This window comes from Scyliorhinus torazame, chromosome 1 (genome assembly GCF_047496885.1).
Source record: "Scyliorhinus torazame isolate Kashiwa2021f chromosome 1, sScyTor2.1, whole genome shotgun sequence".
In the NCBI taxonomy this organism is placed as follows: domain Eukaryota; kingdom Metazoa; phylum Chordata; class Chondrichthyes; order Carcharhiniformes; family Scyliorhinidae; genus Scyliorhinus; species Scyliorhinus torazame.
Genome location: NC_092707.1, coordinates 168458694 through 168730792, shown reverse-complemented (window position 1 = coordinate 168730792; position 272099 = coordinate 168458694). Strand labels below are relative to the sequence as shown.

Below are 272099 nucleotides of genomic sequence, written 5' to 3'. Positions count from 1 at the left end.
GTCCCGGTATTCTCCGAGGTGATGTGCCATCAATTAACACAAGACGAGTAGTGAACAAAACTGTGGCTTTAATAAGCTAAACAGAAAGCCTCCTGGCCACTGATCCCGAACTGGGGCAGGGCTGGAGGTCAGCCACCTTCATACGAAGCCCGAGGGGAGGCGGAGCCATCAGGCAGTGGTTTATCACAATTCATTTAGTACAGTAACAGTTTACCACAATGCACATAATACACTAACAGTGGTTTATCACATTCACCCCCTGTTAAAAAAAAGAGTCCAGCAGGGGTGAAGTGGACTTAAAGGCCGGGTCTGTTGGTGGCTTTGACCTTCCGCCGTGATCGCCTCAGTCCCGGCTGTGGTGTGTGCACTGGTGTCGAGACCCGCGTCCGGGAGCGTGTTGTCTTCTTCTTCGCCCAGTAGTTGAGTCGGTGGACGGGGGACGGGGGACGGGGGGGGGGGGGGGGGGGAACGGGGGGGGGGGGGGTGCAGTGTAGGGGCGTGGGTGGTGATGATGGTCGCCGGTGGGCCTGCGGGTGCCAAATCTCGAAGTAGCCGGGTAGTGGTGGAGGGAGACGGTGTAGGGTCGGGGGTGGTGGTGATGGTCGCCGGGGAACCTACAGGTGCCAAATCCCGGAGGGAGACTGTGTCCTGTCGCCCGTCATGATGTGCCACGTAGGCATATTGTGGGTTGGCATGGAGGAGCAGGACGTTCTCGACGAGGGAATCTGATTTATGACTCCTCGCATGCTTCCGAAGGAGGCTGAGCCCTGGGACTGTCAGCCAGGACGGGAGTGAGACCCCGGAGGTGGACTTCCTAAGGAAGGCAAACATACGTTCGTGAGAGGTCTCATTTGTGGCAGTGCACAGGAGCGACCAGATGGAGTGGAGCACATCGGGAAGGACCTCCTGCCAGCGGGAGACTGGGAGACTTCTGGACCATAGGGCCAGAAGGACGGCCTTCCAGACCGTCGCGTTCTCCCTCTCCACCTGACCGTTTCTCTGGGGGTTGTAGCTGGTCGTCCTGATTGAGTCGATGCCCTTGCTAAGCAGGAACTGATGCAACTCGTCGCTCATGAAGGAGGAACCCCGATCACTGTGGATGTAGGTGGGGAAACCGAACAAGGTGAAGAGACTGTGCAGGGCCTTGATGACGGTGGTAGAGGTCATGTCAGGGCATGGGATGGCGAAGGGGAACCGTGAGTACTCGTCAACAACGTTGAGGAAGCACATGTTACGGTCAGTGGAGGGGAGGGGCCCTTTGAAGTTGATGCTGAGGCGCTCAAAGGGGCGGGAGGCCTTTACCAAGTGTGCTCTGTCGGGCCGATAGAAGTGTGGTTTGCACTCCGCGCAGACCTGGCAATCCCTGGTCACGGTCCTGACCTACTCGATGGAGTAAGGCAGGTTGCGGGCCTTGATAAAATGGAAACAACGGTTGACCCCCGGGTGACAGAGGTGTGGAGGAAATGCCGGAGGTTTGCGTCATGGTCCTGCTGGTCATGGCCGCAGATGGTGACATTATCTAGGTACGGGAACGTGGCCCGCAGCCCGTACTGGTCAACCATTCAGTCCATTTCTCTTTGGAAGACCGAGACCCCATTGGTGATGCCGAACGGGACCCTGAGGAAGTGGTGGAGGCGGCCGTCTGCCTTGAAGGCAATGTATTGGCGGTCCTCTGGGCGGATAGGGAGCTGGTGGTACGCTGACTTCAAGTCAACCGTGGAGAAGACTCGGTACTGCGCAATCTGATTTACCATGTCAGATATGCGGGGAAGGGGGTACGCATCGAGCTGCATGTACCGGTTGATGGTCTGACTGTCCATCCGGTGGTTCTCCCCAGTCTTGACAACCACCACTTGGGCTCTCCAGGGGCTGGTACTAGCCTCAATGATCCCCTCTCGTAGGAGTCGCTGGACCTCCGACCTGATAAAGGCCTTGTCCCGGGCAATGTATCGTTTGCTCCCAGTGGCGACGGGCTTACAATCCGGGGTGAGGTTAGCGAAGAGCGAGGGTGGGATGACCATTTTTTCAAAAAAATATTTTAATTCAAATTTTTACATATTTTCAACAACCCCCTCCCCCCTTACATGAAAAAGAGCACATAAACATCTTACAACTACATCACAAATTCCCCCAATATACAAACCCCCATGAAGCCATAATAAACACAGAAGTAAACACAAAGTACACCCCCCCCTCCACCCCCCCCCCCCCCCCCCCCCCCGCCCCCCCCCCCCCCCCTCTCCCCGGGTTGCTGCTGCTGCTGACCACCTCCTAACGCTCCGCTAGAAAGTCTAGGAACGGTTGCCACCGCCTGAAGAACCCTTGCACAGACCCTCTCAAGACAAATTTTACCCTCTCCAGTTTAATGAACCCTGCCATGTCGCTGATCCAGGCTTCCACACTCGGGGGCCTCGCATCCTTCCACTGTAGCAGAATCCTCCGCCGGGCTACCAGGGACGCAAAGGCCAGAATACCGGCCTCTTTCGCCTCCTGCACTCCCGGCTCGTCCGATATCCCAAATAGTGCTAACCCCCAGCTCGGCTTAACCCGGGTGTTCACCACCTTAGACACCGTCCTTGCAACGCCCCTCCAGAACCCATCCAGCGCCGGGCACGCCCAGAACATATGGGTGTGATTTGCTGGGCTCCCCGAGCACCTCCCACACCTGTCTTCCACCCCAAAGAACATGCTCAGCGTCCCCCCTGTCAAATGCGCTCTGTGAAGAACCTTAAATTGTATCAGGCTAAGCCTGGCGCAAGAGGAGGAAGAATTAACCCTACCCAGGGCGTCCGCCCACGTACCCTCGTCTATCCCCTCCCCAAGCTCCTCCTCCCATTTACCTTTTAGCTCCTCCACCGAGATCTCCTCCTCCTGCTTCTCCTGGTAGATCGCCGAGACTTTGCCTTCTCCAACCCACACCCCCGAGAGCACCCTATCCTTAACATAGACATAGAATTTACAGTGCAGAAGGAGGCCATTCAGCCCATCAAGTCTGCACCGGCTCTTGGAAAGAGCACCCTACCCAAGGTCAACACCTCCACCCTATCCCCATAACCCAGTAACCCCACCCAACACTAAGGGCAATTTTGGACACTAAGGGCAATTTATCATGGCCAATCCACCTAACCTGCACATCTTTGGACTGTGGGAGGAAACCGGAGCACCCAGAGGAAACCCATGCACACACGGGGAGGATGTGCAGACTCCGCACAGACAGTGACCCAAGCCAGAATCGAACCTGGGACCCTGGAGCTGTGAAGAAATTGTGCTATCCACAATGCTACCGTGCTGCCCTGGATCCTACGTGCTGGAAGCAGCGGCAACTCCCTCACCTGCCGTCTTACAAACGCCCTTACCTGCATGTACCTGAAGGCATTTCCGGGGGGGAAGCCCGAATTGTTCCTCCAGCGCCCCAAGGCTTGCAAACGTCCCATCTAAAAACAGGTCCCCCATCCTTCTAATTCCTGCCCTGTGCCAGCTCAGGAACCCTGCATCCATTCTCCCCGGGACAAACCGATGGTTGTCTAGGATCGGGGATCAAACCGAAGCCTCTGCCTCACCCCCGTGGCATCTCCACTGCCCCCAAATTTTCAAAGTCGCCGCCACCACCGGACCCGTGGTGTACCTTGTCGGCGGGAGCGGAAGCAGTGCTGTCACCAGCGTTCTCAGACTCGTGCCCACACAGGACGCCATCTCCAGCCTCTTCCACGCCGCCCCCTCCCCCTCCATTACCCACTTGCGTATCATCGCCACATTGGCAGCCCAGTAATACCCACACAGATTAGGCAACGCTAACCCTCCTCTGTCCCTACTCCGTTCCAGAGACACCCTTCTCACCCTCGGGGTCTATTTCGCCCACATGAATCCCATGATGCTCCTGCTGACCCGCTTAAAAAAGGCCTTAGGGATCAGGATGGGGAGGCACTGGAATATAAAAAGGAACCTCGGGAGCACCGTCATCTTCACCGACTGTACCCTACCCACCAAGGAGAGTGGCAGCATATCCCACCTTTTAAACTCCTCCTCCATCTGCTCACCAGTCGCGTCAAGTTGAGCTTGTGTCGGGTCCCCCAGCTCCTGGCCACCTGGATCCCCAGATACCGAAAACTCCTTTCCGCCCTCTTCAATGGAAACTCGTCTATCCCCCTTCCCTGGTCCCCTGGGTGTACCACGAAGAGCTCACTCTTCCCCACGTTGAGCTTATACCCGGAAAAGTCCCCAAACTCCCTGAGGATCCGCGTCACCTCTGGCACCCCCCACTGGGTCCGCCACATACAGTAACAGGTCATCGGCATACAACGAAACCCGGTGTCCCCCCCCCCCCCCCCCCCACCCCCCCCCCCCCCCCCACCCACCAGCCCCCTCCAGTTCCTGGACTCCCTCAAAGCCATAGCCAAAGGTTCAATTGCCAATGCAAATAGCAAGGGGGATAGGGGGCACCCCTGCCTCGTCCCCCGGTACAGCCGAAAGTAATCCGATCTCCTCCGATTCGTGGCCACACTCGCCACCGGGGCTTCGTAAAGTAGCCTAACCCAACTAATGAACCCCTCCCCGAACCCAAACCTCCTCAACACTTGCCAAACGTACCCCCACGCCACCCTATCGAAGGCCTTCTCCTCGTCCATCGCCGCCACTATCTCCGCTTCCCCCTCCACTGCAGGCATCATGATTATGTTAAGGAGCCTCTGCACATTGGTATTCAGCTGCCTTCCCTTCACAAAACCCGTCTGGTCCTCATGAATCATCCCCGGGACACAGTCCTAAATTCTGGTAGCAACACCTTCGCTAACAGCTTCGCGACCACGTTGAGGAGCGAGATTGGCCTATACGACCCACACTGTAATGGGTCCTTGTCCCGCTTCAAGATCAGCGAGATCAGCAACCTGGACATCGTCGGAGGTAGGGCCCCCCCCTCCCTCACCTCATTGAAAGCCCTCACTAGTAGAAGGCCCAGCAGGTCCATGTACTTCCGGTAAAATTCCACCGGGAACCCATCTGGCCCCGGTGCCTTCCCCGCCTACATACTCCCCAGCCGCTTAGTCAGCTCTTCCAGCCCTACCGGTGCCCCAAGCCCAGCCACCTGCTCCTCCTCCATCCTTGGGAACCTCAGCCAATCCAAAAATCGACGCATCCCCCCCTCCTCCATCGGGGGCTCAGACCTATACAGCCCCTCATAAAAATCTCTAAATACCCCATTTATTCCCACCGCACTCCGCACCGTGCTCCCCCCTTTATCCCTAACTCCCCCAATCTCCCTCGCTGCCTCCCGCTTCCGAAGCTGGTGTGCCAACATCTGGCTAGCCTTCTCCGCGTACTCATTCACCGCCCCTTGCGCTTTCCTCCACTGCACCTCTGCCTTCTTGGTGGTCAACAGGTCGAACTCGGCCTGGAGGCTTCGTCGCTCCTTGAGTATTCCCTCCTTAGGGACCTCTACATACCTCCTATCAACCCTTAAAATCTCCCCCACCAATCTCTCCCTCTCTCTCCTCTCCTTCTTCTCCTTGTGGGCCCTAGTGGAGATTAGCTCTCCCCTAATCACCGCCTTCAGCGCCTCCCAGACCACCCCCACCTGCACCTCCCCATTATCATTAGCCTCTAGATAGCTTTCAATGCACCCCCGGATCTGCCCGCTCACCTCCTCATCCGCCAGCAAGCCCACATCCAGGCGCCACAGCGGGCGCTGGTCCCTCTCCTCCCCTAGCTCCAGCTCCACCCAATGCGGGGCATGGTCTGAGATGGCTATGGCTGAATACTCCGTGCCCTCCACCCTCGGAATTAGTGCCCGACTCATAATGAAGAAGTCTATCCGGGAGTAGGCTTTATGGACGTGGGAAAAAGAAGAAAATTCCCTGGCCCCCGGCCTGACACACCGCCATGGGTCCACTCCTCCCATCTGGTCCATAAACCCCCTCAGCACCTTGGCCGTGCCGGCCTCTTACCCGTCCTGAACCTGGAGCAGTCCAATGCTGGATCCAATTCCGTGTTGAAGTCCCCCCCCATTATCAAGCTCCCTGCCTCCAGGTCCGGAATCCGGCCCAACATGCGCCGCATAAATCCGGCATCGTCCCAATTTGGGGCATATACATTCACTGATACCACCCGCACCCCCTGCAGCTTAACATTCACCATCACATACCTACCTCCATTGTCTGCCACGATGTTCAGCGCCTCAAACGACACCTGCTTCCCCACCAATATCGCCACCCCTCGATTCTTTGCGTCCAACCCCTAGTGGAAAACCTGCCCTACCCACCCCTTTCTCAGCCTAACCTGATCTGCCACCCTCAAATGCACCTCCTGGAGCATAACCACATCTGTTCAGTCCTTTTAGGTACGCGAACACACGGGCCCTCTTGACCGGCCCATTCAGGCCTCTCACATTCCAAGTTATCAGCCGGATCAGGGGGCTTCCCGCCCCCCCCCACCCTGCTGATTAGCCAGCCCCTTGTCGAGGCCAGCCATGTGCCCGCGCCTCCCGCCCTTTCCATCCCCCACAGCGGCAGACCCCCACCCCGACTCTCTGTCCGAGCTCCAGCTCCCCTTTGGCCAATGCAGCAGCAACCCAGTCCCCCCCCCCCCTCCCCCACCCCCCCCCCCCCCCCTCCCCCGCCAGCTAGGTCCCCCGAGCTGCGTTGCTCCCCCCATAGCACTCCCGTAAGTCAACTGACTCCTGATGCCCCCGGCCACTCCCGCCACTCCATCTACCCCCCAGTGTGGTAGTCTCCCCCCCCCACCCTCCTGTCCATCAGCGGGCGCTCCTCTCCAACACCGCTCTCCCCCCCGGCCCCACCCCCTTCCTTCACTAGCACGGGAAAAAGCCCGTGCTTTCCATCAAACCGGCCCCGCCCTCTCTGGCGCAGCTCCCTTTTGCGGCCTAATCCCAGCTCCCCCACCTCGGGCCTCCCGTCTCCCCTCCCCCCAACCGGGCCCTGTCTTTCCAACCACCGACGCCCACACTCTCACAAAACCCCACTTCGAACCATTTCACCCTACCCCACCCAGCAGCCAAGGAAACAGAACAGAACAGAACATCCCCCAACATCCCCCAAAGCACAGTAACCACAGTAACCCCCCCCGCGACATACCCTCACAACCGACCCTCAGTCCGTGTCCAACTTTTCAGCCTGAATAAAGGTCCACGCCTCCTCCAGCGTCTCAAAGCAATGGTGCCGGTTGTTAAACGTGACCCACAGTCGCGCCGGCTGCAGCATCCCGAATTTCACCCCCTTCCGATGCAGAACCCGCCTTAGCCCGATTGTACCCGGCCCTCTTCTTGGCCACCTCAGCGCTCCAGTCCTGGTATATGAGGACCTCTGCATTCTCCCACCTGCTGCTCCGCTCCTTTTTTGCCCATCTTAGGACACACTCCCTGTCCACCAAGTGGTGGAACCGCACCAATACCGCCCGTGGCGGCTCGTTAGACTTGGGCCTCCTCTCCAGGACTCGGTGGGCCCCATCCAGCTCCAGGGGCCTCGGGAAGGCACCCGCGCCCATCAACGTGTTAAGCATCGTGACCACGTATGCTCCAGCATCCGACCCCTCCACTCCCTCCGGGAGACCCAGAATCCGCAGGTTCTTCCTCCTCGACCGATTCTCCATGTCCTCAAACTTCTCCTGCCATTTCTTATGCAGCGCGTCGTGCGCCTCTACCTTCATCGTCAGGCCCAATATCTCATCCTCATTCTCCGAGGCCTTCTGCCGCACCTCCCGCATCGCCGCGACCCATGGGGGCCGCCATTTTGGAACCACTCGGCCGCCTCCCGGGACCCCTGCTCACCCGGTCGTACGTTGGCCACCGCTACCTCCGACCGGCCCACCGATCGAAGCCTTCATCGGCTCCAGCAGCTCTGCTTTCAATTCCGTGAAGCAGAGCTTGAGAAACTCCTGCTGCTCTTGAGACCACTGCACCCACACTGCCTGGTCTCCACCCGCCGCCATCTTGGTTTTCCTCTGTCGCACTTTTCGCTGCACCAAAATTACTTTTTTCACCGCTCCACTCCTGGTCCAATCCATACAGTGCCGGGGAAATCGTACTGTCACCGTCCCACACTGGGAACCATCGAACAAATGCCGCTGGGGCCCCTAAAAATAGCCCAAAAGTCCATTTCTGCCGGCAGCCGCCGAACGTGTGACTTAGCTCAGTATTGCCGCAACCGGAAGTTGGGTGGGGCGATCTTAAGGGTCGCGAGGCTACAGATGGTGAGGGGGGGGGCAGGGATCCACCGAACTTTAAGGTAAGACTTTGGAGGTGGCACTGAAAGTCGAGCCCCAGTACTAGGGCAGCGCAGAGATGGGGGAGGACGTAGAGCGTAAAGTTAGTCTACATAACGCCTTGTACCAAAAGGGTCGTGACACAGTACCCCCGGATTTCGATGGAATGTGATCCGGAAGCCAGGGAGATTTTCTGGGTCGTGGGTAAAATTGGGAGGGAGCAGCGCCCTACCGTATCTGGGTGGATAAAGCTGTCTGTGCTCCCGGAGTCGAAGAGGCAGGCCGTCTCGTGCCTGTTGATCCGGACGGTCATCGTGGATTTCGTGAGATGATGAGGTCGAGACTGGTCGAGTGTGATGGAGGCGAGCTTCGGAAGGTGGTGGGTGGGCCGGTCGGAGGTAGTGGTGTCCAGCGTACGACCGGGTGAGCAGGGGTCCCGGGAGGCGGCGGAGTGGTTCCAAAATGGCGGCCCCCATGGGTCGCACGTGGCGGGTGGCATCGAAGGTGTCGTCAAACATGGCGGCCCCCATGGGTTGCGCGTGGCGGGTGGCAGCGAAGATGGCGGCACCCACGGGTGGCACATGGCGGGTGGCGTGGCAGATGGGAGCGGTCCCGACAGACAACAGGCAGCGCTGCTGGGCCTAGGAACTTTAGGGACAGGTCGGGCCTGGCAGACTTTGGCGAAGTGGCCCTTCCTCCCACACCCGTTGGAAATCGCGTTCTGTGCATGGCAGCGTTGTCTGGAGTGCTTACCCTGGCCGCAAAAGTAGCATTTCGGGCCCGGTGGCGGGCTGCTGCGTGACACAGGCTTGCGCCGCACTCGAGTCGGGTGATAGCGGCGCCCACGACGTCCACGAGGGTGCCGTGTGGTCGGAGGTGTAGGCCTCCATGTTCTGGAAAGCCACTTCCAGCGAGTTTGAGAGCTGCACTGTCTCTGGGAGGCCGAGTGTATCCTCTTCTAGCAAGCGCTGGCGGATGTAATTGGATTTAATGCCCGCGACATAGGCGTCCCTGATCAGCAGCTCCGTGTGTTGGACAGCCGATACCGCCTGGCAAGCACAGTTCCGGCCGAGTACCCGCAAGGCACGCAGGAATTCGGCTTGTGATTCTCCGGGGCGTTGTCGCCTCGTGGCAAGGAGGTGCCTGGCGTACACCTCGTTTACTGCCTTTACGTACTGTCCCTTCAGCAGCATTATCGCCTCCGTATATGAGGGGGTGTCTCTGATAAGAAGGAAAACTTGCGGGCTCACCCGTGCATTGAATATTTGAAGCTTTTGGAGGTCGGTGACGTTGTCGGTGGACAATCCGAGGTAAGCTTCGAAGCAGCTTAGCCAGTGCTCGAATGTCGCAGTGGCGTCGGATGCTTGTGGGTCCAGCTCCAGGCGATCAGGCTTGAGTGATAAATTCATCTTAAAAGTTTAGCTTATTAAATTGATGTGCCATCAATTAACACAAGACGAGTAGTGAACAAAACTGTGGCTTTAATAAGCTTAACAGGAAGCCTCCTGGCCACTGATCCCGAACTGGGGCAGGGCCGGAGGTCAGCCACCTTTATACCGAGCCCGAGGGAGGCGGAGCCATCAGGCAGTGGTTTACCACAATACATGTAGTACAATAACAGTTTACCACAATACATATAATACTCTAACAGTGGTTTACCACACGGGGCTCCTGCGATGCTACGCCTCCGCCAGGAGGAATTACCGATGGCAAGGTTCACTTGTGGTTTTAAAAATTGGGAAAGAGGCGCAGTGGCTGTTGAAGGAAAGAGAGGAGCTAGGTCATGTTCCCAGAGGCGCGACCGTGGCTGCTGGTCCTAACACCAGCATGACTGGCTGGAGGGGAGGTAGTCTGCCAGGGCTTGGGGAAGTAGCGGCAGGTAACCATGGGATGAGCCTTAGGGTTGGGGTGTGTGTCCCCCTGGCTGGGACCAGGGTGCCCAGGCACGGAACGCCATGCCTGCGAGGCAGCCATCCTACTACACACCCCCTGACCGCCCACCATGGCCCATGGTTGCGTAGAGTGACACCAACCGTAAGGGGGCACCCCCCCCCACCTCCCACTCCTGACCACTCCGTCCACCCCACCTGCACCCCACCCACCCAAAACCTGCCAGTGGGGCATCACGTGGTCCATCCAAGGGGAACATCCACTATAGTCCCTACAGGGGGGGGGGTGGCGGATAGGTGCCGCAGAGCATATCTCTGGCATGGGTAGCGCCAGCCACCGGTACCCCCTGGCGGCAAGGCTGCCGGGCATCAACAGGGCCAGGGATGCTGTGCGGAGGAGGGCAGAGTGTCGGGAGAACGGCCGGGGGTGGGGGTGGAGATGGGGGAGCAGGGCGTGCAGGAGGGGGACATGCAGGGGCAGGGGCTGCAGTGCAGACCGAGGCCAACATGAAGCCCATTGGACCTGGTTTGGCACAGGGGTACACCATGCTAACATGTCTGCCTTTAACCCCCTGCAGACAATGGATTTCGGAATCCAACCTGGAATGGTTGCGATCTGCCTTGCCGCCACAGCCCTGGGGGATGCATTAAGGCTGTATGAGCAGGAATTGCTTGGGGAAGGCCCTGCAGCAGCGGAGCTTGGCCTAAAGGAACAGGAGCCAGCCGGTGAGGATGGAGAGTCAGCCGCCCAACAGGCCAATGAGGAGGTTGGAAGGAGGCGCTGCATTAGGCCTCATGTGTACCGGCGGCGCTTCTCATTCGAGAACCTGCCAGACCGGGCATTCCATCAGAGACTCCGGCTGAGGTGGAAGACCGGACAGCATTTCTGCTGGATCATGGTGCAGGAACTTCGGGGGTATGGAGGAGGACACCTGCTCCTGGTGACTGTCAAGGTGATGATCGTCCTGAGCTTTTTTGCCACGGGGTCCTTTCAGGCGCCAAGTGGGGATCTAACCTTGGTGCACAGGTGAATCCACATTGCTATGAAGGCTCTATATGGCCAGTCGGCACAATATAGCTGCTTCAATGTGGACAGAGCCCACCAGGATGTCCGGGCAGCGGGGTTCACCGCCATCGCCGGGATGTCCCAGGGGTTGATCGACAGGATGCATGTTCCCCTACGAGCATCAGCACATGAGGGGGTAGCCGTCACAAACCGAAAGGGGTTCCACTTAATGAATGTGAAGCTGGTGTGTGAGCGCAAGATGAACACCATACACGTCTGCGCCCGATACCCAGAAAGCGTGCACGGCCTTCATCTTGGCACACTCGCCGGTTTCCAACGCCTTTGAGACAGACCCTCGGGTGAAGGGTTTGCTCTTGTAAACAGGCTGATGATGCCTATCTGGAGGCCACAGACCAACTGGAGACCAACTACAACACCCATAAGCGACCAGGGCCGTGATTGAGCGGTGCATCGGCATCCTGAAGATGAGGTTCAGGTGCCTGGACCGCTCTGGTGAGGCCCTCCAATATACCGCTAGGAGAGTCTCCCACATTGTGGTGGCCTGCTGTGTCCCCCACAACATTAAACAGCAGAGGGGCGACTTGCTGGAGGAGGGGGATGAACGGCACATTTTGTTCGCCGAGGAGGATGCTGGGGGTGGGGGGAGGGTGCCAGGATGGGTAGGGCATGGTTCTCAGGCAGCCACAGGAGGCCGCACAGCGTGTGCGCCTGGGCCGCCGCGCTCGGGACGCTCTAATTGCTTCCAGGTTCACCGACTGGTGGTCTGGCCAGTGGCAGCATGAACATCTCATCCCACCCCCACAACCTGCTCTACCCCAGCTGGCCACCACCTCCAATGTCTACCCTCCCTGCACGAACCGTTCCCCACTCTGCATCTGCAACCCCCTCCGTGATTCCAACTTGCCTCACCACGGGCTGCACGGTGGCTTACCTGGGGGCCCTGGCTCATACCCATTTCCAAAGGCCACTCATCCACCCCCCCCTCACCCCCCCCCCCCCCACCCCCACCCCCCACCCCCACCTCCCACCCCTCAGCGCCCCTCTGCAGTCAGCCCTAGCCCCTAACGATATCCTGTGTGCTGCACCCGTGCCAACTTAACCGGTATCTAACTTTCTGGCCTTCAGGGCCCTAACGCTATGTCTAGGTGCATCCTAAGCGGTACATCAGGAGTGGAGGCGGCCTGCTGTGATTCCCGTCCTGTGACCTGGGTCCCTTTTGGCGGGCCGTCCTCTGCAGCGCCCGAGCCTAGATGGGCCTGGTAATCGCTTGGGTGTCCCAGGTGTCCTAGTGCTACCCTGTTCTGCCTGCTGCCCATCGGATGCGCCAGGGACAGGAGGGGGGTGTCTTAGGCACTGTGATGCCCCAGCACATCCCCTGTGGGGGTCAACAGCACGGGTCCCATCACCTCCCTTGGGGGGGCCAGGTGGCCCCCAGACTACCCCTTGGGTCTCAATGCTAGCGGTCATGGAGCACAGGCTCTGGGCCACCTCTCTCTGGGACTGTGTTACGTCCCTCTGGAGCTGACTCAGGTCAGCCAGCACCCAGGCAATGCCATTGACGCTCACAGCACTGACCTGTTGTAACTGGGCAAAGCTCTGGAGTACCCCTGCGATGTCCAGGTGGCCTTGGTACATGGCTATCTGTGATGTGCCTTAGTTACCGCCTACACAGAGTGCCCCAGCCTTCTGCGCCTGCAGGCAGTTAGACACCTCGAACTGCACCTGCAAGGCGGCTAGGGCTGTTCTCCCGTGTTAGTACAATTAAAAATATCTTGCGCAACATTAAAACAGTAACCAAGCGACAATCAAGATTACAATGGCGATTATAATCCAGAACACAATCCTCTGTCCTAACGATCCTACCCACCCAAAGCCAAAGTCCCATCCCTCTTTTTCATGTAATCTTGTCACCTCTCTACGAATGTGATCCACCAGTTAATCAATTTTTCTGAGTTATCACAGATGAACGTGCAACAGTCACTTCCAATCAGGGCACAAGTGCCTCCCTTTTCAGCTAACAAGAAATCAAGAGCCATCCTATTCTGTAGGGCAACCGCTCTTATAGCGACCATCTCAGTTTCCATCTGGTTAACAGCTTCTGCAGTGTCATTAGCTACCTGCTCAAGGATGTCTCGTAGTTTGCGTAGTTCGTATGCATTAGTGGCTATTCCTAATGGTGGTATCATTATTCCCAGCATTTGTGCCCATGTCACAATACTTTATGTCGCCCTATGATGGGGATGGTCCTGCAGTTGCTGAATGTGATGCATATAAGGGACTATGTATCCAAAATAGCAGGAGCCTTCCCAATTTTCTGGTATGGCCACAGACAAAATACGTGCCATTATATGCGGTCAGGTTTCCTTTACTATCAGTCATCATTAGTCTAATCGATCCCCTTCCCAGGAGCCTCCACTAGTTTGATTTTCAACTCCTGACCAATCAAAGATGAATAGTCCTTTAGCTGTAAGGCGGAGCATAGGACGTTGCCAATTCAAGGTCTGGTCGCACTGACTCATGCCGACTGGGTAGGTCCCATATGTTTTATGATTCCTAAAGCATATACTTCCTTTTGGGACTCCAGAATAATTGGGAAGGATCAAACAGGGCGGCTGGCGTGTTGCATTAAATCTAGGCCACCACCATCCTTTAACCCTATTCGTATCGTATCCAGCTAATCTCCAATCTAACATATCCTGTGTATTTTACCGATGCCCTGTATTATTCTGTCTTAGGGCCCATTCTGCTATCTCGTTACTGGTGAATGGGATGGGTCGCACAGGGAAGCCCTCCCCCGAACATCTGAGAATTTGTGTACAAACCCAACAACTGAATTTATTTACCCTCTCTGCGTATGAGTGAGACATATATATTAAGGTGTTAGTGTTCATTTTACCCTCTACATGATGTTGGATTAATATGATAATATAAAAACATCAACGCCGTCATTCTCTTCAGGGCAGTGTTTCGCGAGTACTCTCAAAGTTCTGTATGATGTAGTTTACACCGAGTTGTGTGGATCCAATCCGGTTTTTCTTTTTCTTTAACGGCTGTTCGGGTTGTTAGCAGCACTTGGTAGGGTCCATTCCACCTAGGAGAAAAAGAATCTTTGTTTAGTGCTTTCACATATACTTGATCTCCAGGTTTAAAGGATGTGTATTACCCTCTTTTGGGTGCATCTGAGCCTGTCGCACCTTTTCATGTATTTTTTCAGCGGTTTCACACATAGCCTGGGCATATTTTAGTGATGCCTCATCTGCCCATATTAAGGCTACTGCCGCTGGGGTCATTGGGGGTTTAGTTTCAGTTGTCATGGGACGTTCCATTAATATCTCATACGGGGTTAAACCTGTGTTACGATTTCTCTGATTTCTCAGGGCATACATTACTATGGGTAAGGCATCTGGCCATAGCAGCCCATTTTGTTGACTCACTTTTGTAACTGCAGTTTTAATTATTCCACCCGCCCTTTCCACCATTCCTGAGGATTGTGGCTGATATGGGATACGCAATTTCCATCAAATCCCATGGCTTCTGTTAGGGCTTTGGTCAATTTGCTAGTGAAATGAGTTCCCCTGTCACTGTTAATACCCATTGATATCCCAAACCTAAGTATTATTTCCTTTAACAGAATATTTACCACTGTTCTTTGGAAAAGCCTCTACCCCCCGAGAAAACATGTCCACTATCACCTATTATTCCTTTGACAAATCATACATGCACTTCAACTTCATCTTCACTCTTTGATTTCTCATCTTGTCTTAACCTGTGACTTTGCGACCTTGTTACTATACAATCTGGAAAAATACCAGGATATTCGTCCTTCAACATTTCAGTTGTCTGATTTTCCATTGGCTTATCAACAACAGTAGGCATCACTCCCACCTGCGATCCAGCTGTATCATTACCCAAGATAAACTGTATTCCTGGACAAGATAGTTTATCTATTACTCCTACTACCACTTCACCACTCTTCATTGGACTTTCCAACCTTACCTTATATAATGACCTTTTCCGAATTTTCTCACCCTGAATTCCACATATTACCACCTTTTCTGGCAACATTCTTCCCAAACTCCTCATCTCTTACCATCAAAGATTGACTCGCTCTCGTATCTCTTCAAATTGTGACTTCTTTACCTGCTCCTCCTGATACACATGAGTAAATTTTACCCACACAAGTAAATTCTTTAAAGAGATCTGGCACCTTCTTATCAATCGCCTCTTGATCAGGCTGTACAATCTTTTGCACCTCCTTCACTTCACTTGGGCTTTTCTTTACCACTTTAACAAACCCCACTGTCTTATCCTATTTTACCACATCAGCCTTCCCAGTGCTTTTCTTCAACCACCAACACTGTGACTTTACATGGCCTAGTGTATCACAGTGAAAACATTTGAAACTTTTCATTTCTTTTCCACCCTCCCGGATTTCTTTTTTAATCTGAGGTACACTCTCCTTATTACCTCCCATCAGATCACCCTTACATTTACCACTTGAGCATTTCTCATGTCCCCAGTTTCTATCCATCACAGGCTGAAACTGATGTCGGAAATCAAACTTTGATTTATGAACTAATTCATGATCATCTGCCATTTCTGCTGCTAATCTCGCAGTTTTAAACCTCTGCTCTTCCACATGAGTTCTCATTACATCAGGAATTGAATTTTTAAACTCCTCCAAAAGTATAATTTCTCTGAGAGCTTCATACGTTTGGTCTATTTTCAAAGCCCTTATCCATCTATCAAAATTGTCTTGATAGCAACCTGCTTTTAGCCAAGGGCGATGCTCCTGTAGAGAGGCTTGCTCCTGTGCCTGTTTTAACTTTGGTTCTGTTATGTGGATGGAAGTTCAACTGCAGCCACTTGCAGTTGTGGCTGCTGTTTGGAGCCAATTCCTTTGCTATTTTGTCAGCAAATCTATTGTCGCATGAGACTTCATCGTCAGCAGTAGTATGCGCTTCACACTTTAAAACGGCTATCTTGCTGGGCAGCTGAACAGCATCTAGTAAATTTAAAGCCAATTTAGCATGTTTAATAGGTTGGCCGGAGGAAGTTATGAATCGCCTGTTTTTCCATAATTTGCCAAAATCATGTACTACTGAAAATGAAAAATGAAAACCGCTTATTGTCACAAGTAGGCTTCAAATGAAGTTACTGTGAAAAGCCCCCAGTCGCCACATTCTGGCACCTGCTCGGGGAGGCTGGTACGGGATTTATGCCGGGTGGAACTGCAATCCCATCCTTCAAAGCTGGCCAAGATGCATCATAAGAGTATTTTAGAAGCAGCAAAACATCCCCTGGGTGAGGGCTATAAATAGCACACATTTAAGTCAATTTCCAATGATTGATTTTATAGGCATTAGCTATTCTTAGCGATGTATATTTTTCTTTGTCAATTCGGAAAAGGTCAATTGCCTGCTGAAATGGTTAATGTTTCCTGTGGAGAACTTGGAATTATGCCATTTATGTCTTTTCACGTAATCTAAAAACTTATTCATATTCAATTACTTTTATTCTTAAAGGCACTTTCTTTTAAGCTGATTTTAATTTCCATATGTTTCAGTTCATTAGAGAAATCTCAACAAAATTCACTTAAGTTATAATCTCTGACTCACAATGACAGACGATAAAAAATACAACCCACTTAGCACTTCATGCTTTGACTAAAATTAATTGTTTAAACAAAACACACAGATTCTCACAGCTCACAAATATCACAGTTAACTGGTAGCCTTATCTCACACACAAATCTGAATTCCCTTTTTCTACAGGAACCCATCTGTTATGCTTTTACCTTAATCTTCTATTTACTTTTACTTCCCTGTTTTTTTCCGAGAGGGGGGTCAGCTTCATTAGATTCCTATGCGGGACATATAGGTTTTCCTACCTCATTCCGTTGCTTTACGATTGTTTCTTGTCATTTTCTTACTCATTTTGACTCCCTTATCTGTCCTCTTTAAGTTCACCTTCATTATCGCTCCGGATATCTTTACCGAGACTTTGGGATGACCTGTGAGGGGGCGTCGAGTTTATTGCTCATCATTCGTTCTGCAAAATACTTTAGAACATATACATAACAATAACAACGACCGCGGAAATCATTTACAAATACTACAGGGAGCGCACACCGGTGTTTATCCTTTCACGAACCTCAAAGTCTTTTTTTTAGTCTCTAAGGCACCTTTTTTCTTCCCATGCAGCTATCATTAATTTATTAATTAAGATAACTCTCCTAGCATGAGTCACTGGCCAGTAATTAAGACTGCCGAGCAGCAGATCCCCCTTTCAGCTGTGGTTGCGCTATGGCTCTCTCCCTTTCAGCTGAGAGGGTCCTGTTTAGAGAATCGTTTTGGGGTTCACGTCCCGTTAAATTAGGGAAACTGCAACGACTATGCCAATTTTGTCGTGGAAATCATAATAAAGACAAATTCCTTGAGGTTCGATTTAAGGAACTTTATTTACACAAATATATTTGTGGAGAGAGAGTATTCTAGCTGCAAAGCCAGGGCACTGCACTCTGAGAATCGATTGAAGACAGCATGTTTTATTATCTGAAATAACAGCTTGAAGTAAACAGGCATGTTTATATTAAATAAACCTCGGACAGTACGTAAGATGAATTACGTAGTACGTATGTTCTTGCCCTTGACTAAAAACAACTCGAGTACACATTTTGTTATCTTTCAGAGGACAATGGCTGTGATTCTTCCCTACCCGGCGGGGCGGGGGTCCTGGCGGGATGGAGTGGTGGGAACCACTCCGGCGTCGGGCCGCCCCAAAGTTGCGGATTTCTCCGCACCTTGAGGGGCTAGGCCCGCTCCGGAGTGGTTGGCGCGCCGCCGACCAGCGGGAAAGGCCTTTGGCGCCATGCCAGCCAGGGCCAAAAGGACTTCGCCGGCCGGCAGAAGTCCTCACATGCGCAGGAGGGGGTGTCTCTTCCGCGTCGGCCATGGTGAAGGCTGTGGCCAAGGCGGAGGGAAAAGAGTGCCCCCATGGCACAGGCCCGCCCACGGATCGGTGGGCCCCGATCGCGGGCCAGGCCACCTTGGGGGCACCCCCCGGGGCCAGATCGCCCCCCCCCCCAGGACCCCGGAAACCGTCCGCGCCGCCTGGTCCCGCCGGTAAGAGAGGTGGTTTGATTCTCGCCGGCGGGACTGGCATTCCAGCAGCGGGACTTCGGGCCATCGCTGGTGCGGGGGGTGCTCGCCGACTGGCGCGGCGTGATTCCCGCCCCCGCCGAATATCCGATGCCGGAGAATTTGGCAACCGGCGGGGGCGGGAATCACGCCAGCCCCCGGCGATTCTCCGACCCAGTGGGGGGTCGGAGAATCTCGCCCAATGTGTTTTCATAATAAGGCCAAAACCAGAATAGTTCAGCAGTATTTCATTTGTTACCTGACCTATTTATTTTCGCTAAAAAGCAGTGTTAACTATAGTCAAGCATTTCTCAGCATGCTTCTAAATTGATAACTCATTAATTACCCATCCACCCACACCCTCATGTAGCCCCTGGCTCTGTGTCTGTTTCTCCAACATCGATGAGCCTGCTCTTTCCAGAAGCTCGAGACCCATCTGGATGGCAGCTAGTCCCTGGGGTCTGGCCACCATCTGACCATCTGCCCCCTTGGGGATTCCTACCTCCACCTGATGTACCGCTGCACATTTGTGGTGTACACCAGATAGTGCCCCAGCAGTCTCTTCACTATAATGCCCAATGAGGTGAGTGTCTCTGGGATGATGGAGGGCGTTGGAGACAGCTGTGACTGAAAATCGGTGTTGTCCCTGGACTGGCGCTCCAGGGGGTCTTGGGCTGGCATCTGGGGGCTCGTATCGCTGACCAGTGCTGCCTTGTCGCTCGGCATGTCCTGGGGTTGTGGCCAGGGACACTGTACCAGTCAACAAGTTGGCTGGAAGGAGAGCAGCTCCAAGGTTCAGGGATGCTGAGCTGGACACCCTCCTGGATGCCATGGAGGAGAGAAGGATGACTTTATACATAGGTGCAGGAGGAAGGCAGGCATGCACCTCCGTAGACCATGCCTGGGCATAGGTGACAGAGGCGGTCAGTACTATGGGCAACAAATGCCCGGACTGGCATGCAGTTCCACAAGAAACTCCACGACCTCCTCAGGGCGGCCAGGGTGAGTCGCCTGCCAAGTGCCCCATGGCACTAACCCAGCCCCACCCAGTAACCTCCCCCCCGCCCAGGGGACAGCCAAACTCCCACCCTGCCACACATGCCAGCACCCATGCCATCCACAATGGCCTGGTACCCTGGCCGCTTAAGCCACCATCTACCCAACACCTGGGCTGCATGCACCGGACCGTCTAACGGTTTTGTTGTTTGTATTTCCGCCCCCCCGCCCCAGGAGAAGGCTGTGCACAACCAGCGGGAGCGGGAGAAGACTGAAGGGGAAACAGCAGAACTGTGGACCCTCACCATGCTCGAGCAGAGGGCACTGTGCGTGGCCGGTGATCACCCCCCTCACCCCCTCCACCCCTTGACCCATCAGCCCCGCACGCCCTCCCACAACGCACACCCGCCCTGACATCTAATCATGCATGTCGTCTTGTGTCTTGCAGGACCTGCCTGAGATGGGGACGGTCCATCCGGTGTCTCCCACCCCCAGCCAGATAGCCGAGCACTGACGGGGAGAGCAGCCGGAACACCAGCCCTCCGCCCGAGACTCAGGGGACCCCGGGGTTCGGGTCGGAGGAGGACACGGACTTTCCATCACAGCTGTCTCCAACACCCTCCACCATCCCAGAGACTATCACCTCGGTTGGGCACATTGGTGAAGAGGCTCCTGGGGCACTATCTGGTGCGCACCACATATCGCATCCGGTACAGCAGGTGGAGGTAGGAGAAGCCGAGGGGCCGGATGGTCGGAGGGCAGGCCGGCCCCAGGAACCAGCTGCCGCCCAGACGGGTCCTGGGCTTCTGGAACATCCAGTCCCAGCCACAGTACAGATGCAGGCAGAGACCCAGGGACTACAGGAGGCGATGATGGTGAGCCCAGTACCTGCAGGTGCAGGTGTCCATTCGCTTGCGGACGCAGGGTGTGGTACTGGCAGTGCATGTCACCCAGGCCGACACTGCACGCGTGGCGTTTGGGGTGGAGCTATTGGGGCTATGGATCAGCATGTCCAAGGCCTGGGGCATTCTGTGCAGGCAGTGGCCGAGGCCCAGGTTAGGGCTGCCCTCTCACAGGCAGCCATGTGCCAAAACCACTTGGACATTGCAGCGGCGCTCCTCAGCATGGCCCAGTCATAGCAGGCCATGGCTGGGTACATCGATGGCATTGCCGAGGCGCTGGCCAGCGTGGCACAGACACAGAGGGAGGGGGCCCAGTCCTAGAGGGAGGTGGCCCAGTTACTGCTTGATGTGGCACAAGGTGGTGGCACAGTCGCAACGTGAAGTGGTGCAGTCCCAGGCGGAGATGGTCCATCCTCTGTGCTCCATGGCCACGAGCATGCGGACCTTGGTCAAGACCAGAGCAGGCCTCCAGGTGGGGGGGGGGGGGGGGGGGATGGTTCCACTCGCAACCCCGTCCCATGGAGTAGCTCAGGAGCCTTCGGGCACCCCAAGGGAGGAAGAGGGGATGGGGCAAGTGACTCCCGCAGGGGAAGTGCCGGAATGCCGGAGTTCCGCAGCACCTCAGGCTCCCCCTCCTATCCCTAGTGCATCTGGAGGACGGCGGACACATGGAGCAGGGTCGCCCCAGGAGGCGTGCGCCAACGGGGATCCTTGTCGCAGGGCAGGAGTCACAGCAGGCTGCCTCCAGCCCTGCTGTACCATCTGGGGAACCACCTAGACATAATGTTAGGGCCCGTAAGGCCAGAACGTTAGACACCAGCTAAGTTAGCATGGGTGCAGGGCACAGCTTAGTTATAGGGGCTAGGGCACCGACTTTATATATTTCCGCACAATAAACACCTGTTAACACCGATAAAACCTGCCTTGTGCTCTGTCAGATGGGTGTGGGGGTGGGCTTTGGGCGGGGTGGGGGGGGGTGGGGGGGGGAACCAGTGCACGCACTGTGGGTGGACAGTCTCCCCACCATCACACCCTGACCATCCCCAGCACCCCAACCCCAGGGATTCGACGGGACCATGTGATGGACTGGCGAGCTCGCATGCACGGATCACCCAGGTAGAAGGTGCTACTGTGGGCGTGATTCAGACGTTGTCATACGATGTGGAGCACCAGAGGTCATCGCAGAGAGGGTTATCCTCTTCATTCATCCCATGGACAAGACCCACTGTCACTGCCTATCCAGGGTCCCCAGCATAGCGCCGCAGCTATGTATAATGGAGTGGTGTGTAAGGGGGCAGTTTGGTGGGGTGGGAAGTGAGGGGTGTGGGTTTGGGAAGTGGTGTCCATGCCCCTAGCCAGCAGCCCCCACTCCCCCAACCCCATCCAAACCCTCCCTCCTAGTTGCTGATCCTGGAGGTGATCAGAGCGTCCTGTGCACGTTGGCCCTGGTGCACATGTCGTGCGGCCTGCGCTGCCTGGGCCACATATCCTCCTCATCGTCCCCCTACCCTGCATCCTCCTCGTCGTACGAGTCCTGCCCTTCCTCCTCATCCTCCTTCTCCAGCACATCGCCCTCTGCTGCTCGATGCTGTGGAGGATGCAGCAGGCCACCACGATGCGGGCGACTCTCTCAGCATCATACTGGAGGCCCCTCCAGAGCGGTCCAGGCACCTGAAGCGCATCTTCAGGACGCAGAAACACTGCTCAATCACACTCCTGGTCGCTGAATGGACATCGTAGCGGCTCTCCGCGTCGGTCTGTGGCCTCTGGATAGGTGTCATCAGCCACCCCCACAGCGGATCACCCCTGTCACCCAGGAGCCTACTGAAGGACAGGGCTGAGACGTTCAAGTCAGGCGACCCTGACCTATACAAGAAATCCAGGTATGACCTCCGCAAAGCCACCTGAGATGCCAAGAGAGAATATCAGACCAAGCTAGAGTCACAGACTAGCATTACAGACTCTCGGCGGTTGTGGCAAGGCCTAAACAACATAACAGAGTACAAAGCGAAGCCGAGCAGTATCTCCAGCAGCAGCACACCTCTCCCCGATGAACTCGATGCATTCTATGCTCGGTTCAAGCAAGAAACCACCGATCTGCTGTCGAGTGCCCCAGCCGCCCATAACACACCCATACCCACCATCACAGCTTCCAAAGTCAGATCAGCCTTCCTGAAAGTGAACCCTCGGAAGGCGACGGGTCTGGATGGGATCCTTGGTCGTGCATTGAGAGCCTACACGGACCAGCTGGAAGATGGCAGCACGGTAGCATTGTGGATAGCACAATTGCTTCACAGCTCCAGAGTCCCAGGTTCGATTCCGGCTTGGGTCACTGTCTGTGCGGAGTCTGCACATCCTCCCCGTGTGTGCGTGGGTTTCCTCCGGGTGCTCCAGTTTCCTCCCACAGTCCAAAGATGTGCAGGTTCGGTGGATTGGCCATGATAAATTGCCCTTAGTGTCCAAAATTGCCCTTAGTGTTGGGTGGGTTACTGGGTTATGGGGATAGGGTGGAGGTGTTGACCTTGGGTAGGGTGCTCTTTCCAAGAGCCGGTGCAGACTCGATGGGCCGAATGGCCTCCTTCTGCACTGTAAATTCTATGATAATCTATGATGTGTTCGCGGACATCTTCAACCTGTCCCTACTCCGCTCCAAGATCCCCACCTGCTTCAAGAAGACCACCATCATACTGGTGCCAAAGAAAAACCAGGCAACGTGCCTCAATGACTGACGTCCGGTGGCCCTGACTTCAGTTGTAATGAAGTGCTTCGAGAGGTTGGTCATGAAGCGCATCACCTCCATACTCCCAGAACACCTTGATCCACTGCAATTCGCATACCACCGCAACCGGTCCCCAGCAGACGCCATCTCCCTGGCCCTACATTCATCCCTAGAGCATCTCGACAACAAGGACTCCTATATCAGACCCCTATTTATTGACTGCAGCTCCGCCTTCAACACCATAATCCCAGTCTAGCTCATATCAAAACTCCAAAACCTAGGACTTGGCTCCTCACTCTGCAAATGGATCCTCGACTTTCTTTTTTTTCTAATAACTTTAGAGTACCCAATTCATTTTTTCCAAATAAGGGGCAATTTAGCGTGGCCAACCCACCTAACCTGCACATCTTTGGCTTGTGGAAGGAAAACCCACGCAAACATGGGGAGAACCTGCAAACTCCACACGGACAGTGACCCAGAGCCGGGATCAAACCTGGGACCTTGGCGCCTTGAGGCAGCAATGCTAACCACTGCGCCACCATGCTGCCCTGGATCCTCGACTTTCTGACCCACAGACCACAATCAGTAAGAATAAACAACACCTCCTCCACAATAGTCCTCAATACCGGGGCCCCGCAAGGCTGGATACTTTGACCCCTACTCTACTCCCTGTACACACACGGCTGCGTGGCACAATTTGGTTCCAACTCCATCTACAAGTTTGTTGACGATATGACCATAGTGGCCGGATCTCGAATAACGACGAGTCAGAATACAGGAGGGAGATAGAGAACCTAGTGGAGTGGTGCAGCGACAACAATCTCTCCCTCAATGCCAGCAAAACTAAAGAGCTGGTCATTGACTTCAGAAAGCAGATTACTGTACACACTCCTGTCAGCATCAATGGGGCCGAGGTGGAGATGGTTAGCAGTTTCAAATTCCGAGGGGTACACATCTCCAAAAATCTGTCCTGGTCCCCACGTCGATGCTACCACCAAGAAAGTACAACAGTGCCTATACTTCCTCAGGAAGTTAAGGAAATTCAGCATGTCCACATTAACTCTTACCAACTTTTACAGATGCACCATAGAAAGCATCCTATCTGGCTGCATCACAACCTGGTATGGCAACTGCTCGGCCCAAGACTGCAAGAAACTTCAGAGAGTTGTGAACACAGCCCAGTCCTTCACACAAACTTGTCTCCCATCCATTGACTCCATCTACACCTCCCGCTGCCTGGGGAAAGCGGGCAGCATAATCAAAGACCCCTCCCATCCTTACTCACTCTTCCTCGCTGTTACCAGACTCCTAAACAACCCTCTTATGGACTGACCTCATTAATACTACATGCTTCACCTGATGCCGGTGTTTATGTAATGACATTGTGTACCTTGTGTTGCCCTATTATGTATTTTCTTTTCTTTTCTTTTCATGTACTTAATGATCTGTTGAGCTGCTCATAGAAAAATACTTTTCACTGTACCTTGGTACACATGATAATAAACAAAATCCAATTAAAAAAATCCCTAGGAAAGAGCATCTGACTATCCACTCTGTCCATGCCAGTCATAATCTTGTAGAACTCTATCAGGTCGCCTCTCAACCTCCATCGTTTCAGTGAGAACAGACCAAGTTTATTTAACCTCTCCTCACAGCTAATGCCCTCCATACCAGGCAACATTCTAGTAAACCATTCCTGTACCCTCTCCAAAGCATCCCTCTGGTGGTGTGGTGACCAGAATTGTACATAATATTCCAATGAGACCTACTTATGGTCCTGTACAGCTGCAACATGACTTGCCAATTTTCATATTCAATGCCCGGACCAATGAAGACCAGCAAGCCATATGCTTTCTTGACCACCTTATCCATGGAAAGAGCACCCTACCCAAGGTCCACACCTCCACCCTATCCCCATAACCCAGTAACCCCACCCAACACTAAGGGCAATTTTGGTCACTAGGTGCAATTTAGCATGGCCAATCCACCTAACCTGCACATCTTTGGACTGTGGGAGGTAACCGGAGCACCCGGAGGAAACCCACGCACACACGGGGAGGATGTGCAGACGCCGCACAAACAGTGACCCAAGCCGGGAATCGAACCTGGGACCCTGGAGCTGTGAAGCAACTGTGCTAACCACTGTGCTACCATGCTGCCCCAGATAGCAAGCATTCCTGGCTAAACTCCGAAATTCATTCTCTGTCAGGGGAGAAAGTGAAGACATGCGAGCAAGATGAATATTTCCTTCCCCATCCAGATCCAACAGGCTACATGGTGACCCTGAGTTGCACTTCAGCTCCACCCTCCACATGTTCCCTCCAATCCCTCTCCTACCCCTCGGCCGTTCCCCCCGATATGTTGCCTCCCACACTGGACCCCTGTCCCCATGAGTGAGTGGCACCGGGCCTGTGATGTGGGAAGACTCTGTCATCACCACGCGTCCCTGTCAACAGGGGTATAGGTGGCTGCCACAACCCATGTCAGTGATAGGCGGTGCAGCCCCTGTCCTGTCTCCCCAGTGGGGTCACTGTGGGCGACCTCATTGGTGGAACGTGTTTTCCCGCCAGTAGGGTGGCTCCTGGTTGTGCGGTGGAGAGGGTCACTTGGTCCCACCAATCGCCTCCATGCTGAGAGGCTTGTGTGTGGCCGAGTCCTACAAATTGGGTTGGATGAGGAAGTGAGTGTCTGCTGGGAGCTTAGCTACAGCGTGATGTGGGTCTTGGGTGTGACACACAGGTTGTGACAAGCTGATCGGGGGCAGGATGGGTGGGAGCAGAGGTGCAGGGGCAAGCAGGACTTGGAGACAGCTGGTGGTCCTACGGAATGGGCTAGCTCATAGTGTCACAGGTGGGGCCTCTGGTCTGAGAGGGCCCAATGTTCCAGTGAGGGTGTCAATGGGCACGGGGCATGTGTCCTTTGTTTGGGGTGAGCTCTGCTATTCCCCTGCTTCTCCCGCAGTGGGGCTGTGTTTCTGATGAGTGCACTGAGTGGCAGCACCTGGCCACGCCCATCCAGGTGATGGGTCAGCTGGGGTATGAGGGTTTCCAGAGGGGTGGCCTGGGTGAGCTGCCAAATACCCAGGGGCTCTGTGAACATTTACAGAGCACAGTGAGCAGTCAGCAGAGTGTAAGTAGCGCCAAATGGGAGTGTTTAAAACAAATACTTCAGCAATGGCATCCTGAGCGAGGCCACCCCGGCCCCGAGGGGGACACCCTGAATCCACTGCGCTGTCACCAAGTTGCTCCCCGCTACTCCCCCCCCCCCCCCTCAGTCCTGTCTGCCACCCCCCCCAGCAAGCGACACAATTTTTAACAGCTTTTAAAACTTTGTTTACCTCCTCTCTTCCCCCTCATCAGCCACGTTGCTCAGTACCTACTTGTAAATGCATGTAGCAAATCGTTCCCCGCGTGACTTTCACCTGACAGGCGTGGAGCACCTCGGAGGCTCGGAACATAGTGGGTTAGATGAGCAAATGAAATGAAAGTGAATGGAAATGCCGGTTTTGCATGTTGCCGCTGGCTGGGACGCAAACCTCATTGCCGCCACGACCTAGACAAGTGCAATTGATAGTCCACAGAGCTCAACCCCTTGGTACTTAGAGTTGTGCCCGAGTGTGGGGTTATATGCATGGTTCTGTTATGTTCCCCAAGTGACAGGGTCTTCATTCTTCATGAAGCAGGGAAGCAAGCCATTCCTGATGTGCCCACTCCGTGCTTGCAGCCTGGCTTCTCATGGGACTCCACCCGGTTACCTCACAGTCGCTTCCATTGCTGACCCTCAGTATCCACCTCCTGCACCCACTTTCCAGCTCCCAGTAAGGAGGGGCACTCTCTCAGTGTTGATTTTACCACAAGTCCAGCAAGGAGGACACAAGAAGTAATGCCTGTCTACCAGCCTCCAGAGCAAGGGGTGCCCCGAAGTGACTGAGAATGAGTGACTGAACCCCAGAGAGAGAGAGAGCTAATGACATGCTAATGTATTAAAATGAGGTTTCTAGACTGGCGTGATGTTATTTGCAGTACTCCACTGGTTGGGGTGGGCGGGTGGGGGATTCCAAATTCCAGTCACGCTGAAGAGAATCACACTTTTTGACCTTCTCTGGATTTTGAGCACCAACTTTCTCACGGATGGAGAGGGAGGGCTCAAAATTGTCCCCCTGGTTCTCACATACATGATGGCTCCATTTGCTCAGTGTTCTCCACACTCTCACTCATCACAGTGCTGATTGCAACACTGACCGCTCTCGTGTCACAATAAAGTGAAGGTGTACTCATGAAGGTTCCAGAGCTTAGAGTGCAATGGCCCGCCACATACCGACATCCCCTGTACAAGCAATGATGCCACATATCAGCATTTCGCACTGTTGCTCGAGCAATTGCTCCCCACCAAAGGTTTAGTGGGATGTGCTGATGATGGTATCAATGATGCTTGGAAGTCAGTGAGATCCATTATCTATGAAACAGAAGAAGCATCATTTGGTCAAGGTGGAATCAACAACAAGGACTGGTTTGAGACGTACCCAGCTGAGATGGTGTTTGTCAATGATGCAAAACCCAAAGCGTATATGATGCATAAAATAAGTTTAACAGTTAAAACAATGCCTGACCTGAAAGTAGCCAAAGACAGTCATGCAGAGGTTAGGGAGATACTGTGCAAATAATGGATCAACTTTTGGCAAGAAAGTCAACCAGCTTGTGATGAAGGAAATCTTCGAGTTCTGTATTGAGGGTGAAGAGGGGACTAGGCTTTTCCATCACCTGAAGTCTGCGGATGGTGAAATTCACCGGCAGAGGTAAACACATGTCCCGCTGGGAAAAACACTGTGAATTGTACCCCTCTGATTCCGCCGTTTCCAGTCTACCCTTGACACTCTCCCTCGGTTTCCTATCATGGATGATTTGGATGTTCAGCTGAGAAAGCAACCTCTGCCTTAAAAATATTTAAAAATTGCTTCCATTGCTCTTTCAGGAAGAGAGCTCCAAATACTCACGACCAGCTGAGAGAAAAGAATTCTCCTCATATCTGCCTTAAATGGGTGGCTACTTATTTTAAACAGTGACCCTAGTTCTAAGATTCTCCCAGAAGAGCAAACATTCTCTTCACATCCACCCTGTCAGGGCCCCTCAGGATTTTATTTGGTTCAATCAAGTCACCTCCCACTTTTCTAAACCTAGGCATAGTCTGTCCAGCATTTCCTCAGAAGACAATCCTCCCATTCCAAATATTTTAGTAAACCTTCTCTGAACACCTTTACATCCTTCCTTAAATAAGGAAACTGTGGTGATATGCCTGCAAGCAATGTCACAGATGGATGGTGCGCGACCTCCAACCAGTAGGTGGCGGTACAGACACACCATGTGGTCTCAAAGCCGTGGTCATGTGACCAGGGGCTCCAATATAAGTGGGAGCACATCCGGCCTTCACCAGATGGTTGTAGCAGATGGTAGTAAGACATACAGGTGAACAGTCATGCTAGGTGTAGTTCCAGGGGAGTACAAAGAAACTCCATGATAACTTGCTCTGTAACAGATCACTATCTTATGTGTAATTCAATAAAGATCCTGGGCGGGATTCTGCCCTACCCGGTGGGGCGGGGGGTCCGGCGTAATGGAGTGGCGGGAACCACTCCGGCGTCAGGCCGCCCAAAAGGGGCAGAATTCTCCGCACCTTTAGGGGCCAAGCCCTCACCTTGAGGTACTAGGCCTGCGCCGGAGTGGTTTCCGCTCCGCCGGCTGGCGGGAAAGGTCTTTGGCTCCACGCCAGCCGGCGCCGAAAGGACTTCGCCGGACGACGCATGCGCGGAAGGTTAAGCGGCCGCTCACGGCATCCCCGCGCATGCGCAGTGGAGGGGGTCTCTTCCGCCTCCGCCATAGTGAAGACCATGGCGAAGGCGGAAGAAAAAGAGTGCCCCCACGGCACAGGCCCGCCCGCGGATCGGTGGGCCCCGATTGCGAGCCAGGCCACCGTGGGGCATCCTCCGGGGCCAGATCGCCCCCCCCAGGACCCCTGAGCCTGCCCGCCGTTCAAAAGGAGGTTTAATCCATGCCGGCAGGCGAGGGCTGACAGCGGCGCCTGTTCGGGTCCACTGAGGGAGAATTCAGAATGTCCAATTCATCTAACAAGCACGTCTTTCGGGACCTGTGGGAGGAAACCCGAGCACCCAGAGGAAACCCACACAGATGCGGGGAGAACATTCAGACTCTGCACAGACAGTGACCCAAGCCGGGAATCAAACCCGGGTCCCTAGTGTTGTGAAGCAGCAGTGCTAATGGCTGTGCTACCATGCCGTCCAACATGATTTCCATTTCAAAAAACTAATTTGCTCTGCTTGATTACTTTGACTTGATATATGTGCCCTGCTATAAGGTCTTAATAATAGCTTCTTACATTTTCCCTTTGACAGATGTTAAGCCAACTGGCCTGTAGTTTTCTTCTTTCTGACTCTATCCCTTTTTGAATAAAGGTATTACATTCAATATTTTCCAATCAAATGTAACCTTCCCAGAATCATGGGAATTTTGAAAAATTGAAACCAACACATCAGCTATCTCAGTAGTTATTGTTTTAAGACTCCAAGATGAAGACCATCTGGACCCGGGAGCATGTCAGTCTGCGGCTCCAACAATTTGTTCGATACCACTTCCCTGGTGATTGTAATTTTCTTGAGTTCCTCCCTCTCTTCCATTTCCTGATTCACAACTATATCAGGAATTTACTTGTATCCTTTACAGCTAAGGTCGATGTAAAATAGAATCCATAGAATCATAGAATCCCTATGGTGCAGAAGGAAGCCATTTGGCCCATTGAGTCTGCACTGATCCTCCGAAAGAGCACCCTACCCAGGCCCAATTCCCGCTCTATCCCTGTTCCTTTAGAGTTTCTCCATTTATTTTTACTGTCTCTCCATGTTCTTCTTGCCAAAATAAATCACCTCACACTTCCCGGATTGAACTGCATCTGCCACTTGTCTGCCCAACCCACCAACATATCTATGTCCTTCTGAAGTTCAAGACAACATTTCCAATCTTCGTATCATCTGCAACTTTTGAAATCATGCCCTGAACACCACAGTCTAGACTGAAGAACAAAGGTCCCAACATGAACCCTGGGGAACTCCACTACAAACCAATGCCAGTCTTGGAGCCACTCTTCTTTCCCTCCAACTGAAAGTAAAATTCAATCACATTATGATCACAATTACCTAGAGGTGCCTTCACTATGAGGTAATTACAATATTATTGCACAATACCTCGTCTAATATAGCTTGCTCTCTGGTTGGTGCCATAACAGGCTGTTCTAAGAAACTATTCTGTAAACATTCTATCAATCCCCCATCTAGGCTACCTTTGTATGTTTGATTTTGCCTGACTATATGTTGATTAAAATCCCTGATTGTTATTCTGTCCCTTTCTCAGGCTTGTACACCGCACACACTTGTGACTTCTTGCCTTTATCATTTCTACCCAAACCGCTTCTGCATCCTGGTTCCTTGAGCTTAGGTCATCCCTTTCTATTGTGCTAATACCACCATTAATTAACAGAGCCTCATCCCTCCACCTTTTCCCAGGCCTTGTCCTTCCTAAATGTCATGTACCCTTCAGTATTCTATTCCCAATCTGTCTTCCTGCAGTTTTGTCTCTGTAATGGTTGTAGATCATCCTTATTTATTTCTATTTGCGGTATTTACTCTAACAGTTTATCTGTTTTGTTTAGAATCTTGCGAACATTCAGATACAGAACCTTTAGTTTTGTTCTTTTATTACTTTTGTAATCTCTGCCTTATCTGTTGATTCACTCATTTTTGTGCTTTCTGTCCCTTCCTATCATGGTCTGTTTACCCTTTCTCATAATGCCTTTCTCTCTTGCCTTGTTTCTCTGATTTACAGCATCTTCCCAGATTTGATCACTGGTTTACACTATTTGGGTTAAAACCCTCTCAACTTCCCTATCTTCTATAGCTGTGAAACATGGGACGACTCAGTTACCAGGAAAAAAAGTAATACAGTTGCTTGTCATTACTATACCAGTTTGGGTTTTATTCAGATATACCAACAACGTAAAGTTCAGTTGACACAATATGCTACCCTGCGCAGTTTTGAATCACCACATTTCTCCCCAAGTTATTTTTAAAAATAAATTTAGAGTATCCAATTATTTTATTTTCCAATTAAGGGGCAATTTAGCGTTGCCAATTCACCTACCCTCGCATCTTTTGAGTTGTGGGGTGAGACCCACAAAGACACAGGGAGAATGTGCAAACTCCACACGGACAGTGACCCAGTGCCGCGATCGAACACGGGTCCTCGGTGCCTTGAGGCAGCAGTGCTAACCACTGCGCCACCGTGCTGCCCATCTCCCCAACTTCTTATTGCCGTAATAATGTGGTTTTACTTTGGAAAATAAGTGTTATTAGATAAGATGTTTGGTTGAAATAAATATATTAACACTAATAAAGATCACACCTTTATGCTCTCGCTGCCTCTATGAATAATTTCAGTAATAGTTTAAATGAAAATGCCCTAATTGTTAAAAGTTGACAGATCAGCTGATTCCTAGAGAAAACAAAAAGTTGTTCTTCTTTTGGAGAATTTTTTATATGTCATTAGGAAACATTCATCGCATGATACATGCAAGTGAAACTGCCTCCAATCCAAGGTTAATAATAAATTCAAAAACTTGGTTATGATCATATTTCTTCCACAATGGAATTCTGACAAATCTATGATGAATCCATGCTGTTGTGTGCGCGGTGCCATCCAAAGTACAGCTCACACCTTCATATATGCAATATAAGCCGATTTGAAGTGTAGTCACTGAAAACCCATCTGTCCCTGCTTGCTTCTCCATTAACGTCTATAGTGGCACCCACTTTCCACTGCTGTTGTACAGGAACGACTGTTTGCCTTTCTTCGTTGGCACATAGGAAGCTGTGGGCGGAACAAGAGATAAACAGCATCACATGATAGCATTTTGGAAGATGTTTGAAATAGTATTTTTTTATGATTTGTTGATACTTATTTCTAGCTTGGTAGATATCATACACAATGAACTAGACAGTCCTGTTACTCTGAATGTTACAACTTCAAGGTACTGGCGTTCCATCTGAGAGAACTGAGTTTAAATCACAGCCCAGACTGACTTTTCCACTTCCATTTTGCAAGAATTTCAGGTTTGACAGTCTTGGATTGTTTTAGGAAAAAGAAGGGGAAAACTATCAGAGCCCATTTCTCCGATTTTCAATATCTTCTAGTTAAAAAAGAGTTACAATCCGTGAATCATACTATTCATTTAGCTGGGTGGATCAGTAATTAATTTACATAAATTGGCAATTTGTGCCTATCTGAAAAAGTTAACATAAGATTCCCATTTGTTTTGTGCTAGGGTCAGCTCATCATAAGCTATCATGGATTTATCATGGACTCTTCAATTCTGCTGAATTAATTTTACAGAGGATGAGCGTAATTCACAGTTAGAGTTTGCACTTGTCTGATCATGTATTGGCTGTCAGATGTGATGTGTTTATTTATTAAAATACGTTAATAAGGAAGTTTCCATGATCAGGTTACTTTTCACGTGTTTCGCCAAGGGTTTTGTGATTTACACTTTGTAACATTGTTGAACAGAAACTTGAACTGAAAGCGAGGAGGCCCTGATCACAATAATGAAAAAGCCAATACATCACCAATAATGAACTTACTACATTTTGTTTAGCTCAAATGAATTATAAAAATATATTGATATGATTTATATTATACAGCATTAAAATATGGACAGCAGAATTTGGACCCTACTGATCCTGTTGAGGACCAATTTTGAGGAGCAATGTCCTGCACTTGATCAGCACCAATGGAATGGACACTGCATTATCGGCATGAGTGGCTGCCCACATGCCTGTGGGTACCAGTTTGAAACAGGTGCTAGGGGCCTTGCACACGTAACTGCCTATTTCAGAACCCCTGCACTAAGTTGGTTGGTGTGATGCAGAGCCAGCACCCGCCACAATCAATAACTGAGGGTTCTTAATAATGTTCTGGAGATCCTCCTACATCGTTAGCAGTCTTGACAACAGATCAGTCAACAGATCTTGACAATAGATCACCTTTGATCAGTCCTCCACCTGTTGTTCTTTCATTCCCCTCCCAAGACATACCTCAAGATCACTGCTGGGAAGGCAGCTGACCTGAAATTGAAATCCTTACAAAGGGCAAGATGTCTCGAGAGGCATGCCGAGTACCAACGTTTCGCCAGGTTACAGTGAGACCTGAGGCTCAATTTTAGGTTGGCCTCTGGACTGCAAAATGGGACATGCACTGAGCATGGCATAAGTAAACAATTGGCTGGTTTAGTGGTACAGGGCAGTAATATGCACTTTGTACTTTAATAAGATCCTGCAGTAAATCAAACACTGCTATAATCAACAAGTACCTTCCCAAGGTTTATCTGAAACTTTTTTCCCACACTTATCCAAAGGGATGAGAAATGGCTATAACTGGACAATGGTTGGAGTCAAAAGATTGATCGGAATCCAAGTGCAAAGCTCTGCTCCATTTCTCAGTTCCCAGATGACAGTCTTGCCCTGGTGATGACAGGGCCTTGGTTGCCTCATCTGGTGATGACAGGGCCCCCAACAGTCTCATCCTAGTGATGATAGGGCCCTTGACAGCCTCGTCCTGGTGAAGACAGGGCCCCAGACAGCCTCATCCTGGTGAAGACAGGGCCCCAGCCAGCCTCGTCCTGGTGATGACAGGGCCCCAGACAGCCTCGTCCTGGTGATGACAGAGCCCCAGACAGCCTCGTCCTGGTGATGACAGAGCTCCAGACAGCCTCGTCCTGGTGATGACGGGGCCCCAGACAGCCTCATCCTGGTGATGCCAGGGCCCCAGACAGCCTTGTCCTGGTGATGACAGGGCCCCAGACAGCCTCGACCTGTTGAGGACAGGGCCTTGGACAGCCTTGTCCTGGTGAAGACAGGGCCTTGGACAGCCTCGTCCTGGTGATGACAGAGCCCCAGACAGCCTCGTCCGGCTGAAGACAGGGCCTGGACAGCCTCGTCCTGGTGAAGACAGGGCCTTGGGCAGCCTCGTCCTGGTGAAGACAAGGCCCTAGACAGCCTTGTCCAGGTGAAGACAAGGCCTTGGACAGCCTCGTCCTGGTGAAGACAGGGCCTTGGACAGCCTCACCCTGGTGACAACAGGGCCTTGGACTGCCTCGTCCTGGTGAAGACAGGGTCCTGGACAGCCTCACCCTGGTGAAGACAGGGCCTTGGACAGCCTCGTCTTGGTGAAGACAGGGCCTTGGACAGCCTCGTCCTGGTGAAGACAGGGCCCTGGACAGCCTCGTCCTGGTGACAACAGGGCATGGACAGCCTCGTCCGGGTGACAACAGGACCTTGGACAGCCTCGTCCTGGTGATAACTGGGCCACCAACAGTCTTGTCCTAGTGATGACAGGGCCTTGGACAGTCTTGCCCTGGTAATGACAGGGCCTTGGACAGCCTCGACCCGGTGATCACAGGGACTTGGACAGCCTCGACCCGGTGATGACAGGGCCTTGGACAGCCTCGACCCGGTGATCACAGGGACTTGGGCAGCCTCGATCCGGTGATCACAGGGACTTGGACAGCCTCAACCCGGTGATGACAGGGCCTTGGACAGCTTTATCCTGGTGATGACAGGGCCTTGGACAGCCTCGACCCGGTGATCACAGGGACCTGGACAGCCTCGTCCTGGTGATGACAGGGCCTTGGACAGCTTTATCCTGGTGATGACAGGGCCTTGGACAGCCTCGACCCGGTGATCACAGGGACTTGAACAGCCTCGACCCGGTGATGACGGGGCCTTGGACAGCCTTATCCTGGTGATGACAGGGCCTTGGACAGCCTCGTCCTGGTGATGACAGGGCCTTGGAGAGCCTTGACCCGGTGATGACAGGGCCTTGGACAGCCTTATCCTGGTGCTGACAGGGCCTTGGACAGCCTCGACCCGGTGATGACAGAGCCTTGGTCGCCTCGATCTGGTGATGTCAGGGTCCTGGACAGCTTTGTCCTGGTGATGACACGGCCTGGACACCCTTGCCCTGCTAATGACAGGGCCTTGGACAGCTTTGTCCTGGTGATGAAAGAGCCCCAGACAGTCTTGCTCTGGTGATGCCCAGGCCAAGGTTAGCCTCGTCCTAGTGATGACAGGGCCCTGTTAATTTGGATCCAGATTTTTTTTAAATTTAAAGCCACTTGATTAATTTGCTGTGCTGTGTTCCCCTCCCCAACACGTACTTCAAGCTGGGGAATAATACTTGAAAATTCAAACATTTCGGGCATTGGTGTCAAGTTGCTCAATCTGCATAGGATAAATTGTCCTTCTCTCTGGGTCTCATTTCTCTCTCTGTCTCTACAGCATTTCCCTCTTTTGGTGTCCCTTCCCTCTCTACGATAGTAACATTCAGGTGGAATTTTGCCATTTTTTTGGCAAAGTGTCATCTTGTGGAGGAAAAGAGGAGGATAATCCATTGGCTGTGCCATAGGCTGTGCCACCAGCTTTTTCCATGTATATTTAGATGATTTTCTGAAAAACATACAAAGGGCGGGTTCTGCACAGGCAGCAACTTCGGGTTTAAAAGATCGATGCGTCATTTTTAAAAGGAGCCCTGTTGCAAAATAATGGACAAACCTCCCACCATGGATCTCCCCCACACAACCTCCGGACACCTTCTCCATATTAAATTGTCCTCATGCAAACGTGAATAGACAATTTAACATGGAGTGACTATCAAGTGTAAAATGTCCATGAAAACCACAATGCATTATAGTGCAGATAACACTGAGACGGGAAGCTGGGGGGGGGCAATGGAGGGGGCGGATAGTTAAATAGATGCAAATAAGAATTCAGACATTTAAAGTTGGGATTATCAATACATCATTGGCGGGGGGTGGGGACAATCGAGCAGGGATGTCCTGGTGATAAAAAATGTTTTTCAGCTCAATTGCCTGCCCCCTCCACCGTCTCCACCCTCCGAAAACAGGAATGGAAAATCCTCCCCCTCCGTTGCCCCCCCCAGTCCCCATGCCTCAGTGTTATCTGCATTATAATGCATTGTGATTGTCATGGACAGAGTTAATGGGTACGATTTATCAGCCACATCCAGCTAGGATCGGAACGGGATGTGGCCAGTAATATCCGGGAGAGGCCTACCTTGGGATTCCCGACCACCGTTATCTGGTTAGATCCCGCGAGGTGTCGTGAGCTGGATCCCACCCACAATAGGCGGAATCCAGTCTTGCACGGCTAAATGGAGTTTAGAAACCCACTTAGCCATGCTGACGCCAGATTGAACGGCCACCAGGCATCTATCAGCCTTGCTGAGGAGACCCCAGCCGAGTGCCGATTAGTATTGGTCCCCACAAACGGGGACCAGGTGTACCGTACTTTAGGGGGTCTCCCAAGTGATCGGAGGCTTCCCGGTGGTCGTTCTCTGGGCAGTGTGGCACACTGGCACTGCTGGTGCCACCTGGGCACCCTGGCAGTGCCATCCACATACCAAACCGGCACCCAGATGGCACTGCCAGGCTGGCAGAGGGCGTGCCAAGCTGGCAGTGCCAAGGTGCCAGGCTAGAATTTTGCCCTTGCTGGAGGTGCCCTGCCCGTGTGAGGTGGGATGAGGGTGTGCACAAGGACCCCGTTACAAGTGAGTCGAGGTGCCGAGGGGGATCCGGGACTTGTGTCAGGGGTTCAAGTAATCGGGGCGCCATTTAAAAATGGAGACCCCGATCTCTTCCTGCACTGTGCAGCTCCACTCGTCAGAGTTCCTCAGGGCAGGAGATTACGTTAATTGAAGCCTCAGGGAGCGTTCCCCACTGGTGCCTGAAATAGCAACGGAGTGCCGTTAGATAGCAGGGTCATTTCCAGCGCTTGTAATGGACTCTGATTTTCCTTTTGGTTAGATCACACTCAACGTTTCCGATCTAAATTACATTTCTACAGAAGCGCATTTAGATCCAACTCTGTTTTTCTCTCTCCACAGATGCTGCCAGACCTGCTGAGTCCATCCAGCATTTTCTGTTTCTGTTCTTATTGCAAATTTCCAACATCCGTAGTATTTTGCTTTTGTTTGACTGGCCAAAGGCTAGAGACAGAAAACTGAAAAGTTTGCCAAAATGCAAAATACACTACAGGAAGTTTTAAAAATAGAACAGAATGTTTCCTTCGACACAGCTCCAGAAACCCGTATTTATTAAAAACCTGGCAATGTGCAGAAGAAATGGCAGGGTGGATGTCTATCATAGCACGAACGATAAGAATGCAACTATTTGCTTATTGTATTTTGTTTGCAAATTGACCCTGCAATGTTTTACAGCTGCATGGTATTTTGAAATGGCTGGGTTGAGATGGCATGCAGGTTTTGTTTTTACAGTTAAAGTGGAAGTATCTTCCTATTCCTAAAAGCTCTTTTGGCCCTTGTGAAATTTGATCGACAACAGTTACGATCTTTGGCTTTTCCCACAGTGAGAGATCGCTTGGTGAGAGCTGCAAACCTACAAAAACATGAGGAGGGTATAAACCTGCAGATTGTAGGTGGAGAGTGACGGTGAGTGAAGCTGGCAAAATTGTTTTTGGTGTTTAACATTTCCTTGTGCTCCACGGGTTTACTGTGAGCAGTTCATTTGTGGTTTTAACACAAAGAATCGATCAAAACGTATTGGTAATCATGTTGCATTTGTATTTGACATCCTGGGGATCAATAAACAAAATTTGCTCAAACCCGGTCAGTCAGCACAATCATCCTGATTTACAATGTAGTATTTCATTGGTGTTTAACATATATTGACTTTCTTTTTGGATGCATCAGCTGCAGATGGCATGGTTAACATTTGCTTGGCACTAGCATCTGTGCACCCCACTGGAAACACATTTCCATCATCTGCCTACTGTCCCGGGCCCAATAAAACAATGCTTCTGTGGCAGAGGGCAGCAGGGATGAGGTGTTGCTCTGCCCAGCCAAGCCACAAGTAGTTCCACTTTGCCCCCTGTGTGAAGAAAAATATTCCTTCGATGATCCAGGCAGCTCCCCTCACCTGTCTCCTTCCCTCCCCCTCCAGTGGGGTCCACTTTTGGAATCGGAGAATAGTCAAGGCACAGGAGGCCATTTGGCCCATGGGATATGTGCCAGCTCTTTGCAAGTGCAATGCAGGTTCCCACTCCCCCGCCTTTTCTCCTGCAAATTTTTCTTCCACCAGCAGGAGCTTATATAGTCCCCTTTGGTAAGCCACAATTGAATCTGCCTCCACAACCATGTCTGTCAGTGCATTCCAGATCCTAAAACTCGCAGTGCAAAAAAAATGTTTCTCACATGTCACCTTTCGGTTGTTTTGCCAGCCACCTTAAATTTGGATCCATTGGTTCCTGACTCCACTGCCAAAGGGGACAGTTTCTCTCTATCAACACTGTCTAGACCGCTCATGATTTTGGCAAACTCTATCAAATCTCCTTTCAACCTCCTTTTGCACCCATATGAAGGATACTTCATGTTATTCACTGCTGCCCTTTACACCAGTATCCTTAGGGGCCGGTTTAGCACAGTGGGCTAAACAGCTGGCTTGTAATGCCGAACAAGACCAGCAGAGCGGGTTCAATTCCTGTACCGGCCTCCCCAAACAGGCGCCGGAATGTGGCGACTAGGGGCTTTTCACAGTAACTTCATTGAAGCCTACTTGTGACAATAAGCAATTATTATTATTTGAAGGGATGGGCTTGGCTCTGCCTCTGACAGAACTGACCAATAACCCTAGAATCAGCAAGGAGGCAGTGTAAACAGATGGCGGGAATTCCAACAGAGGTTCAGCAAAACTGAGGAGGTTTGCAGCCACAGTGCTGATGAACTCAGCAATGTGAATATTATTAGAACAAATCTCTCATGGTGCTGCTTACAGCGTTTTATAACTCTCCCAGATAATACATGCTGTACGGTAAACCCTTATTGCAAAACTGGCAGATGTGTGGCATTCTTACAGGTAATTTGTTTATGCCAAGTTGAGCATAGCAGCAAAGCCATTTGATCTATGGTGACTGGCTATTTCAAATCTGTTTTCATCCAATGATATTTTAAGGTTTTTATCTGTTCATCTGCTTTCGCGATTAACTTCCTCAAATCCATCGACTATTCTGTAAATGAGCTGTGTTTGTTTTGCATACATTCCTTCACACAAATGCATTAAATTTTTATCACCTTCCAATTTTAGAGCTCAGAAGGTGCATTAAAATGGTATATCACATGCATGAGTTGGAGATAAATGTCTGGCATTTAGCAGCATTGGGGTGGGGTTGAATATAACTGCCTGTCTTGGGAGTCACTGACCTCTCACTTTGTGGCAGGACAGGTGAAAACCTCTAAAGTGCGCAGAAGTCCCAATGTAAGGCTTGAACTCGGCCTAATTTCAGTCCCCTCTGATGTACCAACGAGTTACGAGAGGATCGTACCAGGAGAGCTGCAGATCTCCCACCTCTATGTTTGTTAGTCATTAAAGGCTTTTGCAGTATCTCTGATGCTCTAATGTGCATTGCAACTTTCAGATACAGCGCCAACCATCCTTTGTGAAAATTACAACATCATGATATTTTTGTCCCTTATCGTTAACCATCGTATCTCATACCTGGCCCTGGAACATCTTTGTTGTGGACATTTCCAGTCCAGCGGCTTGTGTTAGATACAAACACAGCATTGGACATATAGTGCTTGGGTGGATCATGAAAATCAACAACGTCATAGTAGCCAGGTCCAGGAGGAGTCGGGTTTTTGCGAACTGGGAAGGGAGGAGCGGAGAGACACATATAATGTTTCTTCCTAGAAAAGATAAATTGTAACAGGACAACATGAGATGTCATGATTATTTAGCTAAATGACAATAAATCTATATTACAAAAAACAGCAAATTAGCCCGAGTGATTTAGAGAAGAAGTTGACTACAGCTCATTTCATGTTGTAAACCATCCACTGGGTCTCAGTTGTGAGTTTTGTCCATTTGTGAAATTGTCTCAGAAGTTTTCTCCATAGCAACACCTTGGCCAATCAGAATCAACTTGCCAATCAGCATCCTTTTCTACTGTAGTACAAATTGTTGTGCTTGTTTGAAATGAGGCATTCTTGTATTTCTCCTGATGCAAGCAAGCCGAAAAAGGTTGACAACATATTTCTCCTTCCAGCAATATAATTTGAGAAATGAATTTGAAACATTTTCTCCAGATGACAAATCATAATTTGCAAAAACACAACATAATATTGCTGCAGATTATTTCCAGTATTCGCGCGAGTTGTCAAAATGGTTCAATCCTTCACTCCACTGAGTTCCTGATCTCAGCCAAGCTGCTTAAGGAAATTGTCAAGTAGAGCCCTCAGCTTTGAAAATTCAGTGGTAAGACGGAATATTTTGACTATCTCCTGCTGCTTAAACTGCTCTCTCCACCATTTCCAGAATTTTCTGACATGTTTTACAAGTGGCAGAATCATTCTTTGAACATTGTAAGGCAGATGCTTGTGATAATCCAGGAGAGAAGAGCAGGAAGGATAACATAGTTTATTTACAATACAAAAGTGAAGCTGCTACCACGGCGTACAACAAGAGTTCCAATCCGGGACTGCCAGGAATGCTAGTCCAGTTTAGAGCTGACATTCAAAGGGCTCGGTTAATGAGTCTCAGCTGGATGGGCCTCCGCTTACACCAGGGAAACTCGGACTCTACGAGTCCCATGGGGAGATCGATTAGTAATCCCACTGTGGTCCTCTTGGGAGTTACCACAATGCTATCAGAGGACTGAAAGTTCCCTACACCACGTGGAATTCCTTCTGTGGAATCATTTGGGATTGGTATATCTCTGGATGCCAGTCACTTTGAGATAGGTGAAAGTAGACCTCCCTGATGGAATCCAGATGAGGAAAGTGATCTGGGTCACAAAGGAAGGATGTTCTCCCCCCACCACCACCCCGCAACATTTATGTCATTGGCCCTTTTATACTGCAGGACACTGACTGGGGTTTGAGTCTCAGCAACCAACTTTCATGATGGGCTGACACCAGATTATCTCATCTGTTGAGACAGCCAAACATCAGAGTTGTGTCTTTTGTTGCAATTCTGCCTACCTGCCCCATGTGAATTATATGACCTCCCACTAACTACATAAACTGCATAAGAACTTTAAAAACTGCACATTATCGAGAGGTATTCCCCCCAGCTAACTGCTAGGATTGTGTCCTAGGACTTTCAGGAATGTTGCAGGAAAATAAATCAGACATGGTGGGCGGGATTCTCCATTCCCCGATGCCGATTTCATAATCGGTGATCGGGTGGAGAATCCCTTTTTACGATGAAATCGGGGGCGTGCCTGTTTTCGGATACTCCGCCCCCTCCAAAACGGGGTCAATGAGGAGCAGCTCTCCCCCGATACACCGCCCCCGATGGGCCGAGTTCCCGCCCCCGCGATTGTCTCTTGGTCTCAGTGGTCCGGAAACTGGCGTGCGGTCGTGGACTGTGTCCAGCGCTGCCAAACAGTCGGGCGGGAGCCATGCTGCTGGTCGGGGGGGGGGGGGGGGGGGGGGCCTCAGCGAGGGCTGGGGAGCTGGTGGGGCGTGGCCCAGGGATGGCAAGGAGGTGCCCAGGGGGACAGTATCTGGCAGGTCTGGTCAGCGCACGGTCTGCACCATGTTGTACGGCGTGACCGCTGCAGGTTGTCGCCGTGCGCTTGCGTGGCCACGGACCCGGCAACTCTCTGGCCATTTATATCGGGAAGGCTGTGCATTGTACATGGCATGGCTGCTAGCCTCTCACTGGTCGGAGGATTGGTGCTGGAGTCTTGCCAATTTTTCCCACGTAAAACACCACGGATCTTCCGGACATAGTCCAAAAATCGGAGAATCCAGCCCGGTGACTTCAGATGGAGTTATCCCCCCAAAAAAGGCCATTGTAAGCAGGCTGAGATCACCCACATAGTGGGAGCTACTAACGACAGAATAAAATTGGGAAAAAATGTACATGTAGATTCCCTCAAGTTAAAAACATATAAATTATATCATATGAAATGGAAGTATGTTCATTTTGTCGAAGTGAATGTTTGTTTTGTTCATTGAAGTGGAATCATTATACATCCAGTGAATTGATTTCTGCAAGACGTTCAAAGACAAGAATTTGAGCGATCAATCATGGGCAAACAAAATGCTCCACCAACATAACAAGAATGTTTTGTTGTGCAAAAACCATTGAAATGCCTCTACCTGTCTGCTTGTAAGCTTCCAGCTTATGACGGAAAATTACATCATTGCGAAATAAAGCTCTACATTTTCCCCTACTGGTACCAGTTTCAGGTGGTAATGAGGCTGGTGAGGATGGGGAATTCTGCAGAGTGCCGCTCAGCAGGCTCCATGCCAGTCAGTGTGACTTGGGCGGTTTCATATCCAAAGTGACAGCAAACCATTGAATATATTTCCCAAATATGGTAGGGCACATTTAAATGACACGGTAATAATGGGAAAGATCTGACAATGTATCTTCTGTAATTAATACCACTGGGCAATTGGAACCCCAGCATGTGTAAGTGATAGGACATTTAACATTTCGATGTTAACAAAAGAATTTTGGATCATCACGGAAGGCGACTTCCTCACCAGTTGGCCTGCAAGCAGCCAGCCCCAATTTAGCTCTGTGGAAGAATCATACGGATCTAAATGTTAACTTTGTTACTCTCTCCACAGATGCTACCAGACCTGCGGAGCTTTGCCTGCATTTTCTGTTTTTATTATAGCCCCATTTACTGTTGCAGACAATCAAAGCCCAGATGCCTTTACAGCCGCCCAAATATATTTGCTATTTCACAACTCCTACGCTGTGCTTATTGTGGAAACCTAAACTTCCCCATCCTCACCAGCCTCATTACCACCTGAAACTGGTACCAGTAGGGGAAAATGTAGAGCTTTATTTCGCAATGATGTAATTTTCCGTCATAAGCTGGAAGGGATACATGACATAAAGTCTTAAAGAGTCTAATTTTAAATTGCTTTCTGTACCTCATTAATTCAGTTAGCAGACAGATGGCCCCTTGTAAATTGATTACATTGTCTTGAGTTTAATCGATCGCCTGACGAGATCAATTCAGTTTGTATGGTGACACACACACACCATTGTTTAAACCATCAGAGCCAGTGACATCAGTCGATTAGCACGGACTTTGTATTGCTAATGTAGATTCATCTCTGTAGAATTACTGCAGTAGACACTGATGTCATCTGATCACCCCCCCCCCCCCCATTGTATCGAATGGTACCTTTGTCTCTGTGTAAGTCAACTGAAAGGCTCAGCAATTATCAATGTATCACCTGTGAGGCGGGAAGGGTTTTTTTTGTGTATAAAGATCTCGATGTTCCTCGTGTTCCCCAGAGTATGCCTGCTGCGACCCTTGATTCCAGTGGCCTCTCTCCTTGTTGCAAGTAAAACCGTTTAACCTTTAACTGTGCTGTTATTTGTTACGCTTCTTTCAGTCTAAAAGCCTGACTTGGATGTTAAAGATTTCGACATTATGAAGAAAGTATTCCCATTTGGTTTTCTCTGATCCAAAATGAATGGCCTCGCAGTTCTTTCCACCACAGTCTTGCCTGCTCATAGGTTGTCCACATCTCTTTATAACTTGCTGCTCCTATTTAGACAACTTACAATACCCCCTAACTTTAATTTGTTTATTGCTCACTATGGACAATGCATTTGCTCCAGATGCTGGCACACGACGCAGTATATTTTGGTCACGAGTATAGGTCAACTGGCATTTTCAAGAGATTGACAGATTTTTGTTCGGTGAGGTTATCAAGACTTGTGAAGTAAAGGCAGATAAATGAAGTTGAGGGACCGTTCAATTGTGCTGCAATTGAATGGTAGAATGGGCTTGAGAGGCTGAACGGCCTACTCCTGAATCTCAGTTACACATTATTATGCACTTGTTTTACACCCCGTATCAAGTCTTTGCTTCAAAATCACCACTACCCAATCATTCCCAGAGTGCTAATTGCCCCCTTCCCCCATGCACCCCCCTCACTTAATGCACTCAGAGGATGACAATTTCACACATTATGAAAACTCAAAATTCATACATGATAATTTTTTCCACACTTAGACCTTCAAACACAGAGGGTTTGCTGTATTCACCTATAGCAACCACTCAAATGGAGTCAGCTACACATACCAAGGATGCAAATGTACAAATTGCATCCTCTCTTGTCCCATTGGTTTATAAGGTTCATAGGCTGCTGGTCCTGGACTTAAATCCTTCGGATATTTCAGGCGGATTGTCTTGGATCTAAAAGAAGAGACTATGGATCTTGATGACTCCTTTGTCAAAGAATGGTTGACTCTGTATTGACCTGGAAAAGAATTTCACATCTGATATATTAACGGTGATATTAGGTTGTGTATTTTATAGCCCTGAACTTCCGTGGAGCGGCTATCGCAGTTGGATTGCCACACCGACCCTAGTTACTTATCTTAAAATGAAGCCGTTTCTTTCTCGCCTGGCCTCTTGACTAGGCTGGGCGGGAAAAGTTCAGTGCAGCGGGTTCCCGAGGCCTAGTGGTGAGGGCAGCTGAGTCGAGGGTAAGGGAGCCCCGCCCCCTTTTCTCAGCACCAGCTGTTGTAAAGCAGGTAAGTTCAAAGATCCCAGTCACTTTGAGAAGCCAGGGAAAAGCTAAGTTTGTAAGGTTAGTGGGTAGGGTTGCGGGCAGGATGGGGGGGGGGGGGGAGTGGTCAGTGGAGGGGTGGTCAGTAGGGTGCAGTTGGATTGTCAATGAGGGTGTTGGTCAGTGAGGGGATGGGAAAGGAAGTCAGAGTTGGAGAGAAAAGGAGGGGGTAGTGAAATGGGGTCAGTACCATAGTCACCTAGAAGTAGTTTTAATTCTTCTAACTTTTTATGGGTAACTAATACTGTAAGACAGTCAGTACCATCTGACGTTTGTGTTTTAAATCGCATCATTGGATGGTTCCCATCGCAAGACAAGTTTGTACTTCCTGGGCAAGTTCTGTGCAGTCCTTATGTAGGGACCTCTAACAGGGAAGGCGGGAAGGGGGAAAAGGTTTGCTAGACAATCCTTAGGGTACTCCCAGTTATGTTGCCTGGGAACGGATGTTATGGGCCTATATCTCAGACCTATGTAGAGATGACAATAATTTCTATATATGTAACAGGTTGCATATACAGAGTGCATTAAACTGTCCACTCCATGCTTCAGCTCTTTGTTTTCAGCTCTTTCTATTGCTTTGTTTGTTTTTCTCTGAGTCCACAGGCAACAGATTCACATATTAAAACACAGAACAATTGAACACTACACTACAGTCCACAGGTATACAAAACCAATGTTCTTCACCGTTTATTGACCCTGGACAACTGCAGCAAAAGAACCTTGATGTAAAGAGATCTATTACAACTAGGAGGGCTCTGTTACAACAATGCTTTGCAGTAGCACAGAGCCTTTGTGAGACCACACCTGGAGTATTGTGTGCAGTTTTGGTCTCTTTACCTAAGGAGTGGATGCACTGGCCATAGAGGGAGGGCAACAACGGTTCACTAGACTAATTCCTGGGATGGCAGGATTATCCTCTGAGGAGAGATTGAGGAGACTGGGCCTATATTCTCTAAAGTTAAGAAGAACGAGACGCGATTGCATTGGGGAGCACAAACCTCTTTCAGAGCTCGACAGGCTAGATGTTTCCCCGGTTGTGAGATATAAAACCAGTTTCAGAATAATGGGTAGGGCTGAGATGAGGAGAGTGGTGGATCTTTGGAACTCCCCACCCCAGAGGGCCATGGAGGCTCAGCCATTGAGTGTGTTCAAAGCAGAGCTCAATAGATTCCCAGATACCAATGACATCCAGGGATTACAGGGATAATGCGGGAAGATCTGGTTGAATAATGCAGCATGCTGAATAGCCTACTCCCATTCCTATGTACCTGTGTTGTTATCTGAAGCACATTGAAAATGGGTGTGATGGAATGGCCTCATGACATCCGACTCAGTGACATGACGAGGCCGCTAAATCCCTGAGAGGTCTCTCGCAAGATTTGCGGCACTCGAGATCTCGCAATCTGGATCTTGCGATCTGGATCGCGCCCTCAATGGGCGGGATCCACATTAACATATATATTAACATATTTTAGTGAGCCATTAGGTTTATTTAAATATGTTGCTGCCTGATGTGCTGGGTATACCGTGTCTGCGAGGACTGCGTTTACTGCAGCAGAGAGAGAGAGACAGGCTTCCAACACTTGAAGAAATGCAACTCAATTTTATTGAACTCTTAACTATCATACATACTTTAACTGTGGGTTGACACTATGCTGACTTGACTGGAGACCTGAGCCTAACCTGACCAGACTATCTTACTACCACATGGTATATGTTCTAGTTGCTGCTCATGGGCTCTCTATCAGAGGCTGCATCCCAAGGGAGTGGGAAAACTAGTGCCCTCTGGCTTTTTAGTGGTTGTGTCCTGTCTGGTGATTGGCTGCTGTGTTCTGTGTTTTCACTGGTCATCCTGTGTGTCAATCACTGCCTGTCTGTGCACCATCATATACCTGTGTGTATATTATGACATCTCCGCTCCTTTTTTTTTACTCAATAAAAAATGTGTGTAGGTCAATAAATAGCGAGTGTGTGTGTACAGGAGCCTGACTATATACAAAGTATGTTAACGTATTTACATGGGAAAGTGTCGAGTGCAGATAGAGGGCAGATAACAAATTAGGAAGAAACAATATGTACAGATGTGTAAACGGATCACAAGGTAATGCAACATTCAGTTTATAAATTCAGTCTCTGTGGCGGGCGACGGATTCTGGTTGACCGCCTCAAGGGTGGGTCAGGGGCCACCTGCACTTGAACGGGCGGAACTGCCTCCAATGTAGAGGTCGGTAAAAGAACTGGCAGATCGGTGGCCTCGTGGAAGGGCGCGTCCTGAGGAACCAGCATGCGAGGCGGGACATCACATTCAGGTGGCGGGCGTGGAAGTAGCCGCAGTGCCCGCCTATTACGCCGAAGAAAGGAGCCGTCATGCATGCGAACGAGGAACGATCTCGGGGCCACTTGCTTAACCACCACAGCCGTGGCAAACCAGCCACCGTCAGGTAGCTGAACACAAACTCGGTCAGCAGGAGCCCGAGCAGGGAGATCTGTGGCGTGGGTGTCATACGCCGACTTGCATTGAGCCCAAGACTGTTGCACACTCTGCAGGACCGGAAAATTGTCAAGGTCCGGGATGTGGATAGCCGGCACCGTTGTCCGTAGTGTGCGGTTCATTAGCAGCTGTGCAGGGGACAGGCCAGCGGACAAAGGAGTCGCCCGGTAGGCTAACAGCGCCAGGTTAAAATCTGAACCCGAGACAGCAGCTTTGCACAACAGTTTTTTAACAATGTGGACCCCCTTTTCAGCCTTCCCATTCGACTGGGGGTAGTGGGGGCTTGAAGTGCCGTGCGTAAAATTGTACAGCCGGGCAAAATCCGTCCACTCCTGGCTGAAGAAACACGGGCCGTTATCAGTCATAACTGTAAGTGGAATGCCATGACGGGCAAAAGTCTCTTTGCATGCCTTGATGACTGTTGCTGATGTGAGGTCAGTCAGTCTGACCACCTCGGGATTGTTGGAAAAGTAGTCCATGAGGAGGACATAGTCTCGACTCTTTGCATGAAAGAAGTCAATACCAACTTTGGACCATGGGGAGGACACCAGTTCATGCGGCTGTAGAGTCTCTTTGGGCTGAGCCGGCTGGAACCTTTGACACATTGGGCAATTGAGGACCGTGCTGGCGATATCCTGACTGATGCCTGGCCAATATACTGCCTCTCGGGCTCGACGGCGACACTTTTCGACCCCCAGGTGACCCTCGTGGATTTGGCCGAGGACCAGCTCTCGCGTGCTCTGTGGGATTACTATCCTGTCCAGCTTCATTAATATGCCGTCCAGTACCGCTAGATAGTCCTTTATATTATAAAACTGGGGACACTGCCCCTTTTGCCAACCATCAGTGAGATGTTGCATTACCCGCTGGAGTAAAGGATCCCTGGCCGTCTCCTGATGAATTTGCACGACCCTTTCATCAGTGGCCGGAAAGTTGGATGCAGAAAACTTCACCTGAGCGTCTATCTGGCAGACAAAGTCCGACTGCTCACACGGCGTGGTGATGGATCGAGAGAGTGCGTCGGCCACAAGGAGCTCTTTGCCCGGGGTGTAGACCAGGTCAAAATCGTAGCGGCGGAGTTTGAGGAGGATACGTTGTAGCCGTGGCGTCATATTATTGAGGTCTTTTTGGATGACGTGAACCAATGGCCTGTGGTCGGTCTCGACCGTGAATTTGGGGAGTCCATACACGTAATCATGGAATTTGTCAATCACTGTGAGGAGGCCCAGGCATTCTTTTTCAATCTGAGCGTATCGTTGCTCAGTAGGCGTCATGGCTCTAGAGGCATATGTGACTGGGGCCCAGGAGGAGGATTCGTCCCGCTGGAGGAGTACTGTCCCAATGCCAGCCTGGCTTGCATCGGTGGAGATCTTCGGCTCCTTGGCAGAGTCGGAAAATGCCAGTACCGGGGCCTTGGTGAGTTTCGCCCTGAGCTTACACCACTCTTGCTCATGAGCGGGGAGCCACTGGAAGTCCGTATTTTTTTGACAAGATTGCGGAGAGCTGTGGTGTGTGATGCAAGGTTGGGGATAAACTTCCCAAGGAAATTGACCGTCCCTAGGAAGCAGAGGACCGCCTTCTTGTCCTCCGGGATCTTCATGGCGTTGATCGCCGCCACCTTGTCTGCATCTGGCTGCACACCGAACTGCGAAATATGGTCGCCAAGGAACTTTATTTCTGCTTGACCGAACGAGCATTTGGCTCTGTTGAGTCGGAGGCCATGCTCGTGGATCCTGTGGAACACTCGCTTGAGGCGATCGATGTGCTCCTGAGGAGTTGTGGACCAGATAATAATATCATCGATGTACACTCGCACCCCCTCGATGCCCTCCATCATTTGCTCCATTATGCGGTGGAACACCTCCAAGGCGGCGATGATGCCAAAGGGCATCCGGTTGTAACAGTAGCGACCGAACGGGGTGTTAAATGTACACAACTTTCGACTGGACGCGTCCAGCTGTATTTGCCAAAACCCCTTGGAGACACCAGCTTCGTGAAAAGCTTGGCGTGAGCCATTTCGCTGGTGAGCTCTTCTCGTTTAAGTATAGGGTAGTGTTCCCTCATCTTGTTACTGTTCAAATCTTTGGGGTCGATGCAAATGCGAAGTTCCCCTGACAGTTTTTTGACACAGACCATGGAACTAACCCAGTCCATGGGTTCAGTGACCTAAGAAATGACGCCCTGGTCCTGGAGGTCTTGCAGCTGCTGCTTGAGGCGGTCCTTAAGGGGTGCCGGCACCCGATGCGGTGCATGAACCACAGGTGTGGCATTCGGCTTCAGCAGTATCTTGCATCGGTAAGGTAGTGTACCCAGACCTTCGAAGACGCTGTGGTATTGTGCTATGATATCATCTAATTGGGCCTGGAAGTTGACATCTGGCGAGGCCGTTGCCTCTGCGGACGACATGATGTGAACCCGCTGCACAAGATTCAGGATTTTGCAGGCCCGAGCACCGAGCAGGGAAGATCTATTGGTTCCTACAATTTCAAAACACAGGGTTGCTTCTGAAGAACGATGGGATACCGCAAGCTGGCATGAGCCACTGGCAGCAATGGCATTGCCATTGTAGTTGAGGAGCTGGCAGGCCGGTGGAAGAATGCTTGGCTTGACGCGGATGGTGTCAAGGTCAGACTTTGAAATGAGGTTCGCTGAAGCGCCGGTGTCCAGCCTGAAGCGTATGCGAGCCTTGTTGACCGTGAGGGTGGCACACCACTCGTCGTCCGGATCAATGCTCATCACTGGGAGTTGTTTCACCTTCTTCGCTGAAAGCATCGTCTGCTTGGTCATGATGCCCACCCGGAATGGGGATGTGAGGCCCTCGGTGTTGGAATCTGGAACCATGTCGGAGTTGGAGTCTGCAACGGGTTGCTGTACTGACCGGACGTTCCTGCGCTGCGGCTGGGATCGCTGTGTATTGGGCAGTTGAGCAGATCTGCACAGGGCTGCGTAGTGGCCAAGCTTGCCATACTGGAGACAGCGTCGAGATTTCACGGACATTGCCGCTTTAAATGGGCGGAGCCACAGTTGTTGCACGTCATGGTGCCGACGTCAGGACGCTCCATGCGCCACCGCGCATGCGCGGTGTGGTCGAACGATGTGCGCACCTGCGCAGTTCGGTCATCGGCCTCGCCGTCCCCTTGATCGTGGCGCGCATGCGCAGGAGCCCAGGAAAAGCACGTGAAATGGCCGCCCTCATCCAGACTAAGGCCCAGGAGCTGTTTTACCGCCTGCACCCGCTTCGCATCGTGGGGGCCTTGCCACACCATCTCTGCCGCCTTGATATGGGAGTACCGGCTGTTAGCGTGCTCGTGGAGGACGCCGGTTTCGATGGCGATGGTAAGGGTGAGCTGCTGAACTTTAAGGAGCTGGTGCCGAAGGGGATCGGAGTGGACCCCGAAAACGATCTGGTCGCGGACCATGGAGTCGGAAGTGGAGCCGTAGTTGCAGGACTGCGCGAGGATACGGGGATGGGTTAAGAAGGACTGGAAAGGTTCATCCTTACCCTGTAGCCTCTGCTGGAACACATAGCGTTCAAAGCTCTCATTGACTTCGATGTCATAGTGGCTGTCGAACTTCAGCAGGACTGATTAGTAAGTTTGCAGACGACACAAAGGTTGGTGGAATTGCGGATAGCGATGAGGACTGTCTGAGGATACAGCAGGATTTAGGTTGTCTGGAGACTTGGGCGGAGAGATGGCAGATGGAGTTTAATCCGGACAAATGTGAGGTAATGCATTTTGGAAGGGCTAATGCAGGTAGGGAATATACAGTGAATGGTAGAACCCTCAAGAGTATTGAAAGTCAAAGAGATCTAGGAGTACAGGTCCACAGGTCATTGAAAGGGGCAACACAGGTGGAGAAGGTAGTCAAGAAGGCATACGGCATGCTTGCCTTCATTGGACGGGGCATTGAGTATAAGAATTGGCAAGTCATGTTGCAGCTGTATAGAACCTTAGTTAGGCCACACTTGGAGTATAGTGTTCAATTCTGGTCGCCACACTACCAGAAGGATGTGGAGGCTTTAGAGAGGGTGCAGAAGAGATTTACCAGAATGTTGCCTGGTATGGAGGGCATAAGCTATGAGGAGCGATTGAATAAACTCGGTTTGTTCTCTCTGGAACGAAGGAGGTTGAGGGGCGACCTGATAGAGGTCTACAAAATTATGAGGGGCATAGACAGAGTGGATAGTCAGAGGCTCTTCCCCAGGGTAGAGGGGTCAATTACTAGGGGGCATAGGTTTAAGGTGAGAGGGGCAAGGTTTAGAGTAGATGTACGAGGCAAGTTTTTTACGCAGAGGGTAGTGGGTGCCTGGAACTCGCTACCGGAGGAGGTAGTGGAAGCAGGGACGATAGGGACATTTAAGGGGCATCTTGACAAATATATGAATAGGATGGGAATAGAAGGATACGGACCCAGGAAGTGTAGAAGATTGTAGTTTAGTCGGGCAGTATGGTCGGCGCGGGCTTGGAGGGCCGAAGGGCCTGTTCCTGTGCTGTACATTTCTTTGTTCTTTGTTCTTTGTTTTAAACTTTGTCATGTCCTCGCTTTCAGCAAAGGTGAGCGAGTTGAAGATGTGGATAGCGTGGTCCCTGGCTGTCGAGAGGAAGAGAGCGATCTTCCTGGCATCCAATACGGTTTTGAGGTCGGTGGCGTCAAGATACAGCTGGAACTCCTGCTTGAAAATCTTCCAGTTAGCACCGAGGTTGCCAGCGATGCGGAGCGGCGGGGGAGGGCGGACGCTGTCCATGTTACCGGGTGGCTGATCGCTGGTCAAAGGCAGACTATCTCAAGGTAGGTCCGTCAAACTCGAGCATAACTCACTGGTACCATGATGTGTTGGGTATGCCGGGTCTGCGAGGACTGCGTTTACTGCAGCAGAGAGAGAGACAGGCTTCCAACACTTGAAGAAATGCAACTCAATTTTATTGAACCCTTAACTATCATACATACTTTAACTGTGGGTTGACACTATGCTGACTTGACTGGAGACCTGAGGCTAACCTGACCAGACTATCTTACTACCACATGGTGTATGTTCTAGTTGCTGCTCATGGGCTCTCTATCAGAGGCTGGATCCCTAGAGAGCGGGAAAACTAGTGCCCTCTGGCTTTATAGTGGTCGTGTCCTGTCTGGTGATTGGCTGCTGTGTTCTGTGTGTTCACTGATCATCCTGTGTGTCAATCACTGCCTGTCTGTGCACCATCATATACCTGGGTGTATATTATGACACTGCCCAATTTTCTTGAGGCCCGGGAACGAACGTCTGTGCCTCGGAGATCTCGCCATGGCACCATTACGCGCTGGACACAAACATGGACCAGGCATAACGGCACCCAGCAGGAGGGGGTGGGGGGGGGGGTGTGGATCTCCCAGCCAATTGGAGTCGTCCGGCTGGTGGGGCTCTGGGCAGGATGGTACCCTGGCACTCTTGCTGTCACTCGGGCAACTTGGCACTTGCAACATGGCACCTTAACGCGACCACACAGGCACCTGGGCAGTGCCACCTGTGCCACTCTGGCACTTTCAGACTGCAACGGGCACTGCCAGGGTGACAGGCTGGCAGTAAAGGTGCCCGGATCACAGGGTGCCAGTGCTGGAGGTCGGGGCTGGGGATCGGGCTCAGGGGTGCCCTGCCCTTAAGAAGTGAGGTGAGGGTGGCTTGAGGACTCCCTAAGAGGTAAGTTGGGATGATGGGTGTGTCCGGAGGAAGCATTGAGGATGTCCGTAGACAGCATTGCGAGTGTCTGCAGGCAGCGGTGGGGAGTCCAAAGGGGGTCGGGAGATTGGGTGGCATTTAAACATGGAGCTCAGCTTGTCAGTGCAGGGAATGAGGTACATGCGATGTCAGTGGGGCATTCCCAACTGAGGCCAAAAAAGGAGTCCCGTTTGATAATGGGGTCATTCTCGGCACTGCTGAGAAACACCCCGCTATACGCATCCAAAATGGACTCTGGGTTTTGGGCTTTACATCGGGATGCAGAGCTTGATTTCCCTGCACAACACCATTGATTGCCAGTCGAGGATCAAGGTGCCATTTTTAAAGATATGGGGCGGGATTTTCCGTCATCGGCACGATGTCCGCCGACCGGCGCCCAAAACGGCGCAAATCAGTCTGGCATCGCGCCGCCCCAAATGTGCGGAATCCTCCGCATCTTGAGGGGCCGAGCCCTCACCTTGAGGGGCTAGGCCCGCGCCGGACTGATTTCCGCCCCGCCGGCTGGCGGGAAAGGCCTTTGGTGCCCCGCCAGCTGGCGCAAAACTGACTTTGCCGTGCGGCGCATGCGCGGGAGCGTCAGCTGCCACTCACGGCATCCCCGCGCATGCGCAGTGGAGGGGGTCTCTTCCGCCTCCGCCATAGTGGAGACCGTGGCGAAGGCAGAAGGAAAAGAGTGCCCCCACGGCACAGGCCCGCCCGCGGATCGGTGGGCCCCGATCGCGGGCCAGGCCACCGTGGGGGCACCCCCCGGGGCCAGATCGCACCGCGCCCCCCCCCCAGGACCCCGGAGCCCGCCCGCGACGCCTTGTCCCGCCGGTAAGAGAGGTGGTTTAATCCACGCTGGCGGGACAGGCATTCTAGCCGGAAAATCGCCAGGGGGGGCCCGCCAACCGGCGCGGCACGATTCCCGCCCCAGCCGAATCTCTGGTTGCGGAGAATTCGGGACATGGCGGGGGCGGGATTTACGCAAGCCCCCGGCGATTCTCCGACCCAGTGGGAGGTCGGAGAATCGCGCCCATGGAGTTCACAGTGGGAGCGGCAGTGCCCGGCGATGATCCTCACCCCTTGTATGCTGCACTCACCTGAGCTCCCCTGGGAGATCTGCGGTGCACGCCTTGGGAAACTAGTTTTGATTCATGTCGTCACACCAATGTGGATGGACTTTCTGACGAGGGGCATGATTCAGGTGTAGGGGCCTGATACGTTAATATATTTAGATGATGTTCCCAACGATGAACATCAGGAAGCACACTCCATCGCTGAAGGGCGGGGGTGGGGTGAGGAGGGGGGTGGCATTGGACAATAGCATCATGTGTTTACGTAAAGCACATCTTATGATATTTTCCGCTTCTGCCGCTGAACCCGTTATCGTGATCCGGAACAGAAAATCCTGATCTTTGTGCTAAATTCAGTTTACCACACAGCTTTAATTCCTTTCACTGAACTTAAAATAGCATAGCATTGACAAAAATAAGGGTGATTTAGTTTTACAGAATTACCATTTGGTGACAGAAGATCCACCTCACATTTTAGCAAAACTGCTGGGAAAGATAGCAAGGCAAAGCAAAACAAAACATGTAAATCAGCCTGATACACTTTGATTGCAGTTCAGGAATAAGTGCAGTGGATCATGTCATAATATACACCAGTATATTATGGTGCAGACACATACTGATGGACACACAGTGCGACCAATCAACACACACAACACCGCAGCCAATCACCAGTGAGACCACACGCACTATAAAGACAGGGGACATCAGAGTTCCCGCTCATTCGAGTAGCAGCTAGCTAGGAGCACAGAGCTCACAGCCTGCAACACAAACATTCACCATGTGCTGAGTGCATCACCTGGTTAGGACAAGGCAAAGGTCTTTAGTTCAAGCTGGTATCGTATTTGCCCACAGTTCAAGTATGTTTAAATAGTTAACCTTTTAATAAAATAGTGTTGCACTACTTCAAGGGTTGGTGACCTGTATGTGATCCAGAACACCCAACACATCATGATACCAGGATTGGTTGCATACTAGCACTTCTTAGACCTACCTGCAAGTGATCTGCCTTCCGCCAGCGTTCCGTCATTCTGCAACATGGACAACATCAGCCCACCGCCGCCACTCCGCATCGCCGGCAACCTCGGGGCCAACTGCAAGATTTTCAAACAGTGCTTCCAGCTCTACCTCGAAGCCACGGACAGGGAGGGCGCCTCGGACGCCAGAAAGATTGCTCTTCTCCTCTCCACGGCCAGGGACCATGCCATCCATATTTTCAACTCGCTCACCTTTGCAGATCACGAAGACAAGACGAAGTTCAAGATGGTTCTCCTCAAATTTGACACTCACTGCAGCGTAGCGGTGAATGAAAGTTTTGAACGCTACGTGTTTCAGCAGCGTTTGCAGGGTAAGGACGAACCTTTCCAATCCTTTTTAACGCACCTCCACATCCTTGCGCAATCTTGCAGCCACGGGCCCACCTCCGACTCCATGATACGCAACCAGATCATTTTCGGTGTTCAGTCGGACCCCCTACGTCAGCAGCTCCTCAAAGTAAAGCAACTCACCCTAGCGACCGCCATCGAGACCTGTGTCCTACATGAAAATGCCACCAGTCGGTATTCCCATATACAAGCGGCTGAAACGGCGCAGCAAGGTCCCCACGAGGTGGAACGGGTCCAAGTGATTGAACACCTTCAGGGCCACAGCCTGGATGAGGGCGGCCATTTCGTGTGCTTTTCGCGGACTCCCGCGCTTGTACGCACCAAACGAGGGGACGGCGACATGGAGGAATATAATGCGCAGGCGCGCACCACGCAGGACCGCACCGTGCATGCGCGGTGGCACAGCGAACGTGCTGACGTCACGATGTGCGGCAACTGTGGCTCCGCCCATTTAAAGCGGCAATGCCCCGCAAAATCTCGACAATGCCTACAATGTGGAAGACTTGGCCACTATGCTGCCTGCTGTCGAGCAGCGCAGCCTGACAATTCATATCGCTTCAGCCAGCCTCGCAGGAATGTTCGGGCAATTCAACCCACGGTCACCGAGTCCGATGCAGACCTCCCACACAGCAGTGACACTGAGGACCCGAAGGCGCCTTTTCGAGTCAGTGTCGTAATGAATAACAGGCTGTCCCCGAAGCAAAGACACCAACCGCTGTCGGTATACAGCATCGATCTAGAAGATGAGTGGTGTGCCACCCACGGTCAACCGGCCCCAAATACGATTCCGCCTGGACACTGCTGCCTCCGCCAATCTCATGGCGTGGTCTGCTTTCCAAAGCCTTTGTGTCAAACCAACCATTCTCCCATCGGCTTGCCAGCTATTGGACTACAAAGGCAACATCATTCCTGCTACCGGCTCATGCCAACTCAAAGTGATGCACAAGCCATCCTTCCTTTTGAGATCTTGGGCTCCTCGAAGGACTCTCTGCTTGGCGCACAGGCGTGCAAATTGCTAAACCTCGTTCAAAGAGTTCACTCTCTCTCCTGATGACACGCCTGCCTTCCAGGATGCTGATTTCAGGGTGCAACTCAACGCCATCATCGACCAGCACCGCGACGTCTTCGAAGGCATGGGCTCGCTCCCATATACTTACCAGATCATACTCAAACAGAACGCCACGCCTGTGGTGCATGCACCTCGCAGAGTCCCAGCACCGCTCAAGGACTGCCTCAGGCAGCAGCTGCAGGACCTCCAGGACCAAGGAGTGATCTCCAGAGTTACGGAACCAACCGACTGGGTCAGTTCCAAGTTGTGCGTAAAGAAGCCTTCCGGCGAGCTCAGAATCTGCATTGATCCAAAGGATCTGAATCGCAACATAATGAGGGAGCATTACCAATCCCCAAGCGCGAAGAGATCACATGCGAGTTGGCTCGCGCCAAGCTCTTCACCAAACTTGACGCCTCGAAAGGATTCTGGCAAATTCAACTAGACAGATCCAGCAGGAAACAATGGACCTTTAACACCCCTTTTGGCAGATATTGTTACAATAGGATGCCGTTTGGGATCGTATCGGCATCAGAAGTATTCCACAGGATCATGGAACAAATGATGGAAGGCATTGAAGGTGTTCGCGTCTATGTTGACGACATAATCATTTGGTCCACCACCCCGCCGAAGCATATCAGTCGCCTCCAGCGCGTGTTCAATGCATACGGAATAGGGCCTAAGTCTCAACAGAGCCAAATGCTCCTTCGGCCAGACGGAACTCAAGTTCCCAGGGGACCACATCTCCCAGTTGGGTGTGCGGCCGGATGCGGAAAAGGTGGCTGCCATCACAGCCATGAAAAAGCCAGAGGACAAGAAGGCGGTCCTCCGATTTCTGGGCATGGTCAACTTCCTATGGAAGTTCATCCCTAACCTCGCCTCTCATACCACAGCTCTCAGGAACCTGGTCAGGAAGACGACAGACTTCCAATGGCTTCCTGCCCACGAGCGCAAATGGAGAGAACTCAAAATCAAACTCACCACTGCCCCGGTCTTAGCTTTTTTTGATCCATTGAAAGATACAAAAATTTCGAACGATGCCAGCCAATCCGGCATTGGGGCAGTGCTCCTGCAACACGATGAGGCCTCATCATGGGCCCCCCTTGCATATGCGTCACGCGCCATGACCCTCACGGAACAGCGCTACGCGCAAATAGATAAGGAGTGCCTGGGCCTGTTGACCGGTGTTGTCAAATTTCATGATTATGTGTATGGCCTTCCCCAATTCACCGTCGAGACTGACCATCGCCACTGGTCAATATGATACAAAAAGACTTGAACGACATGATGCCTCACCTCCAGCGCATTCTGCTCAAACTCCGGCGATACGACTTTCAGCTCGTATACACCCCGGGCAAAGACCTGATCATAGCCGACGCTCTGTCCAGGGCAGTCAACACCCCATGTGACCCAGCGGGATTCATCTGCCAGGTTGACGCCCATGTGGCCTTCGTGGCCTCCAATCTACCGGCCACGGATGAACGCCTCGTCCAATTCCGCCGCGAGACTGCGGCTGACCCCCTGCTACAGCGTGTCATGCGCCACCTAACAGACAGGTGGCTCAAGGGCCAATGCCCGCAGTTCTACAACATCAGAGATGATCTGGTGGTAATTGATGGTGTCCTCCTGAAGCTGGACCGCATTGTTATCCCGCACAGCATGCACCAGCTCATCTTGTAACAGCTACACGAGGGCTATCTTGGCGTGGAGAAGTGCCGCCGACGGGCCCGAGAGGCAGTGTACTGGACCGGCATCAATGACGACATCGCCAACACAGTGCTCAACTGCCCCACCTGTCAGCGGTTCCAGCCGGCCCAACCGCGTGAGACCCTACAGCCCCATGAGTTGGTCGCGTCCCCTTGGTCCAAGGTCGGCATCGACCTGTTCCACGCGCTGCGCAGGGGCTATGTTCTGATTGTAGACTATTTTTCAAACTACCCGGAGGTGGCACGTTTGCACGACATCACATCGTCTGCAGTCATCCGTGCCTGTAAGGACATCTTTGCTCGTCACGGCATCCCACTCACTGTGATGTCGGACAATGGCCCCTGCTTCGCAAGCCAGGAATGGTCCAACTTTGCCAGGAGGTACAACTTTGTGCATGTGACATCCAGTCCCCTGTACCCCCAATCCAATGGCAAAGCGGAGAAGGGCATCCACATAGTCAAACGGCTCCTCTGCAAGGCTGCTGATGCGGGATCCGACTTCTACCTCACCCTACTGGCCTATCGCTCGGCCCCACTGTCCACTGGCCTGTCGCAAGCCCAGCTGCTCATGGGTCGCACCCTGAGGACGACGGTGCCGTCCATTCACGTCCCAGACCTCGACCACGTTCCGGTCCTTCGCCGGATGCAGCTGTCTCGTGCACAGCACAAGGCGGCTCATGACGCCCGTGCAGCTGATCTCCCTGCTCTGGCTCCAGATGACAACGTCCGCATCCATCTTCCGGATGGTGGCTGGTCTGCAACTGCTGTGGTTCTTCGGCAGGTGGCTCCCCGCTCGTTCCTGGTTCGTTTACCGGATGGTTCCATTCTGCGCTGTAATCGGCGTGCCCTTCGTCTCGTTCCGCGCTCGCTATGTGATCCTTCGCCAGTGCCACGCCCTCCTGTTGACCCTGACCTGGACTATGCAGAGATTCCGGTTACTCTGCATCCTCCTCACTCTGACGCAGTCCAGCCCGCTCCTCAGCTGATGGCTCCTGACCCACCCTTGAGGCGGTCAACCAGAATTTGTCGCCCACCTCAGAGACTTAATTTGTGAACTTTGCACTGATGGACTCTCTGGTCTGTTCTGTTCTTCCGTTTCATCGTTCAAGTGGTTTGTATATAGTATTCATCTCGTTATTTGTGTGACACACTGTTTTTTTCTGCAACAGGCACCTTCCCATGTAAATAGCTTAGTTTTATGTACATAGTCCTGTAAATATTTCGCACACACGTAGTCAGGAGCATTCACAACACATTATTTATTGTCATACAGGCACATTTTTTTAAATAAGGGGGGGATGTCATAATACACACCAGTATATCATGGTGCAGACACACACTGATGGACACACAATGGGACCAATCAACATACACAACACCGCAGCCAATCACCAGTGAGAGCACACGCACTATAAAGACAGGGGACATCAGAGTTCCCGCTCATTCGAGTAGCAGCTAGCTCGGAGCACAGAGCTCACAGCCTGCAACACAAACATTCACCATGTGCTGAGTGCATCAACTGGTTAGGACAAGGCAAAGGTCTTGAGTTAAAGCTGGTATCGTATTTACCCACAGTTCAAGTATGTTCAAATAGTTAACCTTTTAATAAAATAGTGTTGCACTACTTCAAGTGTTGGTGACCTGAATGTGATCCAGAACACCCAACACGTCAGATCAGACCTTCAATATTATTTTCAACTTCCTCAATAACTTATTTCTCCAGTGAGTCTTTTCATGTTTATGCTCGAAGCAACTAAACGCAGGCTACTTCCTTGTAAGATGTGTTTACTTACAAGGGGAGGGTCCCTTCAGAGTGCCTGGTGCAATCATGTTCCTGTTGGTTTTTGATAAAAATGCAGATTCAGCAGAGACATTGTTAGTTTTTCCAAGGTAAACATTAGAAAGCTGCGGAAAGATTTGTGAATAGTAGATTGAGATCTTTCTGCACATCAGTCATATGACATGTCTAATGCCAAATTTAATTTTCAGCAGTTGATACATTAAAAGGCATTAGGAAATAGTATCAATGTTCATGTTGCACTTATCTATACAAATTACTAGTGCAGGGAATCTTCCCCTGTTCCCCCTCTCCCCCTGCACATTGGAACAATGCCATTAATGCCATTTTGTTTCTTCAGAAACAATGCTGTCTCTGGGACAGCAGCCAATTGAATTTTCATCATGCAAACATGGATAACTGCACACTGCAAACATCACTGCCCAAGAGCTGTTGAGGTTTCATGTTACAAAATCATTTGCATACAGTTACAGATTTCAGACCAACTGTAGATAATGTCTCGGTGCTAATAGCTGGCTCCTAGTAGCTGATCCTTGGTCATTATTTTAAATCCAGCCGGCACAGGATTTGTGGAGTTCCACAACAGCAAAACTGGCGCCGCACCTGGACCAATTCAGTGACCATTAAGGGGCGAGCACCAGCGTCATGTGGAACACAATCGATTCTAATGAGAATCGGTGCAGGATTCGCCGGGTCCGAGATTGATACTCAGGCGGCTGACAAACTGCAGCTGCATATACACACTTCACTCCGCACACACACCATCCCAGCCGACAAGATGGCAGCGAGGAGAACAGCCCCGAGATTCACCAGCTCCCAGCTTGAGATCCTCCTGGACGCAGTGGAGGAGAGACATGCGACCCTCTACCCCAGTCTGGGAAGGAGGCTGCCAGCTGCCGCCGTCCACCATGCCTGGGCGCAGATGGCAGAGGCGGTGAATGCCACCAGCGACACTGTCTGGGAGACTGGACCGGCCAGCAGTGCTGAAAAAAACTGCACAACCTCCTCAGGGTGGCCAGGGTGAGTAGGCAGCACTTTGCCCCTGGCAGTAACCCCCGTCCCACACACCCGTAACACTCCCCTCCCCTCCCGGAGGGCGGCCAAACACCCATCCTGCACCACATCCCAGCACATACCGGCCACCTTGACCAGTGTCCTGGTCATTGAGGCCACCAGCTGCCCACCCCCTGGGCTGCATGCGCCGGACTGTCTAACACTGTCATTTTCTGTTCCCCTCCCCAGGAGAAGGCCGTTCATAACTGCAAACACCGGGAGTGGGAGAAAACTGGAGGGGGACCGCTGGACCTGTGGCCCCTCACCATGGCAGAGCAGAGGGCCCTGGACGTGTTCGGCGGTCCGGAGGAAAGGGAGGTCACCGGGGTGGAGGTCGGCCGCGGGCAAGGAAGTGAGACGCTGCTGAGTTGCGGTTCCCCGTGACAGTGTGTCAACCCCGCCACCCCAACAGCACCCCACACCACCCTCACCCTTGCCCTCGCCCTCACCCTCACCTCGCACCACCCTCACCACCACCCCCTGGCCCGCAGTCTAATCGTGTGTCTAGTCTTGTGTTTTGCAATACCTGTTGATGGTGGGTACATCCGGTGCCTCCCACCCCCAGCCAGCACCACAGCCGGAGCCCTCCCGTGAGCCGAGCAGTGATGAGGAGAGTAGCTTGGACGGCAGCTCTCTACCCAAGACTGAGGGCACCCTGGAGCTCAAGTCCAATGACGACACAGATTTCCCGTCACAGCTGTCTCCAACACCCTCGACCATCCCAGAAACACTGACCTCGATTCGGCTCTTCAGTGAAGAGGCACCTGGGTGCAGTTGGAGGAGTCCAACCGCGTACAGGAGCAGGAGGTGTTGCTGACCGCACGGGTGGCGTTCCTGGTGGAGGCATTGGGGATGAGGTTTGCGGCTATGGATCAGCCTGTCCAAGGTCTGGGGTATTCTGTGCAGGTGCTGGCCGAGGTCCAGGACAGGGTTGCTGTCTCACAGGCAGCCATGTGCCAGAGCCACGTGGAAATTGCAGCGGCGCTTCTGAGCGTGACCCAGTCACAGCGGGCCATGGTTGGGCAGGTCAGTGGCATTGCCCAGGAAATGGCTAAAACATGACGCAGGCACAGAAGGAGGTGGCCCAGTCCCAGAGGATGATCGCGCAGTCACTGGATGATGTGACACAGGCCCAGAAGGTGGTGGCACAGTTAATGGATGACGTGGCGCAGTCCCAGATGGCGATGGTCCACTCTCTGTGCACCATGGCCGCGAGAATGCAGACCCTGGTCAAAACCAGAGTGGGCCGCCATGATGTTAGCGCCAGGGGTGGGGAGCCTCCCAGGGACGCATCTGGTGGGCAGCAGGCAGAACAGAAGATGGCCGCTAACGGGGACCCAGGTCGCAGGGCGGGGATCACAGTAGGTCACCTCCACCCATGATGTACCCTCTGGGGATCCACCTAGATGTAGAGTTAGGGCCCGTAAGGTCAGAAAGTTAGTCAGCAGTTAGGTTAACACGGGTGCAGGGCACAATTTAGTGATAGGGGCACGACTCTGTATATATGTTGTCACATTAAACATCGATTCATACTGTTACAACCTGCCTTGGTGCTTTGTCTGATGGGTCTGAAGGGGTGGGCTGGTCTGGGCTGGCCACAGAGGGAGTGCGGTGAGGGAGGAGGGGGGAATGGACAGATTTTGTAGGTGGCCTTGGCTTCCCACCCCTCCTGACTGTCCTCCGCAGAGATCTGATGGCACCGTGAGATGGAATGGCCAGCTCACATTCAGGGATCACCAGCTGGACGGTGGAAAGTGTTACCGTGGGCAGGACTCAGATGTTGTCAACGATGCGGGGCACCAGAGCTCATCGCAGAGCGAGTTGTCATCATCCTCCATCCCATAGACCAGACACAGTGTTGCTGCCAACCCAGGGCCCCGACCACTTAGTGCGACAGGTCAACAGGTGTGTATCACAGAGGGGTTGCAGGCAGGGGGGGGGGGGGGGGGGGGTGAAGGGGGGGGGGGGGAAGGATGGGGGGGAGGGGGGGATGCGGTGTCCATGCCCCAGAACAGTTTCTGCCACCCTCAGTCGTTGAACCTGGAGGTCATCAGAGCTTCCCATGCACGTTGGCCCTGGAGCACACGTTGTGCGGCCTCCCGTGCCTGCCTGGGCCCCATGTCCTGCCCATCCTCCCCCGCACCCTCATCATTGGACGAGGCCTGGCGTTCATCCTCCTCCTCCAGCACATCGACCTCTGCTGCATGATGTTTTGGAGGACACAGCAGGCTGCCACGATGCTTCAATAAATAAAAGCAAATTGCTTTGGATGCTGGAATCTGAAACAAAAGAGAAAATGCTAGAAAATCTCAGCAGGCCTGGGAGCATCTGTAGGGAGAGAAAAGAGCTAACGTTTAGAGTCCCGATAACCCTTTGTCAAAGCTATAAGACAGAGAAAGTGGGGAATATTTATACTGTGGAGTGAGAATGAAAGATGAGTCATAGCCACTGAAACCCAGGGAAACGGGGTGCTAATAGCCACAGAAACCAAGGGGAAAGAGTGCTAATGGCAGTCCCCAGAGAGAACAAAAGGTGTGAGAGGCCAAACAGCAGAGAAACTAACATCAGAGGGCGAACAGTGACAGATGGAGATGTGGGGGAGGGGAAGGGGGAAGCAAAGGGGAGAAGGGGTAAGGAAATGTGGATAAGATGGCGGGGGGGGGGGTTAAATATATATTAAGAAAGACAAGAAAGAAAGAAAGAAATGGTAAGAGACCGTTGAAATAAAATGGGATGAAAACAAATGGGTTGAGGTGGGGTAGAGCTAATCATCTGAAGTTGTTGAATTCGATGTTGAGACCGGAAGGGTGTCGTGTGCCTAACTGGAAGATGAGATGTTGTTCCTCCAGTTTATGTTGAGCTTCACTGGAACATTGCAGCAGGCCAAGGACAGATATGTGGGCATGGGAGCAGGGCCTTGTGTTAAAATGGCAAGAACGGGAAGGTCCGGGTCCTGAATGCACTCAAACCGAAGGTGCTCAGCAAAGCGATCACCCAGTCTGCGTGATTGCCACGATGCATCACACTGGAGGGCACCTTCAGAGCGGTCCAGGCATCTGGACTGCATCTTCGAGAGGGAGACGCACCGCTCGATCATGCTGCATGGCCATCGTTGTAGCGGGTCTCCGCGTTGGTCTGTGGCCCCCGGATAGGTGTCATCAGCCACGACTGCAGCGGATAATCCCTGTCACCCAGGAGCCAGCCCTTCAGCTGGGGATGACGTCTCGAACATGTCAGGAATCTTCGAGTGAGCCAGGATGAAGGCGTCGAGAACACGTGTGGGAATCGGGTGCAGACGTGCATGATGCGCAGCTGATGGTCACATATCAGCTGCACATTCAATTGAACCTGTTTCGGTTGGTGTAGAGCGGCCTGTCATCAACAGGTGCTCATAGGGGGACATGTATCCCGCCGATCACCCCCTGGACCCAGGGCATGTCAGCGATGGCGGCGAACCCGCTGCCCGGGCATCCTGGTGGAATGAAGTGGATGTAATGTGCCGACTGGGCATATAGGGCCTCCGTGATGGCACCGATGCACCTGAAGTTTGTAAGATCCCGGACAGGTCCCCATGGCACCTGGAAGGACCCCGTGACGAAAAGATTTCAGATCACCGTCACCTTGATGGCCACCAGGAGCGGGCATCCTCCCCCATATTCACGCAGTTCCAAGTGCACTATGATCTGACAGGCATGCCCGGTCGTAGGTCCTCGAATGACAGGTGCTGTCGGTACTCACGAGGCCTCATGTGGTGCCTCCTTTGCCTCACCTTCTCCTCGGCCTGTTGGGCGGCTGGCTCTCTATCCTGGGCGGCTGCCTCCTGTTCCTCTGGGCAGGCTCCGCCGCTGCACACTCCGCTGCTGCAGCTTCCTCCTCCTCCTCGAGCAACTCCAACTCGTACAGCCACAAGGCATCCCCAGGGCTGCAGCGACACGCAGGAAGGCCACCATTGCTGGCTGAGTCATCCATGGTCTGCAGGGGGTGAAAGGCTGACATGTTAACATGGTGCATACCCCCATGCCCACCGGGCTACATGATGGCCCTGGTTGGTACTAAGCATATCCCCCCACCCCATGCCCATCTCCACACTCCTGGCCCCGTCGTTGCCCGGCACCGTGGGGGCCTCTGGCCCTGGCGCACATTCCTGTTGCCAGGGGTACCGTTGTATGGCCCTGCCCTTGCCTGCGGTATGCTCTGCAGCCCCCGCCTGATGCCCCCGTAGGGGCTACAGTGGGTGTTGCCCTTGAGTGGGCCGCTGGTGGGTGGCGACCAGGTTGGGGGGGGGGGGGGGGCGGTGGGGGGGGGGGGTGTGTGGAGATGGGGTTGTGGGGGCACCCATACAGCCGATGTCACTCTGCAGAACCAGGGGCCAAGGTAGGTGGTCAGTGAGTGCGCAGTAAGATGGCTGCCTTGCAGGGTGTGACAATGGCCGTCCGTGCCTGAACACTTGCCCCAGTCGCATGGGGGGTCACTCCGGCCACAAGGCCCATTCCCTGGTCATTTCCCCCCCCCCCCTCCTGCCCCGGCCCTGGCAGGGGCCCCCTCCCCACACCCCAGTCAGCCCACGGTCGCGCCTCACTTTGTCCTACCTCCTCTCTCCCCCATCAGCCACAATGCCAGTTTCACCTTTATTAAAAGGACAAGTGAATCGCAGTCAGGAACATGGCCCATCGGAGGCAGAGAATCGTGGCGGCCCCGGAGAATACCGCGTTGGGATCGCTAATGAAATGCAAACGGTGTTTACTGTACCTGCGTTCCGGACCGCATTGTCACCGTTGTCGAGGTAACGGAGAATTGCGATTTGGCGTCAAATCGGCGCCCGCCGCGATTCCTTCGTCTGAACCGGTTCTCTGCCCAATCATACTTTGCGATTTTGGTGTCAGCCAATGGAGAATTCTGCCCAGCATCTTTCACACCCTCAGAATGCCTCAATTGCCTTTTCAAGCAATACAGCTGTTGAGTTGGGGAGCATGACTGTACACAACAGCCTGTTTGTCATAACTCCGTACAGTTTTCACTCTGACTGTCTTGCCCGGCTCCAGAGTCCAGATTTTGCAGGTGTTGTGGTCATTGTAGCCTCTTTGTCCTCATATCATAAGGGCTTCCTTCACATTCGTTTCCACTTTAGGCTGCAGCAGGATTTCAGCAACAGGGGTTATGGTCCTGGTGTGTCTGGAGAATAATCTCTGTGCTCTTCAGGGCAAACCTTCCCTTGGCAGGGTACAGACTAAGAAATGGAGCATAAAAATCTGAGTTGATGTGGAGGCAATTTTTGAGGAGGTGCTTTGCTGAGCATCCTGCACACTCCTCTTAGCCATTCGATTGTGGGTAAAGGGAACTGCATTTAAAATGTTCAAAGTCCCACATGTGTGTGAAAAGTCCTTGAACGCCTTGCGCACAAGGAGTGGGCATTGTCTGTCATTAGCCAGTGTGGAGTGCTATGAACGGCAAGTGTCTCTTCAGCTTCCGGATTACTGTAGTGATCCTCGTGACAGGTAATCAGTAATCAGCTTCATCTCACTCTGAGTGTGAATCAACAAGGGGCAGATGCTGTTTCCCATTCTAGTTGAATATATCTCAGTGGGTGACCATGGACGGTCTGGAATCTCAGTGGGTGACCATGGAAGGTCTGGAATCTCAGTGAGTGACTGTGGAAGGTCTGGAATCTCAGTGAGTGACCATGGAAGGTCTGGAATCTCAGTGAGTGACCGTAGAAGCTCTGGAATCTCAGTGAGTGACCATGGAAGCTTTGGAATCTCAGTGAGTGACCATGAAAGGTCTGGAATCTCAGTGAGTGACCATGGAAGGTCTGGAATCTCAGTGAGTGACCATGGAAGGTCTGGAATCTCAGTGAGTGACCATGAAAGGTCTGGAATCTCAGTGAGTGACCATGAAAGGTCTGGAATCTCAGTGAGTGACCGTAGAAGGTCTAGAATCTCAGTGAGTGCCCGTGGAAGCTCTGGAATCTCAGTGAGTGACCATGGAAGGTCTGGAATCTCAGTGAGTGACCGTAGAAGCTCTGGAATCTCAGTGAGTGACCGTGGAAGGTCTGGAATCTCAGTGAGTGACCGTAGAAGGTCTGGAATCTCAGTGAGTGACCATGGAAGGTCTGGAATCTCAGTGAGTGACCATGGAAGGTCTGGAATCTCAGTGGGTGACCGTTTTAGCTCTGGAATCTCAGTGAGTGACCTTGGAAGGTCTGGAATCTCAGTGAGTGACCATGGAAGGTCTGGAATCTCAGTGGGTGACCAAGGAAGGTCTTGAATCTCAGTGAGTGACCGTGGAAGGTCTGGAATCTCAGTGGGTGACCGTTTTAGCTCTGGAATCTCAGTGAGTGACCATGAAAGGTCTGGAATCTCAGTGAGTGACCATGGAAGGTCTGGAATCTCAGTGGGTGACCATGGAAGGTCTGGAATCTCAGTGAGTGACCATGGAAGGTCTGGAATCTCAGTGAGTGACCATGGAAGGTCTGGAATCTCAGTGGGTGACCAAGGAAGGTCTTGAATCTCAGCGAGTGACCGTAGGAGGTCTGGAATCTCAGTGAGTGGCCATGGAAGGTCTGGAATCTCAGTGAGTGACCATGGAAGGTTTGGAATCTCAGTGAGTGACTGTGGAAGGTCTGGAATCTCAGTAGTGACCGTGGAAGGTCTGGAATCTCAGTGAGTGACCATGGAAGGTCTGGAATCTCAGTGAGTGACCATGGAAGGTCTGGAATCGCAGTGAGTGACCATGAAAGGTCTGGAATCTCAGTGAGTGACCGTAGAAGCTCTGGAATCTCAGTGAGTGACCATGAAAGGTCTGGAATCTCAGTGAGTGACCATGGAAGGTCTGGAATCTCAGTGAGTGACCATGGACGGTCTGGAATCTCAGTGGGCGACCATGGAAGGTCTGGAATCTCAGTGAGTGACTGAGGAAGGTCTGGAATCTCAGTGAGTGACCATGGAAGGTCTGGAATCTCAGTGAGTGACCGTAGAAGCTCTGGAATCTCAGTGAGTGACCATGGAAGCTTTGGAATCTCAGTGAGTGACCATGAAAGGTCTGGAATCTCAGTGAGTGACCATGGAAGGTCTGGAATCTCAGTGAGTGACCATGGAAAGTCTGGAATCTCAGTGAGTGACCATGGAAGGTCTGGAATCTCAGTGAGTGACCATGAAAGGTCTGGAATCTCAGTGAGTGACCATGAAAGGTCTGGAATCTCAGTGAGTGACTGTAGAAGGTCTAGAATCTCAGTGAGTGCCCGTGGAAGCTCTGGAATCTCAGTGAGTGACCATGGAAGGTCTGGAATCTCAGTGAGTGACCGTAGAAGCTCTGGAATCTCAGTGAGTGACCGTGGAAGGTCTGGAATCTCAGTGAGTGACCGTAGAAGGTCTGGAATCTCAGTGAGTGACCATGGAAGGTCTGGAATCTCAGTGAGTGACCATGCAAGTCTGGAATCTCAGTGAGTGACCATGGAAGGTCTGAAATCTCAGTGAGTGACCATGGATGGTCTGGAATCTCAGTGAGTGACCGTAGAAGGTCTGGAATCTCAGTGAGTGACCATGGAAGGTCTGGAATCTCAGTGAGTGACCATGGAAGGTCTGGAATCTCAGTGAGTGACCATGGAAGGTCTGGAATCTCAGTGAGTGACCATGGAATGTCTGGAATCTTAGTGACCATGGAAGGTCATAGATGTCATAGATGTTTACAGCATGGAAACAGGCCCTTTGGCCCAACTTGTCCATGCCGCCCAGCTTCTATCACTAAGCCAGTCCCACTTGCCTGCATTTGGCCCATATCCCTCTCTACCCACCCTGCCCTGTGAAGGATTCTGATTTATCCAAAGCCTCGAGGCCTGCCGGTTTCAACAACATGTAGGCTTCGATTTTCTTCAACTTGTCAAACAGACTGGTGTAGTAGTATACTGGTGCACAAGTTATTGGCAATATGTGAATGAAGGCACATTTTACACAAGTAACTACACTGAAGTATCATTCGATCAGGATATTAACTTTGCTACCCAACATATGATATGTGACCCATGGATTGTAACAGTAAAACTGCAAGTTAACTGATTTGGTACTGTAATCACCTCGATCTGCACTTTTGTCTGTAAAGCTCAGTCACATCACACCGTGTATAAGCCATCAAAAAAAACAGAATGCCAACTTTACTTATAGAATCTATGGTACGGAGACAGGCCCTTTGGCCCAAACTAGTCCATGCCAACCAAAAAGCCCATCTAAGCTAACCCCATTTGCCTGCATTTGCCCCATATCCCTCTAAACCTTTCCTCTCCATGTATCTGTCCAAATGCCTTTTAAATGTTGCCAATGTCCCCGCCTCAACCACTTCCTCTGGCAGCTCTTCCACATACGTACTATCCTCTGTGTAAAAAAGTTGTTCCTCAGGTTTCCATTAATTATTTCCCCTCTTAACTTAAACCTATGCCCTCTGGTTCTTGATTCCCCATTCATGCTATTCATGTCTCTCATGGTCTTATACACCTCTCTAAGGTCAACACTCAGTCTTCTACGCTCCAAAGAAAATGTCCAATCTCTCCTGAGAAACTCAGTTCCTTGAGTCCTGGCAACGTCTTTGTCAATCTGTTCTGCACTCTCTCCAGTTTAATAACATCTTTCCTATAGCAAGGCGACCAGAACTGATCACAATACTCCAGGTGCGGCGTCACTAACATCCTGTACAACTGCAACATAACTTCCCAACTTCTATACTCAATGTCCCGCCTGATGAATGCCAGCATGCCAGAAGCTTTCTTCACTACCCTATTTACCTGTGACTCCACCTTTAGAGAACCATGCACCTGAACTCCAAGGTCCCTCCGTTGCATGATATTTGCTAAGGTCCTACCATTCACCATGAAAGTTCTACCTTGATTTGACTTTCCAAAATGCAACATCTTACACTTATTTGTATTTAACTCCATTTGCCATTTCTCAGCCCACTTCCCCAGCTGATCAAGACCCTGCGGCAATTTTTCTAATCTTTCTCACTTTCTACAAAACCACCTATTTTTGTGTCATCTGCAAACTTACTGCCTTGTGCATTCTTATCCAATTCATTGATATAGGTAACAAACAGCAATGGGCCCAGCACAGACCCCTAAGGCACACCACTAGTCACAGGCCTCCAGTCCGACAAGCATCCACCATTATCCTCTGCTTCCTCCATTAAGCCAATTGTATATCTGATATGCCAGCTCTCCCCGGATTCTGTGCAATCTGGCCTTCTAGAGAAGCCTACCATGTGAAAGTTTGTCAAAGGCCTTACTGAAGTCCATGTAGACTACGTCTACCGCCCTGCCCTGATCAACCTTCCTGGTCACTTCACCAAAGAACTCTAACAAATTTGTAAGGCATGGTCTTCCAAGATCAAGAAGTTATTTGAATAAAAACATTAATTCTGGTTGTTACCAACAGAAATTTTGCTCACGCATGATAAATATTCACAATGAATAGCTAAAACAAAGCTCAAATAAATTACTGTAATGAACAATGAACTAATTTGCACCTCCTTTTGGAGTGCAACATGACAACAGACTGCTTCATTCAATCGGTTGCTCTCTGATACTTTCTCCAGTTGCAGCAACCTTTCCAATATCTGAAGTTTCACTACTCACATTATACTCATTGGGACCTGGCGTCATATTTTTGGGATCATCCATTTTCATGGCAATGGGAGGCTGGAACATACTGCTATTCCCCATATGATAATCCATCTTTGATAAAAATGGAGATGAAATATCGTATGCATTTGCTCCTGGAGTCTGAGAAAATCTTTTCCGTCCTTGACGGGGTACCTAAATAATGAGTAAAAAGAAAGAAATCTTATAATTGGAATAGTTATGGAAGGAAGAGCACAATGTGGAAAGGACTCAATGCATTTCAGTCTCTAACTGATGTAGATTTAGATTTATATGGGACTGATTAAGAATTTCCCGTGCAGAAAACGTTGATGATCTGTAAAATGCAGGGCGGAATTCTCCCATCCGTTACTAAGTCCCGTGGTAGGGGAGGGTATCCCACTGCAGAGGCTGATGGGACACCACACCATACCTTCCCTGGCATAATTAATTATGCATCCGAGGGTTTCGCGGCATCATCCATGGAGGGGCGGGTTTGATGGCATACCTGGGTGCCATACTGTAAGGTGCCTGACGTCACTGACACACCATTGGAGGAAGAAGATGGACCTCCAGAAACATTCAGAGGCTGGAAGATGGACCACTTTGAGACACTGAAGATGGAGGATCCACCTGATTGATGCCACCCCGCACCTGCCCCCATCCACTGCCCATCATTGATCCCACCGCTGGGGTTTGGGGGAATTCCACCCACAGATTCTGTTATTTGTCTGTTTTACAGAGGTTGTTTGCATAACGACTCAACCATTTGCAGAACACTTATGACATATAACAAAATTCCCATCAAACAAGAGCTGAATATATCCCTGATATCACAATTACATTATGATAAGAAAATATAAAAACTCACTTTGGATGCAAGTCCACCCATTCCTCTTTTGGAGAGAGAGGTACTGAAGGTTTCAATTGGTCCATGAGCAAAACCATAGGAACCTGGCCCTGGGTTTTCATTCTGTAAAAGAATGTCTGTATAAAAAGCTTATTGATCAAAACAGTAACGTATGATAGTTGTGTATTAATGGATGACAATCACTACCACAGCAGAGATTTTATATTATTCATTCATGAGGTGTTGGATGTTGCTGTCTAGGCCAGCATTCATTTTCCACCCCCAATTGCCCTTGAGATGGTGCTGGTGGTGAGCCACCTTCTTGAACCACTGCATTCTGATATAGGTATACCCACAGTGCTGTTAGGGAGGGAGTTGTAGGATTTTGACTCTGTGATGATAGTTGCAAGCCAAAACGATCTGTGACATGGAGAGAGCAAAGAGGTGCTGGTGTCTGCTGTCCTTCTTCTTCTGGGTGGTAGGGGTCAAGGGTTTGAAAGGCACTGTTGAAGAACCTTGATAAGTTGTTGCAGTGAATCATGTAGATGATAATGATATACAGTTTGGCCGCAGTGCACCGATATTGGAAGGAATGTATGTTTAAGGTGGTAGAAGGTGTTCTGATCAAGTGGGCTGCTTTGTCCTGGATAGCGTTGAGCTTCTTCAGTGTTGTTGAAGTTACACTCATCCAAGCAAGATGAGAGTATTTCATCACACACTTGGTTTGTGCCAAGGTCAGGCTTTGGAGGGAGAGTCAGCGGGCGAGTTAATCACCACAGATTACCCAGTTTCTGACTTGTCCTTTGTCACAGTATTAGTATGGCTGCTCCAGTTTCTGTCCAATGGTGACTCATCAGGTTGTGTGGATTTCAGTAATGGCAATGCCACTGAATGTCAAGGGAAGTTATTTAGACTTTCTTTTGTTGGTGATTGTTATTGTCTGGCACTTATATAGTGCAAATGTTACTTGCCATTCACCAGCCAATCCCTTTGCCTAGGTCTTGCCAGATGCACAGATTGCATTAATTTCGAACACATTATGAATGGAACTGAATGCTATAATTTGAAATGAACATCCCCATTCTGTTCTTAAGATGGAAGGATGCTCATTGATAAGTTAGCTGAAGTTGGGCCTAAGACACAGCTCTGAAAACCCCCTGCAGTGCTAAAGAGCTGGCTTTTAAAGCAGACCAAGGCAGGCCAGCAGCACGGGTTCAATTCCCGTACCAGCCTCCCCGAACAGGCGCCGGAATGTGGCGACTAGGGGTTTTTCACAGTAACTTCATTTGAAGCCTACTTGTGACAAGCGATTTTAATTTCATTTTAATTTCATTTCAGTGATGTCATCAGGACTGAGGTGATTGGCCTCCAACAACCACAACCATCTTCCTCCTTGCTAGGTATGACTCCAACCAGGCGATAGTTTTCGCCGATTCACGTTGACTTCAGTTTTACTAGGGCTCCTTCATAGGAATCATAGAATTTCTACAGTGCAGAAGCAGGCCATTCGGCCCATCGGGTTTTCACCGATCTTTCGAATGAGCACTCTACCCATGTCCACCCTGCCCTATCCTTGTAACCCAACCCACACATCCCTGGACACTGAAGGGCAATTTATCATGGCCAATCCTTCTAAGCCGCACATCTTTGGACTATGAGAGGAATTTGGAGCAACCGGAGGAAATCCATGCAGACATGGGGAGAACGTAAAAACATCATACAGGCAGTGACCCAAGGCTGGAATTGAACCCAGGTCCCTGGTGCTGTGAGGCTAACCACTGTGCCACTGAGCCGCGTCGATGCCACACAGTGCCAGATGTTGCCTTAATGCCAATGGCAGTCATTCTCACCTCAGGGGCGTCATTCTCCGCCGGTGGGAGTCTCCGTTTTGCCGGCGCCCGGGGGTTTCCCGACGGCGTGGGGCTGCCCCACAATGGGAAACCCCATTGACCGGCCGGTGTTACGGAGACTCCCGCCGGCCGGTCGGGGCAGAAATGTGGCGGGGCGGGTAGGCGAATTTCGCCCCAGGTTTGTAATTCAATTGTTAGTCCAAATTTGGGCCAAAGTTATAATGAGGTCTGAAGCCCTGGTGTAATTGAAATTGTGCATCTGTGAGCAGGTTATTGGATCAGTGATTGCAGGAGAGTCTGGGAACAAATGGGAAAGTAGTGTCAGAGAGGTAAGTGCCCAATTCTCTCAACTTTAGACAAGAAGAAATCCAATTCCCTTCACCATTGGTGTTTCCATTTACAGATAAATGATGGACAGTCAAACCAAATAAAGCTTGTTTTCACCTGATTCATTAACCTGTGACAGGGTATTAACCAATCACTCGTTTCTTTGTATTCGAGACCATGTAGTGAATTTTCAAAGTTGCAAAGAGCAGAACTGCAATGGCTGAAGGGGCAGAAGAGAACCACAGTGCCAAAAATGATATGAAACAGGAATAACAAATCAACACCAGGGGACTGATTAAAGGATTGATTTTACATTCAACAATTTATTTTAACTCATCCAATTCGAGTCATCCCATATGATCTCAGAAAATGCTGAATGCACTAGATACAGCAAAGGCTATGGGCCCTGACAGCATTCTGGACTGTAGTGCTGAAGGCCATTACCAAAGATGTTTCACTATAGGTACAATACTGGCATCTACCCGACAATGTGGAAAATTGTCCAGGTATGTTGATCATGTCCATCTCCAGACTTAATTATTCCAATGTTCCCTTTCTTGTCCCCCACCCTCTACAAATTCTAATTTCTCCAAAAAGAAGATACATGAATCCCTTCCCAAACGGAATTCCCTTTGGTTAACTGAATCTTTCTGCTCCTGCAGGAGTGGATTTGAAGGCAGCAGCAGGAGAAAGGTTGGAAATATTAGTGTCAGGTAAGCAGGCCAACACGTCCCCTACTCTGGGCGATCTTCCCATGTGGTACGTCATCACTGCCAGAGGCTAACCACCCAGCAGTAATGGGCACCCAATCTACAAATTTAACAACCCATTTGTGTGCTCCCCCACTTTGAGGACCAGGCCTGGCAGGGGCCTGACAGTTTCTTGCCAGTAGCCAGCCCTTATATTCTGGCCTTAATCATGGGTCTACTTTGTGGTAATTAATCAGAGGCCTTTTGAAAATCAAAATACATAGAATCTACTTCACTTCCCTAATCTACCCTTTCCGTTAGCTCGTCAAAGAATAAAATAATGGTGATTATGCCTGATCTTCCCTTTTGAAATCTGTGCTGAAATCTTTCATTTTTTTCCATCACATCTTTGAATGAGGATTCCCTTATCTTTCCCACAAGTGGCATGAATTTAATTGGTCCATAGTTTCCTGAACTCATTCGATCTCCCTTTTAAAACATATGAATTGCATTAACTATCCTGATTGCATCAGATCTATTGTTGGAGCTACATTCCAGGCAAGTGTAGAGTATTCTATCACATCACTGACTAATGCCCTGAAGATGGGGGATAGGCTTTGGGAAGGCATAGGTGAGTTAATCACTGCAGAATGTAGTATAAGGGTATCTGGTATAGCAAGGGATAATGTGGGGCTGGGAAACAGTACTGACCACAGTGTGATGTAAAGAGATGCATGACCTGAGACTAGAGAGAGTTGTTGGCTGGACAAAGACCCATGTAGAAGCAAGCACGGATTTAGCTAATTGCTTGGGCTATATCCTGTATATAGGTACATATTTACGTGTTATGATATTTAACCATACAAGACTCGGAACACCTTTGTAAGAACTACTGAACACCTAGCAGGCAACAACTAAACTTTCCAGCTTGGGAATTTATTTGTACATTTCCATGACAGTCATTGATTTGGAGGAGGAGTTTGGAGTTCACGTTGATGAAACAAAGATATGGACAATTACAACCTCAGGCATTTGGGATCCACCCACCTTTGTCCCAGGAGCTTTTGTAAGGCCTATAGGCACACCTTCTTGGGAATATCTGAAGAAACCTGTCTTAGTTATTTAAGTTTCATAAAGGAGGCTGTCACGGAGGTGCAGTTTCATTAGACACAACTTTGAGACAAATTGCACCACACAACAGCTTTATCCATAATTGTAATCACCATTGCACTGAATTTTCATAGAATTTTGACAGTGCAGCAAGAGGCCATTTGGCCCATCACGTCTGCACCGACCCTCTGAAAGAGCATCCTACCTAGGCCCACATCCCCACCCTATCCCCGTAACATCACCTAACCTGCACATCCCTGGACATCAAGAGGCAATTTAGCATGGCCAATCTACCTAACCTGCACATCTTTGGACTGTGGGAGGAAACCGGAACGCCTGGAGGAAACGCACGCAGGCACGGGGAGAACGTGCAAACACCACATAGACAGACCTGAGGTCAGAATTGAACCCAGGTCCCTGGCACTGTGAGGCAGCAGTGCTAACCACTGTCACCATGCTGCCCTAGAATTTTCATTCTCCTAATCCGGAATAGTAGTTCTAATCCATTTATAGTAGAATTTTCATGCTACTAATCCCTTTAAGCCACCATGAAAATATTTGCTAAATTCACTAGTTCTCTGTATACTAATGTATCTAAATCATGGCAGAAGCATTCTTTCATATTATCTCATATTCTCTTTATAAAGTGAAAGCAGCGCACAATGCCATAGAGTTTTTACCAATGGCAGCTTCTTAAAAGTGCATTGATTTGACCACAGCCCAAAATAATAACCCCATAGCTTAAATAAACAGAAAAGGGTTGCATGCTATTAATATGCAGGTAATCTTGGACAAGGGAGTTTTGGGGGCACTGTGGATAGCATCCCTGCCTCTGAGTCAGAAGCTTTGAGTTTGAGTCCCACTCCACAGGAGCTGTGTTCATCAAGCGGCCAAAGAGATTGGTTATCAACCTGTAAATCCCCCCAATACACCTATGGCAGGTGATAAAAGTCCACTGGTCAGCCATGCTTGACGTGGAGAGATGCCTCTCAAGATATTGGGTGCGATTTAATGGCCACACTGTGTCTGTAAAAGTAGCTTACCATGGTGCAGCGTGGCCGATAGAAGAATGGTGAGGGGGGGGGGGGGCACTCTCAGGATCTACCTCGCTCGCAACACCTTGCAAGATCAACCACGATCTCGCGAGATGTTGAAAGATCGCTTTTTAGCAAATCTGCTTAAAGCTAGTCTCACATTAATGTGCAGGCGCCTGAGTTACCTGAGGTATGGGATCAATCTCCCTCACCTCGGAGATCTTGGGTGAGTGGTGTTCAGTACTGGGTTCCAGAAACGGGGACCAGGTGGAATGGCACTCATGGGGGTCTCCCAGGAGATCGGAGGCTTTGGGCAGTGTGGCACCCTGGCACTGCTGGTATCACCTGGGCACCCTTGCACTGCCAGCCTGGCACCCTGGCAGTGCCACTTGGGTGCCAGCTTGGCACAGCCAAGATGCCAAATGGCACTGCTAGATGGCAGGAGCACTTGTCAGGGTGCAAGGTTGGCACTGCTAAGCTGGCATTTGTTTACGGGTGCGATTGGGCCAGACATACCCTGTGTCGGGGGGTGCGGGTATCCTCCCATAGGGGTTTTGAGGGAGGGGGGTCATTGCAAGTGCCAGGAAACACATCGCTAAACATGCTCGCAATTGGACTTTGCTCCCATTTAGTTAAATCGCGCTCATAGTCTCTGAAGACCAATTACAGGAAAAACTGGCCATGGAAACCGGCATAAGCATGTGTTTTGTCTGCACTATGTGTCATTAGATGCAGGAAGTGTCTGAGTCTAACCTTGGACAATAGGAATTGAACTATGCAAGTTAATGTGTGATACCCTGAGAGTAATTATTTTGTATCAGTCTGCTATGCCAATATTGTTTGAAAGAATCCTGACAAACGGCGAACGTTTTGGACTGCACAGGTAGGTTGGTACAACCCCCAGGGTGGACAGGGTCATGCTTGGAGTGGTTCGGGAAGGAGTGACTCCTTGTCTTGGGTGAACAGGGGGGGCGGTGTTCCCTTGTGGATGGGATGGACTTGAATCTATGAATGTATTTTGGTGCCCAATCTGTCAGGAGCTGGGGTTGCTGGAGAGTGACCCATTTCCGGGACTCATTTTGACAATGTGTCAAAATATATGTGTTGTAACCTGCCTACTTACCATTGGCTGGGGACTAATGACTATCCCACAATCCTGTGGGAGTATGAGCTTCCCCAATGAGGGGGGCGGAGAAACCACTAGTAAACTCCTAGTATAAATAAAGCTGGCCAGTTCAGGAACCAGCAGGAAGGAGTATGTAGCAAGGGAAGTTACTGCTACTGTTATGTATATATGTTATAGTAAATAAATGTTATTACTTTGTATCCTTAAAACTCGTGCTGGATTCTTCGTGGCCCTTACAAAAATATGGCAGGAAATCCTGGCAGCGTGGCCAGTGGGCTACACTTGGCTTTTCCCGCCTGGCTTGACACATTGTTAAAGAAAAGAGAAAATTCCGCCCCAGGACTTAATTTGAGCACAAGAATCAAGGCTAATGCTCCAGTGCAGTATTGAGGGAGTGCTGTACTGTGTGAGGTGCTGTCTTCTACACATGATGTTAAACCAAGGCCCTATCTGCCTGCTCAGCTGGATGTAAAAGATCCTCTGGTCATGCTTCAGGGGAGACGGTGGTGTAGTAGTAATGTCACTGGACTGGTAATCCAGAGGCCCAGGCCTGTGTGTTGGGGTCATGCGTTCACAATCCCACCATGGCAGTGGGTGGAATTTAAATCCATTTCACAAAGATCAGGAATTGAAAGTCTGTCACAGGAATGGTGGCCACAAAACTAAATTATTTTAAGGAAGGAAATTTGCCATCCTTATCTGGTCAGGCCTACATGTGGCTCCATACTCCTAGCAATGTGGTTGAATCGGAAATGGCCGGGTAAGCCATTCAGTTGTGGAAATAAGGGGTTGGCCAGCGACACTCGCCTTCTCTGAAAGAAAATGAATAAAAGGTACCATTTTCTCCAGCTCAAAACTTGTCACTCATCTAATAATGTTAAAATTGGACTCCATCTATATATTGCAAGGACAACTGGAATTCAGTCTGTTTAGTTATGTCCATAGATGAACATAGAGTCATAGAGCTTTACAGCACAGAAAGAGGCCCTTCAGCCCATTGTGTCTGCCGGCCATCAAGCATCTATCTGTTCTTTTATTTTTTTGGTTTTTTTCTTGATTTAGCACCAATTTATTCTAATTCCACCTTCCAGCACTTGGTCTGTAGACTTGTATGTTTTGACATTTCGAATGCTCATCGAAATGTGTCTTAAATGTTGTGAGGGTTCCCATCATCGACACCATTTCTGACTCTGTCCTTTGCTGTTACTCCTGGCTGTCATCTGGTGCTTTGGTGGTGGAACTCAGCCGAATACTGTTGGCAACAAGTCTCCTGATGGCTTTGCAAGATCAGGGAATTTTACCCGCAGCATGTTACGGAGTTCCATGACTCTGAACAACAGTGGCAGCTGGTAGGAGCCAGGAGTGGTGTTGAAGGAAGAGGGCAGAATGGGGATCGTGTGAACCCGAAGTTGGGGAGGGAGACCGCCAGTGGTAGCTGGGAGACAGGCAGGAGTGTGAATATAAAATGCCCCCAGGGTAAGAGGCTATGATCTAATAGGGAGATCTTCTGGCGATAGTGATTGGCAAACTGGAAATCTTAAAAGAGGGGTGGACTATATTTTCAGCAGAAGTTTCACATACCTGGCAGAAATGTTTCCCCATTCTTTGACAAACACTACCTGCCCCTAATCTGCACAGTTCACAGGCTAACCAAGCGTTATTAGAAAAACACTGTTAAATTCCTTTCACCTCTGGCAGGTTTTGCCATCTGGTGACTCATCTGAGAGCTCATTAAACTCTACAGATTTTAAACAAACGCATTTGTTCAGCAGCAACTGGGTTTGATCAGTAAAGTAAACTTTGTAACTGTCTGAACTGTTTGCACATTGTGACTTGTATTCAGGTCTGCGGCTAGTGCCTAATTTGGATATTTTCAATTCCTTCCTCCTCCCATGGTCACCTGTGCCTGGGGTGCATATTCTTGGTACCCTTCATTCATCATCCACAAACAACCACTCAGTGAAATCATTTACATAATGTCAGCTTCTGCATGCAGATTGCTCACAGTCAATTCTACCTCTCTGCCACCTTACTGCCTCCAGTACTGTTGCTGTAAAATTTAACTACCTATATCTAACTTTAAATCCTGATGTGTTATACGTTTCTACAGCTCAATGATGGCAAAGCTGGGGCCATCCAGTACCTTGACATCATTTTTTCAGCCTTCATAAAATTTCTCGATGTTTGTAGGTTGAGTCCAATGGTGCTTAAGGTTCCTTTCACCCCGATCTGAGTCTTCAAACCCACCAGTACTTTCTTTGTCCTCCCCTCTCTTACTACCATCAGTGCTAAAGCCCACATTCATGTCGTTGACACTTCACAGTGCAACTTCTGAAATGATCACTTTGTCAGCTTTTAGCCTGTGCAAATTTCAACTGACCCAGAATTCCGCAGCCCAAGTCCCATCCCACGTAGAGCCACAGTCCACCCTCCACCCCCACACTCTCTGCACCATCAAATCAACTTCAAAATCCTCAATCTTCATTTTGAAATCTTCTCCCAGCCTCACCCAGTAATCTTTTCCGGCCATACATTCCAACCCACACCTTCCATTCCTCTTGATAGCTGCTTGTCTCCCTCCTCCTCTACTCCACAATTGCAGTTAGAATCTTTGAGCTATTCCGCCCATCTCTGTTTGAACTCTTATTCACAAACCATTTCATCACCTGGCACCACAAACAAGAAGCAACAAGCTCAATAAAGGTGATTATGAAGACATTTACGTCGCCTTCAAATGACTGCGTGGCGCCCAATTACGCTTGTGTTGAAAAGTAACACAATTTGAGTGGAACCAATGTGCAGGGGTACGGGAAGGGGGGGGGGGGGAGGGGGGGGGGAGGCAGGAGAATGGCAGTAAGTCATAATGTTCATTTGGAGAGCCAGTGTACGCACGGTGGACCGAATGGCCTCCTCCTGCGTCGTAACAATTCTGTGATCCTCGAGAAGCCTGGGAATTCCACAGAACACACCTAATGTCATTTGTTTAACCGGTTTTACATGCAGTGGATTTGGAAAAGAAATACATTTAAATAAAAAACAAAAGTGCTGGAAAGTACAGCATTGGTGGAGCGAGAAGGGAAACAGAGTTAACGTTTTGATATGACTCTTCATATTGGGAACAAAACGTTTATTTCTGTTCCTCTCTCCGCTGATTCTGCCAGTTTTGTCAGCACTTCCTGTTTTTATTTCAGATTTCCAGCATCCGTGGTATTTTGCTTTTATTTTGGGTACATTCAAAATGCTGGCTTTCAAAATTGGTGTTCATCTCCGGGCGGCGCATGCGCGGGAGCGTTAGCGGCCGCTGACGGCATTCCCGCACATGCGCAGTGGAGGGAGTCTCTTCTGCCTCCGCCATGGTGGAGACCGTGGCGGAGGCGGAAGGGAAAGAGTGCCCCCACGGCACAGGCCCGCCCACGGATCGGTGGGCCCCGATCGCAGGCCAGGCCACCGTGGGGGCACCCCCCAGGGCCAGATCACCCCGCGCCCCCCCAGGACCCCGGAGCCTGCCCAGGCCGCCTTGTCCCGCCATTCAAAAGGTGGTTTAATCTAAAGGCGGGACAGGCAATTTATCGAAGTCTCCGGCACCGGATATTCGGCGGGGGTGGGAATCGCGCCGCGCCGGTTGGCGGGCCCCCCCGCTCGATTCTCCAGCCCGGATGGGCCGAAGTACCGCCGCTAAAATGCCTGTCCCGCCGGCGTCAATTAAACCACCTACCTTACCGGCGGGACAAGGTGGCGCGGGCGGGCTCCGGTGTCCTGGGGGGGCGCGGGGCGATCTGGCCCCGGGGGGGTGCCCCCACGGTGGCCTGGCCCGCGATCGGGGCCCACCGATCCGCGGGCGCGCCTGTGCCGTGGGGGCACTCTTTCCCTTTTGCCTCCGCCACGGTCTCCACCATGGCGGAGGCGGCAGGGACTCCCTCCACTGCGCATGCGTGGGAAACTGTCAGCGGCCGCTGACGCTCCCGCGCATGCGCCGCCCGGAGATGTAATTTCCGCGCCAGCTGGCGGGGCACCAAAGGCCTTTTCCGCCAGCTGGCGGGGCGGAAATTCCTCCGGCGCCGACCTAGCCCCTCAATGTTGGGGCTCGGCCCCAAAAGATGCGGAGCATTCCGCACCTTTCGGGCGGCGCGATGCCCGTCTGATTTGCGCCGTTTTGGGCGCCAGTCGGCGGACATCGCGCCGTTTCCGGAGAATTCCGCCCCTTATGTCCATTACATCTTTGTCAAATCTCTCCTGAGCTGTCACTTATCCCTGACCTGCTATTTTGCGCCACCCTCTCTCTCCTCAGCAGTATAAAACCCACCACATTACTAACTCGCTCCAGCTCTGAAGAAGTCAAATCGGATTCGAAACTTGGGCTGGATTCTCCCACCCCACCCATCGCATGAATGCCAGGGGCGAGCCGTATACAATGGAGAGCTCTGTTGACCTCGGGCCCGGTGACCAGAGAATCCCGCCCACTCTGTTTCTCACTCCCCAGATACTGCCAGGCCTGCTGAGATTTTCCAGCGTTTCCATTCTATTATATCTATTTTTGTGACATTGATTGAGGGACAAATGTTCACCAGGATACACGAGAAACGTCCCTGTGCTTGTTTACAGTTAAATCAGGTTGTTTGCACCATAAATCTGAAGTCATGATCCTGGTGGTCTACTGGGTCTGCACCCACCAGTGTTCATCAGTGCTGGCCCTACTGGAGTCTGTAGAGTCAGTTGGAGTGTATCTAATTTGCAAGGGGAATACTGGCTGGCACGCATGTCACTGCAGATACACTCCCAGCATATGGCTACCCAATGAATCATAGAATAAAATCATTGAATCCCTAAAGTTCAGAAAACGGTCATTGGGCCCATCGAGCCTGCATCGACCCTCGGAAAGAGCACCCTACCTAGACCCACTCCCCCAACCTATCCCTGTAACCCCTCCTAACCTTTGGACACTAAGGACAATTTAACATGGCCAATCCATCTAACCTGCACATCTTTGGACTGTGGGAGGAATACGGAGCACCCGGAGGAAATCCAAGCAGATGGGGAGAACACACAAACTCCAGACATGCATTCGCACAAGATCGGAATCGAACCCGCCTCCCTGGTGCTGTGAGGCAGCAATGCTAACCAGTGTGCCACCATGCCGCTAAAAAAATTGGTAAGTTGGGTGGGAGGTTGCCTGTATCTTATTCCTGATCCCAACCATGTCCCCTTTGGCTCCTGTGCAAGAAGATTTTCTGAATATATTGTTATTTAAATTTAGCCCTGGATTGCCTTTCCACTCTCCAGTGGCACCCACATAATTATCTGGAAGCTATTTTTCTTATGTACCGGGCAAAATGGCCTCCAGTGCAAACTCTTGTCTGGCAGGATTCTTCGTCCTACTGAATGCCATTTGCTTTGTAAAGGGTGGGCAGAATTTTAGTTCCCTACATATCAGACAACCCGTGCATCTGGATCCCTGCCATTTGTCAAGTGGGTCCTATCTCTAACAATGGCAGAGCATCTGAGGCTCCTTCCTGTGCATCTAACCCTTGCTCTATCTGAGCTAGAAGCATCGAATGCGTAAACTATGCAAAACAAAAAGTCCTTTATCTGGATTAAAAAATTCACCACTTTAGCATATATGTACAGTATATGTTTTAAATCAATAATTGAAAAAGAAATTGTTTGTAGTTGCAATCGTTTGGTGGACGTTTGAAGAATTATTACCTGAAAATCATCATCAAATCTTCTTGCCCGAGAACCAAACCCCTTCCTCTCGAGTATTTCATACCTCACAGTTTGATACTTGCTTGGTATTGTAGCAGCGAAAATTGATGATTTCCATCCTACAGAACAGCAATCATAAATAGAGAGATAAGAAAATCTACCCCATTCACCAACTAGGAAAACATAGTCAGAAATAAAGATTTACCATGACACATATTGGATGTTGATGGAATTGGCATCTTGGACGGGATTCTCCGACCCCGCACTGAGTCGGAGAATCGCCGGGGGGGGAGGGGGGCGCGAGTCACGTGACTCCGCCCCGACGACGGTCCGCCGATTCTCCGGTCACCTGAGAATCGGTGCCATTGGCATCGTCGCGGCGCGACGGGCCGAGTGCCCGTCGAGTTAGGCCGAGGCCCGCCGAGTTAGGCCGAGTCCCGCCGGCGCCGTTCACGTGTGGTCCCACTTGGCGGGACCTCGGCGTTCATGTTGCAGGAGGCGGCCTGGTGGTGGGGGAGGGGGGATCTGACCCCGTGGTGGGGCCTCCACGGTGGCCTGGCCCGCGATCGGGCCCTATCGATTGGCGGGTGGGCTTATCCTGGTGGGGGCCTATGTTCCTCCGCGCCGGGTCCCTGTAGCTCTCCGCCATGTTGCGTCGGGGCCGGCGTGGAGGAGGCAACTAGCATGCATGCGCGAAGTCGCGCCAACCCTAGCACGCATGGGCGGACTCGCGGCGCCTGTTCTGACACCGGCATTGGCAGCTGGAGCAGCGTGAGGCTCTCCAGTGCCATGCTGGCCCCCTGTGCGGCGCAGGATCGCTGCTCCTAGCGGCCTGTTGATGCCATTGTAAAATGCGACGGCGTTTACGACAGCGTCAACACTTAGCCTCAGGATCAGAGAATCCCACCCCTTATGTCTGCATTATTCATTGACTGATAGAGATGCAGAATAACTATAGCAAGAGCTTTGTACCCTCTATCCTGGTGTAATTGCATGTCATCCTTTAACAAATGCAAGGCCAGGGTCAAATACATTGGGCTGGATTCTTGGTTTCAGCGGCTAAGTGCCGGCTCGAATTTGTGGGCATTTTACGATGCAAAAATCAGTGCCGACTCCTCACCGATTGGGGACCGGCGAGGGGCTAGCAGCGGCACTGTGAGAAACTCCCGGTTCCTGCGCCAAAAACGGGCACAGAATGGCCGGGTCCCTGGCCGCGCAGGTGCACAGCGATGACACGCAGCGGTCGTGCTGTACAACATGGCGCCGGCCATGCGCAGACCCGACACGCTATCTGCGACCATACAGGCCACCCCCTGGCCTTCCCCCACCAGTCCCCCCTGCCCTTGCGGAAGCCCACCCTGCCAGCGGCATGGATACTGGCCGAGTGTGGCGGCGCTGGACACAGATGCAGCCGCCACACCGGTCCCCGACCTCTGAGACCACACATGTCCCGCACGGACGGGAACTCACCCCATCAGCCAACACCATTGCAACAGCGAGCGGTATGCAACGCGATGACGGCATTTCGGAGGGGGCGTAGACTCGCAAACCAGCGTCAATCTGGCGCCATCCCTGATTGCGGCGTCAGAATCGATTCTCCGCTCAATCGATTTTGTTGCGGTCTGTGGAGAATCCCGCCCATGGCCTACGTCTGAAAACCTGCTTCTGGTTTTTAAGCATCAGTGCAATCTTCATATAAACAGTTCAAACAATTTGAATCCATCAATATCAGATGTGATTTATTCATGTTTTCCTGTCAGGCTACTCTAAAATGTGAACAGATCTCGATTTCCATCGTTGGTGACTGGTGTTCCAATACTGTTTGTGCCACCAAAACAAACTAATTACAATTTTAAAAGATTATTACCCTGATTCAGTAACATTATGAAATTAGAGGTTGGATTTTTCTGCCTTATTCCACACAAAAATATTTAGGATTTCTGTGTAAACCATCAGAAAATAGGACAGTGGCATCAATCATCACTCATGCTCCCATAAGATTCCTCTCCCTGTTCGTCCCCACTGTCCCTGGTCACAATGCAATTCATGGTGAGGTGCAGAGGTCATCCACCCCATCAATGGCCTTCCTGGTCACACTAGTTACATACAACCATACGAATTAGGAACAGGAGCGGCCCATTCAGCCCCTTGAGCCTGCTCCAACATTCAATAAGATCTTGGCTGATTGGGTTTTGGCCTCAGCTCCACATTCCACTTATACCTGACAACCTTTCACCTACTGATTAATCAAGAATTTATCTACCTCTACCTTAAAAATATTAATCAACCTTGTCTCCCCCATTCTATGGAACAGAGAGTTACAAAGATTAACGACTCTGAGATAAACAAAATTCTCTCATTGTTGTGGTGGCATGGTAGCGTGGTGAGCACAGTTGCTTCACAGCTCCAGGATCCCTGATTCGATTCTCGGCTGGATCACTATCTGTGTGGAGTTTGCACGTTCTCCCCGCGTGTGCGTGGGTTTCCTCCGGGTGCTCCGGTTTCCTCCCACAGTCCAAAGATGTGCAGGTTAGGTGGATTGGCCATGCTAAATGGCCCTTAGTGTCCAAAAAGGGTAAGTGGGGGTTACTGGGTTACGGGGATAGGGTAGATATGTGGGCTTGCGTGGGGTGCTCTTTGTAAGGACCGGTGCAGACTTGATGGGCTGAATGGCCTCCTTCTGCACTGTAAATTCTATGATCTATGATCTTAAATGGGAGACCTCTTACTTTTAAATGGTATTCCCTAGTCTTAGTCTGTCCCACAAGGGGGGATCTTTTCAGCATCCACCCTGCCAAGCATCTCAGGGTCTTCTATGCTTCAATAAGATCACCACTCTAAATTACAATGGACCCAGGCCCAGCCTGACTAATCTTTCCTCATAATATAACGCTGCCGCTCCAAGTAGCTGTTGAGTGAACCTTCTCAGAATTGTCTCTAATGAGACCCATTCTGTCTATCTCCTCCTTAAATGTACTCAGTATCCCGGCATCCACCGCAGTCTAGGGAAGCGAATTCCAGAGTCACAACGTTTGGGAGAGATCATTTGTCCCCACCTTTATTTAAAATCCCCTTATCCTAAAACTGTGACCTCTCATTCTAGATTGCCCCACAAGAGGAAACACTTACTCTAAGTCTACTTTGACAATACCTTTTACCACTTTATATACCTCAATTAGATCTCCTCTCATTCTTCGAAACTCGAGAGAGTATAGGCCTAAACTCATAGAATCATAGAATTGACAGTGCAGAAGGAGGCCACTCGGTCCATCGAGTCCGCACCGGCCCTTACAAAGAGCATCCCACTCAAGCCCACATCTCCACTCTATCTCCGTAACCCAGTAACCCCCACTTAACATTTTTGGACACTAAGGGCAATTTAGCATGACTAATCTACCGAACCCGCACATCCTTTGACTGTGGGAGGAAACCGGAGCACCCGGAGGAATCCCACGCAGACACGGGGAGAACATGCAGACTCCGCACAGACAGTGACCCAAGCCGGGAATCGAACCTGGGACCCTGGAGCTGTGAAGCAACTGTGCTAACCACTATGCTACCGTGCTGCCCCCTATCTGCTCAATCTCTCTTCGTAAGACAAACCCCTCATCTCTGGAATGAATCTAGTGAACCTCCTCTGAATTGCCTCCAATGCAACGACATCCCTCCTCAAATAAGGGGACCAAAACTGTACATAGTACTTCAGATATGGTCTCATCAATACCTTGTACAGTTGCAGCAACACTTCCTTACATTTATACGCTATTTCTTTGGCTATAAATGTCAACATTTCATTTGCCGTTCTTTTTATCTGGGAGGGTGGTTACAGTGACCCCCAAACTGGGTGCATTCTGGAAGGGAGGGCCGACCCTCCCCATGCAACCCTGGAACCACGAGATTCCCCCCTCAACCAAGGCCACTCAAAAGAAGAAAAGATTAGGCCACCCAAGTACAAACAAAGATCCGTAACTGAATGACCACGTCACCAAGGCTTACCAACCAACACCACCACAGCCAGCCCTCACAGACTCCAGTGCAAAGAAATAAGTAGAAGCAACTCACCCAAGCCTCCCAAAGTCAGAGGGTGTGTTTCTCTGGCCTCGTTGCGCTCTCGCTTGAGCGAAACGAGGCCGGTGAATAGCGTGAGAGGCCGAAAACAAGAACCGTGCCAGGCACCAAACAGTTTGCGATGAAACCAGCCTGCTCCCATAGACAAAATTGGCTTAAGCCCTATTTCCATGCAATTAACAGGTGCCATCCCATATCCAACAGCCTTCCGTGACTCATCAGTCAGCAAGTGATCTTGTTGGCGCCGATTAGTACTCCTTTTGAAAAATGTGACCATCGGGGAAGGGTTTCTGTAGGGAGCCGGGGAGGTGAATAGCCACCTTTGCTCAGAGGCAAAGAGTCCCGGGGCACTCGGCTTGCCGCCCCAGTGCTCAGCGGGGGGGTGGAAGAGCCTTGGCTGGGTCGGGGGGGGGGGGGGGGGGGGGAGGAGCACCCTCCTCAGGGGTGGACTGCCTGTGAAGTGGGGAAGTGGAGTTGGTAGGCATTGGAGGTGGTGGCAACCATGCGCGGCACCACCATGCCAACCCCTGGATTGTGTGTACCATTCCAGAGGCAACCTTAGCCCCTTCCCGTCTGCCCCACCAACCACTCATAAGCCCCATAGACTGGTGAGACCTCTGGCCGTGCAGCTGAAGGCTATTGCTGATAGGGAATTGGCAATCGTGGTTAAGTCAGCACTTCACACATCACAAGCGGATTCCCGTGGATAGACAGGCCATGTAGCATGTGGGAGTCATTGCCCAGCATCCCAATCACACCTTGATGCCTGGATACTGTGTTTAATCACTGCGGGACGTAACACCACACAAGCAACCAACATCTGAGTACCCAGGGGATGTGACACAGCTCCGGAGACATGCCCACGGCCGAGAAGTGGGTGAGTGCTATGGGGAGTGGGGGATGCCTGGAGAGGTGGGCCAAGGGTTCGGAGGTCACGCTGCATTGCGGAATAAAGTCACAGAGGCAGCATACTACTTGTGGTCAAGGGTTTTTAATGTGTCACAGGTGTCCAACAATTCCCCAGTCTCCCGATGCTGCCACCACACTCTCCCCACCTCCCACTCATCCCCCCACACCCTACCTCCCCCCCCCCCCCCCCCCCCCCACCCCTGTACTCTCTCCCCTTCCCCCGGTGCCCTCAGTGATCCTCAACATGCTTAGCCCTACTTGCTCGACCGCTATGTCCATCAGAGGTGGAGGCAGCCAGTTGCTTATAAGAACCATGGCCTTCGATGCCCTGGCGGGCATCCTCCCAGCCCTGGCGCACTTGTCGATGGCACATTCACAGCCGTGCCACCCTGAGATGTGGTCTCATCAGAGGGGTATAACTCAGAGGAGCTGGTGGCCACCATCCCCACTCCATGGGACGAGTATGGGTTGGCACCCAGTGCCCTCTCCTCCTGCTTAGTGCCCATAACGCCCCAGAGTTCACCTCAGGACAGAGAGGCAGCTTATTTGAGCCCCGGCTCTGCCAGCCATGGCGGCTCCCCGATGGCTGCGCCAGGGTGTCGACATGCTTGCCGATGCTCCTCAGTGATTGGGCCATGCTTTGCAAAGCCTCGGCGATGCCCACCTGCGACTAGAACAAGCTCCGCAGCACCTCAGCCATTCCCATCTGAGAGCGGGACATGACCTGCAGCACCTCATCAAGATCAGCCTGGTACTCTGGTCACATCCCCTAGTGAGTCGAACCGACTGCGCGACCCCTTTGCCACCTCCACTAAAGGTTCTGAAGTTGTGCACCAGGCTCTCCACTGCAGTGTTGGCCTTGGTGCCACGCATTGCCGGCAACATCACTTGAGCCCGTAGTCTCTGGGACTTCTCCAATTGGCTATGGACCTGCTGGAGTGTCCCTTTGAATGGCTCCATCAGCTCCAGGTCGGTGGATCAGCATCAGGCTGGGACCCAGCTGGATTCTGGGATTCAGCAGATCTCCGGCTGCTGTCTCGCCTGGGCACTATTGCCTCAACCTGATGTGCATCAGCAGCTGTGTGGTGCTCACCAGCCTGACCACTAACGTTTCCCACCGAGGTGCGTGTATCTGCGCTGGTGGAGGGTGGGGATGACAGCTGTGATGAGTCGATCATGGCATCCTCGGAGCTCTCCTCCGAGGTCTTCTCCTTGGAATCAGGATGGGCCGCCGCCGTCGGCTGGACGACCTGTGGGAAAATGGATATGTGGTCAGTGGGAGGATGGGTCAGTCAGTATGGCATTAACAACTCGCGTGTGACAGGTCCTTTGTGTGGGGCCTGGTGGATCCTCTACTCTGCGCCATCCGCCAACCTCCACATTGGTGACCGATCTGTTCTCGGCCACCTCTGTCACCGCCAAGGCCCATTCCGCGAAGGTGGTGAGGATTCGTATGTCCGACACCCCTCTGCCGGTCTGGGCACTCTCCCGGCGATTGTGGGAGAGCTTCTCCTGTGGAGACACAGAGGGCATTGTTAGCCACATGCATGGTTCACAGTGGTGGGAGGGTGTGTGTGAAGGAAGGGTTTGGAGGGGGTGTTGAAGGGAGAGGGGGTGAAGGGACGGTTGGGTGCCGCATGGAGGGTTTCGGGGGGTGCATGCTTGAATGGGGGCAGAAAGGTTTTTGGGGGCGGGGGTATTGGTACCAACTCATGCGTGCTGTCCGGTGTAGATCAGTCCCCCTGGTCACACTCCCCGAGCTCATGGCTGCCGCCACCTCGACCCAGGCAGCATTGGCTGACCTGAGGCTCACCCTCCGGGACCATAGGGGGAACAGGACATCCCTCCTTGCTTCCACCGGATCGAGGAGCCTCCCCAGGTCTGCATCTCCAAATCTTGGGGCCAGTCTTCTGGTGAGCCTTCATTTGTGGCGAGAATCCCATGGGGCTTCGTTAAGTGGACCAATTAATGTTGAAGAGCGTGTTGACCTCGCCGGTCCGAGCACCGAGAAGTTCGCGGCAATTCCCGCTCGCTACTACACTTAAAAGTCTTTCCAGAAAATCACACCCAGAGGAAAAGTGATGAACAACAAGTTCTGGCAGAACGAACCCCTTGGACCCTCATTCACAAGAGCTCTGACTGCAGTAGAACAAACAAAGAGGGAGACCGACATCAGGAGAAGTGACCAACACCTCTCATAAAGGGAGTTCAACAAACCCCAGTCCACAACGGGACAATACATGGCCCACCTGGCAACTGAAGAAGAAAAAAGCGCAAGCAAAAATAAAAACCTTTGATTATGGGGGGACCTTCCTCGAACATAGCGAGGACAAATCTTTTTTTTAATAAATTTGGAGTACCCAGTTCATTTTTTCCAATTAAGGGGCAATTTAGCGTGTTCAATCCACCTAACCTGCACATTTTTGGGTTGTGGGGGCAAAACCCACGCAAACACGGGGAGAACGTGCAAACTCCACACGGACAATAACCCAGAGCCGGGATTGAACCTGGGACCTCAGCGCCGTGAGGCCGCAGTGCTAACCCACTGCACCACCGTGTTGCCCTGGGACAAATCTAACCTTACCACCCACACCCTCCAGCCCTCAGCCCACTCTGGCTCGTCTCATCCTCCCCACAAGGATATATATATTAGGATTAAAAAACTGGATACAAATCCCAAACTCGATATTCAGCCTAACATGATAAAACCTTATGAGATCAGAGTAACCCGCGGTGCAGGACATCACACCCAAAACCTTTACTTCCCTGCGACCAAATGAAGGGACAACATTAACAGACAACTGCATGATTATCAGGGAACAAACTTCAGGGTAATACTGACTGAGAAATGAGGCAGTCATCAGAATAATGACCATTCCATTGGTGCACGAAGAAAGTAGATGTCTGGGATAAAGCAGGATCTGAAATGGACAGCACTCTTCTGGATCTTCCAAGGATTCCAGCGACCGGAGCATGAACCTCATTAGTTCCAACATGCCAACTTGACCAAGCCCAGACATTCAACTACCTGGACCCCAGCAGGGGGAGATGGCCCATTGGCTCAAGCAACCCCAGCCCCTCTCGAACAATAACAGGACCACACAGAACTAGGAGTTGGAAGGCAAACCTGATAAGATTTTGCCCGAGGACTGCCTTTACTATGAACTCATTAATTAATTAATCCTGTCTCATTGTACATTACCAGATCTAGATTAGCCTGGTCTGTTTGGTGCTGAAATGTGCTGTTCTGAGAAGCTGTCCTAAAAATGCTTCAAGAACTCATCATCCGTTACCTTTGCCAATCTGATTTGTGCAATCTATCTGTAGATTCAAATCGCCCATGATTATCGCCATATTATTTTTTTCCTGTATACCCTGTCCTAAAGTGTGATTCATGCTGGAAGGGCCTATAAACCACTTGCGGGGCTGCGGAAGAAAGGGGGCGGGATTCTCCACTCCCGCGCCGGTTGGGAGAATCGCCTGGGTCGCCGAATTTTCCCGTGATGCCTGTCCGACGCCCTCACATGATTCTCCCAAGCAGCGAGAACGGCCCCGTCGAGTTCCCCACGGCGCAGGCCGGAGAATCGCCCGAGACACCCAAAATGGCGATTCTCCGGCACCCCTGCTATTCTCAGGCCCGGATGGGCCGAGCGGACAGGCCAAAATGGCGGGTTCCCCCCGGCGCTGTCCACACCTGGTCGCTGCCGGCGGGAACAGCGCGGGAACGCTGGGGGGGGCAGCCTGCGGGGGAGGGGAGGGGGGATCATGCACCGGGGGAGGGGCTCAAATGGGGTCTGGCCCGTGATCGGTGCCCACCGATCGTCTGGCCGTCCTCTCTGAAGAAGGACATCCTTTCTTCCGCAGCCCTGCAAGATCCGTCTGACATCTTCTTGCGGGGCGGACTCGGAGAGGACGGCAACCACGCATGCGCGGGTGGTGCCAGTTATGCGGCGCCGGCCGTGTCATGTATGCAGCGCCGCCTTTACATGCCGACAAGGCCTGGCGCATGTAAATGACGCGGCCCCGCTCCTAGCCCATTATCGGGCCCTGAATTGGTCGGGATAGGGGCCGTTTCGCGCCGTTGTGAACCTCAACGGCGTCCACGATGGCATGGGCACTTCGGCGCGGGAGTGGAGAATCCCGCCCAGGAGGTCCTCCTTCAGAGAGGACGGCCCGACGATCGGTGGGCACCGATCGTGGGCCAGACCCCATTTGAGGCCCCCCCCGGTGCAGGATCCCTCCTCCCCCCCTGCAGGCCGCCCCCCCAGCGTTCCCGCGCTGTTCCCGCCGGCAGCAACCAGGTGTGGATGGCGCCGGGGGGAACCCACCGTTTTGGCCTGGCCGCTCGGCCCATCCGGGCCTGAGAATAGCAGGGGTGCCGGAGAATCGCCATTTTGGGTGTCTAGGGCGATTCTCCGGCCTGCGCCGCGGGGAACTCGGCGGGGCCGTTCTCGCCGCTTGGGAGAATCGCGGGAGGGCGTTGGACCGGCGTCGCGGGAAAATTCGGCGACCCAGGCGATTCTCCCAACCGGCGTGGGAGTGGAGAATCCCGCCCCATGTCTCTGAATGCAACAGTGGCATCCTCACTGCAGTACTGCCCAAGTTTTCCTCAGTTACATTCACAGGCTCTCTCTTGGCAGCAGCTGTGGCAGCTTTACAAGCGCTCCATAGCTCCACTGCAGAACAAAGACAGAGCACAGTAGACCACATGAAATGTAGACGACAAATAGAGAAGTTGCCGTCACTGCTTTCAGTGGAAAATGGATTTAGGTATACTTTTGGACAAAATTTAGATGAGGAAGGTGCCCCCAATTGGCAAGAACTAAATGAAATTGCCCAGAGATATGTGGAGGACACAGAAAATCACAATAGAGCCCCCCATGCCCCGAAAAGGAAAGCACCCGCATCACCGACTGCACAGGCAGCACACAACCCCATGAATCCGGTCACCATACAGCGCAAGTCATCGGATTGGGAGGAGCCCGATTGCGTTTACACCACCCCATTATCCATCACCCAATTGAGAGATGCCTGCGCTAAAATTGATCCATTCGAACCCACCGCAGACCCGCATAATTTCTTTGAGAGTGTACGCCAGCAAAAGGTTATGTATGGTCTAGACGAAAGGGAGGAAGTTAAACTTATAGTAATGAGCCTTGACCAGTCCGTCAGCTCAGCTTTGCCAGAAACCCAGAATGTAGGAGGAGGAACCCTACAGGAGGTGAAAACGGCCTTTTTAGATGCGATCGGGTACAACAAGGGAGACCCAGCAGAAGGTTTAAACCGTTGTCGGCAAAAGAAGGGAGAGCATCCGACCACATTTGCAGGTCGCCTTTGGATCCATTTTAAGGCAGTATTTGGGGATTTGAACTGCGCACACTTAAATGAGGACGACACCACTAAATGGTCCCACACCTTAGTCTCCCACGCCACAGAAGCAGGTCAAAAGGCTTGTGTGAATTACGACCCCGCAGACCACACACATAATGAAGTTTGGGTTTTAAAGAGATTCTCCAGAGCATGGGAACAATCCCTACACAGGAAGGCACATCAGGAACAGATAGAAGCAAATATGCACCCATTTAGAACTAACCAGGACCCGGCATGGATAAATGAGGGTAGACATAAAGAACAGCACCCCAGAGCACAGGCACCACGAGGTTGCTATAATTGTCGACACATGGGATATTACGCCCACAAATGCCAACAGAAGCCCCCGAACCAGCGACGCCACCAACAACCAGGCCCCCCACCGAGGAACAATGTTAGGCCAATACATAATGTTAGCGCCAGTTCAGATAATTCAGCAATCAACACCACAGATTGACGGTGTTCGGACTCCCCAACTTGGGTCTGCGACACACTCTGGGACAAATCAGGCAGACCAGTAGTCACAGGCACAGTCCGGGGACATCCAGTAGAATTTCTTGGGGACACAGGGGGGTCCCGCACCACTTTAAACTCCTCCACAATGTTCCAGCATGACAAATGGCCCACCACAGACACCATCACCCTTAGTGGATTTACCGGACACGTACAACAGGGATACATCACAGCCACTGTAGATATTCAGATAGGACCCATAAGCACCAGACACCCCGTTGTTTTAGTCGACTTACCCCAAACAGCCGAGCACATTCTAGGAATCGATTTTATGAGCTCCCACAACCTTTCCTTTGACCCCATGAATTGATCCCATGAAAATGGCCAAAACAGCATGGGAACAATCCCTACACAGGAAGGCAGATCAGGAAAAGATAGAAGCAAATATGCACCCAGTTAGAACTAACCAGGACCCGGCATGGATAAATGAGGGTAGACATAAAGAACAGCACCCCAGAGCACAGGCACCACGAGGTTGCTATAATTGTGGACACATGGGACATTACGCCCACAAATGCCAACAGAACCCCCCGAACCAGCGACGCCACCAACAACCAGGCCCCCCACCTAGGAACAATGTTAGGCCAATACATAATGTTAGCGCCAGTTCAGATAATTCAGCAATCAACACCACAGATTGACGGTGTTCGGACTCCCCAACTTGGGTCTGCGACACACTCTGGGACAAATCAGGCAGACCAGTAGTCACAGGCACAGTCCGGGGACATCCAGTAGAATTTCTTGGGGACACAGGGGGGTCCCGCACCACTTTAAACTCCTCCACAATGTTCCAGCATGACAAATGGCCCACCACAGACACCATCACCCTTAGTGGATTTACCGGACACGTACAACAGGGATACATCACAGCCACTGTAGATATTCAGATAGGACCCATAAGCACCAGACACCCCGTTGTTTTAGTCGACTTACCCCAAACAGCCGAGCACATTCTAGGAATCGATTTTATGAGCTCCCACAACCTTTCCTTTGACCCCATGAATTGATCCCATGAAAATGGCCAAAACAGCATGGGAACAATCCCTACACAGGAAGGCAGATCAGGAAAAGATAGAAGCAAATATGCACCCAGTTAGAACTAACCAGGACCCGGCATGGATAAATGAGGGTAGACATAAAGAACAGCACCCCAGAGCACAGGCACCACGAGGTTGCTATAATTGTGGACACATGGGACATTACGCCCACAAATGCCAACAGAACCCCCCGAACCAGCGACGCCACCAACAACCAGGCCCCCCACCTAGGAACAATGTTAGGCCAATACATAATGTTAGCGCCAGTTCAGAAAATTCAGCAATCAACACCACAGATTGACGGTGTTCGGACTCCCCAACTTGGGTCTGCGACACACTCTGGGACAAATCAGGCAGACCAGTAGTCACAGGTACAGTCCGGGGACATCCAGTAGAATTTCTTTTGGACACAGGGGGGTCCCGCACCACTTTAAACTCCTCCACAATGTTCCAGCATGACAAATGGCCCACCACAGACACCATCACCCTTAGTGGATTTACCGGACACGTACAACAGGGATACATCACAGCCACTGTAGATATTCAGATAGGACCCATAAGCACCAGACACCCCGTTGTTTTAGTCGACTTACCCCAAACAGCCGAGCACATTCTAGGAATCGATTTTATGAGCTCCCACAACCTTTCCTTTGACCCCATGAATTGATCCCATGAAAATGGCCAAAACAGCATGGGAACAATCCCTACACAGGAAGGCAGATCAGGAAAAGATAGAAGCAAATATGCACCCAGTTAGAACTAACCAGGACCCGGCATGGATAAATGAGGGTAGACATAAAGAACAGCACCCCAGAGCACAGGCACCACGAGGTTGCTATAATTGTGGACACATGGGACATTACGCCCACAAATGCCAACAGAACCCCCCGAACCAGCGACGCCACCAACAACCAGGCCCCCCACCTAGGAACAATGTTAGGCCAATACATAATGTTAGCGCCAGTTCAGAAAATTCAGCAATCAACACCACAGATTGACGGTGTTCGGACTCCCCAACTTGGGTCTGCGACACACTCTGGGACAAATCAGGCAGACCAGTAGTCACAGGTACAGTCCGGGGACATCCAGTAGAATTTCTTTTGGACACAGGGGGGTCCCGCACCACTTTAAACTCCTCCACAATGTTCCAGCATGACAAATGGCCCACCACAGACACCATCACCCTTAGTGGATTTACCGAACATGTACAGCAGGGATACATCACAGCACCTGTAGATATTCAGATAGGACCCATAAGCACCAGACACCCCTTTGTTTTAGTCGACTTACCCCAAACAGCCGAGCATATTCTAGGAATCGATTTTATGAGCTCCCAGAACCTTTCCTTTGATCACATGAATTGATCCCATGAAAATGGCCAAAACAGCGAGAGCCCCCGCTACGCTCACAGTAGGGGGCTATGAACATAGGATTTGCTCAGTAGGAGACTATTGGTTTGATCCGCAAACAATTAGTACAGACCAGACAATTAGAGAGGTCCTCAGAAAACATAAAGCTTCCTTCGCCCAACACAAACACGATTGTGGGAAGATCCCAGGAATGGTCACAATTTCAGGTCCCGATCCTAAGCCACAGAAGCAATATGGTTTCCTACAGCAAGCCGAGGGTGAGATTTCAAAAGTCATCAATAGTTTAGTAGATCAAGGAGTACTTCTGCCGGTAGCCTCAACAAATAATGCCCCAATTTGACCCGTGAAAAAACACGATGGTTCTTGGCAACTGACAATCGACTACCGAGAACTTAACAAGGTCGCCCCTTTTGCAGCCCCCACCGTTGCCATGAGTGCCGAGACCATGCTCAAGCAGGGAGTACAAGCAAAGTACTTCACAGTGCTGGACATCAGCAATAGCTTTTGGTCCATCCCGCTAGACACTACCTCTCAATATAAGTTTGCTTTCACATTTCAAGGGCAGCAGTATACATGGACATGCTTCCTGCAAGGATTCCACAACTCCCCCTCCATTTTCCACCAACAATTGGCCAACGGACTTTCCAAATTTTCCAGCCCTGAATGCCTTATACAGTATGTGGACGACTTACTCCTACAGACTGTTGCTAACTTTTGGTTGGCTCTTAATTCGTAATTTGCTCTGTTTGTTTAACCTTTGCTCTAGAGTCACCAGGTATCTTTATGATACCGCCACGAGGTTCAAGTTCAAAACATGATCAATAACTCAACACACCAATTAGTAAGATTCAAATCAAAACACATTTATTATACACAGTAAATCACTACTCATGCATAAACTCTACTTTCTAGACTATTCCTATCACTAAAAGGCATGTACTTAGCTTCGGACTGGCCCAGCAGGTCAGGGGAACAAATGGCCGTTTGTTCAGGTCCTGAGTCTGCAGGATTCAAAAGCTGGTATGGACTGGTAGCGAGGAGCGCCTATCTCGTAGCGAGCGTTGACTTGAGACTTACTTGGTCGGCGGCCGCTGGACAGTTCACTCTCAGGGGTTGCTTCGCGTTGCTGAGTGACCCTGTCAAGAAGGACGATTTGAACTTGGGGGCTTTACTTTATAGTCCCCAGGGGCTTCCCGCCCTTCAGGGCGGACCCCGTACCTGGTTCCAAGTGATTGGACTGCGTTCGATCACTTGGATCAATTTCTCCAATACTGGAGTTGTTCCCTGATCGCTGATCGCCCCTAAATGTCCGTTGGCCTTCCTTTGTCTTGGCTCCTGCTGCCGCCGAGGAGTCTGGCTTGGCCTTATTCACCTTAACTGTTGCAATTGTGCCTTGGAATTGCTCATTACTATGCAGATGGCTGCTGGTTTCAGTGCTGTCTGGTTTCTTACAGGTTTCAATACACATGATTTCTGTATTTGCTAGTCTTTGCCTGTGTTGGCTGAATTTCCCTTCAGCCTTTGCGGTTCTCCATTTTAAGTCGGGAAGTGGCCAACCCAGGTGGCTCAAGACGGACACAAAGGAGGAGCATGTACAGCTCCTATCGGAATTACTTGGCCTCCTACAATTCATTGGATGCAAGATCAACCCCAAATAAGCCCAGATCTTAAAAGAAAAGGTTCTTTATTTAGGCACCATTATCACCCAGGGGAAGAGAAAGATCAAACAGAAGCGAATTGAGTCAATAGTCAAATTGCCCCTGCCCCACAATGTCACTGCACTCCGGCCATTCTTATTTTAGTTGGATATTGTAGGAACCATATAGATGGTTTTGCAACAAAAGCAGCCCCACTCTCAGAGCTCCTTAAATAGAACGCCCCATGGGAATTCATCCTCAGCACACAGACACCATCGATGAATTAAAACGCGCCCTAGGCACAGCCCCCGCTTTGCAAGTTCCAGACCCACACTATCCCAATGACATAGAAGTAGCAACCACCGACCGAACCCTATCAGTAGTACTCCTACAGGAAAGACATGACCGCTTAGGACCCGTAGCCTATGCCTCACGAGTTTTGGACCCCGTAGAGCAAGGATTTTCAGCCTGCGAATGGCACTTGCTCGCAGTCTTTTGGGCAGTGCAGTATTTTGCAAATATCACAGGCCTGAACCCAGTTATGAATTTAACCGAGCACACCCCAACGCAGCTATTGTTAGATGGTAGGTCAGCCAGGTCAGAGCAGCTCGCTGGACACTGTTGTTACAAGGAAGGGACATTACAGAAAAAATTACAAGACCCACACATTTCTGGCAGATAACCTTCAGTATGCAGGGACCCCACATGAGTGCCAGATCATAACAGCTCAAAACCACACAGAACCCTTTATTCCAAAGTCACTGCACACACGAACAGGCAGTAAAACGCAGAATCCACACACCATAGACAATGCTTTAAAGATTTATGTAGACAGTTCCTCCACGATAGAAAATGGAAAGAGAATAACTGGTTGTGGAATTTATGTGGAAGACGCACAGGGACACGCATTAGAAGAAATATCTTTAAAATTGCCCGGCCACCTAAGATCACAAGCAGCAGAACTAGCAGCCATAGCATATGTCGTGCAGCACCCGATTCCTTTCCAACACCCACAGACAGACATTCGGACAGTTTATATGTGTGCACTAGCTTTACAGAATTCCTGCCCCTGTGGGAATCTCGAGGATTCGCATCTGCTGATGGTAAACCCCTACCTCAGCCCCATTGTTGAAACACATTCTTAGGACAGCTAAAGACCGCACGTACGGTATTATTAAAGTGAGAAGCCATCATCGTTCCTCCCCACCCTGTAATGTAAAGGCAGACACCTTAGCTAAGTCAGGATCACACCACGGTCACGTTTGGCAACCCCCCGAAAGTGAACCGACACACGCAGTCCAGGTTTCTCAGGCCAGTATCGAGAAACTTCCCAGCCCCCTACGACAAATGCAAGAACTCACTGATGGTACAGGACGGTATAGTTTTGAGAAATGGAATTTATGTGGTCCCCCCCCCCAGGACAGAAACCAGATAATTTACCAGTTTCATGACGGACACGGACGTCAGGGGATAGACAATCCCATTGCCCATTTAAGACCTTTGTGCTGGTGGCCCGATTTAAAATCCGATGTAACACATTGTTGAGAATTGTTCAATATGTGCACAGAACAATCCTGAAAGGTACTCCAAGAAGGGACAATTGAGACACACCCAACCAGTTAATGGCCCTTGGACAAATTTGCAACTCGACTACATTGGCCCTCTCCACCCTTGCTGAAATGGTTTCAAGTATGTATTAGTAGTAATCGACACCTTTATAAAATGGGTAGAAGCATTTCCCTCACGGACAAATACTGCAAAGGCCACAGCTAAGATTTTGACCCAACAGATATTTACACGCTGGGGACTCCCCCGCAGCATTGAGTCAGACCAAGGTTCCCATTTCACCGGTAGAGACATGCGAAATGTCCTAACAATTTTTGGAATCAAACAAACTTTTCACATCGCGTATCAGCCCCAATCCAGCGGCATTGTTGAGAGAATGAATCGTACTTTAAAAGCGACCATTAGAAAGATGGTGCAACAGAATACCACGTGGGACACAGTTCTCCCATTTGTCCTTATGTTTATTCGGAACACTGTTTCCAGTTCCATAGTTTCACCCCCCACACTCTCATGACCGGACGGCCCATGAAAGGAATTGAATATTTATTAGGTCTCGATTTGGGAAGCCCCACAGTCTCTGCCCTAACCCATGAAAAAGCGGTCCAACAAGTCACAGACAATATTAATGCAGCACAGCTCGCTGCAGCTGTCCGACGAGGTGCTAGAAGGAAGCAGAGTAAAGCCTGCTTTGACAAGACCATCCACCCCGTAGAGTACACAGTCGATCAGTAAGTAATGGTTTCCCTTTACAATCCCAGTTCTTTCCTCTCCCCCAAATTTGCAGGACCCTACTCCATTTCGGACTAAGTGAGCCCCTCCGTGTACAAAATAATGGGCAGCACGGTAGCATTGTGGATAGCACAATTGCTTCACAGCTCCAGGGTCCCAGGTTCGATTCCGGCTTGGGTCACTGTCTGTGCGGAGTCTGCACATTCTCCCCGTGTGTGCGTGGGTTTCCTCCTGGTGCTCCGGTTTCCTCCCCCAGTCCAAAGATGTGCAGGTTAGGTGGATTGGCCATAATAAATTGCCCTTAGTGTCCATAAATGCCCTTAGTGTTGGGTGGAGGTGTTGACCTTGGGTAGGGTGCTCTTTCCAAGAGCCGGTGCAGACTCGATGGGCCGAGTGGCCTCCTTCTGCACTGTAAATTCTATGATAATCTATGATAATGTACCCCAATGGTAAAACTGGTTGGTTCCACATTAACCAGCTCAAAGTCTATGGAACCCAATGTAGCCACTCCTACCACATCTCCCTAGCAATAGCAGACGATTCCGCCCCGCCCATTGACAATCTAGTCCAACCCTCCCCCAGCCCTGACAGCACGTCCATGCCCACAGACCCGATCTTGTCTCTGCCCACAGGTACGACCTTCCACCTTGAGCTTGACTCCGATGACAGCGCCAGCTTCCCCGAATTGACCACGATCACTGACCACTGGTACAACCTCCCCGGCCCCAGTCACTCCAGCCCCCGGTACCACGACCAAGACATGTTTGGCCCCCTATGCCCCCTTCCACAGCCACAGCCAGAGCCACCACCCGACAACAGTAACTTGCCCTTCACTGCCATCGCCCCATGCCTCATGACAAACGACCCCTTTTAGGCACCACGACAACTCTTGTAGACTGGTTAGACATGACGATTCGGATTCCACGATGGCCCACGCAGCCACGACACAAAAACGGCAGACATGAGTCTGGCAACCAGGAAATGGCGATGATTCAGATTCTGACTCTGGTTATGGTAATCCTTTTACAACGCTTTTTGATACAGAACCTGAGGTGTCCAGATGGTGAGAAAAAGGTGCCGCATAAGAATTACGGTGTCCTACTTTCTGATGGAGCCTGCCCGCCTTTTTATTTTCCTTCTTTCTTTCTTCTTGTTACATGGTTTTAATTAATGTCGGCCTGACACCCAATTTCTTGATAGTCATAGTTATTCTTCCAATGCCATTTACTGACCAATGGCTGTTAAAGGAACAATTGTTGGATCTTACATGTGTTACAAATTCTTTCTGCTCATTTAGGTCATCCAGGTAGGGAATAACGGCACTAATCCCCGTCCTGCCTGAGGACCCCAAATGCATCCGGTCAGTTAAACTCGAGTAGTGGAGCAATGGCACTGATCACTGCCCTACCCGGGGATTTCACCCATTCTTGCCCTGCCGCGGCCCACACACACCTCATGTTCCCGTCACTTCGAGTACTCTGGAATGGTTCTTTACACTTTTCACTGTCTTTGGCAGGTCTTAGTTTCCCCTTCTCTGCTCTTTTATTGTGGTTTAAAGAATGCCCTTTGCCACAGCCTGTACACTCACCCCTCTTTCCTTTACCTTCCACGACCCTCTGGTCATTCCCCACCTGCTATTTACACGTTTGACACATTTGGTTGCCACATATGCTGCTGCACGCGAACTCCCTCTGGACTCTGGGACGAAGAAACTTTAGAAAACTGTCCGCCCTAAAAGTAGTAAGATGAGCCTCAACCACCACTGGTTGCAAGTAAAGAAAAGACTGGTCAGAGAAATTGTCCACCCACTCCCCGCATCAACCACAAGCTGCGAGAATCTCTGTACTTTAAAAATTAATTTTCTTGTCTCTCAAAAAGTTATTTTTTTTTAAAATGAGGGACTCACACATGCTGACGATCATAATGTGAAATTGGATTAAGGAGAGAAAGACAAATAAAATGAGATATTAACCGAAGATAATAACGGATATTATGCTTGCACCCCCAGGATCACACGGAACACGAAAGAAGACAAGATGAAGTAAGGACTGGTGACCTACATTATGGTCATCGCTGGACTTCTGCAACTGCACACGTTACAAGCCTCTGTACCACACACCACACCAGCCCCGAACACCACCACACAACATGACACCCCTAGCCCGGACACCACATCACACATAGAGATAGACACTGAAACCCCCCACTTGGTGCCAAATGGTATCCCCTTTCATACACAGTAGAGGCCCTTCTAGGAATTGTAATAATCTTCAGTGTATTCCAGACACTGAGATTCCGCAAATGGCGAAAAAGAGCCTCCCGCTCCCCGATATATACACTCCGAGCCCCCTTCTTTGGAATTCACCCAACTCAACAAACACTGTAATCGATGATAAAAATAAAGACCGTATACCTCTCTAACTTTGATAGATTAAGTAGGAATGTGATGCTGCTGTTGTGAAATCTTGTATTGTACATAAGTTCTTTTTGATATTTGCCAGCAGCATGAGAGTAGCTTAGATAGTGCTAGTTTGATGTTCAATTGTGCGGAACAGTGAAATGTTTTATAGTGACCCGTTAGAAATTCTGAATGTCTGATGTGTTCATAAAAATGTTAGGTAAATGCTCCAAAAACATAGTGTGGAGATGCCGGCGTTGGACTGGGGTGAGCACAGTACGAAGTCTTACAACACCAGGTTAAAGTCCAACAGGTTTGTTTCGATGTCACTAGCTTTCGGAGCGCTGCTCCTTCCTCAGGTGAATGAGGAAGAACCTGAGGAAGGAGCAGCGCTCCGAAAGCTAGTGACATCGAAACAAACCTGTTGGACTTTAACCTGGTGTTGTAAGACTTTGTACCAAAAACATAGGACAGAGTAGTGTAGAACCTGTCCTTGACCAAGGGTAACCGGCACACCAGGGATGGATAAGGGATCAACAGTGTTATCCACCATGCTTCGCGTTCAGGATCAAGAGGACGGGATGTAGCCATCTCAGATGGCCACCTGTAAAGGACCATGGGAATTATGGCCAACCCAGGACTCAGACAGACTCAGAGCTTGTGTGTGTATTTGCAACCCAGATAGCTAGACGTGATCTAAACCCCTGCTCGTTTGCATTCTAATGGCCCATTTCCCCAGAACAATAGAACTGCACTCAAGAAACCGATACAGCCACAGGCTGATCGGCGCCACTCCCTTTACTCAGGGAGCCCAAACAGCCAAGGTCAATGACCTCTAAGGACACGCCCAGCCATCAAGGCACCCGCCCCTTTATTGGCCAAAATCGAAGGCAGTGATCGAAGCCTGTCGAATTATTGGGTCCAAGTTAAGGACCGCCCCAAAGAGCGCGAAATCCCAGGGGGATAAGAAGAGACACATCCATGCGCTTGGTCTCTCTTGGATCCGGCCTATGCCAACCCAAGTACAGCATAACGACCAGACAGACAAGTTCAAGGCCAACAATCACTACCAGACGGATGAGCCCAGCAGAAACAGAGCCATTTCTTCCACCCAGCCACGCAAGATCTGGACAAAGGCCTTGTCCATCTGCATAGAGCTGGTTGCCCTGAAGTTAAGTATAGGTTATTGTAGTTGATAGCTGTAGTTTAACTTGTAGTGTTTTGTGTTGCATGTCGAAGTAATCCTTGTATGTAAATAAACCATCTTTGAACTTGAACTGACTAACTGGTTGTGTGGTCCTTTGATCGATATCCGGTAAAGCCTTGTGGTGGTATCATTTGATACCTGGCGACTCTAAAGTGCATCATTATTAATTGGCAGCATTATTGGCGATTCCGGTGCTGATTGGCAACAAACCTTTTATTTAGCAAGAAAGATGTTTTAACTTACAAAGGAAAGTTTCCTTCCGAATTTACTGCCTGGTCTTCTGCACAGATCACGATACCAGGAATCTTTTAGGGCTATCTAACGATTTAGATATCATGTTGATTTAAATTGCTCAAAGTGTGATGAACAGTGACAAATCATGTGACAAGTTTGAAGTGATTGTTTTTGATGCATCTTGATTTCTGGCTTCTACCTTATGGTTATCTTCAGGCCTATCAACCAGATTTGTCACTTAATTATATGCATTAAAAACTAGAACATCTCCACCCATTGTAGAACATTAAATTTGATTGCTGGGCAGAGCAACTTAATTTGTCGGCAATCCCTCTAGGTAATGTTCATTGTCAAGTGCTGGCACCAGCCCTATAGTCCTTACGAAATGATTTCATCACCTTGAGGAGGCAGATGTTCTCCTCCCTGCCTCCCCACCTAGACTTTCCACAAACTCGGAAGACTGCACCTTGAATCTTCCATGCAAAGATCCACACACCCCTGACTCCATCCTGACCAAATTTTGTGACTCAGATAATCTTTGTCCTCATATTCAAATCTCTCGCTGTTTCCACTCCAACTAATCTGGGAAATCTTCTCCTGCTCAACCACTGTCAAGGGTGGAGATGGGATGTCCATAAAAAAATCATGAGAGAATGAATACTTAAAATCTTTTTTCTCTGATCTGACTACTGCTCATTCGCTACTTTTCTGGTCCACTACTAGAGCAATCAACCAGCTATTAAAACACGGCCAGAAAACAATATTGATAGAGCAAGCACGCGTCTGACCCGGAAGCACGTGAAATTGTGTGAGAAGATGTCGGGACATTGTGCTCACATGCAACAGTACAGTTGGCAGGTGCACCTGGTAGTCTGAAGCGTGCCTGCTAATAATTAAGCAGGCAATTAAGCCCATTGAGGACGCTATTGGTGGTGATTATATGTGGCCTGTCCACTGTTGTGATTGGCAGACAGGCCAATTAGAGTCATAGGGTGGGATTCTCTGTTCGCGGGACTACGTCCCCACGCTGGGAAAACAGGCGTGAACCACTCCGGTGTCAACAATTCTCCGCACTTTCAGGGGCTAGGTGGACGCCTGAGGGGTTGGCGCCGTGCCAGCCGGAGCCGAAGGGACTGCGCAAGTCCGCACATGCGCCAAAGGGCTGGCGTGATCCCGTGCATGCGCGGAACCGCCGCGTATTCTGGCGCATGCGTAGGGGGGTATCTTCTCCGCGCCGGCCATAGCGGAGCCCTACAGGGGGCGGCGCGGAAGGAAGAAGTGCCCCCAGGGCACAGGCCTGCCCGCAGATCGGTGGCCCCGAGGACCGCCCCAGTCGACTTAAATGCTAGGTCCCGCCATGTGGGACCATGTCTAATCCACGCCGGTGGGACTGGCCAAAAACCGACGTCCGCTCGGCCCATCGGGGCCTGGAGAATTGCCGGGATGGCCACTGTCAACGGCCCCCGACTGCTGTGGTGTGAACGGCAGCCGGCGTCAGGGTGGCGGGGCAGGATTCGCGCCGCCCCCCAGGGATTCTCCGACCCGGCTGGGGGGTTGGAGAATCCCGCTGAGTTTTGCAGCACAGAAAGAGGCTCTTCCGCCCATCGAGTCTGTGCCAGCCATTAAGCACCTATCTATTCAATCCCATTCTCCAGCACTTGGTCCGTAGCCTTGCACGCGACGGCGTTTCGAGTGTTCTTCTAAATGCCTCTTACATGTTGTGAGGTTTCCCACCTCTACCACCCTTTCAGACAGTGAGTTCCAGATTCCCACCACCCTCTGGGTAAAAGCATTTTTCCTCAAATTCCTTCTAAAATCTCCTACCCATTACTTTAAATCTATGCCCCCTCTAAGGCAAAACATTTCTTCCTATCTATCCTACCTATGTCCTTCATAATTTTGTACACGTCAATCAGGTCCCCCCTCTGACTTTTCTGCTCAAAGGAGAACAACCCCAGCCTAACCAACCTCTCCTCATAGCTGAAATGCTCCAGCCCAGGCAACACCCTGGTGAATCTCCTCTGTGCCCTTTCCAGTGCACTCACGTCCTTCCTTTAGTGTGGCGACCAGAACTACACACAGTACTCTAGCTGTGCATTTTATGCAGCTCCACCAAAACCTCCCTGTTCTTATATTCTATGCCTCAGCTAATAAAGGCTAGTATCCCATCTGCCTTCTTAACCAATTTAGATACCTGTCCTGCTGCTTTCAGGGACCTATGGACATGCACACCAAGTCCTCTGTACTTCATAGCATCCTGCCGTTCATTGTTTATTCCCTTGCCTGGTTCCTCCTCCTCTGTACGGAGTCTGCACATCCTCCCCGTGTGTGCGTGGGTTTCCTCCGGGTGCTCCGGCTACCTCCCACAGTCCAAAGATGTGCAGGTTAGGTGGATTGGCCATGATAAATTGCCCTTAATGTCCCAAATTGCCCTTAGTGTTGGGTGGGGTTACTGGGTTATGGGGATAAGGTGGAGGTGTGGACCTTGGGTAGGGTGCTCTTTCCAAGAGCCGGTGCAGACTCGATGGGCTGAATGGCCTCCTTCTACACTGTAAATTCTATGAAAATGAATCACTTTTCAGGGTTAAATTCCATTTGTCACTGTTCTGTCCACCTGACCAGCCTGCCCCTATATTGTCCTGTAATCTAAGGCTTTCCTTCTCGCTATTTACCACAGCACCAATTTTTGTGTCATCTGTGAACTTACTTATAATATCTCCCACATTCACATTTAGAACATTAATGTACAGTACAAACAGCAAGGGATCCAGCACCGATCCCTGTGGTACACCACTGGACATAAGCTTCCAGTCACAAAAACAACCTTCAACCAATACCCTCGCTGCCTCCTGCCACTAAAACAATTTCGGATCCTGTTGGCCAGGCGGCCTTCACAATTCACAACAAACACATTCCAGGGCGGGATAAAATGTCCAGGGTGATATAAAATAAAATACAACGTTTGAGGGATGAGATGAGGTGTGGTCTGTTGTTGGTAATGTGGATTTGCAGTGTAGATGCAGTTTGCAGTGTTTATTTGAGTTCATTTCATTTATACAGAACTGAAGCTCCCTGAGGCAGCTCCATGGCAGCTGTCAACCTTCAGGAACTCGCTGGAAACATCCACCCTCATTTCACTCAGCACTCTCTCTCTCCCACCCGCACCCCCGGCAGTGCAGAGCCCCTCCCAGCGCACGTTTCATGCTGGCTTCCAGTTAAATGGCCGGACAGCATGAAATTGCGGCCAGAATCCGATGGCATCTGGAAACGCAGATAGGTCTACTTCCGACACGGCTGATCACTCGAGCCCAACAAGCACAAAGTCCAGGCCAATGTTTTTTGAGTACTCTTCCAAAATCACTAACTTGCGACCTTTTTTCCTGCTTTTAAAAGTCTCTCGATTGAAAGCTGCCTTTAATTATAGCTTCTTGTTCGGTGCTGTCTTCACCCCTTTGGAAGTTGCGATTTATTTCTGCAAAAGGAGCACTAAGTTAATGAAAATACAACACACTGCGTGCGGAATTTTCCATTCTGTGCGCAGGGTGCTGGCTGAGGTGAGATAATCGGCATGCAGCTCGTAGGCTGCACAGCCAGCTTTCCTCGGCAGATGATCAGCCCTCTGCAGAAAAAACCTGGAGGCATGGGACTGTGGTAGTCACCACTTTATATTATATTGTATATATGGGTATTACGATAAGGCCCCTGTAGTACAGGTGCAGGGGTATATCCCTATCTGCTGGCTCCGCCTAGTAGGCGGAGTATAAATGTGTGTGCTCACCGAACAGCAGCCATTTTGTAAGCTGCTGTAGGAGGCCACACATCTCTGTGTAATAAAGCCTCGATTACATTCTACTCTCGTCTTGTCGTAATTGATAGTGCATCAATTTATTACACAGAGATTTTTCAGAGATGGATCTCCGCATCAAGCCGGATCGCCTGCAGCTGCATCCTCATGCAGACAACGCCAAAAAGGACTTCCAACATTGGCTAGCTTGCTTTGAAGCATACATCGGGTCTGCGCCAGACCCAATCTCAGAAGCACAGAAGCCCCAGATTCTGTACACGCGGCTGAGCTCCAACGTTTTTCCCCTCGTCCAGGACACGCCTACCTACGCAGAGGCCATGGCGCTACTGAAGGAGAATTACGCTCAGCAGGCCAACAAGATCTACGCCAGGCACCTCCTATCCACGCGGCACCAACTTCCCGGTGAGTCTGTGGAAGATTTCTGGTGTGCCCTGCACGCGCTGGTGAGAGACTGTGACTGTCAGGCCGTTTCGGCCACTGAACATTCAAACCTGCAAATGAGAGACGTGTTCGTTACGAGCATAGGGTCTGACTACATCCGCCAGCACCTCTTAGAAGGGGCCACGCTTGACTTTGCGGCGACCAAGAAACTAACGCTCTCGCTCACCGTCGCCTCACGCAACCTACAGGCTTATGCCCCCGACCGTACGGCCCACCCACCCTGTGCATTGTGGACCCCGCCAGCGGCCACCCATCGTGGACCCCATCAGCGGCCGCCCTCAGCCAACCCCACGCCTACACCGCGCGGCAGCCAATCAACCCCGGGGGACCCAAGTGCTACTTCTGCGGACAGACAAAACACCCCCGGCAGCGCTGCCTGGCGCGGTGCACGCTCTGCAAGGCCTGTAGCAAGAAGGGACATTTCGCTGCAGTGTGCCAGGCCCGCTCAATCGCTGCTATTGTCCCGGCACCCCCCACGTGCAGCTAGTGGGCGCCGCCATCCTCCTCTTCTCAGACCATGTGCGGCCCGTGGGCGCCGCCATCTTGCTTGCCTCAGAACCAATGGGCACCGCCATCTTGCCTGCCCCAGGACACATGCGGCCCGTGGGTGCCGCAATCCTACCCGCCTCAGGACCCCTGCCTGTCGGGCACCTCATCGGGCTGCTCATCGCCTGCAACCGCCGACGACCAGCCGTGTCTCGCCTCGGTCACAATCGACCTGTCTCGACCGCACAACCTCGCGGCCGCTTCGACAAAGGAGAAGGTCGATGGGCATGAGATATCCTGCCTTCTGGACTCCGGGAGCACTGAGAGCTTCATCCACCCCGATACGGTAAGGCGCTACTCCCTCGCGGTACACCCCGCTAACCAAAGAATCTCCCTGGCCTCTGGAACCCACTCCGTGGCGATCCGGGGGTACTGCATCGCCACCCTCACCATCCAGGGCGTAGAGCTCAGCGGCTTCCGGCTCTACGTCCTCCCCAACCTCTGCGCTGCCTTGCTACTCGGCCTGGACTTCCAGTGCAACCTCCAGAGCCTAATCCTGAAATTTGGTGGGCCCCTACCACCCCTTACTGTTTGCGGCCTCGCGACCCTTAAGGTCGACCCGCCTTCTTTGTTTGCAAACCTCAGCCCGGATGGCAAACCCGTCGCCACCAGGAGCAGACGGTACAGTGCCCAGGACAGGACCTTCATCAGGTCTGAGGTCCAGCGACTGCTGCGGGAAGGTATCATCGAGGCCAGCAACAGCCCCTGGAGAGTCCAAGTGGTAGTGGTGAAAACCAGGGAGAAAAACAGGATGGTCGTTGACTACATTCAGACTATCAATCGGTACATGCAGCTCGACGCGTACCCCCTCCCACGCATATCTGATATGGTCTATCACTTCACACAGTACCGGGTCTTCTCGACAGTGGACCTGAAATCTGCCTACCACCAGCTCCCCATCCGTAAGGCGGGACTGCCCGTAACTGCGTTTGAAGCAGACGGCCGCCTTTACCATTTCCTTAGGGTTCCCTTCGGCGTCACCAATGGTGTCTCGGTCTTTCAACGGGAGATGGACCGAATGGTTGACCGGTACAGGCTTTGGGCCACTTTCCCGTACCTGGACAACATCACCATCTGCGGCACGACCAGCAGGACCACGACGCTAACCTTTCCAAATTTCTCCACACCGCTAAACTCCTCAACCTAACTTACAACAAGGAGAAGTGTGTGTTCGGCACAAACCAATTAGCCATCCTCGGCTATGAGGTTATGAACGGAGTTCTAGGGCCCGACCCCGATCGCATGCGCCCCCTCATGGAACTCCCCCTCCCCCACACCCCAAGGCCCTCAAATGTTGCCTGCGGTTCTTTTCGTATTACACCCAGTGGGTCCCAAACTATGCGGACAAGGCCCCCCACTCATTCAATCCACCGCTTTCCCACTGACGGCCGAGGCTCACCAGGCCTTCAACCGTATCAAGGCCGACATCGCCAAGGCCGCGATGCACGCGGTCGACGAGACGCTCCCCTTCCAAGTCGAGAGCGATGCATCTGACGTCGCTCTGGCCGCCACCCTCAACCAGACAGGCAGGCCCGTGGCATTTTTTTTCCGCACCCTCCATGCCTCCGAAATTCAGCAGTCCTCTGTCGAAAAGGAGGCCCAAGCGATCGTTGAAGCTGTGCGTCATTAGAGGCATTACCTGGCCGGCAGGAGATTTACTCTCCTCACTGACCAACGATCGGTTGCCTTCATGTTTAACAACACACAGGGGGGTAAGATCAAAAATGATAAAATCTTGAGGTGGAGGATTGAGCTCTCCACCTGCAATTACGTGATTTTGTATCGCCCCGGCAAGCTCAACAAGCCCCCCGATACCCTGTCCCGAGGTATATGTGCCAGCGCACAAGTAGACTGACTCCGGACCCTGCACGACGATCGCTTTCACCCGGGAGTCACCCGCTTTTATCACTTAATAAAGGCCCGCAATCTGCCCTACTCCATTGAAGAAGTCAGGACTATCACCAGAGACTGCCAGGTCTGCGCGGAGTGTAAACCGCACTTCTACCGGCCAGACCGTGCGCTCCTGGTGAAGGCCTCCTGCCCCTTTGAACGCCTCAGCGTGGACTTCAAAGGGCCCCTCCCCTCCACCGACCGCAACACATATTTTCTTAATGTGGTTGACGAGTATTCCCGATTCCCCTTCGCCGTCCCATGCCCCGATATGACGTCTGCCACCGTCATCAAAGCCCTCAACACCATCTTTGCTCTGTTCGGTTCCCCTGCCTACGTCCACAGCGACCTGGGATCCTCATTTATGAGCGATGAGCTGCGTTAGTTCCTGCTCAACAGGGGCTTTGCCTCAAGCAGGACGACCAACTACAACCCAGGAGAAACGGGCAGGTGGAGCGGGAGAATGGGACGGTCTGGAGGGCCGTCCAGCTGGCCCTACGCTCCAGATATCTCCCAGCCTCCCGCTAGCAGGAGGTCCTCCCCGATGCACTTCACTCCATTCGGTCGCTCCTGTGCACCGCGACCAACGAAACCCCCCATGAACATCTCTTTGCCTTCCCCAGGAAGTCCACCTCCGGGGTTTCGCTCCCGACTTGGCCTGCAGCTCCAGGACCGTTCTCCTCCGCAAGCAATGTGCGGCTCCACAAGGCAGACCCGTTGGTTGAGAGAGTACAGCTACTCCACGCAAACCCGCAGTACACCTACGTAGTGTACCCCGACGGCCGCCAAGACACAGTCTCCCTCAGGGATCTGGCACCAGCTCGGTCCCCACACACACACACCCCCACCCCGGCGCCACCCTCCCCTCCCCCGATGCACCCCACCGCAGCCCCCGCTCCAGGACACGCTCCCGGAGTCACCGAAGTCCAAGCCGACGCCTGAGTCGCCACCAGCACTGCGGCGCTCTCAACGACAGATCAAGGCGTGCGATCATCTAAATTTGTAACCTTCTCTATAATTTTAAAACCAATCCGTATGTATATAGTTTTCCACCACCCCCGCTGGACTCATTTTTAACAGGGGGTGAATGTGGTAGTCACCACTGTTGTATTATATTGTATATATGGGTATTACGGTAAGGCCCTGTACTACAGGTACGGGGGTAGATCCCTGCCTGTTGGCTCCGCCCAGTAGGCGGAGTATAAATGTGTGTGCACTCCGAACAGCAGTCATTTCGTAAGCTGCTGTAGGAGGCCACACATCTCTGTGTAATAAAGCCTTGATTACATTCTACTCTTGTCTCGTCGTAATTGATAGTGCATCACTGGAAACATCCACCCTCATTTCACTCAGCAATCTCTCTCTCCCACCCGCACCCCCGGCAGTGCTGAGCCCCTCCCAGCGCACGTTTCATGCTGGCTTCCAGTTAAATGGCCGGACAGCATGAAATTGCGGCCGGAATCTGATGGTATCTGGAAACGCAGATAGGTCTACTTCCGACACCGCTGATCTCTTGAGCCCAACAAGCACAAAGTCGAGGCCAATGTTTTTTGAGTACTCTTCCAAAATCACTAACTTGCGACCTTTCTCCCTGCTTTTAAAAGTCTGGTTACAGCTTCCTGTTCGGTGCTGTCTTCACCCCTTTGGAAGTTGCGATTTATTTCTGCAAAAGGAGCACTAAGTTAATGAAAATACAACACACTGCGTGCGGAATTTTCCATTCTGTGCACAGGGTGCTGGCTGAGGTGAGATAATCGGCATGCAGCTCGTAGGCTGCACAGCCAGCTTTCCTCGGCAGATGGTCAGCCCTCTGCAGAAAAAACCTGGCGGCATGGGTCACACCATCACGATGGTGGGGAGGGTATGGGAAAAAACGGCAGCCGGGAATCCCGAGATAGGGTGCCCTGATCTCCAATAGGCAAGACAGGAATCTCCCCTCCCCGCGCCACAGACTCGCAGAGCCTCCACCTATGGAGATGGCTCTCCCCCCCCCCCCCCCGAGACATGAGGAACCCCCACATACATGCTGTGCTAGGGTCCCTCTTTCGCTGGGGGCTATACATAACTGTGTGGCCCCCAGCGGGTTACCTTCGCCTGATTCTCATCTTTAAAAAGCAGTTGTAAACCGGAGTCATTCCAAATGTGGGCGGACAATTCAATGAGGTAGCCCACTGATTGTATTTGAATGTACTGAAATGAGGGGCAGGATTCTCCGCTTGCTGACGGCAATATCGTAATAGGGCGGAAAACCCCTTTTTACAACAAATCGGGGGCAGCGCCTGTTTACAGATGCTTCGCCCCCTCCAAAACAGCGTCATTGTGGCCGCATGGCATTGGGATGGCCTCGGGGAGGGGGGGGGGGGGGGGGCAGCCGTGCCACTGACAGGGTGGGCTTCGGCGAGGGCTGGGGGATTGGTGGGGGTGGCCCCGGGGTGGCGAAGGGTGTCCAGGGAGGGCACTATCTGGAGGTCGGGTCCGTGCGCGGCTGGCGCCATGTTGTACTGCGCAACCTCTGCAGGTCGTTGCCGTGCGCATGCGCGGCCGTGGATCAGGCCATTCTCCTGCTGTTTTTGACGTGGGAGCCGGAGGTTCTGCCAGTTGCCGCTGCCAGCCCCTCACCGGTCCTCGAATCGGTGAGGGTTTGGCGCCGATTTTGGCGTCGGAAAACACCGCAGTTCCCGCACCAGCATCGGCACGTAGCCGCAGAATCGGAGAATCCAGCCCCAGGTTCCCAACCTTTCCCGGGGCGGGGACCCTGTTATGTCATCAGTGGAATCAGGCATCCCATTTTCTGAGTCTCACGATATTTTGCGGCCACTTCACCATTTGCGCTCATGGCAAATAAGGGCACAAAGGCCTGGTAACTATTTTAATATTCTAACTGACACAGCACCATCTCTTTTTGTTTTGATTTTGTCATGATCTTTGCTTTGTATTCTTTTCGCCTACGTTTTGCTAGGAAAATCCATACTTGAGATTTTAGCAAAAGAATAGATCAAGCAGGTCAGAAAGAATGGAAATCTATCTGTGACTTTGTACTGTGCCAGTCACATTAAAGTAATCCTGTGAAAAATGGTATCCCATATGATGTGATGCCAAACGCATTGTGGGGCCAAGCCACAGGGAAGAACATACAAGTTAACTAACAGGTTATTAATTGAACTGAAAAATTGAGGTGGAGGGTGAGAACACAGGACGACCAAGGTGAACATGATAAAATAAAAGGAAGTATGATAATAAAAAGATATATTGCCAAGCCAGAGCATTAAAAGCCAGAACACTAGCAAATGGGTTAGGGGGAGGGACCTTCCGTATTCTTCGATAGAATGGTTTGTTGATGTTAAATCTCAGTTTTCAATCCACATTTACTTTTGACATATTTTTGATTTTACTTACTTTTTATTAATTTTTTGTTGGGGGGGGGGGGGGGGGGCATTGTTGGGGAGGAGAAAAGCAAGTACGTTTTAAAAAGGAGCAGTTAATGTTGCCTTGAGAATTTTCACCACGAGGTTCAATCAATAGGTTAGTGGAGACATGGACCACTCAGCATCAACAAGCCGCATAGATAGAAAAAGATAATTCAACTAATATTGTGAATGTTACTTTACCAGAATTGCCCATCAGCGTGTCATGATTCCATTTGTACTCAGGCCTGTGAATCTCTTTGTTCTCAGGCTCCTTGGATTCGATAGCGTCTACCATATTGTCACTGAGGGTAGTGACAGTCCACCGCTCTCAAATTGTGATCATCTAATCAGACATAACAGAGGAATTGGTTAATCTATTCACTTTGGTCAAACATACGGTGTGAGCTCTTGTTATTTCTCAGAAGCAATCATTTTCTTGTGACTTCCCATTTTCAGCCGACAAGTAAAGGTGGTGTGCCTGCCTGAGAGACTGAAGGAGAATTTAAAGCCAGTGGCCTTAGGGATTCCTGTGTGCTTACAAGTTTCAGAAGGACCGCACAGGCATAGGGTTGAGGGGCTGGTCTGTACCCTGCACAGTTCTGAGCTGAGGAATGCCACTGCCCAGAAGTGGAAAAAAACAGTCCGGACCAGTATTGTTATTTCCCCCATTTTATTGGGGGGTTTTCTGGGTGATATGGGAAGAAGGAAAAAAATAAATCTCCCTTTCCTCAAAAATCCCTTGTGCAGAAGATGGCTCATTAGCACCCACAAGTGGCCATTTCAGGTTCATAGAGCAGAGAGACATGGATATTTTTCCCCCGTCTCTCAGATTAGGCAATAGAAGTGAAAAGACCACTTTTATGCAGCTCCGATTGACCAGTTACAGAACTGTGGCAGGAATGCAACCAACAATCCAAAACAGTTTGCAAACAACAAAATTAGATTTTAATCAAGAATACTGGCACAATTCTAGAAATCATCGATCCATTCAAAAATTGTAAAATTAAGAAATAAATACCTAAATTTCCACCCCCTCCGCCCCAACCCCTTTCCCCAGCTTAAATTCCCTGCTCTCTTCAAATGACTGACCTAATAGAAGTTGAGTCTGGCAAAACCTCCAGGCAGTTCCTTTCTAAATGGCCCGTTCTGAGGTCTACCACCTTCCTTCAAATCTAGTGAGGGGGGTGGGGGGGGGGGGGGGGGGGGGGGGGGGGGCGCACGGATTGGCAATTAGCCACCTGTTGCAAGTCTTCAGACCGACATTGGGAGTGAGATCGAGTCTGCAGGTTACTGACAACAACAGCAAAGACTGGCCTCCAGCCCCACAGTGGAATCCTGATGGATCCAACGTTCATTTCCCTGACTTGGGAGGAAGTTGCTGGTGAACTGGACCCTCCAATCTGGCGTGGCAACCCCACAACCTCTGCGGCTCCGTTTCATTGCATGTGTTTTGCGGGGAGGCTTATGTCCAGCCGAACCGCACAGAAAATGTCCGAGAATGCTATACCCTCCCTCTTCCCAACTCTAAAGTTTCACCTCCTGGGCACTGCTGCAAGGAACAGAGGAGAAAGATTATGGGGGCAGTAAGAGAAAATGTGCACTTTTCCCACTCTCTTTGAACGTCTTCAAGATAGAACTTTTCATGAACTAATTTATTTCAGGCATTGAGCCCGTTTCAAATAGGAGCATTTGACCCAGAACTCTCATTGCCCAGGGTGGGGGGGAACGGTGTCATTGTACAGAGGCTGTGTGGGAACCCCCTGGAATTCCCCATGCAAGGACTGCACAGGAACTGCCTGTGAAGTTCAAACTTCTGATGGGCAGTTACTCTTCACTGGGAACCATTCGATAGTCCGATTTAAACAAGTCTCCGGATGCTTCTGACTCTCTTAGTAGAATAATTACCCAAGAAAAGTTGGAAGGATTAAAATAATTTATAACTAATGGATAATTATAGTACTGATCCCCCACTGGACTCCCAAATTGCACACCCTACCCCTCAATGGACCAACTCCTTCATGACTGCATATACCCCATCATGGACCCCTTGGCTAATCCCCCAACGGTCTACCCTTCGATTAAAAGGAAAAGATTTTAAAAAGAAGAGAGTTAACAAAGTGAGTGTTCTCGATAGGGTGGGTGTAGAGAGGATGTTTCCTTCTGTGGGAGAACCTAGAACCAGGGAATCACTGTTCAAAAAAAACAGGTCGCCCATTTATGAAAAGGGACGGAATTTTACCCCCTCCCTGCCCAAATCTTACCCACTTACCGTGCACATGTAACTTCTCCCTGGCTTCTCAAACTGGCTGGGGCCTTCAAACTTACCTGGCTTACAGCAGCTAATACTGTAACATGGGGATGGCTTCACCTCCCTCCGTGCTGCATTGAAGAATGCCAGGAGCTGGTACATTGGACATTTCTTAGCAGGTGCAGGTTGGGAGAGAAATGTGTAGCTCCCGACTGAGGGACGTGAAGAGGAACCAGTGGTAATGCGACTGTGATTGTCACCCCACTCAAGTTCTAGCCCAACTTTCAAAATGTCATTCAGCAAGTAAATGGGAGGCTTTTATCAATCGGGCCATAGATTACAAAACAGGGGAGTCATGTTGGAGTTGTATAGAGCTTTGGTGAGGCCACAGCTGGAGTACGGTGTGCAATTTGGTCGCCACATTATAGGGAGGATGTGATTGCACTGGAGGGGATTGCAGAGGGGATTCACCAGAATGTTGCCTGGGATGGGACATTGAAGTTATGAAGAGAGGCTGGATAGGCTTGGGTTGCTTTGTTTGGAGCAGAGAAGACGGAGGGGCAACCTAATTGAGGTGCACAAGATTATGAAGGGCATGGACAGGGTGGATAGGGAACAGCTGTTCCCCTTAGTTGAAGGGTCAGTTATGAGGGGACACATGTTCAAAGTGAGGGGTGGAAGGTTTAGGGGGGTATTTGAGGAAAAACTTTTTTACCCAGAGGGTGGTGACGATCTGGAATGCACTGCCTGGGAGGGTGTAGAGGCAGGTTGCCTCACATCTTTTAAAAGGTACCTGGATGAGTACTTGGCATGCCATAACATTCAAGGCTATGGGCCGAATTCTGGCAAATGGGATTAGGTGGGCAGGTCAGTGCCTTTCATGCATTGGTGCAGCCTCGATGGGCTGAAGGGTGTCTTCTGCACTGTAGTGTTTGTGATTCTGGGAAACACTGAGTATGCCCAGGAAATGTGCATCAACTGGAAGCATAACATGAGAGTTCTCAGTTATTTTTGTCCAGTCCTAATGCTCAGGAAACTATCACTCATGAGATATTAGGCAGAAGAAAATCAACTGTGAGAACTCAGGTTGCTTCTCAGATGAAAGCACAGTGTGCTAACCTCTGTTGAATATCACATTTATTCTTGTAAATCGTTTCCATATCGTTTTGAATCTACAAAGCTGGGGTGAATAATGAATTGAGACATCATTCCTCATGGAGAGGACAAGGAAAACTCAAAGGCTAATTCAGTTCTGCCTTTGCTGTAACATATTCATTTATTTGATAATCTATTTATTTTCTCCCGTTGCTCCATCCTCGAGGATCTCAGTGCGATCCGCGATATATCTTCTGCAACATGGAAATGATAAAAGCGGGGGACAACTGCTTCCAGTCTCTGCTCACTTGGTTCTGCAGCCACTGACTGAAAGCCTGCAGCAGCAGCCAGCACCCCCCACCCACCCCCGCCGCCGCCATGTTTCCCCTCTCCCAGTGGAGAAACATCTGCCCCACAACACCCATGAACCAAGAGTCACTATGTTGAAGATACTGGGCCTGTAAGTACTGGGATTTTCACGTTCTAACTGGGTTTGGTTTAAAAGACAGCTGAGCAATAGAGCTCAATCACTTTCTTGCACAAGATGATAAATCACTCAAAATGAGTATCAACAGATGTGAGTTTGGCACGGTGGCATAGTGGTTAACACTGCTGTCTCACAACGCCAGGGTTTAATTCCAGCCTTGGGTGACTGTGTGGAGTTTGCACCTCCTCCCTCTGTCTGGGTGGGTTTCCTCCGGGTGCTCCGGCTTCTTCCCACAGTCCAAAGATGTGCAGATTAGGTGGATTGGCCGTGCGAAATTGCCCCTTAGTGTCCAAAGGTTAGGTGGGGTTACGGGGATGGGTGGGGTGCAGGGCAGGGCAGTGGACCTGTGTGGGATGCTCTTTTGGAGGGTCAATGCAGACTCAATGAGCCGGGTATCCTCCTTCTGCACTGTAGGGATTCTAAAAATGTGATGTATCACAGAGATTTGTTTTAATGGTAGGTAGAAAATTATATTGTAACTTCTTAACGAGACATATAAATGCCAACACTTCCATTGTAACTTCCCCGTGAAAAAAAGTTATAAAAGCTCAGGAGGCCCAAAAAGGTAAATCCAAAAGAAGTTTAATTTGGCAATAAAAGTAAAGGCCGTAACGTGGCTACCAGGCCCAAGGCCCAAACCGGGATTGCTGCTCTCGCCAGTCCCAGTCCAGGCTGGCTTTTATGAGGCAACTTTTACGAGCTGCAGCTGATGGGCCTCCGCCCACTATCGGGGGAGTTCATATTCCATGAGTCCCACGGAGCAATCAATTGGGGTGACCCGTGGGTCTCATGAGGGTTATTACAGAACTAAATTAAGATGGTTCATCCATAGGTTCAGAAAAAACGCACTAAAGTCTGGTCTATGACAACCATATGCAAACTATCAGACGCGACCCATATTCTTTTAGAACATTTTTTTGCTTAAAATCTGACATGCTACCACTGAAATGATTTTTTATTCTTAAGCTGCAAGGGTTTTGAAGCAAAGCGGTATTACATTGTAAATCACATGATATTTGATTCAGGCAAGTTGATTGCTTATCCATGGAAAAATCTGCTTCATCAACAACAGAAAATGTTAATTTTTATTTTTAAACTGCTAATTGGAAATATTGCATGCAAATTGTTACATTTGGTTCAACAAAAATCTTGCTAAATTTATTATTTTTTGTTCCCGCAGCCATTGGGAATCGACCAAACCACCAGAGGGCACAAGATACCCAAACCTGAGTTCACAGCAATGTCAGTCTCATTGCTTGGAAATGAAAGCCTTCTAATCAGAGGTCTACAAAGTAACGAACCGACTGGGGAAGCTCAGCGTCTTTTCCAGCAATTATACTTCAGACCACAGAAACCTTTAATGATAAACTTGGGGTCTCAGATGAATGCTATCAATATGGAAGATAATTAACAGTGAGGAAGCCGATGACACAAGCAGCAATTTTTTGACAATTACAATTTGATAGAGGCTTTTTCCCAGGGTAGAGGGGTCAATTACTAGGGGGCATAGGTTTACGGTCCGAGGGTCAAGGCTTAGAGATGTACGAGGCAAGTTTTTTTACACAGAGAGTAGTGGGTGCCTGGAACTCGCTGCCGGAGGAGGTGGTGGTGTTCAATCCCAAGTTTCTTTACCCGTCAGTCTGGCCTCAATAAAAGTCGAGATGGATTTGCAGGTACAGCATTAGTTATTTTATTTAGCTTGCGAGCTTGATTCATTTCACAGAAACATAGGACACATCCAGTCTCCTACATCCAGGAAAGCGAATGAACAAAGAGACAAAGGGATCTCTGCAAATCAATTCAAATGGTATCAAGTTTCACATACTCGACGCCCATAGGTCATCCTATATCCCTCCTGACCTGTTTGATCTATTCTGATTGGCTCACTTCCAATCCCTTCCTCTGGCCCCTATTACTCAGCATCCTTTTCTCCTGCTTTGGTGGACACACCTCTTCCTGCTTTTCCATGCGGTCTGAAATCCTTTGTCTGTGAACTCACCAGAATTAGACTGGCCTACCTCTACATTACATTAACTAATATCTCTAAAGTAACTATTTTATATCACATTCATCAGTGGAAGCAGGGACGATAGTCTTGACAAAGACATGAATAGGATGGGAATAGAGGGATGCGGACCCCGGAAGTGTTGAAGATTTTAGTTTTGACGGGCAGCATGGTCGGCACGGGCTTGGAGGGCCGAAGGGCCTGTTCCTGTGCTGTACTTTTCTTTGTTCTTTATTCTTTGTACAAGTTTGATTATGTGAAGGACATGATCGTCTCTGTCAAGGATCAGGACTTTAGTCAGGCCAAAATAAAGAGGTTGTGTTGCACAAGTCAGAAAATTAAAAAAATAACCGGACGAGCTGAAAGAGAGTCGATTAGTCAGCAGTTGAAATCTTTGGAATACCACGAGTGAAATAGGAGAGGTCAGAGCGAAACTTATTTGACTATGTTTGGAGGGAATTGAGCAGAATGACGTAAAAATTATTAGCAAGTGAAAGTCTCCAGCTAAAATTTCCAAATAATCATTAGTTACTACTTGACAAATGATAAACAAGACTAAATAGTCACAGAAACCAAACAGCAATTTTGAACAGAAACATATTAGAAAGATTGTTTAAATCCAAACAATAAAAACAAACCCACAAGAAGAAGTGAAATTAAACAGTAAGTGGCTTTAAAATAAATACATGGGACTAGATCTTCCCTTCAGTGTCAGGAACTATGAGTCATGCATTTTTCCCAACTTTGCAATCCCAGCCCTGTCACACCCTCTGTCTCTCATGGCATCTTCATCCCTGGAGTTGTGGGCAGGCATTGTTCAGGTTTTCCACTTCCGTAGGCAGGCCGAAGGCAACAATGGAGGCATGCAGGTGATAAGTCTGGCTGGTTAGAAGGCCAGCCTTGGTTCTCTGGGAGATCGGTCTAGTTGTCTACATGGTTTTTAGTCCCCTTAGGTATCACCCGTCACACCCTCACCCACCCTCATGCCTCATGACTTCTCATATCCCATGACCTCTCCATGCTTCGCATGCCCCCCTCATACTCAAATGTACTCCAAGTAAACAAATAGGCACTAAAAACCACAGAATAAAAACTTATTACAATCTCATAAAAGTGTCAACAAAACACAATTAACATTCTCTTTCAAGATGTATCAATATTTCCTACAGGGCTGAGTCCATTAGTCTGTCTTGGACCTCAGCCAAACATTCATTATGAGACCATCTGTTCATCACCAGGATAAGTTTGAACAGAGTGCCAAACATCAGTTTATTCAGCTGAGCACCAAGGCTGGTTAATGGGTTCATCTCAACAGGATTTGTTCACGCATCTTGAAGGGGAGTACCAAATTTGTTTGAATGATACTTCGATGAGCTTGTAATAAGTTATTCTTAATTGGTGTGATTTTCAATGCGTGTTTGTTAATTTAGATATGGTTAAGAAGTGTTAAGATGATTAAAGCATTATTCATTGATATTATAATTGGTTGTTAGATGACCTGATTTTTCAAAGGAGATTCACAAAGCCTCTTTACAGAAGGAACATTGGGGTAATAGAAGGGGAGAGAGACATACAGGATATGAGGGGTCATGGAGCAAGCACGAGTATATAAGGAGGAAAGGTGCATGTAAGGGGATACTGGCAAGTCCTTTTAATAAGATACCTGTCAAAACTTTCCTAACTTCTCAGCAGGTTGCCCCCCAAGGTTCACAAATGGGGTTCCCACAGGCTTCCAAATCCCTCCAGTTCACAATGACAATAGCATGGGGGATTGTTATGTAGCAGATAACACATCCACACATCCATACTGGTAAACCGTCACGTGATGTGTAGTGACGTCAGCCGAGTGTTTGCACTCCATCTTAGATTGTATGAACAACACCTCTAAATAAAACCTCTCATTGTGATTTATTTAATCCAGAATGTGGACAACTCTATTTCTTTTCTCGTTACGACTAACATAGGAATATAACAAAAGAGAAAACTGCCGACAAGGATTGAGGCAAGAAAGAACTTCTGAAGATGAAATTTGTCGACTAATTAGTGGAGATGGCGTTGGGAGAAAAGGAAGATTTTGTGGGATGTGGGCGCCGTTGGCTGGGCCAGCATTTATTGCCCATCCCTGGGGGGCATTTAAGAGTCAACCACATTGAAGTGGGTCTGCAGTCACATGTAGGCCAGAACATGTAAGGGCAGTAGATTTCCTTCCCTAAAGGACATTAGTGAACCAGGTGGGTTTTTACAACAATCGGCAATGTTTCACATTCATCATTAGATTTTTAATTCCAGATTTATTTTTAATCAAATTCAAATTTCACTATCTGCCATGGTGGGATTTGATCCCGAATCCTCAGAGCATAGCTCTGGCTCTCTTGATTACTAATCCGTGACAATACCCCAGGCCACTGGCTCCCTAGTAATGAAGAACGACAGTTCGGGGAACCTGCTTGCCATTGATGTGGGTAGAGTCTGGGTTACAGGGACCATGCACATGGCAAAGTTAAATGGGCAACGGGGGTTCAGAAGTTTTCCAACTCTGTACAGGCCACTACTTGGGGAGAAGTTGAACTAAAGTCAGGCAAAAAGGAAACATTCTAGTTGCTTCTGATGAAGGGGATCATATTTGTGCCATACCTTCAACGGAATCAGAAGGAAGGAAGTTGTTTGAAGTATAGACCTTAGGAGCCGGGATCCGAAATGTCAGGAAAATGGGCATCATGGATGAATGCGATGAAGACTGTGACACTTTGAACTCATATGAGGAAAGTTTCCAATTATATCAAATCACATCAATTACAGCAAATGAAACCCATGGAGGACCTAAAGGTCTCAACATTTCTCAGTTCAGTATGACATAAAACTTTATGCTGCTACACTATTTAGTTCACCCACCAAAATCAGACAGAAAGTCCTAAATCGAACTAATGAAACCTTTAAAGTCCTTTCTCTCCGATACGGTGTTAATTGCAGAAAGGTTTTGGTTCCACTGCCGTAGTCAGGAAGAAGATGAAAGCATTTTACAGTCACTACGAAGGTTAGAAAAGTATTGCGAGTTTAGTCCAACACTTGATGATACACTTTGTGATTGGCTGGTTTGTGGACTCCACAGTGAAGCTATTTAGAGAAAGCTACTTACTTTAAGAGATTTAACTTTTAAAGCTGCTATGGAAATTGCCACATCTATGGAGCTAACAACAAAAGACATAGCGAAGGAAGCAACAAAAGAAGCTTCACAGGAGCACCCGGAGGAAACCCATGCAGACACGGGGAGATTGTGCAAACTCCACACAGACAGATATCCCACACAGATATCAAAAGGAACAAGGCTTCAAGAGTACAACTATGTCACCAACGTGCACAGGTTTGGCAATCAGCGGGGGAATGCTGGAGTAGAACAAGCATGCAAGGACTGTGGCAATAAAAGCGCCATATTGCCAAGGCATGTTGGGCTCAGAAAATGTCTCCAACACCAAGAATATGTAAGAATAAAAACACATCTAAACCGACTAGCCATATCTATAAATCAGTAGAGGTATTCAAAACCATCAGAAGACAACGTACCTGAGCTACTGCAAGAGCTGGGAAGCTAGGTGTCTTGTCAGCGCAGCACGATTAACAATGTTTTTAGGCATATCCAAAACTCGAAGGTCACAAGATAAAAATGGAAGTGGATACGGGAGCAGCTGTATCATTAATACCCGAGACAATTTATAATCAAAAGGTAAAGCATCTACCTTTAAAACCATCAAATGTGATCCTAAGGACATACACTGAGGAGGTCATACCATTAAAATTATGTATTATGTTGAAAGTAAAAGCAAATGGGCAGACAGCAAAGTTATCTCTTCACGTTGCTCGTGGAAACTTTACTGAATTTTTGGTAGAGCATGGTTGGCAAAGATTTTACTGGGAAGCAGTAAATCAAATAGTAGAGCCAAAGCGCAACTAGTAATGACTTCTGGTGAAGTATGAAAAGGTGTTCGAAAATTCACGAGGCTCAAATGACTGGAGTTGAAGTGCACTTAAAAATCAAGCCAAACAGTACACCAAAATGTCTCAAAGCTAGAAGCATACCATATGCCATTAGACCAAATGCTGAAGCAGAACTAGAAAGACTAGTCCAGACAGGAGTCATTGAACCAGTTTTTACAAGTGATTGGGCAACACCAATAGTTCCTGTATTGAAACGTGATGGCTCATTGAGAATATGTGGAGATTTTAATACAACTATTAACCCAGAATTGTGTGCAGATCATTATCAACTGCTGTTGATTGAAGACGTGTTTGTTGGACTCTTTGGAGGACAGAAATCCAGTAAAATTGATCCTTCACATGCATATCTGCAGATCGGTCCATCGTGTCTTCACCAGTCCTTGGAAAGAGCACTCCACATAAGCCCGTGCCTCCACCCCATCCCTGTAACCCAGTAACCCCACCCAACCTTTTTGGACACTAATTTATCATGGCCAATCCACGTAACCGACACATCTTTGGACTGTGGGAGGAAACCAGAGCACCCGGAGGAAACCCACGCAGACTTGAGGACACCGCACAGACAGTGATCCAAGCCGGAATCGAACCTGGGACCCTGGAGCTGTGAAACAACTGTGCTAACCACTGTGCTTCCATGCTGCTCTAGTGATGAATGTGGCTACAGAATCACAGCCTCTTACACAACATTGTGACACACAAAGGTCTGTTTAATCACAGAAGACTTCCTTTAGGAATAACATCTACTTCTGCACTTTTTCAGAGATCTAGGGATCAAAGTCTAAGTGGGCTGAATGGGGCGCAGTCTTATTTAAATGATATACTGATCGCCCGTTCAAGTGAACAGGAACACTTGCCGAATTTGCAACTGAATTCATAATAATCCCCAGATGAAGCTGCAACTTGCTTGTGATGCCTCACCCTATGGGGTTGGTGCAGATGTTTCACACAGAATGCCTTCAAGAGAGGAACGACTAATAGCTCAGAAACAAATTCTGCTCAGTTAGAAAAAGAGCTTTGAGCATCAGTTTTGGGGTAAGAAAGTTCCACCACTTATGGACGTCATTTTGCTCGTTTGACGGATCATTGACCCTTGACAGCAATCTTTGGGGCTGTAAAGTTATACCTTCTTTGACAGCTAATAGATTATAAAGATGGTCTTTCACATTGTCAAGACACATGTACGATGTCCAATATCGCAAGTCAGAGCAGCATGCAAACGCTGATGCTTTGTCAAGATTGTTGTTACAAACCAAGCATGAACCTGAAGAACATTTCGTCAACATCCTGTATTTCTATTTCGTGGATAAGGTACCTGTGACTTCATCTCAACTTCAGAGATACACAAGGACCAATCCAATGATGGGGAAGGTGATAGGCTTGGTCCAAAAAGGAACGCTGCCAGATGTTCACAGGAAAAATCCAGACCTGAAGCCTTACATCCCAGTTGACCAGACAGAATGGAGTTTTATCATGGGGAATCTGCGTGATTATTCCTCCGTGCTTGTATAGTAAAGTCCTTGACCAACTACATGAGGGACATTGGGACATTCTGGTGCAGTGAGGATGAAGGAATTGGCACGCAGTTATTTTTGGTGGTCAGGATTAGATGCTCAAATTGCAGAGAAAGTAGAGCAATGTCAATCCTGTGCAAAACATTTTTTTAAATATGTTATCATGGTATTTATATACACAACAAACAAAACAAATAAGAGCAGAAGCAAAATTGTATAACACAATAAATAACCAGCACCCACACTCACCCCTGCCCTTCCCCTCCTCCCGTCCTACCTTGCCCGTTTTTAACCCCCTTATCCCCTCCCCTCCCCCTCTTTCTCCTTTGCTAACACCACAATCCTCCTTAAAGAAGTCAATGAACGGCTTCCACCTCCTGGCGAATCCATCGACCGACCCTCTCAAGATGAACTTGATCTTTTACAACCTCATGAATTCCACCAGGTCCCTCACCCACACCCCTGCTTTTGCGGCTCCGAGTCCCTCCACCCAAGCAAAATCCGCCACCGGGCTATCAGGGAGTCAAAGGAAAAGCCATCGTCCTTTCTTGCCCCCTGGACTCCTGGGTCTTCCGACACGCCGAATAGCGCTACCTCTGGGCTTGGGGTCACCTTTACCCCAACACCTCAGGCATTATGGGCGGGATTCTCCCGCAATTGGCAGGATGGGTCGACACCGGCGCCAAGGATGGCACGAACCACTCCGGCGTCGGGCCACCCGGAAGTTGCTGAATCCTCCGCACTTCAGGGGGTTAGGCTGGTGCCGGAGGGGTTGGCGCCGCGCCAACCGGCGGCGAAGGAACACCTGGTCCCGCGCATGCACACAACCGCTGGCCTGCTCTGGCGAATGCCCAAAACCGCCGGTGAGTTCTTGCGCATGCACAGGGGGTTTCTTCTCCACGCCAGCCATCGCGGGGCCCTACAGAGGCCGGCGCGGTAAGAAGGAGTGCCCCCACGGTACAGGTCCGCCCACAGATCGGTGGGCCCCAATCGCAGGCCAGGCCACCGTCGGGGCCCCCCCTGGGGCCAGATCCTCCGTGCCCCGCCCGAGAGCTCCACTAAATGGCCACCCAGCCAGGTCCCACATGTGGGACCATGTCCATTTAACGCCGGCGGGATTGGCCAGGAACTGATGACCGCTCGGCCCATCAGGGCCTGGAGAATTGCCGGGGGGGGCCGATGCCAACGGCCCCCGACTGGCGTGGCTTAAACCCTGCCCCCGCCCGAAAACCCGGCGCCAGAGAATACGCCAGCCGGCGTCGGAGCGGCGGGGCGGGATTCCCGCCGTCCCCCGGGGATTCTCTGACCCGGCGGGGGGTCGGAGAATCACGCCCTATGTCCGCGAATCCCTGCCAGAATCCCTTCAGTTTCGGGCATGCCCAAAACATGTGGACGCGGTTCGCAGGCCTCCCCGCGCACCACCCACGCGTGTCCTCTACTCCCTCAAAGAACCTATTCATCCTAGCCACTGTCATATGCGGCCTGTGGACTACTTTAAACTGAATAAGACTGAGCCTTGCACACGACGAAGACACATTAACCCCCCCCGCGCCGCACAGCTTGTCCTCCCACTTCCGTTTCACATCTCTTATCGAGGCACCTCCCAGTCCATCACTCTTTGTAAATCTCAGACACTTTCCCCTCCCATACCCCCTCCATCGACAACATCATATCCTGCAACCCGGGAAAGGATGGCACCTCCCTCCTCACGAAATCCCGGTCCGGTAAGTACCTAAAACCATTCCCCCATGGCAGCTCATACTCCTCCTCCGGGTCCTCTAATTTGCCTCCTACAAACAGATCCCAAAACCACTCACCACCTGCCACCACCCCCGAAACCTCGCATCCAGCACCTCGCCCCCCGATGCAAACCTATGTTTATCACAAATCGGTGCCCAATCTGAAATGCTGCCTCCACTGCCCCCAAACCCTCAAGGCAGACACCACCACTGGGCTCGCAGGGTACTTGACCGGCAAGAATGGCAGAGGTGCTGTCAACAATGCCCCTAAACTCATTCCCTTGCAAGAAGCCACCTCCATCCACCCCCATACTGACCCCTCCCCCACTACCCATTTCCTAGCCATAGCGATGTTAGCCGCCCAGTACTAATTCATTATATTCGGCAATGTCAATCTTCCCCCTTCTCAGTCCCGCTCCAAAAATGCCCTGTTGACCGGCGGAGTCTTCCCCACCAACACAAACTCCAAGATCAATGCATTGATCTTTTAAAAAAATGACTTTGGAATCAAAATCAGGAGCTTCTGAAGAATACACAAGAACTTTGGCAGCACCATCACCTTCACTGTCTACACCCGTCCCACCAATGACAATGGCAACACATCCCACCTCTTAAAATCCCCCTTCAGCTACTCCACCAACTGAGCCAAATTTAACTTATGCAGCTGCGCCCAAACTCGTGTCGCTTGGATGCCTAAGTACCTGAAACTCGCCCCCATCATCTTGAACGGCAGCTTCCCCAATCTCTTCCCCTGCCCTCTGGTCTCAATCGGGAACTCCTCGCTCTTTCCCATATTCAGCTTGTATCCGGGGACATCATATTCACATTGAGTAGCCTCCTCACATTTGCCAACAACTGCCTTCCCTTCACAAACCCGGTTTGATCCTCGCCTATCACTCCCAGGATACAGTCCTCGATTCGCAAAACCAACACCTTCGCCAGCAACCTGGCGCCCACTTTTAACAACGATATCGGATGGTAGGTGTTTTGTTATACTCTTGACGTAGCATAAGCTGCTTCCTTGATGTGCACTCTGACAAAGGAAGGTTCAGACTTGGAGATAGCTTTAACACGTTTATTAAACTATTAACAATTCTCCTACTTGGATTCGTCTCTACTGTTAATCCTGCTATAGCCACTCAGACTGACGAACCAGTCTGCTACAATCCATGTGGTGGGTGTGATGTTCAATCAACCCTGTGTCTGTACTCACTGAGTGTCTCCACTGGAAAGAGACTGAGCATGTGTGATGTGTCCTTTTATATGGGTTGGTGTAATGCCCCCCTGTGGTAGTGTCACCTCTGTGTGTATCGTGAATGCCCATTGGTCGTGTCCTATCTTACTGACCTATTGGTTGACTGTCTGTGTGTCATGTCTCTGGTGTTCCCTCTAGTGTCTAGCTAGGTGTAGTGTATGTACATTAACCCTTTGTGTACTTACAGTGATGTATATCACCATAGTAGGATCCGCACTGCTCCGGATCCTTATCTTTCTTTAGTATCAGGGAGATGTACACGTGTAGGGGGGGGGAGCTCTCCCCTCTCCCTAGCCTTATTATATGCCCTTTCTAGTAGTGGTCCCAGATCCTCCCCTAAACGCTTTATAAAATTCCCTGGGAAGCCTTCTGGGCCTTCCCTGCCTGCATCGTCCCATACTGTTCATCACCTCCCTTAACCCAATGGGAACCCCCTGTCCCTCTATCAGGTCCTCGTCCACTTTGGAAAACTCCAACCCATCCCGGAATTGTCGCATTCCCTTCCCCCCGCTTCAGGGCCTGACTCATATAGCTTCCTATAAAATTCCTCAAATACCCCATTCACCATAACCGGGTCCAGTACCTCCCTTCCCTTCACTCTCCCAATCTCCCTTGCCGCCTCCTTTTCCTAGGTTGTTGGGCCAGCATCCTACTCGCCTTCTCCCTGTACTCTACCATTGTCCCCCTGGCCCTCTGCAACTGCCCTACCGCCTTCCCCATGGACACCAGCCCAAACTCCATCTGGAGCCTCTGCCTCCCACTCTGCCTCTGTGGCCTCCTAGTACCTCTGTCCACCCTCTGGAATCTCTTTCACCAACCTTGCCATCTCTGCTCGTTCCGCCTTCATCGTATACGTGCAAATAAAAAGAAAAACTCTCCCCTAACCACTGCCTTGAGTGTCTCCCACAGCGTGGCAGCCGTGACCTCTCCAGTATCTTTGAGTTCCACATAGCCTTGGATGCCAGCCCTCACCCGCTCGCACACCTCCTCATCCACCAGCAACCCCAACTTCATCCTGCACTGCAGGCGCTGCCCCCCTCCCCCACTCACAAATCCACTCAGTGTGGTGCATGGTCTGAGGCCACGATCGCCGAGTCCCCCGAGTCGACCACCCCCGCCAACAATGCCTTGTCCGGCACAAAAAAGTCAATCTGGGAGAACACCCTGTGCACATGGAAAAAGTACGAAAACTCTTTCGTCCTCGGCCTCCCAAACCTCCACAGATCCGCTCCCATAACCACTCCATGAATCAATTCAGCTCCTTCGCCACCGCTGACACCTTCCCCAACCTCGGGCTCGACCAAACTTGGCCCAATGACAGTATTAAAATCCCTCCCATGATCAACCGGTGCGTATGCAGGTCAGAAATCTTCCCCAGCACCCATCTCATAAACTCCATATCGCCCTAGTTTGGGGCATAAACATATACCAAAACCTCTGGCATCCCCTCCAGCTTCCCACTCACCATCACAAACCGACCCCCAGATCTGCCACAACGCTCCCCACCTCGAATGCCACCCACGTGTTTACGAGCACCGCCATTCTCCATGTCTTCATATCCTGTCCCGTGTGGAACATCTGCCCTACCCATCCTTTCCTCAACCTTGTCTGGTCCCCTATCTTTAAATGCGTCTCTTGTAAAAAGGCCACGTCCACCTTCAGACTCCTCAGGTACGCGAACACACGTGACCGTTTGACCAGCCCATTCAACCCCCTCATGTTCCACGTGACCAGCCTGGTTTGGGGAGCTCCCTGCACCCCTCACCCACCAATCAACCATATCCCTTTTTGGGCCACCCTCCTGCCCGTGTCACGCGATTCTCCAGGCCCACCCTCGGATGTCCATCGTCATCACTCCCTTTCCCGGTGTGCCACAACAACCACACCCTTGTCATCAGCCCCCCTTCCCCCAATAAAACAACAACCCCATCCCCCACCCCTACTCCAACCACCTGGCCACCCTCTACTGTGCTCCCATTAACTAGCCCACCCAGCTAGCCTGGCAGCCCCTGCCCAAAGCCTCTAAGCCTCCTACCCCCATTGATTCCCCTCCCCTATCCCGTTTGCACTCCATCTAGAAACAAAGAAACAGAAAAAGGTGCACTCACGCTTGATGCTCCCCAAGCACGCTGCCACCAAGCCCCAACAAAACATTTCAAGGGAGAAAAAGCTCTCCAGTAACCACCAAAAGAAACCACCTCCTCACACCTCCTCAAAAGGCACTGCACAGTAGCACAGCGGTTAGCACTGTTGCTTCACAGCGCCAGGGACCTGGGTGCGAATCCCAGTTTGGGTCACTATCTGTGTGGAATCTCCCCGTGTCTGCGTGGGTTTCCTCCGGGTGTTCCATGGCCACCATCGGAAGTCCAATCCTATGCAAAACTAAGGAACACTCCACCATTATAACCACTACATCTGTGGGAATGGCAAACTGCAAACACAGTTTGGTTTGTTGACTCCGTGTGATGCTTCAGAGATTGTCGAACGACAACAAGCACAAATTGCTAGGTGGGAGCAAAACTCTAAGTGCGAATATTCAACAGGGAGAGAGCATGTTAGCTAGGAGCTACACCACCGAGAAATGGTACCTGCTGTGATCCTAGCAAAGACAAGTTCAATTTCATCTACCGTACAGACGGGTGTTGAAAGAGTTTGGCAATGTCATGCTGATCAGCTACTAGATTCATGAAGTGAAATTGCCCAGACTTCTCCAAACGTTCTACTTTTGGAAATTCTAGACAGCGATACTTCAGAACAGAGACCAAACACCATGACAAGTTCAGATTCTGTTTCGGAGGACTTTCCAATACCTATAGTGACAGACACTGGTGTAAATGACCAGGGGGTACCACCTACTGAAGGGAATGAGAACACTTCCAATACCTCGAGTAGCCAGGTTCCAGAATGCTGAATTCAACTCAAATAGAATGGACATCCACCTGAGAGACTGTCTTATTGAATTGTATATATGTGTATGATGAATATAGGAATTTCAGATATATTATATTACAAGTATTTGGTGAACTAATGGTTAAAAGCCTGGGTTAGAGAGTGTTTGACTGCTGAAATCATGTTTTAAAAGATTCTTAGGTTGAAAGGCAACAAAGCTTTTGTGAGCCAGAGGGGCAATTAACCATTGCAAAAAGCTTGGGCTAATGCAATTTTGATTTAAGGGGTTTCCCTGGGGAGTTAATTAGTTTTCAGCTTGCTGAGATGATATAATTGTTGGCTGGAACTAAGGCATCAGGCTTTTTGAGAAAGCATTTTCAGTACAGTTCCTTTCTGGATGAAGCTGAGTGAGATCACAAGTCAGGCTTTGCTCTCTGTAGTTTAGTTGAAAAGATATTAACAATCTTCAAAGCAGCACAGATGTTTATGGACAAGGGGGAACTGAAACAAGCTAGCTAAAAACAGCTTTGAAGACATTCAGTTTGAAGTTCTGCATGGGTGTGACAGGAGTCAGGGGCGGAATTCTCCCGAAACGGCGCGATGTCCGCCGACTGGCGCCCAAAACGGCGCCAATCAGACGGGCATCGCACCGCCCCAAAGGTACGGAATGCTCCGCACCTTTGGGGGCCGAGCCCCAACATTGAGGGGCTAGGCCGGCGCCGGAGGAATTTCCGCCCCGCCAGCTGGCGGAAACGGCCTTTGTTGCCCCACCAGCTGGCGCGGAAATGACATCCCCGGGCGGCGCATGCGCGGGAGCGTCAGCGGCCGCTGACAGTTTCCCACGCATGCGCAGTGGAGGGAGTCTCTTCCGCCTCCGCCATGGTGGAGACCGTGGCGGAGGTGTAAGGGAAAGAGTGCCCCCACGGCACAGGCCCGCCCGTGGATCGGTGGGCCCCGATCGCGGGCCAGGCCACCGTGGGGGCACCCCCCAGGGCCAGGTTGCCCCGACCCCCCCCCCAGGACCCCGGAGCCAGCCCACGCCGCCTTGTCCCGCCATTCAAAAGGTGGTTTAATCCACGCCAGCGGGACAGGCAATTTATCGGCGGGACTTCGGCCCATTCGGGCCGGAGAATCGAGCTGGGGGGCCAACCGGCGCGGCCCGATTCCCGCCCCCGCCGAATATCCGGTACCGGAGACTTCGGCAACCGGCGGGGGCGGGATTCACGACAGCCCCGGCGATTCTCCAACCCGGCGGGGGGTCGGAGAATGATGCCCCAGATCTTTTCTGTAAAGCAATGTCAAAAGACCTTTCTCAAAGATTATCTCTGTAAAGCAAGTATTCCTCTGTGCCATTCGTATTTAAGATGGATTGAGAGCCAAAATGTTTTTTCTTGTTGTTTAAGTGGGAATAAAGATAGCAATTAAGGGAAATGTATTCATTGTATTGAGTAGTATTGTTTAAAAGGTAATTGCAAGGCATTTTCTGGTGTGATGTGAAAGATTTTAATACTGTGTTAATAATAACATTTGTTTTAATAAACCATATCCCTATTTCTTCATGAAATCACTCCTGGAGCGAGGTATCCTTTAACATATTGGATTTTCTGTCCAGTATCCTCCCCACTATTGTGGTCTGGTCCGGGATCATAATATGTTAAGAAAGATAATGCGTAAGTATATCTGTTGTATAAATGTTCAATCGTTATTGCACGAATGAAGTAAAAGGGGATGGGTGTTTTTTGAGAACTTCACATCCTTGCTGGTAAAGTGTTACGTGATGTGTAGTGATGTCAGCAGAGTGTTTACTTCAGCTTTGCAGTTCTCCATCTTTATTGTAAGAGCAACACCTCTTAATACCTCTCATCTTGTTTGAAAGAATCCAGAGTGCGGGCACCTCCACACCTTTTTTCTTTACGGCTCACAAAGAAATGTAACAGGGATGTAGTGATCTGGAACGGCCTGTATTTGAGGCCTGATAAAATTGGACACTTTAAATTAAGAGTTGGACATTTTAAATCAAACAGCAGTCAACCTCCGACAGGCTGATGGAAATTCGAACTTTGAATACACTGAAACTCAGACAAGCTGCCAGAACATGTCTGGGCCTGCATTATCAATCGCCCATCAAGAGGCGATGGCTCTATTCATATGGTTGAGCAAATCAATCACCCATCGAGAGGTAAGCAGTTCTATTCATGAATCGATTGTTTTGAGTGGACAGTGACACATACAGGCACCAGGAAATGGACCCCCAATGTTTTGCTGGGGGCCATTAACTCCATGGGGTGGTAACACTCCCACCCTCTGAGCTCATCAGCTGGGGGCTGGAGAACATTCTGGAAAGGGAGGGGGAGGGGTATAAGAATCAAACCTCTGGACCTCCCAGCAGGGAAGACTCCATGCAGCAGAGATGGAAGGAAGGAGCGTGCGACACTCACCTTTGCAGGAAAGAAAGACCCTGAGGAAATCAAGTCTCAGAGATTCGGACCCGCGGCACAGCTGAGTTCATCGGCACAGGTTGTATTAAGAATCTTGGGACGGTTTCCTAATATTTTGGGATAATTTAAGGGAAACTGATTTTACTGTCTGTTTAATAAATTGGATTGAATTTTACACTTGTGTTGTCCTTTATTTGCCTTGTCAATAAAGACATCTGGGTAAAACCTTTGATTACCAGACTGGTCAAAAGTATCTTGAGATTTTTCAGATACAACAGGGATGAAATTCATATTTCCCCTGTGTCATAATATACACATCAATATATGATGGTGCAGAGACACACACTGACTGACACATTGCAAGACCAATCAACACACACAACACAGCAGCCAATCACCAGTTAGGGCACGGTCCCTAGAAAGACAGAGGGCACTAGTTTTCCCGTTGATTCGGGATGCAGCCTCTGAGAGAGACAGAGCCCGCAAACATCCACCATGTGCTAGCAGTATAGGCTGGTCAGGTTAGGCATAGGTCTTCAGTCAATCTAACATAGTGCCGACCCACAGTGCAAGTATGTTGAACAGCTCTTAGTTAAATAAAATAGAGTTGTACTATTACCAGTGTTGCTAGCCTGTCTATGTTACTGCTAAGGTAAACGCAGTCTCCACAGATCCAGAGTACCCAACACATCATGGTACCAGTATGTGATGTTAGAGTTTAATAGACCTACCTTCAAGTGATCTGCCTTCGACCAGCAATCAGCCATCCGGTAGTACGGACAGCGTCCGCCTTCACCCGCCGCTCCGCATCACCGGCAACCTCGGTGCAAACTGGAAACTCTTTAAACAATGATTCCAGCTATACCTCGAAGCTACAGACCTGGAAACTGCCTCAGACGCCAGGAAGATTGCTCTCTTCCTTTCCACGGCCGAGGACCACGCCATCCATATCTTCAACTCCCTCACTTTCGCTGAAGGTGAAGACAAGTCCAAGTTCAAGACAGTCCTGCTCAAATTCGACAGTCACTGTGACATCGAGGTAAATGAACGTTTTGAGCGCTCTGTCTTTCAACAACGTCTGCAGGGTAAGGATGAACCTTTTCAATCTTTCCTCACCCACCTTCGCATCCTCGCGCAGTCCTGTAATTACGGCTCCACCTCCGACTCAATGATCCGTGACCAGGTCGTTTTCGGTGTGCAATTGGACCCCCTACGCCAGCAGCTCCTCATGGTTAAACAGCTCACCCTTGCGATAGCCATCGAGACCTGCATTCTGCATGAACACGCCACTAACCGATACTCGCACATTCAAGCGGTTGAAACGGCACGGCAAGGTCCCCACGAGGCAGAGCGGGTGCAAGCCATTAAACAATTCCAGGGCCTAAGCCTGGATGAGGGCGGCCATTTTGCGCACTTTTTGCGGGCTCCCGCGTACGCGTGCACTGACTGAGGGGGCGTACCGAACGTTCTGACATCACGACGTGCGGCAACTGTGGCTCCGCCCGCTTAAAGCGGCAATGTCCTGCAAAATTCCAACGCTGTCTCCAATGTGGCAAGCTTGGCCACTATGCAGCCCTATGCAGGTCTGCTCAATCTACTACCTCTCGTCGCTTCAACCAGCCACACAGGGATGTCCGAATCATCCAGCCACCGGTCACCGATTCCGACTTGATTCCGGACCTTGACACCGTGGACCCTAAAGCACCATTTCGGGTGGGCATCATCACCAAACACAATATGCTCCAGACGACAAAAGCCAAGTCTCTCCTATTATTTAGCATTAATCCGGACGACGAGTGGTGTGCCACCCTCACGGTCAACCGATCCCGCATCCGATTCCGCCTGGACACCGGAGCTTCAGCCAACCTCATTATGCGGTCTGACCTCGAAAGCCTCCATGTCAAGCCTACCATCCTGCCATCCGCCTGCCAGCTTCTGGACTATAATGGTAATGCCATTGCTGCCAGTGGCTCTTGACAGCTTGAAGTGTTGCACCGGTCATTAAAGGCTAACCTGCCATTCGAAATAGTGGGATCCACTAAAGCCTCCCTGCTTGGTGCTCAGGCGTGCAAACTTCTAAACCTTGTCCAAAGGGTTCACTCCCTGTCACCCGCTGACGCTTCTGCATCTCAGGACGCTGACTTTCGGACACAGCTGAACGCCATCATCACCCGATACCACGGTGTATTCAAGAGCATCGGCACACTCCCATACACTTATAAAATCTTGTTAAAACCAAATGCCACACCTGTGGTGCATGCAGGGTACCAGCACCCCTCAAGGACCGCCTCAAGCAGCAGCTGCAGGACCTCCAGGACCAGGGCGTAATTTTGAAAGTTACAGAACCGACTGACTGGGTCAGCTCTATGGTGTATGTAAAAAAAACATCTGGCGAATTACACATATGTATTGATCCCAAGGGCCTCAACCGCAATATTATGAGAGAACACTATCCCTTTCCAAAGCGCGAAGAACTCACCTGCGAGATGGCTCGCGCCAAATTTTTCACCAAGCTAGACGCATCCAAGGGGTTCTGGCAGATCCAACTCGATGCATCCAGTCGGAAGCTCTGCACCTTTAACGCCCCATTTGGCCGGTATTGCTACAACCGGATGCCGTTTGGCATCATCTCTGCATCGGAAGTGTTCCACAGACTAATGGAGCAGATGATGGAAGGTATCGAAGGGGTTCGCGTGTATGTGGACGACATCATCGCCTGGTCTACCACCCCGCAGGAGCACATTGATCGCCTCCAACGCGTCTTACGACGAATCCATGAGCATGGCCTCCACCCCAACAGGGCCAAATGCTCCTTTGGTCAAACAGAACTTAAATTCCTCGGAGACCACATTTCACAGTTTGGCGTGCAGCCGGATGCTGACAAGGTATCTGCCATTAAGGCCATGAAGATACCGGAGGACAAGAAGACGGTCCTCCGCTTTCTGGGCATGGTCAATTTCCTGGGGAAATTCATCCCTAACCTCGCCTCCCACACCACGGCTCTCAGGAACCTGGTTAAGGAGATGACCGAGTTCCAATGGCTCCCCGCCCACGAACAAGAATGGCGGGAACTCAGGGCGAAGCTGACCAAGGCCCCGGTGTTGGCATTTTTCAATCCGGCCAAAGAAACAAAGATCTCCACAGATGCCAGTCAGTCTGGCATTGAAGCAGTGCTCCTTCAACGTGACAACGCCTCCTCTTGGGCTCCTGTCGCATATGCATCACGAGCAATGACGCCCACCGAACAGCGCTATGCGCAAATTGAAAAAGAGTGCCTGGGCCTTCTTGCCGGAGTTGTCAAATTCCATGACTATGTCTATGGACTCCCAAAGTTCACAGTCGAGACAGACCACAAGCCACCGGTCAATATCATTCAAAAAGACCTTAACGACATGACGCCGCGCCTGCAGCGCATTCTCCTTAAACTCAGGCGGTCCGACCTCAAACTCGTCTACACCCTGGGTAAGGAGCCCATCGTCGCCGATGCACTCTCCAGATCTGTCACCACACTCTGCGACCCAGCGGGCTTCGTGTGCCAAATTGATGCTCAGGTGGCATTCACCACATCCAATATGCCCGCCACGGACGAACGACTCATCCATATTCGTCGTGAGACGGCCAACGATCCCCTGCTCCAACGTGTCATGCGCCACCTGACAGACGGGTGGCTCAAGGGCCAATGCCCTCAATTCTAGAACATTAAAGAAAACCTGGCGGTGGTAGATGGAATTCTACTAAAGCTGGACAGGATCATCATTCCGCACAGCATGCCGAACCTCGTCCTTAAGCAGCTCCATGAGGGCTACCTGGGAGTGGAGAAATGCCGCTGACAGGCCCGTGAGGCAGTGTACTGGCCTGGAATCAACGAGGACATTGCCAACGCCGTTCTTAACTGCCCAACATGCCAGCGTTTCCAGCCTGCTCAGCCAAGGGAGACCTTGCAACCCCATGAGTTGGTCATGTCTCCCTGGACCAAAGTGGGCATCGACCTGTTCCATGTACTTGGCCGGGACTACGTCCTCACAGTGGACTATTTCTCAAACTACCCGGAGGTAGATAGGCTACATGACCTCACCTCAACTGCGGTCATTCGGGCGTGCATGGAAACCTTCGCTCGCCATGGCATCCTGCTCACGGTCATGTCCAACAATGGCCCGTGTTTTGCCAGTCAGGAGTGGTCCAATTTTGCCAAATGATACAACTTCACACATGTCACGTCCAGTCCCCATTACCCCCAATCCAATGGCAAAGCTGAAAAGGGGGTGCACATTGTCAAACAACTCCTGTGCAAGGCGGCCGATGCAGGATCCGATTTTTACCTCGCCCTGCTTGCTTACAGATCAGCTCCTTTGTCCACCGGCCTGTCACCGGTTCAGTTGTTGATGAATCGCACGCTGCGGACGACAGTGCTGGCCATTCATGTCCCGGACTTGGACAACCTTCCGGTCCTTCGTTGAATGCAGTTGTCTCGGGCCCAACACAAATCGGCGTATGACGCCCGCGCCACGGATCTCCCTGCTCTGGCTCCTGATGACGAGGTCCGTGTCCAACTTCCCGATGGCGGTTGGTCCGCCACCGCTGTGGTGCCCAGACAAGTGGCCCCCAGGTCATTTTTGGTTCGTCCACAAGACGGCTCTCTTCTTCGCTGAAATAGGCGGGTACTACGACTCCTTCCTCGCTCGCCACCAGATCATCATGTCCTGCCCCGCCGTCACGACGAACCCGTCATGGACTTTGCAGATCTCCCTTTCGCTCTGCCACCCTCTGAGTCTGACACAGTCCCGCCCATTCCAGAACAGGCGGCCCCTGACCCACCCTTGAGGCGGTCAACCAGAATTTGTCGCCCACCTCAGAGACTGAATTTATGAACTGCCTGAATTCATGGACTCTTTGAACTCATGAACTGATTGTTTTGTTCCCCTGATTGATTAACTCACTGGTATGTACATACTGTTGTTCTAGTTATATTTTGTGTTACATACTGTCCATCTGCACTAGACACCTTCCAATGTAAATATCTTAGAGTTTATGTACGTAGTCCTGTAAATATGCTCGCATGTACACATAGTTAGGAACATTTGAGTACTACATTATTTATTGCCACAAACACACATTTTTTTTAGAAAAGGGGGGGTGTCATAATATACACATCAGTATATGATGGTGCAGAGACACACACTGACTGACACCCTGCAAGACCAATCAACACACATAACACAGCAGCCAATCACCAGTTAGGGCACGGTCACTATAAAGACAGACACTAGTTTTCCCGCTCATTCAGGATGCAGCCTCTGAGAGAGACAGAGTCCGCAGTCAGTAGCACAAACATCCACCATGTGCTAGCAGTATAGGCTGGTCAGGTTAGGCATAAGTCTTCAGTCAATCTAACATAGTGTCGACACATGGTGCAAGTATGTTTAACAGCCCTTAGTTAAATAACATAAAGTTGTACTATTACAAGTGTTGGTAGCCTGTCTATGTTACTGCTAAGGTAAATGCAGTCTCCACAGATCCAGAGTACCCAACACATCACCCTGGACCTTTATATTGGCCACCCCAATGTCTCAGGATGTGTGTGCAGGGTCGCGGCCCAGCTTGTTTCCAGACTAGAGGAAGGTGGTGTGAGTCAAAAATGGAGGGATAAGCTTTAAATTCCATCCCCGCAAACCCTAATTTTATCCATTCCTGATTCAATTTCCAACAGCTTGCAGGAGGGGATAATCCAGACCCTGATATTTGCCTTGACAAGGGACTTATTTTTAGTGAATAGTCTGCTCCCATTGTATTGGAAAGAGGGTGCTGATTTTTTTTTGGGATTCATTGTTTTTACGGGATGTGGGCTTCATTGGCTAGGCCAGCATTTGTTGCCAATCCCTAATTGCCCTTGAGAAGGTGGTGGTGAGCTGCCTTCTTGAACTGCTGCAGTTCATGTGGTGGAGGTACACCCACAGTGCTGTTAGGGAGGGTGTTCCAGCATTTTGACCGAGCCACAGTAACGGAACGGCCATATATTTCTAAGTCAAGATGGTAAGTGACATGGAGGGGAACGTACAGGTGATGGTGCTCCCCTGTATCTGCTTCCCTTGTCCTTCTAGATGGTAGTGGTTGTGGGTTTGGAAGGCACTGCTTAAGGAGCCTTGGTGAGTTCCTGCAATGCATCCTGTAGGTGGAACACACTGCTGTTACTACTGTGCATCCGTGGTGGAGGGAATGAATGTTTGTGAATGGAGTGCCAATTAAGCGGCTGATTTGTCGTGGATGGTGTCAAGCTTCTGCTGGGTCTGGCCTGCCGGTGAGACAGGACATATCCAGGAATGGTGATAGTGGTGAATGGGACATTGTCTGTAAGGTATGATTCTGTGAGTATGACTATGTCAGGCTGTTGCTTAGCTAGTCTGTGGGACAGCTTTACCAACTTTGGCACAAGCCCCAGATGTTAGTAAGGAGACAGGGTCGGCAGGGCTGTTGTCGTTTCCTGGTTCGATGCCGCGTGGTCCGTCCGGTTTCATTCTATTTTTGTGTTTTCGTAGCAGTTGAATACAAACTGAGTGGCTTGCTAGGCCATTTCAGAGGGTGTTTAAGAGTCAACCACATTGCTGTGGTCTGGAGTCACATGTAGGCCAGGCCAGGTAAGGATGGCAGATTTCCTTCCCTAAAGGATTCACATTAGTTAATCAGATGGGTTTTTCCAACAATCGACAATGGTTTCGTGGTCATCATTAGACTTTTAATTCCAGATATTTTTTATTGAGTGGGTATCAAACCCGGGTCCCCAGATCATTATCCTGGGTCCATGGATTACTCGTCCAGCAACAATACCCCTATGCCGCCCTTAGTGCCGCTTGATAGCACTGTCAATGACCCTTCCATCACTTTACTGATGTAGTAGTATCTCTTACTGATTGAGAGTAGTATCTCACAGTTAAGTATCACAGTTTTTTTTCTGGAAAATGTCAACCTTTGATTGGAGTATAGGAAAGGAGGAGAAATCGTATAGCACTGGCCTAAAAGTGTGAACTGGGCATAGGGAATGAAGCCTGAGGCCCAGTGGAAATTGCACCTCTAATCTAAATTAGATAATTGAGCTAAAGGTGCCTTCTATACATCCTCAGTTGGCTTCTGATAAGACAGACATTAAACTTAGCAATAGACCTCAGAGTTCCTTACCCAGAGGTTTCAGGGGATGAAGTGATTTAGACTGTGCGAAGCACTGACCTCCATTGGTCTTTGAGACCACTGGGGAGCTGGGAAGAGCATGTTCCACACTCAGGTAGCTTTTCTTCCATCAAAATTCACATTTTCTTTGGATGGCAACCTCCAGGAGTGCCGACTCCATTCAGGGCAGCCCACTTTAGGAAAGGAGTCTTAAAGGAAGCATTAGATGCCCCACCCCACCTTTTGCAAATTCAAAGGGCCAAACATCTTGATACCCATTCCAGTGTTGAGATTGGCTGGCATCTGCAATGGAATGCTCATGCACACACACCCGATTAACTGGTCATTCTCACATTGCTGGGATCTTGCTGTGCAAAAATTGGCTGCCACATTTCCATACGTAAAAACATTGACTACATTTAAAGAGTACTTCCCAGACTAGGATAAACTTTGAATTTTGAAAGGCATTATTAAAGGGCAACTACTTTATTCTATAGAAGTGGAGTAAGATGGATGTGGCACCAATCTGTTCCTAGGCCAATATCTTTTTACATGGAAATGTAAATCATTACAATGATTCCTAAGACCTCGGAAAGCTGGACAACATCAGTGCCCTAAATAATTTTTCAATTAATTTTAAAAATGAAGTACAGTTTCACTCTTCTTTGGGGTAAGACAATTGATCTCCTTTTGCCTCCTCATACCACATGAACTCCAAAATAAGAGCTGCTCGTATATTCTCTGCTGGCAGACAAACAAGCACCTTAATGGGACTCTCCCTCTGATCTTCCCTCCCTCTTTGCAGGAAAATACTTGGTATCCCTAATGAACCTTCCCTCCAGCAGCACGGCTGACATGATCATTTTGAGGGTAGCTGCTGAGTTTGCAACTAACTGCTCCCTGACTCAGCACACGATGAAACCTAAAACCTGTGTCGCTTGCTGACACCCTCACCTTTTGGTATTGCTGAAGTAATACAGTCGTCAAGATATTTTAAAAATATACTCTAAGGTGAATAGTCGATTCATTGGATTTCTAACTGTCTCTAATTTAGTGAAGCAAAGTTTTATCCGGTTTCGCTGAAAGTGTGATTCAGGCTGCAGTATCTCAGCTTGAAGTGGTTTTAGCAATGCTAAAAGCAGAAAATAAAAGTCAGCATGAATGGTGTGTTGTGTCTGGTTCCAACCTTGCAGCAGTACAAAGGGCAGAAACAGAAGGTTTTTTTTTAGGTGTTCCGTAATGCTTGGATCAATGAACGATGCCACTTTAGCCAGTGCAATCTCCAGAGATTAGCAATAAAGCATTGTGTCATTGAGCAGTCCTTGAATGAGGGTCAATAGTGCAAATTTATAGATGTTGGATGGTAGACAGAGTGAGGAATAATGGTGATAATGAGCCTGAACAGTAAGTAGATGAAATGCACCATTAGACTTTCAGCAGACGTACCTTAAAGTGATTTCAGTTTTTCATTTCCATTTCTGACGAGGCAAAATTGGCATGCCCACAAAATTGCGAGGTATGATTACCCTGCATTGATTCAAAGTAATGCAGACAGTACAAAACTTTGTGCTAATTATAATGATTTTGATGTACAGCCCTGTGCTCAACGTGCCGCATAGTGACTGCACACCTCAAGGAGGGTCTCAAGTTTATGAGTGGCTAGTACCCCTCAAATGTAGCCCCGCTTGCTTAAAGTCAGACAGTACCTCTTAAAGGCGAGATTCATTCTGGCTGCAAAATGGGCTGAAAGTGGTGGAGGAGGAAACTGGAGAGCACAATGAAAACAGGACGGAAATCATGAACCAATATTCTCCAGTTCAGCTCTGGGGGCCTTGGCGCAGTGGTGCTGATGAGGAGAGCAGTCCTCTTCCCTCAGGGAAGGCAAAGGTCGAGGCAGCAGCTTCAGCACCCCAATTGTCTGCTCAACGCTGTTTGTAATGGAGCATGGTTCTCATAGACTGGGATAACTCATGTCATCCAGCAGCCACCATCTTGTTTGACATAGTGGCTGAAGCATTGAGATGGGACAGCAGAATGATGCAACACAAATGCACCATAACTGTTTGTCAGGTCACTGCCATTCACCAGCGCAATGGTTGTGCACAAACTGCACACTGAGTGAGCGACAACCTTTGCAGTTGTGCCACATCTCAGCATTGAGATGCAACACAGTCCATCATTGGGATGGCATGATACCAGGGATGAGAACACAATTATTCCAGCCCTTGGCCAGCTGAAAACCACTGCAAGAGTACTAAAATGGGACGAGGTTGACTCAGGGTTACACTGCACAGAATCATAGTAACATAGAAATATAGGAGCAGGAGTAGACCATTCGGCCCTTCAAGCCTGCTCCACCATGCATTATGATCATGGCTGATCATCCAAATCGATAGCCAGTTCCCGCTTTCCTCACATATCCTTTGTTTTCTTTAGCCCCAAGAACTATATCTAACTCTTTTTTGAAAACATATGTTTTGGCCTCAACTACTTTCTGTGGTCGAGGCTCACCACTCCTCAATTTCTCCTCATTTCAGTCCTAAATGGTTTACTCTGTATCCTTAGACTGCGACTCCAGGTTCTGGACACCCCCACCATTGGAGACATCCTTGCTGCATCTACCCTGTCTAGTCCTGTTCGAATTTTATATGTTTCATGAAATCCCCCCTCGTTCTACTAAACTCTAGAGAATATGATCCTAACTGATTCAATCTCTCCTCATACATCAATCCCGCCATCCCAGGAATCAGGCTTGCAAACTTCACTGCACACCCTCCATAGCAAGGACATCCTTCCTCAGATAAGGAGACCAAAACTGCACACAATATTCCAGGTGTGGTCTCAGCAAGGCCCTGTTTAATTGCAATAAGACATTCCTGCTCCTGTACTCGAATCCTCTTGTATGAAGGTCAGCATACCATTTGCCTTCTTTACCGCCTTCTACACGAGCATGCTTACTTTCAGCGACCAGTGTATGAGGACACCGAGGTCTTGTTGAACATTCCCCTTTGTTGGATTCAACAATTATAGAGGGGGTCCTTTAAGAGAATTAACTAAAATATACTGGAAAATAAAATGATTCTTGAAAAATTACTTAATCTGCAGAAACATGATCAAGTTATAAAAATTGGGTAAACTATTGAATCCTGACGATGACTGTCTATAGCTGCTGACAAATGTTGCAAAAGATGCACTGCAGAAGGCGATATGAGGATACATTCAACAAATTTGCAACAATCTTGTAACTGAGACAAGACATGATGAAAGGAATTCGACCATGGAACAGAATGCATGAGAATCGTGCGGTCAGAAGGATAATTAATTTGGAGTAATTAGATAGAACATAGAACATTACAGCACAGTACAGGCCCTTCAGCCCTCGATGTTGCGCCGACCATTTATCCTAATCTAAGATCAACCTAACCTACGCCCCTTCAATTTACTGCTGTCCATGTGCCTGTCAAAGACTCGCTTAAATGTCCCTAATGATTCTGACTCCACCACCTCCGCTGGCAGTGCATTCCACACACCCACCACTCTCTGTGTAAAGAACCTACCTCTGCCATCTCCCCTATACCTTCCTCCAAACACCTTAAAATTATGTCCCCTCGTGACAGCCATTCCACCCTGGGGAAATGTCTCTGGCTATCCACTCTATCCATGCCTCGCATCATCTTGTACACCTCTATCAAGTCACCTCTCTGCCTTCTTCGCTCCAGTGAGAAAAGCCCGAGCTCCCTCAACCTTTCTTCATAAGGCATGCCCTCCAGTCCAGGCAGCATCCTGGTAAATCTCTTCTGTACCCTCTCCAAAGCATCCACATCCTTCCTATAATGAGGCGACCAGAACTGGACACAATATTCCAAGTGTGGTCTAACCAGGGTTTTATAAAGCTGCACCAAAACCTCGCGGCTCTTAAACTCAATCCCCCGTTAATGATAGCCAACACACCATACTCCTTCTTAACAACTCTATCAACCTGGGTGGCAACTTTGAGGGATCTATGTACGTGGACCCCAAGATCCCTCTGTTCCTCCACACTTCCAAGAATCCTGCCTTTAACCCTGTATTCAGCATTCAAATTTGACCTTCCAAAATTAATCACTTCACATTTATCAAGGTTGAACTCCACCTGCCACTTCTCAGCCCAGCTCTGCATCCTGTCAATGGCCTGTTGTAACCTGCAACAACCCTCAACACTATCTACAACTCCCCCAACCTTCTTGTCATCGGCAAACTTACTAACCCACCCTTCCACTTACTCATCCAAGTCATTTATAAAAACCACAAAGAGCAGAGGTCCCAGAACAGATCCTTGCAGGACACCACTTGTCACCGACCTCCAGGCGGAATACTTTCCATCCACTGCCACTCGCTGTCTTCTTTCGGCCAGCCAATTCTGTATCCAGACAGCCAAATTTTCCTGTATCCCATGCCCCCTAACTTTCTGAATGAGCCTACCATGGGAAACCTTATCAAATGCCTTATTGAAATCCATATACAACACATCCACTGCCCGACCTTCATCAATGTGTCTCATCACATCCTCAAAGAATTAAATGAGGCTTGTGAGACATGACCTGCCCCTCACAAAGCAATGCTGACTATCTTTAATCAAACTATGTTTTTCTAAACAATCATGAATCCTATCTCTCAGAATCCTTTCCAATATTTTGCTCACCACAGATGCAAGACTGACTGGTCTGTAATTCCCAGGGATTTCCCTATTCCCTTTTTTGAATAGGGGAACAACATTTGCTCCCCTCCAACCATCCAGTATTACTCCAGTGGAGAGTGAGGACACAAAGATCATCGCCAATGGCGTAGCAATCTCCTCCCTCACTTCCCGTAGTAACCTTGGGTATATCCTGTCAGGCCCAGGGGACTTATCTATCCTGATACTTTTCAAAATTTCAAGCACATCCTCCTTCTTAATATCAACCTGTTCGGGTCTATTAACCTGGTTCACGCTATTCTCATGGGCAAAAAGGTCCCTCTCTCTAGTGAATACTGAAACAAAGTATTCATTTAGGACCTCCCCAATTCTTCAGACTCTAGGCACAAGTTCCCTCCACTATCCCTGATCGGCCCTACTCTCACACTGATCATCCTCTTATTTATCACAGCGTTGCGCTGGTCAAGGAGACACAGCCTGAGTGAGTGAGACACAGACAGAGTGAGAATTTGAAAAATGGTAATTTGGTGCAGTGAGGTAATTCGGTGAAGAGTGGGAGAAGGTGCTTTTTCCCGAGTGTTTTGTTCTCTCTCTTTCTTCGGGGTAATTTCGGGAGCCGTTCGGAGGAGGAGGAGCAGTCTCTGTGAGTATAAAAACCTAACGGTAACTTCCTGTTTTCCATTTTTCCCCCCCAAAAGTGACATCAGAGGGACGCTGTGATCTGATTGGTTGATAGCAAATCTGCCCCAAATTTAAAAAAAAACACAGATAAACTCGTAAACTTAAATTAAACTAATTAATTAATTAGAGATGGCTGGTCAGGTGATGTGCTTGAGTGCTTGATGTGGGAGCTGGCAGATCCCATTGCGAGCTGCAGCGACCATATCTGCAGTAAGTGTTGGCTGCTCGAAGAGCTCCGGCCCAGAGTTGATGAGCTGGAGTCTGAGCTTCAAACACTGAGGCACATCCGGGACGGGGAGACAAACCTGGACACTGTGTTTCAGGAGGCAGTCACACCTGTCAGAGGAAGTAGTTTAAATCCTGCCAGTGGCCAGGGACAGCAGGGTGTGACTGCAATTCAGGCAGGTAAAGGGAACCAGCAGTCAGGAACTCAGGAGCCTCAGCCCTTGACCCTGTCCAACAGGCATGAGGCACTTGCTCCCTGCGTGGATGGCGAACAGGGCTGCAGGAAGGATGAGTCAGCTGACCAAGGCACCATGGTTCAGCAGGCCATTCAAAGGGAGGGAGTAAATAGGCAAGCTGTAGTTGTAGGGGATTCTATTATCAGGGGGATAGATAGTATCCTTTGTGAGCAGGATAAAGAGTCCTGCATGGTATGTTGCCTGCCCGGTGCTAGGGTGCAGGACATCTCTGACCGACTTGAAAGATACTGGAGAGGGAGGGGGAGGATCCAGTTGTTGTGGTCCATGTCGGTACCAACAACATAGGCAAGTCTAGAAAAGAGGGCCTGTTTAGAGATTATAAAGAGCTAGGATTCAAATTAAAAATCAGGTCCTCAAGGGTCATAATCTCCGGGTTACTGCCCGAGCCACGTGCAAATTGGCATAGGGAGGCAAGAATAAGGGAAGTTAACACATGGCTGAAAGAGTGGTGTGGGAAAGAGGGGTTCATTTTCATGGGACACTGGCATCAGTTTTGGGACGGGGGGGACCTATACCGTTGGGATGGTCTCCACCTGAACCGAGTTGGGACCAGTGTTCTGGCGAAAAGAGTAAATAGGGTGGTCAATAGGACTTTAAACTAAAGATTGGGGGGGAAGGGAAAGTCAGGGGACCAAGAGGTGAAGTAATCAGTGGGAAGCGTAGCTGCTTAGGAATACAAAAAAGCACGAAAAGACAGAACTCAGGAGAGGTTACGATAGTCCCCATCCCACAAAATATGACACAGTGTATGGAAAGGCTCAGTAAACCAAGGTCCACCACACTAAGAAAACAAAAAGGGACGGTCAATAGAGAATTAAAGGTGCTATATTTAAATGTGCGCAGTGTACGGAACAAGGTAGATGAGCTTGTGGCCCAGATTGTGAATGGCAGGTATGATGTGGTTGGCATCACAGAGACGTGGTTGCAGGGGGTTCAGGACTGGCATTTAAACATCCAGGGATTCACAACCTATCAAAAAGACAGAGAGGTGGGCAGAGGGGGTGGAGTTGCCTTGTTAATTAGGAATGAAATTAAATCAATAGCACTAAACGACATAGGGTCAGATGATGTGGAGTCTGTGTGGGTAGAGTTGAGGAACCACAAAGGCAAAAAAAACATAATGGGAGTTATGTACAGGCCTCCTAACAGTGGTCAGGACCAGGGGCACAAAATGCACCACAAAATAGAAAGTGCATGTCAGAAAGGCAAGGTCACAGTGATCATGGGGGACTTCAATATGCAGGTGGACTGGGTAAATAATGCTGCCAGTGGACCCAAGGAAAGGGAGTTCATTGAATGTTTACAGGAAGGCTTTTTGGAACAGCTTGTGATGGAGCCCACGAGGGAACAGGCCATTCTGGACTTAGTGTTATGTAATGAGCCAGACTTGATTAAAGATCTTAAAGTAAGGGAGCACTTAGGAGGCAGTGATCATAATATGGTAGAATTCAATCTCCAATTTGAGAGAAAGAAGGTAGAATCAGATGTAAAGGTGTTACAGTTAAATAAAGGTAACTACAGGGGCATGAGGGAGGAACTGACGAAAATCGACTGGGAGCAGAGCCTAGTGGGAAAGACAGTAGAACAGCAATGGCAGGAGTTTCTGGGAGTAATTAAGGACACAGTACAGAGGTTCATCCCAAAGAAAAGAAAGGTTATCAGAGGGGGGACTAGGCAGCCATGGCTGACAAAGGAAGTTAGGGAATGCATCAAAACAAAAGAGAAAGCCTATAATGTGGCAAAGAGTAGTGGGAAGTCAGAAGATTGGGAAGGCTACAAAAACAAACAGGATAACAAAGAGAGAAATAAGGAAAGAGAGGATCAAATATGAAGGTAGGATAGCCAGTAACATTAGGAATGATAGTAAAAGTTTCTTTAAATACATTAAAAACAAACGGGAGGCAAAAGTTGACATTGGCCCACTCCAAAATGACGCTGGTAATCTAGTGATGGGAGACAAGGAAATAGCTGAGGAACTAAATAGGTACTTTGCGTCAGCTTCACAGTAGAAGACATGAGTAATATCCCAACAATTCAGGAGACACAGGGGGCAGAGTTGAATATGGTAGCCATCACAAAGGAGAAAGTGCTAGAGAAACTAAGAGGTCTAAAAATTGATAAATCTCCAGGCCCAGATGGGCTACATCCTAGAGTTCCAAAGGAGATAGCTGAAGAAATAGTGGAGGCGTTAGTTATGATCTTTCAAAAGTCACTGGAGTCAGGGAAAGTCCCTGAGGATTGGAAATTCGCTGTTGTAACCCCCCTGTTCAAGAAGGGAACAAGGAAAAAGATGGAAAATTATAGGCCAATTAGCCTAACCTCAGTTGTTGGCAAGATTCTAGAATCCATTGTTAAGGATGAGATTTCTAAATTCTTGGAAGTGCAGGGTCGGATTAGGACAAGTCAGCATGGATTTAGTAAGGGGAGGTCGTGCCTGACAAACCTGTTAGAGTTCTTTGAAGAGATAACAAATAGGTTAGACCAAGGAGAGCCAATGGATGTTATCTATCTTGACTTCCAAAAGGCCTTTGATAAGGTGCCTCACGGGAGACTGCTGAGTAAAATAAGGGCCCATGGTATTCGAGGCAAGGTACTAACATGGATTGACGATTGGCTGTCAGGCAGAAGGCAGAGAGTTGGGATAAAAGGTTCTTTTTCGGAATGGCAACCGGTGACGAGTGGTATCCCGCAGGGTTCAGTGTTGGGGCCACAGCTGTTCTCTTTATATATTAACGATCTAGATGACGGGACTGGGGGCATTCTAGCTAAGTTTGCCGATGATACAAAGATAGGTGGAGGGGCAGGTAGTATGGAGGAGGTGGGGAGGCTGCAGAAAGATTTAGACAGTTTAGGAGAGTGGTCCAAGAAATGGCTGATGAAATTCAACGTGGGCAAGTGCGAGGTCTTGCACTTCGGAAAAAGTACGAAGTCTTACAACACCAGGTTAAAGTCCAACAGGTTTGTTTCGATGTCACTAGCTTTCGGAGCGCTGCTCCTTCCTCAGGTGAAAAAAGAATAGAGGCATGGACTATTTTCTAAACGGTGACAAAATTCATAATGCTGAAGTGCAAAGGGACTTGGGAGTCTTAGTCCAGGATTCTCTAAAGGTAAACTTGCAGGTTGAGTCCGTAATTAAGAAAGCAAATGCAATGTTGTCATTTATCTCAAGAGGCTTGGAATATAAAAGCAGGGATGTACTTCTGAAGCTTTACAAAGCATTAGTTAGGCCCCATTTAGAATACTGTGAGCAATTTTGGGCCCCACACCTCAGGAAGGACACACTGGCACTGGAGCGGGTCGAGCGGAGATTTACACGGATGATCCCAGGAATGGTAGGCCTACCATACGATGAACGTCTGAGGATCCTGGGATTATATTCATTAGCGTTTAGGAGGTTGAATGGAGATCGAATAGAAACTTACAAGATAATGAATGGCTTAGATAGAGTGGACGTAGGGAAGTTGTTTCCATTAGCAGGGGAGGCTAGGACCCGGGGGCACAGCCTTCGAATAAAAGGGAGTCACTTTAGAACAGAGTTGAGGAAACATTTCTTCAGCCAGAGAGTGGTGGGTCTGTGGAATTCATTGCCACAGAGGGCGGTGGAGGCCGGGACGTTGAGTGTCTTTAAGACAGAAGTTGATAAATACTTGATTTCTCGAGGAATTAAGGGCGATGGAGAGAGAGCGGGTAAATGGAGTTGAAATCAGCCATGATTGAATGGTGGAGTGGACTCGATGGGCCGAATGGCCTTACTTCCGCTCCTATGTCTTATGGTCTTATGGTCTAAGTGGAGAACACCTTGGAGTTTTCCCTAATCCTTCCCGCCAGGGCTTTTTCATGCCCCCTTCTAACTCTCCTCAGCCATTTTGAGTTCCTTACTGGCTACCTTGTAACCCTCTAGAGCCGAGTCAGATCCCCGCTTCCTCAACCTTACGTAAGCTTCCTTCTTCCTCTTGACTAGAAGCTCCACTTCTCTTGTCATCCAAGGCTCCTTCACCTTACCATTCCTTCCTCGTCTCAGTGGGACAAAACAATTAAGCACCCCCAGCAAGTGCTCCTTAAACAATCCCCACATTACTGTTATGCATTTCCCCAAGAACTTTATGCTCCTCAGCTCCTGTCTAATAGCAGTATAATTTCCCCTCCCCCAATTAAATACCTTCCCATACTGTCTGTTCTTATCCCTCTCCATGACTATGGTAAAGGTCAAGGAGTTATGGTCACTGTCACCAAAATACTCTCCCACCTAGACATCTGACACCTGGCCTGGTTCATTGCTGAGCACCAAGTCCAATATGGTCTCTCCCCTAGTCGGCCTATCTACATATTGAGTCAGGAATCCTTCCTGTACACACCTAACAAAATCTGCTCCATCAAAACCATTTGCACTAAGGAAGTTCCAGTCAATATTAGGGAAGTTGAAGTCACCCATGACAACAACCCTGTTACTTCTGCACTTTTCCAAGATCTGCCGTCCAATCTGTTCCTCTATCTCTCTGCTGCTATTGGGGGGGTCTATAGAAAACTCCTAATAAAGTGACTGCTCCTTTCTTGTTTCTGGCTTCCACCCATACTAACTCAGTCGACAAACCCTCCTCAACTACCTCCTTTTCTGCAGCTGTGGTGCACTCCCTAATTAATCCGTTCGGAGGAGGAGGAGCAGTCTCTGTCAGGGAGAGAACCGGAGAACATCTAAGACCCTCAGAAGGTAAGAAGGTAAGTAAGTGATTTTCACTCATTTTTACTTTTATTACCTTTTCAAATTGTGTGTGTGGGAGGGGGGGAAACTGAAGTGACATCACAGAAAAGCTGTGACCTGAGTGGCTGGTTGGGAATCTACGCTAAATTTTAAAAATTAAGCATTGGTAACTAATTAAACATAATTACTTAATTATAATTTAGAGGGGTATCTAAGCCAGAGATCGGAGAGTACTTTATTTAGCTTTCACATTTATAGTAGAAATCTAGTGCTAGGAAACAGATAGTGAACAGTAACTTAAAAAAAATTTTTTTTTGAACTTTTAATTTTAATTTACTAATTAATTGTGGTAATGTCAGTTAGAGGGGTGCAGTGCTCTGACTGTGAGATGCGGCAGGTCCGGGAGGCTTCCAGCGTCCCGGATGGCTTCATCTGCAGAAAGTGCACCCAACTGGAGCACCTCACAGACCGCATGGTTCGGTTGGAGCAGCAATTGGATGCACTTAGGAGCATGCAGGTGGCAGAAAGCATCATAGATCGCAGTTATATAAATGTGGTCACACCCAAGGTGTAGGCAGAGAAATGGGTGACCACCAGAAAGGGCAGGCAGTCAGTGCAGGAATCCCCTGTGGTTGTCCCCCTCTCGAACAGGTATACCCCTTTGGATACTGTCGGGGGGGGGGATCGCCTATCAGGGGAAAACAGCAGCAGCCAGAGCAGTGGCACCACGGCTGGCTCTGATGTCCAGAAGGGAGGGTCAAAGCGCAGAAGAGCAATTGTAATAGGGGACTCTATAGTCAGGGGCACAGCTAGGCGCTTCTGTGGACATGAAAGAGACTCCAGGATGGTATGTTGCCTCCCTGGTGCCAGGGTCCAGGATGTCTCCGAACGGGTAGAGGGCATCCTGAAGGGGGAGGGCAAACAGGCAGATGTCGTTGTACATATTGGTACTAATGACATAGGCAGGAAGGGGCATGAGGTCCTGCAGCAGGAGTTCAGGGAGCTAGGCAGAAAGTTAAAAGACAGGACCTCTAGGGTTGTAATCTCGGGATTACTCCCTGTGCCACATGCCAGTGAGGCGAGAAATAGGAAGATAGAGCAGCTAAACACGTAGCTAAACAGCTGGTGTAGGAGGGAGGGTTTCCATTATCTGGACCACTGGGAGCTCTTCCGGGGCAGGTCTGACCTATATAATAAGAAGGACGGGTTGCATCTAAACTGGAGAGGCATAAATATCCTGGCCGCAAGGTTTGCTAGTGTCACACGGGAGGGTTTAAACTAGTATGGCAGGGGGGTGGGCACGGGAGCAATAGGTCAGAAGGTGAGAGCACTGAGGGAGAACTAGGGAATAGGGACAGTGGGGCTCTGAGGCAGAGCAGACAGGGAGAAGTTGCTGAACACAGCGGGTCTGGTGGCCTGAAGTGCATATGTTTTAATGCAAGAAGTATTACGGGTAAGGCAGATGAACTTAGAGCTTGGATTAGTACTTGGAACTATGATGTTGTTGCCATTACAGAGACCTTGTTGAGGGAAGGGCAGGATTGGCAGCTAAACGTTCCAGGATTTAGATGTTTCAGGCAAGAGGGGGATGTAAAAGGGGTGGCAGAGTTGCGCTACTGGTTAGGGAGGATGTCACAGCTGTACTACGGGAGAACACCTCAGAGGGCAGTGAGGCTATATAGGTAGAGATCAGGAATAAGAAGGGTGCAGTCACAATGTTGGGGGTTTACTACAGGCCTCCCAACAGCCAGCGGGAGATAGAGGAGCAGATAGGCAGACAGATTTTGGAAAAGAGTAAAAACAACAGGGTTGTGGTGATGGGAGACTTCCCATCAGACCCAATATTGACTGGGACTCACTTAGTGCCAGGGGCTTAGACGGGGCAGAGTTTGTAAGGAGCATCCAGGAGGGCGTCTTAAAACAATATGTCGACAGTCCAACTAGGGAAGGGGCGGTACTGGACCTGGTATTGGGGAATGAGCCCGGCCAGGTGGTAGAAGTTTCAGTAGGGGAGCATTTCGGGAACAGTGACCACAATTCTGTAAGTTTTAAAGTGCTGGTGGACAAGGGTAAGAGTGGTCCTAGGGTGAATGTGCTAAATTGGGGGAAGGCTAATTATAACAATATTAGGCGGGAACTGAAGAACCTAGATAGGGGGCAAATGTTTGAGGGCAAATCAACATCTGACATGTGGGAGGCTTTCAAGTGTCAGTTGAAAGGAGTTCAGGACCGGCATGTTCCTGTGAGGAAGAAGGATAAATACGGCAATTTTTGGGAACCTTGGATAACGAGAGATATTGTAGGCCTCGTCAAAAAGAAAAAGGAGGCATTTGTCAGGGCTAAAAGGCTGGGAACAGACGAAGCCTGTGTGGAATATAAGGAAAGTAGGAAGGAACTTAAGCAAGGAGTCAGGAGGGTTAGAAGGAGTCACGAAACGTCATTGGCAAATAGGGTTAAGGAAAATCCCAAGGCTTTTTACACGTACCTAAAAAGCAAGCGGGTAGCCAGGGAAAGGGTTGGCCCACTGAAGGATAGGCAAGGGAATCTATGTGTGGAGCCAGAGGAAATGGGCAAGGTACTAAATGAATACTTTGCATCAGTATTCACCAAAGAGAAGGAATTGGCAGATATTGAGTCTGGAGAAGGGTGTGTAGATAGCCTGGGTCACATTGAGATCCAAAAAGATGAGGTGTTGGGCGTCTTAAAAAATATTAAGGTAGATAAGTCCCCAGGGCCTGATGGGATCTACCCCAGAATATTGAAGGAGGCTGGAGAGGAAATTGCTGGACAGGATCTACTTCCATTTGGAAGCAAATGGACATATTAGTGAGAGGCAGCATGGTTTTGTGAAGGGGAGGTCGTGTCTCACTAACTTGATAGAGTTTTTCGAAGAGGTCACAAAGATGATTGATGCAGGTAGGGCAGTGGATGTTGTCTATATGGATTTCAGTAAGGCCTTTGACAAGGTCCCTCATGGTAGACTAGTACAAAAGGTGAAGTCACACGGGATCAGGGGTGAGCTGGCAAGGTGGATACAGAACTGGCTAGGTCATAGAAGGCAGAGAGTAGCAATGGAAGGATGCTTTTCTAATTGGAGGGCTGTGACCAGTGGTGTTCCGCAGGGATCAGTGCTGGGACCTTTGCTCTTTGTAGTATATATAAATGATTTGGAGGAAAATGTAACTGGTCTGATTAGTAAGTTTGCAGACGACACAAAGGTTGGTGGAATTGCGGATAGCGATCAGGACTGTCAGATGATACAGCAGGATTTAGATTGTTTGGAGACTTGGGCGGAGAGATGGCAGATGGAGTTTAATCCGGACAAATGTGAGGTAATGCATTTTGGAAGGTCTAATGCAGGTAGGGAATATACAGTGAATGGTAGAACCCTCAAGAATATTGAAAGTCAGAGAGACCTAGGTGTACAGGTCCACAGGTCACTGAAAGGAGCAACACAGGTGGAGAAGGTAGTCAAGAAGGCATAAGGCATGCTTGCCTTCATTGGCCGGGGCATTGAGTATAAGAATTGGCAAGTCAAGTTGCAGCTGTATAGAACCTTAGTTAGGCCACACTTGGAGTATAGTGTTCAATTCTGGTCACCACACTACCAGAAGGATGTGGAGGCTTTAGAGAGGGTGCAGAAGAGATTTACCAGAATGTTACCTGGTATGGAGGGCATTAGCTATGAGGAGCGGTTGAATAAACTCGGTTTGTTCTCACTGGAACGACGGAGGTTGAGGGGCGACCTGATAGAGGTCTACAAAATTATGAGGGGCATAGACAGAGTGGATAGTCAGAGGCTTTTCCCCAGGGTAGAGGGGTCAATTACTAGGGGGCATAGGTTTAAGGTGAGAGGGGCAAGGTTTAGAGTAGATGTACGAGGCAAGTATTTTACACAGAGTGTAGTGGGTGCCTGGAACTCGCTACCGGAGGAGGTGGTGGAAGCAGGGACGATAGTGACATTTAAGGGGCATCTTGACAAATACATGAATAGGATGGGAATAGAGGGATACGGACCCAGGAAGTGTAGAAGATTGCAGTTTAGTCGGGCAGCATGGTCGGCACGGGCTTGGAGGGCCGAAGGGCCTGTTCCTGTGCTGCATATTTCTTTGTTCTTTGTTCTTTGTTTAACAATGCCACTCCCCCTCCTCTTTTACCTCCCTCCCTATTCTTCTGAAAACATCTAAACGCCGGAACCATTCCTGCCCCTGTGAATTCCATGTCTCCGTAATGGCCACAACATCATAGTTCCAAGTACTAATCCATGTTCTAAGTTCATCGCCCTTATTCCTGACACTCCTTGCATTGAAGCAGACACACTTTAACCCATTCCACTGAGTGCAACTTTGCCCTATCAACTGTCTATCCTTCCTCACAGACTTGCTGCATACTATTTCTGCTTGTTTAACAGCTACCCTATCCTCTGATCCATAACTCTGGCACCCATCCCCCTGCCAAACTAGTTTCAACCCTCCTGAAGAGCTCTAGCAAACCACCCACCCAGGATATTGGTGCCCCTCCAGTTTAGGTGCAATCCATCCTTCATGTACATGTCCCACCTTCCCCAGAAGATATCCCAATGATCCACATATCTGAAGCCTTCCCTCCTGCACCAGCCCTGTAGCCACGTGTTCAGCTGCACTCACTCTCTGTTCCTTGCCTCACTTGCACGTGGCGCCGGTCGCAATCCTGAGATCACTACTCTGCTTGTCCTGCTCTTTTGCTTCCAACCTAACTCCCTAAAATCACTTTTTAGATCCTCATCCCTTTTCTTGGCTATGTCGTTGGTGCCTACGTGCACCACGACTTCTGGTTGCTCCCCCTCTCCCTTAAGAATTCTGTAGACTCTATCAGAAACATCCCTGGCCCTGGCACCCGGGAGGCAACGTACCTTCCGCGAGTCTCAATCGCGACCACAGAATCTCCTATCCATTCCCCTAACCTTTGAGTCTCCTATCATTATTGCTTTTCCATTCTCCCCCTTCCCTTCTGAGCCACAGAGCCAGGCTCAATGCCAGAGACCTGGCCGCTAGGGCTTTCCCCTGGTAGGTCACTCCCCCCCCCAACAGCATCCAAAACGGTATACTTGTTTTGAAGGGGAACGGCTACGAGGGATCCCTGCACTGTCTGCCTGTTTGTTTTCTTTCCCCTGACAGTAATCCAGCTACTCTTGTCCTGTACCTTGGGTGTGGCTACCTCCCTGTAACTTTTCTCTATCACCCCCTCTGCCTCCTGGATGATCCGAAGTTCATCCAGCTCCAGCTCCAGTTCCCTAACGCGGTCTCTGAGGAGCTGGAGTTGGGTGCACTTCCTGCAGGTGTAGTCAGCGGGGACACCGGTGGTATCCCTCAACACCCACATCCTACAGGAGGAGCATGCAACTGCCCTAGCCTCCATCCCCTCTAACCTTACAGAATGTAGCTGCCCTGTGGACCAACTGGAACTCCGCCCTTTGACTCTGCTCCCAGTCAGCTGCACGCTCTGTAAACTCCCGGCTCCCTTCTCGCTCTTTGAGGAAATGAAATGAAAGGAGCGCCTTGCTCCCTCCTCACCTAACTCCCTCAGTCACCAAACTCGAACTATAGCACTCAAATGCACCCAAATCCAGCACGCAGTGCAAACAAAATCTGCATTGTAGCTGGCTCACCTTTATACTGTGACTCTAACCTCTGAAAACTGGCCTAATCCAATTAACCAATTAACAAGCTCCAGTTGCAAGTAGCTGCAAGTAGAACTTTTGTTTAAAGCTGATTGAAAATTCACCTTCTTCTAAACCACCTTTTAAGTCATTTAACTAAATAAAAGAAAGACTAGACTTTAGATAAAAATGTACCCTTAATATCCCTCAGTCACCAAACTCTCACTATAGCACTCAAATGCACCCAAATTCAGCACTCAGTGCAAAAAAAAAATTGATTAATGTCTAATTAACCAATCACCTGTTAAGTGACTGACCCTTTCCTGAATGAATCAAAGGGATCTCAGCTGAGAATTAGAACAAATGAAAGTAAATAAGGGGCTAATCTATAGATAAAGATTCCCTTAAGAATGTGATCCATATGACTGATTATGAGAAGAACGTTAGCCTTCCAAGATTCCTGAAGCATCGTGAAAATTACTTTTAAAGTCTTTGTTGAAATTACTTTGATTTTGTAAGACTTTTCTGGAATTATTCTTAATTTAAAGCTTTTTTACTCTCGTATCTCAAGGACTTTTCTGTGTACTCAAAGGCTTTGCAATTTAATTTTGTTCAAATGTATTGAGTGAATTCTTCAAAGATAAAGAATGCTTTGTATACCTCTTCAATCGGACTGAGTACCTTATCCCGAGTAGAGGTAAGAGGACCTTTCATCCTCTCTTGATCTCTAGCCATTCAGATAATAACCTGCCTTCCTGTTTTGGCTACCAAAGTGGATAACCTCACATATATCCACGTTATACTGCATCTGCCATGCATTTGCCCACTCACTCAGCTTGTTCAAATCACACTGAAGCATCTCTGCATCCTCTTCGCAGCTCACCTTCCCACCCAGCTTTGTGTTCCCTGCAAAATACTCATGTACTCTATTTTCCCCTCTTAATCAATCCCTTGGTCCTCATTTGCTGAGTTCAAAACTGCTTCCAATCCTCAGGTCTGTTGTTTATTCTGGCCGATTTGTATGTCTCTTTCTTGGATCTAATACTATCTCACATTTCCCTTGAAAGCATGGTTTGGCCTCCTTCCCGTTTTACTTTTGTGCCGGACAGGAATAAACAATTGTTGCAGTTCCCTCATGCACTCCTTGAATGTTTGCCATTGCCTTTCCACCAGCATCCTTTAAGTAATGTTCCCCAATCCATCATGATCAAGTCATTCCTCATACCATCATAGTTTCCCTTATTTAGATTCAGGACCTCGTCTCAGAATCAACTATGTCACTCTCCATCTTGATGAAGAATTCTATCATATTATGGCTGCTCATCCCCAAGGGGCCTTGCATAACCAGATTGACAATTATTCCTTTCTCATTACACAATAAACATAATCTCTGTGTCCTCTGGCAATACTTCCACGTCTACCCTTGCACTGTGTACCTGCCCACAACAACCCCCCCCCCCCCCCCCCATTCCCCCCCCCCCCCTCAACAGGAGAACAGATTCAACGGGCTGCTTTAGCACACTGGGCTAAATCGCTGGCTTTTAAAGCAGACCAAGGCAGGCCAGCAGCACGGTTCGATTCCCGTACCAGCCTCCCAAACAGGCGCCGGAATGTGGCGACTAGGGGCTTTTCACGGTAACTTCATTGAAGCCTACTTGTGACAATAAGCGATTTTCATTCATTCATTTCATTCATGTTCACATGTTGAATCAATTGAGAGTTACAATAAAAACAGTGAGTAGTGTGATGAACTATAGAGTCAAAAAAAGTGTTAAGACAGGTCAGAGGAAGTCTTTAAACTGCACAATAGTCTGATCAGACCTTGAGTACTGTGTCTTATTCTGATTGTCTAAAAATAGCAGAGGCACACCGGCACTGGGGTAATTCAGAGAAAACCCATTTCCTAGTGGCTTGGGGTCTAAGTGAGGTGGAAAGACTGGACAAGCTTGGACTTTCAACCTTGGAAACAAGGCATCGATATGGCATTTTGAATGCACATACTGAGAGGATAAAGGAATCTCCATCTGAAACACTATCCTAAATTAAACCCTGGGAGTAGGACAGGAGTTATAGACTCAAAGCTGCAAAAGTTGGCAGGAGGATTAGTGTTAGGAAGGTGCGTCTCAATTCAGAGAGCGATCAGCATGTGTTATAGGCAGAACTGTAGAGGCAAAATTAGGGGAATTATTTAGGGACCAACTAACTCCATTTAGGCACTGTAGGTGTGCAACGGATGGGCGAATTAAGATTGGCCTAATGACCTTCATCATTCATAAGTCTTAGGATCTGGAGGAGCCAATTCCTACAGAAAAAGAGTGGAAAATGTTGGCAAGAAGTAAAAAGATTTTATTTGTTATACTTGGGAGGCACGTTTTGATTTATATATACATATATATAAAAACTACTGATTTATCTCCACTGAATTATTTATGCATTTCCAAACGTGTGAGTTTTGTAAAAAAAAAAAATCCACTTTGTGACATTCTGTTCGCTTGAACACCTGTGACTCCTAAATTTAAATCTTTGCGGTGACTAAGCTATCAAAACATCATAGAACAAGCGCATTTCTGGTGCTCGAACCCCCAAGCCCCCCACTCCAGCGCCGGAAGCGCCTCTTACCTGTGATTTTTTGCCCCCACTGAATTTTCGCTCCTTCCGGCTGCTCTTCATTTCGCAACAGCAGCTCATTGTTGACATTGGTCTCCAAGGCAACCGCTCAGCCAGCCAGCCCTTCACCTCTTTTATTCAATAAGACAATAGCCTTCCTTCTGGAACATGTGAAATGCGTCCTGCCTCCGCCAAACCATCCTCCCCGCTGTGGGCGATCCCTGCATTAAGGTACAGGATTGTGTGCTGTGGGAATAAAGCTACCGAATATTAACCAGTGTAAAAGGATATGGGAGTTATTACTATTCTTATTTACGTCTGAATAGATTAGGATATATTTTACACTGCTATATTGAATGTCCCTGTCGGTTCACTGTCGAATGATCCAATTAATCCCAACTATTTTGATTTTAAATTCCAACTATTCTGATTTCTAATTAATTCCCCCCCCCCCCCCCCCCCCCCCTTACCCACTGGAATATGCTGTCACCTGCATTTCAGGTCACAATTCACTGTATATAAAACAAAATGGTGCCTCAATTTGCCTCTTCTTCTGGCAAATACCTCTGAGTTCCCTGGTTACCGACCCTCCTGCCATGGGAAACTTCCTCCTGATTTGTTTTATCAAATTTCCTCTCGATCTTCACTGGAAGAAGAAAGAAGGCTGAAGCCTGATCCCGGAGGGACTCTGGGTGAATGTCGAGGAGAAAGAAAGAAGGTTCAAGAAAGTTTGGTAAAAAAAAAGTTCTCTCCCCCTTTTTTAAAAAAAAAGAAGAATTCAGATTGATGAAGGACAGGAGGGTGAAGGGGGAGAGAGGAGAAAAGAGAGAAGATAAAAAACAATGAGCCGCTAAAGGATGCGAAGAGCAGCGTAGAATAAAGGAGGAAACGCGGGTTCGCCGCTGAAGGAGAAGACAAGCAAAAGTGTTGACAGGATGGCGGAAGCCTAACTGCAAGGCAGGGCCGCACTACTTACAGTGGAGAAGATGACCGAGGTGATGGCGGTGGAGCTGGAAAAACAGTTTGCGAGGCACATGGAGGCCTTGAGGAAGGAGACGGCGGGCCCGTTGAAGTCATTGGTGGAGGAGGCAATTGCCCCGGTGAAGGTGGCGGTGGCAAAGGCATCGGCCGACGTGAGAGAGCAGGGCGAGAAGATGAAGGAAGTGGAGCAGGCCGTGTCACGACACAGCGACCAGGTCACCTCGATGGGGGACGGGCTGCGGAGGGTGGTGGAGGTTAACAGAGGACTCCGAGCAAAGCTTGAAGACTTGGAAAACCGCTCAAGGTGGCACAATTTGAGAATTGTGGGATTGCCCAAGGGGACAGAGGGCCCAAGGCCAACACAATACTTTGCTAAGAAGTTGGCGGAGCTGATGGGGGAGAGTGAGAACCCCTCCCCATCAGCTGCCAAGGGCAGTAATTATCTGCTTCCATAAGTTTTGCATGAAGGAGAAGGTATTAAGCTGGGCGGAGCAGAAGCGTGAGGTGCTGTGGCATGGTACTGCGGTTCGGATCTACCAGGACTTGACGGTGTAGTTGGCAAAAAGACGAGCGGCGTTTGGGTGAGTGAAGGCGGCATTGTGCAAGAAGGGGGTGCGATTTGGTATTGTGTACCTGGCGAAGTTGAGGGTAACGTATAACGCCAAATACTTTTATTTTGAGACAGCGGAGGTAGCTGAGGCGTTCGTGAGGGCAGAAGGCTTGGGACAGACGTGAGGAGCTGAACTGGAAGAGAGACTGTGGACTGTGTTTGAGCAGCTGAAAAATGTATAAATGTTACAAATTTCTTTTTACTGATTTGTATTGTAATTTACTTCTCTTTGCATTGTTACCGAGTTCAAGTTAATGGTGGGTTGATTGGCGTTCTGTGTTGGGACGGTTAGATGTTATGTTAATGAATTGTAGGGGTTGGATTGTTGGGTTTGTTTTGTTGTTTCTTTCTCTGGGACTGGGTGGAAGGGGGCGATATGTCTTGGCGGGGGGAGCCACCCGCGCTAGCTAACTAAAGTCAGCTCGTGAACGGGGTGAGGTGGGAGGAGGGCTGCGGACGTTGGAGCCTGGATAGCAGGCTTCAATGGGCCTAGGAGGCGAGCGAGAGGGGGGGAAGGGATGGATGTTGGGGGATGTTGTTTCAGGAGGAAATGTAGGGGGGGTTCTTGGAGGGGGGAAGGGGTTCAATGTTAACAATAGACAGGGGGGGGTCAGGCTTATAGGGCAGGGCCCGGTGGTATGATGATGGTGGATAAGAAAGGGGGGGGGGGTGATAGTCACGTGGAACGTGAGATGGCTAGGAGGTCCGGTCAAGAGGTCAAGGGTGCTTGCGCATCTTAAAAGTTTGAAAGCCGATGTAGCAATGCTGCAGGAGACTCACTTGAGGGTGAAGGACCAGGTGAGACTTCAAAAGGGCTGGGTTAGCCAAGTGTTTCACTCCGGATTTGATGGAAAGGCTCGAGGGGTAGCGGTGTTGGTCAGCAAAAGGGTACGCTTCCAGGTGGAGAAGGTGGTGGCAGATCAGGGGGGTAGATATGTGATTGTGGCAGGGGAGCTGGAGGGGAGATTAGTGGCGCTGTTAAGTGTATACGGTCCCAATTGGGACGATGTGGGATTCGCGAGAAAGGTGTTTGGGGCCATCCCCGACTTGGACACACATGAGCTGATTGTGGGGGGGGGACTGGAACTTGGTGCAGGAGCCAAGGTTGGACAGATCACGGCCGCACTCGCTGGTCCCATCAGGGGGGGGCGAAGGCGCTGGCTGGGCTAATGGTGGAAATGGGAGGGGTGGACCCTTGGAGGTTCCTGCACCCATGGGAACGGGAGTACTCTTTTTTCTCAGCAGTCCATAAGGTATGCTCGCGGATCAACTTTTTTATGGTGGGAAAGGCTTTGCTGGCTGGAGTCAAGGGGTCGGAATACTCTGCAATTGCAGTGTCAGATCACGCTCCACATTGGGTGGATATGGTGCTGGAGAAGGGGGTTACGCAGAGACCGGGGTGGAAACTGGATATGGGGCTTTTGGGGAACCAAGTATTCTGTGAGAAAATTGAAAAGGTAATTAAGGAATATGTAGGTTTCAATTGTACGGGTGAGGTGTCGAAGGCAGTCGTCTGGGAGGCTCTAAAGGCGGTGGTGAGGGGTGAGGTGATTTTGTTTAAGGCCAGAGTGGATAAAGAGGAGAGGTTGGAGCGGCAGAGGGTAATAGATGAGAAGTTGGAGGTAGACAGGAGGTATGCAGAAGATGGGGACCCAGCAAAGCTGGAAAAGTGGAAGGAACTACAGGCGAGCTTCGACCGACGGTCCACCAGGAAGGCGGTGCACCAACTGAGACGAGCAAGGAGTGCAGCTTATGAACATGGGGATAAGGAGGGAGGCAGCGGCAAGGGAAATTCTTCAGGTGAGGGATAGGGCAGGGAAGTTGGTGGTGGCTCCGGTGCTGATTAACAAGGGTTTTGAGGAGTTTTATGAGAGGTTGTACAGGTCAGAGCCACCCGGGGGAGACCGTGAGATGCAGGAATTTCTAGATAGGTTGGAGTACTGCGGGTATTTGGGTCTTTCTCGGGGCACAAGCTGAACCTGGACAAGAGTGAGTACTTTGTGGTGTCTTGGCCGAGGGTGGGGTCAGGGGTGGGGGGGCGGCCATTTTGTAGGGCAGGGACTCACTTTAGGTATCTGGGGCTGCAGGTTGCCCGGGAGTGGGGGAGGCTTCGCAGGTATAACATCACTAGTTTGGTGGGGAGAGTGAAAGCCGATCTGGCAAGGTGGGACGGCCTTCCTCCGTCACTGGCGGGTCGGGTACAGGCGGTTAAAATGAATGTGTTGCCGCGATTTCTGTTTATTTTTCAATGCCTACCGATTTTCCTGCCAAAGTCTTTTTTCAGGGAGATTGAGGGAAGGATTACCTCGTTCATATGGGAAGGGTAGGTGGCCAGAGTGAGAAAGGTGCTGTTGCAGAGGGGAAGGCAGGCAGGGGGTTTGGGTCTCCCGAACCTGATGTACTACTACTGGGCGGCGAATGTGGAGAAGGTGCGGAGCTGGGTCAGAGGGTTTGATTCCCAGTGGGTCAGAATGGAGGAGAGTTTGTGCAGGGGGTCGGGGCTGAAAGCACTAGCAACAGTGCCGCTCCCGATAGCTCCGGGGAAATATTCAGGGAGTCCGGTAATAGTAGCTTCATTGAAAATCTGGAGGCAGTTTCGCCAACACTTCGGGTTGGGGGCAGGGTCAAGGGAAATGCCGATTCGGGGGAACCACAGATTTGAGCCAGGGAGGTGGGATGGAAGTTTTCGGAAATGGGAATAGAAGGGGATTAAGACGCTAAAAGATTTGTTTCTTCGGGGTCGGTTTGCAGGATTGAGGGAGCTGGAAGCGAAGTATGGGCTGGAGCAGGGAGAAGTGTTTAGGTACATGCAGGTTCGGGATTTTGCCAGGAAGGAGATACAGAGCTTCCCAGAGGAACCGGCCTCCACATTGCTGGAGGAGGTGCTGACGACAATGGGACTGGAGAAGGGGGCAGTGTCAGCGGTGGACGGAGCTATTTTGGAAGAGGATAAGGCACCACTGGAAGGGATCAAAGCGAAGTGGGAGAAAGAGATGGGAGAGGTTATAGAGGAGGGGGTCTGGTGTAAGGTGCTCTGGAGAGTGAATGCCGCCACCTCATGTGCGAGGTTGGGCCTAATACCGCTGAAGGTGGTATATAGAGCACACCTCACGAGGGCGAGGCTGAGCTGATGTTTTGAAGGAGTAGAAGATGTGTGTGAGCATTGTGGGGGGGGCCCACTAATCACGTTCATATGTTTTGGTCCTGTCCAAAGCTAGGGGAGTACTGGACGGAGGTGTTTAGGGTAATTTCCAAGGCGGTGCGCGTGAAACTGGACCCGGGTCCCCGGGAAGCCATATTCGGGGTGTCGGACCAGCCAGGGTTGGAAACAGGTGCGGAGGCAGATATCATAGCCTTCGCCTCGTTGATCGCCCGAAGGCGGATCCTGCTGCCTCTCCACCCTGTGCCCTGGCGTGGCGGAGGGACCTGTTGGAATACTTGACCCTTGAGAAGGTTAAGTTCGAACTGAGGGGAAGCTTGGAGGGGTTCTACAATTCATGGGCACTATTTATTATGCACTTTCAAGAACTAGATAACATCGAACATTAGTTGGGGGGGGAGGGGGGCTATGTATATTAAGGGTGATCCCTGATTCCTTGTCATTTGTTTATGTAATCATGCGGGCTGATGTTTGGGGGTTGGTGGGAGGATAGGAGCATTGTTATTGTTATGGGGATTGACATATATGTTGCTGGTTCTTGTTTATTGTTGCTGGATGTAAATTCGGGAGAAAATGTGAAAAAGGAGAATAAAAATATATTTTTTAAAAAATTAACTAAAACTGGAACAAAAATTCAAGATTAGTGATAGATTGTCATTGACCCACCTGGTTCACTAACGCCCTTCCAGGAAGAAAATTTGCCATCCTTACCTGGTCTGCATAGTAAGTGGATGAGGCTCAAATGTCCACGGAAATGACCCAGCAAGCCACTCAGTGTATCAAACCACTAAGGAAAACAACAATTATAAAATAGAAGGGCCACGCAGCTTTGGCCTACGTTATCGAAAAAAGGGCATACCTAGCCCAGTCAATCCTTCATGTCCTCCTCACTAATGTCTGTGCAGAACAATCCCATTTATCTTTTTAAAAATAAATTTAGAGTACCCAATTGTTTTATTCCAATTAAGGGGCAATTTAGTGTGGCCAATCCATCTAACCTGCACATCTTTTGGGTTTTGGGATGAAACCTACGCAGACACGGGGAGAATGTGCAAACTCTACACAGACAATGACCCGGGGCTGGGATCCAACCCGCGTCCTCAGCGCCGTAGGCAGCAGTGCTAACCACTGTGCCACCATGCCGCCCAGTCCCACAGAATAGTCAAGCCACATTCACGGAATCATATCTTTCAGTGAATGTCTCTGACTGCTCCATCATAATTTCTTTGTATGCCTTTTCTCACTGCCAGCACAGTGACATAGACTCTGGAGGTAGTACCCCTTGAAGTCCGCAACATTGAATCTGGACCCCACGAAGTCTCATGGCATCAGATCAAACATGTTTGAGGAAAACTGCTGATTATCACCTACCGCCGTCCCTTAACTAATGAATCAGTACTCCTCCAATTGAACACAAAAAACAAAATCTGTGAATGCTGGAAATCTGAAATAGAAACCTGAATAAACAGAGAAAGAAACAAGGTTAATGTCTCATGTCTGTTACTGGCCATTAACCCTGTCTGTGCCTCTCTGCTCAGATGCTTCCAGAGCAGCTGAGTTATTTCAGCATTTGCTCTTTTCAGTCCTTCAATTGAACAACACTTCAAAGAAGCACTGAGGGTGGCAAGGACATAGACGGTACTTTGAGTTGGGATTTCAATGTCCATCACCAGGAGTAGCTCGGTAGCATCACTACTGACCGAGCTAGCTGAGTCCTAAAGACATAGCTGCCAGACTGGACCTGCAGCAGGTACTGAGGGAAACAAAAAATACTTTCCCTCATCCTCAATATCTACCTGTAGCAGATGCATATGCCCATGAAAATATTCATAGGAGTAACCACTGCATAGTCCTTGTGCAGACAACATGCCACCTTCATTCTGAGAGCACCTTCCACTGTACAATGAGGCACTTACCACTGTGCTAAATGGGATAGATTCAGACAGATCCTGCAACTCAAAATGAGACATCCATGAGATGCTGGCGACCATCATCAGCAGCAGATTTGTATTCCGCTACAATCTTTAACCTCGTGGCTGGCCTATGCCTCAATCTACCATTATTATCAAGTATGAACTGCCCTGGTTCAATGATGAGTATAGGAGTATAGGAGGGCATGCCACGAGCAGCATCAATTGACACAAACTTGAGGTGTCAACCTGGTGAAATTACAACACAGGACTTCATACATACAAAAGAGCAGAAATAGCATTTTAAAGATAGAGCTAAGTGATCCCACAACCAATGGATCAGATCAAAGCTTTGCATTCCTGCCATTCCTGCATTCTAGTCATGAATAGTGGCGGACAATTATAAAACTAACGGAAAGAGGAGGAGGCACTTTGAACATGCCCATTCTCAATGAGCCCAGCTCACGAGGGCAAACAACAAGGTTGAATGGCGGAGCAGACTCAATGGGCTGAGTGGCCTAATTCTGCTCCTATGTCTTATTTGCAATAATCTTCAGCCAGAAGAGCCTCCTCCAGAGGCCCCACTATCACAGAAATCAGTCTTCAGTCAATTTGATTAACCTCACATGATATCAAGAAATGGCTGAGTGCATTGGATGCAACAAAGGCTAAGGACCTGAGTAACTGTAGTGTTGAAGACCTATGTTCCAGAATTGGCCATACCTCTAATCAAGATGTTCTAGCACAGTTACAACATTGTCATCTACCCAACAGAGTGGAAAATTGCCTCGATATGGCCTACCCACAAAAAGAAGAAGAATTCTAATCCGGCCAATTCCTTCCCCACCAGTCTACTTTTAATCAGCACAGAATCATAGAATTTACAGTGCAGAAGGAGGCCATTTGGCCCATCAAGTCTGCACTGGCCCTTAGAACGAGCACCCCACCCAAGTCCATGCCTCCATCCCATCCCTGTAAGCCAGTAACCCCACCTAACCTTTTGGACACAAAGGACAATTTATCATGGCCAATCCACGTAACCTGCACATCTTTGGACTGTGGGAGGAAACCGGAGCACCCGGAGGAAACTCACACAGACACAGGGAGAACGTGCAGACTCCGCACAAACAGTGACCCAAGCCAGGAATCGAACCTGGGATCCTGGCGCTGTGAAGCCATAGTGATAACCATTATGTTACCGTGCTGTCCTGTCAGCGCATATTCTCAGACTTTTGTATCTCCTGCCTGATGGAAGAAGTTGGAAGAGTGAGTGAGTCGGGTGGGAGGGGACTTTGATTATGCTGCCCGCTTTCCCAAGGCAGTGGGAGCTGTAGATAGTCAATGGATCAGCGGCAGGTTCTGTCCCTTGAGCCTACTCCACCATTAAAACCATTAGAAGGTCAATTGACCTTTCAAGAGGGTAGCACGCTGGCGCAATGGGTTAGCCCTGCAGCTTCATGGCGTCGAGGACCCAGGTTCGATCCCGGCTCTGGGTCACTGTCCGTGTGGAGTTTGCCCATTCTCCCCGTGTTTGCGTGGGTTTTGCCCCCACAACCCAAAAAGATGTGCAGACTAGGTAGATTGGCCACGCTAAATTGCCCCTTAATTGGAAAAAATTAATTGGGTACACTAAATTTGACATTTCAAGTATCATTTACTTGCTAATAACCTGCTCAGTTTGGTTTCCACCAGAGTTATGTGGTTCCTGACCTTACTACAGCCTTAGCCCAAACATGGACAAAACAACTGAATTCCACAGGTGTGGTGAGTGTGACATTAAGGGGTCCTAGTAAAACTGAAATCAGGAGAATCTCTTCATTGGCGGTTGTCTTATCTAGTACAAAAGTAGATGGTTGTGATTGTTGGGGGTTTATCGTCCCAGCTCCATGCACGATTGGATTGGATTTGTTTATTGTCACGTGTACCGAGGTACAGTGAAAAGTATTTTTCTGCGAGCAGCTCAACAGATCATTAAATACATGGGAAGAAAATAAAATAAAAGGAAATACATAGTAGGACAACACAAGGTACAGTGTCCAAGGCCCAAACATTTGCTGGAAATTTCCGTCCCGTCCTGCCGGTGGGATCTGAAGTCAATGGACGTATGAATGGCCCACTGGCTTCATCGATGACATTCTCTCTATCATAAAATCCAAAGTGGCGATGTTTGCGGATGATTGCACATTGATCAGTTCCAGTCACAGCTCCTCAGAGCTGTACCTTCACCACAAGGATGATAACAGTACAAGGTGGATCACTATCCAGGGATGGTGCAAGAGTATTTGACGCCTTAGGCAGTCCTTCAGCTTGATGCCCACCATCCTTCCCCTGCAACCCCCACCACAATTTACTTTCAAAAATGAATTCAGTAAAATGGTACCACTTTCACACAACCATTAAAAATTGTCCAACATACAGGCAGCAGTTATCTGCGGCCTACCTTCAGCCTTCTCCCTGGCCCCAGTCTCCCACTGCTCTGCTTCTGCAGCTCCATGTTCGCTTGGCACCAAATCCTCGATTTGCTTGCTCCACTCCCTCAACTCTTGTGTAGCCTTAACACCCACATCACTACAAGATTACCCAGATATTTTCTGAACGATTGGACTTGAAAATGTGAAACTCTTAAGTAGCAAGCATTTTTAACCGGCGGCACCACCCATCCCCAAGCATAATGATGCCGGATAATAGGAATGAAAATGAATGAAAATGCAAACAATCTCACTTCTAAAATACATTTCATTAAATAGAGTTCCCCAGAAATAAACTTGGGTGTTTAGGATGTTGTGGGTTGCAGAATTATTTTTTGGATATAAATGCTGTTGCAATGCCTGCTTCAATTTTCACCTTTAGGATTAAAAATGAAATATACAAGAAGATAAATATACACAGGGAGTGATCTCAGTTAAAGCTCGAATATGTTTAACTCTACCAAGTTCCAGCTTTTACAAACTCAGTTTCTATTTTATGGCAGAGTATTGCCTAAAATTCTACCCACATGAGCAAATATAATTAATTATGCCAGAGCCCAACACATGGTTTTATTGCGATCTTGTTCCCAAGACAAGTTCCCTCGCAGAAACACAAGAAAGATTAAATAGGCAAAAAAAACAAATGATTGTGCTTTTGTTCGAACTCTGACTATTTGGGGTCATATCTCTCAAAAGGAATACCTCGATGAAAAGCAACACCAATAATTTAACTACTGACCACCCTGATCTCAAAATCAATTTCCCCAAATCTGCAGTCACGTGCTGTTTGAAACTCAGGTCTAAAATTTTAAATGTCCAAATTGGTGCTTTTTGGTCAAGTGCAGGGTATTGGAAGGATCTGAAAGAACATCCACAGATTCAATGGCAAAAGTATGAAGAAAACTGAGAAGACCAGCAGCATTGAGAGACTCCAGGCATAGTTTTATGGTCATGTTCCTCGCTAAACAAGGATTGATCTAGAAATCCTAGGCGAGGTGGCAGCTCAGCATACCCTGAGATAAACGGCACCAGAAACCAAAAAACAGAACCTCATTGCAAATGAAATGTCAAAATTACCAGTCATCCCAATTTATCACTGTCCCACAGGCCAATTAACACTGAAGGGAAGGTGAAGCAAAGTTTATTTCACTAAAGCTACTTTGCTTAATGTGATGAATGTAGGAAATTGTTATATATATTGTATATATATATATATCTGTTGCAGTAATATTTTTATAAATCCTGGTTTAAAATAAAGGCAGGGGATGTATCTGCAAAAAATGCAATTAAGATGTCTTAAAAGTGAGATAATCATTGATTATAACATTTAATTGTTTACCTACATATGGCTAATGCACTTTTGTTTTTAGAAAAAAGGTTCCCTGCGGTTTAGATAATTGAGGGGTTGGGTTTAGCCTTAGTAAGGTGGTCATAAGACAGTTAGTGGGATAGAGATAATATGATTGATGGAGAAGCCAGGTCTGTAGCAAGCAGTTTAGTTTTCAGTCTGCTATAAACAGAAGGAGTTGCAGCTTGCATCTGAAAGGGTCTCCCTGCTTTGCTGAAAACAACTCGCTACAAAGAGGACATCAAATATCCCTGTGTTCCTTTGCTTAATTGGAGAAAGGGAAGGTATAAGTTAAAGTAAAAGTGTTTCTTTTATGAATGAACTGTTAATTGTAATCTATTTTCTATGATGTTAATGTGTTTGGTCCTGTATTAAGAGTAAAGTTTGTTTTAATATAAAAATCACTGTTTATCAGTGGAATGACTCCTGGGGGTGAAGTATCCTTTCCTCACACTTCACAAATTGCAAAATTGTTGGGGTTTCTCATCCAGTTTCCTAACATACATTGGGGTCTGGTCTGGTAGTGCAACACTTAAAAATTAAGGGACAAGCGCAGACTAGTTCAAATACTATGAACAGAACTATGCTGAAGGGGAACTTCAAGACAAATTACTTATACAGAAACCAACAAGCCTCCTTAATAGTTCACATTCTGGGATCACGTGATGTGAGCATGGGAGCGGCTGCGTTTCACGAGCTCCGGCTTTGCTCATCTTTCAATATTTGTTTTTATCCTTGTGCTCTTTTATGTCTTTTTGCGATTTACTTGGCTTTTATCATGTGCCGTGATTTGTTGGTCAATGTTTCAGCACTTTTGAGTTGAGATAACACGCTTTAATTCTTGTTGATTCGTGGTGGCAGGCGGGAGTTGGGGTGGGGCCTTGTCTTTGATGGCACAGCTGCCTTTGAGCAGTTCCCCACCCTTACGATATGGTACACACTGACAGATGATGGCTGCTTGCATTGAAGGTGATCCGGCTGATAGTCTTGGCTCTGCAGTGCAGGGCATTACAGCCCAGTTTCAAGAGTTGCGAGCCATCTTTATGAGGTGGTGATAGCGCTTGAGGTGGTTCTTGTGGCGGAGAGAGCACCGTCACTGGTGGAAGCCTGCCTCCATAAGGTTGAGATCCTGTTCCATTTGATGGAGCATGTTTAGTCCTGTCTCCAAGGCCTGGGGTTGGTTTGGCCTTCCAACCTCTAGTTCTGTGTCATCCTATTCCTATTGTCGGTCGAGAGGGATTGGAATCGGCTGAGCCAGCCAGCTGGGCGGTCCTCCACAGCTGGTGCCTAAGTGGTTGACCGCCTGGGCTCAGTTGGGTCGGCATGTTAGAAGTAATGAGGTTCAATTTCCAATCGCTGGAAATCTTGGAAGATCCTGGAACATGCTCTCCGTTTCAGATCCTATATTGTCCTAGTTGTTACTTTCTTTGCGTGCCAGTGGAATGGTCTTTACCCTGATGACCACCTCATGCCTCAGTTGTTATCCTAGACTTTACTCACTGATAATTATGTTGTTGTCTGTTAATGTTGTCAATTTATCTGTTTGCAGAGTAGTAAGCAGTAAATATTTTGGATGTGATACCCTGCATCATTGGTTATCCTGATTTAATAAGATTTTATCATGTTAAGCTGAATGTTGATTTCAGGATTTGTGTACAGTTTTTAATCCCAATTTTATCCTTGGGGGGAGGATGAACAGAGCGAAGCGGGGGAAGGGGTGGATGGTGTGGGTGTTAGGTTAGTTCTGCCCTTGCTACTTTCGAGGAAGGTGCCCCACAGTTAGAATGATTTTAGTTTTGGGCTCCACCTTTGTCTTCTCCAGGCCCAGGTGTTAGGATTAGGGTTAGGGTTATATCCTGTGATACCCTGTTGAGGGCTGGGGTTTGTTGGACTCCTCTTTGGTGTTTGTGTGTGTGTGTGTGTGTGTGTGTGGGGGGGGGGGGGGGGGTCAATATTTTCTTTTGATGTGGTTCTCCCTGAGGTGATGTTGGACTTTGAGCCTTGGCGTCATGGACTCTCAGATATGGATCTGTGTTGGCTTTTGAGTGGCCTAATTCTTTCTTAATTTGTGAGTGGTCCTGGTTGTGTGTGTGTGTGGGATGGGGGGGGGGGCAGGGAGGGTTCATCGTTCCAGGAATTGTAGGTCCCTTCTCCCTCCCGGGGCACTTCACAGTTTGGGGGTCGCTCTGACAGCCGTCCCGTCCTGGAGTGGGTTACCCCCTGTTTAACAATTGGGACCAGTCTTTCCTCCTTTTGGTTCTTTTGACCCCACAATATCTTGTTGTCGTCTTGAGGATGGTTTTGGTGCTGGTGGTCCAGTGATCTGTCCTTTGATCTGGGCTGAGAGATTGGAGTGTGGAAGTTCGGAGTTTTGCTCTTGGCTTTTGTTCTTGCTCTCTTTTTACTTTTTCTCTGGGAGAATCTCGACTGAATAGTAAGGTTTGGTTGTACCCGGTCCTCTCTCTATCTTTGATTTTGCTGGTTTGCCATCTTGAGGGTGTAAGATTTTGTAGTGTGGATCTGGGGAAGAGTTTAAATTGTGTTGTAAGAGTTAGTTGATCCCCCCATTGCTCTGGGGTTCTCGGGGTATTCTTTTCTTCTGTCATTTTATTTTGCAGCTATGGGTGAGCTGTAGGTCTATAACATTGTCTGTAATCTGTTTGGGTGCAGCCAGGTCAATTATCCGTGGAAACAACATGTTGGGATTTTGCCCCTGATTCACCCAGTTTTATTTGTTCCTAATTATGTAATAACTATTATTTTGTGCTGTACCTGCTGTACATTAAAACCTGTGGCTATCGTTCTGCTTTTATTTGTTTGAGGTGATCTTCTTTTGTAAAAAATGAAAAATCCCAATAATTTTTTTTTTAAAGTTCACATTCTGTGCTTCAGTTACACGAGTTATAGATAAAAAGGACACACCTGAAATGACTGAACCTCGAGGTCAGCAATGTTCAATTATCTTATCTAGTTAAGTTGTATTTCTGTCGAAATTTATAACCAAGTAGAATATGAAACACATGCACATCAAAAGACTGAGCAAGCATTGTGTATTTTCCTCTGTGGGCCCACATGCAATAGAAATTGGGTATTGATTATCAACCTGCTGGGTTTGGGCTGTCTAGTTTGCCCAATGCTTGCACCAGCCCTGTCAACATCACCTTCTCAAGAGCAATTAGGGATGAGCAATAAATGCCAGCCTTTCCAGCGATACAAACATCTAAAATGCTTAGTATGGACACAGTAATCAAGGAATAATTGATCTTTGTGTCCCTGGGTGCCAAATTAGAAGTTTGTGAAGATTGTAACATTTAAGGTACAGGAACATCCAATGTTGTTATATTTGTTCCTGATTAGTAACAAGGTGGGACCCTCTGGGAATGTTTTGATAGTTCCCAGCGATCAGCGAAAAATAACGCTGTTTCTAACAGTAGCTGGTTCGCAAGCCCTAGAAATGTTCAACCCATTCCGATTTGAGGACAAAGCAGATAAGAAAAAATACAATATAGTAATTGAAAAACTCAACAAGCACTGCCAGTTGCAACAAAAGAAAATGCTTGAATGGTATGTGTTCAGGCAAAGAGTGCAAAAAGCAGGTGAAACACTTGATTGCTTCATAATGGATCTGAGACTTAGTCTACGGAGAAAAAGCGACAAACTGCGGGAAGGACTACTGAGACAGTCTGATTTGAGGTTAGAAGGCACCATCAGTCTGTGTAGAGTAAGTGAACTTGCCAGAAATCAGTTCTCTGAAATGTTGGTTGGTGAAAGTGGCGTGAAAACAAACAGCGTGGCTGATGCCAATAATGCTATGGCGCACCTAAAAAAGAAACGTGCTCCAGATGGCAGCCATTTTGCGCATGACAGCACGAGCGTCATGACGTGTAAACGGTATGGCAACGCCCGCCAGATTAAAAAATGCCCTGTGTTTGGAAAAACCTGTGCGAAGTGTCACAAATTCCCAACAGTTTAAGAAGCTTAGTGCAGTGAACAAGGGAAGAGCTGTGCAGGAAATAAGCATTAAGAAACATGCTAATCAAGCGATCAATCCTGACACAATGGAAGATATATTTGACTTGGAGGATTCTTTCTTTGTCGAAATAGTAGAGAAAGCGCAACAGAAAACTTCAGTTTCGGACATTTTGAAACAGATTTCAATCGTTCAAAATAATGATGATTGGACGATTCCATTAATAATAAATGGAACCAATATAAAGATGAAATTGGATACCGGAGCAAGAGCTAATCTCATTAATAAGATAGACATAGCCAAATTAAAAACTAAACCAGTACATCCTCCCACAGTCCAAAGACGTGCAGGTTAGGTGGATTGGCCATGTTAAATTGCCCTTAGTGACCAAAAAAGGTTAGGAGGGGTTATTGGGTTACGGGGATAGGGTGGAAATTAGGGTTTAAGTGGGTCGGTGCAGACTCAATGGGCTGGATGGCCTCCTTCTGCACTTTATGTTCTATGTTCTAATAATCTTTATTAGTGTCACAATTAGGCTTACATTAACACTGCAACAAAGTTACTGTGAAAATCCCCAACTCCGGCGCCAGTTCGGGTACACTGAGGGAGAAGTCAGAATGTCCAATTCACCTGACAACCATGTCTTTTGGGACTTGTGGGGCGAAAGGGAAGCACCTAGAGGAAACCCACGCAGACACGGGGAGAACGTGCTGACTCGGCACTGACAGTGACCCAAGCGGAAATTGAACCCGGGTCCCTGGCGCTGTGAAACAACAGTGCTAACCTCTCTGCTACCATACAGCTTGTACAGGATTTCATCCAATTGCAATGACCAGATTGAGGCCATAATTCAGAAATTTCCTCACATTTTTCGTGGTATGGGAACACTACCATTTGAATATAAAATCCAGCTAAGAGCGAACATCAGAACAGTAATTCTTAGGAGGGTTCCAGCTCTCTTGAGGGAATGTTTGAAAATGGAACTTGAGCGTCTGCAGCAGTTGGGGATAATCATCAAATTGGAAGAACCAATTGACTGGGTCAGTTCTATCGTTTGTGTGAAGAAAGCCAATGGTGACTTGAGAATCTGTATGGATCCAAAGGATCTGAATCAAAATATTAAGCGGGAACACTACCTGATTCCAAAAAGAGAGGAAATCACAAGTGAGATGTCAGGTGACAAGATCTTTACCAAGCTAAACACATCAGGGTTTTGGCAACTAAAGCTAGATGAAGTAATAAACTCTGCACTTTCAACACACCTTATGGCAGATACTGCTTCAATAGAATGCCTTTCGGAATGATATCAGCTTCCGAAATTTTTCATTGGGTTATGGAACAGATGGTTGAAGATGTTGCAGACATACGAGTGCACGTTGATGACGTCATCATTTGGTCCAAAGATGTGCAGGTTGGGTGTATTGGCCATGATAAATTGCCCTTAGTGTCCAAAAAGGTCAGGTGGGGTTACGGGGATAGGGTGGAGATGTGGGCTTAAGTGGGGTGCTCTTTCCAAGGGCGGGTGCAGACTTGATGGGCCGAATGGCCTCCTTCTGCACTGTAAATTCTATGATTCTATATTCCCCAGATCAGCTCAAGTGTCAGTGAACAACTCTTTGAGAAACAAGTCAGTTTGTGGCAGCCTGCCAGCCAGAAGTGTCACAGCCACAAGAACAGGAGATGGTCCTGTTGAATAATTTTAAAAGGGGGAGCAAAGAAATAGGAGCTGAATTCAAGAAACAGCTGCAGTTAGCCACTGGGGCTATGCTACACCTTTGGAGCAAAGGTGCTCTGTTTGGCTGGCCATAGATCTAAATGTTTACTTGTAAGCTAATGGCAGATTGTACTCTGGAATCCAGGGAGAAGGATTCTCTAAAGGTGAGATTGAAACCTGTGAGGTGGGCCATTGTTATAGCTGTCCAAGTGACATTTGGAGAGAATTCCAAAGAACGATTTTCAGAGGTGAAGCTGGGCATCCATCATGAGACAGAGTTTCAATGAGATTGTTTAACTTGGTGTTTACTGATGTCTGGGTGGGTTATTAAGAAATCTATGGACTCTGTCTTGGTTGCATCAGTCATTTTCTCTGCCCTGTGGTGTCTGACCACAGTTTGTTATTTCATATGTACCTCATACTTACCTTGAACGTTAGAGTATAAGATACATATTGTAAATTGTTTTATCCTTTGGAAATTGTACAGTAAAGGTTGTATTTATTTGTTCAAAACCTGTGGAATTTTGTGGCTTTATTCCAAAAGCAAGTGTCTGGAATCTCAAGCTTTATCTACTTTAAACACAAAATGTTATTGGTCCCTAAACGGGTCTCCTCTCAAGTCCCGGGGTCTGGCCAGTATCTTTACACAGTATATTTGCTCCCTTATATTTAAAGGCCAATTTCCATTGACACAGTGTGACTGTATTCTTAAACATACACCTATTATGATCTTACACAATACCATAACAAAATATATTCCCTTGCTCATATTATTTTCCATATATAAAAATCATAGAATCATAGAATCTACGGCACGGAGACAGGCCCTTCGACCCACACTGGTCCATGCCAACCAAAAAGTCCATCTTAGCTAACACCATTTGCCTGCATTTGGCCCATATCCTTCTACAGAATCACTGAATCTAAATTAATTTAATTTTAAAATAACTCAGTCGTACTATCTGCACGCATTTTAATAAGTCACTGTGGGAATACCGAAAAGTATTTAAGAACCATTGAGTGTGGACAAACTGCTCCTGCTTGTAGGTGAGTTCGGAAGAGAGCAGAAATACAAGATAGCCATTCACGCATCGAGCAGAAAATTCTGGAGGAATTTCTTGATAGCAGAGGATATGGAAACCTGCTGCCACAAGGGGTGTTGGAAGCATGGACGGCATTGATGCGTTTAAAAGGTTTGATTCACTTGAGGGAGAAGGGGAGCAGGATGGCTCGAGTTAAGGAGAGTGGAGCAGGTAGGTCCGGAGTTAAAGTACCAGGGTTGATCAGGTGGGGACAGTTTCGCGCTGCAGATCGCTATGTAAAGCGGGACGACCCCCTATCCCCGGCGTTTTACAGTTTTATTACCAGCGTTATTCTGAGGAAATGCCATTTGCTTCCATTTTCTCTTTTTGCTGTTCAAAACGTCCTCCTTGCAGACTGCCCCCTGAGCATTTCCTCCACCAACATCTGTGGAATGTTGTGTTATAATTTCCCTCTTGATACTGATCAGGGATTGACACAAGCATTGTGACGTTGAAGAATGTAGCGGATCCATTGGTTGTGCTGCTGTCATGAGGCGGGGTTAGATGCTTGGCTTGTCCCGCCCCCGCGCGGGAACATTTAAAAATACTGGAGACAGTGCAGGACTAGTGGGCACATTTAAACAGGCGAGTGGGGAATTAAGCTGGGTACTTGCAGGTGTATGTCACTCTGTCCATCACTGCACTTTGCAATTGCAAAACTTACTGTGATTTTTTTTTGGGGGGTATAAAGAGCTGTCATTGTAGCCATGTCTCACCGAGCTCACCTGATCCCCCACAATCTGATCTCCGCAAGTCTTTCTGTATCTCTTCCGAAAGAAGAAGAAAACAGGGTAAGATGCTTTATTTTTTCCTTCTCTCTCCTTTTTAAACTCCGCCAGAAATCAAGCTGCTTTGGGGATTGTGGCCACGCCTGACACGTTATAATCCTTATGTAGTTGGGCAGCTATGAATGGTATAAATACACCCGCCTCCAGCATCGAAATCAGCGCGAAATATTGTGACAAATGTTTTTAAGTTGCGGTGATTTTGTTGTGGATTGTGATACCGTCCTTGGAACGTAATCGCTGGTGAAGTAAAGGTTTCTCTTCTGCCATTGTTTTCCAAAGTCCACGGTAGCACAGTGGCCAGCACTGTTGTTTCACAGCTCCAAGGCCACTGTGCGGATCCTGCACGTTCTCCCCTTGTCTGCGTGGGTTTCCTCCAGGTGCTCCGGTTTCCTCCCACAGTCCCAAAATGGGCAGGTTAGATGGATTGGCCATGTTAAAGTGCCCTTAGTGTCCAAAAAGGTAGGGTGAGGTTACCAGTGCAGACTTGATGGGCCGAATGGCCTCCTGCACTGTAAATTCTATGATTATGACAGAGAATAGCGAATAAACTCAGGATTTTTCTTTTACCAGTCCTCGTGAAATGCTTGCTATCAGTAACTTTTTTGTGTTTCTGATATTTTAGATTACAATTTGTGATTGTTTAACCTAGGAAGTGGTATAGTGGACCTTTTTAAATGTTGCTGATTGGGTCATTAGTCTGTGATAACCACCATGAACCAAGCAGCGCCAATACGGTTTGCACTTCCCATTATATCTAATTCTTTGCCTGCCTCAGCTGGTCTGCCGCTGGAGCCCTCATCCCAAGCCTATGTTATTTCGAGGATTGATTTTTAATGCTCTGCAAGACAGTCACCTGAAACTCTGCATCTTGGCTTGCAACAACTCGCATTCGTCCAAAGCTCCTGTATTCAGTGATCAGCATCTGTTCCCAATCTGGCAATGCCTCATTTTAAAATTCTCATCCTTTTCAAATCTCTGCTGTTCTCCAATTCTGAACTCTTAACTGTTTCCCTCTCTGCAGATGCTGCCAGACCAGAGGATTTCCAGCATCTTCAACTTGTCATTTCAAATTTTCAATACTTTTTTTTTCTTTGGCTTTGTTGAGAGATAGGTTTGCAGGAAAGAAAGATGTTTTCTCCTTTTGTGTTTTATAGGATTTCAACATCACTGGCAAGGCCAACATTTATTCCCTGTCCCTCATTGCCCTTATTGAGTGGCTTTGTGAGGCCATTTCAGTGGCCAGTTAAGGGTGAAACAGATTGCTGAGGGTCTGGAGTCACATGCAGGCCAGACAATACGGGTGACAGATAACCTTCTGTGAAGGAAGATAGATGTGCTTTAAGACAATCCCAATAGCTTCATGGTTGTCATTTCTGTGTATAGCAGCAGATAAAATGCATGCCTGAGTGGGTAATATCAGCAAGTGGGAGATGGACAGAAAAGATTTGCCTTTTAAAGTGTGGACAAAGCCAGAGAGACTGACTATATATTTGTTTTCACCTAAAACGTTTCTATCTAGGAGAATCTGACTTGCTTCTTAATATCTTCAAAATTTGAGTGGATTATTAAATATAGATACTGGGCTAAATTAAAACTAGTGACATGAAAGTGCCTTTGTGATTTAGGAAATGCCCAAATTCAAATCATAACTAAGATTTTCAAGGTAAGCATTTAAACTGCAGCTATATGGGTGACCAAAGGGATGTTGCCACAGCAAGGGTGGGTGCAAAGGTGAATTGGACTCCTGCAAAGTTGGATGTTTGTTAATTAACCTTGGATTCTTGTCACCAAGTTGTTCCATCAATTTCCCAGCGGTTCTGCCACCAATGGTAGTCTTCTTGAATTAACAGGTATTTCCACTTGTATGTTGTTCATCTCACTGTAAAAACTCTTGGAAAAAATAACTCCTTATTGAATGATGTGTAAATATTTTTAGCAGTGCACAAAGATAATAATTACCCTGTTTTTTAAAAGATATTTTTATTAAGGCATTTGTATAAACAGCAAACACACAAATAAGATCAAGAGCAAACTGGAACGTCATCAACACACAAACTCCCCTGCCCTCCACGCCCGCTCACCTCTCTCTGCTGACACCTCAATCCTCCTTGAAGAAGTTGATGAACAGCTTCTACCTCCGGGCAAACCCATCAATCAACCACCTCGAGACCTGAGTTGACAACTCCCACCAGCAATGTCTTGTCCACCACAAAGAAATCAATCTGAGAGTATATGGGAAAAATATGAAAACTCCTTCGGCCTCCCAAACCTCCACGGGTCATCTTGGCTACATGCATGCCAGTGTCCACTCCCTCGATGCCTTCAGGCATCCCCACAATTTGCAAATCCTGTCTCCTGGAGTGATTCTGCCCACCACTTTCTACTTCAAAAGCTTTTGGGTCTCCTGCATCACACCCATCTTGGCTGCCAATGAGGCAAGCTGCTCCTCGTGCTCCCAAATGTCTCCATTTTCTGAATTCCCTGTCCCTCCATTGTTCCACGCGGTCAATTCCCACTTTCAGCTGCTCAACCGCACAGACTAGGTCCTCCTGGACTTCCCTCCTCTTGTTTAGAAGTCCACCAGTTGACCACTGGGAGGGCCAGACAGACCCTTTACCCACTGCTAATTTCTCCTCCCCCCCCCCCCCCCCCCTCGCACTCTCCCTTGGTTCTCTCCAAGCATCCTGCCACCCAACCCAACAAAGCATCTCAAAAGGGGAAAAGTTATCTAACAGCCATCAAAAGAGAATACAAGAAAATCAAAATATATTCACACCACCTCCAAAGTTCAGTGTCCTCCTTCACCTGCCAGTCCATTGTCTCAAAAATTCCAACGCCTTCTCTGGCATTCCAAAATAATGTTCTCGGTTGTGAAAGGTCACCCAGAGGCAGACCAGGTACAACATTCCAAACTTCACCCTCTTCTTAAAGATGGCAGCCTTAAATCGGTTAAACCCGGCTCTCTTCTAAGGCAAGTCTGTGCCCAGGTGTTGGTACATCCCCAACTCGTTCCCTTCCAGGTGCACCTCCTTGTCTTCTTCGCCCATCTCGAGGAACCAATGTAGATGAACCACCATCGCCCACAGTGGCTCTTCTGCCAGCGGCTTCCTCATCAGCGCCGTGTGTACTCGGTCAACCTCAAAGGGCCGGTCGTAGGCCCCCTTCCCGTATCAACTTCTCCAGCATATCAGCTACATATGTGCCGGCGTTGATGCCTTCAGGCATCCCCATGATTTGCAAATCCTTTCTCCTGGAGTGATTCTGCCCTCCACCATCTCCTTCAACCGCTTTTGGGTCTCCTGCATCACGCCCATCTCAGCCGCCAACGAGGCAAGCTGTTCCTCGTGCTCCCCCACTGTCTCCTCCGCTTTCCGAATTGCCTGGCCTTGGCCTTCCATTGTTCCACGCGGTCAATTCCTGCTTTCTCTGCTCTGCAGCCTTGACTAGGTCCTCCTGTGCTTCCCTATTCTTGTTTAAGAAGTCCCCAGTTGCTCTGTCGACCACTGGGCAGGTAGGGCAGAGGGTATTTACCCTCTGTCTTGGCCTGTGCCACACGAAGATTCTCCTGCTCCAGCTGCTCCTTTTCTTTTCAATCCACTTCTGGTCAGTGGATCCATCCACCAGCCACATCAGTAGCGTTTAGCTCTCTCCAATCACTCCTGCATGTTTTTTTTTCATCAAAACGTCCACCCTACGAACGAGGAAAATGTCCGAAAAATCCACCTTGAGCGATAGCTGCCAAATGTGCGACCACTCATTCCATGGCCGCAACCGGAAGATCATTCATAATTACTCCTAACACCTTTGCTGACACTGAAAGGCTGTTTTATATTTTTAGAATGCCACATTTCTATACATTTTGGCTTCTTATGATTTAAAAAAAACAACAATTATTTGCAATTAAACCTGACCTATTCACCTTCCCTGCACATCTTTGCATTGTGGGGGTGAGACCCACGCAGACGTGGGGAGAATGTGCAAATGCCACAGAGTGGGATCAAACCCGTGTGCTTGGCATCATGAGGCAGCAGTGCTAACAACCGTGCTGCCACCCCCACACCACCTTCTATCCTGATGCCATGTGTGTGCATCTATAACTTATTTTGCTAACTGTAAAATACAAAAATTGAAAGTGATGGGATTTGGTGTGTTCTGCTGTCAACTCTTGTGATTAGCTGCTTTCCCTACTTGATTATCACTGTTATTGGATGTCTGGAGTATCACTAGACAAGGCACCAGAAACAAACTGGCATTAGAAAAGCACAGGTCCACACTGCAGAGATTGCTAGACCTTTTTGGGGTGCTAACTTTGAGATCTGAGGATAATCTTGGGTTCCATTAAGATAAATATGTCTGGGTAACAAGTCCTCTTCCTATGAGTGCTAGTGTTTGGCAGTAGCTTAGCTGCGTACCTCCAGCTGACGATGCATCGGTTCACAAAACTAAGGAGTCTCCCTGTGCATTTGACCCTTAGGTGTTGAATCTGGTACTGAGTCCTCAAAAACAGAAAACTTTCTTTGTATTCTTGGCCCTGATTAGCACCAGATTTCTGCTGGTAAGAGTGCTCCTTAATCTAATGAGAACAACTTTAAATTGTAGGTGGACTTGAATGATTCAAAAGCTGCAAAACTTCAGAATGAGCCTCTTCTTCAGGGAAACCCCAATCGTTTTGTCATCTTTCCGATCCAATACCATGATATGTGGCAAATGTATAAAAAGGCAGAAGCGTCGTTCTGGACTGCAGAAGAGGTAAATGCATTGTAGATTGTAGCGGAGAAATAACCCCAGTTGGGTGTGAAGGTCAGTAACCACTCTTATCGGCTGAAGGGTTATGAACTCAGTGACAGATGCACTTTGGCCTGCCTGGAACCTGCTGGTCTTCCAATTGTTAACAGCAATTGCAGATTGGCACATCTCGTGGTCCAGGACAATGTGCTGAGGCATGCACTCCAGCTTGGGGCAGCTGCTGCAAAGGTACAGTTGGAATAGCCACTGTCTAGAACCCTTCAGCCATTGCACACTTGGGGGCTAAACTGTGAAAAATGCCTTGGGCTGTATGTTTGATATGTAATGAGTACGGTGAAAATTATAGTAACTAACATGACGGTATTACAAGAAACTGATTTGATTTGTACCGTGTGTAATGTGAATTAACTCATGTAATGTACTCTTATTATAAAGTAAATTTTGGGGGAGGAAAAAGTCAGTAACCACTCTACAATAATGGACTGGATCTGCTTCAGCTACTGCAAGTACTGGTAGTAATCTCCCTGAGTACTCTTGTATGGGCAAATCTTACTGACCAAGTATTTCTATTTTCTTCAGTAAAGTGTGTATCATCTGTTTGGGCAGAGTGAGCTGGAGATTACTCTAGACATCACCAAAATTGCTGCATTTTTGGCTAAAAGGAAGAGAAGCAATTGCTGTCCTTGTGCTACGAGAGTGCACTTTTCCTTATTTGCAAGACTCATTTGGGGGCAAAATTATGCATTGTATATTAATACACTGTGCCGCATTAACCAAGAGCTTTGCATTTGCGAAGGAACATTTATCTATTTCTATGGGAAGGCAGTGGCATAGTAATCCAGAGACGCAGGGAAATGCTCTGGGGATCCTCGGATTGAATTCCACATAGCAAATGGTGGAATTTGAATTCCATAAAAAGTAAACTACTTGGTTCAAGGACAGCAATGGGCAATAAATGATAGCCTGGCCAGTAATGACCACATCCAATGAATGGAAAAATAAACTAATAGGGGAGCACGGTAGCACAGTGGTTCGTGCTGTTGCTTCACAGCTCCTGTGTCCCAGATTCGATTCCCGGCTTGGGTCACTGTCTGTGAGGGGTCTGCACGTTCTCCCCGTGTGTGCGTAGGTTTCCTCCGGGTGCTTCGGTTTCCTCCCACAAGTCCCAAGACGTGCTGTTAGGTAATTTGGACACTCTGAATTCTCCCTCTGTGTACCCGAACAGGTGTCGGAATGTGGTGACTCGGGGCTTTTCACAGTAACTTCATTGCAGTGTTACTGTAAACCTACTTGTGATAATAATATTATTATTATTCTATCCATGTAATTGGGCAGATAATGTATAGGTAGAGATGTGAGTGATTTGCAGAGCTTTCTGATATGTTTCTGTAGGTTGACTTGTCAAAGGATTTTGCACACTGGGCATCTCTGAAACAGGAGGAAAAACACTTTATTTCACATGTCCTGGCCTTCTTTGCTGCGAGTGATGGAATTGTAAATGAGAACCTGGTAAGTCTGGATTTGCATTCTAAAATTGTTTCAATATAGTTTTTGACAGTATGACATTCCCATTATTGTCAGTATTGTGGTAAAAGATGTGAACTAGTTCAAGTGGAAAAGGCCCTGTGATTGAATTTCACAATTGCTGTTCCAGTGTTTGACATGCACATTTGGATAGGTAGGGTACGTCTCTTTTTTAAAAAAAAAAAAGAATGTTGCTTAAGAATAGAACTTTTTTTTTCTCTAAATGGTAACCTATATGGTATAAAAATATCTAGATGTGCAGAATTCTTGAATTGGACCAATCTTGAATTGAAGCAGATATGACATGACAACATATTAAAATTGTGACCTTTTCCAAGAATGCAGTTCTGGCTTGTTTCTGCTCTGATATTGGAATTAAATTTGTACCTTGTAGCCACTCATAGCTAGATGTCTTTTATAGGTGGAGCGATTCAGTCATGATGTCCAAATCACTGAAGCTCGTTGTTTCTATGGTTTCCAAATTGCCATGGAGAATGTCCATTCGGAGATGTATAGTCTCCTTCTTGATGCCTACATCAAGGATCCTAATGAGAGGTAGGAAATCGATTTTACATCGATCTTATCCATGTGTGTATGTTAGTAACTCCATTCTCTGTCTCATCAAGGTTATTTTATTTTCTTGGAGTAAAAGATACAATTTTGGCCTTCCTTCAAATGGTGGGAGGATGGAGGAAGTGAACTCTTGTCTGATTCTCAAGCATCGAGCTTGAATACTCATTCTATGGAGCCATAATGCAGGTGAACTCCATGCTTAACCTTCCTCTCATGATCCTCGATTGTTCTCCACTACCGAGACTGGTTATATTCTTCTTACTGGTGCAAGTTTGTTTACACTGAATTGTTTAAGATAAAACTTGTTGACTCGTGTATCTTATTAACACCAAATTCAGCTCTAGCCCAGACTGAATTAGCTGGCCTTGACTTGAATTAGGAAATGGGGCACCAAATTGGCATTGGTGCTCATAGTTCAGATTGGATCTCACTGCTGACTTGTGCACCTTCCACATTTGTGGAGAGATTGGATGAAAGAAAACTTGCTGACCCCTCCAACACCCTACCAGAATAATGGCACCCTCTAGGTCTAAGGGCTACCACTTGAGTATGGGCAAGGTGCTAGTTCCTGTTCTCCAAGACTGCCTTCAGTAAGGGAAGTGATTTGGCTCCCTTTTGAACATTTGAGTAAAGGTTATTGCAACAGTACTTTAAAAAAAATATTTTTATGAAGGCATTTCCATATATACATCAAACAAAACCACATCAAAAAGAGAGCAAACAGGAATTCAAATAACACATAAGTATCTAACACTCTACCATTCCCCACCCCCGTGTTGACATCTTAATTGTTTTCAAAGTAGTCGATGAACGGCATCCATCTCTGGGAAAACTCCTCCACAGTCCCCCTCAATCAAACTTGATCTTTTCCAATCTGAGGAATTCCACAAGGTCGTTCGCCCAAACCCCTGGTTTCGGTGGCCTCGAGTCCCTCCATTCCAACAAGATCCGTCTCTGGGCTACCAGTGAAGCAAAGGCCAAGATGTTGGCATCTCTCGACACCTGGGTCTTCCGACCCTCCACTTCTGGACTCAGGACCACCTTCACCCTCAACACCTCAGATATCATATCAGCAAACCCCTGCCAGAATCCCTCCAGCTTCGGACAGGCCCAAAACATGTGGACATGGGTCACAGGCCCACCCACGCACCACCCATACCTATCCTCTACCCCAGTGAAAGAACTACTCATCCTGGTCACCATATGTGCCCTGTGGACTACCTTGAACTGAAGAAGGCTAAGCCTTGCACACAAAGAGGATGCGCTCGCTTTCCTTAAAGCACCACCCCCCCCTCACAGCCTAGCCTCCAACTCCTCCCCAGCTCTTCCTCCTACTTGCGCTTAACATCTCCTATCGGGGTGCCTTCCCAGTCCATTAGCTCTTTGTAAATCTCCGAAGCTCTGCCCTCACCCACCCCTGTTTTCAACACCACCTTGTCCTGCAACCCTGAGGGCGGTAGCTCGGGAAAGGACAGCACCTGCTTCCTCACATAGCCCCTCACCTGCAGATACTGGAGCCCATTCCCACTGGGGTTACAGCAGTACTTATTAATCAAAGTACAAAATGGAATCAGACCCATAAACTGCTGTCTAGTTTGTAATTTATTTAAAATTAATTGGTTACATTAGTTCTGCAAGATGTATAATCCAACCAAGAATATTTGGAATTGTCACTTGGTAATACAGAACTTGAATGTTACTGAAAGAGACATCCTTCATAATTTGCACTCAGGACAGATACAAAAGTGCCCAATTTCGTGGAGGAACAGTTTACACTGTGTGACAAAAGGGGTGCAAATCAACACTGGTCAGCGTGTTGCCATAGGGAATGCACCAGGGAACTAATATTATGCTTTTTCCCTATGCTTTTTAAAAAGTGCATGCTTTTGTTTTTTTCCTGCAGAAACTGTGTATGAATATATTTCTGTTCTAGCAAGTATGAGTCACATTGCGAACTTGAACCTTGAGTGTAATTCTATCTAACATTGGACATTATCATAGAATTTACAGTGCAGAAGGAGGCCATTCGGCCCACCGAGTCTGCACCAGCTCTCGGAAAGAGCACCCTACCCCAAGGTCGACACCTCCACCCTATCCCCAAACCCAGTAACCACACCCAACACTAAGGACAATTTTGGACACTAAGGGCAATTTATCATGGCCAATCCACCTAACCTGCACATCTTTGGACTGTGGGAGAAAACCGGAGCACCCGGAGGAAACCCACGCACACACTGAGAGGATGTGCAGACTCCGCACAGACAGTGACCCAAGCCGGAATCGAACCTGGGACCCTGGAGCTGTGAAGCAATTGTGTTATCCACAATGCTACCGTGCTGCCCCTTATGGGTGGGATTTACTGGCTATTCATGCCGGCGGGAAATTCTGGTCCCACATAGTGCACGGGTTTTCCAGCAACTAGGGGTGCTGTCAATGGGAAATCCCACTGACAATGGCGGGACCCGTAGATCCCGCTGACTGGTCGCCTCCCCCGCCAAAAAACATGCAGCGGGGTGGTCGGTAAATTCCACCGAGGTTTTGCAAGCACGGGCTGGTGGAAAATGCTCAGTACTCTGCCTGTTGTGATCAGCTGAAAAGGTGTGCTGTTGTGGCCCACATAACTGCCATTGAAATTCATATGCCACATTACTTATTTGTGTGGGAGGCAGAATGTCCCTTTTCGAGCAATATTTAAAAATATTTCCAGTTGTTGGAATAAATTAGGATAACCTGTTTCAAAATTTCTCTCTTGCATTTGGAATGAATGCCCTAGTCTAAGCTTGATCTAATGTGGGTTCCATGTTGCTTTTTCAGGGAGTTTTTGTTTAATGCAATTGAGACAATGCCATGTGTAAAGAGGAAGGCTGACTGGGCCTTGCAGTGGATTGCAGATCGGGAGGCCACATTTGGTATGTGCCCTAATTAAATTTGCAGTGGGCGGGGAGGGGAGGAGAGAGGAATAAAGGTGTCCAGTGTTAAACGTATTCTAATGTAATATTTTTGCCTTGCAGCTGCGTAAATACTGTCTGTTCACCTTAGTTGTTGTAATGAAGCAAATTAGTCTCCTGGGTTCATTTGCACTATAATGTTTTCCTAGTCATACTGCACATTTCAGGGTGGTTGGAGTTGTGTCCCGGTGGAAAAGACTGTCTACTAAATCGATCAAAATGAATGAAAATCGCTTATTGTCACAAGTAGGCTTCAAATGAAGTTACTGCGAAAAGCCCCTGTCATGATTTTCGGGTAAATATCATGGTGCAAACATACATACATACTGATGGACAGATCAACGGACCAATCAATACACACACAACACCACAGGCAAGAGCATACACACTGAAATGGGGAACACTACACTCCCCGCTCATTCCAGCAGGAGACAGCTCCGGGCACAAGAGCTCACAGCAAGCCACTCAGACACCCACCATGTGCTGAGTGCCACTCCAAGATAGTGTTAGGGATGGGTCCACAGATTCAAGGGTAATGAACGAACCACAGTAACCAGTTTACCATTGTAAATATTGTTAGTAATAAAACTGAGTTGTACCATCCGCAACCGTGTTGGTTCGTCTGTGTAGCAGAGTACCCACACGACAGCCCCTAGTCGCCACATTCCGGTGCCTGTTCGGGGAGGCTGGTATGGAAATTGAATCCGCGTTGCTGGCCTTGGTCTGCTTTACAAGGCAGCTGTTTAGCCCACTGTGCTAAACCAGACTGCTTGTAGTTTTCTCTTTCTCCCCACCCAGCAAATTTAAATTAACTGAAATCCGTCAAGGAAAATTATTCCTGTTTACTCAATACCATCTACCTCCTTGCAAAAGATTCAGTTGTTTGAAGTAATAAGGGTAAAACATAGATTGGGGAGGTAACAACTTCTATTAATCTAGCACCTTTGTTTTAATGTGCTAAAACGTCCCATTGGCACTGGGCCAAATCTGTCAGTTGACCAAAAGATTTGTCGGGGTTTTCAGGAACATCTTAAAGGAGATGCTGAAGGGCTTGGCAGCAGGAACTGCAGGCACCGCCACTGAGGGTGCACAATTCTAGGGAGTTGTACAGCTGGAGTAGGTTAAAGATGGGAAAGTGTACAACCATGGATGGGTTTTGAGGCCAGAATTACAAATCTACTGTGTTGCTGGGCCAGGAGCCATGTATGACAGCATGAGCAAGGGAAATGCACTGGGATAATGGTGGCAGAGCTTTGGATAAACTTCGTTTTCCAGCCTGCACAAATCCAGAAGTCCAAAGGTTTAAAAAAATAAAAGTGTTTTAGCAAATTAGCTGAGACTGCTAATGTTGTGTAGGGTTGATAATGCAACAGATGTGGTAGTTGCTAGCTCTGCACTGTCTGTAAGGTGCCATGGTTGCAATTTAGTTCAGTTTCTGTGGCCAAGGAGATGAAAGATGGTGGGCAGGAAGAGTGATGGGGACAGGGACTGAAGGAAATGGCTTCCGTCTTCCCAATATTTAGAGGGCTCAATCTTTAGCCGCCCTGAAGCCAGCTAATTAACCAGACAGCAGTCTAGCCTTTACCCATTAAAATCCAGCATATCTTTTGGGAGTCCCTACTGGATGAAAATTGGATCCAGCAGATGCTGTGCATCATTTCCTCTTAAAATGAGGACTGCCACGGACGGCACTTTGGTGTAGTGGTTAGCACTTACTGCTGCCTCACGGTGCCGAGGACCCGGGTTCAATACCAGCACCGGGTCACTATCTGTGGAGTTGGCACATTCTGCGTGGGTCTCACCCCCACAACCCAAAAATATGATGTGCAGCGTAGGTGAATTGGCCACTCTAAAATTGCCCCTTAATTGGGGCAGGGGATAAAAAATTGGATACTCTAAATTTATTTTAAAAATGACTGCCACAAGTTGTGGTAAATTTCCGTGCATGTATTAATGCAGGGCTTTTAAAGTTTTTAGAATATTTCACTTCATTAATTTCTTGTCTGCTTGTTTTTTTTGTGTGTTTGTGATGTACACTTCGACAGTTTGATGGAGGTGTTCTGGTTGAGGCGGGGTCAGCTGAACTATAGTGGGACACTGTGTTCTAATTGGCCATAAATATCTTTCCAATTGCTTCCTCTTGGGATTGACTTCAGATTTATAGACTCGTACAACTTTCTCACTCTCCACCCTGAGTGCATTTTCTTTGCCCTTTATTCGATCCAGGGGAGCGATTGGTTGGCTTTGCTGCTGTTGAGGGAATCTTTTTCTCCGGGTCCTTTGCTGCTATTTTCTGGTTGAAGAAACGAGGGTTGATGCCAGGCCTAACTTTCTCGAATGAACTGATCAGTAGGGATGAAGTAAGTGCGGGGCATTCTGTTCCTGTAACGCAGTGTAAATGCTGATTGTGGAAAAAGCAGCCGTTCGACCTTAAGCAGCATGGGTATCAGTTTTTGATTGGATTGTTTAGTGTGCAAACAGTTGAAAAATACCATTGCCATATTATGGCGTAAAATACGTAGAAGGCCATTTGACCCATGTCTGCATCTACAGTGGCCTGGGCTCAGTGTTTTAAACCTATTACAAAGTATTGGATTTCATATCTTTGTTCCAAGTTTTGCTGCTACCCTGAGATGCACGGTTACCAGAAAATAAACGGAAGGGACAGAACGTGTGAACATCATTGCACCAAGGAGTCCACCAAGAGTAGGGAATAGAAGGCTTTGTGTCTGAATGCACGAAGTCTTCGGAACAAAATTAATGTGTTTAACAGCGCAAATGAAGACTAAAGAGGCATGATTTGGTGGTGACCTGAGACATCATTACAAGGACACCTTGTCTGGGAATTCAATATCCCAAGGAGACTCAGCATTTCAGAGGAATAGACAAAGGTAAAGGAGATGGTGTAGCTTGCTGGTAAAGGAAGGGATATAGCCACTGGAGATCAAGACGTGGAATCAGTGGGTAGAAATAAGAAATAGTTAAGAGGTGGCACAGTGGTTAGCACTGCTGCCCCACTGTGCCAAGGACCTGGGTTAGATTCCCACCTTGGGTGACTGTCTGTACGTGAGTCTGCACGTTCTCCGTGTCTGCATGGGTTTTCTCCCGGTGGTCCCGTTTCCTCCCACAGTCCAAAGATGTGCAGGTTACATTGATTGCTCATGTTAAACTGCCTGTTTAGTGCCCAAAGGTTCGGTAGAGTTATGGGGTAGGGTGGGTGGCGTGCTCCTTCAGAGGGTCGGTGCAGACTTGATGGGCTGAATGGCCTCCTTCTGCACAGTAGGGATTCTATGATTCAAAGGAAGGAAGTCCCTGGTGGGAGTAGTAGTTGCACAGTATAAGCCAGGAAATATTGGAAGCTTGTAAGAAAGGAACAACGATAGTCCTCAGTGATTTTGATATGCATATAGACTGGATTAATCAAACTCTAAGCATAACCTAACCTCAAGGGAGAGTTCATTGAATGTATTTGGGATTGTTTCTCGGCGCAATACGTTGTGGAATCAACCAGGAAGCAGGCTACTCTGGATTTGGTGTTGTGCAATGAGGAGGGATTAATTAGTAACCTCCCAGTTAAGGATCCTCTCTGGAAGAGTGGCCATGGCATGAGCGAGTTTCTCAGTTTGAGGATGAGGGTGGAACTCATCCCATGCTAGCATTCTGGAGTTAAACAAAGGTAATTACATTGGCATGAGGACAGATCTGGCCCTAGTGGACTCGGTAGGACAGTTGATGAGCAGTGGTAGTTTTATGGAAATACTTTCTGTGCTTCTGACTCTTGTCAATTCCTCCCAAAAATTGTAAGAGGGGGGAAAAGCATCTCTGGCTAAGCAAGGAAGTTCAAGATAACATAACAAAAGACAAGATTGAAGACATGCCATTGCAAAGGCCTGTAGCTTTTCAAATAAAAGGGTTTTTAAAATCAAATTCCATTTATTTTGTAGATCCTTCTGATTAGAGAGATCTGGCTGCCTTAGTTCTAAGATGAAAAGAATTTGTGATCAGTTTTTTATAATTGCATGTTTCTGTTACACCTTTTTACAAATTCCTGCATGACCCAGTTGAAAATTTATTTTAAAATCCTGGACAAGTAAATTACCTGTAAGTTTGGGAAGCTGGGATGAATATCCCAAAGTAATAAAGAGCATGGTGTCATAATATACATCTATGTATATAATGGAGTGCAGACGGGCAGTGGTTGACACACAGGATGACCAGTAAGCACACAGAACAGAGCAGCCAATCACCAGACAGGACACGACCACTATAAAGCCAGATGGCACCAGTTTCCCGCTCTCTCTCGGGACCCAGCCTCTGAGACAGTCCGAGTTAGTGAGCTGGCCAGTGCAAACACCATGTGGTAGCTAGTAAGTCTGGTTAGGCTAGTATCAGGTCTCCAGTCAAGTCAGCATAGTATCAACCCACAGTTGAACATGTAGAATAGTTTAGATGTTAAATAAAATAGTGTTGCATCTTATCACGTGTTGGAGGTCTGTCTCTCGCTACACTGCATCAAGTGCAGTCCACATCGTCCCAGCCGACCCAACACATCATGGTACCAGTGAGTGATGCTGAAAATTGATGGACCTACCTCAGCTTTGACCAGCAAACAGCCGGACCTACCTTGAGTGAATCAGCGTTGACTAGCAAACAGCCATCCGGTGACATGGAAAACGTCTGCCCTCCTCCGCAGCTCCGCATCGCCGGCAACCTCGGTGCAAATTGGAAGATCTTCAAACAAAAGTTCTAACTCTATCTAGAAGCCACCGACCTCAAGGCCGCATCGGACGCCAGGAAGATCGTACTATTCCTCTCCACAGCCGGGGACCACGCCATCCACATCTACAACTCCCTTACATTCGCTGAAGACGAAGACGAGACAAAATTTAAAACAGTCCTACTGAAGTTCGACAGCCACTGCTACATTGAGCTAAATGAGAGCTTTGAACGGTACGTTTTCCAGCAGAAGCTTCAGGGTAAGGGTGAACCTTTTCAATCCTTTCTGACCCATCTCCGCATCCTCGCGCAGTCATGTAACTATGACTCAACCACTGATTCCATGATCCGGGATCAGATCGTTTTCATGGTCCACTCCGATTCCGTTCGCCAGCAGCTCCTGAAAGTCAAGCAGCTCACCCTCACCATCGCCATCGAAACGTGCGTTCTCCACGAACATGCTAACAATCGGTACTCCCACATCAGGGCGGCAGAAACGGCAAAGCTAATCTCCCACGAGGCGGAACGGGTGCAGGCCATCGCACAAATGCAGGGCCTAAGTATCGACGAGAGTGGCCATTCCGCGCGCTTTTCCCGGGCCCCTGTGCATGCGCGCCACGACCGAGGGGTCGGCGAGACCGACGACCAGACTGTGCAGGTGCGTACGTCGTTCGACCGCGATGGCGCACGGAACGAGCTGACGTTGGCGTCATGACGTGTCCGAATTGTGGCTCTGCCCATTTAAAGCGGCAATGTCTGGCAAAATCACGACTGTATACAGTGGCAAACTTGGCCACTATGCAGCCCTTTGCAGATCATCTCCACTGCCCAGCATCCTGCGATCCCAGCCACGGCGCAGGAGCGTCCATTCAATACAGCAGGCCATGCCAGACTCCGACCCCGACAGCCCAACAGATCCTGATGCTGCGTGCCTCAAATCTCCATACCGGCTGGGCATCATTACGAAGCATGCGCTGCCTTTCTCCAAGACAGCGAAGCACCTCCCGATCCTCAGCGTGGATCCCGACGACGAGTGATGTGCTGTCCTCCGTCAACAAGGCTCGCATCCGGTTCAAACTGGACACCGGCCCATCGGCGAACCTCATCTCCAAATCCGATCTCGACACCATCCGCGTCAGGCCAAGCATTCTTCCACCGGCCTGCCAGCTCCTTGACTACAATGGCAATGCCACAGCTGCCAGTGGCTCATGCCAACTCTGAGTTTCCAATAAGTCATTTAAAGCTGATGAGAACTTCCAGGCTGAAATTGATGACATCATCACGCAGTACCACAGGGTGTTCGACAGAATGGGCACACTCCCATACCAATACAAATCCAGCTCAAACCAAACACCACCCCTGTGATCCACACACCACTTCGGGTGCCAGCACCCCTCAGGAACCGCCTCAAGCAGCAGTTCCAGGACCAGGGCATCATATCAAAGGTCAGAGAATCCACGGACTGAGTCAGCTCCATGATCTGCGTCAAGAAGCCGTCAGGGGAGCTTTGAATCTGCATCGACCCCAAGGATTTAAACCGCGACATCATGAGGGAACATTACCCGATACCAAAACGAGAGGAGTTGACCAGCAAGATGGCTCATGCCAAACTCTTTACGAAGCAGGATGCCTCCAAGGGGTTCTGGCAAATACAGCTGGATTCATCCAATCGCAAGCTGTGCACACAATACCCCGTTCAGTCGCTACAACCGGATGCCTTTTGGCATCATCTCTGCCTCTGGTATTTCACCGCATCATGGAACAGATGATGGAGGGTATCGAGGGGGTGCGCGTGTATGTTGACGATGTCATAATCTGGTCCACAACTCCTCAAGAACACATCGATCGCCTCAAGCAGGCATTCCACAGAATCCATGAGCGTGGCCTCCGACTCAACAGAGCCAAGTGCTCGTTCCTTCAATCAGAAATAAATTCCTTGGTGACCACATCTCGCAGCAAGGCGTGCGGCCAGATGCTGACAAGGTCTCGGCGATCAACGCCATGAAGACCGCAGAGGACAAGAAGGCAGTCCTCCACTTTCTAGGGATGGTCAACTTCCTCGGGAAGTTCATTCCCAACATGGCGTCACACACCACAGCCCTCCGCCATCTCGTCAAAAAGTCGACGGAATTCCAGTGGCTGCCCACTCATGAGAACGAATGGCATGAGCTGAGGGCAAAACTCACCACAGCCCCGGTCTGGCGTTCTTCAACCCTACCAAGGAGACCAAAATATCCACTGACGCGAGCCAGGCCGGTATTGGAGCAGTGCTCCTCCAACGGGATGACTCCTCCTCATGGGCCCCAGTTGTGTATGCCTCCAGAGCCATGACGCCCACTGAGCAACGGTACGCTCAGATTGAGAAGGAATGCCTGGGCCTCCTAACGGGAATCGACAAATTTCACGACTGTGTATGACCTCCCAAAATTCACGGTTGAGATGGACCACAGGCCATTAGTTCACATAATCCAGAAGGATTTAAATGACATGACTCCTTGGTTACAACAAATCCTTCTCAAGCTACGCCGCTATGACTTTGAACTTGTCTACACGCCAGGCAAAGAATTAATTGTTGCAGATGCCCTTTCCAGGTCTATCACCACACCGTGTGAACAAACTGACTTTGTCTGCCAAATCGATGTGCAGGTGCAATTGTGTGCCTCCAACCTTCCGGCCACTGATGAGAGGGTCATCCAAATTCGTGAGGAAACGGCCAAGGATCCTCTGCTACAACGTATGATGCAGCACCTCCCGAATGGCTGGCAGAAGAGACAGTGCCCCAGTTTTACAAGGTCAAGGACGACCTGACGGTGGTAGACGGCATCCTCATGAAGCTCGATAGGATTGTGATTCCGCAGAGCATGCGAGCTATGGTGCTCGGCCAACTCCATGAGGGTCACCTGGGGGTCGAGAAATGTCGACGCAGAGCTGGAGAGGCAGTCTATTGGCCGGGCATCAGCCAGGATGTTGCCAACACGGTCCTCAACTGCACCACATGTCAGAAATTTCAACCAGCTCAACTCAAAGAAACTCTGCAGCAACGTGAGATAGTGACCCCCCCATGGTCCAAAGTCTGTGTCGACCTTTTCCACGCCAAGGGGCGTGACTATGTTCTCCTGGCCGACTACTTCTCCAATTACCCAGAAGTGGTGAAACTGTCCGACCTCACGTCGAAGGCGGTGATTAAAGCATGCATCAAGCGGGAAGGCCGAAAAAGGGGTCCACATCATCAAGAGATTACTATGCAAGGCTGCAGACTCAGGCTCCGACTTCAATTTGGCACTGCTGGCATACAGGGCATTCCCGCTGTCCACTGGGTTGTCTTCCGCGCAGATGCTCATGAATCGCACTCTGCGATCCATGGTTCCAGCCATCCATGTTCCAGACCTTGACCATCTCACGGTAATACAAGAGCTGCAGCAGTCTCGGGCCCAACAGCAATCCGCATACGACGCTCATGCCACGGATCTCCCCGAGCTGATCCCAACTGATCGTGTTCGTGTGCAGTTGCCTGACGGCGGCTGGTCCGCCACAGCTGTGGTGGTCAAGCAAGTGGCCCCGAGATTGTTCCTCGTCCGCATGGCTGATGGCTTCTTCCTATGGCGCAACAGACGGGCGCTGCGCTGAGTTCCACGCCCGCCACCTAACCATGATGTCCCACCTCACACAATGCTTCCTCCGGACGTGCCCTACGCCGGGGCCACCGATCTACCACCAATCCTGACGACTTCTGCGACCACCGCATTGGCGGCAGTCCAGCCTATCCAAATGCAGGCGGCCCCAGATCCACCCTTGAGGTGGTCAACCAGAATTTGTTGCCCGCCGCAGAGACTAAACCTATAGACTGAACGTTTTGCACAACTGTGTCACCTTATCGTTTTGACTTCTGTGAATATCGTTTTTTACCATTTCTTCTGCACTAGCGACACCTTCCTGTGTACATAAGGTCATTTTAGCACATTCTGTATATAGTCACGCACATATGCACATGCATCTTAATATTTATTATCTCAACACACACAATACAAAACAAAAAGGGGGGGGAGATGTCATAATATACATCCATGTATATAATGGAGTGTAGACAGGCAGTGATTGACACACAGGATAACCAGTAAGCACACAGAACAGAGCAGCCAATCACCAGACAGGACACGACCACTAAGGCCAGAGGGCACCAGTTTCCCGCTCTCTCGGGACTCAGCCTCTGAGACAGTCGGAGCTCGTGAGCTAGCCAGGGCCTACACCATGTGGTAGCTAAATTAGTCTGGTCAGGCTAGTGTCAGGTCTCCGGTCAAGTCAGCATAGTGTCGACCCACAGTTGAACATGTATAATAGTTTAGATGTTAAATAAAATCGTGTTGCATCTTATCAAGTGTTGGAGGTCTGTCTCTCGCTACACTGCATCAAGTGCAGTCCGCATCGGCCCAGCCTACCCAACACATCACATGGTAAATTATGAAAGAAAACTAGTGCAAAATAAAGCTTAGCAAAAGCTTCTGTGGGTGGGATTTACTGAGCAACCTCCCACTTGTTTTGTGGAGGCGGCCCACCAGCAGGATTTACTGGTCCTGTGGGAAACGGGATTTCACATTGACTGCACCCCTCGTCGCTGGGAGACCTGTGTGCCGGCATGGGACGGGAATATCCCGCCGGCGTGAAGAGCCAGTAAATCCCTCCCTAGTATATAAAAGGGGAGTATTGGTAGCGGAGATTAAAAAATCAATATTTCAACCTATTCTGATTGAAGGCAGCCAAGTCCCCAGGGCCTGATGGCCTTCATCCTAGGGTCTGTGGATCCATTAGTTATAATATTTTGAGAATTTCCTGGATGCAGAAAAGTTCTACTAAGATTGGAAAAATGCTAATATGATGCCCTTATTCAAAAAGGGAGGGAGGCTTGTAGCCACTTAAAATGGCTATCTCCCGATTCAAAATGGCGAACGGCAAAGGCTGATGGGAAAATCAGCCAACAGGACAAAAACGAGCAGCTGCAGGTTGACTGTGTATTCACCTCTGGGAAGGCCAGACGAGATCGATGCCAGTAACCATCAGCATAACAAAACACCAGCCATCTGCATACTAATGAGCAATCCCCGGGAACAATAAGCAACATTTAGACACACAAAGCCAAACCAGACTCTTCAGCGCCAGCAGAAGCCTACACAAAGGGAGGTGAATGACCACCTCAAGACCGCCCATTGATCAAGGAATCGCTCCAGCATTGGAGAAAATTGAACCAAGTGATTGCGACAAAGTCCAATCACTTGGGACCAGGTACAGGGTCCACCCCGAAAGGCAGGAAGCCCCTGGGAACTATAAGAATTGAGCCCAAGTTCAAGTCGCTCTCTTCTCTTCACCTGCCCTCCACCAGCACTCTTCTCTTCAGCTCTTCACCACCGCATTTCCAGCTCTCCACTCCTCAGCAGCTAAACTGTAAGTCTTACTTCAACGCTCGCTACGAGATAGGCGCTCCTAGCTACCAATCTGTACCAACTTCGAATCCCGCAGGCTCAGAACCCGAACGAAAGGCCATTCATTTCCCTGACCTGATGGGCCAGTTCCAGGTTAAGTATTGGCCTGTTAGCTGTAGAAGTAGCTTAGACATAGAATTTGTGCATGAGTAGTGATTACTGTGTATAATAAATGTGCTTTGATTTAAATCTTACTAAGCGGTGTATTGGATTATTGCTTATTACTCGGACTTGAACCACGTGGCGGTATCATAAAAGATACCTGGCGACTCAAGAGCAAAGGTAATAAAACAGAGCAATTGAACAAAGGCAAAGTTAGCAACAGGCTCAAAGAAATAGGAAACTATAGACCAGTTAGTTTAACATGTCATTGGGAAATTTAGAATCCATTAAGGAAGTTGGGTTAGGTGACATGGGTCAAATTTTGGCAGATGGAGGTTAACGTGGATAAATGTGAAGTCATCCATTTTGGTCAGAAAAATGGAAAGACAACAATCTAAATGGAGTGCTTCAGTGCAGAGGGATTTGGGTATCTTCGTGCATGAATCTCCAAAAACTAGTATGCAGGTAATAAAGAAGGCAAATGGAATTAGCCTCTTATGGGGCATTCTAGAACAAGGGGAATAGTTTTAGGGTAAGAGGTCGCAGAATTAAAACAGACTAGGAGAAAATACTTCTCTCAAAGGATCGTGAATCTTTGGAATTCACTTCCCTAGAGTGTGGTGGATTCCTAGGACATTGAATAAATTTGAGGAGATAGAAAGAAAGATTTTTAATTGGTAATGGGTTGAAAGCTTCTGGAGAACAGGCAGGAAAGTGGAGTTGAGGCCAAGATGAGATCAGCCTTGATCATGAACGGTGGAGTGGCTCAAGGGACTGAATTGCCCATTCTTGCTCCTGGTTCTTGTGTTCACTTCAGGGACAGCGCTTCAATCATTTTTTGTTGTTCTCTACTGAAAGCTTGGCCATTTGAGAGAGACTGTCTAGTAGTGGGCAACAATTTTCTACTGTGGACAGTGACCAGTCCTTGGTGTTTTGCCAGAATGCTTGTGGGCCTGGCTTCAAGAAAGCACTTGCATTTGTTCATAAGTAATTATCACCCTCTGGCCAGTATAAAGGGAATGGAAATTATTCTTTGATCCAAGCTGGGACAAAAACATTTTTTTTAAAGTACTTGTGCTGTTGATCAAAACTGTGCTCCTGCACCTCATGACTATGCAAACACTGGGTGATGACGCTCGAGATCGCTTGGCTCTAAATGTTAATAAATAACCCCCTCCATAAACCAGTATCTTTCATCAGGGATATGCTAATGTAGACATAATGGGTATTTGTTCTGAGGCTCTTTATTAGATTTCATTAGAGATGACTAGCAGCACCTCCGCTTGTAGCTGCCACCAGTCTGAGCTCTGATTGTTTGCAAAGAACAACAAAAATCCTAATTACATTCCCTCCTTCCTCCAGTATCCAGCCTAGTCTGTTTGGTTACTCTGAAAAGCAGTCATTAAAAATTGTGACAATACTTGTCAGTCTTTTTTTTTAAATGGACCATGTGGGCAGACACTTGTCAGATTTATCAAAGAAAAATATTGTGGCTGCTGCAGGCCTGACAACAGTTAACGTTTCAGGTCTGTGACAGACTATTCCTCTTGTCTGTTTTGTCAGGTTTATGTTCTGACAACTGTGTGTTTTGTAGGGACATGGCTTTCATTCTGGGGGAAGCTGGCAGCTTATTGAACTGCAGTCCCAGTGCGTTGGTGTTACCCTGTTTCCTTTCTTGCCAGGGGCTACATTGTGACTTTGCCTGTCTTCTGTTCAAACACTTGGTTCACAAACCCTCTGAAGAACGAGTCCGAGAAGTCATTTCTGAAGCAGTGAAGATTGAACAGGTAAAGGTTCATTAGGTTTTTTAAAAAAAATGTTCTCTCGATGCTTGCGACTCGAGGGTTGGATTTTCTTAAGGGGCAAATAGATACTCTTTGGGATCTTTGTGAAGGCACCACCTTAATTGGCATGGAAATTGGAGCCAGCTCCAAGCTTGAGGCCAGGAGGAGGGAGGAGCAGCAGGCATGCAGCATAGGTAACAAAGCGTGCCTCCTTTCTCTTTTTCTCTCTCCCCCACCTTCCCCATACTAGTTGGCTGTACCTGCGTTAAAGGTTCCTGGGCCTTCCTGGAGCACCTTTAATCACTGCCCCCCCCCCCCCCCCCCCATTGCCAGATACATATTCAGTCACCTTGGCCTCTGTTCCTGCCATCAGCAGGTCTGGAAATGCAGTTCCAGATTTCTCCTATAACTTAACAGATGCCACTAAGATTGAAGAATAACCTTTGATATCCCAGGCTTAAACATTTTAGCCATTTCCACTGAACAAAGGATACTGAAGTGACTTTTGAAATGGTGCTCCAGGACTTATTGACCTTTTCATAGCTTAAGAACCGCTTTTGCCCTTCTCAAAACTGCCAAAATTAATTTCATTACTCTTTTTGACAGGAGTTTCTGACCGAGTCTCTCCCTGTGGACCTGATTGGCATGAACTGCACCCTGATGAAATATTACATTGAGTTTGTGGCTGACCGCCTGCTGTTGGAATTGGGTTTCAGCAAGGTTAGTATTTGTCCCTGCTCGGTGTATTAATCCTGTCAAGGATATATCTGTGCTATGGCAGTATTAAATCTGTGGTGACCCACAGTAAATATCAACATTTCCAATGTGTTCAAATATCTTCAGGCAAAAATAACCTGGTGGCAAAGTGCTTTTTTCATAAAATAATAGCCTGGATGGTTTATGATCTTGTATTCCATGGAGATGAAGGGAATTGGCCTTTGTTCCCACTCCTGATCACTGTTCATTGACTGATATGAAAAATGTGGATGTTTTCGCAGCCTAATCTAACGTTCTGCCCTCTTGATTAGCTGCAGACACGAGGCTTTGTACATTTTAATAGCGCATTGTGAAGACTTTGAAATAAAATGCAAGTCAATTTTTGATTTTGATTTTGTTTTGTTAATGTTAATAGTTATCCACACACAAGTTATGGTTGACATATCAGGCATGTGTTCTGACCACCATTTTATCTTGTTCCTTTAGCTGTCAATGAGTGCGTGGACAGACTAAACTATAACCTGCTTGATCCGTTTCTTTCACTTCAGATTTTTAAAGCCAAAAACCCCTTTGACTTCATGGAAAACATTTCTCTGGAAGGGAAGACCAACTTCTTTGAAAAGAGAGTTGCTGAGTATCAAAGGATGGGTGTGATGTCAAAAGCAGAAGATAACCACTTCACACTGGATGCTGACTTCTAGTATGAAATATACTATTGTGGATACAAACCATCAAAAGTTCTCTTTCCTCGGGATTTCTGGATTCCCCCTGTAAGCACGATGGTAGATCGTAGTTCAGAAATCTCAGGGGCACCTTGCTTGGAAATGCGATTTCTGACCAGAGTCTGAATGCATAAACGTGACCAGATTTTCTTAAAAGGCTTTAAAGCAAAATAGCCCAAGCTTAAAATCCACCAACTGAAGCACAGCTGTAAAAACAGTTTTATGCTTAATAGGTTTCTGTTGCCCATGCAGCTCCTATTTCTCAGACTGTTGTCATGTGAGAGTACCTTTAAGAAATGGGTGTTTATCAAATGGCTGTAGTGGATGTACCTTTAAGAAATGGGTGTTTATCAAATAGCTGCAGTGATGTCAGAGTGGGTGGAGCTGGGCTGTCTGTCTGTGTTTTACTTTTGTTTTTGAGCTGGCAGCTACAGTGTGTATTTAGTTTTGTTTTCAGAGTTGGAGCTGCACCAGCCAAACAAGGTATAATTTAGATCTCTCTGCAAGTAAAGAATATCTTAAGATCCACTTGCTAATTTGAAAGTGATAACTGATCTCCGTAGAGAATTTAAAACCTGCTATCTTTGTTAAAGAGGGTATTTGTCTTATGGCTGTTGCTAGGAAAGATTAAGGGTTACTTATAGAGTACTGTATTCTTTGGGGGGAGTATTTGAGTTGATAGTTGCTAAGATGTTTACTGTGTGTTTATAAAATGTTAACTGGATTCATAGAATAAACATTGTTTTGTTTTAAAAGTGTTTTAGATCTCTGTTGCATCACACCTGTAAAGTGGGCCCTTGTGCTCCCCATAACCAAAATCTATTAAAGGTTATGGGTCAGGTGAACTCCATGATACACTTTGGTGCTCTCTAAACCCTGGGGTGTGTGTGTATATATCTGTCTGTGTGTCTGTCTATCTATCTATCTGGTGTGTGTGTGTGTGTGTATATATACATACAGTACATGAGGTTCTCTTGTATATGTCTTGTTATCCTCTGTTTTGGTGCGCTTGCCTCTCTTACCCCAACCCCCCTCCCCTTCCCCTTTGTATCCACCCTATACAGTCAGAGTGTGCTGTGCCCTGGCTTCTTCTCTCTTTCCCCCCCCCCCCCCCCCGACCCGCCCTTTTCTTTGTGCTTTTTACTCTGTCTGCATTGGGGGTGGGGTCTTCCGCCCCCTCCCACTCTCTCTGTAGTGTTCACCTCATTTTCCCCCGGGTTCCCTCCTCTCTTCCTCCCCCAGAGTTGTGTATTTCTGTCTTCTCCCATCTATTATTTTTTCCTCTAGTTTCTCCCATCCATTATTTTTTCCTCTAGTTACTGTTGGCTTCGAACAAGCCAACAAATTGCCTTCATGCTTTGAGGAAGCCTTCCTCCAAACCTCGGATGGTGTATTTAATCACAAAAGGCATAATCATTCTGTCTGTTTTGGAAAAAGGCCTTGGAGATGAAGATCAGTATTGATCTGAACAGGAAGAGGAACCTCGGCAGCACGTACATTTTGATTGTCTGCACCCTCCCCGTCAGAGAGCGTGTCCCAATTTTGCAGGTCCATTTTGACTTCCTCTGCCAGGCTGGTAAGATTGCATTTGTGGACCTGTGTCCAGTTCCTGGCTCTTTGGATCCCCAGGTATCGGAATTTGCTTTGGGCTAGTTTGAATGGAAGTTCCTCCAGCTCTGTCCATCCCCCGTTTGGGTTCACTGGGAATGCCTTGCTCTTGCCTAGGTTAAGTTTGTAACCCGAGAAGGTACCATCCAAATTCTTTCAGGATCCGCAGTCCTTCCTGTGGAGACTCTGTGCTCTCTGCTTCCTCTTTAGATGCTCTTCCACCTGTTCGCATCTTGCAGAGTGATCGCCATGGGTTCGATTGCTAGGGCAAACAGAAGCGGAGACAGTGGGCATCCCTGCTTTGTGCCTCTGTATAGCTGGGCGTATTCAGAGCTGGTGGCATTGGCTCGAACGCTCGTGTTGGGGGCATTATACACGAGTTTCACCCAGGAGGTGAAACCTGCTCCTAGCACAAACCTCTCCAGTACCTCCTGAGGTACTTCCATTCGACTCTGTCAAAGGCCTTTCTGCGTCTAGTGAGACTATCATTTCAGGTGTTCTCTTCCCAGGGTGTGGGGGTCGTTATTACATTCATCAGCCGCCTGATGTTCGCAGTTAAGTTGCCTACCCTTGACAAAGCCTGTCTGGTCTTCTGCGACCACCTCTTGTACGCAGTTCTCCAGCCTCATGGCCAGGACCTTCGCGAGTACCCTTGTGTCTATATGATCCGCACCTCGTCCGGTCTTTGTCTTTTTTGGGTATCAACAATATCGTGGCCTGTGCCCGTGTAGGAGGCAGGGTGCCCATTGACAGCGAGTCCCCGAATATGTCCCTTAGATGTGGGGCCAGGACCGGCGCAAATGTTTTGTAGAAGTCCGCTGGGAACCCATCCGATCCCGGCGCCTTTCCCGCCTGAATGGAGCTGATGCTCTCCATGATTTCTCCCAGATCTATTGGTGCTTCCAGTCCCCCCCCCCCCCCCCCCCCCCCCCGCCTGATTCCTCCAACAGTGGTATATCCAGTCCATCGAGGAACTGTTTCACCCCAGCCAGAGGGCTCGGAGGTGTACAGCCCTCGGTAAAAAGTCTTGAATGCTCGCTTGACCTCTTTTGGTTCCGCTACCAGTCTGCCTCTGCTATCTTTTACCTGCGCTATTTCCCTCGTGACTGCCTGCTTTCTCAGCTGGTGCATCAGTAGGCAGCCCGCCTTTTTCCCTGTGTTCGTAGCAGGTCCCCCATGTCTGGCAGATTTGGTACACTGCTTTCCTGGAGGATAGCAGGTTAAAGTCAATTTGTAGCGTTTTCCCCTCCGCCAGAAGCTCTACGGTCGGGGCCTCGGGAGTACTTTCTGTTGACCTCCAAGATGAAGTCGATCAGCTGTTGCCTGGCCGCCCTCTCTTCCCTGTCTCTGCGCGCCTTGTAGGCTATAATTTGCCCTCTGATCACAGCCTTTAGTGCCCTTCAGAACGTGGAAGGTGAGACTTCCCATTCTGGTTATTAGTCATGTAGTCACCTATGGCCTGTGATGTTTTCTGGCAGAAGGCCTTGTCGGCCAGTAGGTCCGGGTCCAACCTCCATGTGGGGCGTTGGGCACGGCCCGTCTCTAACCCCACATTCACGTTGTGTGGAACATGATCGGAGATGCCTATCGCAGAATATTCCGCTCCTACTATTCCTGGAAGCACCGATTTTCTCACTGCAAAAAAGTCGATTTATGGGTATATCTTATGTACCGACGAGAAGAACGAGAATTCCCTCTCGCCAGGGTGCAGGAACCTTAATGGGTCCACCCATCTGTTCCATAAATGTTTTTATTTTATTTTATTATTGTCACATGTATTGGTATACAGTGAAAAGTGTTGTTTCTTGCATGCTGTACAGACAACACATACCGTACATAGGGAAGGAAGGAGAGACTGCAGAATATAATGTTACAGTTATAGCTAGGGTGTAGAGAAAAGATCAACTTGATATGAGGTAGGTCCATTCGAAAGTCTGATGGCAGTAGGGAAGAAGTTGTTCTTGAGTCGGTTGGTACGTGACCTCAAACTTTGGTATCTTTTTCCTGATGGAAGAAGGTGGAAGAGAGTATGTCCGGGGTGCGTGGGGTCCTTAATTATGCTGGCTGCCTTTCCGAGGCAGCGGGAATTATAGGTAGAGTCAATGGATGGGAGGCTGGTTTGCGTGCTGGACTGGGCTACATTCACAACCTTTTGTAGTTTCCTGTGGTCTTGGGCAGAGCAGGATCCATACCAGGCTGTGATACAACCAGAAAGAATGCCTTCCATGATGCATTTGTAGAAGTTGGTGACAGTCGTAGCTGACATGCCAAATTTCCTTAGTCTTCTGTGAAAGTAGAGTCATTGGTGGGCTTTCTTAACTACAGTGTCGGCATGGGGGGACCAGGACAGGTTGTTGGTGATCTGTCACCTAAAAAGTTGAAGCTCCCAACCCTTTCTACTTTGTTCCCATTGATGTAGACAGGGGCATGTTCTCCATTACACTTCCTGAAGTTGATGACAATCTCCTTCGTTTTGTTGACATTGAGGGAGAGATTATTGTCGTCGCACCAGTTCACCAGATTCTCTATCGCATTCCTGTACCCTGGGAGTTATTCCTCTGTCACACCTGTGGACCATGACCATGCAATTTGATTCCTGTGATCTGTTTAATTGGTTGTGACTGTAGACGGTCAAATGGCATATGAATTCTAAGAAGATAGGTCTGATGACCTGTTCCATGATTTGAGTTCTTGCATATTCCCTCTTCTCAGTATGCCCACATTTCGAGCAGCCCAGATGTATAGGGCAAAGCTTGGAGCTTTTGGCAGCTGTGCCATCAGCTGTCTATGGTGGAACAGAAAAAACCTGGTGGGCAAGCAGTCACTATTGAAGGAGGAGTGAGGGGTAAAGGATTGAGGTGGGGGAGAGAAAGAGGAATTGTGAATATATATTTTTTTAAATTTAGGGTACTCAATTCATTTTATTTTCAATTAAGGGGCAATTTAGCATGGCCAATTCACCTAACCTGCACATCTTTGGGTTGTGAGGGTGAGACGCAAGCAAACACTGGGAGAATGTGCAAACTCCACACGGACAGTGACCCAGAGCTGGGATTGAACCTGGGACCTCAGCACCGTGAGGCAGCAGTGCTAACCACTGTGCCACCACGCTGCCTGTAATTGTGGATATTGAATGAGAGTGAGCGTTTCCAATCCTGCCTGGTGACTGATTGATTATATTGCTTTTGGCTGGTCTCCAAGCTGGGGAGTTCTACATTGGGCGTAGCATGAGGTGAATTGGTGAGTTGATGGTTATGATATAGTGTGATTGTACATAAATAGTAGCACCGGTTAATGAGGTCATTTTGTGTTCCATCTTGGTCGGACCACATCTGGAGTACTGTTTACAGATAGTACGGGTGTCCAATCTGGGTGAGCTGCCCAGCTGCAGTCTGTATGGTGTTGGTACACCCAGTGAAAGAGGAATTCTGGAATTTTTGTCTGGATCCAGAACCAATGAAGGAACAGCGATTTATTCCAAATCAGGATGTTGTGTGACTTGAGAGGGAATTTGCAGAGGTGGTGATTTCCCATGCCTGCTGTCCTTGTCCTTTTAGGGGGCGGAGGTCACAGGCTTGCACGGTGTTGAAGGAACCTTGGTGAGTGGTGTAGGGCATCTTGTGTTTGGTGCACAGCTGTCACTCACTGATGGAGGAAAGGCTTTGAAAGATATAAAGGAATTGTCATGATATTCAAACACACACATCATGATAGACACACCAACAGACAAATCAGAACACACAACACCACAACCAATGACAGAAAGATATAAAAGCACAGACACGACCCCCGGTGGTCAGTATTAGCTGCAGAGGAGAACCAGGACACATCTGTTGCCAAACACACTTAGGGAGACAGCACGTGCAGAGTATCCAGAACGAACTGTATTATAAGAGTTATAATAAAATAGAGTTGTACCACATACAACTGTGTTGGCTCATCTGTGCACCAGAGCACCCAACACCACATGGTACAGGAGTGGATCGATACCTGCCGGCATACCTCCGTGTACACAGACAACCAGCAGTGCCCAGGCATGATGTACGAGCTCCCGGTTCCGCAGCCGCTCCAGTGCCACGGCGACCTCCGCGAAAACTGGCGGCGATTCCGGCAAATGTTCGAATTGTTCCTGGTGGCAGCTGAACTCCAAGACCTGGATGATAGGGAAAAAATTGAATTTCTCCTCACCATCGCCGGTGCAAGGGCAAGAGAAATATTCAGAAGGTTCAGGTTCTTCAGGAGGCAGCAAAGGTACGATTACCAGGCAGTCCTGGGCAAATTCTCCAAGTACTGTGAAGAAAACGCAATCCAATCGGCACATAAAGGTAAGAAAAGCTGCAGTACTCACCTCGTGGCTGGGATCCCGGAGCCCGAATTCCCAGAGGCCGAAATCCCGGGCCTGAGAGAAGGCTGGGTCGAGGTCGGCGGCCATCTTGCTAAAGGTATCACGCTAGCACAGTTGCGCGAGAAGTGCGCAGAACCGGAAGTTTCGTTTGCGCATGCGCGAGATGCTGCGCATGCGCAGTCAAGAAAACGGCCATCGGTAAAGGAACAGCGATCTGAGCATGCGCAGTCGCTTCCTACGTGCTACATACCGAGCGTCAGGATGTCAGAGGCCCCAGACTGCACCAATTTAAAAGGGAAACGTCCCAAATCCAATTTAAAAGGGAAACGTCCCAAATCAAAAAAACAAAAATCTGTTAAAGCTGTAAAACAACCTTCCCTCACCTGGAATGACAGCACAGTGCCGCAAATTGACCCAGGAGATGAATTTGACCTCCGAAGAACCCTCCGACAAGCAGTTACCTACGCACAAGCCGATGATTCCGACCTTGAATACTTCGATGACGATCTTTACAGTGTTTCCGGACCTCGCGAACCCAATGATAGCTCCGTGGTCCTATATGACTATGACTCGGACGAACCTTTCGTGTTGCACATTGGCGGCCCCCACATTGAATCCGACGCAGATGCGGATTCATTTTTCGGATTTGAGGATCTTCAATCCAGCAGATATGACGTTCCAACTTATCAGTACCGGATGATGCTGCAGCCTGACATTAACAGACAGGGAGCGGTGCAAGCACACGGAGAGTGCCCTGCTGCCACACAGAGCGTGGTCCACGTCCCGCTCAACGTTCCCGACTCTATGAAAGAAGACATGCAAGACTCCAGAGTGCAGTCCTCGCATGAACCAGAAGTGACTCCAGTGTCACAAGCTTCCACAGCAAGCTCGTGGACAGACTCCACAATTGCAGAAATGCAAGACTCCAGAGCGCAGTCCTTGCACGAACAAGAAGTGACTCCAGTGTCACAAGCCTCCACAGAGAGCTCGTGGACGGACTCCACGATGGAAGGAACGCAAGACTCCAGAGCGCAGTCCTTGCAGGAACAAGACCATGAGGGTCTAGCAACCTCTCCTGACCAACCAGCGGCAGACGATGCAAGTCTGCCATGCTCACGTGAACAGCAAGAAGGCTATAACAGCCTACCATGCTCCACTACACAGCAGCATGAACATGACGGTCTCTCATGCTACAATGAAGGGCACAGCGCTGAAGACTGTTCAAGCCCAACTGAAGACAAGCCAAAGGAATCGCCTCGTCCAAGCCCGAAGAAAAAAGGTTTATGCGCTGACCTTCAGGATCATTATAGCCGAACAGAGATTAATAATGCTGCACGGCCACAGAAGGATGCTGAGGATTTGCTAACAAAATTAATTGAATGTTTAACTTGCAAGGAGCAGACTGAGAATTGCCAGTGTTTTAGTACGGATCGAAAAAATGGACAAGACATTGATCCTCAGGTAATGGAAATAACACAACCTGAATCATATCTACAGCAGGGACAAATGTCTCCCTTCAACACAACACCGCAAAATCCCAACTTCGGAGACCAGCAGTTAGTCAGTAATGACTCTTCAAACCTTGAGGGGAACATTAATTGCATTGAACCTATACACGCTCCACTGATTATTGAGCAGAACATTGGAGCAAGAATCCTGAGGACACCGACATCGAGTAGCCAGATAACGAATTTAAAACCCACAGCAGTTTCAAGTGAACCAAGTGTGCTTTCCACTAATGGTGAAGATGCAGATAAGGTCGACCCGATTATCCATTGTACCACACTAACCCCAGTGATTAAGCAGTTATGTATGGGGAGTATAATGTGGGCAATTGAGAACAGTAAAAGAGAGACTGTGACCATGCCAGTCCCAGCAAAATCAGACCCAGAGACCATGAAGGCATGTACATTAGACAAAGATACATATGAGGCACCTGAGAAGAAAAGTGAAACGGAATGTTCTTTGGAAAATAGTACAATGTCGATAGAAACATTGGATCCTATATTCGAGACCATACATATGGGAGAATTTGGGGGTAATAAACAAGGTTCTGCAATGTCTGGGGGAAGATTTAAAATTCCAAAGAAGAAAAGCCCAAATGAAGGACAACGGCAAGACAATGACAGTCCACCGACATGGTGTGCACCACCAGATGAAAACTCTGACAATTTATCCAACCCTAGTGAACAGCAAGCTGCTAATGAGGATCTATCCACGGGATGTGAGACGAGTGACGACAGCATCCCACTTCCCATGCAAAAGGTGCAAGGTGACAGACCTCGCCTCGTGCGTACCGAGGCACTCGACGATCACGGTGGGACCACTGACGACTGCGGTGGCGGCGCACCGCTTCCACCCTCGATGGCTCGAGTCTCTCCACTGGTTGGTGCATTCCTGCATGTTCCGACTCCAGAAGTGCAGCTTCAGGGAATCTCGGCTGCCTCCAGTGAACCTGTTGGGACTCCGGACGGGGGGCATCGACGGAAGGCAGACCGGACTCCAGATGGGGAGCAGCCAAGCACCGACTCTGATTTGCGCACGCCAGACCTTGCTCCGGACGGGCGGTGTCGCGGCCTCGGTGATGGCACGCTCAGGGTGACGGCGGATGCCACGGCGACAGGGAATGGATCGCGTGGCAGTCCCACTGGGTCGGCAGTGGCAACCAGCACCGGCGGTCCAAGATGGACACACCAATTCGCGCCATCGCCAGACGTTGATGCGAGCAACAATTCTCTCTCCAAGGCGACATGCTTCGACGTTTCTCTGCGGAGTCGCCCTTCCGGCACAGCAGGTGGCCGGAACCGGCGTGCACGGTCTCGGCCAACTTCCACATCTGGCACAGTCATCGCCTTGCATGATATTAGTGATGGTGCTACTTCGATGGCAACGACCTATCGGCTACAAGATGCCGTCCACCACAAACATAAAAAGAAAAAAGACTCCACCTTGTTCCTGGCATGCAGGGCGGATGGATTGGTGCGTAGGCGCAATCAGCGAGCTTTGCGCCGCCTTCCACGCTCGCAACTGAACCGTACGCACACGCCGGATCCTCCACTGGTTCCCAAGGATGACTTCGTGGAGATGCCACGGATCATGCCCCTTCCATCGCCACCAGAACCAAACCACAGCCAAGGCACCACTAACAAAGATGTTGAATGTTATATTTGCACGAATGAAAAAACCAAGCACTGCACGAAGTACAACAAATGGTAAAGTAGAGACTTCGGCAACAGCATCACCTCCCAACAGTCCAAGGTGAACCAGTGTGACCCCAAATCTCCACAGCTGAACCGGCTTGAGGACCAGCCCATTCTTGAGGCGGTCACCCATTAGACTGGACTTATAACGCTGTTCATACGTTCAAAAAGTCAAACACTTCTGTATTATAACCTGTTGTTGTTTATTGTTCCAGATATCGTCTGACCAGACCAATGTTCAAGTTTTTTTTTCTCTCGCATCCAAGTTTTGTTATGGTACAACCTTGTTAGTGTGACGCACCCGACATCGCCCCATGTAAATAGTTACGTCGTATACACACGCTGTACATAACACACACACACACTCTTCGATGCACTCACGACACAATTATATTTATAACCACGTAGGCACATATCTTTGTAAAAAGGGGGGATGTCATGATATTCAAACACACACATCATGATAGACACACCAACAGACAAATCAGAACACACAACACCACAACCAATGACAGAAAGATATAAAAGCACAGACACGACCCCCGGTGGTCAGTATTAGCTGCAGAGGAGAACCAGGACACATCTGTTGCCAAACACACTTAGGGAGACAGCACGTGCAGAGTATCCAGAACGAACTGTATTATAAGAGTTATAATAAAATAGAGTTGTACCACATACAACTGTGTTGGCTCATCTGTGCACCAGAGCACCCAACACCACAGGAATGTTTCCACTTCAGAAATGCAATAGAGAATTGAGAAATAAGCTTTTGCCCAAAGAGTAGCAATTATGTGGAATGCAGTGCCACACAAAGTGAATAGTATCTAAGCAGGTTGGGCAGTATCTGTGGAGAGAAAGTGTTAATAGGCAGAATTATCCCATCACCTCGCCAGTAGGTTCAATGATTGGCAGGAGAATTTGGGTTAATGTAAAAATAGTGCTTTGCGCCAGTGTGAATTTCCCCTGGTGTCTGCCATGACTGAGAAATCCGCTGGAGTGAAACTGCATCCGGCTAATGGGATGCAAATGAAAGCCCAACCAGAATCTTCTGGCTATGCCTGATTCTCCGTGACATCAGCAGAAAACACACCGGTCCCCTACATGCAGATGTCTGAACTCTCCTGAACAATGCCAAGGGCTGCCTCTGGAGTTCTGCCAGCAACCCTGGAACACCACAATGAGTGCAGGAAGCATCTGCAGCTGGATCTTCCAGATTCTGTCATCGAGGAGCTCCCATCTTCAATATGGGCGGGGGGGGGGGGGCACTTATGTCAGGCATTCTATCTATATGGTGCCTGTATATGATGGGTCTACGTGCCATCAGACGTGGCCTGCCATGGAATATATTGCGGGAACACCCGGTTGAATAATGAATGAGATTGGAGCCAGAGGATGTGGTGTGGTTTCCTGCCGGTCCCCGCAGCAGAAAACACTTCATGCACATTCCTGCCCTCACCACGGGACCTAGTCCCAGATGGGGAAAATTTCACCCCAGTGTTTCAGGTTGGCGGCCTTTCATCAGAACCCATTAGAAGTCATCTCATTCCTTGACTCATGAAAAGACTCTAACGATAACATAAAGTTCCCAAAAGTGTAGGTAAATGAAGCAGAAGGTTATGCAATAGTCAGATGAAGAGAGATGGGAGGTAGCTGGAGGGCAGTGTTTGGGCCAAATGGCCTGTTTCCACAGCCTCTCCTACATGTAATGTAATGTAATGTAATCCTATGTAACAATAGATCTCCCTTGGTGTTGCTTATGGTGAGTAGGAGATTTTGCAGTGCGAAGGATACAAAGTTAGATAAACAGCTCACCTGTGCTGGAGGGGAGAGGGGGAGGGGGAGGGAGGGGGAGGGGGGGGGGGCGCGCGGTCTCCAAACTGCCTGTTTCTGTTCATTAGCCTTCCCTGGCCTGGATATAATCCCACCTGTATCTCCACCACTACTTTTTATCATTGACAGTTGATGTATTTTTTTTCTTGCTTAAAATTAATGGACTGAAAATGATGAGGAGATGCTCAATTGCTTGAGCCACCAGGAGTGTACAAGTGAAAAATTTAAATGTAGCATGGATGAGTTTTCTCATGTATGTTGACTTCAACAAAAATTAGTTTCCACATACTGACAAACAGACCTCAAGATGCTCATGTTGATTGTTTTTTTTCCAGATGGGATGGTTAGAAAAATGTTTTTTAACTGAGTTGTCAAAGCAGTACTACCTGTTCACTTGCACTAAAGCTTTGACAGTTCACTCTCAATTTCTTGAGTAATTTAGTGTTATGGGCCAGGGTTTAGAGAACCCCAAAGTGTATCATAGAGTTCACCTGACCCACAACTTTTAATAGATTGTGGTATGGGGAGCCCACGGCTCACTCTACAGATGTGGTACAGCAGAAATGGAAAAGTATTTTTTAAAGCAAAACAATGTTTATTCTATGAACTCAAGTTAACCTTTTTAAATCAAACAGTGAACATCTTAGCAACCATTAATTTAAATACAACCCCCAAAGAATACAACACTAAGTAATGCTTATGCTGTCCTTTTAACATCCAGAAGACTTGCAAAAAACATAACCTTTAACAGAAGCACATCAGGGTAAAGTCACTTTCTGAATTCACCAAATGATCAAGAGATAGTCTTTTCATGGCAGAGAGATCAACAGTACACCTGCTCTGTCTGGCTTCAGCTCCAACACTGACAACAAAACTAAAACACACCCTGCAGCAAACAGCCTAAAACAAAAGTAAAAAGCTGACAGCCCAGTTCCACCCACTCTCTGACATCACTGCAGTAGCAAATACCCATTTCTTAAAGGTACTCCCACCACAGATATTTATATACACAACCATTTATAAACACCCATTTCTTCAAGGTACTCTCACATGACATTAGTAAAAGCCTCACAGGCTCAGAGCCCCCTTTTTCTTTTCAAAATTCCCGTTGATCCACCTCAAAGCCTGGAACATGCTCTATATGCAGAGATGATTTAAGCAGGAGTGTCCACAAATATTCCAAGCCATAATGTGTAAAAGATTGCGACAATCATCAACCAGATGCTCTGAGTGGATGATCCATCTCTGCCTCCTCTGGAGGTCCCTAACCAACTCCCATGTGTTCCACCAAGGCCACTCCGCTCCTGACCTCACTACAGCCTTGGTTCAAACATGGACAAAAGAGCTGAGCTACAAAGGTAAGTTGAGAGTCACTACCCTTGACATCAAGGCAGCACTTGACTGACTGTGGCATCAAGGAGCCCTACCAACAGTCAATGGAATGGGGGGGGGGGGGGGGTCTAGCCATTGCCCATTGACATTATCATTTTTGATTCCCCCACAATCAACATCCTGGGTGTTATCATTGACCAGAAACTCAACTGGACCAACCATATAAATACTATACCTGTAGGAGCAGGTCAGCGCATCGGAATCCTGCAACAAATAACTTACCTAGTGTGGTGGTATGTATTAGGGGTAATACGGTACACCACGTGTCGACAGGCTATTGGTGGAGGGATGCCAGGTCCTGATAGGATCTGCCACCTACTGGACTCCACCCAGAAATGCCGGTATAAGAACCCAGTTTTCCCTCCATTTCCCTCAGCAGCTGCATTCTGTAACCACGCTGCTGGGGATAAAGTTCTGCTTAATAAAGCCTTCAATTGACATTACCTCAACCTGCCTTGCATCATATTGACGGTGCTACACCTAGCCTCCATCTATAAGGCACTATTTAGGAGTGTAATGAATACTTTCCACTTCCTTGAATGAATGCAGCTTCAAACACTCCCTTTAGCTTGACACCATCCAGGGAAAAGCGGCCTTCTTGATTAGCACCTCATTCGCAAACATCCACTCCCTCCACCAGTGCACAGTGGCAACAATGTGTACCATGTACAAGATGCACTGCTGAAACTCACCAAGGCTCCTTTGACAGCACCTTCCAAACCCACAACTGCTACGATCTAGAAGGAAAAGGGCAGCTGTACATGGGAACACCACCTCCTGGAAGTTCCTGTCCAAGCCACGAACCAGCCTGATTTGCAAATATTTCCCTTCCTTCACTGTAGCTGTATCGAAATCCGGGAACTCCCTCCCTGTTGCACACTGCCTGTACCTACACCTCCCAGGACTGCAGCATGGGTTCGATCCCCGTACTGGCTGAGGTAATTCATGTATTCTCAACCTTATCCCTTGCCTGAGGTGTGATGATCCTCAGGTTAAATCACCGCCAGTCAGCTCTCTCCCTCAAGGAAGAAAGCAGCCTATGATCATCTGGGACTATGGTGATTTTACTACTACGGTATATCTGCAAGAACCTAAAGACAGGGTAAGGATCACACTGTGGTGGTATGTATTAGGGGTAATACGGTACACCACGTGTCGACAGGCTATTGGTGGAGTGATCCCAGGTCCTGATAGGATCTGCCACCTACTGGACTCCACCCAGAAATGCCGGTATAATCATAGAATTTACAGTGCAGAAGGAGGCCATTCAGCCCATCGAGTCTGCACCGGCTCGTGGAAAGAGCACCCTACCCAAGGTCAACACCTCCACCCTATCCCCATAACCCAGTAACCCCACCCAACACTAAGAACCCAGTATTCCCTCCATTTCCCTCAGCAGCTGCATTCTGTAACCACGCTGCTGGGGATAAAGTTCTGCTTAATAAAGCCTTCAATTGACATTACCTCAACCTGCCTCGCGTCATATTGACAGTGCTACAATTTATTCAGCAGAATTTAAATTGAAGAAAACAACGTGGGAACATAGAGCTCCGAATCACCCCGGAGTGCCTGCGCATCGCACCCCAAGCAGCTAACTCGACATCTATTTTCAAGCACTGCCTGGCATGCTTTGATGGCTACCTCCGAACGGCCCCCTGCACACCGACAGACGAACAAAAGATGCAGGTCCTCTATTCCAGGGTGAGTCCTGGCGTCTACTCCCTTATCGAGGACGAGGACGGTTTCACCGGTGCCATCGCCACGCTGAAGGATATCTACATCCGGCCCGCCAACCAGGTTTTTGCTCGCTACCAGCTCGCCACACGACGGCAATTTCCGGGGGAATCGCCAGACGAGTTTTATAACGCCCTGAAGATCCTGGGTAGGAACTGCAACTGCCCGGCGGTAACGGCGAGTGAACACTCCTGGTCCGCGATGCGTATGTGGCAGGTTTGGCCTCTTCCCAGATCCACCAGAGGATTCTGGAGAAAGAATCTCTGGGACTTACAGAAGCTGGGGCCCTGGCGGCATCCCTCGATGTGGCCTCGCGTAACGCCCGCGCCTACGCCCCCGACCGCACTACAGCCCCTTGGGCTCCGTGGACCCCCCTGCGGTCGACTCTCCGACACCCCCCCCGCAAACCTGCGCGGCCAAAATACCAGACCAACCGGGGGGGGCCCCGCTGCTATTTTTGCGGCCAGCCGAAACACCCTCGGCAGCGCTGCCCGGCCCGCGCGGCTACCTGCAAAAGCTGCGGGAAGAAGGGCCACTATGCGACGGTGTGCAAGTCCCGCGGGGCCGCCGCTATCTCCGGGGAAGAAACGGGACCACAGACCCAGCAACCCCCCCGCGATCCACGTGTGACCAACGGACGCCGCCATTTTGGAACCCGGATGCCACGAGGGAGGGATTGGCGCTGCCATTTTGTCCGCCCCCGACCGCGCTCGATCCGTGGACGCCGCCATCTTGGCTGAAGGACCCCGACACAGACGGCCACATACTGCCTGATTACGATGCTCAACTTCAACAACCACGTTTGGCTTCCAAGACCCTCGACGAGTCGCGACCCCGGACACTCCAGACTGCAACCACTACAGTCCTAGTGAATGGCTACGAGACGCCGTGTCTTATCGACTCTAGGAGCACGGAGAGCTTCATTCATCCGGACACGGTAAGGCGCTGTTCCCTCGTAATTTAGCCAAGCACCCAGAAAATTTTCCTGGCGGCGGGATCCCACTCCGTTCAGATCACGGGGTTCTGCATCACTAACCTAACGGTGTAGGGGAGGGAGTTCCGAAATTACCGGCTGTATGTCCTCCCCCATCTCTGTGCGCCCACACTCCTAGGATTGGACTTCCAATGCAACCTCCAGAGTTTAACATTTAAATTTGGCGGCCCTATACCCCCACTGACTGTCTGCGGCCTCTAGACCCTCAAGGTTGAACCGCCTTCCTTGTTTGCGAACCTCACCCGGATTGCAAACCCATCGCCACAAGGAGCAGACGGTACAACGCCCAGGACCGAGCATTTATCCGGTCCGAAATCCAGATGCTGCTGAAGGAAGGCATCATCCAGGCTAGCAACAGTCCCTGGAGAGCCCAGGTGGTAGTTGTTAATACCGGGGAGAAACAGAGGATGGTCATCGACTATAGTCATACCATCAACAGGTACACTCAGCTAGATGCGTACCCTCTCCCCCTCAGATCCGACATGGTCAATCGGATTGCACAGTACAAGGTCTTTTCCATCGTGGACCTCAAGTCCGCCTACCACCAGCTCCCCATCCGTCCCGGTGACCGCAACTATACTGCCTTCGAAGCAGACGGGCGGTTATACCACTTTTCAAGGGTTCCATTGAGCGTCACGAACGGAGTCTCGGTCTTCCAACGAGAGATGGACCGAATGGTTGACCAGCACGGTTTACGGGCCACGTTCCCGTATCTTGACAACGTCACCATCTGCGGCCACGACCAGCAGGACTACGACGCCAATCTCCAAAAAATCCTCCAGACGGCTCACGCCCTGAACCTCACTTACAACAAAGAAAAATGCGTGTTCCGCACCGATCGTCTAGCCATCCTGGGCTACGTAGTGCGTAATGGAGTGATAGGCCCCGACCCTGAACGCATACGCCCCCTCATGGAGTTCCCTCTCCCCCACTGTGCCAAAGCCCTGAAACGTTGCCTGGGCTTCTTTTCTTATTACGCCCAGTGGGTCCCCCAGTACGCAGACAAGGCCCGTGCACTAATCCAGTCCACTACTTTTCCCCTGACGACAGAGGCATGCCAGGCCTTTAGCCGCATCAAAGCGGATATCGCAAAGGCCACGATGCGCGCCATCGAGTCCCTCCCCTTCCAGGTCGAGGCGGCCACCCTCAACCAAGCAGGCAGACCCGTGGCCTTCTTCTCCCGAACCCTCCACGCTTCAGAAATCCGCCACTCCTCAGTGGAAAAGGAGGCACAAGCAATAGTGGAAGCTGTGCGACACTGGAGGCACTACCTGGCCAGTAGGAGATTCACTCTCCTCACTGACCAACGGTCGGTTGCCTTCATGTTCGATAATGCACAGCGGGGCAAGATCAAGAACGACAAGATCTTGCGGTGGAGGATCGAACTCTCCACCTTCAATTATGAGATCTTGTATCGTCCCGGAAAGCTGAACGAGCCATCCGATGCCCTATCTCGCGGCACATGTGCCAATGTACAAGTGGACCGTCTACAAGCCCTCCACGAGGACCTCTGCCACCCGGGGGTCACTCGTTTCTACCACTTCCTTAAGGCCTGCAACTTCCCTTACTCCGTCGAGGACGTCCGAACAGTCACCAGAAACTGCCAGATCTGCGCTGAGTGCAAACCGCACTTTTCCAGGCCAGATAGAGTGCACCTGGTTAAGGCCTCTCGACCCTTTGAACGCCTCAGTTTGGGTTTCAAAGGCCCCCTCCCCTCCACCGATCGCAACGCATACTTCCAGAACGTCACTGACGAATACTCCCGTTTCCCTTTTGCCTTCCCCTGCCCCGACATGACAGCGTCCACGGTCATTAAAGCCCTCGGTACCATTTTTACACTGTTCGGTTTCCCCGACTATATCCATAGCGACAGGGGGTCCTCCTTTATGAGTGATGAACTGCGTCAATTCCTGCTCAGCAGGGGCATAGCCTCGAGCAGGACGACCAGTTACAACCCCCGGGGGAACGGGCAGGTAGAAAGGGAGAATGGAACAGTCTGGAAGGCCGTCCTACTGGCCCTCCGGTCTAGGAGCCTCCCAATTTCCCGCTGGCAGGAAGACCTCCCGGATGCCCTTCACTCTATCTGGTCCCTGCTGTGCACCACCACGAATCAAACGCCTCACGAGCGCCTCCTCCTCTTTCCTAGGAAGTCCTCCTCTGGATTTAGGGCAGCACGGTAGCACAAGTGATTAGCACTGTGGCTTCACAGCGCCAGGGTCCCAGGTTCGATTCCCCGCTGGGTCACTGTCTGTGCGGAGTTTGCACGTTCTCCCGTGTCCGCGTGGGTTTCCTCCGGGTGCTCCGGTTTCCTCCCACAGTCCAAAGACGTGCAGGTTAGGTGGATTGGCCATGATAAATTGCCCTTAGTGTCCATAAGGGTTGGGAGGGGTTATTGGGTTGCGGGGATAAGGTGGAAGTGAGGGATTAATGTGGGTCGGTGCAGACTCGATGGGCCGAATGGCCTCCTTCTGCACTGTATGTTCTATGTAATCTATGGAACGCCACTTCCGACCTGGCTAGCAGCTCCGGGACCCATTCTGCTCCGGAAACATGTGCGGGCGCACAAGTCAGATCCGTTGGTGGAACGGGTGCATCTCCTTCACGCCAACCTGCAATACGCCTATGTGGAGTACCCCGATGGCCGACAGGATACGGTCTCCCTGCGAGATCTGGTGCCCGCCGGAGCTACCCACACCCCCCCAACGCCAATCACCACCTCCTCACTTCCGCTGGTTCATCCCGCAGCCACCCCCTTCCCGGGGGGTTCGGTTCTCCTCCCAGACCCACCCAGGAGTAAGGACACAAGGAACAGCGCTACGCTCCCAGAGTCAATTGATAGTCAATTGAATATTACAGCGCAGTACAGGCCCTTCGGCCCTCGATGTTGCGCCGACCTGTGAAACCAATCTAAAGCCCATCTACACTATTCCATTATCATCCATATGTTTGTCCAATAAACGCCCTTAATGTTGGTGAGTCCACTACTGTTGCAGGCAGGGCATTCCACGCCCCTACTACTCTCTGAGCAAAGAACCTACCTCTGACATCTGTCCTATATCTATCTCCCCTCAATTTAAACGGGACTCGAGCCAGCGCCATCACCACCACGCCCGAGACGATCGGAAAGGACGACCAGGGCGCCCATCCGGCTCATCGAATCACTTTAACTCTCAACGCTTTCAGTTATTGTGTCTTGTTATAGTTATGGCATCATGCCGACCCTGTTTGGCCCGTTGCCCCAGTTGAAGCGATAATTTTGTGTTTTGTTCAAAGCGCATTGAGGAAGTCCCCCGCACATGCACGGGTTGGCGCGACGTCCAGTCGGCGCCGGGAAGGGAGGCTGGAGCGGCGTGAACCGCCCCAGCGCCGTGCTGGCTCCCTGTGGGGGCCAGAATCAGTAGTGCCTGCGCCCGTTTCGCGCCGTCGTGAAAGGTGACGGCTTTCACGACAGCGCGGACACTCTGCCTCCATTTCGGAGAATCCCGCCCCCTATACTATAGAAGGAGGCCATTCGGCCCATCGAGTCTGCACAATCCCTCTGAAGGAGCATCCTATCTAGGCCCAATCCCCGTAACCCCACTTAACCGTTTGGACAGTTGAGGCAATTTAGCAAAGCCAATCCACATCTTTGTGTTACATTCCTTGTCTTACTCTCCAAGATAGCCAGATATGTAGTGTTGACAAAGGATATAAAACTAAGAAGTTTAAATCAAAACTAATTTATTTTACACTGCTTAACTTGATTAGGTTTGCATACTTTACTGAGTAACAGATAACAAAATAATAGTACTGAATCTGTGATACAATTGAAATCTCCCATCATGCCTAAAGACGCAGCTTTTTATATGATCACTTAGTAATGCCATCTAGTGTTGAGTTACATGTAGTCTCTCTTGTTAACCCTTTACTACACTTGTACCACATATCTCATTAGGCTTTGGACTGTGGAAGGAAATTGGAGCACCCAGAGGATACCCATGCTAACAAGGGGAGAAAGTGCAAACTTCACTCGACAGTCACCCAAGGCTGGAATCAAACTCAGGTCCCTGGCGCTGTGAGGCAGCAGTGCTGGCCACTGTGCTGCCTTCAAATGGAGAAATCATTTTTTCTATTGACTGCTTTCCAAGTGAAATGTCTTGTTTGACATATGATAGCGATTCTCCACACTTGTTTGAATGAGTATTTAGGATAAAAAATAACTGCAGCTTTAAGAACCACTGACCAAACCACCCCTGTGTTGGTAGTGGTTTCCAAATCTTGATTAGGGAGAGTACAAAGCTCAGTGATGGCTTCCTCAGATGTCTAATGTGGCCCTGATTAGTCCCTTCAGATAGATCCAAGATCCTGGCTGTGTGTGTAAGAATTTGAATATATTTGATTGGGATGTCTGTACAATCACCTCTATGGCATGGAGCTATTCTATTGATCCTCTTTCAGAATCTGAAATACCATAGCTGTTTAATAATTCTATATAGGTCACCATGTACAGCTTTAAGTTGTTAAGAGGATGACCCCATTCATTTGCAACAAAGTGTTTTGGTATTGTTGGAAAGTCTGTTGCCGAGGAATGCAACACAGGGCGAGATTCTCCGACCCCCCGTCGGGTCGGAGAATCGGCGGGGGCTGGCATGAATCCCGCCCCCGCCGGTTGCCGAATTCTCCGGCACCGGAGATTCAGCGGGGGCGGGAATCGCGCAGCGCCGGTTGGCGGGCCCCCCCCCCCGGCAATTCTCCGGCCCGGATGGGCCGAAGTCCCGCTGCTAGAACGCCTGTCCCGCCGGCGTGGATTAAACCACCTCTCTTACCGGCGGGACAAGGCGGCGCGGGCGGGCTCCGGGGTCCTGGGGGGGGCACGGGGCGATCTGGCCCCGGGGGGTGCCCCCACGGTGGCCTGGCCCGCGATCGGGGCCCACCAATCCGCGGGCGGGCCTGTGCCGTGGGGACACTCTTTTCCTTCCGCCTGGCGGAGGCGGAAGAGACTCCCTCCACTGCGCATGCACGGGGATGCCGTGAGCGGCCGCTGACACTCCCGCGCATGCGCCACCAGCTGGCGGGGCACCAAAGGCCTTTTGCGCCAGCTGGCGGGGCGGAAATCAATCCGGCGCGGGCCTAGCCCCTCAAGGTTAGGGCTCGGCTGGTCAAAATGCGGAGGATTCCGCACCTTTGGGGCAGCGCGATGCCGGACTGATTTGCGCCGTTTTTGGCGCCGGTCCGCGGACATCGCGCCGATTACGGAGAATTTTGCCCAATATCTTTAAAAATAGGGCCCACTTGAATTAGAATCATCGAATCCCTACAGTGCAGAAGGAGGTCATTCGGCCCATCGAGTCGGCACAGTCCCTTCGAAAGCCCGTCATACCTAGGCCCAATCCCCCGCCTTATTCCTGAAACCCCACCCTAAGGGACCATGACCAATCCACCTTAACCTGTACATCTTTGGACTGTGGGAATAAACCCACCCAGACACAGAGAGAATGTGCATACTTCACACGGTCACCCAAAGTTGGAATGAAACCCGGGTCCCTGGCACTGAGGCAGCAGTGCTAACCACTGTGCCAGCCAAACTGAACAGACCTTGCTGGAAGTGCTAAGGATATCAGGCATTACTCTGAACCTCCACATTGTGTAATAGGAAGGATTTGTTAATTAAATAAAGCTGCATCTTTAACAAACCTTTACACAGATTGTGCACTGGAAATGCTGCACTGCGGCATGTTAGGTCCATTGGGTATAGATTAAACTACAGGTCTCCACATCTAATATTACAACTATTGTGCCTGAATGATTCTGGTGCTTCAGGCAAGTCGTATCACATTATTGATCTCTATGGAAGCAGGAAAGCATTTTAAAAGATAAAAAGATCAACTGGGGCTCAAAAGATTAAAAACCAGGAGCTTTAACGATTCCAGCTGGAACCTTGCTTAACCCACTCAGTCCCATTATTTAGCCCGTACAAGAGGATACAGGATCTATTGGAACTGGACTGCTTCATCTCCCAACCTTCTAAGGCCCCTGAAGAGCAATCACTGTGTAAATCTCAACTTCAATCTCTTCCTGATCACAGCACAGATGCCTTGTGGATTCTGTAATGGGGGAATGGGGAGAATTGGCAGCACCAATCTCATCTTCCAGGTGTACAAGAGAACTGTTTACTGATCGTTGTAGATAATTAGACTGTTGTCAGTTGTCCTGACATTATGGGAATGATTTATTTTTTATTTTTCAAAAGAATAATTCTCCAAAGCAACTATATGAATTTTTACTGAAAACATAGGACTGGAGTTTCCTTAATGCCCTTTGACATTGTCATGGTGGGACTTTGGTCATCATAACTGACCATGAGCCCAATCCAGTTTCTTCCATTTAGGGTCATCATTTATGCTTGGAGGGATTCCCTCCTGGAAGTAAGAATATCCAGGCAACTGTGTAATTAGATCATCATGACAGTGGCAAAAAATTCAAGTAATCAGGTTAAAGCTATTTACTCAAGGCCTTGGTTGAGATTGAGGCCTTTATCAGGGACCAGATCATAACCCAGAGAGAGGAAGTCAATAATGAGCTTTTTACCTTCATCAGGAGGCTCAGCCCTTCCTTAGTATCTAGGAACCATCACCAGGCTTCATCTAGCATTCGTAGGCAGTTGCATTAATGGGCATGGATGACGAAGTGGATCTTGAGTGGTGGGATACAGGAGAAAACTCCAGGTTACAATCAATGAAACTCGTCATTAATGGAGGGAGATCATGTTAAATATTATTGCCTGCTGCAGATTTCAATGTCCCTCGCAGACTCTAAATTGGGTATTGCCATAGCTGGGTGTGCCAACCCTGGCTAGATGCATTCCTGGAGGTTTCACCACATGTCCATTTGCCTCAAACCACACAACACCCACATTCCCACCAAGAACCCATCTTCAAGGTGCACTGCGGCCTAATGCCGTAGTGGAAATTTGGAGCAGACTTCTTGTTCAATCGCATTGATTTTTTTTAACAGCGAAAGAACTTTGACAATCTCCAATATCTTTAGAATACACTACTGGAAATGTTCAAAGAAAATATGGGGGAAAAAAGATACAGTTTTGTTTGATGCCCCTATGATTTTGCTCTGGGGTTGCTTGCAGAAGCATTCTAGAGGTTAATTAATTCCTGGAGGCTCTGCCCCGGAGGGTAGGTGTCTCAAAGACTTTCCTCCAATACAACAAGGCTAGATGTGACAGTTTCAGTTCTGGGATGACTGCCAAAACATATACAGTAGTCGATTGATTGATATCTTTTAATTTAAAATGGAACTGAAATTGAGCAAAATAAAAAGACAATTAAGTTGCAACATGTCTACAAGTGCAGTCACCAGCTTAATCGACAGGGATGATTGATTTAACCTGTCTTCTAATGTCAGAGTTAATTTTTCTTCAGCAATAAGTCTAAATCCTTTAAGTGGAATACTTAATTAAACTCCTATTGCGATCGAGGCAAAAATGTTAGTAATAATTCTGTAATACAGATGTACTGTAATTTCCATATATATTACAATCTGGAGTTGTATGCTTGCTTCATCCTTTTTTGTTAGTATGAGTAATTCACAGTGCATTTCATTAATTTTTCTGATATGATTGTTTTGACAGTAATCTCACATCCATTTCCGGACTTGAGATTGACATTTTAGTTGGCAAAGAAAACTAATTAATGTCTTTTATGCCTTGACAGGAATAATGTCTCTCTCTATTTGTGAGGATTAATGTGAAGAATGTTACTGAGAGAATGCCTTTCTTCATGAGTGATGCAAATCATTCGTCAAATTGTACTCCTAATCTCCCAGCGACCTTGGTTCACGACTGTCTCATCTTTTAATCATTATGGGCTGCTTAGATGCTTTCTTCCTTTCGATAGGTCGATTGATGGATAGGCCTTGCAACCTCAGGGGCCAGATACCTTGGTAAAAGGGTCATTTTCAATCAGATGCCCAATGACCCCATTCATGATTTCCATAAGGATGTAAATTTCTGGCGCACGATTCTCCGACCCCCCGGCGGGTTGCAGAATCCTATGGCCACTCCGCGACATTCTCCGGCCCCCCCAAAATCCCGTCGTCGTGAATCGTGCCGCGCGCCTCGGAGAATGTCGTTGGGGGGGGGGGGGGGCAGGGTTTGTGTCGGGGAGGAGGGGGGGGGAGGAGGGGGGAGGGTGCGTGCCGGGGAGGAGGGGGGGGGGGCCGGAAAGGGCGAGTGATGGAGAGGGTTCGTGCCGGGGAGGAAAGGGGGGGGGCTTAGGGAGGGTGCGTGGCGGGGGGAAGAGGGGGGTGTTGGGGTGGGTGCGTGCCGGGGAGGGGGGGGTGTTGGGGAGGGTGCGTGCCGGGGAGGAGAGGGGAGGATTGGGGAGGGTGCGTGCCAGGGAGCAGAGGGGGTGGGGGGGGGGGTTGGGGAGGGTGCGTGCTGGGGAGGAGGGGGGGGTGGTTGGGGAGGGTGCATGCCAGGGAGCAGAGGGGGGGGCGTTGGGGAGGGTGCGTGCTGGGGAGGAGGGGGGGGTGGTTGGGGAGGGTGCATGCCAGGGAGCAGAGGGAGGGGGTTGGGGAGGGTGTGTGCTGGGGAGGAGGGGGGGGGTGGTTGGGGAGGGTGCGTGCCGGAGAGGAGAGGGGGGGCCTGGGAGGGCGAGTGATGGTGAGAATGCGTGCCGGGGAGGAGAGGGGGGGGGTTGGGGAGGGTGCGTGCCGGGGAGGATGGGGGGCGGGTTGGGGAGGGTGCGTGTCGGAGAGGAGAGGGGGGCCTGGGAGGGCGAGTGATGGAGAGGGTGCGTGCCGGGGAGGAGACGGGGGGGGGGGGGGTGGGGGTTGGGGAGGGTGCGTGCCGGGGGGGGATTGGGGAGCGTGCATGCCGGGGAGGAGGGGGGGGGTTGGGGAGGGTACGTGCCGGGGGGGGGTGGGGGGGTGGGAGGGGTGCGTGCCGGGGGGGAGGGCGGGGGGGGGGGGGGTGTTGGGGACGGTGCGTGCCGCCAAGGAGGTGGGGGTGGATTGGAGAAGGTACGTGCCGGGGAGGGAGGGCGGGGGTGGGGGGGGGGGGGGGGGGGGGGGGGTTGGGGGGGGGCGGGGTTGGGGGGGGGTGTGTCCGGCTGGCCATGTGCAAGCTGGCAACAGTCACGACCATGCAGCCCATGGCACCTGGCTGCGGGGGGGAGGGGTGGTATGGGCAATGGCGACATGTCGTCTATCCCCCCGACCCTCTGCAGGCTGTTATGCTTGGTGATCACCCAGCGATGTTGGCCACCGTGGCGGGAGCCGCACTTCCACATGTTGCCCTGGGGGAGCTGGAACAGGAGCGTGCCAGGGAGGCGGCGGAGGCTGCCGCAGAGGAGCGTGCCGCAGGGAGGCAGGTGGCAGCCGTCCATGCTGGAGGGCCGCCCGCACGACAGGACAAGGAAGAGGAGGAGGTGGTGGTGGTGACACGGTGACGGAGACGCCCGATGAGACCCCATGTGTACCGGCCCCGCTCATCGTACCAGGACCTCACGGACCGGGCATGCAGGAGGGGACCCCGGATGAGCCGGGAAACCGTGGCACACATCTGCCACCTGATGGCACACCTGGCACTGCATGGCACTGGGGGAAGACACACTCTCCCCGTGGCCGTCAAGGTTACGGTGGCCCTGAACTTCTGTGCCACGGGGTCATTCCAGGCGCCGAGTGGGGACCTGTCCGGTATCTCGCAGGCATCGGTGCACCGGTGCATCCGTGCAATGACAGATGCCCTATATGCCACTGCAGCGCACGGTGCCGTTGTCTGCCCGGGGGGATGGCGAGGGTGACCCGGGGTGAGGGGGTGCACACTCACCTGAGGCCGACGTTCTCTCACCCCTCACACACACACTGGCGCTCACCTCCTCCTCCCTCGGGGTGCCCGATGGCCCCCGGGCCTCTACAAGGGTCGGGGATGCAAACGGACCGAGCATCCGACGCCCCCCCGACACCTGGCACTGTCAGCCCTGGAGGCCCGTGCTGGTATCGACAGGGGTCTGCAAGTTTGCAGCCATGGAGCTCAGGGAGTTGGCCATCCCTGTCTGTGTCTGGTGACGCTGGCCAGCACCTGTGCAATGGCGCCGATGCCCTCAGCCATGGCCTGCTGAGACTGAGCCACGGCCTGCAGAGACTGGGCCATTGCCCACTGGGACTGTGCCATGGCCTGCTGGGACTGCGCCATGGTCTGCAGAGACTGGGCCATTGCACGCTGGGACTGTGCCATGGCCTGCTGAGATTGGGCGTTGAGCGCCTCTGTGATCTGCGGCTGGCTTTGGCCACGGACGCCGTCCACACGGAACGCCCCAGGCTTTGCATACTGCGAACCATGTCTGACACCGTCGCACCCATTGCCTCCACCGTGGGCGCCACCCATGCGGTTTCGGCCTGGGTGGCACGCATGACCGGCACCATTCCCTACTCCTGCACCCGGGTGGACGCCTCGACCTGCGTCTGCAGCTGCACAAGCCGGCCGTCACCCCCTTCGCTCGTCCCTTGGTCTGTGCCTGCATCGGATCTATGTGTGGGTGTGGTAACTCCAGGAACCCGGGATCCATCTGGGCGGCAGATGTTCGCTTGGGCTGGGCTGCCCTCCGACCGCCCGGCCCCTCGGCTGCTCCTGCCTCTACCTGCTGTACCGGGACGGCTGTGTTGAGCGCACCAATTAGTGTCCCAGATGCCTCATCGCTAAAGTGCCCAACTGAAGTGAGTGTCTCTGCGATGGTGGAGGGTGTAGGAGACAGCAGTGGCGTAGTGTCGTGCTCCTCATCCGACCCAAAGTCCAAGGTCCCCTGGAGTGGTGATTCTTGTCCATCCGTCCTCTGTGCGTCAGTGTCCTGTGCGTCGAAGTCCTGGGTAGGTGTGTCCTGGGTAGGTGTGTCCTGGGTAGGTGTGTCCTGGGTAGGTGTGTCCTGGGTAGGTGTGTCCTGGGTAGGTGTGTCCTGGGTCGGCTGCGACGGGGGCCTGTTCCTGTGGCTGCCCCCCTCGTCGCTGGGTTTGGCCCACCGGCGTCGCCGCACTCGCACTAGATGGGGGCGTCGTCTCCCTGGTGCTCCAGGTCTGTCCCTGGCTCGTGGCCGCCCTGGATCATCCTGGGGGCGGTCGCCATCCGCGGGGACGGGTGGGTCGACGTTTGGTCCTGCAATACAGCATGCATGGTTAGACATGCAGACGGAGATAGGGGGCAGGTGGGATATGGGGGAAGGGGATATGGTGGAAGGGGGATATGGGGAAGGGGGATATGGGGGAAGGGGATATGGGGGATATGGGGCGAAGGGGGATATGGGGGATATGGGGGAAGGGGATATGGGTAAGGGGGATATGGGATACAGAAGAAGGGGGATGTGGTGGATATCGGGGAATGGGGATATGGGGGATATTGGATATGGGGGATATGGTGGAAGGGGATATGGGGGATAAAGGGGAAAGGAGGGCAGGCAGTGGGGGGTCTCACTTGGTGGTGATCTTCTTGTGACACTGGACGCCTGTCCTTGCTGTCACGGCCACGGCGCTGACGGCCTCTGCCACCTCCCTCCAAAGGCGCCGGCTGAGGCGTGGGGCGACCCTGCGGCCGTGTCCGGGGTACAGGGCCTCCCTCCTCTGCTCCACTGCAACCAGGAGCGCCTCGATGTCCCGCCCCTGGAACCTCGGCACTGCGGGCAGCCATGTTGACGGGTCTCCGGGTGGAGGGGGGCGGCTTTTGTGCTGCGATGCAGGGGTGGGGGGGGGGGGCTGTCTTTTGTGCTGCGATGCCGCGCGGCATCACTGATGGGTGATGCCATCGCGAATGCCGTCACGCCGCTGCTAGCAAGTAAGTTGTGAAGAGAAGATCAGGGGCGTCATTCTCCGACCCCCCGCCGGGTCGGAGAATGGCCGCTGGCCGCCGTGAATCCCGCCCCTGCCCCCGCCGAAGTCTCCGGTACCGGAGATTGGGCGGGGGCGGGAATCGGGCCGCGCCGGTTGGCGGGACCCCCCGCTCAATTCTCCGGCCCGGATGGGCCGAAGTTCCATCCAGAAATTGCCTGTCCCGCCGGCGTAAATCAAACCTGGTATTTACCGGCGGGACCAGGCGGCGTGGACGGGCTCCGGGGTCCTGGGGGGGGCGCGGGGCGATCTGACCCCGGCGGGTGCCCCCAGGGTGGCCTGGCCCGCGATCGGGGCCCACCGATCCGCGGGCGGGCCTGTGCCGTGGGGGCACTCTTTCCCTTCCGCCTCCGCCACGGCCTCCACCATGGCGGAGGCGGAAGAGACTCTCCCCACTGCGCATGCGCGGGAAACTGTCGGCAGCCGCAGACGCTCCCGCGCATGCGCCGCATTTCCGCGCCAGCTGGCGGGGCAACAAACGCCATTTCCGCCAGCTGGCGGGGCGGAAATCCTTCCGGCGCCGGCCTAGCCCCTCAATGTTGGGGCTCGGCCCCCAAAGATGCGGAGCATTCCACACCTTTGGGACGGCGCGATGCCCGTCTGATTGGCGCCAGTCGGCGGACATCGCGCCGATGGGGGAGAATTTCGCCCAAGAAGTCCCCAAAAAGAATTTAGGTAATTTAAGTGAGTGGGCAAAACTTTGTAGCTGGATTATAATGGGGGAAAATGTGAACTTGTCCACTTTAGCAGGAAGAATAGAAAAGCAGCACATTATTTAAATGGAGAGTGTTGGTTAACTCTGAGATGCAGAGTGATCTGGGTATCCTGGTAAATTTCATAGAATTTACAGTGCAGAAGGATGCCATTCGGCCCATCGAGTCTGCACCGGCTCTCGGAAAGAGCACCCTACCCAAGGTCCACACCTCCATCCTATCCCCATAACCCAGTAACCCCACCCAACACTAAGGGCAATTTTGGACACTAAGGGCAATTTATCATGGCCAATCCACCTAACCTGCACATCTTTGGACTGTGGGAGGAAATCGGAGCACCCGGAGGAAACCCACGCACACACGGGGAGGATGTGCAGACTCCACACAGACAGTGACCCAAGCCGGAATCGAACCTGGGACCCTGGAGCTGTGAAGCAATTGTGCTATCCACAATACTACTGTGCTGCCCCTAATGAATCACAGAAGGTTAATATGCAGCTACAGGAAGTTATTAGGAAAGTGGAGTAATTAAAACTCCAGGCGGCCACCAGTGAATAAGGCAATAACGTATTTACAAACAGGAAAACTATTACATGACATGGCAACAGCAATCCATACATTCCTTTAAACTGCGCACACTCCCATCCTATTGGGCAAGAAGTCCCATGGTCTCCAAAAATTGCCGTGACAAAGTAAATGGTATGTTTTCAATTATTGCAAGATAAATGGATATAAAAGTAGGCATGTTTTGTGACAGTTGTACAGACCATTGGGGAGATTCTCCGCCTGATTCTCCGGTCTCCGACACCAAAATCGCATCCGGCGAACAGCTGGAGAATCCACGTTGGCGCCGAAATTGGGGGCGGCGCTGATTTTTGCGATGATCCATCCCTCCAAAACTCCCCTCTAGGAGTACGCTGCACACCGTCGGATGGCTTCAGGACATTACCTGAAGCCTTCCCCCGATGCTCTGCCCCCAATGGGCCAAGTTCCCAACGGCGTCGGTCGCGTGTGGTATTTATTTTTCGGAACTAGGCGTGGCAGCTGTGGATTAAATCCAGCGCCACCACTGTCAGGGGGGGGGGGGGGGGGGGAGCGAGCCGATCCGTGGGCAGGGGGGGCTTTGGTGGGGGCTGGGGGCACTGGTGGGGGTGGTGAACCTGGCCAAAGGGGGTCACTATTTGGCAGGCTAGGTCCGCGCGCGGCAGGCGTCATGTTGCACGGCACGGCTGCTGCTGGCCGCCATTCGCATGAGCGGCCACGAACCCGGCAATTCTCCGGCTGTACCCTCAGCTAGGGCTTGAGGTTCTACGCTGTGTGCCTGCTAGCCCCCCACCAGACGGAGGATCACTGGACGTTTTGCACTGTTTTTTGATCGTAAAACACCACCGTTCCCATGCAGGTGTCTGCACTTAGTCTCAGAATCGGAGAATCCAGTCCCATATCTTTTGCTGTGTACAGTTTTGGTCTCCTTAGCATAGAACCTGTACAGTGCAGAAGGAGGTCATTTGGTCCATCGAGTCTGCACCGACCTTCCAAAAGAGCACCTGACCTGGGCCCTGTCCCTATAACCCCACCTAACCTGCACATCTTTGGACTGTGGGAGGAAACTGGAGCAACCAGATGAAACCCACGCACACACCGGGAGAAGGTGGACACAGACAGTCACCCAAGGCCAGAATTTAACCCAGATCCCTGGTACTCTAAGTCAGCACTGCTAACCACTGTTACTGTGCCACCCTATTTAAGAAAGGACATAATTGCATGAGAAACAGTTCAGAGAAGTTCACTCAACTGATTCCCGGGATGAGGAGTTGTCTTATGAAGAAATGGTAGACCTGTATCCATTGCCAATTAGAAGAATGAGAAGCGATCTTATTGAAACATAGGATCCTGAGGGTACCTGACAACGTGGATGCTGAAAGGATGTCTCCACTTGTCGGAGAGACTAAAACTAGGGGGCACAGCTTAAAAATAAGTCTCCCATATAAGGTGGAGAGCTTTCTTTTCTCAGAGAGTCGTGAATCTATGGAAATCTCTTTCTCAGAGAGCAGTGGAGGCAGTGTCACTGGATATTTTTAAGACACATGTAGATAGGTTTTTGACTAACAGGGGAGTCAACGGGTATTGGGGGGTAGGCAGGGTAGTGGAGTTGAGGCCACAATCAGATCAGCCATGATCTTATTGAACGACTGAGCAGGTTCAAGGGGCCGAATGGCCTATCCTACTCCTAATTCATATGTTCATATGTATGTTTGTATAAAGTGAACTGTTAGGGACCCTGATTTTTAACAGCGACATTAGCCAGTCCCAGTCTCTTGCATCTTCTCTGGTACGTTTTTCTTTTATTTTCCATTGCATTCCCTCTTTTCAAATCGTTACAGCTCACCCCGTGTTTGATCTCTCTATTCCAAATCTGTATGACATGTCTGATGCATTGCATCCAGTTCAAATCCAAATGACCATATTTGATTTTTATTAAAGTTTTTTTGAAGAAAAAAAACTTACAATACAACATTGTGCAATCTATTCCACCATTGGTATGACAGAACAAATTGTCGGATCTGCTGCTTTCTGGCTTTGATAGGGTTAAACAGCAGTGGATGATGAAATGTGAGCAGAATAACATTGTGTTTCTGACAAATCTATTGAACAAGCAAGCCATTCATTCCAGCATTCTCAGAGGGAGATGAGTGGCATTTTTGTGCAATAGACATGTGTCCTCTGGGACTGCTCACAATAACTGTACTAAGGAAACCAAAATAGCAACTGTATGGCAGCTGAAAGGTCAGCATCATTATTCCCAATCTTTATCCATCTGTTGGGTCTGTAAACTGTGCAAAGGACATGGTGAAAACAGAATGCTTTGCCAATGCTTTCTTACTTTTAATGAAAGGATTGAAGTCAGATGGCCCTGGAGCTATATTGGGGCTCTTAGATTGTGCTGGTTCTTCCAATTTTAGCACAATGAGTTCCAAAGTGAATTTCCCCTTAACCACTCTCCCTTACATAAAAAAAAAATCATTCTTATTATTATTTAGTTGTTCCGCTGGAACTGAGTGCTATTCCCAATTCTTCCACTGCACATCCTCTTCTAGAAGCTATTGTGCAACAAAATATATTGTACAGGGATTGGTCGAATTCAGGCACTACTTGCTACTGACTATCTCATATGGGAGATAATTGTGCAACACTACTGTGGTGCCAGTAGCTTGGAGTGACTTAAGTATTTTGATTCTCAAGAAAAGGCATGTAATAGGCTGGAATTTTGGATTTTCAATGTATCGGAATAATGCTGGGATGTGGTGGGGAACCTTCAGAAATGATGGGCGTGTCCTGATTCCAGGATTCCTGATCCCATTCTTGGACTGTCTGATTTTTGTGAGTGCCGTTATAGTACTAAAATACCTGAGCCCCATAGAAAACATTACTTGATTGACAGCTCTGGGCCCACTGCTCTCTCCTCTCAATTTCACAATGTTTCTACTTATTCATACAAGATTAAGAGAGTTCATGTGCCTGTGGTTTCAACTATTGAAAATGTAAAGGGTCTGGATGATTTGCACTTTTATTGCCTTGTCATAAAAATGTATTTTTCTTTGAGAAAGTGGAAAATTAGCGATGAATGACTATTTCTTGAAAGCTTTTCTTCACACAGCCTCATGTCACTGTAGGGTTCATTGGTTCTATACTGTGAATTGTGGATGAATAAGCATGGAAGTGCCTTAGCTAGGGCTGCGCGAGGCGTTATTGTGTGGCTGCATGGGCCTTGGGGGAATATGAGGAGCTATGGGGTATGGGTGAGGGCTTACATTGGTATGGGGGTGGCTCGGGGGGGCTTTACATTGACATGGACGGCAGGAGGGACCATAGCTGGTGTAGGAGGGCCCTTATCCTATCGTTGGTGCATGGCAGGGCCATTGGGGGCAGTTTCTGGCATGCGGTGGCATCAATGGGGTGTAGGATGTATGTAAGGGTGAAGGGGTATGAAAGGTGAGGGCCTTTTTCTTTTTCTTTTAACTTGGACCAAATCCCACAGCACCGAGGTGGGTCTTTTATACAGCCGTTCTCTGCACCAGGGAGCCCCTGTGGCTGCCTTTAACCTCTTTCCCGGGTCGACAGGCCAGACTCCAGCCCACACCCACTTCCCAGCAATGAAGATCCTGGGCGAAATTCTCCCCCAACGGCGCGATGTCCGCCGACTGGCGCCAAAAACGGCGCCAATCAGACGGACATCGCGCCGGCCCAAAGGTGCGGAATGCTCCGCATCTTTGGGGGCCGAGCCCCAACATTGAGGGGCTAGGCTGGCGCCGGAGGGATTTCCGCCCCGCCAGCTGGCGGAAATGGCGTTTGTTGCCCCGCCAGTTGGCGGAAATGGCGTTTGGTGCCCCGCCAGCTGGCGCGGAAATGCGGCGCATGCGCGGGAGCGTCAGCGGCCGCCGACAGTTTCCCGCGCATGCGCAGTGGGGAGAGTCTCTTCCGCCTCCGCCATGGTGGAGGCCGTGGCGGAGGCGGAAGGGAAAGAGTGCCCCCACGGCACAGGCCCGCCCGTGGATCGGTGGGCCCCGATCGCGGGCCAGGCCACCGTGGGGGCACCCCCCCGGGGCCAGATCGCCCCGCGCCCCCCCCAGAACCCCGGAGCCCGCCCACGCCGCCTGGCCCCACCGGTAAATACCAGGTTTAATTTACGCCGGCGGGCAGGCAATTTCTGGGCGGGACTTCGGCCCATCCGGGCCGGAGAATTGAGCGGGGGGTCCCGCCAACCAGCGCCGCCCGATTCCTGCCCCCGCCCAATCTCCGGTACCGGAGACTTCGGCGGGGGCGGGGGCGGGATTCACGGCGGCCAACGGCCATTCTCCGACCCGGCGGGGGGTCGGAGAATGACTCCCCTGGTCTCATATCATAGAATCATAGAATTTACAGTACAAAAGGAGGCCATTTGGCCCATCAAATCTCTATCCGGCCCTTGGAAAGAACATTCCACTTAAACCCACACCTCCACCCTATCCCCATAACCCAGTAACCTAACCCAATCTTTTTGGACACTAAGGGCAATTTAACACGGCCAATTCACCTAACCTGCACATCTTTGGACTGCGAGAGGAAACCGGAGCACCCGGAGGAAACCCACGCAGACACAGGGAGAACGTGCAGACTCCGCACAGAACTGTTCTAACCACTGTGTACCGTGTTGACTCTGCAAATACATTAACTGAGGTGGGGGGTGGGGGGGCAGGACAAGAGTTTTTCTGACTCCCATTACCCAGCTCGGTGATGAAAATCCAGGTCAATTTCATTTTCTGGCTTAGCAGGACTTCAGACTGACTAAAATGTAAGGCAAATTAAATCAGAAATGTAACGTTAAATATCACTGCTGTCAGCAGTTCTGAAATTCAGGGGTGTAATGTGATTTCTACTCTGGTAGGAACATATAATCATCAGAAATAGTTCATCCCCAGCGGCATTGTTCATGCATTTGTATGAATCACTCCTGGATACTGGTATTGGACAGTGTGGAACTGGTTCTGATTGGTCAAACAAACTCTATGACAATGTGCTAGAATTCTTTTTTAATAATAGGCATTAAGAGCTGACCTAAACAGGCCTCCTTATTGTCCCTTTCCAATAACCCTAACCCTTGTCTTGACACCACACAGTTCAACTGGAATAACAATATGCATCCGTACATCACTCACATCACTCCTCTTGGAAAAGAAAGGGAAACGTGGGAAATTTATCAGACTGTGGAAAGATGGTTACAAGAATGAAAGGAAGATGAATTTGAGCTGGAGTCGGTCCAGCCATCCTGAAGAGCGTTTGGAGGCAGCCACAGAAGCTGCCAAGCGCAGAGGCAGGCTGTATGAAAGGCTGGTCTATTCCCTACAGAAGTGGTAGGTGCTCTGAGGTACAGACGAACCAACACGGTTGCGATTGGTACAACGCAGTTTTATTCCTTTAAACTATTTATATAACAAACTTGGTACTCAGCACGTGGTGACTGTGTGAGTGTCTGGCTTTGAGGTCCTTGCCCTGTGCCGTCTCCTGATGGACTGCCCAGGAAGTGTGTTTCGTGTATGCTCTTGTCTGTGATTGGCTGTCGTGTTATGTGTGCTAATTGGTCCGTTGCTCTGTCTATCATTATGTATGTGTGTATGTGCTGTGATGTTCACTTGAATATCATGACATCCCCCCTTTTTTTACAAGATTATGTGCGTACGTGGTTATAAATAGAAATGTGTACTGAGTGCAGCTAAATGTGTGTGTGTAATATTTACAGCATGTACATGGGGCTTAACTATATACAAGGGGCGATGTTGTGTGTGACATACAAACAAGGTTGTACCACAACAAAAAAAAACGTGGAAATGTGGAACGATAAAACGAATGCCTGTAACGAGAAGAACATAGACATGTTAAAGCAGTGGTTGCATGAGTTCAACGTGTAAACAGTCTCATAAGTCCAGTCTAGTAGGTGGGCGACGAATTTGGGTTGTCCGCCTCAAGGGTGGGTCGGGAACCACCGGCTGAGGTGCGGGCCTGGCCACGGGCGGCGACGGAAGGGGCATGGTAGCAGGCAGCTCCACGAAGTCGCTATCAGGAACCACATGAGGACACGGCGTCAGTGTAAGGTCTCGTTGCGAGCGTGGAAGTAGGCGAAGAGCCCGGCGATTGCGCCTACACACGGATCCATCAGGCATGCGTACCAGGAACGAGCGGGGAGCCACGCGTCGGGGAACTTCGGCAGGTGCTGACCAGCCACCTTCTGGTAGGTGGATGCGGACGTCGTCTCCAGGGGCCAGGGCGGGAAGATCAGTTGCCCGCGTGTCATATGACCTCTTCTGGCGACCGCGCTGCAGTTGCATCCTATGCAGTACCAGAGCATGGTCTATTGTTGGTGCCAGGATGGAAGGCACAGTGGTCCTGAGGGCGCGACCCATCAGCAGCTGTGCTGGTGAGAGACCAGTGGCTAGTGGGGCCGAGCGATAGGCCAGCAGGGCGAGGCAGAAGTCCGACCCGGCAGCAGCAGCCTTGCAGAGGAGCCGCTTGGCAATGTGAACGCCCTTCTCCGCCTTTCCATTTGACTGGGGGTGCAGAGGGCTGGACGTCACGTGTGTGAAGCCATACGAGGCAGCAAACAATGACCATTTCTGACTGGCGAAACAGGGCCCATTGTCCGACATGACAGTCATCGGAATGCAGTGGCGAGCAAAGGTGTCTTTGCAGGCCCTTATGACAGCAGACGACATCAAATCGTGCAGGCGTATGACTTCTGGGTAGTTGGACAAGTAGTCAACTATGATGACATAGTCCATGCCAAGCGCGTGAAACAGGTCCACACCCACCTTCGCCCAGGGGGACGTCACCAGCTCATGGGGCAGAAGCGTTTCAGGAGGTTGCGCCGGCTGAAACCTTTGGCAGGTTGTACAGTTGAGCACCATATTGGCAATATCGTCACTGATGCCCGGCCAGTATACCGCCTCTCGGGCCCTCCGTCTGCACTTCTCGACCCCCAAGTGGCCTTCGTGTAGTTGGTCGAGATCCAGCTTGCGCATGCTGTGCGGAATCACAATCCGGTCCAGCTTCAGAAGGACACCATCAATGACGGCCAGGTCGTCTCGGACATTGTAGAACTGTGGGCACTGCCCTTTGAGCCACCCTCCCGTCATGTGGTGCATCACACGCTGTAGAAGGGGGTCGGCCGCAGTCTCTCGGCGAATACGGGCCAGACTGGAGTCGTCAGCCGGCAGATTTGCCGATGTGAAAGCCACCTGTGCCTCGACCTGACATACGAACCCCTCCGCATCTGGCGGCGTGCTCACTGCTCTGGATAGGGCATCCGCAACGATGAGTTCCTTCCCTGGAGTGTAGACCAGTTGGAAGTCGTACCTCCTGTGTTTAAGTAGGATGCGCTGGAGGCGAGGGGTCATCTCGTTCAGGTCCTTGTTTATTATGCTGACCAGGGGGCGGTGGTCAGTTTCGACAGTGAACCGGGGAAGACCATATACATAATCATGGAACTTGTCTAAACCGGTTAGCAAGCCCCGGCACTCCTTTTCGATCTGCACGTTGCGCTGCTCTGTGGGGGTCATGGCTTGTGATGCATAGGCATCTGGGGCCCATGATGCCGTGTCATCCCGCTGCAGGAGCACTGCTCCAATGCCGGATTGGCTGGCATCAGTCGAGATTTTGGTGGCACGAGACGTGTCGAAAAATGCCAATACCGGTGCAGTGGTGAGTTTGAGTTTGAGCTCCCCCCATTCCAGCTGGTGTGTGGGCAGCCACTGGAACTCTGTGGACTTTTTGACGAGGTGGCGCAGAGTCGTCGTGTGGGAGGCAAGGTTGGGAATGAACTTCCCCAGGAAATTGACCATGCCAAGGAAGCGTAGCACTGCTTTCTTGTCTGCCGGCTGCGGCATGGCTGTGATTATCATAGATCCAGTATTACCATAGAATTTACAGTGCAGAAGGAGGCCATTCAGCCCATCGAGTCGGCACCGGCTCTTGGAAAGAGCACCCGATCCACGGTCAACACCTCCACCCTATCCCCATAACCCAGTAACCCCACCCAACACTAAGGGCAATTTTGGACACTAAGGGCAATTTATCATGGCCAATCCACCTAACCTGCACATCTTTGGACTGTGGGAGGAAACCAGAGCACCCGGAGGAAACCCACGCACACACGGGGAGGATGTGCAGACTCCGCACAGCCAGTGACCCAAGCCGGAATCGAACCTGGGTCCCTGGAGCTGTGAAGCAATTGTGCTAACCACTATGCTACCGTGCTGCCCTCACTGCTCTGGATAGGGCATCCGCAACGATGGCGCTCACCTTGTCTGCATCCGGACGGATCCCTGACCGGGAGATATGGCCCCCCAGGAACTTCAACTCGGTCTGGCCAAAGGAACACTTGGCTCGGTTGAGGCGCAGGCCGTTTTCCCGTATGTGGGGAAAAACGCATTGGAGACGATATATGTGCTCCTGTGGTGTGGTGGACCAGATAATGACGTCGTCCACATATACGCGCACCCCTTCGATGCCTTCCATCATCTGCTCCATGATCCTATGAAAGACCTCGGATGCCGAGATGATGCCAAATGGCATCCGGTTGTAACAGAACCTGCCGAATGGGGTGTTGAAGGTGCATAGCTTTCGGCTGGAGGGATCGAGTTGGATCTGCCAAAACCCCTCAGAAGCATCCAGTTTCGTAAATCTTTTCGCCTGGGCCATTTTACTGGTGATCTCCTCCCGTTTGGGTATGGGATGATGTTCCCTCATGATATTATTATTGAGGTCTTTGGGGTCAATACAGATACGGAGCTCGCCGGAGGGCTTCTTGACACACACCATGGAGCTGACCCACGGCGTGGGCTCCGTGACCCTGGATAGGACCCCTTGGTCCTGGAGATCCTGCAGCTGCTGCTTGAGGCGGTCTTTAAGTGGCGCAGGAACCCTGCGAGGTGCGTGAATGACCGGGATGGCGTCCGGTTTGAGGCGAATTCGGTAGGTGTATGGCAATGTTCCCATGCCCTCGAATGCCTCCTGGTTGTGGGTGAGGAGCGATTGGAGCTGTGGGTTGAATTCTGCATCCGGGACGTCAGATGTGCCGTCTGGAGAGAGAGAGTGGACTCGTTGCACGTGGTGGAGAGCCTTGCATGCCTGTGTGCCCAGCAGGGAGTTCTTCGATGAGCCGACTGTCTCGAACGAGAGTGTGGCCGTGTGTGTGTTGTGTGTCACCTGGAGCTGGCAGGATCCCATAGCCGGGATAACGTTCCCGTTGTAGTCGACCATCCTGCACCGGGACGGCCGGATTGGTGGTCTGACCTTCATGGCGTAGAAGGCGGACCATGCTATGAGGTTGGCGGAGGCGCCAGTGTCCAGGCGGAAAGTGATCAGCGATCGGTTGACGTCAGGGTGGCACACCATTCATCACCCGGATTGATTGTGTTGACCCGGTTCCCATCAATGACCGCAACCCGGAAGGCGTCTTGGTCATCTGTGTCATCGGTTTGGATGTCGTAATGTGGAGGCTGAATGGTCCGCACGTTCCTGCGAGGTTGTCGGAGATGCGGAAGATCAACAGGTTGAGCCGCTCGACAGTAAGCAGCGTAATGGCCCACCTTGCCACAGCGTAGGCATTGTCGGGTTTTTGCGGGACATTGCCCTTTTAAATGTGCAGCTCCACAGTTGCCACATGTCATGACGTCATGGCGATCGTTACGCCACTGCGCATGCGCAGTTCGGTCTTGCCTCGAGCGCGCCTATGCATCACGTCCCTCAGTGTTGCCGTAGGTTATGGCACGCACAAGCGCGGGAGGCCTCGAAAAGCGCGCGAAACGGCCGCCCTCGTCCGGGCCGTGAGAAACTCGATTGCCTGGACCCGTTCGGTCTCGTGGGGCACCTGGCTCGCCGATCCGGTCGCGTGGGGCCCCCTCCGCGCCGATCCGGTCGCCTGAAATTGGGCATAGCGGCTAGTCTCGTGCGGGACACAGGCTTCAACTGCAGATGCTAAGGTCAGGCCTTTTATTTTTAGAAGCTGCTGGCGTAGGCTGCCGGAGGCAACCCCAAAAACGATCTGGTCCCGGATCATGGACTCTGAGGTGGTGTCGTAACCGCAGGACTGCGCGGGTATGCGGAGATGCGTCAGGAAGGACTGAAAGAGCTCATCCTTACCTTGCAGGCGCTGCTGGAAGACATACCGCTCAAAGCTCTCGTTGACCTCAACGTTGAAGTGTTGGTCGAGCTTGCGGGGAGGACAGTGTCATATTTAGATTTGTCCTCGCCCCTTAATTGGATCAAATGAATTGGGTACTTGAAAATTTAAAAAAAAACACTCACACTTCCAATGACCACATCTACTTGTGTTCACCTGGACCGGATGGTCTATACCCCATGAGTTCTAAAAGAGATAGCTGAGGAGATTGTGGAGTCATTGGTTATGATCTTTCAGGAATCACTGGAGGCAGGGAGGGTCCCAGAGGACTGGAAATTAACTAATGTAACACCGCTGTTTAAGAAGGGAGGAAGACAGAAGACAGGAGGTTATAGGCCGATTAGCCTGACTTCGGTCATTGGTAAGATTTTGAATCCATTATTGAAGATGAGATCGCGGAGTACTTGGAAGTGCATGATAAAACAGGACTGAGTCAGCACGGCTTCATCAAGGGGAGGTCATGTCGGACAAATCTGTTAAAATTCTTTGAGGATGTAACAAGGAAGTTAGACAAAGGAGAACCAGTGGACGTGATTTATTTCGATTTCCAGGAGGCCTTTGACAAGGAGCAGCAAGAAAGACCGTTAAATAAGTTAAGAGCCCATGGGCGATAAGGGTAAGATCCTGGCATGGATAGAGGATTGGCTGACTGGCAGAAGGCAAGAGAGTGGGGATAAAGGGATCTTTTTCAGGATGGCAGCCGGTGATTAGTGGTGAGCCTTGGGGACCACAACTTTTCACAATATACATTAATGATCTGGAAGAAGGAACTGAAGGCACTGTTGCTAAGTTTGCAGATGATATAAAGGTCTGTCGAGGGACAGGTAGAATTGAGGAAGCAGGGGGCTGCAGAAGGACTTGGACAGGCTAGGAGAGTGGGCAATGAAGTGGCAGATGGAATACAATATGGAAAATTGTGAGGTTATGCACTTTGGAAGGAGGAATGGAGGCATTGATTATTTTCTCAATGGGGAAATACTTAGGAAATCAGAAGCACAAAGGAGCTTGGGAGTCCTTGTTCAAGATTTTCTTAAGGTTAAAGTGCAGGTTCGGTCAGCAGTTAGGAAGGCAAATGCAATGTTAGCATTCATGTCGAGAGGGCTAGGATACAAGGATACAATTGAGGCTGTATAAGGCTCTGGTCAGACTCCATTTGGAGTAATGTGAGCAGTTTTAGGCCCCATTTCTAAGGAATGATGTGCTGGCCTGGGAAAGAATCCAGAGGAGGTTCACAAAAATGATCTGAAGAATGAAGAGCTTGTCGTATGAGGAACGGTTGAGAACTCTGGGTCTGTACTCGTTGGAGTTTAGAAGGATGAAGGGGGATCTTATTGCAACTTACAGGATACTGCGAGGCCTGGATAGAGTGGACGTGGAGAAGATGTTTCTACTTGTAGGGAAAACTAGAAGCAGAGGACACAATCTCAGACTAAAGGGACAATTCTTTAAAACTGAGATGAGGAGGAATTTTTTCAGCCGGTGGTGAATCTGTGGAACTCTCTGCCACAGAAGGCTGAGGAGGCCAAATCACTGAGTGTCTATAAGACAGAGATAGATAGGTTGTTGATTAATAAGGGGATCAAGGGCTATGGGGAGAAGGCAGGAGAATGGGGATGAGAAAAATATCAGCCATGATTGAATGGCAGAGCAGACTCGATGGGCAGAGTGGCCCAATTCTGCTCCTATGTCTTATGGTTTGAGATCTTAATTGGCTTGGCAACTAGTTGTCAGCTAAAGAAGTTGTACATAATAGCAACTAGTGACTTGTTGACAAATTTACACCAAACAAGACAGAGCACCTTTCCTGTTCAAAGATGGAAAACCTGGGGCGGGATTCTCCGACCCCCGCCCGTCGGAGAATCGCCGGGGGGGGCGGCGTGAATCCCGCCTACGCTGGCTGCCAAATTCTCTGGCGCCGCGGTTTTGGCGGGGGCAGGAATCGCGCCGCGCTGGTCAGCGGGCGCTGGCAGCAGCCCCCCCCCAGCGATTCTCCGGCCCGCGATGGGCCGAGTGACCGCCCGTTTTCGGCCAGTCCCGCCGGCGTAAATTACAACAGGTATTTGCCGGCAAGACTTGGCTGCGCGGGCGGCCTCCGGGGTCCTTGGGGGGGCGCAGGGGGAGCTGGACCCGGGAGGTGCCCCCACGGTGGCCTGGCCCGCGATCGGGGCCCACCGATCCGCGGGCGGGACTGTGCCGTGGGGGCACTCTATTCTTCCACGTCGGCCGCTGTAACAGTCCGTGATGGCTGACGCGGTGATGAATCCCCCCCTGCACATGCACTGGGATGATGCCAGCAAACGCTGGTGCTCCTGCGCATGCGCCAACCCACTCCGGCCAGCGGAGGCCCTTCAGGGCCGGTTGACGTGGCACCAAGCCCCTTCCGCGCAAACCACTCCGGCGCCGGCCTAGCCCCTGAAGGTGCGGTGGATTCCGCACCTTCGGGGCGGCCTGATGCCGGAGTGGTTCACGCCACTCCTTCGCACCGGAGTTGCCCGCCCCGCCGGTTTTCACAGAATCCCGCCCATGATTCCGGACCTTTCCTGACATCTCATCTAGATGAGAGAGCAGTGGAATATGTGAGTATTCAGGCAGGGACTATTGGATGGAGTCTTGTGACCAAGATATCCGACTTACCTCAGATGGACGCTGTGTCTCATGGAGAGTTAGAATTCAGAATGGGCAGCACGGTAGCATTGTGGATAGCACAATTGCTTCACAGCTCCAGGGTCCCAGGTTCGATTCCGGCTTGGGTCACTGTCTGTGCGGAGTCTGCACATCCTCCACGTGTGTACGTGGGTTACCTCCGGGTGCTCCAGTTTCCTCCTACAGTCCAAAGATGTGCAGGTTAGGTGGATTGGCCGTGATAAATTGCCCTTAGTGTCCTAAATTGCCCTTAGTGTTGGGTGGGGTTACTGGGTTATGGGGATAGGGTGGAGGTGTTGACCTTGGGTAAGGTGCTCTTTCCAAGAGCCGGTGCAGACTCAATGGGCTGAATGGCCTCCTTCTGCACTGTAAATTCTATGATTCTATGATATCTATGATAAATTGGTAAGAAGCTGACAATTCCCATTTCCATATCAGCAGCCTATACCTCATGGCCTGTCTGCAATGTTGAAAGGCTTTTACCAGACGTGCAAAAAAAAATCACACTCACATCTCTCATTACTTCCACTCTGCAGTATATGACAATTATCGACTCCCTCCTGCTCTGTCATTTCCTTGCGGGTCATCCCATATTTACCAATTAAGCAGCAGGGGAAACCTTGCTGCATCACCATTATCCTTCACTTAATACACTGAAAAGGTGCTTCCCTTAGCAACTCCAATTATTGTAAAAGCATAATGCTTGATCTGGCCATGTACAGACATGGTAACAACTTTTTTTTAGACCCATGTCAGTTATTTATCTCCTAATTTCCAGACAGGAAACAAAAACTGCCCCAACAATTCCTGGCATCCCAACAATATCCAAATCCTTGGTCTCTTCTTTGTCACTACATCAGGCAGATTGCTGTAGCTCAAATGATAATGGCCTCTTGAGGTAAGTGTCCTTCTCCTGTTCAGAGAAAGAAAGTGAGTTAATAGTGCATCCAGTCAGCTCAACTCTTTTCCACTATTAACATCACCTACTTCTGCTCAGTGTATTTTATGGATTCCTTCATCCACTCCTGTCCAAAACTATATTTTTGGCCATGAGAGATTGCTGGATACATTGGGCAGTTTGGGGGTTTTCACCTTGTGTTAACTAATGTGGAGGATTCCACATCAACATGTGTGGAGTTCTAAAGCACAAATTCAAAAGTCTGCAGTCATGGAGTATGGCACCACCCCAGGATCCTTGGTGACAGAAAACCCCTACGGACAAGAAAGCCTATGTAATATAAATTCTCACAGATGCTTATCCAATAAACCATATGGGCCACAGGTTGCACTATCTCCTCTGTTTTAGCCAGATCATATAGAGAAGTACTCGAGTCTATTCAAGACTCTCCTTGAACCTGCTCTCTCACAGATCAGTGCATGTGTAATTGGCATGGATTGGATTGGATTGGATTTGTTTATTGTCACATGTACCGAGGTACAGTGAAAAGTATGGCAACACAAGGTACACAATGTAAATACATAGACACTGGCATTGGGTGAAGCATATAGGGGTGTAGTATTAATCAGATCAGTCCATAAGAGGGTCGTTTAGGAGTCTGGTAACAACAGGAAGAAGCTGTTTTTGAATCTGTTTGTGCGTGTCCTGCCTGATGGAAAATGTTGGACGAGTGAGTAAGCTGGGTGGGAGGGGTCTTTGATTATGCTGCCTGCTTTCCCAAGGCACCGGGAGGTGTAGACAGAGTCAATGGATGGGAGGCAGGTTTGTGTGATGGACTGGGCTGTGTTCACGACTCTGAAGTTTCTTGCGGTTTGGGCTGAGCAGTTGCCATACGAGGCTGTGATAGGATGCTTTCTATGGTGCACCCGTAAAAGTTGCGAAGTGTCAGTGTGGACATGCCGAATTTCCTTAGTTTCCTGAGGACGTATGGTATTCTTGCGCTTTCTTGGTGGAAGCGTCGACGTGGGTGGACCAGGACAGATTTTGGTGATGTGCACACCTAGGAATTTGAAGCTGTCAACCATCTCCACCTCAGCCCCATTGATGCAGACAGGGGTGTGTACAGTACTTTAGCTCCATGATGTCAATGACCAGCTCTTTAGTAGGTTCTCTATCTCCCTCCTGTATTCTGACTCGTCGTTGTTCAAGATCCTACCCACAATGGTCGGATAGCTGAACGTTCGACCACTGGATTCATATTATTACAGTGTTTAACTTTTTTGAAATACACATTAATCTCACTAAATTTGTTTTTACATTGTGTTCTTAGAAGGCAAAGATTATTTGTTTTTTATTTGTCTTTGAAATTTCCAAAACTGCTTTTCAGTTGCAGAATTAATTAAATGACTTGGAGTACCCTTAGCTGCTTAGCAACGAAATACCAAAACTGATCTAATCAGGGGAAAACAATCCACTCATTAAAATGACTGATATAGCACTGGAATATCAAGACTTAAGGCTTATTCAGGGTAAAATAATTGCAAACTAAGTGTTTTTGTTTGCTTCAATATCTGTATTTTATGTTTGTGATTAAACTTCTCTCATCCTTGTGTTTAAATACTTTGCATTGTCCATTTCATCAGCAAGGAACAGAGGTGTGCATCCTGGTTTCTGGGTTGGACTTCAAGCCCCAGATGTAAAAGGATAATTGCTTCTATTAGACAATCTTTTAATCTATTTGATGTGGTATTTAGCAGTTTTGGGGATTGTAAAAATGCTGGTTGACACAAGGGCCAAATTTTCAGAAAATGAGTTGTTCTACTATTGTTATCATGGCTTTATCATAGATTCAACTGGATGTGATACTTTCAGTCACACCAAGGGAATTCCAATAGCTATCTTACGCAATGACTAGAACCTAATGTTACCAAACATATGGGATGCGATTCTCTGGAAAAATTTCCAAGTGCTGCAGCGAGCGGGAATTGCCACAAATTTCCCGGCGCTCAGCCCAGTGAGGCTGGCAACACTATCCAACGTTATTTGGTCCACTTAATGAGGCCTCACAGGCTTCTCACCCCGAATGCCAGTTCGCCAGCTGATTCACCGGGACCACGCTCGTCAGCCCCCCCACTAACAACCTCGAGCAGCACTTAAGCTGCACTTCCTCAGCCAACCTCAGCCAGCTGGCAACAATTGCGCCAGGAGACCGGCCCCAAGATTCGGGGATGCTGACCTGGGGAGGCTCCTGGACACGGTGGAGGCCAGGAGGGATGCACTGTTCCCCCGAGAGCACGGTGGGTGAGCCACAAGGCAGACCAGTGCTGCCTGGGATGAGGTTGCGGCAGAAGTCAGCTCGGGCAGTGTGACCAGGGGGACTGGCCTCCAGTGTCAGAAGAAGGTCAATAACCAACACCGGGCAGCCACAGTGAGTCAACAACAATGGCCCACCCCCCAAAGCAGCATCCCCCCAGCGACCTCCATCTTTCTCCCCATCAGCACTCCCTCCACCCCAACCCTCCCTTCACACCCACCCTCACAGCTGTGAACCATGCGTGTGGCTAATGATGCCCTCTTTGTTTCCCCTCAGGAAAAGCTCTCGTACAATCGGCAGGAGAGTCCCTAGAAAGACGGTGGGGTGCCGGACTTGAGAATCCTCACCCCCTTCGAGGAGCATGCCCTGGAGGTGACTGGTGTGGTCGAGGACAGGGCAGACGCCACAGAGGTGAGGAACCACCGGGCTCCACCCGGACGACCTGTCAAAAGTGAGTAGTGATTACCTTACTGACTGACACATCCCTCCCACTGACCACGTGTCCATTCTCCCGTAGGTCCAGCAGCCAATGGTGCCGACCCATTCTGAGCGGCCTGACTCTGAGAAGAACACCTCAGGGGAGAGCTCCGAGAATGCAATTGTTATAGTCACTGCAGGGCTGTCATCCCCACCCTCCACCAGCGCAGATACACGCACCTCGGTGGGAAATGTTAGTGGTCAGGCTTCTGGGTCACAATTTGGTGAGCACCACACAGCTGATGATGCACATCAGGTGGAGGCAGGAACCCCCAGGAGAGACAGCGGTTGGAGGACTGCTGGATCCCAGGACCTAGCTGGGTCCCAGCCTGATGCTGAGCCTCTAGAACAGAGTTACCCAGGGCTGATTGAGACGATACAGACCAATCTGGACACTCAGAGGGAGATGTCAGCGTCACTCCAGCAGATCTATAGTGTAGCGCACAATGACTTACGAGAGAGACGAGTAGAGATGAAGTCGATGAGGCTTTATTGAGCGAGGCTTGTCCCCAGCAGTTCAGCAACAGAATGGAGCGGCGGGGAGAAGCTCGGGTTCTTATACTCCGCCTTCAGGGCGGAGCCAGGAGTCAACAGCCAACCAGGACCCGGGATCTGTCAGCCAATAGCATCACGGCTTCACAGTCCCACATGACCCCTAATACATACTACCACATATAGGTAATTGGAGGAGACCCAGAGGCCAGCGGCGCTGGAGATGGCGCCGGCAATGAATGGCACCAAGGACAACATTGTTAAGGTGGCGACCGCAGTGGAGAGCCTGGTGTACAACGTTGGCACCATGCGTGAAGGTGTCCAAGGCAAAGTGTAGTCAGTGACAGCCATGACTGAATGTCTTGGCAGTATGTCTGCCTCACTGGGGGATGTCACCCAGTACCAGGCCGACCTTGATGGGGTTCTGTGCGACATGTCCCGCTCTCAATTGGGAATGGGCGATGTGCTGTGGAGCTTGTCCCAGTCGCAGGTGGGCATTGCCGAGGCATTGCAGAGCATGTTCCAGTCACTGGAGGATGTGTCCCAGCCACTGAGGAGCATCGCCGTTGGCGACAACACAAAGGTACGGGCTATGGGGAACCACCAGGGCTGGCAGAGCCAGATGATGTAGGGGCAGCCGGGCTTGAACCAGCTGTACCTCCGTTCCAAGGTGAACCCCAGGGCCCTATGGGCACCGACCGGGAGGAGGAGGCGCTGAGTGCCAATCCGGGCCCGTTCCATGGGGTGATGACGCTGGCCACCAACTCTCCAAAGTTCCACCCCTCTGATGAGGCCATGTCTCGGGATCAGCAAACAGGACAGGGCGGCATGTGCCATCGACAAGAGAGCCAGGGCCCTCCAGCCCCAGAGGCCCCAGAGGATGCCCACCAGGGGCATCGAAGGCCACGGGACGAGGTAAGCAGCTGGCTGTCTCCACCTCAGATGTGCATCCTGGGGAAACACCAAGACATGGTGGTAGAGCTTGGAGGGCAAAGCACGTTGAGTATCACTGAGGGCACCGGAGTAAGGGGATGGAATTTGGTAGGGAGTGGGGTTGTGGGCCTGGGACAGCACTATCGGGAATGGGAAATTGTACAGCACGTTAAACAACTTTTTGCACAAACGTTATGATACCTCTGTCACTTTCTACCCTCCCCCCCCCCGCAACACATCCTGAGCAGCAAGCCACCACCTAAGAGACCACTTCGTGTGGGAGAACGTGGCCTCATTAGGGAGAGCAAGAGCAGCAGAAAAGTGAAAGCGGAGTGGCTAAGCGAGAGGAGTGCAGGGTAAGACTTGGAAAGAATGGGCAGGAATTGTAGAGAGCGGGCGAGGAAGAAAACGAGACAGAAACTCCCGGGAGGGGGTTCACCACACTAGCGGAAAAGCTAGCACTGGGAGCATGCAACAGAGAAAGACCGTGGCGCACACCCAACAGGGGAGACAGCGCCAAGCTGAGAGGGGGTGGGGCACGGAACAAACAGAGGGGCGAGGGGAGCAAATGGGGAAAAGAGCTGGGGAAAGGGGGACAGAGGGGGGAAGCACAGGAAAGGGGGGGATAAGGGGGATGGGGGGGACTGGGGAGGGAGGGGGACATAGGAAAAGGGAAAAATATCGGACCAGAGCGAAAGCAGCAATATGGTTACAAAGGGCTCCAACCAGGGGCCCGGAGCAAGGAAGCACTGCAAGCAACCACCTAGTATGGTCTCTGGGCAAAGGAAGATCCCGGAGTGCAGGGGTCTACCCACGTGGCGGACACACAGCCGGCGGCCATCTGCATATCTACATGGTGGACGCATGGTTGGCAGTCATGTTGGGTGCTCCCTGGACAAAGGGAAACCCCGGAGCGCAGGGACCCGACCGCATGGGGAGAGCAGTGACAGTGACCATCTTGGACGGCCCCCTAACAAAGGGAAACCCCGGAGTGCAGGGGCGCGTCCACCAGATAAGTATGGTTAATCCCACAGGAGCGGGTGGGCGAAAGCCCCCACCAGGATAGTCACCTGGAATGTCAGGGGACTTAACGGCCCAGTGAAAAGATCCAGAGTTGTCACCCCCTAAGAAACATGAAAGCCGACATAGTCTTCCTCCAAGAGATATACCTGAGAGAGCAGGACCGACTGCGGGTAAGAAAGGGCTGGGTGGGACAGACATACCATTCCTGATACAGGACGAGGGCCAGGGGAGTGGCAATACCGATCAATAAGAGGATGATGTTTAAGGCGACAAAGACGGCTTTCGACCCATGGGGATGGTACGTTGTGGTCAGTGGGGCCCTAGTCCGGGCGCAGGTAGTACTCGTTAATGTGTACTCTCCCAACTGGAATGACACAAAATTCATTAAAAAGACCATGGCGGAAATCACCGACATAGTCACGCACCGACTGATCATGGGGGGGGGGGGGGGGCGGGGGGGGGGGGGGGGCGGGGGGAGCGGAAACTTTAACTGTGTATTGGACCCAAGGGCAGACAGGTCAAACCCCAAAACAGGGAAGACCTCGGACATGGCGAAGGAAATCGGTCGCTTTAGGGAGCAGATGGGGGCAGTGGACCTTGGAGGTTCACCCACCCAGAGGAGAAAGAGTTCTCCTTATTTTCTCCAGTGCATAATGTATACTCTAGGATTGACTTCTTTGTGGTGGGGAAATCAGTGCTTCCAGGGCTGGTCAAAGTGGAATATTTCACAATTGTAATCTCCGACCACGCTCCACATTACATGGATGTGAGGTTGGAGACGGGCAGTGCTGAATGCCCCACATGGAGGTTGGACACTGCACTACTGGCCAACAAGGTCTTCAGCGAGAAAGTATCACAGACCATAGCTGAATATACAAAAAACAATCAAAATGGGGAGGTCTCAGCCTCCATGTTCTGGGAGGCACTAAAGGTCGAGGGGTAATTATCGCCTGTAAAGCGCAAAGAGAAAGGGAGGAGAGAATGACTAGGCAGCAGTTGGTCAACTCCATACTGGAGGCAGACCGTAAAAACTCTGAGGCCTGGACTGTAGAGCTCCTAACGGAGAGGAAAAAGCTACAAATGAACTTTAACCTGCTCTCCACCAGGAAAGCAGTGCACCAACACCGCCAGGCATGGGGGACCCTATACGAACACAAGACAAAGCCAGCCGCTGCTGGCACACCAGCTGAGAAAACAGGCAGCCACTAGAGAGATCACGCAAATTAGAGACAGCAGAGGCACATTGGAAACAGACCCAGACAAGGTTAACAAAACCTTCCAGGTCTTTTACCGGGGGCTGTACACCTCAGAGCTCCCACCAGGGAACTCGGGAATGAAACAGTTCCTCGATGGAATGGGGCTTGGAAGTACCGCTAGAACTGGGAGAGATCATGGAGAGTATTAGCTCCATGCAGGTGGGGAAAGCGCTGGGATCAGACGGGTTCCCGGCGGACTTCTACAAAACGTCGCAACAGCACTGGCGGGAGATGTTCACAGACTCGCTGGTGAGGGCAGACTGCCACCTAGGCTAGCACAAGCTTCAATCTCGCTAATACCTAAGAAAGACAAAGACCCAACAGAGTGTAGTTCGTACAGATCCATCTCACTACTAAACGTAGACGCCAAAATCCTGGCCAAGATCCTACTGCGTACCAGAGGTGGTCACAGAGGATCAAACAAACTTTGTCAAAGGTAGACAGCTAACATCGAACATCAGGCACCTGCTGAACGTGACCATGACCCCATCCGGGGAGAGAACACCTGAGGTGATTGTCTCCTTGGACGCAGAAAAGGCCTTCGACAGAGTCGAGTGGAAATCCCTCATAGAGGTACTGGAGCGGTTCAGGCTCGGAACAGGGTTCACCTCCTGGGTGAAGCTCCTGTAAAATGCTCCCATGGCGAGCATATGGACAAACAACACCAGCTCCCAGTACTTCCAGCTGCATTGGGACACTAGCCAGGGATGCCCGTTGTACCCGCTGCTGTTCGCCCCGAGCGATCGAACCATTAACGATCGCACGCAGAACAGCGAAGAACTGGAGGGGGATCCAAAGAGTAGGCAGAGAGCACAGAGTCTCGCTCTATGTGGATGACCTGCTCCTCTACATCTCAGACCCACAAAGCAGCATGGAAGGAATCATCACGCTCCTGAAAGGGTTTGGTGCCTTCTCGGGCTACAAACTCAACATGAGCAAAAGCGAGATTTTCCCAGTGAACCCGCAAGGGGGAGGGACAGCACTGTGGGACTGCCATTTAAACAGGCTCAGCACAAATTCTGCTACCTGGGGATCCAAATCGCTCATGACTGGACGGGGATCCACAAATGGAACCTGACCAGTCTGACAGAGGAAGTCAAAAAGGGCCCGCAGAGGTGGAACACACTCCCGCTCTCCCTGGCAGGGAGAGTGCAGACGATCAAAATGAACGTGCTGCCCAGGTACCTCTTCCTACTTAGATACATCCCGATCTATATCCCCAAGGCCTTTTTCAACTCATTGGACAATTATGGTGTTAGGATGGCGGGGGAAGAATGCTAAGATCCCAAAGAATGTTCTGCAGAAAACAAAGTCCAGGCGGGGTGCTAGTCCTCCCAAACCTACAGTATTACCACTGGGCAGCGACAGCAGAGAGAGTGATGGGATGGATAAAGGAGCCAGAAGCAGGGTGGATGCACGCAAAGGGGGCCTCCTGCAGGGGGACCTCTCTCTGGGCCCTCGCCACTGCGGCACGCCCAACCCCACCCAAAAAACAGTCCAGCGGCCCAGTGGTGGCAGCCATCCTCCAGACCTGGAACCAAGTACGTCAGCAATTCAGCCTGACCGAAATGTCCGACAAATCCCCCATCTGCATTAACCACAGGTTCATGCCAGCACTCACTAACGCCACCTTTAAAAGGTGGAGACAGGATGGGGGGACATTGATAGTCAGGGACCTATACACCGACGGCTGGGTCACAACACTGGACGAACTGACAGAGAGATTCCAGCTAGTTAAGTGCAACAAACTCAGATACCTGCAGCTTAAAAACTTCCTACATAAGGAGGCAAGGACGTAACCGCGTGAGAACTACTGGACACAGATATTCTAGGTAGAGGGAACTGTAGCAACATGTACGAATGACTGATAGACAGGGTCGACACTGGACTGGACGCGATGAGAAGGAAATGGGAGGGAGACTTGGGGTTGGAAAAAGGGTGGGGACTCTGGAGCGAAGCACTACATAGGGTCTACATAGGGTCAACTCCACTCCAAGTGTGCAAGACTCAACCTAGTGCAACTAAAAGTGTACAAAGAGCCAACTTAACAGGAACCCCAATGAGTAGGTTCCTCCCAGCCATGAAGGTGAGATGTCAATGGTGCCAGGGAGGCCAGACCACCCACGCTCACATGTTCTGGTCTTGCCCCAGAATCGGCGGGTACTGACAGCCTTCTTCAAGTCAATGTCCAAAGTGGCGGGGATGAGGGTGGAGCCATGCCCGAAGCCTGGCGGTCTTTGGGGTATCAGACCAGCCAGATCTCTTCATGGGGAGGAAGGCGGACATCCTGCCTTTGCCTCCCTGATCGCCCTCCGTAGAATCCTGATCAGCTGGCAGTCAGCAGCACCACCTAAAGCTGATTGGCCGTCCCACCTGTCGCAATTTCTCCAAATGGAGAAAATCAAATTCGCCATCCGGGGGTCGGAAGGTGGCTTCCTCAGAACACGGGAATCATTCACCCAACTGTTCTGGGACCTGTTTGTGGCTAACGAACAAACAAACAAATAAACAAGTAAACAAGTAACCAAGAGCCAGGGGAAAGTAGCCAGGACATGATAGAAGAGAGGGACGGGGGGTGGGGGGGGGGTCAGGAGCAAGAGGGAGTAACCAACCCAGCAGGAAGAAAAGGGGAGTAGCGGAGAAAAAGGGGACGGGAGGGGAGGGGGGGGGAAAGGGGGACAGGGAAGGGGGAATGGATGGGGAGGACAGGGAGGACGAGGGAGGGAGAACAACAGAGGGGAGCCAAAAGTGAGGAAAAAGGAGGCAATACAAACTGGGGGAGAGCACAGGAAACAACAATGACCACAATGTGCACAGCAAGGCGAGAGAAAGAAAGAACAGGAAAAAGGAATGACAGACAGCCGAAGCTGAGGCAAATGGACAAAAACAACAAAAACAAAACGACCAAGAGATGCGAGGGACATCAGGGGCACCACCTAGGTGCCCCTTCCATCCGGTTTTGTTTTGCTTGTTTTGTATTAAAAAAAGGAAGAAGGGGCGAGGGAATAAGCCCCTCCCCCTTTTCTGCTATGTGTTCTGAAATTCTTTTCTTTTTTCTTTTACTTCCTGTTTTGTTTTATTTTTATTTATGTGTGTGTACATTTGTAAGTATATCATTTATAAAACCTAATAAAAACATTTTAAAAAAACATTGAGCTCAACAACTTCAGAGTGTGAACTCTCTCCCCCCCTACCCATTTTTATTCCTTTCTTCCATCGATCCGTTATTCCCTCACCATTGTCTCCCCACGCCACCCTCTAGTGCCATCTGTTCCTTGTTCCAAGTTGTTCTTTGACACTCTGATTATCTCTGTTCTACCAGTAACACATTCTGATCTCTTAATGTGTCCCTATCAGCACCTTACTTAATCATCGTCATTGCCATTAACATTCCCTTTGCCTTTTTGCCCACGTAATGGTTGTCAATCTCCACCTATCGCTGGTGCTCTATCCAGCCCCACTGCTCCATAGACCCCCCCCCCCCTCCCGCAGAACCGTATAAATCTCATCCTATTTCCAGCTCTCTCTAGCTGTGACAAAGAATCAGTCAGATTCTAAACATTAGCTACATTCTCTCTCCACAATCTCTGCTGAGATTGTCCAATATTTTCTGTTTTAAAGGCTAGGTCAGTGCCATGTACCATCAGGTCTAAGATGGAGGCAACATTAGAGAGGCTGGTCAAGATGGGGGGGTCATCAAACACATTAATATAAGTGATTGGGCAATGTCGATAGTAGCTGTGATGATGAAAAATGGTTTGGTACACATATGTGGTTATTTTAAAGCCACTATAAATCCGCTTCTGTGTGCAGAGCAATACCCGCTGCCTTTAATTGATGATTTATTTGCTGAGTTGGCTGAAAGGCAGCATTTTTGTAAATTTGACCTTAGTCAAGCTTATCTCCAGATATATGTGGTTCCAGATTCACAACAATGTTTGACAATTATGACACACAAAGGCCATTCAGATGTAAAAGACTTCCATTTGGTATCCCTCCGCACTTACGTTGTTCTAACATGCCATGGATCAAATTCGAAGAAGGCTAGAAGGAGTCCATTGTTGCTTAGACGATGGGCTGGATTCTCCGCAGTCCCGCGCCAAAATCGCATTTGGCGTGGGGGCGGTGAATCGAGGTTCCTGACTGAACTGGGCCCGGCACTGTTCCGTCGATTCTCCGGGCCCCGGGGAATCGCTCATTCACAAATTGCCATTGCCTCCCAGCGATACTCCGCTCCCGACTGGCTGAGTTCTCAAAGGCGTAGAAATAAAGTGGTATGGTTGGTCGGAACTCTCGTGCGGGGGGGATCGAGCACGGGGGGGGTGTCCTTATGGGCGGCTGGGCAGCGATCGGGCCGGTCCGATGCAGCGGCGCGCGGCCGATCGGGTAGGCCTAGATTGTGCGTGTTGGTCCTTGGTCCAAGTCCGCCATGGCGCTCGGCGCGGCCGCTGGACGCCGCTGCCGTGTGCATGTGTAGACTCGGAACCGGAAATGCAGGGGCCCATATCCGCAGCCAAAACTGCGAGAAGCTCCCCGGCTCCCTGCTAGCCCCCTGCAGGTAAGTGCAATTGAAGAAGAGCAACTGCAAAGTTTAGATGCCAACCCCCAGAGTCTAGAAGATTACAGACAACAATTATGGGAGGATAAATTCTTCAGATCTTCTATTGAATACCTGGGTCGCATCATAGATGCAAAAAGACTGCACAAATCACCTATAAAGTAAAGCCATTACTGAGGAAAAACGTAAAACAATTGTTTTTTTGGGCTTATTAAATTATTATGGAAGGTTTGTCCCTAACCTAGCAACTACTATCAAGTCTTTGAACAATTTATTGTGTCGAAACAAGAAATTGAAATGGGTGGATCAGTGAGAGAAGGTCTTTGTACAAGCTAAAGAAGCACTGTTAAAGTCAAAAGTCCTGACACACATGGATCCAAAGTTACCCTTGCAATTCGCATGCAACGCATGACCTTATTGGGTGGGAACGGTGGTTTCTCACATAATGCTGAATAGTGAAGAGAAGCCAATAGTGTTTGCATCAAGATCCTTGAACAAAGCAGAAATGATCTATGCACAGATGGAGAAGGAAGCTCTAGGCATAATTTTCAGAATCAAATGTTTTACCAATACCTACATGGAAGGAAATTTACTTTACCAACGGATCATCAACCACTGACAATGATACTTGGGCCGTACACCGGTATTCCATCTCTAGCAGAGAGCCGGATGCATAGATAGACATTACTGTTGTCAACCTATACATACACAATAAAATATCATCAATCAAGTCTCCATGGGAACGCTAATGGACTCTCTAGATTACCTTTACCTAATGAGTCGATGGTAATATTTTCTATTTCGAAGAAGTCGATAACACTCCTAAAACCACAGGACAAATAATCCACTACTGTCAGAAATTATGGGCATGGTACTTCATGGCTAAACCGTGGGCGTAAACCCGGAGTTGAAACCACATGTTACCATATGTTTAGGGCAGCACGGTAGCATTGTGGATAGCTCAATTGCGTCACAGCTCCAGGGTCCCAGGTTCGATTCCCGGCTTGGGTCACTGTCTGTGCAGAGTGTGCACGTTTTCCCTGTGTGTGCGTGGGTTTCCTCCGGGTGCTCCGGTTTCCTCCCACAGTCCAAAGATGTGCAGGTTAGGTGGATTGGCCATGCTAAATTGCCCTTAGTGTCCAAAATTGCCCTTAATGTTGGGTGGGGTAACTGGGTTATGGGGATAGGGCGGAGGTGTTGACCTTGGGTAGGGTGCTCTTTCCAAGAGCCGGTGCAGACTCGATGGGCCGAATGGGCTCCTTCTGCACTGTAAATTCTATGAAATATCCATGAAATACCCAAAAACTTGCTGCAGGACTCTCCGTCGGCAGGATCCTCCAATTCGTCGTGGTTTCCTGGCGGTGTGAGGTGGCCCCAATGGGAAATCCCATTGGCTGGCTGTGGGATCAAAGAATCCCACTGCCGGTGAGGATGCACCATGCCGGAAAATGGACTGGCAGGACGGAGAATCCCGCCCTTCAACTGTCCTTACAGGTTGGCTGTCTCCTCTGGGGACTGAGAGTCATTATTCCTCTATTGTTAAGGAAACATGCCCAAAACCAACTTCATGAAGGTCACTGTGGGATAGTCAAGATGAAGGAGATAGCCAGAAGCTATTTTTGGTGGCCAGGGCTCGATAATGAATACGAGCAGAAGGTGAGCATGTGTTCAGCTTGTGCAAAGGTTCGAAACCTGCCGCTACTAATGCTATTACATCCATGGAAATGGCCAGAAACACCATGGCAAAGAGTTCATATGGATTATGCCAGACCATTCGGAGGACAAATGTCTTAAGTTGTGTTAGACACATACTCGAAATAGTATGAACTCACCATAATGAAGTTTCCGTCCTCACAGAACATAATAGAAAGACTGGGTGAGATTTTTGCAGGATTCGGTTACCCTGAACAACTTGTTCGCGACAGTGGGTCACAGTTCATTTAGCAAGAATTCACAAAATATCTAAAAGAGAACAGAATCCAACACATCTGATCTGCTCCTTATCATCTTGCCACAAATGAGCTGGCTGAAAGGTTTGTTTAGACAATGCAGCTTTCATTGAAGGTAACTCGTGAGCAAGGATCATCGTCTAAATCAGTCATTTTCAAAGTCAGAGTTTTCGTGTTGGGCTATACAGACGAACCAACACGGTTGTCGATGGTACAACTCTGTTTTATTACTCTTTTTAAAAAAATATATTTTAGTCAAGATTTTTTGGCCAAACATAACAGCACATAGCGTTTCCTTTACACAGCAATAAAACAATATAAATAACAATGGCCAGTTTTAAACAAGTAAATAAATAATATATGAACAAAATCAAAAATAAAACTAAATGGCAACTGCCTTGTCCAAGATAAATACTCTCCAAAAATACAATCCAACAATCCAATATACAAATACATAGACCAACTACCTATACATATACAATAACATCCCTGAGAGTCCTTCTGATTCCTCCTCCCCCCACCCCCTCCAGGTTGCTGCTGCTGTCTTCTTCTTTTCCATTCCCTCTATCTTTCTGTGAGGTATTCGATAAACGGTTGCCACCGCCTGGTGAACCCTTGAGCCGACCCCCTTAGAACGAACTTAATCCGTTCCAACTTTATAAACCCTGCCATGTCCTTTATCCAGGTCTCCACACCCGGGGGCTTGGCTTCCTTCCACATTAACAATATCCTGCACCGGGCTACTAGGGACGCAAAGGCCAAAACATCAGCCTCTCTCGCCTCCTGCACTCCCGGCTCTTCTGCAACCCCGAATATAGCCAACCCCCAGCTTGGCTCGACCTGGACCCCCACCACCTTCGAAAGCACCTTTGCCACCCCCACCCAAAACGCCTGTAGTGCCGGGCATGACCAGAACATGTGGGTATGATTCATTGGGCTTCTCGAGCATCTCGCACACCTATCCTCTACTCCAAAAAATTTACTGAGCCGTGCTCCAGTCATATGCGCCCTGTGTAACACCTTAAATTGTATCAGGCTTAGCCTGGCACACGAGGACGATGAGTTTACCCTACTTAGGGTATCAGCCCACAGCCCCTCCTCAATCTCCTCCCCCAGCCCTTCTTCCCATTTCCCTTTCAGCTCATCTACCATGATCTCCCCCTCGTCCCTCATTTCCCTATATATGTCTGACACCTTACCGTCCCCCACCCATGTCTCTGAGATCACTCTGTCCTGCACCTCCTGCGTCGGGAGCTGCGGGAATTCCCTCACCTGCCGCCCTGCAAAAGCCCTCAGTTGCATATACCGAAATGCATTCCCTTGGGGCAACCCATATTTTTCCGTCAGCGCTCCCAGACTCGCAAACGTCCCATCTACGAACAGATCTCTCAATTGTGTTACCCCTGCTCTTTGCCATGCTCCAAATCCCCCATCCATTCTCCCCGGAACAAACCTATGGTTATTTCTTATCGGGGACCACACCGAGGCTCCCGTCTTTCCCCTGTGCCATCTCCACTGCCCCCCAGATTTTCAGTGTAGCCACCACCACCGGGCTTGTGGTGTATTTCTTCGGTGAGAACGGCAACGGCGCCGTCACCATAGCTTGTAGGCTAGTCTCCCTGCAGGACGCCCTCTCCAATCTCTTCCACGCCGCTCCCTCCTCTTCTCCCATCCACTTACACACCATTGAGATATTGGCGGCCCAGTAGTACTCACTTAGGCTCGGTAGTGCCAGCCCCCCCTGTCCCTACTACGCTGCAAAAATCCCCTCCTCACTCTCGGGGTCTTCCCGGCCCACACAAAACTCATAATACTCTTCTCGATTCTTTTGAAAAAAGCCTTCGCGACCACCACCGGGAGGCACTGAAACACAAAGAGGAATCTCGGGAGGACCACCATTTTAACCGCCTGCACCCTCCCTGCCAGTGACAGGGACACCATGTCCCATCTCTTAAAGTCCTCCTCCATCTGTTCCACCAACCGCGTTAAATTTAGCCTATGCAATGTACCCCAATTCTTGGCTATCTGGATCCCCAAGTACCGAAAGTCCCTTGTTACCTTCCTCAACGGTAAGTCCTCTATTTCTCTGCTCTGCTCCCCTGGATGCACCACAAACAACTCACTTTTCCCCATGTTCAATTTATACCCTGAGAAATCTCCAAACTCCCCAAGTATCCGCATTATCTCTGGCATCCCCTCCGCCGGGTCCTCCACATATAACAACAAATCATCCCCATACAGAGATACCCGGTGTTCTTCTCCTCCCCTGAGTACTCCCCTCCACTCCCTGGAACCCCTCAATGCTATTGCCAGGGGCTCAATCGCCAGTGCAAACAATAATGGGGACAGAGGACATCCCTGCCTCGTCCCTCTATGGAGCCGAAAATATTCAGACCCCCGTCCATTCGTGACCACGCTCGCCATCGGGGCCCTATACAGCAGCTGTACCCATCTTATAAACCCATCTCCAAAGCCAAATCTCCTCAGCACCTCCCACAAATAATCCCACTCCACTCTATCAAATGCTTTCTCGGCATCCATCGCCACCATTATCTCCGCTTCCCCCTCTGGTGGGGGCATCATCATTACCCCTAGCAGCCTCCGTATATTCGTATTCAGCTGTCTCCCCTTCACAAACCCAGTTTGGTCCTCATGGACCACCCCCGGGACACAATCCTCTATCCTCATTGCCATTACTTTGGCCAGAATCTTAGCGTCCACATTCAGGAGGGAAATAGGCCTATAGGACCCGCATTGCAGCGGGTCTTTTTCCTTCTTTAGGAGGAGCGATATCGTTGCCTCTGACATAGTCGGGGGCAGCTGCCCCCTTTCCCTCGCCTCATTAAAGGTTCTCATCAGTAGCGGGGCCAGCAAGTCCACATATTTCCTATAAAATTCAACTGGGAATCCGTCTGGTCCCGGGGCCTTCCCTGCCTGCATGCTCTGAATTCCTTTCACTACTTCCTCCATTTCAATCTGTGCTCCCAGTCCCACCCTCTCCTGCTCCTCCCCCTTAGGAAATTCCAGCTGGTCCAGAAAACACATCATTCTCTCCTTCCCATCCGGGGGCTTAGCTTCATATAATCTTTCATAGAATGCCTTGAACACTCCATTCACCCTCTCCGCTCCCCGCTCCATCTCTCCCTACTCATCTCTCACTCCACCTATCTCCCTCGCTGCTCCCTTTTTCCTCAGTTGGTGGGCCAGCAACCTGCTCGCCTTCTCCCCATATTCGTACTGTACACCCTGTGCCTTCCTCCACTGTGCCTCCGCATTACCCGTAGTCAGCAAATCAAATTCTACATGTAGCCTTTGCCTTTCCTTGTACAGTCCCTCCTCCAGTGCCTCCGCATATTGCCTGTCCACCCTCAGAAGTTCTTTCAGCAACCGCTCCCGTTCCCTACCCTCCTGCTTTCCTTTATGTGCCCTGATTGATATCAGCTCCCCTCTAACCACTGCCTTCAGCGCCTCCCAGACCACTCCCACCTGGACCTCCCCATTATCATTGAGTTCCAAGTACCTTTCAATACACCCCCTCACCCTTAAGCACACCCCCTCGTCCGCCAATAGTCCCATGTCCATTCTCCAGGGTGGACGCTGTTCTTTTTCCTCCCCTATCTCCAAGTCCACCCAATGTGGAGCGTGATCCGAAATAGCTATAGCCGTATATTCCGTCCCCGTCACCTTCGGGATCAGCGCCCTTCCCAAAACAAAAAAGTCTATCCGTGAATAAACTTTGTGGACATAGGAGAAAAACGAAAACTCCTTGCTCCTAGGTCTACTAAATCTCCAGGGGTCTACTCCTCCCATCTGCTCCATAAAGTCCTTAAGCACCCTAGCTGCTGCCGGCCTCCTTCCGGTCCTGGACCTCAATCTGTCCAGCCCTGGTTCCAGCACCGTGTTAAAATCTCCACCCATTACCAGCTTCCCCGCCTCTAGGTCCGGGATACGTCCTAGCATGCGCCTCATAAAGTTGGCATCATCCCAGTTCGGGGCATATACGTTCACTAAGACCACTGCCTCCCCTTGTAATTTGCCACTCACCATCACGTATCTGCCCCCACTATCCGCCACTATGGTCTTTGCCTCAAACATTACCCGCTTCCCCACTAGTATGGCCATCCCCCTGTTTTTTGCATCTAGTCCCGAATGAAACACCTGCCCCACCCATCCTTTGCGTAGTCTGACCTGGTCTATCAGTTTCAAATGCGTCTCCTGCAGCATAACCACATCTGCCTTAAGTTTCTTTAGGTGTGCGAGTACCTGTGCCCTCTTTATCGGCCCGTTCAGCCCTCTCACATTCCACGTGATCAGCCGGGTTGGGGGGCTCTTTACCCCCCCCCCCCCTTGTCGACTAGCCATCCCCTTTTTTAATCCAGCTCCTCACCCGGTTCCCACGTAGCTGTCCCCCCCCCCAGGCGGCGCCCCCCCCGCCCCGCCCACCCCATCCCATACCAGCTCCCCCTTCTCCCCAGCAGCAGCAACCCAGTTAACCCCCCCCCCCCCCGCTAGATCCCTCACTAGCGTAATTGCACCCCCCATGTTGCTCCCAGAAGTCAGCAAACTCTGGCCGACCTCGGCTTCCCCCCGTGACCTCGGCTCGCACTGTGCGACGCCCCCTCCTTCCTGCTTCCCTGTTCCCGCCATAATTATCATAGCGCAGGAACAAAGCCCGCGCTTCCCTTTTGGCCCCGCCCCCAATGGCCGACGCCCCCAGCTCCTCCACCTCCCTCCCTCCCCATAACATGGGGAAGAGAGAAAAGTTACAGGGTCGCAGGATTAACAACTTAAAAATCATCTCTCCCCCCTTTTCCCCCCTCTTCGCCCCCCATATTCGCCCCACCACTTTGTCTCAAACGTTCTTTTTTATAACCCACTTATTCCAATTTCTCTTCGACAATTAATGTCCATGCCTCATCTGCCATTTCAAAGTAGTGGTGTTTCCCTTGATGTGTGACCCACAGTCTTGCCGGCTGCAGCATTCCAAATTTGACCTTCCTTTTATGAAGCACCGCCTTGGCCCGATTAAAGCTCGCCCTCCTTCTCGCCACCTCCGCACTCCAATCTTGATATACGCGGATCACTGCGTTCTCCCACCTACTGCTCCGAGTTTTCTTTGCCCATCTGAGGACCATCTCTCTGTCCTTATATCGGAGAAATCTCACCACTATGGCTCGGGGAATATCTCCAGCCCTCGGTCTTCGCGCCATAACTCGATAGGCTCCCTCCACCTCCAACAGACCCGTCGGGGCCTCCGATCCCATTAACGAGTGCAGCATCGTGCTCACATATGCCCCGACGTCCGCTCCCTCTGCACCCTCGGGAAGACCAAGAATCCTTAAATTCTTCCTCCTCGCATTATTCTCCAGCACCTCCAGCCTTTCCACACACCTTTTATGGTGTGCCTCGTGCATCTCCATCTTCACCACCAGGCCTTGTATACCGTCCTCGTTCTCGGCAGCCTTTGCCTTCACGACCCGAAGCTCCTGCTCCTGGGTCTTTTGCTCATCCTTTAGCCCTTCAATCGCCTGTAATATCGGGGCCAACAGCACCTTCTTCATCTCCTTTTTAAGTTCTTCCACGCAGCGCTTCAAGAACTCGTGATGTTCAGGGCCCCATATTAAACTGCCACCTTCCGACGCCATCTTGGTTTGTGCCTGCCTTCCTTGCCGCTGCTCTAAAGGATCCACCGCAATCCGGCCACTTTCCTCTCCTTTTTCCATCCGTGTCCAGGGGGGATTCCCTTCTGGTTTACCGCACAGTGTTTTTAGCCGTTAAAATTGCCGTTGGGGCTCCTATTAAGAGCCCAAAAGTCCGTTCCACCGGGAGCTGCCGAAACGTGTGACTTAGCTGGTCATCGCCGCACCCGGAAGTCCCTGTTTTATTACTCTTGATAACAACATCTGTAAACTTATGACTGTGGTTCGTAATTTACCCGTTAACCTGTGGACCTAGCCCTAACACTATCTCAGAGAGGCACTCAGCACATGGTGTATGTCTGAGTGGCACGCTATGAGCTCTGTGCCCTGAGCTGTCTCCTGCTGGAATGAGCGGGAACTGTGGTGTTCCCCGTTTTATAGTGCGTGTGCTCTCACTGGCAATTGGCTGTGATGTTGCGTGTGTGTTGATTGGTCCATTGATCTGTCCATCAGTGTGTATGTGTGTTTGCACCACATAAAGGGGCTGTTTAGCACAGGGCTAAATCGCTGGCTTTGAAAGCAGACCAAGGCAGGCCAGCAGCACGGTTCGATTCCTGTAACAGCCTCCCCAAACAGGTGCCGGAATGTGGCGACTAGGGGCTTTTCACAGTAACTTCATTTGAAGCCTACTTGTGACAATAAGTGATTTTCATTTCATTTCATTTTCATTTCATATGTTTATCTGAATATCATGACATCCCCCCTTTTTACAAGAATATGTGCCCATGTGGTAATAAATATTGGTGTGTACTGAGTGCAGCTGAATATGTGTGTGCAATATCTACAACATGTACATGAGGCTAAACTATATACATAGGAAGGTGTCAGGTGCAACACAGCAACGAGGTTGTACCATAAACAAAACAAGTGCAATCATCAAACATTGAAAACGAACTCCTGTAACGACAAAAAGAGAAACACATTAACATTGTGGCATAACACTTTAGTGAGTCCAATGTGCAAACAGGCTCATAAGTCCAGCCTAGTAGGTGGGCGACGAATTCGGGTTGACTGCCTCAAGGGTGGGTTCGGATCCACCGGCTGAGGAATGAGCCTGGCCACAGGCGATAGAGGAATAGGCATGGTGGCAGGAAGCTCCACGAAGTCGACATCAGGGACAACAGGAGGGCGTGGCACCGGTGCATGATCACGTAGCGAGCGCGGAAGCAGCCGAAGAGACCGGCGAATGGAGCCATCAGGCATGCGAACCAGGAACGAGCGGGGAGCCACACGACGGAGAACTTCGGCAGTTGCCGACTAGCCACCCTCTGGTAGGTGGATGTGGACGTTGTCTCCAGGCACCAAGGCAGGAAGATCAGTTGCACGAGTGTCATGTGCCACCTTCTGCTGAGCACGCTGCTGTCGCATCCTCTGCAGTACTGGAGCATGGCCGGGTTTAGGAACATCAATGGACGGTACAGTGGTCCTGAGGGCGCGACCCATCAACTGCTGGGCTGGTGAGAGGCCAGTGGACAGTGGGGCCGAGCGATTGGCCAGCAGAGCTAAACAGAAATCCGATCCGGCATCAGCAGCCTTGCAGAGGAGCCGCTTGACGATATGGACGCCCTTTTCCACCTTGCCATTTGACTGGGGATGCAGAGGGCTGGACATCACGTGTGTGAAGCCATACGAAGCGGCAAAAGAAGACCATTCTTGGCTCGCAAAACAGGGTCCATTGTCGGACATGACAGTAAGCGGAATGCCATGGCGAGCGAAGGTTTCCTTGCATGCCCTGATGACAGCGGACGATGTCAAATCGTACAGGCGTATGACCTCTGGATAATTTGAAAAATAATCAATTATGATGACGTAGTCCCTGCCGAGCGCATGAAAAAGGTCCACACCCACCTTCGTCCAGGGGGACGTTACCAACTCATGGGGCTGAAGAGTCTCAGGGGTTTGCGCCGGCTGAAACCTTTGGCAGGTGGGGCAGTTGAGCACCATGTTGGCGATGTCTTCGCTGATGCCCGGCCAGTATACAGCTTCTCGGGCCCTCCGCCTGCACTTCTCAACCCCGAGATGGCCTTCGTGTAATTGTTCGAGGACCAGCCGGTGCATGATGTGTGGAATCACAATCCGGTCCAGCTTTAGGAGGACACCGTCAATGACAGCCATGTCGTCCCGGACATTGTAGAATTGTGGGCACTGTCCTTTGAGCAACCCTTCCATCATGTGGTGCATCACACGTTGTAGAAGGGGGTCAGCCGCAGTCTTCTGGCGAATACGGGCCAGACTTGCATCATTAGCTGGCAGATTGGCCGATGTGAAGGCCACATGCGCTTCGACCTGACAGACGAACCACCCCGATTCGGGCGGTGTGCTCACTGCTCTGGACAGGGCACCCGCGATGATGAGGTCCTTTCCCGGGGTGTAGACCAGTTGGAAGTCGTACCTCCGGAGTTTGAGCAGAATGCGCTGGAGGCGAGGGGTCATTTCATTCAGGTCCTTTTGTATGTTGCTGACCAGGGGGCGATGGTCAGTTTCCACGGTGAACTGAGGGAGACCTTACACGTAGTCGTAGAACTTATCTATGCTGGTTAACAAACCCAGGCACTCCTTCTCAATCTGCGCATAGCGCTGTTCTGTGGGGGTCATGGCCCGCGAGGCATAGGCGACCGGGGCCCATGATGCAGTGTCGTCCCGTTGCAGGAGTACCGCCCCAATGCCGGACTGGCTGGCATCAGTCGAGATCTTCGTATCTCGAGAAGTGTCGAAGAACGCCAAGACCGGAACTGTGGTGAGCTTAAACCTGAGCTCCTCACATTCCTTCTGGTGTGCGGGCAGCCACTGGAACTCCGTACTCTTCTTCACTAGGTGGCGAAGAGCCGTTGTGTGGGAGGCAAGGTTGGGAATGAACTTCCCCAGGAAGTTGACCATCCCGAGAAAGCGTAGCACTGCCTTCTTATCTGCCGGCTGCGGCATGGCTGTAATAGCTGTCACTTTGTCCGCATCCAGACGCACTCCTGACCGGGATATGTGGTCCCCCAGAAACTTTAGCTCAGTTTGGCCAAAAGAACACTTGGCTCGGTTGAGGCGCAGGCCGTGTTCTCGTATCCGAGCAAAGACGCGCTGGAGACGACTGATGTGCTCCTGTGGTGTGGTGAACCAGATGATGACGTCGTCAACATGGACACGCACCCATTTGATGCCCTCCATCATCTGTTCCATGATTCTGTGAAACACCTCGAATGCCGAGATGATGCCAAACGGCATTCTATTGTAGCAGAACCTGCCAAAGGGAGTGTTGAAGGTACACAGCTTCCTGCTGGACTGATCCAGTTGAATCTGCCAAAAACCGTTTGAGGCATCAAGCTTTGTAAAAATTTTAGCCCTGGCCATTTCACTCATGATCTCTTCCCGTTTGGGTATGGGGTTGTGTTCCCTCATGATGTTGTTGTTCGGGTTGATGCAGATCCGGAGTTCGCCAGAGGGCTTTTTTACGCACACCATGGAGCGGACCCATGGCTTGGGCTCCGTGACCCGGGAAAGCACTCCTTAGTCCTGGAGATCCTGCAGCTGCTGCTTGAGGTGGTCTTTGAGTGGTGCTGGGACTCTACGAGGTGCGTGAATGACTGGGGTGGCGTCCGGTTTGAGCCGTATTCTGTAAGTGTAGGGCAGTGTGCCCATGCCCTCGAAAGCCTCCTGGTTGTGGGCGAGGAGCGAGTGAAGCTGTGCCCTAAAGTCTGCATCCGGGAAGTCGGACGTGCCTTCTGGAGACAGAGTGTGTACCCGCTGAACGAGGTGGAGAACCTTGCACGCCTGTGCGCCTAGCAGGGAGTCCTTCGATGATCCAACTATCTCAAAGGACAGTGTGGCTGTGTATGCATTGTGTGTAATTTCGAGCTGGCAGGATCCCATGGCCGGGATAACATTCCCGTTGTAATCAACCATCTGACAGCGGGATGGCCTAATCGGTGGTTTGACCTTCAAGGCGTAGAAGGCTGACCATGCAATAATGTTGGCAGAGGCACCAGTGTCTAGACAGAATGTGATTGGTGATCGGTTGACCGTTAGGGTGGCACACCATTCACCGGATTAACGCTGTTCACTGGCATTGGCTGGTGGGTCCTACTTGGGGACATCCGATTCCTGTCAATGACCGCAACGCAGAAGATTTCCCGGTCGTCGGTATCACCGGTCTGTACATCATCAGGGTATGACTCGGTGTATGGAGGCTGAATGGCCCGCACGTCCCTGCGAGGCTGGCGGAATTGGGGAGCGTTGGCAGGTTGAGCTGCTCGGCAGCAGGCAGCGTAGTGTCCCATCTTGCCACAGCGGAGGCATTGTTGATTCTTTGCTGGACATTGCCGCTTTAAATGTGCGAATCCACAGTTGCCGCACGTTGTGACGTCATGGCGTTCGTTGTGCCACCGTGCATGTGAAGTTCGGTCCTGAGTAGAGCGCGCCTGTGCGTCACGCCCCTCTGCGTCGACGTCTCTTTTGGCGCGTATAAGCGCGGGAGGCCGTGGAAAGCGCGTGAAATGGCCGCCCTCGTCCGGGCCGCGGGCCGGGAGGAACTTGATCGACTGGACCCGCTCGGCCTCGTAGGACCCCTGCCGTGCCGATTCGGCCACCTTGAATTGGGAGTACCGGCTGGTCGCGTTTTCATGGAGGACGCAGGCTTCGAAGGCGGTGGCTAGGGTGAGGAGCTTTATTTTGAGGAGCTGCTGGCGTAGGGTGCCCAAGGTGACCCCAAAAACTATCTGGTCCCGAATCATGGAATCGGAGGTGGCCTCATAGCCGCAGGACTGCGCGAGGATACGGAGGTGTGTCAGGAAAGATTGAAAAGGCTCATCCTTACCCTGCAGGCGCTGCTGGAAGAGGTACCTCTCGAAGCTCTCGTTCACCTTGACGCTGAAGTGTTCCTCAAGTTTTAGAAGGACCGTCTTGTACTTCTTCTTGTTCTCGCCTTCCGCGAACACCAGGGAGTTGTATATGTGGATGGCGTGTTGCCCCGCCGTGGAGAGGAGGAGGGCGATTTTCCTGGTGTCCGATGCATTCTCCCTTTCTGTGGCTTCTAGGAAGAACTGGAAGCGCTGTTTAAACAGCTTCCAGTTGACGCCGAGGTTTCCAGCGATTTGGAGCGGCTGCGGCGGGCTGATGGTGTCCATGGCGCAGGATGCCGGATCCCTGAAGATGTGCAAGTAGGTCTCACAGTTGCTGGGTTCCAATCCTGGTACTATGTCGTGTTGGGTGTTCCGCTACACAAACGAACCAACACGGTTGTAGATGGTACAATTCTGTTTTATTACTCTTGATAACAACATCTGTAAACTTATGACTGTGGTTCGTAATTTACCCGTTAACCTGTGGACCCAGCCCTAACACTATCTTAGAGAGGCACTCAGCACATGGTGTATGTCTGAGTGGCATGCTGTGAGCTCTGTGCCCTGAGCTGTCTCCTGCTGGAATGAGCGGGAACTGTGGTGTTCCCCGTTTTATAGTGCGTGTGCTCTCACTGGTAATTGGCTGTGATGTTGCGTGTGTGTTGATTGGTCCATTGATCTGTCCATCAGTGTGTATGTGTGTTTGCACCATGATATGTTTATCTGAATATCGTGACAAGAGTCGTGACTCGGATCAAGGTAAACGGAAAGGGTGGGTTGCGAATTTCGGGTGGCATGGGTCGCGAAGTTCGGGCAGCATGGGTCCCGAAGGATGGCCAGTTGGTACAAATTGGGTCCGGGCAAAAAACACTGGTCTAAATGACTAAGCCTATTCCTGTTGACATACAGGAATACAACACTTTTAACAACACCAAGTTCTCCGGCATTACTGATGGTAAAACATTAGTTACGCACAGCATTTCATAGAATCATTGAATTTACAGTGCAGAAGGAGGCCATTCGGCCCAACAAGTCTGCACCGACCCTTGGAAAGAGCACCCTCCACCCTATCCCCGTAACCCAGTAACCCCATCCAAACTTTTTAGCATGACCAATCCACCTAACCTGCATATCTTTTGACTGTGGGAGGAAACCGGAGCACCCGGAGGAAACCCACACAGACATGGGGAGAAAGTGCAGACTCCGCACAGACAGTGACCCAAGCCGGAAATCGAACCTGGGACCCCTGAGCTGTGAAGAAACTGTGCTAACCACTGTGCTACCATGATTTGCTGAAGCTGCCTAAGACAAGAGAAATTGTTGCGAGGAAACAGCAAAGTCTGGTTTTGCGATGTGAGAACAAGGATAAATGCCATGTTTTTCAGAAAGGTCAGGAAGTATTGGCAAGGAACCAGTGAATACCTGTCATCGTCTGAGCACAAACAGGACCAACTTCTGTTCAAACTCGGGATGATGTGGTGTGAAGAAGACACGCTGATCAACTTTTAGCAACTAGAATTAGTTTGGCAGAACTCTGCCAAGTGAAGACCTAAACATTCCTGAGAACCTGACAATTCCAGAAATAACTGTGGAAGGCAGTGCCCCAGTTGAAGACACTTCAACACCAAATCAGCCTCCAAATACTACGTTGACACCGGTTGAAACAACGTCCAAACTAAACCAAAAACACCAGAGGTGGGAGCCAACACGAAAAAACAGATGCTGTTCATTGACAACCACACAGAGATAACATCCTCCGAACCATCTAACTTATTGATTGCTGTGTTTCTTAATTGTTCATGTTGTAAATTTTGATTCCAGGTTAAAGTCCAACAGGTTTGTTTCGAATCACTCGCTTTCGGAGCACTGCTCCTTCCTCAGGTGAATGATACATCTGAGGAAGGAGCAGCGCTCCGAAAGCTAGTGATTCGAAAAAAACCTGTTGGACTTTAACCTGGTGATGTAAGACATCTTACTGTGCTCACCCCAGTCCAACGCCGGCATCTCCACATTGTAAATTTTGATTGTTAATGTTATGTTGTGTTTCATTGCAGGAATCTCTGATGTGAAGGGAGAGGGCAAATTTTATGAATTCATGTATGTTCCGAGTTGGAACAAGGTCACTTGGAGTATCCAATTACATGACATATTCATGACTTCATCGGCCATTTGCAAGGGCAAACGGGCAGTCTATCCGACCAGCCTGGACAGTAAACACCTTTCCAAAAAAGCTCTTGTTTGTTTGTACCTTTGTGGTCTGCAAGCCTATTCTTTAAAAATACCACATTATCCAATTGAACCCCGATAATGTGCTTGGTTTTCTATGTTCATACATCTACACCTGTACAGGTCGATGCCTCACTGTAAAGGGGAAAGGCTTCTTTTGATCATGAGAAAGCAACTGTGTCATGAAATATGTTTTCAGCTAGAATTAAAGATACAAAAACTGGTGACAACAACTACAATTCTTCCCTTTATGTACATTCACCTTAAAGTAAGTAAGTGTGCAAGCACAAACAAAAAGCAGACTTTAGCAGCATAACTATGACAACCATGTTCTGAATACTTAATGGGAAGAGGGCAACACCACTCTTAGCTGATCAAGGGGACAAATTTATTTATTCAGGCGATCCTGGAAGGCAGTTCCCTTGGTAACCAGATGCAGCAATAAATTCTGGGAAAATAACAATCATCTCTACGCGATCATTATGGTTGGAGAATTCCTGGATGTTGCTGCATACAGTTGCCATGGTGATTAGTGCTCGGGTCTGGTATTGTGAAAGTTGAGTGAGCTATTGGAATTCTGTGAAGAATTGGTTCGTGAATAGCAGAGGTGGCCTTTGACTTGTGCTAACTGATCCGGCAACAGCTGCTACAACAACTTGTAATTACATAGCACGTGTAACACAGTAAAACAGCTAAAAACACTTCACAGGTGCGTTATTAAACAGAAGTTGACACCGAGCCACAAAAGGCGATATTAGGTCGAGGACAAAAAGCTTGGCCAACGAAGTGTATTTTAAATAGCATCTTAAACGAGAAAAGAGAAGCAGACAGGCTCATGAAGGGAATTCCAGAACTTAAGGTCGACACATAGAATCATAGAATGCCTACAGTGCAGAAGGAGGCCATTTGGCCCATTGAGTCTGCACCGACCCTTTGAAAGACCATCCCATCTAGGCCCAATCCCCTGCTCTATTCCTGCAACCTCTAACTTGCACATCATGGACTGTTTGAGGAAACCGGAGCACCCTGAGGAAACCCATGCAGACATGGGGAGAATGTGCAAACTCCACACAGTCGCTCACCCGACGTCGGAATCGAACCTGGGCCCCTGCCACTGTGAGGCAGCAGTACTAACTATTGTGCCACCCCTGAAAACATCTAAAAACATGACCTCAAAAAGCAGAGCAATTCAAATCGGGCTGAGATTTTCCAGTCCCACCCATGCTGGAAATCTTCAGGAGTGGGATGGAAAATTTGTCAGACTAGACGAAGGTCCCATAACTTTGTGCAGGAATTCCCAGTCCTACAGCGGGCGGGGTTGGAAACCTCCGTAACTGGCTGTTCAATGGAGAAGCACAGAGATCTCCGAGGGATGTAGAGCTGGGGGTAATCACAGAGGTAGGGAAGAACAAGGTCATAGAGGGGTCTGAAAACATGGTTGAGAATCATAAAATCGAGGTACTGTTTATCCAGGCGCCATTGCAGGTTGGCAAACACTGGGGTGCGAGGACTTAGGATGAATTTAGACATGAGCAGCAGAGTTTGGGATGAATGAAATTTACAAAATGTACTGTGTGTGAGACTGGTCAGGATAGCATCGAAGACTCAAGCCCACAGGGAAAAAAGGCATGGGTTAGGGTTTCAGAAGCTGATGAGCTGAGGCAGGGACAGAGTTAGATGATGTCATTAAAATGGAAATGAGCAGTCTAACATAATGGAAAGCAGAAGAGCTTTTTTTAATCCCCTTTCCAAGCAAGATATGCCAGACAGTTCAGACACCAGTCCAGTTGTGCCATGTCAACACATTTCCCTGGTGCCTGGATATAACAGAGATAACGGCCGGGATTCTCCCTTTTGGGGACTAAGTCTGCACGCGCGCCAGAAAACGGGCGAGAATCACTCCGGACTTTTTCCACGAAAGTCCGGGGTGATTCTCCATTTTCCAGGGGGCTAGCAGAGCCCCGGCGTGTGTCCCGCAGCTCTGGTTGCTGGTGGGACCCTGCTGTCCAGACCGCGTGGCTACGCATGTGCACGGCGGCTGCAAGCGTGTCCGCGCATGTGTGCGGCGGCCCACTTCTGCACGAGCGCCACCGACATGGCGGACCCACACAGCAGACCCGCGCGGAGTAAGGTTGGTCCCCCGCCCCCCCCAGATCGCGATGGCTCGCCGATCGTGGGCCTGGCCACCGCTAAGGCCCCCCCTGGAGTCAGATTCCCTCGCCCCCCCCACCGCAGCCGAGGGTCTGACCTCACGCCGGGTGGTACTAGATGTATACCACGCAGGCGGGAGTTCGGCCGGTCGACAGCGGAGAATCGCCGCCGGGGCTTTTTTCAGTGGCCGCCTACCGGCGCCTCGTCAACTGCGTGCACGTGACTGGCGGGTCTGAGGAGAATTGCGGAAGCGCCGTCGCGCCGGTTTTCTGGCGTGAACGGCTATTCTCCGCCCCCGCGCCGGGCGCGATTCCGGCGCAGAAGGTCGGAGAATCCCACTAAACATTTTTCTATTCTTTCATATGATACAGTGGCAAGGTCAACTTTTATTGCTCATCCGTAATTGCCCTTGAATGAGTGGCTTGCGAGACCATTCCCGAGTCAGCGAAGAGTCAGCCATATTCGAGTGAGTCTGGACTCAATGCAAGTCAGACGAGGTAAGGATTTCTTTAAAGGGCATGAGTGAACCAGATGAGTTTTTGTATTATTCAGTGTTAGTTGTCATGGTCACCATTATTGAGACTTGCTTTACATTCCAGATGTATTAATTGAATTCAAGCTCCGCCAGCTGCCGACATGGGATTTAAACCTATGTGTCCCCAGAACATTATCCCAGACCTCTGGATTACTACGCCAACGTCAATGAGTCGGTCCCTTTAAAGGTTGATATTACTGATGTTCCTGGCACGCAGTATTGTAGCAGGTGGGAGGATAATTAAAATTGAAACACCCCCATTAATGGAATATAACCGACTCGGGGAAATTCATTAGATTCCCACACCTGTTGAACAAATGTTTTTAAAATTGATTCCTTTTCAGCTTTTTGGGGAATGTCCGCAACCACCTATCCATCCCATCCCATTTGGAAGGTTCACCACTACATACGGAATCACTCCTGAAGCCCAACGACATATTTACAGATTTGTCGGCCACATTCCAATGGATTGTGAAAAACTGCAGTTGATCGATCGCCTTTGCTTCAGTTGTTGTTTTA

General features: G+C 49.8%; 2 protein-coding genes across 4 annotated transcripts; one reads left to right on the top strand and one right to left on the bottom strand.

The window, feature by feature from the left end:
- Positions 1-30901: 30901 nt before the first annotated feature.
- Positions 30902-160008, bottom strand: stpg1 (sperm-tail PG-rich repeat containing 1). The gene is made up of 9 exons (XM_072501131.1): positions 159881-160008; positions 114470-114611; positions 83142-83260; positions 71324-71425; positions 70450-70629; positions 59776-59887; positions 44095-44272; positions 39528-39718; positions 30902-31813 (listed from the first exon to the last, which is right to left on the bottom strand). The coding sequence occupies exons 2-9, from the start codon at positions 114561-114563 to the stop codon at positions 31740-31742; spliced, it is 1050 nt and encodes a 349-aa protein (XP_072357232.1). The 5' UTR covers positions 114564-114611; positions 159881-160008; the 3' UTR covers positions 30902-31739.
- rrm2l (ribonucleotide reductase M2 polypeptide) lies at positions 159975-223849 on the top strand. 3 transcript variants are annotated; one of them, XM_072501130.1, is made up of 9 exons: positions 159975-160099; positions 182499-182648; positions 184038-184154; positions 184591-184724; positions 187557-187651; positions 189917-190050; positions 199665-199769; positions 200373-200486; positions 220243-223849. In XM_072501130.1, exons 2-9 carry the CDS (start codon positions 182598-182600, stop codon positions 220450-220452), a joined length of 960 nt encoding a protein of 319 aa, XP_072357231.1. In that variant the 5' UTR covers positions 159975-160099; positions 182499-182597; the 3' UTR covers positions 220453-223849. The 3 variants fall into 3 exon arrangements, with proteins under 3 accessions (XP_072357231.1, XP_072357229.1, XP_072357230.1); XM_072501128.1 differs by lacking the exon at positions 159975-160099 and adding an exon at positions 177660-177902; XM_072501129.1 differs by lacking the exons at positions 159975-160099; positions 220243-223849 and adding exons at positions 177663-177902; positions 201032-201960.
- Positions 223850-272099: the final 48250 nt, after the last annotated feature.

Bases quoted from the DNA above. Each gene is read 5' to 3' on its own strand.
- stpg1 (XM_072501131.1), bottom strand. From the start codon at position 114,563: ATGGTAGACGCTATCGAATCCAAGGAGCCTGAGAACAAAGAGATTCAC. The intron at 71,426-83,141 runs GTAATAATTCTT...ATTCTTTTACAG, and splicing joins GATTTGATGATGATTTTCAG to AATGAAAACCCAGGGCCAGG. The intron at 39,719-44,094 runs GTATGTGTAGCT...TATCTTTTCTAG, and splicing joins TTTGTACATTTGCATCCTTG to GAAGAAACATTATATGTGTC.
- rrm2l (XM_072501128.1), top strand. From the start codon at position 177,819: ATGTCTCACCGAGCTCACCTGATCCCCCACAATCTGATCTCCGCAAGT. The intron at 187,652-189,916 runs GTATGTGCCCTA...TATTCGATCCAG, and splicing joins AGATCGGGAGGCCACATTTG to GGGAGCGATTGGTTGGCTTT. The intron at 199,770-200,372 runs GTAAAGGTTCAT...TCTTTTTGACAG, and splicing joins AAGCAGTGAAGATTGAACAG to GAGTTTCTGACCGAGTCTCT.